The sequence below is a fragment of the Stenella coeruleoalba genome (assembly GCF_951394435.1).
Source record: "Stenella coeruleoalba genome assembly, chromosome: 9".
NCBI classification, from domain to species: Eukaryota; Metazoa; Chordata; class Mammalia; order Artiodactyla; family Delphinidae; genus Stenella; species Stenella coeruleoalba.
The window spans coordinates 47,636,069-47,847,142 of record NC_137155.1 but is presented as its reverse complement, the minus strand read 5'-3'; the positions used below and the strand labels follow the sequence as shown (position 1 = coordinate 47,847,142).

General features: G+C 37.3%; 2 protein-coding genes and 2 long non-coding RNA genes across 6 annotated transcripts; 2 read left to right on the top strand and 2 right to left on the bottom strand.

Moving 5' to 3' along the window:
• Positions 1-28,327: 28,327 nt before the first annotated feature.
• Positions 28,328-64,991, top strand: COL1A2 (collagen type I alpha 2 chain). Of its 2 annotated transcripts, XM_079931182.1 has the most exons (52): positions 29,331-29,680; positions 32,176-32,186; positions 32,787-32,801; positions 33,448-33,483; positions 34,616-34,708; positions 36,038-36,091; positions 38,897-38,941; positions 39,031-39,084; positions 39,176-39,229; positions 39,546-39,599; positions 40,020-40,073; positions 40,606-40,659; positions 42,285-42,329; positions 42,623-42,676; positions 42,777-42,821; positions 43,485-43,538; positions 44,050-44,148; positions 44,274-44,318; positions 44,426-44,524; positions 44,945-44,998; positions 45,158-45,265; positions 45,635-45,688; positions 45,790-45,888; positions 46,812-46,865; positions 47,314-47,412; positions 47,792-47,845; positions 48,337-48,390; positions 48,545-48,598; positions 48,868-48,921; positions 49,903-49,947; positions 51,119-51,217; positions 52,406-52,513; positions 53,180-53,233; positions 54,163-54,216; positions 54,946-54,999; positions 55,097-55,150; positions 55,247-55,354; positions 55,731-55,784; positions 56,654-56,707; positions 57,701-57,862; positions 58,602-58,709; positions 59,380-59,487; positions 59,838-59,891; positions 59,980-60,087; positions 60,233-60,286; positions 60,660-60,767; positions 61,235-61,288; positions 61,410-61,517; positions 61,846-62,104; positions 62,522-62,706; positions 63,445-63,687; positions 64,529-64,991. In XM_079931182.1, exons 1-52 carry the CDS (start codon positions 29,611-29,613, stop codon positions 64,673-64,675), a joined length of 4,101 nt encoding a protein of 1,366 aa, XP_079787308.1. In that variant the 5' UTR covers positions 29,331-29,610; the 3' UTR covers positions 64,676-64,991. The 2 variants fall into 2 exon arrangements, with proteins under 2 accessions (XP_079787307.1, XP_079787308.1); XM_079931181.1 differs by adding an exon at positions 28,328-28,530 and having other exon boundaries at positions 29,476-29,680; positions 32,176-33,483.
• LOC307191266 lies at positions 49,982-73,327 on the bottom strand. The gene is made up of 6 exons (XR_013829676.1): positions 73,141-73,327; positions 67,779-67,951; positions 54,890-54,997; positions 53,155-53,329; positions 52,413-52,493; positions 49,982-51,203 (listed from the first exon to the last, which is right to left on the bottom strand). It is a non-coding gene; the product is annotated as an uncharacterized lncRNA (long non-coding RNA).
• Positions 73,328-75,486: 2,159 nt separating this feature from the next.
• Positions 75,487-131,139, bottom strand: LOC307191268. The gene is made up of 3 exons (XR_013829678.1): positions 130,764-131,139; positions 128,896-128,973; positions 75,487-75,894 (listed from the first exon to the last, which is right to left on the bottom strand). It is a non-coding gene; the product is annotated as an uncharacterized lncRNA (long non-coding RNA).
• CASD1 (CAS1 domain containing 1) lies at positions 131,035-210,358 on the top strand. 2 transcript variants are annotated; one of them, XM_079931184.1, is made up of 18 exons: positions 131,035-131,639; positions 138,720-138,816; positions 139,367-139,487; positions 155,807-155,851; positions 156,875-156,937; positions 160,694-160,738; positions 161,162-161,285; positions 162,501-162,715; positions 164,596-165,018; positions 166,062-166,151; positions 181,153-181,272; positions 182,239-182,395; positions 183,769-183,848; positions 186,113-186,214; positions 188,853-188,993; positions 189,512-189,589; positions 192,192-192,284; positions 208,004-209,488. In XM_079931184.1, exons 1-18 carry the CDS (start codon positions 131,507-131,509, stop codon positions 208,268-208,270), a joined length of 2,394 nt encoding a protein of 797 aa, XP_079787310.1. In that variant the 5' UTR covers positions 131,035-131,506; the 3' UTR covers positions 208,271-209,488. The 2 variants fall into 2 exon arrangements, with proteins under 2 accessions (XP_079787310.1, XP_079787309.1); XM_079931183.1 differs by lacking the exon at positions 208,004-209,488 and adding an exon at positions 209,703-210,358 and having other exon boundaries at positions 131,357-131,639.
• Positions 210,359-211,074: the final 716 nt, after the last annotated feature.

The following is a 211,074-nucleotide window of genomic DNA, read 5'->3' as shown; positions in this document are numbered from 1 at the left end:
ATGATCCATCTTGGAGAAAGGAAATACAGTGAAAGAGGAGGGGGAGATAATTCTCGTATTGATATTTACATTTCCCAGAACATATAAAACTACCATTTGAAATTAATTGCTCGCAGACCAGGCTCCCACTGAGAAACGTTGTTTATTCAGAGAGAAGACTGACCTGGAGCCTCTTTGAATCAGAAACACTGTTTTAATTATTCTTTTCTCTTCACTCGTCAAATGAGCCCCCTTAATGGCTCGGTTTCTTAAAAGTTCTCCCACTTTTGTACTTTTAGTCTGCTGAAGTTTAGAATTCATTGTATCATTTTTAATTAGTTAAAAGGTTAATTTTATAAACTTCTGAAATGACAAAACAATAATTGGTTTCCCCAATCTATAAATGGATTTTTTTCAGTGACAATTACAGGACCAATTTTTGAAGTTAGAATCTACGTGTAGTGTTCAGGTTAAAGTCCCAGTTTGTGGGAGAGGATGGTATACAAATTTTAATGATTTTACAGTGGTTGGGTAACGATTGAACATTGAAAAGATGACACCTAAGTATTGGGTTGGCCAAAAAGTTCCTTTGGTTTTAAAGTAAAAATAAAAGACACATTTTTCATTTTCACCAAGAACTTTATTGAACAATGTATTCACCCTTTTGTTCCACTACATTCTGCCATTTTTCAGGCAACTTCATAATTCCATCTTCCCAAAACTTTTTATCTTTCCGAGCAAAGAACTGTTCCAGGTGCCTTTTACAGTCTTCCATGGAATTGACATTTTTTCCATTAAGAGAATTTTGTAAAGATCGAAATAAATGGAAATCCAAAGGTGCAATGTCTGGTGAATAAGGCAGATGAATCAGAACTTCCCAGCCAAGCTGTAACAGTTTCTGCCTGGTCATCAAAGAAACATGCGGTCTTGTGTTATCCTGATAGAAAATTATGTGTTTTCTGTTGACTAATTCTGGACACTTTTTGTCGAGTGCTGCTTTCAGTTGGTCTAATTGGGAGCAGTACTCATTGAAATTAATTGTTTGGTTTTCCGGAAGGAGCTCATCATAGAGGACTCCCTTCCAATCCCACCATATACACAACATCACCTTCTTTGGATGAAGACCGGCCTTTGGTGAGGTTGGTGGTTCATTTCGCTTGTCCCACAATCTCTTCTGTTCCACAGTGTTGTACTGTATCCACTTTTCATCGCCTGTCACAATTTGTTTTAAAAACAGACCGTTTTTGTTACATTTCAGTAGAGAATGGCATGTGGAATACAGTCAAGAAGGTTTTTTTCACTTAACTTATGTGGAACCCAAACATCTAAGCAATAAACCTAACCAAGCCGGCGCAAATGATTTTCAACGCTTGATTTGGATATTTTGAGCAAGTTGGCTATATGCCATGTGGTATAACATTGATTGTTCTCAGTTAATATCGCCATTTGATCGCTATCAACTTCAACTGGTCTACCTGACCGTGGAGCATCATCCAGCTAGAAATCTCCAGCACAAAACTTCACAAACCACTTTTAACACGTTTGATCAGTCACAGCACCTTCTCCATACACTGCACAAATCTTTTTTTGTGTTTCTGTTGTGTTTTTACCTTTCTTGAAATAGTAAAGCATAATGTGCCAAAAATGTTGCTCTTTTCTTCCATCTTCAACATTAAAATGGCTAAACAAAAATTCACCAATTTTGATTTTTTTTAATGCATGCTGACATGACAGCTGTCATAATACAATCTAACATTTTTTTTCAAATGAAGTTAAAGACAACTGAGAGCCAATAGAGCCATTTTATGGAAAAAAAACCAAACAAACTTTTTGGCAAACCCGATGTACTACCCACTGGTAGTTTTTTGAGGCATGAACTCAGGAGCAATAACCTGAAAAGAAAGGTCACCATTTAGTGAAGCATCATTTACTTCCACTACTTAGCATTTACTAAGGACGGACAAATTATGAGTCTGTCAGTACATTGAACACTCAAGAACAACTCTTTTCATCTTTGTCTTCTCTTAATCTTCCAAATCAGTATAATAACCCTACAAAAAGAAAACATGGCCTAAGATGGAATTAGAGTCCTGGGTGAAAATAATTCAACTCTCCTTCATCCTAAAAATAATGTATCACCAGCTCTGTTGTACATGTATGAGATTGTTGGGAGACAATTCTTTATGGGTCTCACGTTTCTGCACATTTTGCAAGAGAAGCACTGATTGCTCTTTTATTCTGGACTATATTTTCAAGGATGTTTGTACCATGAACAACCTTGGAAGAAAAACATGTTTATCATCCAGTAAAATAGAGAGCAAACACAGGAAAGCTTACTGCTTGTTGTAAAAGATTCGGGTTCCCTAAATTCAGGGTTCCTCTCCTATAATGCAACCTACTGCATGTGCAGATGTCATCTGTTTTTTTTAAATCACACTGTGGGACTCAGAGAATTGGGGTGGGGGGGAAACTTATATTCTGACCATTGTTATTACTGCGAGTAATAAACATTCCTTTGTCTCTCACCCAGCAGTCTTCTGTCTTCTACCAGTATCCATGAAACTGTGGCAGTCTTACTTGTTAGTTTGCAAGCAAGGCAAAATCTCAAAGCTTTAACAGTTCTTAACAAGAATCAGCTGGGAAAAGATGCACAGAAAGACAGACTTTACCACTCAAATGCTCCTGATATATTCCTTCAAGCTGAGGCTGGAGAGGGCCAGAAAGTGAGGGATTTCTGGAGCACAGGTTCTCAACACTGATGGACAAACTTTTCATCACTGTACAGTTTGGGCTCAATATGTGAAATGTATTTTTGCTGCAGCTAAGGACATGAACCCTTATGGTGTGGCCCATCTGATAGGATACTGAACTCACCTGACTATGCAGTATACTATAGAATATACTTGCTGAGAGTAAGAAAAGAGAGGTTAAACTCGATCTAGCATGAAAGAGTAACTGAGCATTCACTGCAATATGTGATGATTTTCCTTCAAAAATGCAAAAGTATTGTCAGAGCATTAAAAAAACTTGATTCAAATAGGGATTCAAGCTGAAGGCCCTAAGTGTGACCAGCTGAAGAGTGTGATTACTTCAGGACTTCTTTTTTTTTTTAGTTTTCCAAAACTTTCCCTTTTAAAAATAAAAACTGTTTTCACCTCTTCATCTTTTCAAGAGGGCTGATTTGAGAATCTAGAGTTCAAAAGCGTGCCACAAAGACATAAATGATGTGAACCACAGATCTAGAATGTCCACAGCTATGGGGTGGGTTGGCATTGCCAAGCCCAGTATCCCCAAAGAAACCCACCCCCCAATTCACCCTCACCTCCATGAGGTTGATTCTCACAGGAAGTTACGAGTCACACCAGGGTCTAAATACAGAGCTGAGCAAGCAAATGGTACTTATTCAGGACCATTTTCCTTGGTGTCCTTTAAGAAGCTATGGGAAATGCCTTCTCCTCATCCTTCTAAGCCCCCCTCTAATTCTCAACACAAAGTCACTGTAGGTGCTATATGAACAGATTTAGAGATATAAGCCCCAGACCTCATATGTAAAGCTTTCCCAGTCATACCCAAGGGATAAGATAAGAGAGATACAGTCTACTATCCATGCCAGAGGGAGGCCTCCAGGAGAAGGTCTTGGGCCTCTGGAGAGACCTGCCAAGATACGGGAGGGATGCCACATACCACAGCCAGCAAGTGACATGATGCAGGAAGGAGGAAAGACAAATCAGCTTAGCTGAGCGCATCTCTGCCCTGCCAAGAATGTGGCAGACACGTGGGAGAGCTCCCCACCGCCAGTCAGAACACACTGCTGCCCTCAGATATTTTTGGGTCCTCCAAAATGATAAAGTAAAAAGAATAGCTTCTGTGCCTATGAAGTCCTGGAGGTTGAGCCACAGGAAGTGACCTCCTCTGACATGACCTGAAGAACAAAGAAAAGTGATTTCTCTTAGGAAGAACTTCACTCTTCACCTTTGATTAAAAGTAGGACAATAAATAAACAGATAAATATTTTAGGTGAATGTGCTAATTGACCACCTGCTATGTTTACAATTTGACTTCATAAAGGAAAACCCTGCTGTCTTTCTATTAAGAAGTCTTAAACGATAAAGCCCTTTCCAGGGACGTCCAATTTGAGGATGGCTGTATGTTTTAATGAAGACTTTTGACCCCTGGGAAATATAAGAAGGAACAACCAGAAATCATGATAATAGATTTTCTGTCTTTTCGTCCTGATGGGAAAGCTTATTTTGAAGAATTTTAATTCTTAACGAAGATACACAACAGACGACAGAACTGATTAACACCTAAGAGTTCGATTCTTCTCCAGCAATCTATTCAGGTTTTGATTCCCTATTAAAACTCAACACTTAGGTCCACCAGTGAGAGAAGGAAAAAAAAAAAATGTCTCTTGCTTCGAAGTCATAATGGCCTCCAGCTCTGCTTTGCCCACTTTAAGTAGATTGCTTGGTTTGGCCACTTACACTGTTTTTTCTGGAAACCACTCATACTTCTTCTGTGTTGCAGTCCTAAACCACTGGAAGTCGTCTGGCTAAGAAGGAATTAGGGTCCAAGTACTTTTTTATGACTTTATTTTACCTTCTCCTTTTGAGCACCCTGCCCTTTAACAAACAGAGACAACAAACTTATTGACGACTTTTTTACAACAGTGTCCTTACAGGAAGATTTTGTTGTTAATCATTCTTTCTTCCCAAGTTTTACTGCAAAAGAAGCAACCCTACAGAATCGAGCTGGTGACTCCCATGGAAAAGTTTACCACAGAAACATTTGCGATCAGTTAGGACCTTGTACCCATAATTCTTAGCAAAGGAAGCTGAAGACAATTCAGAATGGAAATCGAATTCTGTACGCCGAACCCTGGAGCTAAGCTCTGAAGAATCACCCACAGGAGATGTGTATTTTTTTCATTGTTTTTTGCCTGGTGAATGCAGATGACCATGTCTTTAAGATTTTTATTCACTGTATTTGTGTCTGCATCTGTATAGAACATTATCTTCCACTTGGCAGGTCACCTAGACTTGCCCACATCTGTTTCTGCTTTCATTTCTGTTACCCTATTCATTTCTGGCCAGCAGTCAAAAAGAACTGCAAGTTTATAAGTGCCACGGAGGCATATGGTTAAAGGGAATAGTCTCCCTTTCACCAAGCCTCTATTTCTGTTTTGATTTTTTTTCTCTATTTTTCACTTAATTCAGAGTAATCACAATTGAGTAGAGGGTTTTATTAATTTTCTGGAAAATGATGTTTTAAAGAGGCATTTCAGAGGGATCTAAATGCTTAGAAACTTTGTTTTCAGTACTGAACTACAGACCTCGCTGAGCGGCAGCTCTTTATTGAAAGACCATGGGCCTCAGAGCTAGGCAGAGTTCATTCTGATCCAACTTTTACCATTTACTGGCTGACTAGAATCCTGGGTTTTCCCATCTGCATTTATGTGATTTTAAAAAGTCTACATCTTCAGGCTGTTGTGAAGAATAACTATAAATGCATGCTAAATGCCTGGTAAAAGGGAAGTACTATTAATAAACAACGGCTCTTAATAATACTTTGTAGCAGAAAAATGCAACATTCTGATCACACTCAGCAATTAAAAAAAGAAAAACCCGCTGGTTATCATCTCTATGAAATCTAATATTATGTAGTGGTTTTCCATTAGGCCCAGTAGAATGTCTTTGCTATTAATAAAGGATGCAAAGACTCAATAACGCATATAAGTTTTATTTGCTTAATGTCAGAGAATGAGCCAAAGGACAATACATCTATGGTTTGGGAAAGAGAAACAAATTGCGCTAAAAGCAATAGCAGGCCAAACATGTCAGAGAAAAATACAACTCTGATAAACATGAAAATAAGTCCTGGTACCAGGAATAAAGTAAAACTGTGATTATCTACTGAAAATCCAGAGAGTAGACCTAAATAAAACAAACAAGATTAGCTGAAGGAAACCATTCTCTGTCTCTCTCTATTCTCTTGATTGTAATCAGCTCTGGCTCTTAACTGAGGGGAAAGAATGGTTCCAGCTAGGTAGGGCCAATGCCAATCAGAGTTAACCATTTGAGATGACTAAAGTGGAGTTGCCTCAGAATGTCAATTTTTTTTTTTTTTTTTTTTTTTTGCGGTACGCGGGCCTCCCACTGTTGTGGCCTCTCCCGTTGCGGAGCACAGCCTCTGGACGTGCAGGCTCAGCGGCCACGGCTCACGGGCCCAGCCGCTCCGCGGCATGTGGGATCTTCCCGGACCGGGACACGAACCCTGTCCCCTGCATCGGCAGGCGGACTCTCAACCACTGCGCCACCAGGGAAGCCCCAGAATGTCAATTTTAGTTCTGCCTATAAGCAGTGAAATTAAGCACAGAGACTTATCTACACTAAGTGCATTCATAAACATAAGAGAGACTGAAGTTTAGAATAAAGAATTTGAACAATATTTTAAAAGATGACATTTTAGGTGTTTATTTCACTTCTGGAATTGAGCAAAGTTGAGTAAGGTATATTGTACTATTTTGATAGAATTGACTTAATCAGCTGGATTTAAACATTGCTTCTTCTGTGTGGGTGATGGTGTTTGCTGGATTAGGGGAGATATTTATGATTCTTATTTTTAAAGCAGTGATTATTTCCTATACTTTCTAATAATTTCTCAGGCGCACCAAAGGTAGCCATGTTCATCTATCTATATTGTCTACAGATATATTTTGTGTCTTCTCTCTCTCTCTCAGGTGAGGTTGACGTCCATAAAAAAAGACAGGGATTCTGGTAAACATTGGAGTTTTTGTTTAAACAGTTTTCTTGTCTCCTATTTGTCATCACTTACTTCCCTCTGGGTCATTCAATGAAATTAGACTTCACTATGCCATACTAAATAAAGGGGAAAAAGGAGTGTGAATTAATGAAGTTTGGATAATATAATTTTTTAATGAAATTCAGGTTTATTGCTTTAAAGAATCTATGGTAATTAAAAGTAGACTGAGAACTGCTTCATCGAGATTCAAATTTAATAAATAACGAAGCAAGATTTGCAATTAGATGATCATATCCAGGCACCAGTCCAAGTATTGCCAACATCTGCTTATAAGTATACTATTTTATTCATTTATTCATTCTTTCTTTCCATACAAATTTATTGAGCACATATTATATGCCAAGAACTGTGGTAGATGCTAGGGATAGAATGGTTAACAAGAGAGATTACTTCTTCACCTGCTTGCTTCTTGTACACTTGAAAACACTTTTCCTCTAATTAATCTTTTCCCTTATGAGCTTATTAATATTATTCTATGTATTGATATAATCGCAAGCTCACAATTAAGTCTAAATTAATGAGGCTTTTTCCTACTTTTTTCCAAGGGCAGAAACTGATCAGCAACTCTTTCTTTTTATGCAGCTGTGTGTCTTGAAAGACAAAAAGCTGTCTGAATCCATTTTGTTTTTCTCTGACAATTTGCAGGAAATGGGTGACTTCTGACTGGAAACAACTCATCAGTTCAGTCTTTTTTTCCTGCTGTACCAATTATTACAAGAGTTCTAGCAAACAACAAGTTAAGGGAAATATTATGAAGTCAAGCAAATATCGTACAGCAAAAATGTGGGGGAAATACGTTTTGATGGAAAGAAGCTGAACCCTCCAATGGTTCATAGTAATGCAGTTGTCTCAGGTGACAGTACAACTTTGGAAAATTAAGCACACAAGTGCTATGCAGTGTGCAGTATTCAGAAGTAAGTCTGACCCCCTCAGCAAGCACGCTAGCCATAAGGGGCACAGAATCCTGGAAGGAGAATTGAGTCTGGGGTCCCAGCTGTGCCGTGACCTTGGGCCAGTCACCTCACCGCTTAGGCATGCAGCAACTCAAAAGCACAGGAGTTGAAATCAGAAGCATGATGATATTTGTGACTGTGGGTAAAGAAAGCTCTTTCCAACAGTGGGCTCTTCTGTCTAAATTTGATGTCAGACCAGAAGCTCTCTAAATGAAACTCCAGCGTTAGCATTCTTCATTTCTAGAAGTAGTTAACACCAGAGTTGTTTTCCAAGTAGAAAAAAATTTTTTTAATTGTTCTGAATGGCAACTGTCCCACTCACCACTCTCCTTCACAGGACTCCGTTTGGGCTCATTGAGCTGGACCATCCAAGCACAAAGGAGAAGGTAGTAACCCCCCAAATGTGTATGTTGAATCGGAAACCCCAAGACCTCAGAATGTGACCTCATTTGAAGACAGGGTTTTTTAAGAGATAATCAAGTTAAAGGAGGTCATTAAACTGAGGGTTTTTAAAGAGATAATCAAGTTAAAGGAGGTCATTAAGGTGGGCTCTAATCTAATATGACTGGTGTCTTTATAAAAAGGGAGATTTGGACAGAGATACACATAGAGGGAAGGTGACGTGAAGACACAGGGAGCAGAAGATAGCCATCTACAAGCCAAGGAGAAAAGCGTGGAATGGATCCTCCCCCCCACAGTTCTCAGAAGGAATCAAGCCTGCTAACACCTTGAACTCAGACTTCCAGCCTCCAGAACAGGGAGACAATAAATTTCTGTTGTTTAAACCACCCAGTTTGGGGTACTTAGTTACGGTAGCACCAGCAAACAAATATACCCCATGAGCTAGTACCAAGAAAATTAAAAAGGGGTCTGACCATCCCAACTAACGAAAAGCAGTAGGCTTGGATCTGAGATTTCTTGCGTCTTCTAAACACACACCCTGGTTTGCTTGTTTCCCTTTTCCTGTCATCTCCCTCTTCTCCTGTATCTCCCCGTCCCCAAAGCTGCCTCCAGGCACACTTTAACCAGATATAAGATGCTGATTCAACGTCCAGGATTTATCACCTGACTTGCCCAGGCATCCCCACTCTACATCTCTGCCCCAGAATAGTCTCCTTTGTAAAACTAGTTGGTTGGATTTGATAATGAGGACCCCTTTTAGCTACAATGTCTGTATAAACATATGTAGTAGTTAATAGGATCCCCTGAGACATTTCGAGAGAAAGAAAGATATGATTAAAATGGCACTTTAGGAAGATAATTACTGACAATGCAAAGGAGGGATTAGATAGAGAGAGAAGTAGAGGCTGAAAGACAACAACCATTGCAATTTTTCAAACAGTTGATGTGACCAAATTGTCAGCAGGATTTAGACTAGAGCTGTAGTCCTGAAACCTGAGTGTGGGCCAGAATCACCCAGAGGCTTGTTAAAACACAGATTGCTGGGTCCCACCTCCCGAGATTCTGTTTCAGTAGGTCTGAGGAAGGAAGAGGCCCAGAATTTCTATTTCTGACAGGTTTCTCAGGTGATTCTGATTCTACCAGTTTAGGAACCACACTGTCGGAATCACTGGGCTAGACTGCCACAGCCATAGTGCTCTAGAGAATTTGGGCTACAAGTCCCATTTTTTTTAATCTTCTTTTTTTTTTAAGTTTGGCTTTTGGCAAAAACAGGGTTTATTTTTGCTTTTGATTTTGTTTTGGCCTGAATTATCCAAGCTGTTAAAGACACAAGAGTGCCAACTCAATGACAATTGATCATGCAAAATTCTATCTTATTTGGGGCCATATTAACAAGGAATTAGAAGCTTCAGACCCTTAAACTGAGGGGAAAGATTATGAATTGGTGTCCTCAAGTCTGGCTACAGTCTTCTTCAAGTTAAAAAACCTAGGTGACTATCACTCCTCTTCCTCCAACTTCCCCACCCTGATTGAGCATCACTGATTTATAATATAAAGGCTTCCCATTTGATTTTCCAGAGCAATTGGTGAATTCACAAATAATGGTTCTGTTCAACATTCTATGTGTGTAGACGAAAAATATTACCCCCAATTTACAGATAAAAGAAATGAGGCTGAAAGAGGATGTTACCCTGTCTCATTTCTGTTCTTGCCTGGATTTTAATAATTTGCCAAAAATGATTAATGTTCCGGCTCCAGAAGTTTCCCTTAACATATTTGATTAGGAACAATATTAGACTTATTAAATTCACACAACCAGTTTAAAGTAAATCGCCACAGAATTAGAGTCCATTAAAAAGAGCCGATCGGCCCTATCATACATCGCCACCGGTAAATTACGGGTTTTGCCTGAATATTCATTGTATAAGATTGATCAAATTTCTGTTTCTTTTCTCTGTGTTCTTAGAACTAATTTTATATAAAGGGGCTTCAAGCTACCGATTCAGCAAATAGTCCCTTGTTAAATGAGGAGAAAATAAGCTTCTCTTTTCTGATTTCCTTCAAGTTCATGAAGAGAAAAATTCCAAGAACTGTACTTTCTATCAAATTGAGAAGAGAGATGTGTAATGAGGAAAGAATTTTGTTCAACAATAGCAGCAGTGCCACATAGCTGACCAGCTGGAGCCCAGCCCAGCTGTGGTCCCGCAGCCCTCCCTTCCAGCAAGAAGCCAGCGTGGCTCAGCAGAGGCGCCCTCACAGAGGGCACCTGCCCTCAGCCTCCACCCCAGGAACCAACCGTCCTTTACATAGCAGAGTGTGTGCATTTATAAAACTTTTGTGCCCTGTCTCTCTGTCTCTGTCTCTCTTCCTTTCTGTCTCCTTCTCTCTTCCCAACTCCTATCTTTTAAATCAGTCCTATGGCTTTCACGTGAGCATTTTAGTGTGTTGGATCCACCCAGCTGTCCTTGGATTTAAATGAAAAATGAGTTCCTTTTATTTCCTTGAGGACTTAATTTTACTCAAAAGTTGAGGGTTACACTCTGACACTTTATCTTCATGAGAAAGAGCAAGAGAGAGAGAGAGAGAAGCCATTCCGAGACCAACATTTCGACCTCTCCTTCCTGATTGCTATTTAAAGCACTTATTCCGACTCGGAGAAAATGTAATATGTAGTTCCTTAATGTGTTTAGTTAAGGACCTCATGAATCATGTGGATTTCTCTAAAACCTAAGTGGTTATTATGCTGACCCAAGGGTGTGCCATTTTGTGGACACTTCATCTCTGTGTTCCTGTTTATTTGTATCGGGCAAGCTCAGTGCTGTTAAGACACTGATTAGAGTCACAATGGAAGTTGTTATCTACTGCAAGTTGCATACAGCAAAAAGCCGCCAAGTAGTGTTCATGTAATTGAAGATGCCCAGCTTTCAGACTTGATTTTGTGATTTTAGTTTGGGGCTTCTAATTCTAGCTCGGGCTCTCAGTAAGGCCAAGACTATTCCTCATCCTGAATTATTCCTTTTCAGGAACAACACTTTAACCATGAAATCTTGGAGATTGCATACCAGTTGTTGCATTTTAAACCTCCTTTTTAACTACAACAATCTCACCCTTAGTCCTCCCCAAACTAATGAACCAAAGCTGCTTCCTTTGCTTACCACCGGATTTCAACTTTTGCAAGGAATTTTATTAAGAGAAGCAAGGCAGTGGGGGATGGTGATGGCCCTGAGTTAAGTATATGACTGAGCTGAGCTTGAGGGAGAGGCTGTGCTTTCTTACCAGCTGTTAAACATCAAGAAGAGACAGGCTTCTGTAACCCTTTCCTGGCATGCTAGTTCAAAACAAAAGCCAAACACTCCGTTTTGATAAAGATTTACCTATGAAAACATAAAAACAACATAACACTATGAATCAAATTCATATCTAAATAAGATTAATAAAATGTGACACTGTTTGTGTCTGTGTTTTGGATTGTCATAAGAAAGTGTGAAAGGAGTTCAACAGTGTTGGTCTCACTGACATCCCCAAATGGTCCTGCTATTTGCTTCTTTCTCAAGGAAAGCCACTCTTTTCCCCTGAGGTGTAGGTTAGGAAAACACCAATCTGAAATACAGAAAGAAAATGGCTAGGGTTGGACCTACTCTTGGTCAAATCCCAGAAGTATGTGTATTCAAATGTGGTTCCCTTAAGGGTTAAGGGTAGGGTTCCTCCCAGGAAATGACAAATGGTTCCACAGTTCTCCTCACTCCCCTGCCCCCAATATCCAGACTTGCAGACTTCAAAAAGTGCAAACTAGAAAAAGTGTTTGGCTTGAAATAATTTCTGAGCTTTAACTGGCCTCGCAAACCACATTCTTTTTACTCTCCTCCCCCAGCCCAGTTTAAAAAAAAAAAAAAAAGAGGAAAAGGGAAATGGCTTGGAATTCTGATGATAGACTTTCATAAAACTGTCCGTGTTGCTTGCTGAAGCAAAAAAAAGTCTATCTGAAGTATATGACTTCTTCTGTTGTTACTAAAATGTTTGTCTTCAATATAGAGATATTTGTCTTCTATGTTTACTTTTTTGCATCTTGAATTCTTACTGTAGTTTTTATTTCCCAATTTTCCATTTTAAAAACTTAATTCCATTTTAGCCCTACCCCCTATGAAGACATCAACTATTTTGTGAAGCTCCAGGTCCCTGGATATACCTAAACCCTTAAGTCAGTGTCTATAAGATTTTTTTTTTAACCTGCAGATGCCTGGGACCCACCTCCAAAAATTCTCAGTAAGTCTGGTTTGGGGCCTTAAAGAGTATAATTGGTCCTCCGGTGATTTTAATACAGAACCTGGCTGGTAACATACTGCTACATAATATATACCTCCCCCCGCCAACACACACACACACACACACACACACACACACACACACACACACACACACACACACACACACACACACACACACACACACACACGACTCCCACATAACGACCAGCATCAGAGAAGAATGGCCATCATTAAGAGTTCTATTTGTAAGTCTACTACAGAGGATATCCTATTTTTTCTTTATTGCTAAACTTCTTGAAAAAGTGGCCAGTCTGTCCTCACTACTCTCCTGCTCCCTAACCCTACCACCCCCTTATACTAGGTCCAGTCTAGCTTTCCTCCTAATGATTCCTAGATCAGTGGCCAGTGACCTCTTCATGATAAAGTTCGCTGGTCTTCTTTATTCCCTGCTTCTTCAACACATTTTCAGCCTTAATACTTGACCATCTTTGCCTTCCTCCTTTGGATTAAGGAGCTTTGCACTCTCTCAAGTCTCCTCCTGTCTCTTTGTTCTTTTTCTGGATCCTCAGATTCTTTCTGCTGCAAAAATTCCCCTCAGATCTGCCCTTGGCTGTTTTGATTTCCATCTCCACAACTTCTCTGGCAAGCTTATTCAACCCCACAGCTTCAACCAGCACCTCCTCACCAGGCGGATCCCAGATCTCTCTCTCTAATTCTGACCTCTCTCCCAATCTCCACTCCTTTCCCTTTATTGTTTGCAAGACACCTTCATCTGGCTCTTCCACTACACCTCCAAAGTAACATGTTCAAAAGGGAATTAATCTTTTCCCCAAAACCACTGCTCATCTGGTATTTCGTGATTCTGTAAATTGTAGCTCAATCCTCTCACCTATCGAGCTTCGAATCCACAACATCTCTGACTGATTCCCGTCACTAGCCCACAACATTCAAACGGGTAACCAGCCCTGTTGACTCTTCCCCCCAGATATCTCCAACTCAGTCTCCTCCTTTCTAGTCCTACTGCCAGACCATAAATACTATTGTATTTTAAATATAGAGAAGATTTTTTGAGAACAAGAGTATTCAGAGAAAGATTCAAAATGCTCAAGATGAGACTTGAACAATCCTTGAAAGACTGGTAGGATTTAGGTAAGCCAAAGGAGAGGTGGAATGGAATCTGTGGGAAGATCAACATGGGTAAAAGTCCGGATGCAGGAATAACTATGGCGTGTGCACAAGCAATGAGAAGCTGACTAAAGCTAAATGTGTCTATTAGTCTCCAAAGCTTACTCCCTAATGAACCACACATCCAGGTAATCATACCCCTGTGTAATCCCATCCTACTGAATCTCAGTTGGCACTGAGGCTCTCTTTACGATTACAGAATGAGGCAGAAGTGACACTGTGTAATTTCCGTGGCTAAGACAGAAAAAGTCTTGCAGCTTCTGCTTTAGTCCTTTAGAATGCTCTCTGTGGGAGCCAAATATGAAAACTGACTGCTGTGCTAGAGATGCCTCATGTAGGCATTTCTGTCAACAGTCCCAGCTGAGCCCAGGCTTTCGGGCATCTCTGTAAAGCCAAGAGATATATGAGCAAAGCCATCTTGGACTCTTTGGACCAGACCAGCTGCTAGCTGAACCTTGAGTGACCTCACTCAATAAAAAGTAGAACACGATAATCACCCAGCTAAACCCTACTTGAATTCCCAGTCTATAAATAAAGAATTTGTTTTAAGCCACTAGGTTTTGGGCTAGTTTATTAGGCACCAATTGATAACCGAAGTGCAAAGGTAAATTTTCTTGAGAAGTAGAAAATCAGATTATATATGTAGGATGGTTCCAAATTATGGAGAGCTTTGAAAACGTCAAGCAGAGAAGCTTTTCTTGCTAATGTACGATAATAGGGAGCTAATAAAAGTTGTTGAGCAATAGGATGATAATCACAGCTTTGTATACAAGATAGTTTGACAGAAGTACACAAAATGCATAGACAAATGGCAAGCATTTGGCAATTTGATACAGAAGATCTAGGGCCTAAACTTAGCTTTGTTAATACTGAGAAAATTACCAATTTCAGCTTGCTACCACCTCAAGGGGTTGTTGTGATGGGTAAATGGGTCATATACATGACAGTACTTTGAAAGCTCATTCTAAATACCACATAAAATAAATTTTTGTCAGTCATGTGAGTGAGAGACTAGGGGCATCAAAAGCAGCTCAAAAGCTGGGATAGCAATCTGGGTGTAGGGTGATGTATTCCTTACTTAGGATGATTGATCTGGTCAGTCTTGAGCTTTATTTCCAGCCACTTTCTGCTGCATAATTTGTATTCTAGCCACACTAACTATGGAGGGTAGCTTCAACATGCCATACCTTTCCTAAGCTTCAACTCTCTTGTTCATGCTCTGCCCTCTACCGCTACATCTTTCTCTGCTTCTCTACCATGCCATTCCTATTCGTTTTCAAGACTCAGCTAGGGCTTTTCTTCTCTTGTAAATGTTTCCTTGATTTTCATAGTTTGAATTCTTAGGACCTCCACTATACATTGCACTCAGCAATGATTCCGTATCATATTAAATGGTATTTGTAGGTTTACGTATTTGCCTCTCCAGTGGTACTACACTCTGAGCACCTTTGATTACCTGGCACACAGTAGTGTCTTAATAAGTGTTTTTCTTTTCTTTTTATTAACTAGAACATCGGGGATAACAATATAAGAAAGATTGAAACAAGTAGCATAAAGGAAAAAAATAGGAATTTATGATTGATTGAATTTGGAGAATGACGACTGTGGAAGAACCAGAGATGATCCTGAAGTTTCAGATATGTATGACTAGGAGAACATTAATGCACAAAGAGATTCAGGAAAAATGATATGGATTCTGGACATAATAAAAGAATTTTGGAAAGCTTTGATGTGAGTATGTTGAAGTGAGAAAATGACAAAACATCCAAATAGAGATATCTAGAACTAGTTGTATATATAAGGCTAATGTTGAGTTCATAGAACAAGAATCAACCTTTAGTGGTAGTGCTTACCTTACAGTGGTGATATTTGGTTATCTCCTTGATAAAAGGTCTTCTCAGAGAAATAGTGTACAGAGAGAAGAGGCGGCTCATCTTTATGGACCAAGAGAAAGAAAGGACTTACAGAGGGAAACTGAAATAAGCCAGCATTAATAAGGCTACCAGTAGTGGTGTCACAGAAACTAGCAGCTGTTGCCTGCTAGTCAGCAGCAGATGGACATCCTGCACCATCTCAAAGATACCATGTGCAAATCTAAGTTCAAATTCACAACTCTGCCTTTCCCCCTACTTTCCCCATCTCTGTTAACAACATCATCATCCACTCAGTGTTCCAAAGGACATTTAGGAATCATTCACAATTCTTTTCTTAATCCTGACATTCTCACAACAAATTCTATGAATGTGTCCTTGAAATATGATTCTCCTTTTTCCTGTCCAGCCTACCACCACCGTGTCATGTGATATAGCAGCTTTTTAACCGCCTGCCTCCAGTATCCGTTCCTTACGATGTATTTTTCTGTTGCCAGAATAATTGTTCTAAAACACAAAAGTGCCCTACTGAAAATCCCTCAGTGGTTCTCCATACCTTGCAAGATATACCTTTGTCCTCCATGACATGGATACTGCCTACTTCTCTGCTTCACCTGTGATTCTTTACCGCAAGCAGCCCACATGTTCCGGCCATGGGAAATTATATTCAGATATTTCAAACACAACATGCCTGAAAAAGAATTGATAATTTTCACAAGCTCAGATCCATTCTTCTGTCTCAGAAATGTTACCACAACAAGGCAGAAACCTGGTAGGTATACCCGTTTCTGATTCTCACGTCCCAAATCCACCTAATTCTCTTCTCATCCGATGTTATCACCCCAGACCCCACTACCATTCATCTCTTATCTGGAAGAGTCTCTTAAAGGGTCATGTTCCAGTCTCCTCTCTCAAATCCATTCTCCAGACTACAGACAGAGTCATCCTTCTAAACAAAATCTGATCAGGTTTAGCATTAGAGTGAGAGTTAGGGTTAATATTTGGACTAGGGTTTAACAATCTTCAGTGGATTCTCACTGCTGCTAAGACAAATTCCTTAAGATGCCTTTCAAGGCCCTCCCTGACTGTCCTCTGGATAACCTGGAATATCCCTCTATGAACTCAACCCCTACCTCACCCATCTCCCTTGCTTTGGCTACGTGGCACCGATCGTTTACGGACTGAATGTTTGTGTCCCCCACCCCACAAAAAAAATTCAAACGTTGAAACCCTAATCCCCAGTGTGATGGTATTTGGAGGTGAGACTTTGTGGTGGTAATTCGGTTTAGATGAGGTCATGAGGGTGAGGCTTTCACGAGGGGATTAGTGTCCTTTTAAGAAGAGAAAGAGAGACCAGAGTTCTCTCTTTCTTTCTCTTCCACGTGAGGACACAGCAAGAAGGCAGCCATCTGTGAGCCAGAAGAGGGTTCTAATCAGGAACCAAATCTGCAGCCACCTTGCCTTTGGACTTCCTAGCCTCCTGAACTGTAAGAAAAAAATGACTTTTTTTTAAAGTTCCCAGTCATGGTATTTTGTTATGGCAGCCCAAGCTGACCAAGACACCATTCTAGTTCTGAGTCTGTCATCTCCTCAGAGTTCTTCCCTGTGTCCCATGGCCAGGTCAGGGCCCCTGCCATGTACTCCCATAGCACCCCACATATTTCCTGTCAGAGGATTCATTAGTTTATTATGCAGACATGCTTAATGCCTGTCTTTTCCGCTGGTCTATAAGATTATGAAGCAGGAACCCTCTCACCTTAGATTATCAATGACTGTCACAGTGCCTGAGACAGAGTAGGCATAAAATTAGTATTTAATAAATGAATGAATAACTCGATTGAACCATGGTGCTATATTTTATATATTCCTGTTTATTTCATGCAGTGCCAACCTGACAAACTCTAACCCATCAGGACTCATCATCTCCTCTTGGCGATTCACCTTAATATTCTCAGGCAAAGTTAGATACCTCAGTTCTGTTTTCCCACAAAAAGATCTCTGTCACATTGTTCTGTTTCTCTCTCACACATCCCCGCTAAATTATGAGCAACTTGAAGGCAATTTTCATCTTAAGCATCCTTCTCTTCTCAGTGCCTCTGATTCAATACATGTTTGCTGAATGAATGGACAAATGATTCCCTTGAGAAGGAGGTAGGTCAAGCAATATTTCTTCCAATGTTGAGGATGGAGCTATCCTAACTATTAAGTGATTCCAGTTCTTCATTACCATATTTGGAAGGTATTGTAAACATGTACAAAACAACATTCTATCTTTTAAAAGATGTGTAGAAAATAAGGGGGTAAATATGGTAATTTTACATTAGGAAAACACCTTCAGTTACTTGTGACACCACTCTGCCAATTCCTTATTGGTCACTACAGTGCATCTTTTGGCCCACTCTTTACTTCCAAAAACAACATAAGTAGTGGAGATTCCTTAATGTTCTTTGGGAAATTTGTCTAATACATTAAAGGCCATTCGATTTTAAGTTGTGTCATGAGTTTCCACTATTCTTTCTCAATTATTTTTCTATTTGTAATCCTTCAACTTATCACTCATTCTCTGACTTTACTTCCTGCAAATATTTTGGAGATGAAGTCTACATAATGAAAAGATTCAAGTTCCGAGAATTGATGAACTGTACTATTTCAGACCTTTGCCACTGACTGGTCACAAGGCATTGATGGAACCACTTTAGGTCTCTGGAGTAACTCCATTACGCCTTACATGAAGTGCAGCAATTAGGACTATAAAAATAGAGCAAATGGTCTCTTCAATCCCTTCTTGCTCCCTGCTCCTGCCATGGGCTTTCATAGCCACTGAGGCTTTTTCTGGACAGTTTCTTCAGCTTGAAGAACATTTGGTATTATTTGAGGCAATTATAGATGGCTCACATTGATTTGCCATATTTTTTACTAGTCTATCTTTCTCATGACTGTGAGCTTCCTTTTAAAAAAAATTATTGAGGTGAAATTCACATAACATAAAATTAACCATCTTAAAGTATAAAATACAGTTAGTACATCCACAGTGTCATGCAATTATAACTACTATATAGCTCCGGAACATTTTCATCATCATCAAAGGAAACTCCATACCCATTAAGAAGTCATTCTCCATTGCCACCACTAGTATGTTTTCTGTCTCTATAGATTTACCTATTCTGGATATCTCAAATAAATGTGATCATACATTATACAAACTTTGATGTCTGGCTTCCTTCACTTAGCATAATATTTTTGATGTTCATATGTGTTAAAGCATGTATCATTACTTCGTTCTTTCTATGGCTGAACAAAATTCCATTGTATGGATACACCACATTTTGTTAATCCACTCATCTGTCGATGGACATTTGGTTGTTCCCACCTTTTGGCTATTGTGAACAGTGCTGCTATGAACATGTTAGCTTCTTAAAAACTGGAATTATTTACCTTGCTACCCTTAGTGCCTGGGAAACTGGTTAATCAAATGTCTGTTGAGTGTACTGATATAAGCTAATGTTTTAATGAGTATACAGAGAGACAAGCTCACACACACGTACAAATTCTGCTTCTCCTTCTATCTTCCTCATCTCAAGTAATGATACCAACATCCACTTAGCAGCCCAAGGCAGAAACTTCTCCCCCACTTTCTATATTTAATTAATCACCAAGTCCTAAGAATTCTAAGTCTTAAATATCTCTCAAATCTGCCCTCTTCTCTCTAAGTATCTTCACTGCTTCAGCCTTAGGTTAGGCCCTCATCATTCTGGCACTATTACAATGCCTTTCTAAGTGACTGCCCAGCCTCCAGACTCTTTCCTCACTGCTTGGTCATCCTACTAAAACATAAATCAGATGGCATCAGTCTCCTGCTTAAAACCCTCCATGGAGCAGTTCTCCATGGACTATACATTAAAAGAAGACTCCTTAAGATAGCACAAGATGCCCTTCCTAATTTCTCTTTACTTTATTTATAGCCTTATTATTTTCCCACTGCTCTTTAACTATACCCTAACTTCTAACTCTGAATATGTATTTTCCCTCCCCAAACATTTCCCCTCTTCTTTCATGCCTCCATTCACTCAACAAATGTTAAATCAGTACCAACTCTGCCTCAAACTATGCTAGGTTCTGTTGACACACGGGTGAATAAGACAGGCTAGGTTCCAGGTCTCATGGGACCTACCTTATAGAGCAGAGGCAATGTTGACATTTGAGGTGGATGACCACATGTTATGGAATCTGTCCTGTGTACTGTAGGATATTTAGCAGCGTCCCTGGCCTCTATCCACTAGACACCAGTAGCACACGACACACCTTGTTGATAATAATTGTTATAACATTAATTATTTTTGAGTACAAATTATGATAAATGTCACCTGCCTCTACACATGTGGTACCATCTCCCTAGAAAGGGTTTTCTTTTCTTTTCTGCCTGATGAATTTCCTCCAAGAGTCAATTTCAACATTCCCTTTCCCTGCTCAACCTTCCCAAGTAGAATCAGTTACTCCTTGCTCTTTGATCCTCCTTATGGACTCCCTTAAACCTTGTTAATACATTGTACACTGAATAAGTGCAAAATATCTTTGTTCTAATGAGATAATGCCTTATTTTCTCCGGTTAGATAAAGTAATCGCTCTCCATTAGTGAACTGCCCCTACTTCAAATTTTAGTAAACAAGGGGTTTCAGTATATGCAGATTTAGTTTTGTGTACTTTTTTTAGTTCCAGTATATAAGAATTATGAGTCACTCCTGTTGGGGATAATTAGAAAAAGAAGAAATTGGGTGTTGGGAATAAAAAAGTAAAGTAAAGCAGATGGCATGGCAGTAACAGAGGTTTTTGCCTTGAGGCTTTAGGAAATAAGGGAATCTGAGGAGACATAAACCAGGACCTTAAAATGGTACTCCTGCAGCTGCAAGGAAGGAGGAAAGTGATATTTGTGTGAGAGGGGCCTGGTGGCATGCGCTTTAGAGAGTTATCTCTGGGACTGAGGATGCAGGAGTCAACAATTCGAATCACGATATCTGAAAGGCACTGCACATTTGGATGGAGAAAGAGATACAGGGGGAAAAAATCCTTTCACATGCATATTATCTTCAGCAAAGCAAAGCAAATTTATGGGCATTTCATTGAAATGGCAGGGGAGAAAGACCCTGAGAAATTTCTACTGAGCAAGATATGGTAAATGGAAAGCAATTGTACCATAACCATTATTAGTAATTTAAGACGTGAAAAATGTCACTGATACTTTCTTCATTTAGCATGCTGTCTTGATGCTCTAGAGATGATACAAAGATTTATAAGGGCCTGCCTTTAACCCCTCTATAACCTTATTTTCTCCCTAAAATCTTAAGTACCTCAAACTGAAATATCTCCGTCCCCTCACAACTGGGGAGGATCTACTGCATTTGTGATGTCTCCTGAGATTGTAATCTATATCTTATCCCTCTATCCCTGCCTCTGCACCTGGCACAATTGGAACTCCATCACTGATTGTTGAGGATGCAATCCAAAACAAGATGTGGCTAGAGGAACTGGTAAAACCCATCCTCGTCTTGCCGATGGAGATTCTGAGAGAAAAGTGAAGACTGGGAACGGGTGCAACAGCAATGGAATCAGCTGCAGGCAATAGCTGGAAGTCAGAAGCAGGGAAAGCACAGAGATAACTAGTATGTGCTGGGCCAAGCCAGGAGTGCCATCAGTGAGGTCCTGCAAAAAGGAATGCAGGTGTCGCAACAGGTGCTGGAATACAGCAGATACAGGCAGGTAGGTCTGCAACAGTAGCAGACATGAATGCGGAGACATGGTGCTGAAGTCTAGGGGCAGGACTCCAGTCTCCAGGTTGTCAGAAAAGGTTGGATTGCCAAGATCGTATCTCAGGTCCAGTTTCCAACCTTGTATCTTGCATAGACATTAGGTTTGTTGAGTGAATGAATGCATGAATGAGTGAATAGAGTGAATAAAGCCAGTTAGAGAGGAAACAAGCACATTATCAAAAGAGGAACTCAGGTGCAAGAAGACAAGATAAAGACATATGTTGTAAGAATGGGCTTAACATGTAGACTGGGTTTCGGATATATGAAGCCCAGATAAAAGAAGAGTGCCACAGAGTCAAATCCAATGAATGGTAGTTAGAAAATGCTAGAACTGGAGCTTCTTCAATTCATCATGTACAAGGACAGGGCCTATTTCCAGAGTCTAGGCAGGACTGGGTTAGCAGTTGTGCCTAAGTGGCTACAGTTGTAACATAAGGAGCCTGTCAGAAAACCCACAGGCAAAAACAATGACTTCTGTGATTGTTTTAGACCAGCATATTGCACATTCTGAAGTTCTGAACAGGAAGATCTATCCTCTTACTTACTCTCTTGGGTGCTTCAGAAGGAAAATCCATTTTTTAAGGCTGTGGAGTGCCATATTAATTCAAGTATCAAAACGTGATATGGGAACTACAGGAAATAGGAGCATATATGTCTGTGATGTCAATATAGAAATAAAATGTTTCACAACATCACCCGGACTTTTGGGAGCATTTTCTAGAATGAGTAATGGATTTGCAGGAAACCATGAATCTTTCCTGCCTCACCTGAACTATTTAATTACCCAGGGAATTACACCCCAGGTCCACAGAGCAGTGAATTCCAAGCTACTGAAACAGGGAGAAGTTAATTGTTCCAGAGGGGAACTGATGCTACAAACCAGACTTCATTAGCACAAAGTTCTAACCATTAGGCCAATCACACTCAGCTTTCTTGAAGAGTTAAGGTATATCCTTCAACACACATTTTTCCACTGTAAATGTTATGTTACCCTAATAGCCTTAAATAAAGTCTGGATCAGCAAAAAAAAAAAAAAAAGGATAAAAACAGTCTTCCTTCGATGTTAAAAAATACTGTGAGTAAAGAACAATTAATAGCCTTTCAGAATGTTCAGCTGCCCATCCTCTTGAAGCAAGGAGAATCAAGAAAAGACACATTAAGTCAACAGATGTATTAGAGAGCAAAAATGGATGTGGAGGAGGCTCTTTGGAGTGAAGGAGAATAAAGGAATTAACATTTTCTTAACTGGACTTTCCCACTTTTCTATCCTGTTATGCTCACAGCTATTCTCCATGATACTAGATTTAGATATATCTAATTCAAGTTTAACTTAACAGTAACAATCTTCAATACTAAATCACCCGAAGGGTTATTAAAACACAGATTGCTGCTAACCCACAGCCAGGGTTTCTGATTTAGTAGGTCTGAGACGGGGCATGCAATTTTTCTCTCTAACAAGTTCGAAGGTGATGCTAGTATTATTGGTCCAGGGACTACACTTTGAGAACTACTGATCTGGAGAATACCTTTAAGTTTGTTGAGCCTCAATTTATCCTCTGTAAAATCATAACTAATCTTCAGATTGTTGTAAAGGTTAAATATTGCAAAATATTCCAGACAAATGCTAGATATTATTTTAATTTAAAGAAAAGAGCAGGAGAGTGGGAATCAGGTGACCCCTGGTTATGGGTCTACCATAAGCTACCAGTCACATAACCTCTCTAGGCATGTCTTCTCATTTATAAAATGTATTATTTCATGCAACTAAACCTTACTGAATACCTGATGTGTAACTGACATCTGCCAGACATTAGAAATACGGTAGTAAAACAAATCCTGATTCCACACACTATAATTACGATTATGATTTGGATGATATCTAAATTATCTTCCAACTCTAAAACTGTGTGGCTTTATCATTAATAAAATTAGCTTTTTCCTATTCTTCAATCACTTCGTCCTTCATAAATTTGACTTAATAAAATAAAATCTTTATGAGATATCAAGGAATAATTAGGTGTTATTATCAGGTGAGCTGGCTAAAATATATTCACGTATTATTCAAGTAAATTTCATATGTTGATTGCCACTCTTACCTATTAACAAAAATAAATTTTTAAGGGTGCGGGTTAAATGGTAAACCGTCAGTGAAGAAAACAACCAGAATTTACATTTAGTTCCATATTCTCCAGTTATGTCATGCAAATCAGTCTTCATTTGTTGAGTAAATATTTGTTGAGCATCTCTTATTCAGCAGGCACTGTACTAGGATCTAGAGTTGAAAGTGTGAATAAAATAGGTATTGTCTCTGTCATTAAAGACCTCACATTTAAATGAAGCCAGTCAATGAACAACTAGCCCCTTTAATTAATTAATCAGTTATCATGGTGATAGATACTAGATGTTAGAAGTACAAGGCATTTAAAAATGTACAATAGGCAACAGATCCATGCCCAAGAATGGGCTTGACCCATTCTAGCATACCTGGGAAGCCTCAGACAAGTTACGTCATCTCTCTAAGCCTCAGTTTTTTTACTTGTAAACTTGGGAATAATAAAACATACCCCACCAAGATTTAGATAATGATTTTTGGAGGTTTGAGAGAATTTATGTAAAATTCCTAGCACAGTACTTAACACACTATATAATAGGTAGTTATGATGTCACATTAACTAACTGGAAGATTATCTATGCAAGTAGAGAATTCTAAAGGTCAAAATCAAATTTAAACTCTAAAGAGTCTGTCAGTAATACCATTAACTTAATTTGCTAGTTATTTTTAAAAGATGAAATATAAATTATATAAATTCTAAATATGGTATATATAATTAAATCTTTATAATTCTTTTTCTATATGTAATATATCTCAATTCAACTTAATGGGTGAATCAATCAGGTACCAACACCCAGCATCTTCAGCTGCAGCTGAAGCAGAAGTCTCCTTATTTCTTTCAGCCACTTGAAAAATATAATTCTGGAAACCAAGCCAACCAAAGTCCTAAGAACCCAGAGTGGACTTTTGGAATGCATTAGCATTCTGGTGCTCTTCAATTTAAGGATGGATTTGGAAGTAGCTGAAGAAATGTAATCAGTATCTTCTCAAAGAAAAAGGTGGACTTCAAAGCAGAAATTTGTGTGCCCTAATATATCCCTCTGAATTACAGGGCTTGGAACAGTCAGTAACAAGATATCACAAAACACCTATATCCATACAATTTGTACACTCTAGAATACTCAGAGTTGTGCTTATAAAGAAGTGGTTGTCTATTTCATATTTCTAGACATGAAAAATGGGGCACTGAATCCCAGAGGAATCTCCCAGATTAACTGGGATTCAAAAACCATGAAATAAATTGGCTCTGTCTACACATTTTAAAGGGATCTCCTGAAAAAAAGTTGATCATTCACTACCAAGTTTAAAAAAAAATATCTGCAAGCACTTAAGGGCTCCTTGCTTCAGTAATAAAAAGCAAATGAGGAGAAATATAATGTAGGAAACCTCAAGAAGGAGAAGAACATTTCAATGGAAGGCTTTAAAATGGGGTTTGTATGAAGATTAAACATCTGCTTTGGATGGTCTCATTCTAACACACACAATTCTCTTCCATATTAATCCTAATATCACCCTTAAACTATATCCCAGCTCTCTCCCGACTCCTATTATACTCCTGATGTAACTTAAATCCTACTCTAGATGTATTTATTTCCTCACTCTTCCACTTCCTCTCGGTAGGATTTCATTCCATTGAAACCACCCTCACCAAGGCCTCACCAGTGATCTCCAATTTGCTAATTTATGTCATCTTTTTAGCCTTACTTGACCTCTCTTGCTCTCCTCCCCCAAACAACCTGTTTCCTTGCCTTCTGTGATGGAAACACTATGGTTTTCCTCCATCCCACGTGGCTGTTCCTTCTCAGTCACGTTTATGGATTTTCCTCTTCTACTGTCCACTGCTTACATGCCGGAGCTCTTCAGGCTTTTGTCCTAGGTTTTATTATCGTCAACTTCTTCCATTTACATGTACAACGTGGGGGATTTCATCCACTCCCATGACATCAGTAATCTGCTGACTCCCTTATTGATAAATCTAGGCCCAGTACAGGTTTTGGACTTTAGGCCTAAATATCTAATCATCTATGAGACCTATCCACTTGGATCGTCCACAATCCCCTAAAACTGAACATGCCCAGATTTGACTTCTTTATCCTCCCCTCTGTCACCCCAAATCTTCCCCCCCCTCAAATGTTTCCCTGCTTGATGGACGATACCTCCAGGCAGCCAGCTGCTCAGCCAGGAAACCTCCTGGTGCTCCCTGAGTCCTTCTCCCTCGCTCCCCACAACCAAACGTCTGTCTGTTTCTTCTACTTCCAAAATATTTACAAAGTCTGCCAACTTCTCTCCATCTCTACCAGCACTACCCTAGGCCACCATCGTTTTCCTTCAGAATTACTGCTACAGCCTCCTAACTGGTTTCTTTGTCTCCACTGTGTTCTCCTTCTAATCATTTCCCTACACTGCAGCCACAGTCATCTTTTTTAAAAACACTCTCTCATTACACAAGTTTTCTGCTTAAAATCATCCAAACACTCCCCATAACATAGTCAAGAAAACACAGACACCAGAATACAGTGGTGCTTTTTGCTCTGGTTCCTGCTAAATCCACCAATCTCATGTCCGGCTCCTTCCTCTCCCCACTTCCCTCCACAATCCCACCATGCCGAAATGCTTCCATTCCTCAGAACTTCCAAGTTTTCTAATGCCTCTGTGCCTGGATCTCTCCCTCATCTCTTCTAATCCTATTCATATTTAAGGCTTGAGCTTCTTGCATCCTCCAGGAAGCCCTCTTTGATTCCACCCACCTAAATCTAGATTAGGTGCCCATCTAATCGTCCTCCAAACACATAAGCACCCTGTGCTCCCCCATCGCAGTACTCCCCACACTCTTAATCTCCAACAGACTATATGGCCCCCGAGGGCAATAACCATGTTATATACCCACCAATTAGCACAATGCCTGCTACAACACTAAATAGTACTTGAGTGAATATTCATCTGGTCTTATTTAAATAATCAGCGAGAACCGAATGACCCAAAAGATGTGATGTAGGGCAGGAATCTCCATGGCTTCCAAACAAATATCACAGACAGAAGTCAGCCTTCAAACCTTCTCAGCTTCCACCTTAATTATCAGCTAATACCTTCTTAGCAAAAAACCAACTCAACTAGAACTAGAATAAGATAGTGTAGTATTCGTGCTTTCCACAGACTGGATCCTCAAAAATGTTTGAAAGGAGATGTCAGTTTGATGCTTGATCAAAGAAGAGAAAGGAATAAACGCATAAGGCAGCATAGTCTTATCAGGCTGCCCTGCATTTTTTTAATCAGTGGGACTCTCAACCCTCCTCTTGCCAAACTTTACGGTGTGGCCCAGTTTGTAATCTGTGGGTTATAGGGAGCTAAAGCGATCATCTTTTTTTTCCAGCAGAGAATGATTTAGGAATAGGAACCCAGGTGTTAACTGTGTAACAGCAAAATGTAGAGGTCTTTGATCTCTACCTCCCTTCTTCCTTCACTCCTCCACTCTCAGCCTCTACCCCACTTTACTCCCTTACTCGTCTTTCCTCCTACTCAGTCTCCAATTGCCCCCCACCCAGTCACCCAGGCTTCCCCTAAACTCACATACATCATCACAGCCATTGCCAGGACACTCAGTTTAGGCTTTGAGTCAGCCCTCTTCCCAGCCCCACCCCTATCCACTCACAAAGCTTTTCGCTTTGTTTGGAGGCACAAAATATTTAACAGAGACCTAAATGTAAGCATTAAAGAACTCCTCCAATAACACAAACACTTAATTAACTATCCTCCCCAGTAAGTGATGAGTAAGAGAAAGAGAAGGGCAAAATAATGTGTAAAAACTGCTGGAACAAAAATTTGTCTCCCGCTTAAAAAAGAAAAACTCCCCTTCAGTTTTTTCCATTTTCATTGTTTCCTCTAGATCCAGAGCCTCCCACCAAACGCTCATGACTGCCTGCTTCAAACCCTGCCACATCAGCAGGGAGGGAGCCCGGCAGCGTTTGGTATTTGCATCAGTTTCCAGGAATGCTTTTCCAGTTACCAGTTTACTCTGCAGAGATATGTTTCCTTTAGTTTATAAATGTGTGCTTGAATTTCTCGAATTCTCAAAACCTTGTTGAGCATTTTGTTATGCTAAAAGGGAAATTATAATCACATTTCCAAAAAATGTACTACAATTTCAAAAAGTCTTCTCAAGTTATCTCCCAAGTCAGTGCTCTTAATTAGAATAAAAGAAGAGGTTTTTTTTTAATATATATATAGTTTTTGGTTGTTCTCTTTTATTTCAATTAACTTTGCTGTTTGTTAGTTTATAAGCTTAGAGGAAGCAACCAGTTTAAGAATATTCAATCCCTTTGGTTTATAGCAGCTGCTGATAGAGTTAGGCAGAAATTCTTCCTTAAAGTACGGGGGGCGGGGGCGGGGGGGAAGGAGGAGCGGAGAGATGGGGGAAAGAAAGGAAAAAAGATGAGCAAGGAACTACAGCCCACTCATTCCTGTTTGGTGGAGACAGAATTGACCTAAAGATGCCCCTTTTGCACTGACTTCTGGGAGAGAATGGCTGCCTCATTGCGGGGGCTGAGCAAGCAGAGGCACAGCGCGGACCGATGGTCTTTCCTCTGGACCTGGAATGCCATCTCAGAAGGGTTGGGGAAAGGGCCATCCACTGAAGCTGACTGCACTCAGTATTCTAGATTCTCAAGAGTTCTGGCCTCGCATTTCCAAGGCCTCAGGGTCCTCTCCTCTCCCTGGTGGGGGGCAGAGAGTGGGAAGCGTCCTCAAGGGGAGAAGGAGCTCTCTCCCTAACGTGGGTGGTGGGGAGAGAACTAACACCCACGTTGGTGGGAGCTCCGCTTGAGGTGTTACCAGAGAAGACAGCCTGTATCCCAAACTCAAATTAGAAGTCCCTCTAGATGGCCTAGGCGTTTTCTCCAAGGTGTGGAGATCAGCTGGGAGGTGCTTGGGCGTTTCCCGTAAGTGTGGAGTCGGTGAATGAATGGGCAGAGAGGACAAAAGGGATGGCGGGCGGCGCCTCACTGGGGGCTTATCTAAGTCTAGGCTCGGGCTGTAGCTGGTAAATCCAGACAAGGAGTCTGGAGAAGAGGAGGGGGAGACTGGAAACCCGAAGGGGAGGGGGTGGACTTTTCCACCGCAACCTCAGAAAGAGACTGCGAAGTAAGAAAGGAGTCCGTGTTGGTCAGTTGCAGTCACTTTGCAGGGCCAGATAATCCCCAAAGCCTCGCTTTAAAATCAGCCTCAACAGAGGGAAGCGAGGAGGTCGTATGATTTTTCCCGTGGCTCGGTCTAGTCTGGTGTGCGCAAAGCACATCCTCCCTGGTGCTGGATGCCACGCTGACCCTAGCCCTCTTCCCTCCCCACCCTCCCAACGGTGGGCGTCCTCGGACTCCAAGTAAACCCTCCACCGACAGAACCCCCCTCTCACCCTTTCCCGGAGCCAGAAGAGAGAGAGAGCGTTACTGCTGAAAAAGTGGGCGCACGGACGCCCCAGAGAGGGAGAAAAGCTGGGCGGGGGTGGGGGCGGGGTGGAGGGGGCGGAGGGAGGGCGGCCTCGGGCTGCGCCACGCAGTCGGATCCTGCTCCCTGGTCCCCTGCCCCCTCCGCGCCCGCCGGCCCTCCGCCCTGCCGGTGGCCCGCGGGGCACCAGGTAGGCAGAGCTGGACAGCTCCTGCTTTGATCTCTGGGCTCCAGTCCCTTCTACAGCTGCCCGGCTGCCCGGAGATCTGAGAACTCTGCCCACGTCGGTGTCAGCAGAGCTCTCCGACGTGTACAGAAGTGTTTCCAAACTTGGGAAGGGCGGGGTAGGGCCGGGGGAGATGGGGAGGGCGGAGGTATGCAGACAGCGAGTCAGAGTTTCCCCTTGAAAGCCTCAAAAGTGTCCACGTCCTCAAAAAGGATGGAACCAATTTAAGAAGCCAGCCCCGTGGCCACGTCCCTCCCCCCTCCGCTCCCTCCTCTGCGCCCCCGCAGTCTCCTCCCAGCTGTGGCTGCCCGGGCCCCCAGCCCCAGCCCTCCCATTGGTGGAAGCGCTTTTGGAAGCACCCTCGGGCCAGAGAAACTTTGGCCGTATAAATAGGGCAGATCCGGGCTTTATTATTTTAGCACCAAGGCGGCAGGAGGTTTCGGCGAAGTTGGAGGTACTCGCCACGACTGTATGCCTGCGCCCGCCAGGTGATACCTCCGCCGGTGACCCAGGGGCTCTGCGACACAAGGAGTCTGCATGTCTAGGTGGTAGACATGCTCAGCTTTGTGGATACGCGGACTCTGTTGCTGCTTGCAGTAACTTCGTGCCTAACAACATGCCAATGTAAGTGCCTTCAGCTTGTTTCGGGCAGTCTGGGAAAGAGGTTAGATGGGTGGGCACCTGGTCTGAAAAGGAAAACCTAACAAAGTTCTAGGTACAGCTTGGAGGGAAGGCTCTCTGGCATGTGGAGACACGCTGGCATTTATGAGAAACATGGAAAATACTTTAGAAATGAAAACAAAAAAGGCTCGACTCTCGCCAAAAGTTAGGGAACTTTTCTCTCAACTCAGAGTGAACCTGTTAACTTGATCTGGATCCTCCAGTTAGTGAAGCTCAAAGGGAGCAGAAATCCTTTTCCTTAAGGATGAGATATTAACTGACATGATGAAGGAAGGCAGAGGCCTCAGCCTAAAAGGCCCCAAAACTGCACTGATGCCCACCTTGTGAAACTTGAGGCCTGGTTTAGAAAGCCCTTAATTTAGTAATAAAAAAACTCACCTCCTAAAGGCTTTTCTCTTCTGGGTGTTTTAAGACTGGTCTGGATGATGATGATGATGACGATGATGATGATGACGACCACCAGGCGCCCTCTGGAGGGGGACAATGAGAGCACAGGGGTCCAGGGCTTAAGGTCTATGGAATCCCCATTTAAAGACTCCACAGGTTTATACAGAGAATGATCTGCATTTCTCACTGAAGCCAATCCCAATAGCTAGTCAGTGTATCCTGGGAAGAAAAATGGATACATTCTGAAAAGTAAAATTAGCTTCTCATTTCATTACCTGGTCATGGAAATGGTAACATTATTTAGCTAAAATCTGCCCTGCCTTTTGTTGAGCCAGAGTTATCTCTTTAATATGTTCCCAAAGACAGGCATTCTGAACATAGCAAGTTGGGAAATATCAACACTGATCTGAGATTCAGGAGACCCAGTTTTTCCCATGCCAACAATTTATCATGTGACCTTGGGCAAGTCAAACCGAGCCTTTTCTAAAATGCAGGATAGAAATTGGATGGACTCCAAGGCTGCTTTCCAGCTGTAGGTTTTATGACCAGATTTCCATGTTAAGATAGAATGAAGAAAATCAGTCTGGTTTTGCCTTGAAAATGGCTGACTAATTACCAAAGACACTGATTTGATGGGGTAAGAGGGGGATCTGGCCACACCCAACACTCTAAAAGTTTGCTCCACCCACATGCCACGGTGTATTACTGATGCATTTGTGTGTGTATGTGGGTTTTCTCCCTTCATCTACTTTTAGTATACACACTGTGAATGCTAAGGAATAGTTGCATTGAACAAATTCATATTACCAAGTTCATTTTTTTAAATGAGATCTGAGGGTGGCAGGGGGAAAGAGTTGTCTCCTAAAGATGAAAATAGACCTAGGAAAGTTTGAAGGTACAAAGGGCAATTCACCTTCTGATCAACATCCAACTACAGTCTGAATAAAAGTTACCAAACACACATTCTTCAAAGTGGCTCAGTCTGAATAATTAAAAGGCAAATTTCCAAAATCATAAGAACTTCTGTTAATCAAGTCCAGGCATAATTATTCTTCCTACTGATGAACACAATGAAGTAAACATATCATTTTCCTAATTTAAAAGTAATTCTCATAAATTGCCCTTAAATGTCAGTGCTGGATATGGTCCACCCTCCTGAACTGTGACTGTTGCAGCAGCTGTTCCCACTCCAAATGACACAATTCTTGGCCACCTAATTAAAGCAATTTTTAGGGGTGATTCATTTTGTTGCCAGCTTGGCCTTATATCCTGTGTTAACCTATAATTTTTATACCGTAGGAGAGGAATTCAGTCTTTAAAGGCTTATAGCAATTATGGCAAAGGGGGAGGATATTCCTTTAGTGTATTTTTCCCATTATTTTTCTAGATCTTTAATCCACAGTTTTTCCATTTATACAGAGCAATTCTTCCTCGGGGACAAAAGTGATACACATTGGTAAAATGACCTTACCTAACTTAAGTGAACCTATTTAAAGCAAAATTTCAGATGTCCGAATGAATCCATTTTCATGGTGACTTATTTGCAAATTAGACCTTTTGAAAAAGGACATTAAGAATGGTACAAACTCTGTAACGTTAATGTTTTAGAAAAAAACTTTAGGTAACGTACTTTCCCAAATTTCCCCCTTTTAAAATTTTTAAGTATCAAAAATTGTCTAATACAAATTATTTCCTCATCAATATACTGGTTTTGCTCATATTCAGTGATTCACCTGTGCAATATAGCATCTTAATTACTAAACATTAGACACATTAATATTTCACAGCATTTATAAAGTAGTAAATAATTAACAATTTAATTCAAAATATACTTACATATTAATATTGAAAACAAATCATCCTGCTGATCCCTGCCATAATTTTGATGTGCATAATTTCTAAGTCATTAGAATATTCTTAATAAAAAATACAATTTGTCCTTTAATTAGGTAAGTCAATTTTATAGACTAATATACCCATTTGTTAGTCACTGCTAGTGATCAAAGAAATAATACTAATAATTATTTCTTTCTTTCCCCTTTCCTCTATAGCTTTACAAGAGGTGAGTAAAATTATTTTTTGAATTTGTTATTTTAGACTTTGATTGCCTTGGCCCCAGTAATGTCTTCTGTGGGGAAGGAAAAGGAGGCTGTATTGATATTGACCAACTCGAATTTCCAAAATAATCATCAGGAGTTATGGTAGTCAATCCTTTCTGGCTGCCTTAGAAAGTACCCACCCCAATTTCTGAAATGGGCGGGGCTACTGAATAAGACCACCCTAAAACGAACACCCATAAGAAAAGAGAGTAAATTATCCAGTGGAAGTTTGGGTTTTAGCATCAGCTGCTACGAACTAGAAGACTTCACCAAGCTAGAGAATTTTATCACTCCCTTGGAATCATTTGCAAGATTATTATGAACAAATTCTTAGTTCATGAATTGAATTTGAGGCATAATTACAGATAAGTATATATCTGGATTCTATATGTATTTTATTTTATTTATTGGTAAAATTTAAAATTGTGCTTTGAGATATTACGATAATAGTAATGCAAAATATATATACTCTGTAGGTATGTTTGTACACTACATGGAAATGGGAGCCACTTTAAAATTTATATAATCTTCCTCATAATAATCCTTTACTTATTCTTTTCTAGGCAACTGCAAGAAAGGTAAGAATCCAATACTTCTCCATAGTACTTGAAATGATCAGCGATAACTTACAATTTAACTAAATTTATGGTACACTACAGAAGGAAAATACTTTGTCAAGGTTTTGCCCACATGAATATGCATTAGCTAAACCATAAAATAAAACAGCTTTGATGTGCAAGGTAACAAAGCTTTATTATCTTCCAGAGTCATCTCTAATTATACTTATATTCTACAACTGGTGATTTACGTACTAAAGGAAAAGAAAAGACTTGTTTTTGTTCTGGAGATGGAATGGGTATTATGTTAATTATACGTGATAAACAAAAGTTTGTTTTAAAGGGCTTTGACTATATAAATATGCTGTTATCGATGTTACAAAATGATAATTTTATCCACAGAAATCATCTTTCTAAAAATAGTGGTCATGATATTGGCCTAATGCTGGAGACTATAGCCTCCAATCTCCCAGTTTAAACAAATTACATGTAATTATAATAAAAACAAAATACTTTTGTCTATTGTATTGTGCCATTTTTATAGCCACTATCTAATAACATTATGGTTAGATCAGCCTTACCGACTAATTATTATCACGAATGTTTTGCTCATTCACTGGAAATTGCCTAGACATTTATTACTGTGCTGTTTCTACCTTCCTCATAGGGCCCAACTGGAGATAGAGGACCACGTGGAGAAAGGGTGTGTAATTTTTAAACTATTAAAGGGCTTTGGCCCATATTTTAATAACTACATATTAGAAACTACAGGAGACTGACAATTTATAAGGATATTATGTATCCAAATAATTGCCTACCTTTAAAGCAAATAATGCCTTACAGAAAGTGAATAAGCATTATTATATATAATCAATATTCTTTTTAGGTCAAGATTATCCTTTAAGAAAGTAGAACTATTACAGACAGCCATATTCTTTGCATGGTCTATCTTTCTTTGTTTTTAGTTGACCTGTCTAAAACATACATAATGGAAATATATCTACCTACCACCACATGGCCCTTCTCTTTTTAACATGTTTTGTTTGCTTTTCAAGTAAGATCTCTTATCTAGGCTGGGAATAATAGTTAAACAGCAGCCAACAACATGTTTCTGTCTAAATTAATAAATGTACAAGTTAGGCTTGCATTTTATTCATCGTATTCTTAGATCTCCTTGCTATGCTTATGTGGCAGGTATAACCACATGGTTTCATTATATGACACTTTCATCAGTATATAAATACCTATACCTTGTATCCATCGAGAAGTGCAGACTTAAATGTATTCCACTCAAGCAATCTATTAGAGGTAGGGTTATGTCAGTAAATTACTTTAACAACATAAATAGTGTTAATAGTAGGAAATCTGCAGGATTTTCTACCCTGTGATAAAATAACTATTAATTATCATATCAATTAACCTGCTTTTCACACATAACATACCAAAACAATTGAGTAAGTTCATCAGTCAGAAACTGACAATCAATGTACACAGTACATCACTGTGCACTGTTAACCATATGAATTTATAGCTATAAATTTTAGCTATAATTTTTATCTTCATTTGAATACTGGAGCTCCGTTATGAATTAATATCCAATGGCTGACATAGTCCTCTTCCAAGAGGAACTATCCTGTCTTGTGTCTTCTTCGGACACCAGCTGCTAAACCTCCTTCTAAAATAGACACATGTCAATAGTGGCAAATATGGCATTTTAAATTTCCACACCACTTGTACATTCTGACCAACTGATCTTACCACATGTATTCTGAGGTCTCCTTTAGGTTTCTGCGGAGTCTGTCTAGCCCTGACTTAATTCACTTTTTACATAACAGGGTCCGCCAGGCCCACCAGGCAGAGATGGTGATGATGGTATCCCAGGCCCACCTGGTCCACCTGGTCCTCCTGGTCCCCCTGGTCTTGGTGGGGTAAGGTGTCTTAAGTATCCTTAACTTTTAGCTAACTCAGTTTCTTACACCTGTGTTGGAAGAAGATTCATTGTGGAATTTATTTTTAGTAGTTTTAAGGGAGAGTCTGCTATTTGGATATTAGTATAGTATTTTATTTCATTTCTTTGGTTTCTTCATTCAAGATTCTGCTTTGCCCGATGTCTTTGTGAGCGCTTGTCAATTACAGGACAGGTCTTTGTGTTCGCTGAAGGTAGCTGCAGCCCTCGTGACCATTATTTAATTTGGGAATTTAATATCTTTTATCAGTAGGGCACAAATAAGAGGTGTTGCATTATTAAAAAGTTTGATTAGATTGAATTATAAATGAAATCCCTGATCTTAAGCAATTTCACAAACATCCTACTCTTTTTATTCTCCTTGGCTTGAAGTCTACTGAACCAACATTCAAAGCAGTTTTTGGTTTAATTTGCTTGAAACTAATTTGAGAAAAGTACATTTCTCTTTTTCATTAATATCTTCTTTTAGCTTTATGCTTTAACAATGGTATGAGCGCCAAATGGCCTCACTGCAGGAAGGAAAACATATTTGCTTAATTGGTTAGCACTATGAATCAGAAGCCTGATTCTAATACCCAACTGTACGCCAGTAAAATAAGACCTTTCTCCCCCAAAGATCTTATTATGATTGCTTATCTACTGAGTGCATTAAAAAGCACCTTTCTTAATAGGTCTACCACTGTAAGAGAGATCTTTAACAGTAAAGCTATTACTGTGAACTATTTTTTAAAAGTTTAATCTTCCAAGGGGCATTTTAATTTAATTTTCCTCTAAACTTTAAAACTCTTTATATCCTTTTTGAAACTACAGCAAGAAAAAGGTCTCTTAGTCATTTTGTGTAGTCATGGAGGAGCAGGGCAACAGGTAGAAATATAAAGTTGTTCTCTTGGGTTCTGCTTAATTTATCAGGGGCCCTCACTGACTTTTAAAGTTTAGAAAACTGTCTTCCTCAGTGTACAGGTAGGGGGTGGGGATTTGAGTGAGAGGGTTAACAGGGCAGGAAAAGTTTCAAAAATAAGGTAGGGAAGCTCCCTATTTCAAACTAGGTGTGGACTAAATTTTAAACTTGTATCTCTCCTGAATTTTTAGGAATTTAGCTCAATATGGAAGTCTAAACTAATAATATGTCAGAAATACTGCTTCCTTTTAAACAATAACAGAAAAATCTTTAGTAGAATGAGAAAATGAACTACATGGCCAATAGTTATTTTTACATATATATATATATATATATATATATATATATATATATATATATATATATTTTTTTTTTTTTTTTCCCCCCATCTAGAACTTTGCTGCTCAGTATGATGGAAAAGGAGTTGGAATCGGCCCTGGACCAATGGTATGCTTATCTCTTTTTATCTAGCCAAAAAATTACTGAATAGAGAATTTACTTTATGTTAAATTTCACATTGCCATTTATTTAGCTACCTAGTTTAATACTCAATACTCAGATCAGATAAAAGCAGCAGCTCTCTTTGTATTCAAATCTATAAAAATCTAAGCCTAGGTTAGGGGGTTTGATTTTTTCTACAAACATGCCTCCTTAGGATAGATCAGATATTTATATATCCAAGAAATAATCTCTGGACGTAGTAATCATAATTTAGGTAAGCCAACTTAATTCAGAAAAGTAATCACTCTAATTTTTTTATTCACTTTAACATTGCCTCGAATTTGAAGCAACCCACAGAGACGCAGAACTATTAAGTTCTATGAACTTGCTGGAAAGGATCAGCAAGTTCTAGAGTAGCCCGTTCATTTTCTAGGTAGAGAGTTTAAGCCCTTTCCCAAGGTCATATATGTGGTTAATGACAGAATGCCAGGCAAGATGTCTGATATTCAACATCATGGCTCATGTATCCAGTACTTGAATAAAACATTACTTTATTTAACAAGTATTTACCAAGTTGGTCTTCGGTAAGACCCAAACTATATTATGCATTTGGGATACAGCAGTGAATATGACAGATTCCCGCCCTCCCTCAAGGAATTAACAACATAGGAAATGTTTCTTTTTATCCACCTTGATAAAAAATTCTTTTTTAAAGTCTAATTATAAATCAGTATAGGAGGGAATATGACTATGATGATGATGGTCTATCTTTAACAAGTAAACCTTCTAACAAGCATTAGTGAGATGTGTTAGGGGGAAAAAAAACTGATATGAGCATGCAAAATATATACTAGTATGTAAAAAATAGAGGGGAAAATTGCTGGAAATAAAAATGTTAAGTTGATTAAACACTGCAGTTTAGTACATACCCACACATAATTTAGTGATTTTTAATTAATTGTTTGCAAACAAAGGTATTTATATGCCCAAGTTAAGATAGTCTTTAAAATATAAATTTTACCTGGACAATGCATTCAGTGCTCTGTCTTCAAAAGATGTTCTGCTGGAGCTAATGGTCCGCAATAAGCTAATACACGGTAAGGGCAAGACGATATTTTCTGTAAATTAAAACTCTCACTTGAGAAGTAATATGCCGTTAATTGATGATTTCCAATTTCCTGATTTTGCATGGTAATTTAAAACATTCATATCTGAAATGAAGAAGTAGAGATTTTCTTTTGGCTTTGTTTATATTGGATATTTGAAATCAGCCATTTCAGCTAATGCTGGACATTAGTCAGTTTTAAAGCAGTACCTATATCTCAAGAAGAAGCTAAAAAGAAAAAAAAGTAAAGCATTAATTAAAAAAAAAAAAAGCCTACATAAGCCTGGAAAATTAATATGGATTTCAGATTCCCCTGACTTTGGAACATCTCTCTGGGGGGCATATAGCAGAGTGTTTTACTTTTAAATATCAGTGAAATATAATTTAAGCTTGCACATTCACACACATTCACAGACATATGTAATCAACAGATATGTTTCACAAATAGGAGAGGTAGGCAGCAATAAAGCATTAAAATAAATTTCCATGTTGGAAAATCAATAACTATAAAACCCCACAGGGTCCTTCTCTGAATTAATGAATAATCATCATCCATCTCACAGCCTCCACAAAATAAACTACCTTTTATGTAAATGAAATTGTTGCAAATACATGGAAAAATGAATAAATATAATTAAAAATTCATGGTGTCAAGGAAAATTATTTTTAATGGACACCTAAAAATATTATTTTGATTGAAAAGTGACAGTTTCTTTTAACTTTGAAACAATTTCTAAAACCAAATAAATAACTCATAATTAAGATGATGAGCTTTTTAATAAAATCCATATTATTTGACTCTAGGCATTAATACAGTGGGGCAGACTTGACTGCAGAGTCCCCATGCTTGATGTGTTGTGAACAAATTAACTGAGACTTGTCTGTGCAATATATTCAGCATTAGAGGAATGGCCCCTACAGAAGAGTTTGCACAGGCCTTGCAAAGGGGAGTCACAATGTGTATTTAGCTTCCAAACTAGTAACACTCTGTTTTACTCTGTGTGCTACAGAATGAAGAACAAAGGCGAAAACAATCTGCTGTCATTTGGGCCATATTTTCAATAATAGTAGCATATGATAGATTCTTCCAGTAGGATGTTTCAATAATATTTTATTTTTCCTTCACCCCTTACTATATCCACTTTTGCTTGACATTTTCATCAGTCACCAATAGCCCTTAAAGGAGTTGTAAGGTTATAACAAACCTCCCTCTAATCATTAAGAAAGACTTTTGATCCTTTTCAATTTATGCCCCTTGTGGCAATAAAAATATCAATTTCTTAGCTGAGTATGATATGAGGAGATGACATATGATAAGGAAATCCAAATGGAAATGCTTCGTCAGCTGCATGAACGGCAGTTGTATATTCTGTACTGTGCAAAGACTGAGTCACTTCATTGCATTAGAGCAATCTCAATATGCCCAATTGTGCACAACTTGAAGCAACCTGTGGCCACCTCATCTACCTGAGTTCTGATTTGGATTAGGAGGGGCAAAAGTGAAAGCAAAGGCAGAGAAAACAGTGGAGGAAACTTGGGTCCTTAAATGCTTCCTTGAGAGGAACAAAAACTGTGAAATGAGACCAGGACAATTCTGTTCATTTGTCCATCACAAAACGTCTATGGCACTACTAAGCTAGTCCTGTCTAACCCAACCCGAGGCCATGACGACTTGTCAGGGCTAACTATATCTGTCCTCTTTACAGGGTTTGATGGGACCTAGAGGCCCTCCTGGTGCATCTGGAGTCCCTGTAAGTACCGAAAGCTTGTAATCTCTCTTATGTAAAAAAGACAGAGAATTAAATAAAGGCTTGGAATGTGACATACTGTTTTTTCTTAGGGCCCTCAAGGTTTCCAAGGACCTCCTGGTGAGCCTGGTGAGCCTGGTCAAACTGTGAGTACTTTTCCCCCTTTGTGATAAATATTTTTTTCAAGAAGTTTCTTAATATAGCATTAACAAAACAATGGGTCTCCCATTTTCCTAGGGTCCTGCAGGTGCTCGTGGTCCACCTGGCCCTCCTGGCAAGGCTGGTGAGGATGTAAGTATTTACTCGTAAGCATTTCCAAATGCCATTTAAATACTCCTGCCTCAACAGAATTTCTCGATTCAAATTAAGTATTCTGCCAAAAGCTGAATATGCCTGACATAATTTTCCCCATATGGATAATAACATTTTAATGAAATAATAATTAATTTTCTTATATTTAAGGAAATATAATTGTTAATTAAATATATATTTGGATCCACATTTTTACATGATGCCTTTTTTCCCTGTTGTAAAAACCAAGATGCACCGACTATCATCTGATAGTTTACCAAGAAAGGGTTTACCCTATGATGCTTTCATGTTTTAGGGTCACCCTGGAAAACCTGGACGACCTGGTGAGAGAGGAGTTGTTGGGCCACAGGTGAGATTTTTTTACAACAGTATATAGTCCAAACCTCAGAGGTATCTCGTATATAAGATTGTTGCTAAAACTAGAATCAGACTAAGTGGCAACATAGAAGTCATACTTATAACACTCACTGAAGGCATCTGACAAATAAAGGAGCCTAGTTAAGAATGCATACAGGTTTTATTAATGCAAATAATGTAATATTAATGATGGTGAGCATCCTTTAAACAACTAAATTGTGTGTTCTACAAGTACCATAGTATTAGTTACTCAAATTAGAGCAACTTATTTGCTGCTCTGTGCTTACACATATACTAGTCTTTGATTCCAAGCTTGGACTTTGATGAGAAGAAACACTTTGGAGGGAAGAAATCATCGTCTTTTTATTTAGGACAAAAATGTCATTCGTCGTCTTCTATGTTTCTTTTTAAGGGTGCTCGTGGTTTCCCTGGAACGCCTGGACTCCCTGGCTTCAAGGGCATTAGGGTGAGCACATTCTTTACCCACAGAAGAGAAAATGTTGATTACTTTTAGTAAAAACCCCAACTATATTTAAACTCCTGGATGACACATATTTGCTTCCAAATTCCTGGAATTTGCCGGAGTGGAGAGAGAGTTAAAGGGTAAGGGGGCCGGAAAGTAAAGTGGGGTGTAGTTTTTTTTTTTTTAAGTCTGTTCATAGCTTCCAAGAAAGGAGGATCCCTACAGGGAAAATGGTATAAAATGGGTATAACTTAAGAGGTATTTAAAGCCCTCTGAAGATCATAAAATTATTAATGATGGAAAGTACATGAGAGAGCATCTAGATCTTTATCCTTCCCTTTCAAGTGTAGGGAGGTTTAGTGACTTACCTAGGGCAGCAGAGGGAGTTTGTTGGGAGCTGGGGCAATGGGACTCCATTCTACAGAAGCAGTCACAAGATTCACGCAGGAGATATTAACTGCAAAGATACAAGATGTTTGAGTTGACCAAACACTGTAATGGAATAGCATTTTAATAATAAGGATTTGCCTTTCAGGGTCACAATGGTCTGGACGGGCTGAAGGGACAGCCTGGTACTCCAGGTGTGAAGGTAAATACTAAATCAGAAGCACTGTTTTTAAAAAAATTTTTAAAAAATTGATTGTAATTTCCCATCGCCATCAGAAAGTATATTTTTACTGAAGGCTAATCATATTCTGAAGCATATCTTATTTCCTCTTCAATACTTTAAATCCTTCAGTGGTGAGGACTATGGGATTCTGTAACAAAAGGCCAATTATTAATAATATTTATTTAATTCAATATCTATTAAGCAATTGAGATTAAAAAACATGTCAATAATTTCTTCCTCCATTTCCTTTCCTCCTATAATTTTAGTCGATCTCTGCAGCCAAAATAAAAGTAAATAAACATATAATCAGATACTAGAACACTATGTTATTTTAAATAGTAAATTCTCCTTTGCCATGCACTAATTACATGGGTACATTCATGTCACAATATACTTTTCAACCTCTTTCCTGTGATTTATCTGTGCACACTCAAAAAAATTTTAATTAGGTAATTAAAGTCTCAGAAGTGTGTTATCTCTTGGCTGGGCTCTTCTCTGACAGCATTTTCAACTATAAAATGTTCTCTCTCCTATTAAGGAGATAATGTGATATTAAAGTGAATACCAACGTAATCACAAATTAATGAGTAAGGAATACTAGTGGGACCAGAAATGAACATGAATATGGAGAATCCGTTCTAACTTTCCAGCTGCCACACCAATGGATAAGGTCAAACTCATTCTCCCTGGAGCCTAATATAAGAGCTCAGACTACTGATCACAGCATCATAAAATGTTAGGGCTGCAAGGAGCTTTGGAGACCCTCTCATTTTTCAGATGAGGGAAACTGAGGCTTATAAAGAGTGAATGACTTGCCCAAAGTCACACATCTAGAAGTTAGAAGGGCACAGGCTAGAATTCCTGACTCCCACTCTAGTGCTTACTCACAAAGAATACACTTCAGATAGAATCCTAGAAATGAAGGGTCCTTAAATGGTCTCGAAAACCAGGTTTCCTCTATATCTAAATTAGATCATCTTGAAGGAAAGTTCCTTTTCATGTGCCATTGTATTAAATTACCACCAGCACCAGCATCACTACCACCACTACCCCACCATCACTACCACCACTACCCCACCAACATGGTTTTTACTCAAGATAAGAATGTAGACTGGAAAAAAAAAAAAAAAAAGAATGTAGATTGGAAGTAAATAAGACAGTTTTATAAAATATTATGAAGCTTTAATTTTTCATGCATATTTTATAAAAATAAAAATATTGAGTGTTCAAAATAACTTTAAAGAGGGTAAATATGGTTATGTTGAAAGCAATTTATCCTATCATCTCTTTTTATGTTATCATTGCTAATATATAAGCCTAGTCTAAATGATATCCAAAATCTAAGGGGAAAATTGGGGAAAGGGTGAATAACACTAGACCACATCTCCCTGATTCTGTGATATTTGGTATTATCTAAATAAAAACCCATATTTTATAAATTTTTTAAATGTATGTGATTGGCATAATTGAGAAACAATCTATGTAAGAAATGTTACAAAATATATGAATGGTTGAAGTTGAAGTAATAGTGTAAAAATTACCAAATCAGAAGAAAATAATTAATATATATAATGAAAAAAACTCAATCTTTCTTTTCCATGTAGGGTGAACCTGGTGCCCCTGGTGAAAATGGAATTCCAGGTCAAGTAGTAAGTATTGATTACTTTACTATAAATCAAAAATGTGTACACTCTTTGCAAGCTGGAACTTCTTTAATGTTTTTGCTAATTACCATTTCCCTTGGCATTGTATTCTTTGATATTTTTCTAATAGCCTTCTGCATAGTTAATTGAAATCATTACCTTTTAGTTGGAATTAGAACAAGACCTATTTATTTCTAGTGGATTCTTGTGCATGTTGGAAATTGGAAAAAGGAAATGATGCCTGCAACTTTTTCTTAAATTAGCATTCTGGATTTCAATGGAAATATTTCTGCTTCTAGGGAGCTCGTGGGCTTCCTGGTGAGAGAGGACGTGTCGGTGCCCCTGGCCCAGCTGTGAGTGCTTCCACGTTTGTTCATTTTTATTCTTTTTAAAAATCTTCTAATAGGTTCCATTTAACTTTCCACTCGACTTTTTTCTTTATTTTCTTCATAGGGTGCCCGTGGAAGTGATGGAAGTGTGGGTCCTGTGGGTCCTGCTGTAAGTGGTGACACTGAGGAATTTGGAAGGGACTGAGAGTGTGGGATGGGAGCTATCTTCTTTATTAATTCCCTATGAAATAACACCATTTTAGACACCTTACCAAACGTTCTAAGAGGTCATTTAAAGGTTCTATTTATAAGAACTACTATCCCTGAGGTTTGTAATTGATAACTAAAGTAAAATCTACCTCACCTGGGATACCTGGAATGTCTTCCCTTGGATAACATACCAATGACAGCAGATTAGCTGTCAGTTTTCTCTTTGCCAACATTAAGTAAGATCAAGCCACTCTAAGCCACTTCAATCTTCTGTTGTTGTTTTGTTAATTTTTTTTTTCAATTGATGATCACTTTATTTAGGGCTTTTCTTTTTCCAATGTCGTTTTGTAGGCTTTAGTGCACAGGTCATACTTGTATTTTGTTAAACATTCCACTAATAACTTGATTTTTTATTTTTATTTTTTTAACATCTTTATTGGAATATAATTGCTTTACAATGGTGTGTCAGTTTCTGCTTTATAACAAAGTGAATCAGTTATACATATACATATGTTCCCATATCTCTTCCCTCTTGCATCTCCCTCCCTCCCACCCTCCCTATCCCATTGTTTTGTTAATTCGCTGAGAGGAAACTTCTTTCCACCTTCTTTTTTGATTTCAGGGTCCTGTTGGGTCTGCTGGCCCTCCAGGCTTCCCAGGTGCTCCTGGCCCCAAGGTAAAAATGCTGGTGACCATTGTCATTACCTTGATAAACATTTTGTTGTGATGTGAAAGATAGGGACTGTGTTTGCATATAGATAATTACAGAACAGGCAGCTTAATTAGTCCCTCCTTCGAAATGGATACAGAGTGACCAGTTTTCTCACTCTAAACTTGAAATAGATGATCTCTCTGTACCCAAGCACTATGAGCATAGGTAGAGATGGCAACATGGAAACTGATTCCCTGGGGTTCCTCTGGGATACTCCCAAACTAGCTGGGACTGACTGGCTGAGAACCAGAGTCTCTACCAAGAGAGACAGAGGTAGGTGAAGACAGCAATGGTAGCCAAGATGGCAGAACCAGGCCAGGAAAATAGGAACACAAACCCCAACCTGTGGTACCAGATCAGATAAGGGAAATTATTGTAATTCTGAAGAACCTTCATAAAACTTGGCCACCTAAAAACAGAGATATGCTATTTCATTATTTGCTGACTAATGCCTCAACGTCATTCCTGTTTTTAGGGTGAAATTGGACCTGTCGGTAACCCTGGTCCTGCTGGTCCCGCGGGTTCCCGTGGTGAAGTGGGTCTTCCAGGTGTTTCTGGCCCTGTTGGACCTCCTGTAAGTAGCTACTGTCATTAACTTCATTGAGTAGAAGGAAGAAAACAAAAAGAATGAAGGTGGGGTCAAAGAAGAGCAGAAATACTCCTGTGAACCATATCTTTCTCCCTTCCTTTTCATCACAGGGCAACCCTGGAGCCAATGGCCTTCATGGTGCTAAGGGTGCTGCCGTGAGTATATGGCTAAAATGTGCTGCTGTGGTTTTAAAGGTATTTTAATGGATGCTGTCTCTCCTGCCAGTTGCCTCATGAGGGACCATGCTGCGTTTCTTTCCCAGGGCCTTCCAGGCGTTGCTGGGGCTCCTGGCCTCCCTGGACCCCGGGGTATTCCTGGCCCTGTTGGTGCTGCTGGTGCTACTGGTGCCAGAGGACTTGTTGTAAGTGGTCATGGCTGATGCTTTCATCATTCTGAAATACCAGCTCTACCATCACTTCATCCCCATCTAGACTTCGTCTTGTCGTCTTATCCTTATTTCTTCCTTAGTGTTTTCAGTGTGTATTTCTTCTGTAAGTTCAGGCACACTTATGTATACTCTCTCCCTCACACACACACAGACACTCCCCTTCTGCTATCCTAGAACATTACCCAAAGGTCAGTGAGGCACACTTCTATTATATCAGTCTTGTCCTTTCAACCAAGACCATTCCCCTGTAGGTCGTTTAAATATGAACTGAGCATATTTCTTAGAGAACTAAAGCTCTCTTTACTTTGATTTGTAAATAGCCCCTGATGTTTGTCTTCCAGAGAGTTGTGACAAATGTTTGTCATTTGACCACTGTTTTGTATTGGACCCTAGGGTGAGCCTGGTCCAGCTGGTTCCAAAGGAGAGAGTGGCAACAAGGGCGAGCCCGTAAGTAGTTCTATAATCACAATTTTATGGAGTTACTACTTTTTCAATCCAAAAAGTAATACTTTCACTTTTTTTAAGTTATTACTTTTTTTTCTAGCTAGATATGAACACAAATTTTACTTTTCCTGTGACCCCTTCTTTTGTTTTTTCATTAAATAGGGTGCTGCTGGGCCCACAGGTCCTCCTGGTCCCAGTGGCGAAGAAGGAAAGAGAGGCAGCACTGGTGAAATTGGATCCGCTGGCCCCCCAGGACCTCCTGGGCTGAGGGTAGGTTCCAAATGCTCTTGACACCCAGACACACCAGAGGCACCCATTCGTTGGGAATTGGTCAGAATTACTGAGTGCATTTTCTAGATGAAGGAAACATCTGCTTTCCATCTGCTTTATTAAATCACTGACTCTCAATTTGATATGTTATAAAATTGGTCTGGAAACAATGTTGACCTACTTTTTCAGAAGGTTTCCTCCACACAGTCCTTTGGGGTTTGGATGAAGTTTTTTGGTTTGGTTTGTAATTGTATCTCCCCCTTAAGGTCATCAAGATTTCTTGCATGCATGCCATGTTTCAATAAATTCTGCCCTACCTGATATAAGGATACTCTCCAATTCTTTTCTATTTCATGTACTTTGTTACAGGGAAATCCTGGTTCTCGTGGTCTTCCTGGAGCCGATGGCAGAGCTGGTGTCATGGTAAGTTGTCTATTACTCACATCCTGGGAAGGAACTTGATGCTTCTGGCCGTGGGTATGTCACTGGAGTTAACAACCTCCCCTCCCCTTTCTTTTTAATAGGGCCCTCATGGTAGTCGTGGTGGAACTGGCCCTGCTGGTGTGCGAGGTCCCAGTGGAGATTCTGGTCGCCCTGGAGAGCCTGGCCTCATGGGACCCCGAGTAAGTTTCAGATTGATTTTGAGCAAGTCACACCTAGCACTGTTTCCTTTCCTAAAGGGATGATTAATATTTGAAGACAACAATAAAAAAAAACCAAAAATTAATTTGTTGGTAGACTTGCTGATGGTTCCCTTTTTAATTTAACTTTATCAAAGCCCAGTAGATATTTTGACGAATTTAGTTAGTTCATAAATTTCCTATTTATTACTTGATACAATGGCTGTGAGGTTTTTGGAAGAATAGATTTATTTTAATATATCCAAATTAGGTTGGTTCTCCTATCAGCATGAATCTTTTATCTCAATTTGTGAGTTTTATATAAGGTGTTCATGAAATATATTAGGACTATACATTATCAGTTTATTAGATTCATAAGTGAATCATTTTTCCAGCGATCACAAAGTGCTGTAATGTATTCAGCATCACACTAGCTATGGAGAAATGACCTTTAGATCTGTAGACACTCTAATCCATAGCAATAGAGTAATTTTTTGCCTCCATTATCTCTTACGGATGAGTATCAACTGTCATTGTACCATAAACAAGTAATAAAGACACCAAATATAGCAATTTAAAAAAATCCACTTTGAAAATTACTTACTAGAAGTATTTGTTTTTCTATTCTAAGGTAAAAAAATATATACATTTTGCACATATAGTATGTTGCTCAACAGTTTCTTGAGATATCTTTAAATGGATCAGTTGCACTAAAATTCAGTAAAAGGAAAGGCATTAAAAATAGAAAGAAGAAAGTTTTCAGAGCTCTTTCATACCTCCCAGCTAGTGGCTAATACCCCTAATGTTTTGCCCTAGTCAACAAACAAAAAGTGGGGGGAAAGTGCTTTTATGAGATTTCAATTAATTGGAGCCTTGAGTATATGTGTTAGAGTGCCAATAGGAAAGCATCCTCATTTATTTTATAGGGTTTTCCTGGTTCCCCTGGAAATGTTGGCCCAGCTGGTAAAGAAGGTCCGATGGTAAGTATCGCTTATATTTTCAAGGACACTTATTGCACCCTTATCAAGTGTTTCCTGTAGCTTATTTATATGTGAACACATTGAAAATATATATTAGCCACATACATATCTGAGAATGCAAAGTAATAGATTGTAATTACAGAGTCCAAATGAACACAGGAGCAAAAGGAGAGAAGGAAAAAGAAAAACATGGCAGGGAATATTGAAGCGGTGACAAGGGTATGAAAAGAGAGGAGAAAGAGGGAATTGTGTACATATGAGATTGACTTGGATGTGCATGTACCGACATCCTATTTAGAAAAGGAAAGTGGATTCGTAATTTATTGACACTTTATACAGGAAGCTCTATACAATCAGAAAATGATTCTGTTTCATCCTGTGGCAGCATCACAAGCTTGAGGTTGTGAGATCCTGTGCTGAGTAAACTTTAAATAAACTCTGGTTTCAGGGCCTCCCTGGTATTGATGGCAGGCCTGGACCAATTGGCCCAGCTGGAGCAAGAGGAGAGCCTGGCAACATCGGATTCCCTGGACCCAAAGGCCCCACTGTAAGAATCACCAGAACCTCTTCTCCCTTGGCACTTTTTTGCCACATTTCACCAAAACTCTTATTTCTCTCCTGCCTCAGTCCACTCTACCTCAAGGGGGTTCCTTTCAACACAAGAAAACTGCAAGCCACTTACCACAACAAAAGTTGACCTCCAGTGTATCATTGTTCCTGCTGAAAATCCACATCTTGAGTCATATGCTCCTGCAGACATAAGTGTACTTTATTGTATCTGGAGCTGCATGACGATGGATCATGCCTTAAATAACAGAATTCAAGGACTAGGAATCTAAAAAAAAGAAAAAAGGCAAGAAATTCACATTTCAAAATTGTCATGGTTAATTTGACATTAAATGTATTTTTTTTAATGTTTATTATAGGGTGATCCTGGCAAAAATGGTGAAAAAGGTCATGCTGGTCTTGCCGGTCCTCGGGTAGGTACTAACTTCTATGCGGCTCTATCCACATAGTATTCACGTAGGATACACATCTTTTGAGGCCATCTGATATCATTCCATCACTTTCTTTCTAAGATGGCATCCCCAAGCTTCCTTTTACCATCACAAAATGTCTTTTCTCTTTAACCACACTTATAAGGCAGTGAGCTATGATGAATCAGAATGTATATTAAGTCAAAAATATTTACGGATGCATTTGGTTTTTATTTAATTCATTTTATGATTAAAAGGCTATGAGTATGCTAGTAGCATTCTCTGACTTTCATAAATTGCCCTTCATCCATGGACTTCCTATGAGCCATATCACAAGTTAGTAGGTAGTATTTGCGCCTTGGCCACAATGCGTTCAATTCATGCTGAAATAACAAGCTTTGTTGTGAGGAAGTAATACACGAGGGAGGCTTTGGGGTATCTTAAATTGTCTGACTCACAGGCAACTAACTGAGCCTTTCTGTTGAACATTTTAGGGTGCTCCAGGTCCTGATGGAAACAATGGTGCTCAGGGACCTCCTGGACCACAGGTGAGTATTTCTCTCACTCTTGCTCTATTTTGCACTAAAATGAATCTAGTCCCACAAAAATGGCCATCTCTTTTTTTCCAGTCTAAAAGTTATGTAGCTCAATAGCAATGGTGGCATATATCTCTATTTATGTAATCTTTCCTATCACTTTCAGGGTGTCTCAGGTGGAAAAGGTGAACAGGGTCCCGCTGGTCCTCCAGGCTTCCAGGTAAGTCAGCTAAAACATACAGACTACTGCTTTTGGTCAGACTCTCCAGCTGTAAATAACTATAACACTCTCCCCACCACACAGTACATGGTTTCAGAACTGAAGCAAAGAAGCGTACATTTTTTCAAGGCAAACTTTTCTGTAATCCTTTAATAACACATAATAGTTAGTGATCATGTTGATATTAGGTATTTCCCCCCAAAAAACAATTATTAGAAAATCCCCCAAATATAGCCATAAAGATTGAGGTTTGTCTTTTTCTCATCTAGGGTCTGCCTGGCCCTGCAGGTACAGCTGGTGAAGCTGGCAAAGCAGGAGAAAGGGTGAGTAAAGCAAGTGATAGTAAATTCGCCTAAACTTGGGACTTTCCCTCTGTTAAATACCCTACTGCAGTGCAATTATAATATGCAAAAGGAAACTTCATATTTCATATGTTAATGATAGTGTTCTACATATGTTGGTACTGATGGAGAGAATGAGCCAAGTTACTCATTTTCATTCAAATTACTTTGTTTTAAGGATTGAATGAAACATCACATTATGGAAGTACAATATCATGAACATTCCATTTAATAGCCTTACTTTTTGTATTGTTCTTGGTAATGTTAAAATACAAATTATTTCCCTCTCCATAGTAAAAAAAATAAATGCACTGATTTTCCATCAAACTAGACCCTGAAAAATTGCTTTTAATGTTTTTCTTGGCATTCAGACATGACACTGCTATTCACAATCAGGGCATGAGTTCTGAGTCATTTTTTCTGTAATTGTGATGAATGTGCCTCAATTCAGTTACATTCTGTGGCCTGCTCTCCTTTGTCAACAGTGGGGCACATTAAGGAGACAGCTGGTCAGTAATAAAGGAGATACACTTGGGTATACAATTAACTAGGTAATGTGCAGAATATGATCATTTCTATTAAGAAAGCAGTCTGTTATATAACTAAAAATAGGCAATGTCTGATATTGTTCATCATCATTATTTATTATATTATCAAAGGAGATAGTCTTTTTTCACTTTTTAAAAAGCAAAAAACCAAATAATGAGAGACTAAAATTTTCTGATACCAGGTTCTAGGATAGATATATATTTAATATCAGTGAAATTCTCACTTTTTTAAAATCTTTCCGTACACCACTGAAAGCTCTCTTGTTCCTAATAGCCTGTGTACTTATACACTCATGTAGGTAGAGCCTATCGGGCTTTATTTCACTCTCAAAACTTTTCTAAATATCATAAACATATGTGGATTTAGAGAACATACATAAGTTTCACACTTTATTTTTTCTCATGTTTTGCCTAGGGTATCCCTGGTGAATTTGGTCTCCCTGGTCCTGCTGGTTCAAGAGTAAGTGTTACTTAACTTTCATAAACTTCTTGCAATGTTTTTAAAACAAATGGTGCCTTCTCCTAAAAACTATTGGTGACCTTGTAACAGCAAACTCCTGACACTCTTCTGTAGTCAAACATAATCTGCAGAGAATATTCAATTTCTAAATTGACAGTAGACTTTTTATGTAATTGCTCATATTTCTTATTTAAAAACCACAGAATTATAAGAAACATAAATGAACTAATATAGGTATTATATTCAGTGATTTATACAAACAAGTATGATATATTTATGACAGTGGCTCGACCTGAGCTAAGGAAAAGTAATATCTTACTAAGATTTAAAATCAATTTTTCCAATGTGTATTGGTGTTCAAAGTCTAAAAGATGAAATCATGAGCCTACTTTTATTTTAAATATTAAATAAATTGATGTCATTTGTCTGTGGTCATTAGAATAACTGGAAAGATTAGTTGGCCCCTAAAGTATATTGTTATGTGGCTAGTTACCATATAGCTGGGATGCCCAAACAAATTTACTGTCATAGAACCATAGTATCATAGAACCAAATTATGACAAGGGCCTTTGAAACAGTTGCAATGTGGGCTTAAATGTTAAATATTCTGGACCACAGAATACTATGTTGTAGTGATATTTACATGCAAATTGGGAAATATTTAGATAGATAGAAAGATAGACACACATACAAATACACACATTTTCATACATATATTCTCTGTTAACTATATTATAGCTGTTATATCACTATTGCATGCAATTGTATAAAGAGAGCATAGATATGAAATATCTAATCTTATTTACATCTGGCATTGCTATTCACCTAAAATGATGGTACTGTGCATAACTGGCATCTATTTTTACCTATGGACCTATCACAAAAAAAGGAAATGAATTCCAAAAGTTGAATATTACACTCTAAAAGCAACAAATTTTGGAGTTGTAGCCATAGAACATTAGAGCTGAATGAGACATTGGAGATTATCTCATCCCATCCCTTCATTTTACTAGTAGAGAAATTAAGGGAAAAATAATTATAATTTGCTAGTAAACTAGACATTTGGCAGAACTAGGATTCAAAAGCTAAACAAGTGTGAACTCTAATGTGTAAAATGGTATCTCTGAAAATGATGAACAGTGTAACACTTCTTCTAATCCCCTTTTCACAGGGGGAGCGTGGTCCCCCAGGTGAAAGCGGTGCTGCTGGTCCTACTGGTCCTGTTGGAAGCCGAGGTCCTTCTGGACCTGCAGGGCCTGATGGGAACAAGGTAAAACTTTGTTACATATTGCTGGTTTGGCCTAGTGTGCTCTAGAATAAGTAAATCCTTTACAGTAGTAAATGAATTGTTTCTCAGATTTTTTTTTAACTTATTTCCAGTTCTGTGATGATTTCCACCTCAGTAAATAACAATCTGATTCCAACTGACCTGAATTATTCCAAAAGAGGCAAAACCCCAGTGTTCTACACACATAAATGAATTAGTATGGGTTTTCACTCTTTTCTCATCACACTATTTATACTTTTGTCTTAATCTAGAAACATCGTATACATTTGGACACTATTTTTAGAGAATGAACTTTTACCTCCCCAACGTCCTACTTCATAAAGTAAAATTTCAAAAAGTAATCTAAATTTTAATAAGATAATTTTATGATGATAAAAATTAACTGGACAGTACATTCATCCCCAAAACATAAGCCTGAAAACTTGTGTTTCAAAATAGAATCTGTGGTTTAGATCTTAAAATAGATGGAATTACACATTTCTGAAAAACAGATTACTTCAACCACAATAAAGAGAAGGTAACATATTACTTCTGATTCTTACCTTTAAGGGGTAAAGATTTGCTATAAAAGGCTATTTTGGTATATGGAAGGATATTGGAAAAAATAAAATAAGGTAAGAGGGAGAGAGGAAGTAAGAAAGGAAATATTGGTTCTGTGAGAAAGTACTTTCAAAGGGTTTTATCTCAGGAGCTAGTCAACAGGTTTTAAGTATGTGGAATTGTAAGGTTTTATAAAAAAATGTAAGCTATAGTCCACACTCTTAAGAAGATTAGAATGTAAACATCTCCCCCGTTGATGAGGTCTCTTTCCACATTTCCTGTCTGAGCTAAGAGACTTCACCTTGAAAAACGTTTGTGGGCATTTTTCACTCTCTGCCTTCCATTGTCGTACCCTCTTCTCTCCCATGCCTGACTCCCTTAAGAGGACTGGGAGCAGGTTATAGAAAAAATCACAGGCACCCATCCTACTACCCTCTTCTCTTTAGTCACTGTGTCATTAACAGCATCTTCCTCGGTTATATTCTCCCTCCTTTCAGTAGGCCTCCTTTGTGTCTAAGCAGGCGAGCATGCTATCCATTAAATGTTTAAATTGGAATGCTTCAAGAGTTTGGCTCTTCATTTTCTTCTTGTACCACAGAAATAACTGATTTCACATGTGTTTGATTCAAGGGCGAACCTGGTGTGGTTGGTGCTCCAGGCTCTGCTGGTCCATCTGGTCCTAATGGACTCCCAGGAGAAAGGGGTGCTGCTGGCATACCTGGAGGCAAGGGAGAAAAGGTAGCCTCTCAGTGTTTGACCTCAATACATATTGTTGATGAACTCTCACAAAGAAGGCTGTGCAAGGTCAACTTTTTTTTTTTTTTTTTTTTACAGTTCTTGGCAGGTGGTCTGGTAGCATTTTGATATCTATCTATATACGTTTCCCTCTGCCACCTAGCACCTACGCATTTCTAAACTCACTAATCTGGCAAAATTCCTTGCTACCATGGAATTTCACGCAAACAGATGGTGTTGAGTAATACATGAGGCTCATTTTAATGCCACTAACAATAATGCCTCAGCCTGCCCTAATTAATGGGAAGAAGCTATATTGAACAGCTGTCAACCGTGCTGCTGCATTAGTTATGCCATAAGAGTGATCAGGCACTGAAGCCCATTGTGATGTTGCCTTATAATTCTGTCCACATGAATTTGTACCTTGCTTGATTACGCTTCAGGAGGGTGTATGGAAATTAGAAAAGAATGTTTAACACTAACTTGGAAAGGGCCTTGAATTATTTTTTCCTCATTCAATATTTTATAGAATGGTAGGGAATCAAAACATTACTAAAGATCTTAAATAAATAAAAGTATTATAGCATCTTCTGTAAAAACACTGTGGATTAATTTTGATTCAAAAATTTGGTCAGAAAACAAACCTTTGCTCTTGCTTTTTACTTTCAGGGTGAAACTGGTCTCAGAGGTGATGCTGGTAGCCACGGCAGAGATGGTGCTCGTGTGAGTAGAATTCTGTTGGTACTCAGATTGTTTTGTTCTGTTTTGTTTTGTTTTACATTTCACTCAATTTGAGTTGAGAAGCTTTCCAAAACTGAACTGACAAAAGAGGGATTCAAGTCTTGTAAAAGAGTATTCCATTCCTTCCTGGACCTATGACTAATAATATCAGTTTACATGTTCCAAAAGAAAAATTCAAATGAGGACTTATCCCCTTGAAAATCATAGCCTGAATTTTCTACCTTCCTTAGTGTTAACTATACCAAGTACAAACTACAGTCCAAAATCTCTAGGTTTAATAGAACATTAAATGATTGTTTATCATAGGGCTTTAGAAAAAACAATAATTCTTACATTTTAGGAAGCCAGAACCTCTAATAAGGTCCTATTTATTCAAATGTATACCCTAAGAATTTATCACTCAAAGAGCAGCTCCAAAGATTAACTGTTAATGCCATGGAGATGCCAAAGATAATCCCATAAAGGTATAATAATCTTACCTAGAGTGTTGATATCATGGCTCTTCCAGGCCATAAGCCACTTGGGCTTTTCTCACCTCTCCCTCAGGCCTGATAACTCCCTGTGGCACATTCATCATATCCTTTCTCCAACTCACACAGTCCTCACAGTTCTTAGCAAGGCTAGTCATTTGCTACTCTCCAGGGAATTTTACAAGAGCAGAGAGTTCAGATCTCCCCATTGTTCCTAACCTGCCCATGACTTAGTTCCATAACCTTCACCACTAGGGTACTCCCCTCCTGAGAGTGGCTTCTCATAGTCTTGATAATTAGAACTGAAATGCTTCAAAGGCTTTCTTGATGTCCACCCAGAGTGTTCAGTCACTGTATAAGCACAGCAAGGGGAAACAGCAAGGGTCACTTTTGACGGTATGGGGGTGTTATTAACAAGACTTGTTTTCTTTTTGGTACTAGGGTGCTCCTGGTGCTGTAGGTGCCCCTGGTCCTGCTGGAGCCAATGGGGACCGGGTAAGCATGCATTTTCACTGAGTTGCAGCTCTCTGAGCCAATGGCGGTATCTAAAATTCCCTGCCACCCTGGCCCCAAAGGGCCCTGGCAATTCATTTTTATGGCTTGGTCTAAAGCCCATTGATTTAAAAACTTATCCATTAGTATGGGGCAGCAAGAAACAAACGCTGTGTGTTGAAAGTTCTCTTTCCCTTCCTGTACACGTGCCAGGTATCTGATCTATACTTCAATCCCTATCATTTGTTTTAAAGTCTTTTAAAGTCTTTCGGGGTTGCCCATTAACAATATCCTAATGCACTGAGCCTTCTTGAAGCCTTCATTGTAAAAAAAAAAAAAAAAAAATCAATAAAATACATAGTGTGCCCATTTCACATTGAACAGTCCACTTAAAATAGACCTTATTTATTGTATAGCACAAATTGCAGCAAATAGATCAGCCCTGTGTCCATCTAAAAATTAAAATGTCCTCCTCCTGGTATTGTGGGCACTGATTTATAGTGTTTTGGCAAGTGTATGACCAATACCATTTCACCCTCCAAAATTAATACAATATTATGCAGAGTAAGAATCCATTTCACTTTTCTCTGTGAGATGTGAATTAGTTATCTCTTTGGATGCAATTGCAAACTCTGGCAAGAGCCCACTGTCTACGCCTGTTCCCTCTGCCTCCTACCTCTTTGAGCATTTGTGTGAGGAACACTGACAAACTCATTTCTGGCCCCCTTATAGGGTGAAGCTGGTCCTGCTGGTCCCGCCGGTCCTGCTGGTCCTCGTGGAAGCCCTGTAAGTAAAAACCTGGGTCGTTTTAGACACTCATAACTTCTAGACACTCATGAATCTAAGATCGCTAAGACATTTTAAAATCCCTTTTCCCACCTAGGGTGAACGTGGTGAGGTTGGTCCCGCTGGCCCCAATGGATTTGCTGGTCCTGCTGTGAGTATCATGTGGCACAGGTTAATCTGAAAACATTCCAAGTTAGCAAGTAGAGTAAGTTGGAACACCTGAACTATAACTGTTCCTTTCCAACAGGGCGCTGCTGGTCAACCTGGTGCAAAAGGAGAGAGAGGAACCAAAGGACCCAAGGGTGAAAATGGCCCTACTGGTCCCACAGGCCCCGTTGGAGCTGCTGGCCCAGCTGTAAGTTGAATTCACTGATGGTCCACACAGCCTCTGCAGTTACCCATGAAATCTTATAACTCAACATAAGTCAATCAAGTGCCTGCTATACATCAGGGAACATACCAGATAGAAGACAATTTTAAAATAAGAGTTAACATTTGCATACCACTTTACACATTATAAAAGTTTCATAAATACTGTTTTATCTCACTTCTTTGATTACCCATAAAGGTGGTAATATTGAAGTAAGGACATTTATTTTATATAACACAGATAATCATTTTACATTTCTAGATTTGATTCTAATAGACATGGGAATGATCCATTTGAAGAAAAGAGTAACATTTATAAAGATTGTTTTCTGATTTGACCATCTTTTCTTGTTTCCATTTAGGGTCCAAATGGTCCCCCTGGTCCTGCTGGAAGTCGTGGTGATGGAGGCCCCCCTGTGAGTATTTACAGTGTATTCTGATAATTTTTCTTTCTTCAGAATCTATTAGGGACAACTTGAAAGTTTGGAAATTTTTGGTAATTTGGACTATAACGAGAGTCTTGAGAGTCAAGCTAACTATTTAAAGAAATTCTGATAATGAAGTCAAGATCAGATTCATGGAATGTTAACTTAATCCCAGCTGGAACTCAGTGCACTGTATGTTGCTACCACTTCACTTGAGGTAGTGATAACCAAAGTTAACCCCAAGTAGTTTGTGAAATGGGTAAAATATTTCTTTGGTACCTTTTATCATTTTGTTGATGCCCCCCTTCTTCTGCCTGATTAGGTCCCTTCCCTTGGTGTCCAGTGCTATCACACTGACTTCCTAGAGACCCAAAGCTCTCCAGGAATCAACTCCTCTGACTTCTTCCTCCTCTCATTGGACAGCAATTAATACACTTGGTCTTTTATTATACCTTCTTCTGTAAACAAAATTACTTAGTGTCCATTCCCTTAGCAGCCAGCCAGGTGGTTAAGTTATTAATATATACAGATCATATATAATAATAGTATAGTGTCTTGTCTTCTTGCTTTTACAACCATCAGGCAATATGTTAGCATTTCAAAAAAGAACTATCAGAGCCTTAATGCAAAATATAGGCATTGCAACTGGGGGCATGCTGGTCAGGAAGCTGTGTAGAGATGGAGGGTCTTCGGGGTCCTGGGTATATTTAACATAATACCCTACCTGAGGCTGTCACTGCCTACTCTTTGGTCCATCCTTGGTCACGTGTACTGAGGATTTTCCAAGGGAGAAATTTCCATCTTACCCAAATTCCTGGAGTTGGTGCTGACTGTGGAATTTTAATGTGCTTGGTTCTTAGGGTGCTACGGGTTTCCCTGGTGCTGCTGGAAGGACTGGTCCTCCTGGACCCTCTGTAAGTAAATCACTTCAAAATGTGTCTTCATTTATTTACTCTAGCCAAAATCCCTAGCCTCTAGTAAGAAACTGGTAAGAAACTCCCTATGAAAAACATGCTACTAATATTTTGCTATTACTTTCCTAATCTGAAATCAGTTTTTCTGAATCATTAAGGCAAAATCATCAGAAATTATATTAGAAATATCAGTTTAAGAGGCTTTTATTCATGTGAACGTAAGTCCCCTTGTCCCCTTTTAGGGGCATGGTCTCTTTGTTAAAAATAAAAAACAGAACAGTTTTAGTCACATATCAGATATTTCTATATCTAATTACCCTTTATGGCCAACATTCTGCCTCCGTTGTTAAAGTATAATTGTTCCTGAATTTAAAGGTGGTTTGGCCTCTAATTTAATTCTGATTCAGACTCTCCTGTCAGGACTCAAGAGAATTTAATTAATTACAAAGGATTAAGTCTTCTGGTTAAGGTTTCAGGGAAAAAAAATAGCGAAGATGTTGATTTCTTGGAATCCTTTCACAGGTTCATAACAGAAAAATCTTCATTCCCTGTAGGCATTTAATTAAACCTAGTTGAGAGCATATGTGATTCCTCAATTATGAGCAAAATGCCTGTATTGGCTTTCTTCAAAAAGAAACAAGCAGAGTCCTCCAAAACCCAAATTCCCATTCATTTACAGCTAGCTCTTATAACTCGACGTAGTTCTGATTCCAGTATGCCAGGTGGCTGGTGGCACCACATTGCTTTTTCTCACAGACATTTGCCATAGCTTCTGCCTCGGTTGTTCACTTTATTACAGCCCCAGGAGAGGAAGATGAAAGTTGCTTCTTTCTACAAGAAAGACTGTTAAGACTTCTAAACATTTCTCCAAAGTGACCAGGATATTATTTTGTTGCTTCGAGTTGTTTGCATCTTAATATTTAGAACCTCAGCTGCTCTCTCCCATCTGTGATGATTAACAGAAAGTAAATGACCTCACGTATTTGCTCACAGGGTATCACTGGCCCCCCTGGTCCCCCTGGTCCTGCTGGTAAAGAAGGACTTCGTGGGCCTCGTGGTGACCAAGGTCCAGTTGGTCGAACTGGAGAAACAGGTGCTTCTGGCCCCCCTGGCTTTGTTGGTGAGAAGGGTCCCTCTGGAGAGCCTGGTACTGCTGTAAGTGATTTCAAACTCCTCTTTCTTAATACCTTGCGTTGAATTAATATAAATCCCTTGTAAAAATCTTCAGGTGGCATATATTTGTTGATGAGTATTGCGGGCTCTCAAGTAGAGCTCAGTTGAGCCAGGAAATCTATCCAACAGATATTGAGGTGTCATGGCTTCAGCAGATGCTCAGAAGGCACTAGATGGAGATGACAATAAGTGAGGGAACTCACTGTTTTATCAATACAGCCCTTTAAGCTGTTGTGAGAGTACCTCACTGGTACTGGGATTAGAACAGCATCCCATTGCTGTGGTCACTCTACTGTAAATTAATCAATATCAGTAAGCTACCAATTTTTTAAACATGCAATGTGCAGTATTATTGCTACTCTAAAATGTGACTTTACTAGACCTGGTGCAGTTAGAGGCCAAGGTCAAAATTTGCTTCCCAGCATAAATTCTATAAGAACTCTGTTCCCTCACTCAAAGATGGCTTCATTAATCCCAACCACATATTTTTAAATGTTGTTCCATTGGTCTCAAGGAGGAACCAGGTACAAAGAAATAAACATGCCAAGATGTAAACTCATTGTCTTCACTAGAGAAAAGACAGCCAAAGATATGTTCTACTAATAGGAGGTCATTAGCCTTTTTCTAAACTGAGGATAAACTCATTCTCAGAAGCCTCAAGCCAACCTGTGTTGTCTCCTAGGGTCTTACAGTAATACTCAGTATTTTTACTGTTGTTTAGGGATCTCCTGGCACCCCAGGTCCTCAAGGTCTTCTTGGTGCTCCTGGTTTTCTGGGTCTCCCAGGCTCTAGAGGTGAACGTGGTCTACCAGGTGTTGCTGGATCTGTGGTGAGTGTTTGACACCATTCTTATTCTCATTAACATAAGAAAAGATTTAAAAGCTGCCACTTCAACTGTGACAGATTGATCAGTGAATAACTCCACTTAAGATTTTTTATTCATAGCATTTTCTTTATACAGATCACATGTCACTTATCTAAGAAGCTTTAATACCACCTTACTTAGACACATGCTATAAAAACACAGCTTAACATTATGCAGAACAATTTTTGTTCTTTTTACATGCTTAAAAACGATATAAGCTCTAATTGCATTTACTCCCCTGCAGTATGAAATGCTAGCATCATCTATCCTGTAGGAAGAATGAAACTCTAGAAGTTCTGAATCATTCTATTAAACCTAATACATGACAGCAACTAGGAACCATCTAATCTCCATAAACTCTCTCAACTTTATGAATTCATTTTATTTGGAAAATCAGATGAAACCAGACTCACCTTGTACAGAGCAACATTCCAAAAGTACATAAAGCTGACCATCTAAGTGTGTAGGAGAAGGGCAAAGATGATACTAATGACACTTCTTACCATTATGTGGCCCACTCACTTTCAATCGACCTTCTCGCTTAAACCTGGAATCCCCTGGCTAACGTTGTTTTGGGAGAATGGGAGTGGCACTCAATCCAATGAGAGGAATTTTGTCTTCTCTGCCTCTTTAGGGTGAACCTGGCCCTCTCGGCATTGCAGGCCCAACTGGGGCCCGTGGTCCCCCTGGTGCTGTGGGTAATCCTGGCGTCAATGGTGCTCCTGGTGAAGCTGGTCGTGATGTGAGTCCAACATTTGGTTTGTAAAATGTAACCTAGCAGTACTTCCTTGTGTGTAACTTTGTATCCTGAGCTGAGGTCTACATGTACTCACCACTCCCAGTATCGACAATCCTAAAAATAACTTGGGCTAGGGAATGAGTCTTTAAGTAGCATACTTCAAGTTGGCCAACATATTAAAAAGAAAATTCTATAAAAATCTAGGTTGGCAAGTTCTTGTTCCTATTTTTAACAGCCTGAAGAGCGGGTTCTCCATTGGGCACTGGGAGTAATGAAGGCAGATAGCTGAACTGTAGGGGTCAGTGAGCTACAGAGCCTCCCTAAGCACCTTAATTGGCATGGTGTCTTCACAGGGCAACCCTGGGAATGATGGTCCCCCAGGCCGCGATGGTCAAGCTGGACACAAGGTCAGTACACCTCACTGTTGTTCTCTAACTTAAAAGGGACTAAACTACAGGCCAGATTGATGCTAAGCTTCATTTCTGCCTTCGGCAGGGGGATCGTGGTTACCCTGGTAACGCTGGTCCCACTGGTACTGTGGGTGCACCTGGTCCTCAAGGCCCTGTGGGTCCAACTGGCAAACATGGACACCGCGGTGAACCTGTAAGTTAATAAATACCAGTCCCTTAATGCTGTCATCCTCAGCAGGCTTCACCTCTGACCTCCCCACACCTGGGAACTGTGGTGGCCTAGGGAGGAGGATCTTGGGCTTGGCTGATAAATTGTGTTTTTCTTTTCTAATTCACAGGGTCCTTCTGGTCCCATTGGTCTGGCCGGTGCTGTTGGTCCAAGAGGTCCTAGTGTATGTACATGGTGAAGATTTCTGTACAACAGTTAGGGAGGATCAGTCCACACTGTACATTAAAAAAGATAAATAATACATAGACTGGATTTTATATATTTTTTGAAAATTTAGTCCATGTGGAGAGTTGCTACAAATACCTTTTAATCTCTTATATTTCAAATCTATTCTTATTTGTATTAAATTATCACAACGCTTAGCCACTTTACAGACAGCTCAACTAAAGCAGATTAAGAGTTGGGAGTAGCACCCACATGGCTTGTAGACCTTTGCATGTCTTGAATTATCTTTGTAAACAGATTGAACAATATTTGTGGAGAATTGAGTGTCATCTTTCAAAGGTAAATGTCCTATCTGTCCTTTTTCTTTATAGGGCCCACAGGGTATTCGAGGTGATAAGGGAGAGCCTGGTGATAAGGGGCCCAGAGGTCTTCCTGGCTTAAAGGGACACAATGGATTGCAGGGTCTTCCTGGTCTTGCTGTAAGTACAATGTGGACATCCAGCATGTACACAGATCTTAAAGTCCTTCAACACAGAATGAACTTCCTCACAATTTCACTGCTATTGTTCTAAACTGTCCTACATCATATTCACTTCCCGTTCTCTAACTCCATAGCTCAGAGGTAATGCTATTTCATCCCAACATGAAAAGGTGAGGGTTAGGGGAGATAGAAATATACGTATATTAAAATCTCCTGGCAACAATGTCCTTCAACCCCACTTAAAATAAATATAATCAGAGGAATGACTAATATTGCACTTCTGAAGTGGCTTGTAGAAAAAAATAACTGAATATAATAGACATAATGAGAGAAAAGAGCCCCATTTTACATTTTCAATTTTCTCAATCCAGAGTCCATTGAAACTAAAGTTTTCCATTCAATTTTTTGAAATCTGTGTATCGACACATGTTCTGAAAGTGTGATTTTCCTATTCTCTCTTTAAAGGGTCATCATGGCGATCAAGGTGCTCCTGGCACTGTGGGTCCTGCTGGTCCTAGGGTAGGTCAACTAAGAGACGTTTATCTCTGAAAGGAGCCTATGGCAGGCAGTGAGCCCCAGACCTCTTCTCCCTTGTGGGGTTTTTGCTGGCTCACACAGACTTGGTTTCCTTCTTCCCTAGGGCCCTTCTGGTCCTTCTGGCCCTTCTGGCAAGGATGGTCGCACTGGACATCCTGGTGCAGTGGGACCTGCTGGCATTCGTGGCTCTCAGGGTAGCCAAGGTCCTTCTGTAAGTATGATTTAGGGAAATAATAAGGGGCATCACTGACCTAAGGGAATATCTTCTTTAGACTAAACCAAGACAATTACAATGACACATTAAAGTAGTCCCCCATTTCTGTATGTTTTCTAAAATATATAAAAATTGTCTGTATGCAATGAGCTCTATAAACCCATCCCTGCAAGTATGCCTGGGAGCAAGTTGTTATTTACATGAACTTGATTCTTTTTTACTTATTAGAACATGCTTTTGTGTGAATCTCGACGGAAAACCTGCTCTCATTCTCTCTCACTGTAACCAAATACAAAGCCTCCTCTTTCTTACTTACACTCTGCAGGGCCCTCCTGGTCCTCCTGGCCCTCCTGGCCCTCCTGGCCCCAGTGGTGGTGGTTATGACTTCGGTTTTGATGGAGACTTCTACAGGGCTGACCAGCCTCGCTCACCACCATCTCTCAGACCCAAGGATTATGAAGTTGATGCTACTCTGAAATCTCTCAACAACCAGATTGAGACTCTTCTTACTCCAGAAGGCTCTAGGAAGAACCCAGCGCGCACATGCCGTGACTTGAGACTCAGCCACCCAGAATGGAGCAGTGGTAGGTTGAGATGTCCAACCAGAATGACCCTTCTCACAAGTTAGGCTTTTCAAAATCAGTTCCCACTGATATTTAGAGGAAAAAGGTATTTGGGTAAAAACTGCATTATGTGAAATCATACCCACTTAATAAAACATTTTCTTCTCCCAACCAGCACCCATTTTCAAGATTGTCTTGATATCTGTTTTTGCCCTTTTCATGGTATTATGTACCCTGATTTGATTTTCATGGAGAGGAGAGGAGGAACTGTCTAATTTAGAAAATAGCCACCCTCTTCCTGTTAATGTGGAGTAGACAATATAACAGTACAATCAGAACTGTTACTTATGGGAATCAGAATCTTTGACTAGTGATTATTAGAACCTATATGCCACTCAATGAGAGGTTTTATGATCTGGGTCTTGTTTTTTCTAAAAGGTTACTACTGGGTTGACCCTAACCAAGGATGTACTATGGATGCTATCAAAGTATACTGTGATTTCTCTACTGGCGAAACCTGCATCCGGGCTCAGCCTGAAAACATCCCAGTCAAGAACTGGTACAGAAGTTCCAAGGCCAAGAAGCACGTCTGGGTAGGAGAAACTATCAATGGTGGTACCCAGGTAAGGAATCCTACAAACATTCCTTCTCCTACTAAATAATATCTTGTTCGGATTATTCGTTTTTTAATTATCTACATTTTAGCCCTTTACCAAAATGGGCTTTTTAAAAGAACCTGCTCTGTTCTTGGGTTTGGTTATATCCTAGATTGCACATTAAAGATGGATTGATTAGACATATCCATATAATTCAAAAATAATTATTCAAATGTGACTTAATTGATAATCGCTGGAGAAACTGACTAACGTCATTAAGTGTGAAGGAGTACTGGCCAGCATGTAGTCCAGTACTCATGCCACATGTATTTTCAAGATATGAGCTTTTCTGAATTTCTAATTAAAAGTTTTCATCAACTTTATTGGTGGGAATTATAGAAAACTAAAGGGGTCTGAATCTCTAGATCCTTGCTCTCTTATTTTAAAAAAAGAAACACGTATATATGTGTGTGTGTGCGTGTGCATGTGCGTGTGTGTGTGTGTGTGTGTGTGTGTGTGTGTGTGTGTATCTGGGCTTTATCTGAAACAGGTCCCTTTTTGAGATGACTTGCCTCAGCTTGGTAGTTCTTATGTTCCTTCTAGGTAGCTTATATTTCAAAGACAAGTGAATTGAGTTTCCTTTAAAAGTACAAGTTCAGATCTGAGTCCATTATTCCTCTCTATACCAGACTGTTTTTTTAAATTTGACTCTTAGTATCTGAGTCCTTCTTCATTTAACTGGAATGCCCATCTTATTCTCTGTAGTTTGAATATAATGTTGAAGGAGTAACTACCAAGGAAATGGCTACCCAACTTGCCTTCATGCGCCTGCTGGCCAACCATGCCTCTCAAAACATCACCTACCATTGCAAGAACAGCATTGCATACATGGATGAGGAGACTGGCAACCTGAAAAAGGCTGTCATTCTGCAAGGATCCAATGATGTTGAACTTGTTGCTGAGGGCAACAGCAGATTCACTTACACTGTTCTTGTAGATGGCTGCTCTGTAAGTAATAGTGAAGTATGGGAATAACATTTATTTGGGAAGTGGGATAGTGGAGCATAGACCATTAAATGAACAGATGAATGAGAGACCAAACTTATTTGATTTCTCTTTCATAAATGTATTTGTTTAAATTCAGGTGGTAAATTCAGAATATTCTTATCAGATCTTGCCTTCTGAAATTTTCTGAAATACTGAAATATATACTCTGTTCCATGTATTAGTTATTTGTCTTCTAACATGAGTTTCTTAAATGATGATGTATACCCATAACTTAAAATTACTTGAGGTTAAAAGGGCCCAAACTGTAATTTATAGTTATATGTATTTTATTTTATTTATTAGTATGACCTATATTTAATTTTTCTTTATGCCTTCTCTATAATATACTATAAATTGAAGAAAATTTAAATTCACTAATAGTAGTACTGCATAGCCACCCTACCACACACATCCTGAAAAGATACTGTAGAAATAAGCCGCTTGGAATATGCATTGGAACGTTTTTTTTTATAAAATTAGACTGGTAGGAAACCTCTCCCTGTAAAGACAGCCCTGATGCTACTGTTTCAAAGATACACTTGTTGATCTGAGACACACATCTTCAGAAGGACATAAGCCAAAAAGTGGTTATTATAATATCTAGTATATAATATTATATAACATATAATTATATATAAATATTATCTAATATATTATATAATTATATATAAATATATGTTCCGTATAATTATATATTATATAATACAATTGTATGCAATATATAATTATATAATATTATACAAGATGGTTAGGTTCCGTAATAGTGCTGCTTTATGTATATTTTTCTTCTCTTTTTAAACAGAAAAAGATAAATGAATGGAGAAAGACAATCATTGAATATAAAACAAATAAGCCATCTCGCCTGCCCATCCTTGATATTGCACCTTTGGACATCGGTGGCGCTGACCAAGAAATCAGATTGAACATTGGCCCAGTCTGTTTCAAATAAATGAACTCAACCTAAATTAAAGAAAAAGGAAATCTGAAAAATTTCTCTCTTGGCCATTTCTTTTTCTTCTTTCTTAACTGAAAGCTGAATCCTTCCATTTCTTCTGCACATCTACTTGCTTAAATTGTGGGCAAAAGAGAAGAAGAAGGATTGATCAGAGCATTGTGCAATACGATTTAATTAATTCCCTTTCCCTTTCCCCCTCTCCAAAAATCTGGAATTTTTTTTTTCAACAGTCTTAAACTTGTTGTGGAAAATGTCAACCTTTGTAAGAAAACCAAAATAAAAATTGAAAAATAAAAACCATGAACATTTGCACCACTTGTGGCTTTTGAATATCTTCCACAGAGGGAAGTTTAAAACCCAAACTTCCAAAGGTGTAAACTACCTCAAAACACTTTCCTGTGAGTGTGATCCACACCATTAGGTGCTGACCTAGACAGAGTTGAGCTGAGGTATCTGTTTTTTGTTCAAAATACAAAGGTGCTAACTAATAGTATTTCAGATACTTGAAGAATGTTGATGGTGCTAGGAGAATTTGAGAAGAAATACTCCTCTGTGTTGAGTTATATTGTGTATTTTTTTTTCATTTGATTTAACATCAGTACTTTACATCTTATTCCCGAATAAAAGTAAGTGGATCGTTTGCCCAACATTGTCCTCTTCTTTAAATTCAGCATTTGTTCTTTGCCAGTCTCATTTTCATCCTCTCCCATGGTTCCAAAGAAGCCTTGTTTCTCGGACAAGCAGAAAAATTAAATTGTACCTATTTTGTATATGTGAGATGTTTAAATAAATTGTGCAAAAAATGAAATAAAGCATGTTTGGTTTTCCAAAGAAAATATTGAGTAGAATTCCTTGCTTCAATGCTCTTTGCAGTATAAATATGGATTATAGCATCTCTAACCAGCCATTAGACCGAGTATTTCTCATTAGATAGGAACTATGCAAAAAGGGCAGTTTGGTATGGTAGAAAGAGCGGAGAACAAGGACCCTGGAGATCTGAGCTCCAATTCTGGCTCAGCTCCTTCTGGCTAAATGACCTTGAGTGCTTTACCTTTCTGAGTTTCAGTTCATCTATAACATGGGGAAGATTCCTTCTCTGAACTGTTAAACATTTGCCCTACTCAAAATACATAATACCTAAGCAACATGGCAATTGTTGACCTAAGTTTATTCTAAGTAGAGGTCCATAGAACTTTTTGGTTTATTATCCATTAAGCACTTTGAAACAGTGGCTGAAAGTTGGTCTATGCACAATTAATACTATTAACTAAAACAGTTTCAAATATTCAGTAAAAATGCCACACACTTAAATCTGATGCAACTGAGTACAATGCCTGTTAAGAGGTAATGTGTGTGCTGTCAATCAGCACAGACAGTTGTGGATAATAGTACCACGAACACCTACCTGTCAAATCAAGTTCATTTTCCCCCGCTGCACCTTTCAATGACATCTTTAATACACTTAAACATAGTAATGTGTCAAGTATAATCTTAAGATTCATTTAGAGCTTATTTCCTGTTGCAGAACATAATTGTGATTGTAATATTTGCCTCCTGTTATAAGTCATCTCGAGATTCAATTAGTTTTTAAAGCAAAAGACTGAACATGATAAACATCTAAAATTAACTCTAAAAAAGTTAACAAGGTCTGCTAACCAAATGGTATCTTCAAATTGTGGTCCTTCCACCACCTAAATCAGAACACTAGAATGCTTATTAAAATGCAGATTCCCAATCCTCAACCACCAAATTAAGATTTAGTAAGGAATCAGTATTCTTTTAAGCACCTTGAAAAATTCTGACATGCACCAATTGGGAAACCACTGGATAAGGTGATTTCAACAATCCTTTGTAGTTTTAACATTTTATGTCTGGCAAGAACGAATCAATATACCTAACCAAGCAACATAAAACTGAACCTCTGGGATCAGAGTACTAGTACTCCCCACAAATTACTAATTGAAACAGCCAAGACAAACTTACATAATAACCAGTTAGAAATCTCTGGATAAAGCATATGCTATGCCCTCAGGCTCACAGTACAAGAACAAACCATAAAGTTGATAAAGTTGGTATAAGGAAGGGAGAAAGAGAAGGAAGAAAACCAACATTTATTGAGTACCAACTACGAGCCAAAACTATGCTACATGTTAGTAATGACTTTTGTCAAACTGTATCCAAATAGGCAGATTTCCTAAGCAAGCAGTCACTTAATAATCATTTAATCATCCTTATGAGATAGTATAGGAAAATAGTTAAATAATGATATATCTGATAGATAACAATAAGGAAATAAATGATAGAATATCTAATAAATACTAATGAGGAAAAAATAATGATATATCTGACAGATAATAATAGGAAAATAGTGAAATAAATTTTTGTATCTCAATAACATTTACGAGGATAATTAAACAAAAGAAAAAATGTAATAGAATGTTACAATCTTTAAAATATAATATTCAAGCACACTGTCATTAAAAATATTTTAAATGCAATGTAAAAATACTGAGTAGGTACATTTATGTAGTAATGATAGAAATGATTTTTATGTCTTAATTATCCAAATCTGCTATAATGTAGTTATATTACTTTTATCATTTACAACAAATTTACTCTTAAAATATCATGAAAAGAAATAAGCAGTCACAAGTGAAAACAATCCTGGTTGAGGAGTGACCAACTCCAGGGGAAGGGTGGTCACCCTCCTGCCCACCCACTTTCTGAAAGAGAAGGAAAATCCTAACCTAAGAGTCATCATTCACCATGTCCCAGCCACTCTGGGGGACACTGGGGAGGGGTGTACAAAGCCATACCAGGCAGCAGCATCCTCAGGGATCTCGCAGCTCAACTGCAGAGAGAGAATAAAATAATGCCTGAACACAATTTTAAACGAAGTGTCCTCTGAGGATAGCAGAGGACACTATTAATTAAGGAGATGGAATCCCAGGAAATTGACCTTAGCCTCATGCAGTAACAGTGATATTTGGATTGAGCTGGCCAGCTCTTGCCAGAGATCTCATATCACCTTCTAGCCTTCTGTCTGGCTAAATGTTTCTTTTCCAAAAGCCACATATTAGAACAGTCTGGTACTTACCGAGACAGGAGGTCCACTGTTAGTGTTTCCAGGGCCTGGGCAATGTCCTGAAGTCTTGGCCTTTGAACGGCAGGTCCCCTCTTCAGAGGCTAATCACCAGACTCAAGGGAACCTCCTCATAACATCTCCCGACCCTTGGTCATGTGAAGGTCAGCTGCCTCTAACTTGTGTTACTGTGAGAGGGAAGAAGATTGCACATGAGAGAGTTGAAGGAGCTAGGTAGCCAAGATGAGGGGAAGAGATATTAATGAAGTCTGGTAAAAAGGGTCATTTAAAATTCCAAAGTCAATACAGCTAATGCACTGGCAAAGAGCAAAGACACCTGAGCAATGCTGAACACATTTATTATGTTTAATGCCAAAAGACTTTTTTATGCTATTCCACTTAATATCACTGAAAAGGAAGTTCAGAAATTGGATTATATGTAAGAAAAGTTGGAAATGTCATTTTGGGTCAGAACAACAATCCATCTAGATAAGTACTTTGCCTTTGACAGTGGCACCAGGGGAAATTTGGGAGAAGCAGTGGTTGGCACTTCCCATGAAGCCAGCCTCAAAACTCCCATTTAATAACCCATTGTAAATCTTTTTTGTACATAGATGTATCTAAACCCTTCCAGAGCCCTCTATCTGTTTTGAAATATGTTGGTATTACAGTACCAACAGGAGAGAGCTAATGCTCAATTGTTAGCTCAGCTTCCTGGCCCTCTGATCAAGGAGCTGAATATGTTTTCTATCCCTGTGCCTGGATCAGCCAGGGATTCAACAACTCAGTGGCCTGGGGGGAGCACCAGCAACTGCAACAATGGGGCCATAGACAGCCCATAATGATTGACTTATCCCTGCAGTTCAATGAAATGAGCATATAATTTGTGGTTGGCAGCCAAGGTTATGCGCACCAGCTCCACCACCGACTAGCCACGGGCCCTTGGGAAAGTCTCTTAAGTTTTCTGAGAATTTGGTTAACATACCTGCTCTCAAGAGATTTCCATCAGCATACCTACTGTGCCTATCTCACAGAACCACTGGGAGGACTAAGTGGGGCATATGTGAAAGTGCTTAATGAAGTGTAGGCAAATGTTACCTGTCATCATTAGGTCTAAAACTTCCAGTCACTTGTAATTTCCTCTTGATTTAAGTTCCTATCCCTGGCCCTCCAGTTTAGGGAGAGGAGAGACTAGAATTTAAATTTAATTAGCACCATTCTCGAACTGGTAGTCTATCAATTTTGAGTTGTGCCTCCCTATCAGTAAAAATGTGAGCTCTTACAACTAATTCTGTTAATCTATTTATATGTAAATGCTATATGTGTACTGTTGCACTAATGTATTATGTGCAATATAAAACCTACATGGAAAAAAATGTTAAAAGACAGAAAATAAATACAAATAGAAAATTCCACACTCCGTTGGATCATTTGGCACACACCTTGGCATGTATCACCTACCCACCCCCATTTCAGAGACTATTGCTCTAAACAGGACTCATGGTGGGCTCCAGGGGAGAACAGGACATCAGTGAACTCCTGAAATAGAGTGCTAAATTTTGTGTGTGTGTGCATATTTATTGGAAAAGGGTCCACAACTTTCTTCAGCTAAGCCAAGGGGTACATGACCAAAAAAGATGTTATAAACCAATAACCAAAAGAAGTACTACCCACTTCATTAAACCTGGACTTTTCTGAACTAGACTTTCATAGCTCACCTTGGGTCTCATACTCAACACGCTGCTTCTCCTATCCCAAGACCCAAGAGAATGAACCAACAATGGCCCAAATTAAAATAGAGGTTTGTCATTCATTCTTTCACTTCGCTGCTATAGACCTCTATCCTATGCTTTAACAAGTCTTCGCACATGCTTTATGACCCAGCCTTATACTCTGCAACATCAAAATGCACCTGTCCACAGAACTTCTTCAAATGAGAACAAAGTCAATAATGGAGATCAATTAATGAGTTATGCCTTTTAGGTAAAATATGCAAATGTAAGTTATATATTTTTTTTTTGAAAAAAAGAAGTTTTAACCTAAAAGGGATTAAAAATCTGGGCACTATTAGAGGTTGTAAGGACAGTAATAGGAACATGTTTTTCAGGGACCCTCAAATCACCTCTTAGAACCAAAATGTCTCCTCTTCATCTGGCTGCTCCCAAGCAGAGCTATTATTCTGAGTCCAAGGTGTAAGAGTAATCTTGGCCAGAATTAGCAATCCTAATGGATGCTAGAAAGGTATCTTTAAAACTACAATTCACTACATATTTAAAGATGTACTTTATTATTACTAATCATAAACACTAAATGTACTTTTCTGCTAAAGTAAATATTTTTCTGCTGCAGCATTGCTGTTGGTGTCCACTGAATAATTAACCATAAACAGCATGGAAAAAAAACAGAAACGATTTTTTTTTTTCATGGAATCTATTAATGCCAGGCAGGATAAGAACACTCACTCACAAACCACTGTGCTGAGTGGATGGCCTTTCTCTCCCTACTGGATGTCACTTCAAGTTCACTGCTCCCCCTGCTGACTGGATAATAGAACACCCCAGTCTTTTAACACTGCCACATGCACAACATCAGAGAATGAAAACTCGGATTTAGGAGGAGAAAATAGAACAGTTTCCTGTGCTTATTTCCTGTCTGCCCCAGACACACAGCCTTCTTTCCAGATGGAGAGATAGTGTCCATAGTGGTCTACCTTATGTCCTCAATGCTCCCTTTTTTTAACTTACCCTCTCTAATCTATCCTTAATATCTCTCTCATAGAGCGAATAAATGGAAGTCCCAAGGAGAAAAACATAAAGCTCAAAAGGAGAATGGCCTTTTGGGTGAGCAGTGCTTCCCAATGCTGCAAATGTTGCCCCCAAATACCGTGAGTAATCCTTCAGGATTTAAGCAAGAGGTTTTAAGGATTATACGGAACAGAGAGAAGAGGATGTGCCAGAAAGAACAGGAGCTTAGTAAGCCGAGCTATCTGGATTTAAATCCTGTCTCCACCATTTCATCATCCATAAAATGGTGATAACGATGGCACTACCCATCGGACTGTTAGGATCGGAAGCAGGAATGCATAGCAGCTTGTGAGGTTGGTGTAGAGAAAGTACCCAGCACCACTGTTATCATTATCCCTACAAGGCTGGATCTTCGTGAAAGCACCCCCCCCCCTTTTTTTTGAATTTTATTTTATTTATATTTTTATACAGCAGGTTCTTATTAGTTATCCATTTTATACATATTAGTGTATAAATGTCAATCCCAATCTCCCAATTCAACACACCACCACCAGCCCCCGCCACTTTCCCCCCTTGGTGTCCATATGTTTGTTCTCTACATCTGTGTCTCAGTTTCTGCCCTGCAAACTGGTTCATCTGTACCATTCTCCTAGGTTCCACATATATGCGTTAATATATGATATTTGTTTTTCTCTTTCTGACTTACTTCACTCTTTATGACAGTCTCTAAATCCATGCACGTCTCTACAAATGACCCAATTTTGCTCCTTTTTATGGCTGAGTAATATTCCACTGTATATGTGTACCACATCTTCTTTATCCATTCGTCTGTCAATGGGCATTGATGGGTGGCATTGGGTTCCCTCCCTGTTTGTTGTTTGGCCTCAGGCGACCCAACACTGGAACCTACCTGGGCTCTGTGGTGGGGCTAATGGTGAACTCTGGGAGGGCTCACACCAAGGAGTACTTCCCAGAACTTATGCTGCCAGTGTCCTTGTCCTCACAGTGAGACACTGCCAGCCCCCGCCTCTGCAGGAGACTCTCCAACACTAGCAGGTAGGTCTGGTTCAGTCTCCTATGGGGTCATTGCTCCTTCCCCTGGGTCCTGATGCACACACTACTTTGTGTGTGCCCTCCAAGAGTGGAGTCTCTGTTTCCCCCAGTCCTGTCGAAGTCCTGCAATCAAATCCCGTTAGCCTTCAACGTCTGATTCTCTAGGAATTCCTCCCCCCATTTCCAGACCCCCAGGTTGGTAAGCCTGACGTGGGGCTCAGAACCTTCACTCCAGCGGGTGGACTTCTGTGGTATAAGTGTTCTCCAGTTTGTGAGTCACCCACCCAGCAGTTATGGGATTTGATTTTACTGTGATTGCACCCCTCCTACCATCTCACTGTGGCTTCTCCTTTGTCTTTGGATGTGCGGTATCTCTTTTGGTGAGTTCCCGTGTCTTCCTGTGGATGATTGCTCAGCAGTTAGTTGTGATTCTGGTGCTCTCACAAGAGGGAGTGAATGCACCTCCTTCTACTCCACCATCTTGAACCAAATCCTTCCCTGAAAACCTTTAACTACATTGCTAAGAAAAGTAATCACCTTTCTACAGGTACTATCTTCTCTGACAGCAGTGGCCTAAAACGGCAACACATCTACAATTCAACTACTACACTTCAATTTTTTCTACCACAAATAGATTCTAGCAAACTTCCAAACCCTCACAACTTTTGGTGAATACTTCTCCACAATCCAATTTTTTAAAGTACTTTTATCAAAAGCTTGAAAATCTTTTCAATTTTTTATAACAACAACAACAAAATAATAATAGTTTCACTCTGACAGTTAAAAAAATAAAAGAAGTAAAATTTCTGACAAATAGAACAAACTTGCATTTAATTGGTCTCTGCCCTATGCCATTAGGTTCTTCCAATTTTTGAGAGAAAGTTTCTGAGCATAGAAATGGCCCTTTTGCTCATTCGGAAGCCAGCTTTTCTACACAAATCGGCTATAACTCATACATGTTGAATTATCCAAACTTCTGACACTTAATTTTCACCAGTTGATTTTCTAAAACTTTGTCTCTGGCAGTGGAAATCCTAACTCAAGAGTTATCAGCACAAGAGATGATCATAATTATTAAATTCATGTCCTCAGGGAAATTTCTTGGCCTATATAAATTTACTCAAGGGTTTTAACATCATTAAATCACCTATTATTGCCAGTGCTTTGAATGTCTATATGAGTAATATTATAAGTGGATCCACTTCAAGGAAACATAAAAGAAGCTCTGATTATAGCTATTTCCAACACGGTTTTTCTATCACTGATTATAAGCCTCCTTTCCTTTATAATACAGAAGTCTAAAATAATTTCAAAAACTTTATCAATGTAACTAAATTAAACTTTCCATCTACTACTTTGCTCATCATGATATGTTCCTAATCAAAAAAGGTAAAAAGACCTTCTTCAGATAACATCTAGAAAATTGCCCATTTAACCATTTTTCTGGATTATTCACAACAGATATTTACTTTTACTTATTGCTGGGCATGCTATTAAAATAGAGTGAACTTACGGTCCATCTGAAGTGCCGTATGTTTTCTTAGATTTTCTTCAACTAAACTATTACAATAAACACTCACCTTGCCATCATAAATTATAAAAAGAGCCGTGCTTTTCTTCTCTCAAGCTTGGGAAGGCTATCTATCAAACAGAGTACAAAGTCCAGTAAATCCTTTGAACCTTTGAAGAGAGAAAGACAAATCAATGCCAAAACTGATGTGCCTTCTCACCAATACACAAATTAAAGTGTGTATTTTATAAGATTTATAGGGTAACTGAGCTCTTTTTATTATCATTTCTGCTAGGTATCTGTCAAGTGAGTCTAATTCAGTAAAATAAATTGATACGTTGGGAGAAATCTCTAGTCTCCATTCTAGGTTGGGGAAAGAAACATGCAGACAGTTTAGTCACCCTATACCACTTGTATTATGATTTAATTGGTCTGAAATATTGTTTTAAAACTCCCTTGGTGATTGTAATATGCAGCCAGTCATGAGAAAAATTGTACGAGACTAAAGCCACAGTAAAATCACTGGTAAAGTTGGAAGTATGTGAATATGTGCCTTTTTCTAGGAAGAAAGTGTGCAATACTTCTCAAAGTTCTTCCAGACCACACATAATATCTACCTAATCAGAACTGCTGGGGGTGGAGCCAAGGCATCTGGTATTTTCAATGAGTAGTGAGGTGATTCTCATGTACTCCCAAAGTTTGGGCACCATTGGTTTATTGCTGTCATCATATTATTGACATATTCTTGGATGATTCTGTGCCCCTTTCCCCAAAAACTATTAGGACCACAGCTCTAAAATCATGGGCTCTCTAAGCTGCTTTAAATGAGAACATGTAATGGCTCATTGAACACATGAGCAGTTAATTTGGGAACAGTTGCAGCATTATAAATGTGCTTACTTATTGCAAACCCAATTAATCCAGTCAGGAGGAATGTTAATTACAAAGGAGTTTGGAAATTAGCATGAGTGCTTGACTAAATGCCTGTATTTTGACCTATTATATTGTCTGTCTGGTAATTTATTTAAAAAAATAATTCCATAGGGGCTTCCCCGGTGGCGCAGTGGTTGAGAGTCCGCCTGCCGATGCAGGCGACATGGGTTCGTGCCCCAGTCCGGGAAGATCCCACATGCCGCGGAGCGGCTGGGCCCGTGAGCCATGGCCGCTGAGCCTGCGCGTCCGGAGCCTGTGCTCCACAACGGGAGAGGCCACAACAGTGAGAGGCCCGCGTACCGCAAAAAAAAAAAAATAATAATAATTCCATAGGAGGTCTCATGTATATATGTGCATATATCTCACATTCCAGGACTGATTTTGTAATCTTGGAAATACCCTAATTATGAAAATCCACAGCTTTAGAGGTGGCTACTCTGGTATTTCAAATAGCATTATTGAAATCTATACCAGAGGATATGTTAATTAGCATAAAGGATGTTAAAAATAAATTTTCATTGTTGACAAAATGGTCTTGAAGCTATTTTGACTAGCTAATAAACATTTAATATTAACAAAATTTGGGCTAAGCCTTACTCTGCTTATAACATAATACTTAATAGCAAGATTGTCAAGAAAAGACAAATCGTCCAATCTATTTTCAACCACCAGAGGCTACCTATATTTACCCCAAACTCTTGAATCACTAAACTGGCTTAGATTAGTTCACATAATGACTCCCCCCCCAAACTGAGAAATGGCACAAGATGGCCAAGAAAACGACACATAAAGCAAAACTGTATTTAATTGATTAAAAAAATAGAATAATGCACAAAACAATAACTGTATTTCTCTAGGAGCAGTGGAATATCAATCCAAACAAATCCAGATATAGCAGAAAGCAATTGGAAGGCTTCCAAAGCTGCCAAGAAACTCTCTCCTAATTTGGGAACAGCCAAGATTTACTAGGTCCGTGTGCTTTTATGGCCCCTCCCCCTTGGACATAATTTAAAAGATAGAGGCAGAGGCTTAGCCAAGGTGGGCCATTCCACTCCTCTCCTCTGAGAATTTAAAACTTGGAGTGGAGAATGACAGAGACTGACAGCCACTGAAGTTGAGGCATGCTAATGACAATACTCTAGAGACAACTATGTACTTCTGCTGATGAGGTCCCAGAGCTGTACTAGTGTGGGGTTGTTCTTTGAATTATGAAATAATCCAGTATCCTTCCACAAACTTTCTTTTTTGCTTAAGTTAGAGAAAATTGGTTTCTGTTATGTAAAACAAACAAACAAGAAAACCAGTTTTGATTAATACACCTAGTAAAAAGAATACGGTAAAAATGGGGGAATATGGGACAATCTTACTTATTCTAAGTATATACTTAGAGTTAATAGAAATAAGAATCAAACATTTGAATGGTTTTAGAAAGTATCCAGAGAAAGAACACTGTTGGAATACAATTCTCTAAGGGTTTATGGTGTTTCTGCAAAATGTCTTACAAAAGCACTGACTATCTTTGTTTTGGAGTATCTTTTCAAGGATGCTTATATAGTGATAGTGAACAGCCTTGGAAGACAGAGGTAGTGTCTCCCTCCAGAGTGGAGGGCAAGTTACTATCCAGTATAATAAAGATGTTTTCCTACAGGGCAAATGTCAGGCAGGTTTGCTTAAAAGATTTGGGTTCCCTATGCTTGGTGTTCCTCAGTTGTGACACATTCATCAGGTTGCCCTGCATGCCCCCATGGGACTTGGGGTCAAGAGGACCAGAAGTAAACATAAAAATCATGTTGCTTGCCTTGCCATGAGTAATAAAGTCCTTTGTCTCTGACCCAGAAGTCACACGTCTTCTGCCAGCATCTATTAAACCGTGGCAGGCTCACATTGTAGCCTTAAAGGAGAGAAAATTTCAGACCCTTCACAATTCTTGACAAACATTTCAAAGAAGAATTCATATCATAATGAAGGTGCATCAGTTCTGTATTCCCGTATTTCAAGTTGCCTAGCAACTAGTTGGTCACCATTGATCTGACAATCTGCAGTAATGAAAGACCATGCTATGTAGAAAAGTGTGATTGAACTATATGCTTCTAGATGACAGAGATTGTCTGATTCATCTCTGTATCTCCTTTACCACCTAGCCCAATACCTAATACAGACTGCATGCTCAATGATTTTATGTTGAACAAATTATTAAATGAAAGAATTATTGACTATTAAAATAACTCTGCTGGGCTATGTATAGAGCTGTAGTAAATAAGATAGTTTTAAATCTGTATAATAGGTACTTTTCCTCAGAATCATTGTTTCTTCAGGTTCACGTAGATGTAAATAATAGAGGTCCACTCAAGGAAGTTTAAGAGACAGGGTGATGCATAGAGGAATAAGAGCAGGAAAGGTAAACAGCTCTGCTGAAACTGGAGCTGGAATGTGGCTGTTTAAGGTAGCTTTAGAGATCTCAGGAGCAGGAATTTGTGACTCTTTTCTCTACAGCTCCACCACTAATCTGGCTCATTCATATTCTGCATGTTTGTCCTTTCAGATCTGCTATTAATTGGCAATCTTTTTTTTAAAAACTTGCTATTCTAATTCCCTAGGGAGACATTCCAGTGCAGTTCATATATCCCTTGGCAGCCTATTAACTTGTGACCTTTGAGTAGACATCCCATCAACTATGATCTTTAAAGTCATGTGGTATAACAGGTGACCACCTAGGCACCAGAAGCCATGGGTGGGGCAATTTTTAAAGGGGGTGAGCGCATGAAAGGCCATTCTACTTGAATGCATGTTGCCTATCTATCCTTCTCACCCTCTTCCTATCACTTCTTTCTCTTGAAAAATATGTATATTGTTTCATGTGGTTTGAGTATTATTTTTAATACTAAGTGTTCTTACATATTAGTTTTTATTTTAAAATGCTTACACCAGAAACCTTGTGAGAGAGGGGACAAAGAATGTGAGTTAAAAAATAAACGACTAAAGGTCATTAAACATGCAAAAAGACTGTTCAATTCCTCTAGCAATTAAAGAAATAAAAAGTAAAACCTCACCTGGTCTATGGCTAGGCTTCTTTTGAAAATAATAATGTTTTAGCCAAAAGATCAGCCTCATATATAGTTGACATGATATATACAGTGATATATATAGTGACATGATATGACTATGACATATATAGTCTCATATATAAATTGGTACAAAATTTCTGGAGAGCAGTTTATTAGTATGTATCAAAAGCCTTAAAAATGTTTACACTTGACAAGTCATTATTCTACATCTAGGAATGTATCCTAGGAAATGAATCCTTGATTTTTCTAAAGATTTTTGGACAAGGAGAGTCCACATGAAGAGTTTCTCATAAAGCTGTGAGACCCTGGTTTTCTTTCTACTGTGCAAGTCAGAGCAACGCACAGCTATCCTTCAATGCAGCTGTTCAGAGCAACCTAAGCTTTGAAGGAGAGCTATGCCAGTCTGAAGGACAAGCACATGAATCACAGAAGTCTTTGAGAAATGCCATGTCCTTCTTCATCTGAAGAATGAAGCCAACAGAAAGAACTGGAACACTGCAGCTCTCAAAAAAGCCACAGCAAATACACTCTTTGAACTGGCTCATGTGACTAAGCGCTAATCCAATCCTCTGAACAGGAGGTGTCATGGCAAGAAGCCTCCACAATACCAAAGATTGTATTTAAAATGTTTGCTTTATTGCCCCCTCTTCCATTGGAGGCAATCTCCAATTGACTATTGTAAAGTCACATTCCCCTAGCTTCTATATCTCACCAGCATGAAAGTGTTAAAAATGCCTGAAGGAAAGACACTACAACAGCAGTAGGTACATGTGCAAAAATAATGACTGACCATCACATCATATCTTGGGTGCAACAGTCATCATAGCCTTATTTACAGCAAAACATTGGAAAGTAATCAAATATCTAAAAAATAGTGGATTGGCTAAAGTAGATATGGCACATCCATATAATGGATTGCATTGCAGTTATTTAAAATGTTCTCAAAGAATACTTAATGATATGAGAAAAAATTAATAACCATATACTAAAACAAGTAGATTACAGTGAAGTTGCATCTCATACAGGAGATAGGTTTTAAATCAGCACATGATAAAAAAAATCTCATGTGGTTAAGACTACCCTTGAAAATCTCCAGTTTGGACACCAAATACTATAACTTCAACACAGTTTTTCCTTTTAGTATCAGAATAGATAATTGTTTCTGTGATTGAGCATCAAAGCAGTTGGCTTAAGTTTTGACCACATTGTAGGAAAATGTGTATTTTTACCATTAGAATCATAGTCAGTGTAGCAAGATGCACATACTATAAGAGACAGAGAAATTGAGAATGAATGAGGAAATAGCAAATTCCTATCCCCTATCTCATGCTTATTCCAGGGTATACACTCATGAACAAAATGAACAGGAAATTTAAAAAATCTATTTAAATTGTTCTCTCTCTCACACAGGCAGACTAAAATTCACATAAGTTGAAAGTAGTGGGACTTCCCTGGGGGCACAGTGGTTAAGACTCCGCACTCCCAATGCAAGGGGACCCGGGTTCGATCCCTGGTCAGGGAACTAGACCCCACATGCATGTCGCAACTAAGAGTTCACATGCCACAACTAAGGAGCCCGCAAGCTGCAACTAAGGAGCTGGCGAGCTGCAACTAAGGAGCCCGCCTGCCGCAACTAAGACCTGGTGCAACCAAATAAATAAATAAATACTTTTTTAAAAAGTAGTGACTATCTACATAAATCATTACATAAGTCCAAGTTTGTTTAAAATTTTTCATTTTATAAAGACATGCATAAAAAATCCAGAAAGGATATATGTAAACATCTTAATAGCCATCACCCTTAATGAGACCTGAGTATTGTCAGGTTTCTTTCCTTTCTCTTTCTGAATTTTTCAAAAAAATGTAAATGAACATTTAATATTTGCATTATCAGAATAAAACTGATTATTTTTAAATGATACTCAAAAAACATAGATGATGTCTTTAAAACTAAGCCTTATTTTATTACAAATGCTTAACAATATGTAGTTTTTGGTGTGCAATTTCTGTATCCAAAGAACAAGGATTTGGTTAAACAAACTACTGCTAAACATGACAGAAACAGAAGAACACATTTATAATTCAGGAATTTCAATCAACAAACAGAATTCTATTAGTTCACCTCAGTAAAGCAGTGCTATTAGGGACTATTGAACAGAACTATACAACAGCCTCCTATGTTGAACTGGACATTCAAACGTACCTGTCAAAAGAAAAGAAGGGTTCTATCTAGACATGGATTATATAAATATTCATAGTCTACAGTAAATTACCTTAGGAGGTGCCTTCTGAGCTTCCATAAATTCCTATCCTTTATGCGTTTCCCTAAAATATCATTAAAACACCTATTACAGCAATACTTTCTCTCCTTCATTCATAAAAGATGCATAGATGCACTCATGTAATAAAGGAAATTTCTCACTGAAACACATATATCACTCTAGTAAGGCTGTTTCAGTGACTGAAAAAAATAAATGACTCATATGATAAGGATTTAAAAGACAGGTCAATTAAAATAGTTCTTTGATTACGTAAAATTACTGGTGGTTGATCCATTGTGTCAGATGTGAAATGAGATCAAACAGTAAGTTTTAAATTCTCAACATTAAATTGAATTAATAAATTGAGCAAAGACATGGTTCAAGTAGGATTGAAAGGTTCTGCTAAAACCAGACTGTTAGATACATTAGCAACACAGCTACAAAGACCGAATATCTTATCAGAAAGCAGTATAGGCTGTGGAAAATTAATAGATAGTGCTAGACCCCATCTTGGTGTAAAATTACATGGAAGGGATTAGGAAGTGAGGGGAAGGTAATTAAGTAGAAAGAACAGCCGGAAAGAATTGAAAAGCGAAAGATCAGATGGTCTGAGTTTGAACCCCTCACCATCTGCTGGCAATCATCAAAATTTATTTGATCTTATTGTGTATTTACTTTGTAAAAGAGAATAAAATAAAACTTCATTCTAATGAATGAATAGGTGAGATGCAAGGCAAATGCCTATTATAACAGAGCTCATTATTATGGCAAGCAAAATCATTACCATTGAAACATAACAAATACAATTAATGCAATTTAATTGTTCCATCTTTGTCCACATCCCTGACATCAGCATCATAAAAAGGTTCTTATGTTTTCCTGGCTTTCTGTGATTTAGTCAGAGGGCTTTGTCTGCAATTTTGCTGTCATTGTTTATTGTATGTCTGTCCATACAATTTGCTCTTGTAAAATTTCTGAGTGACTGCATGTATCCATTAGGAAAGTAGGTCAACCAGCCACTTAGTTTCCCCTTCTAATCGACATCGGCACCTGTCATTTCAGTATCAGTTAAGAATGTTACTATCTACCCAGTTATATAAAGAAGAAAACTCAATTCTTTCCTCGGCTTTACCTCTGGCCCCTGTATTCACTCAACAACAAAATCCTTCTAAATGTTTTTCCTACATGCTTTACCATTTAAATATTTTGGTGCTTCCTCCACTCTTTTTCACCTGTGCTGCAACCTTTCACTTCAGGCTTTCATGGTCTTTCACCTTAACTACTACCTGTCTTTTTTCCTGTCCCCCTCAAATCCATCTTCCATCACACAGAGAAAATACAAATCTGACCTTTCAATTCCCTGTTAAAAGATTTCTGTTTTCACAGTACTTACAGGATAAAGTCAAAAGGCATCTGTGTGGTCTATGAAACCCTTAACCACGGTGTCCCCTGACAATTTTACTTCTCTAGCTCTTCTCTCCCATCTCACAGTTTATACCCTTCAGCAAAACCAGAGTAATTTATAAAGCAACTGCTAATAAATAATTAAGCAATTTTTATTATAATCAATGTATGACATGCCTCAGGGACAAGTATTTTCATTCATTCTTTAGGCCTGTGCCATGCATTACTATTTTAAAATTAGCTACTAGGGTTTTAGAGTGAGAGCCTTGCAAGTAAGGCAGAACAGACTACACAGCCAGCTGTCACACAGGAGCATCTGTGTAAAAGGTCTCCATACAGCTCAGCGAGACTAGCAGATACATCATCGTACACCTGGACATATATTAGTATTGCCTGCCAGTCAGGTAGTGTGCAGCTACACAGGAGAGCTGTATATTTTCCTTTATTAAAAAATGATTGAGACAGTGTTTTCCTTTGTCTGTATCATCTTTCATGTACCTAGCAACACACTTTTAGGATGCCGGATATTTGAAAGTTTTATCAGAAAAGGATGGCTGCATCAAATCAAGGGTTTAATTTAGTTCTGAAGTTGCTTGAGGAAAATAAATTGATGTGAGGTTTTTAATTTTAAAGTTACATTTGCATTGCGGATGGACTATTTAACAGTTCACATAATCAATAAAGTTATTGCTGAAGCCAAGCTTGTGTTAATGAGATATTCTAATATCTGGGTAAGTGGTTTCCCTCTGAAAAGTCATATCATGTTTGCTTGTTTGTTTAAGTTTGTTAAACATAAGAAGCTACCTTCTTCTGATGAAATAATAGTTGAATGTCTCCACAAAGTAGTCAGCTCCTTGCACATGATGTTAATTTCCTTTTAGGGACTAACATATCTTGGTAAGTGGAAATATTCTACCCCCCTCCCCACACCCTCCCACCTTAGAAAAGAATGTGCAGATCCAAATTTGTGCAAACTGGTTTAAAATGCTGATTCATTACTATGCCAAATGCCAGTGAAGAGATATTTTTAAATGTCTTGGGTATTCTATACACCTATAAATGGATGAAATAAACATTGAGCCAGTAAAATGTGAACACTCTGAATTTTTTAAATATTAAATTTTCTTTTTAGAAAGAAAAGATAAGAGTTGTATGTATTTTTTATAGTACAGCACACTTTTTTACTATATACTTTTAAGAGCTCTACTGAGGTAAAATCAATACAAAATAAACTGCACATACTTAAAGAAAACAAATCAATGTACATATTTGATATGTATGTATTATAATACTTTACTGTTTCTAGTTAAAAAATTAGAAATGAATGAAGAAGGAAACTATCAGCTATATCCATTGTACTATAGATAATCACAATTAAAACTTTAGGACATGCCCTTCCACGTTTTCAAAAATCTATTCATATACATGTATGAATAAAATAGATACAGGCTTCTACTTCAATCAATTTGGGAACAAACTACTTATACTGCACAGAGTTTTTCATCTTTTAAACTAAAGTTTTCATGAATATTTTCCACATCAATAAATATCTTCCTAAAGATTACATATATATGTGCATATATATATGAAATGTACATTTTTGTTTATCAGTAGTAAAATTATTACAAAATGAATGATGAAGACAATAATCACCTTTAACTAGGAAATACAATCATAGAAATAACCATACAAATAATTGTGTGGTTACACTATTACACTCTCAAATAATTTTAATCTACATGTATGAATTATGAATATACATATAACATATTTTTATCTTTATTAAAATAGTAATAAAACTACATATATTATTTTGTACCCTAATTTTAAAGGAATTTTATACATTTGCAATTTTTTTGTTTTAAAAAATTTAAAAATACAGAAGTGAATGAAGAAGGAAATTATCACCAATAATTCTGGTAGTATAGATAATCACTATTAAAACTTTGGAATAACATCCTTCTGGAGAGATAGATATAGATAAAATTGTTTTATTACTTAAACCTTATTTGTAATCTAAATTCTATATGAGCATTTTTCCGTGTTATTAAACATTGTTTTAAGGAATAATTTTAAATAGCAGAATAGATGATACAGATGATACAGACAAAAGTATCTGTTTTGTCTGTATCATCTTTCATGTACCTAGCAACACACTTTTAACATGCCAGATATTTGAAAGCTTTATCAGAAAGGGAAACATCTATCAGAAAACACTGAGTACTACAACATCTTTTAAATCTTGGCCATTTTATAGCTAAATTTTTCAGTTTTAAAAACATGTATAGTTCTTTGATTAGTAATGAGGTTAATTTTCTTTTCAAATGCTCATAGGCCTTTTTTTTAAAGTCTTATTTATTTTGTCAGTTCTATACACTATAAATATTTTTCCCAGTTTATCATTTGCTTTTCTGTATTTATACACAGAAGTTTCCAATATTTTCCTTTATAATTTTTTCTTTTGCTTTTTTGCTTAGCCTAAATATTAATTTATATGTTTTTAATTTAAAATTTTATTTCATTGTATATTTTTAATTTTTCACATCTGGAATGTATTTGGTAAATGATGTAAGGTAACCAAGCATCCTTGCACATGAATTTGAAATGGCATCTTTATCTCATAATAAATTCTTATGTATGCATTTGAATTTAAAATGTGTGCTAGTGGAGTGATGAAAGCTGCAGTTCAATCTCCAGGCTTTTGTTCCTTTTGTATCTTTTTAGTTAAATGTGGCATTGATTTAGGGTAGTGCTTTTTTTTTTAAACACTATAGAGTGCTGTTATAAGACTTACATTTCGATTTATATACAAACATATAGTTATTTTTCCTCTTCAGATTTATATTTTCTTTTAAAGCAATACAAGCTTTCTGTAGAAAAAAAATGTTACTAAATAAAAGTGTAAAGAAGCAACAAAAATTATTTTAATCCCTCTTAATCTTAGTACTCAACAGCAACCACTGATAACACTTAGGCATATTTAATTCTGAGATTTTTTTTCTCTCTTCTCCCCTTTGTAGGGGCTATGAGAGATGTAAATAAAGATTTTTAAATGGTTTCAAAATGATGATCTTTTAAAATTTTTCCAGTAGAGCTTTAAAGTGTTCCATAATAATAAAATTCTTTATTCTTCTAGTAAAGTTTAAAATATACTTTTTTAAACCTAAAAATGTAAATTCATACTCTAGAAACAGAAAACAAATAAGTTTTCCTAAATTACTCATTAAAATGGAAATTCTCTATTTCACCAGCGGGTGGCAATCTCAACATATACACAGTTTAGTATTTTCAACAGAACTGTTTGATGCAAAGGGAAAAACTACCTAAAATGTCTGACAACCGTAACTCCAGCAGCTGTTTCTTGCCCTTTAGTTGTGATTAAAAAAAGAAAATGAGAAACCTGCAGGACTAATCACAAGTGAGAACATTACACAACATGGAACAAAATTACCTTGGCTTAATGTCAGCTCAGTGAAAATAAAAGCTATGTGTTAAAATATTATTCCTCATGTGCTCCCAAAGAACACAGTGTTTTAAATATTTCCAGATAGGACTAAGAGTTTATATCAAACAAATGTCCTACAATTACATGAATTGCAGCTATTGCTAAAAAACAAAACAGTATGAAAAGTAATGGAGAACATAACTGTGATGGGAAAACAGCAAGTTTGAATTGTTAGCAAAACATCCAAAACACACAGCTGAGCCACCATTATAGTTAAAGGCAGTCAGGATAGTAGAAAGCTTGCAAGGGCAGGAAAATCCACATGGGGAAATACTTGCAAATAACAGTCTGAAATTGCACTTATCTCCAATTTTAGAAACAAAAATGAACATAAAATCAAAGTAATTGGTTTCTAAGTGCAAAATTCAGTAATCCCAAACATCAGATCATGAGAAAAAGCAGTTTTGGGCGCTTTCACTGATAGTTTTGATCCACGTATTTATACACTCAGTCTCCAAACCAAATATAGTATAAATATGGCAAATTTTTTATTTTATAGAAAACACCATGGTCTTTTGCATTGGTAATTTAAAATAAATTTAATAGCAAAATCACTTGAGAGAGAGACAGAGAGTGAATCCTCAAAGTATAGGGCAGTCTAAAATTGAGGGTAGGGTTAGCAGCACAGTTGTAGAGTTGATCTTCAAACCAAGTACATGCTCTGAGACAGAGCTCTGAATCCACTCTGTTCAACCCAGTTCCCTCTGAACCCCCCTCGGCTATCTACAGTTTGTTAATTCCCATTTTCTACCTGTTTCTATTCCACTGCTCTAGAGCCTACTAAGACTAGGGGACAAGGCATGGTGAGAGTTTGACTCAGGATTCAACAATGCTGAAGCCCTCTGGCAAACTGGTAGGCACTCCCTCAAGGAGCTCATAAAGACTTAAGAACCTCTAGGGAGAACTATTTGGGAAAAAATAAATGGCAAGGACAATAAAATTGACTTAGAAACAAAGCCATAGTAGCTTCAAGAGTAAGGGCTTCTAAAATGGGTGACTCTTGATGGTAACTACCCCCAATTCAACCTCAGGAACTCATATTAAAACTTGACTATAAATGAAAATCTAAAAAACGGCCATCCTCTCCAATAGCACCTAATATCAAGAAAGGAGACACTCTCATCCACTGCACCATCCATTCCTTTCAACCATTCCTCATATAGTGTAAGGTTTCTAGACTCTTCTCTACTTGCTTCTTGTTATCAGTGTCATTCTCAGGGTGCAGATTCCCATAATTAAACCCAATATTCTAGCAATGAGGAACAAAGCAGGGCTTCTATAAGCTAGGCACCTTTTCTCCATTAATAGGGTACCACAGTCCTTTAGCTTTTTTAGTATTGACCTAGAACATTGAGTAAATATTTATTAGAGATCAGTTTAATGTAAACAGACTAAAATAGGCAATCTGCTATCTTAAACGCTGTGAGCCATAGTCAGCAATCTAAGGGGGATTAAAGTTACTCAATAGATGGTGATAGATGAATTAATGCATGATCAAGTGCCAAAATGGGCATTGCAGATTCCAAGAGCTTTAGTAGTTCAGAATCAAGGAGTAGTTTTGGCAGACAGGACTTAACAGCTCACATTCATTGAGTATTTATTTAGTGCTAGGCTCTGTTCCATGTCCTTAGTATGATTTCATTTAATCCTCACATCAACCCTATGAGTTAGATACTATTATTATCTCCATTTCACAAGCAAGGAAACTAAGGTTTAGAGATGTTAAGTAATTTATCCAAAAGTACACGTTAGTAATTGGGAAGATCTGGTTCTTAAACCTAGATAACATGACTCCATTCTGCTATGCCTTCTCCCTACACAGCTGTTGCACCTTTGGTTTCTCAGTCATGCCCCAAAAAATCAAAGGTGTCTCATTTAGCTTAGTTCATGGTGGCTGCTTTCTGATCTTCAGAGACTTACACTTCTACGCTCCCTTTTTTATGTGAAAACAGGCAAACTGGCTGTAATGAAACAGCCTGAATCTTTGTCACATCTGAGTCCGCTGCATTCATGAGGATATAGCCCACACTGACAGGTTAGGGCTCCATGAAAATGAGCAGCATAAACATCAAAATAACCCATAACAGGGCTTCCCTGGTGGCGCAGTGGTTGAGAGTCCGCCTGCCAATGCAGGGGACACGGGTTCGTGCCCCGGTCCGGGAAGATCCCACATGCCGCGGAGGGGCTGGGCCCATGAGCCATGGCCGTTGAGCCTGCGCATCTGGAGGTTGTGCTCCACAACGGGAGAGGCCACAACAGTGAGAGGCCCTCATACCGGAAATAAAAAAAAAAAAACCATAACAGAAGATTTATGAAAAGTGTTGATATTATGATCCACTTCTGATTTGGGGATAGTAACACAGATAATTCAAACTATTTACATCTTTTTCACTCAAATAACAAGCAAGACAGAATGCAAATTGTGGGTAATGCGCTGCAATAGACATTATGGGTATTCACTGCAGGGTTTGGAAAACGTCTGTGGATCTTTGGAAGCAGGTATACTTCTTAACATCTTTTTTATTATGACTTAAGTTTTTAGCCCAAGCACACAAGTCTAGTGGGAGAGGTGAGTGTGGAAAGTACTACATACCACCAAAGGGAAATACCCCAAAAGGAAAAAATCCTCCCCACAAAATTAGTTGAGAATATTTATATTAAATGAAAGCCAATAACTCTAGACCTATTATGATCATATTCACAGCCTCAGGAGGACAACGCTATGAATAATGATAAAGTAGAAAGAACTCTTTCTACAGTAATAAAATATTAGTCTTTTTAATACTGTTCTTGGGGGAGGGGGAATAAAACAAAATTTGTCAGCAAACATGAATAATCTCTATTAGACTAATGAAAAGTGAAAAAAAGCTACCAAGAAAAAGTGGTTTTTATGTCCTTTGTTAAATAACTTAAACATTTATCTAGACAAGTATCATATTTAAGGAGCCAAAGTCAGCCTCAAAGGGAACCAGCTGGCCATGAAATATAATCTCTTTAGCTGGATGGAGGATAAACAGTTTAGTCCTTCACGCAGAACACGCAATGAAGATAGAAAGCACATTGCCCTGGGATTTGTCCGGAGCAGGTGTCAGCAGCCTCTGTGAGATGGCTGCCAAGTCTTTATTTATTCATTCTCTCATGAACTGGAAGAGGGAAGGGTTCTAGTATCTTTAGGTCACTCACACACACATGCCCAGAAGCGGATGCGCTTGGAGACAGCTAGGTTAAATCTATAACCAGAAACACTATGAAAAACAACTGGTTTATGTTTGCTGCTCCACCAAAAATGTGGGGACAGGGCATTCCCCCCAAAAGAAACTCTCTTCCCACAATTCCAGTTACTGATCCTAAGGCCTCTTTACAGTCCTCAAGAATTTCCTTTCATAATGCAAATACCCTTAAGACAGACCACAACTTACATTTATTATTGCAAAAGCCTTAGTAAAGCTGACAGACAGATAACATTCAAGCATAGTTATGATGTTATGACCCAAAGGGAGAACAATTCAGCTCTATGTGTTTATCCGGTTCCATCAGTGTGGGTGTAGGAGGCAGAGTGAAAGGGAAAGGCAAAGAGTGTTGTTGGTTATGAAAGGCAGTGGCTGCTTATTTTCTTGCTGTTCTATTTTTATCTGTGTTAAGCTCTCAGAGGAAGGTGTAATAAATCCGTTTTGAGGCTGGAATACCATACTGCAATCATATTTTGCACATATTTATACTACTGGGTAGGTCAGTAAACAAGAATAATTGAGTTCTGACCAGAAGCAGAGCACAGTATCCAGGATTTATGGGAACAGCAAACAATATAGTTTGGGTTACCTCTAGTTTGCTAGCAAACTATTTTTGACTACTATTTACCTACACACCAGAGCCAAGTGGAGCAATGCAATTAAAGTTTTCCAGGTCATCATAATAAATAGAGCCTTAAGTGTACTTGGATCGATTAATGAAACATTTACTTTTTCTAGTTAACTCCTATATATTTATATTTCATTTCTTTCTTTTTTTAGTTTGATCCTAAATAAATTTTCTTTAGTCTATACATAAGAAGAGAAATAATATGTAAGATTGATGACAGAATACTAGAGACCTTTAAAAATCTTCATAATTTGATAAATTCTGTAATCAAATAGAAACTCACAGACACCTTTACTTGCTAAAGGTGGGCGTTTTTAGCCTCTTCTCCTATTTTCTCTGTCTTCGCTATCCAACCATACCTGTAAGACATTTTGTTGTTGTTCTTAACTACCTGATATCCATCTCATGCTGCTTTAAGTTAAACTGCACAGTTTTCCTTGGCAACTGTTTATCTACCCTCCAAGTCTCAAGCTGTGCATTTTGGGTGGCATGCCATTCTGATCCCTAGTCAATCAGAGCAAAAGATCCCCCAGGAGATTAGGTCAGGGACCATATGATCCAAACTGGTCCCACTACAGTGGCTCCCAGGATTTACGTGGAAATTGCCAGAGAAGACACTTTCTCCCATTTCCTCTGGACTTGAACGTTGGAGGAGTTAGGCCTAGAGCCAGCCTGAGAATGAAGAAAGCACAGGGGATAGCAGAATGAAGAGATACAGTATGGCAAAACCAGGTCATGAAATTATTTAAGTCCTGTATCAAACCCCTAGATTTTCTGTTACATGAGTCAATATATTCTTTTTCTTAAGCTATTTAGAATGAACTTTCCTTTTCCATGTCATCAGAGGAGACCTATCTGACATAGAGACCAATTTGGTTGCTTCCTCTTACCCTATGACTATTATATCCTACTTGTTTCTATTCTCTAATTCAGTATATTAGATATTTAACAAAAATACCGTATTTTTTGACTAAAGCATACCTTTTTCATACTTTGTGTACCAAGAAACTTTGATGAATAAGTTGTGATGCTATTGTCCGTACATAGACAAACATCCAAGTAAAGGAGTTTGTCATCGAGTTGTGATTCTGTTTCTTGCAATGATGTCACACACTACACTGTTACACATGGACTTAAATTCAGATTTCAAATATTCACTTAAATTGCTTTCAAAATGATTACATTATGGGGCTTCCCTAGTGGCGCAGTGGTTGAGAGTCCACCTGCTGAGGTAGGGGACACGGGTTCGTGCCCCGGTCTGGAAGGATCCCACATGCCGCGGAGCGGCTAGGCCCGTGAGCCATGGCCGGGGAGCCTGCGCGTCTGGAGCCTGTGCCCCACAACGGGAGAGGCCACAACAGTGAGAGACCCATGTACCACAAAAAAAAAAAAAAAAAAAAAATGATTACATTATGAAACACCACTGAAATGAAATAGTATTGTGATAGAAGAAGGTAAAGATACCTGGCAGAAGTTAAGTAATGCAGTTAAAGGTGTTGGAAATTGCCAAATCTTTTCAATAGATCATCAAATTTTTAAAGCCAGGAGAGATTGGTGCAAACAATACATCCTTAGAAAGAACCACAGTCAGGCCCCCAAATAGCTCTCTGTCAAAAATCTTTGACTGACTTTCAAGAGAAGCTATTTAACTTCTAGAAATACTTAAGTCAATTAAAGATAAAAAGAAAATATGAGTTTAATCAAAAAGGAAATACAGACAAAATCCCAGTGCTCTTGCATGTTATAGTATCAGTGTATCAATCCTAAGTATACTAAAGAAGTTACTATCCTAGGAAGTGTCTTTTCCATATGGTGCTACATATGAGTGCCCATTGATGAGAACGATTCAGAAAAGCCTTTAGACTCTGAATACGAAGAAGAGTTATACTCAGACTTTATGAAGCAAAAGACATAAAATGTCACTGTTTACATACATTCATTAACATAAAGGTACTAAACTTCATTTATAGATTCTGGTCTAAGATGCAGACTAACAAACAAAACCAGAGAATACGAGAAAGAGAGAGAGAGGAGAAGGAGAGGAGAAGACGAAGGAGGAGGAGAAGTGGGGAGGGAGAAGGGAGGCAGAAAGAGAGGGAGGAAGAAAGGTAAAAAGGAAAGAAGAAAGAAAGGAAGGAAGGAAGAGAGAAAAGAAAGAAATTGATTCTTATTAAGAAAGGGCCTGGTGGCCATGAAACTGTGAGGTGTCACTGAAAGAAAGACTGGCAGCCATAGCAGTGAGCCAAAATCACAGGCATAAGTTTAAGAGGCATCCATTGTGTGGGAAGCCATCGCAATTGGAAGTCATTATAGGCAGGAAATCTTTGGGGCCTTTATATCTGGAGCATGTCACAGCTGCTGAGCTAAGAAGTCAAGACAGCCATCCTGAAAGAAAATACTGCCCTTGCTATAGCCATGTCATGCAGTATCAGGAGACTTACACATCATCCCCACTGGAAGTCAATTTGGACACCACATAGGAGACTGCCACTGCTTGGCATATATGCAGAAGAATTCTGTCACAGAAGATAAATGTCCAAATAAGATTTACTAATCCCATGGCAACACCATGAAAAATTGTCAACAAGCTCAGTCTTTAAACTCACAAGAAAGAACTTTGACCTGAGGAGATGAGTTAACAGAAAGAATTTCAAAGAATACTTAATACTATAGGAGAAATAAAACAGGAAATTCAATAAAATACATAAAAACAAGTGGTTATGAAACAAGAATAGTAATAAAATAATCAGTTAAAAGTTTTTAAAATGAAAAATACACTCATTAATATATACAACTTAATAAATAGACTAAATAACATATTGGATCTACTGCAGAGTAAATTGCTGAGCTGGAATATATTGCTGAGGAATTCTTCCAGAACATAATACAGAGGTAATGAGATGTAAACTCTGGAGAAAATTTTAAGAGACAAGGAAAATAGATTCAGAAATTCTAATATCTGACAAAGAATTTCCCTAAGAGGAGAAGAAAGACAAAAAGGAAGAGCTATGGTTGGAGAAATAGAGGCAAAGAATTTCTAAGAACTAAGTGACAGGATTCTTTTGTCAAAAGAGTTCATCAAATGCTACCAGAAAAACAATTCGATAAGAAAAAATCCAGGTCTAGAAACATCAGAGTAAAATTTCAGACCATGAAGGATAAGAAGAAAATTCTCTATTTCTTCTCTTCTTCCTCTACCTAACTGGTTTCCTTTCTTCCACTTCTCTTTCTTTGGTGATGGTAGCATGGCAGAAGGCACAGGAGGCAGTAGTGGGCCTGGAGCTGAAGAGGTGGTTGGGCCATGCAGCAAGCAACAGATTCAAGGAGGTGGCAATGGAGACAAGGGCCAAGTAGGCATGACGGGGGAGGATGGAAAGGGGAGTGAGGAAGAGCTGATGATGGAGCTAAAGGCCAAACATATGGCTCCTGTGGTCAGGAGATTAGTTATACACAGAAGGACTGAGAAAAGAAGTAACTATATTAAAGACAATGGGAGCTAGATTTTTCAGTGTTGGAGAAGTGAGTTACAAATATGAAAAGGAGGAAGGCTAGAAAGAGGCCTGAGCTGTTAAATTGGAATTGGAGATATCAATGTGAACTCATGTTTGTTTTATATATTTCTATGGGTAGATATATAAAGACATAGATATGTATATATCGTAATATGTGTGTATGTAGACATAGATATGTATATATCATAATATGTGTGTACATGTTTATACACACGTGTATATTTTGTACCTTCTATTGAGAGAGTCTAGAAGCAATGACACCCTAGTAACTAACAATGAGCATAAGTGAGTGCCCAGATTTTAGTTGCAAGATTCCATCTTCCTCTAAAGGAACTCAAGGTCCTTGGGGAAAAAACTGATTCCAGGATGGGCGCAAGAAAAGTACAAGATGACCCTGGAATATCTTGGTGTGCCAGAATATAAGAAGGTACTTAAAGAATAACTGGGCAGGGCATGGGCCAGTTGCACAATGGATAACGTGTCTGGTTACAGATCAGAAGAATAACTGGGCATGTCAAAAGTCATAAGTGCCAGCTTTGAAGAAGCTCATACTGGCCAAATCTTAAACAATTTGAGCATTAAAATAATGATAGAAATTGATTGAAACCCAGTGAATAAAACAGAAATCTCTGAGTTGATACATATACACATACATAAAAGGGGCGATAAGAGGGAAACTCTTTCTTAGGAGAATTCCTGTTAACAGATGCTGAAAAACAGAAATAGAAAATTACCATATGGCAACAATCGTAGCGGTAATTGATTCAGGTGGGGGTAGTCAATGGATACTAAGGCTTCTGGGTTTGATGAAGAACAGGATATTGGTATAATCTAGTATCTTCCTCCAAACTACCTAACAATTACAAAGGGGAAAATGAAGACTTTATAATGGAGAAATATTGTGGAGACCAACATGATCAGGATCAACATCAAAAAGTTAAAAACAGGGCTACTCTGGTGGTGCAGTGGTTAAGAATCCGCCTGCCAATGCAGGGGACACGGGTTCGAGCCCTGGTCTGGGAAGATCCCACATGCAACTAAGTCTGTGTGCCACAACTACTGAAGCCCATGTGCCACAACTACTGAAGCCTGCGCACCGAGAGCCTGTACTCCACAACAAGAGAAGCCACAGCAATGAGAAGCCCGCGCACCGCAACAAAGAGTAGCCCCCACTCTCAGCAACTAGAGAAAACCCGTGTGCAGCAGCGAAGACCCAATGTAGACAAAAATTAAATAAATGAATAAATAAATAAATTTATTTTTAAAAAGTTAAAAACATGACTTTCATAGAAATACAGAAAGAACACACATCAAAGATTTATAAACTGTTTATTTGTAAGTAATCAAAAAATGTTAGAAAAAATTTTTACTTTAGGCAATATTAAGAAAAATCATTCAGAACTTGGAAATAAGGCAGCACATCTTTCAATGTTATTAAAGTGCAAAGATCTACCCAAGGATTATTTAAGACAGAGTTCTGCAATTTTTTTCTGTAAGGTACTGAAGAGTATATATTCCTGATCTTGCAAGCCACAGGGTGTCTTTCACAACTACTCAACCATTTTGTTGTCACACTAAAGCAGCCACAGATACCGCCCTGCCAATACATTAACTAATGGCTGAATTTGGCTCATAGTGAGCTGGATTTGCCTGGCAGGCTGTAGTTTATCAAGCCCTAATCTAGAGAAATATACTTTGTTTGACTCACTATTATTGATTAAAGGTTCCAGATCAGTGAATTTACATATTAACCCATTTTTCCCCCCAAGTGGAAAGGTAAATAATTTCTTTTGTTAGAAAACATAAGCTCAAAGGTATGGTTTGTTGCACTGTAGAACATTAACCAGTTTTATATATAACCCAGAAATTTTATTCTAACAACGTTTTATTAAAAAGGTATAAATACACATCTCCTTAAATGTTTTTTGAACTTGCTTTGATATCTTCTTGGGTCCCTCATTAATAAATAAGTTGAATAAAATCTTTGATGTGTAAACATTTTTATGTGAGACATAATTTTACCTTTTTGAAAAGTAAAGTTTAGCAATACAAAGTGTCCTCCAGGACAAAAAAAATGGGTAGAGTTATCATTTCTAATGGAAGGATATCTACAAATTAACAAGACTTCAAAGTGTCCAGACTCTAATCAAATAGTAAAGAGCAAAGTTAAGCACTGGTACACTCCTATATATTATTAAATAATCTATGGATGGTCCTTGGTATCCCCTAGTATGACATGAAAGGATAAGCTTCATTCCCTTCTGCCTTATTTCTCAGTTTGGGGAAGAAAATGTAACAGGAAGAAAAAAATGGGAAACCCCTTATTTAATGTAACATAAGAGGAAATGGGGGGGAAAGAAACAAGAATCATAATAAATTGAAAATTCAATATACGAGAGCAGAAATAATTCTAAACATATCAGTAATTATAATAAATATGAATGGATTAAATTCTCAAAAATAGATTTAAACTAATCAAGTTCTATAAACAGCAACAACAAAATACCAGGCTAGTTATAATAAAAAGAAACCTGATAGTGCCTGATTAAAAAAAAAAAAGAATTAAAGGCAAAAGTCATTAAGAAATGAGGGAATGATGTCATTCATACAAAAGCCATAAAATATAAAACCGCAATCAACATAAGATGTATCAGAATGAAGAAAACATACTCAGAACTTGAAAGAGAAACTAACAGATTTATAAGAATAGTAGGAATTTTTAAGATGCCTGTTTCAGATAGCAATAGATCAAGCAGATTCAAAATAAGTATGGACAATGTCTGAATAATATAACTTCACATTTGCTAATAAATATAAATATATACATGTGTATCTACTTATACACTTATATACATACACATACATACATATACATCAGTGTAGTATATATATGTATACATCTATATGAATACATATACACACACACTCAGAGAATAAACATTCTTTTCTAATATAAATAAGAAATTTATGATAAATAACCACAAGCTACCCACAAAGGAAGTTTCAACAAACACACACACACACAAAACCAAAAAACTAATATTATGCACACCATGCTCACTACCCACAATACAATAAAATTAGGGATATATAACTAAGAAAGCAAAAAAGAAAAGTAAAAACACATGAAATAATAGTAAATAGAGCGTTTATTTTTTGGCTTTCAAAACTATCATTAAATGCATAGTGCATTTTAAATTGATGGCACCTTAAAATTGAAGAAATACAAGCCCAAATCTTTTATTCAAAATTGCAAAATCCAGAAAGCTCTGAAAAATCTGAAGTAATTTTTTAATTTGTTTGGCATCAAAACATAATCTGATCTGAAATTTTTTATAGGAAAAGCTGTTCTGAATTGACAGGAGACCATTTAAAGACTATATTCTACAGAGTGTGAATATTCATATGTTGGTGGCAAAAAAGAAAAAAAATTTCTGAGTAATCAGTACTGCCCCAGGCCCCTCTGGAAGAAGTTACATAATAAATTCATATGAGTTCATGTTACCATTCTAAAATCTAAAAAATTTTCAACTCCAAAACAGACATCAAATCTCAAGTGGTTTCTAAAGGGACTGTAGACTGGTACAGTATTTCTTCTGTATTCTGAACCTAAGAAAAAGCATAATGAAGGGAGCTTGTCAGCTCTAATATCTATTTTTCCACCTCCTAAATGCATCCCAATCAAATATTTTTCTGTGGCAAGACTCCAATTTTATGACTATTATAATATACAAACTATTTAATTTTTCTTTCTTTCCTTTCATGCGGAGAATAATGGAATGCAAATATTTTCCCTTGCCTAGAGGCAGGGTTTGAATATTAAGAAAGAGAACTAATATTTTGATTGTTAATGATTCAGCCTCTATGGGTAATGAGCCATCAAAATTTATTGAGAAAGAAAAACAGAAGAACTACATTCGAGGAAAGAAAAAGTGCCTGTGAAGGAAGTCTGAATAGAGAGGAATAGATTTCCCTCCACCTTCCCCCTATCCCTGGCAAAAAGGAAGTTGGAAAGAGGTGAGTAAATGAAAGGGGGTACCAGAAGGACCCTGGGAGCTTTGGAGCCCAAGAGAGCTTGCTACCTGGGAAGAAACAAGTAGGTAGACCTAATTAAGGACCACTGCCAAGAGCACTATTCAAGTGCTCAGATGATGAATGGAAGCTGAGAAAGCAGGAGCCTTCACAAGTGAGAATCCAGTTGATCCTCTCTTGAGCAACAAGAAAGGACTTTAGGGCCCAGTGGTTCACCTACTGATTTTGAGCAGTGATGATGCCTTCTGGGGTATAGGATTTTACTGTTTGAATAACCCATGGAGGAAATCCTCCTGATTATAATATTTTAGGCCCTCTCAAACCCAATATAGGAGAGATGAAATCCTGGACAATTAGTGTAGTAGTAATGATGGGGAAATCACTCCTTGCATTTCGGTTGCCGGTGACGGGGTACAGAAATGAACAAGATTTTATTTTGTAAGTGGCCTAAGAGACTGTCCTACATCTGAATGATTTGTAAATATATAATAATTCACGTTCCTCTTTATTGGTAGTTATTATTAGAAGTGTGGGCAGTTTTAGTTACTGAACCAATCTTTGAAGTAAAGAAGTAAACCAGACTTTGAAATAAAGAGTACAACCAAAAATCATATTAAAAATTGCAGTGTATGTAACAGATCTGATGCAAAAATAGATTTTGTATAGGCGTTACTAAAGTAAACAAACTACAACAACAACAAAACCTTGAGAAATCTCTGTAATCTTAAAGACCGATTTCCTGTGTTGAGTGGGTTTATATCTCGAGCCTGGAGAAAGAAGCAAGCTCTTGTCTTTCACACTTTCATCGACCATCATTATGCCCATTCAAATCTGCCTAAATTCCATCCACACATGAATTCATCTCTCCCTTAAGAGGTTCCATAAATGACAAGCCCAAGGGAGCATTAGGTTAGATGATAATTTTCAAAAGAAGATAAAATGTCTCTCATATAAATACAAAATTAGCACATGTCAAAGATGTTGTTTAACTCATTAATTAAATGAGGGACCCATTTCGGTGGGTTTAAAAGGGGACCTCAAAGAGACATACTTTTGAGTCTGTAATACTGAGATGAATTTGCAAAACTGGTTTTCCCATAGGAGGAAAAATGTTTTCCTTCCATTAGACAGAATTTTTTTTGCATGTCTACAGACAAGAATTATTTGCGTTGTTATACATTTTCTACAACTTAACTTCACTCTGTACAGAGTTGTAAAATAGCTTAGTTAGAGACAAAGTTGCATATCCCTAAAGGTTCGGATAATCCCCAAAGGCTCTAATGTTACATTGAATATATAGACAGTAATCTCCTTTGCTTATCCTGAAGTCATAAATTTCCCCATTACAAATATTACTTGAATACAATTTTTTAAATGTCACAGCTATTTCCTCAATTCTCCAAGTCAAGCTGAAGATTCTGTTTTAAAGGAAATGTTCATCATTCATGTGGATTACAATAAAATGTCAAGATTTTTGATAATTGTCAAAGTATCAATGACAGTGCGTAGGCAGAAATGATTAGCTCCTATTCTGATACTTAATAGATATACTTACAGTTTGCAAAAACTTATGCAAGGATAGAGAGAAAAATACTCTGTCAATCATTACTTTAAAAATAATATTCAGCAGAAGAAACATCTTGATAGTCATCAAAAGCAATATCAATAAATATATTTATATGTACTATAATATTTCTGGGTAGAACTAAGATCAATAGAAGGATTCTGTTACTTCTCAAAAAAAGGTTATTGAGAGAAAATATAGCAAGTAGCTCAAATTTTATTAAAGACATTTTAAAGAAACTTGGGCCACTCAAATTGTCATTCTTGAAATATGCTTTACACTCTAAGACAAACAAAAATACAGTGAATTAAATGCTAAGGATAATTGACATATTAACTATGGATCAAAATATTGGTATAAAAAGGTTTTCTTTAACCTATTACACATCACATATGTTGAAGTCTCTTATATATAACACAAAGAACCCCAGCCTGCTTTTATAAATTTTGAATTATCATATCTCTGTGTAAATGTTGTAGCACTCGTATATAATTTTAGGGCACTCTCCTTAGGATTTATTTAATGCCAAGGCTTTCAATCACAAATAAAATCCTGAATTATAACACCAGGAAAGTATCTGATTTTTTAAAGAATATTACTTGCTGATGTGACAGAACTATATTACAGTAAAAAGTAGGAATTTTCCATGTATATTTTTCCAAAGAAAGCTGGGAAAACTCTGCTCCCAGCTATTATAGAAAATTATATATCAGAATAATTCTCTTGCCAAAATTAATCATACAATGCATAAAACAACAGTTTGACACATTAGAAAATACTGATGGTAGGCAGAACATGAGAAGCAGCAGTCCTGGAGAGAAGGCAAGCACACTGAGGTGAGCCTCTGCACTGTGTTTTTCCTCAAGACACCTGCAGATTGGCAGCAGAGAAACAGAGGCTAAACACAAAGACAAACCTTGCTTGTAACACTCTCACTGGGCTGAAGAGACAGAATTCAGAGTTGAGGGTAGCTAATGAGGTTAAGGCTTGAGGAAAATGAGAAAGCACATAAAAAGAGATATGGGAACATATGTATATGTATAACTGATTCACTTTGTTATAAAGCAGAAACTAACACACCATTGTAAAGCAATTATACTCCAATAAAGATGTTTAAAAAAAAGAAAATATAGATGACAAATAAGCACATGAAAAAAAAAAAGTGTACCTGAAATTCTGCATGCAACTTCCCTGCAAAGAGTTTTCCAGCTCTGAAACCGCACATACACAAAGCAAGACTCCCAGAAACCTAGCCAAAATGAGTAGTATGCCAAATAGCTAAGCAAAGATCTTGGCAGTATGGTAGTACTGAGAACATGTAGGACATAATTCAGGGCTCAAAAAGTAGAGGGGATGTAGGAAAAACCCTCATGATTGCACTAGAGACCATAGAAAAGGTATACCCTAGAAATAAGGACTGTGTCCTGAGAATGAAGACAAATTAGGACAAAACCAATCCAATCAGAGTAGAGAATCCACCTTCAGCTAGATCAAGATGATCTGCCATATCTCTCTCTTCCTGTCAACATTAAATTAAATTATCTTGGGGAAAGACATCATCACCTAGGACCCCTGTAATTTTTCATTCAGGATATCAATATTCCATCAAATATTACTAGAGAAAACAAGAAATTGGAACATATAAAAATAGGAAAAATTTGAGAATAGAACCAAAGATGATGCAGATACTGGAGTTATCATTAGATAATGTATTCTTTAAAACAGAGAAAAGGATAGAAAATTTTCAAGAAAACAGTTATCTACTAAATAGAATCAAGCAGAAATTGTATAAATGAAAAAGATAATAATTGAAATTAATAATCCAATACATGAGTTTAATAGCAGATAAGGCAAAGTAAAGATTAGTAAACTGAAAGAGAATAACTAGGAAGCATCCACATGAAAAGTCAGAAAGAAAATTCAATGGGGACAATTCAATGGGAAAAGAACAACCTTTTTAAAAGTGGCACTGGGACAACCTCAAATGCACGTGCAAAAGAATAAAGTTGAACCATATATAAAATTAACTCAAAATGGATTGTAGCCCTAAAAGTAAAGCTAAAGGCATAAAACTTTTAGAAGAAAACATAAATCTTCAAGACCTAGATTTAGCAATGGTTTCTTAGGCATGCCACCAAAAGCACAAGTGACAAAAAAGTTACAAAAAGAAAAAAAATACATAAGTTGGATTTCGTCAAATTAAAACATCTGCACTTCAAAGGACACCACCAAGAAAATGAAAAAAAAAAAAAAACCTCAAAGAATGGAAGAAAATATCTACAAATCATGTATTTGATATATATAAAGAATACATAAAGAACACTTACAACTCAGCAATAAAAAGACAAATACCTCAATTTTAAAACTGGCGAAGGATTTCAAAAGGTATTTCTCCAAAAGAAATATACAAATACCCAATAAGCTCCCAATGTTCAAAATCATTAGTCAAATACAAAACTACAATGAGAAACCAGCTCCAAGCCATTAGAATTGCTAAAAGAAAAAGACAAGAACAAGTGTTGGTGAGTTTGTGGAGAAATTGGAACCCTCATACATTTCTGATGGGATTATAAAATCTTCCAGCCACTTTAGGGAAAATGTTTGACAGTTCTTCAAAAAGTCAAACATAGTATTAATACATGACCCAGCAATTCCACTCCTAGGTATGTACCCAAGAGAATTGAAAACATATGTCCATAGCAAAATGTGTATATGAATGTTCAGAGCAGCATTATTTATAATAGCCAAAAAGCAGAAACAACCCAAATGTCCATCAAGTGATGAATCAATATTAAATGTGGGACCTATATGGGAAAATAATCTAAAAAAGAGTAGATATATGTATACGTATAACTTGGTTCACCTTGCTGTACACCTGAAACTAACACAACATTGTAAATAAACTATACTCCAGTAAAAATTATTTAAAAAATATTAAATGTGGTATATCCGTACAATAGACTAGCATTTGGCTATAAGAAAGAATGAAGTGCTTATACATGCTCATATAGATAAACCTTGAAAATATTATGCTAAGTGAAAGAAGCCACACAAAGGTGATATTTTTGTGATTCTATTTATATGAAATGTCCAAAATAGGCAAACTTATAGAGACAGAAAGTAGATTATCAGCTGCCAAGGACTAGGGAGAAAATGGAATATGGACTGATAATGGGTACAGGGTTTCTTCAGGAGTGAGGAAAATATTCTAAAATTAGACGATATTTACAACTCTGTAAATATAAAATTAGACAGTATATTTACAACTCTATAAATATAATTTAAAAAACACTGAATTGTCATACTCTAAAAAGATGCATTTTATGGTATGTAAATTACATATCAATAAAGCTGTTATAAATTAAGTTAAAATTTGAAAACAAAAACAAAACTGAGAGAATTCCATGTAAATATATGTGTAAATATATGCTAAAAGACATACTAGCAAGAGTTCTTCAGTTAGAAGGAAAATGATCCAGCTGGAAATCTTGTGATATAGGAATTAAGGAAAAGCACCAAAAGTTCAAAATGTAAGTAAATTTAAATTAATATTAGTTGATTTTTTTAAAGTAACTTATGTGATTTAAAATATATGGAAACTAAGACATATAACAACAACAGCATAAAAAGTGAGAGTTAATGGAGAATGTTTATGAGATCCTTACTTTGTCCAGAAAGGAGTAAAAACATTAATTCAAGGTAGATTCTAATTTAATATACATAGTTATAATTCAAGAATGCATGATGTAATTTCTATATTAACCACAAAGGAATATTTTAGATTCATTACTATCAGGCATAGAAGTAGAAGAGAATAATAAAATATACTTATTAATTCAAAGTAAGTTAGGATAAAAGAAAAAGGAAGAAACAAACACAAGGAGAAATAAAATAAAATCAAGCCTAATATAGTAAATTTAAACACAAATAGAATAGTAATTATATCAAATATAAATGGACTATATCCTTCAATTGAAGGACAAAATTATTCAAATAGATTTGTTTTAAATCTATATACTGCTTACAAGACCTTAAATGTTAGGAAACAAAAGTTGAAAGAAATGTATGGAAAAAGAGATTATATGCAAACACTAACCAAAAGAGGGGGGTTGTAACTATAGATAGATAAGATAAGGAAAACTTTAAGGCAAAAATTAATAACTAGAAATAAAGAGATGTGAAAATATGATTTTAAAAAATAGTCAATTCAAAAGTGTTTTATAATAATCTATATTTGTATGTACCTAGTAACAGAACATCAAAATATGTAAAGCAATACATATTGCTTTACATATGTATTGCTTTAAGAGCTAAACTGGACAGAGCTAAATGGATAAATAGTTAATACACAATTATGGTTGGAGATATTAACAAAATTTTGGTAACGATCAATGCAGACAAAGATATCAGTAAGGATATATAGAAGAATTGAACAGCACAGTTACCACAATTGACCTGATTGAACTACATAGAAAACTCCATCCAACACAATAGAATTCACATTCTTTTCAGGTGTGTATGAATCGTTTATCAAAATAAAGCGTATTATCTCAAATATATTTGAAAGGACTGAGTTAAAGAGAATAAATTCTTTGATAAGTATGTAATTAAGCTAGGGAAGCCCCATAATGTAATCATTTTGAGAGCAAGTTAAGTGAATATTTGAAATCTGAATTTAAGTCCATGTGTAACAGTGTAGTGTGTGACATCATTGCAAGAAACAGAATCACAACTCGATGACAAACTCCTTTACTTGGATGTTTGTCTATGTACGGACAATAGCATCACAACTTATTCATCAAAGTTTCTTGGTACACAAAGTATGAAAAAGGTATGCTTTAGTCAAAAAATACGGTATTTTTGTTAAATATCTAATATACTGAATTAGAGAATAGAAACAAGTAGGATATAATAGTCATAGGGTAAGAGGAAGCAACCAAATTGGTCTCTACGTCAGATAGGTCTCCTCTGATGACATGGAAAAGGAAAGTTCATTCAGAATGTCTTGGATTTAAGAAAGTCATGACTATGTCATGACTTTAATACATAATTAATATGTATTAATAAAGAATCATTAATTAATGATTCATTAATACATAGGCCCTCCATATCCACGGGTTCTGCATCTGGGGATTCAACCAACCACGGACTAAAAATATTCGTAAAAAAAGAAAATTCCAGAAAGTTCCAAAAAAAAAACTTGAATTTGCCGCAGGCTGGTGACTATTTACATAGCATTTACATTGTGTTAGGTACTATAAGTAATCTAGAGATGATTTTAAGTATATGGGAGGATATGTGTAGGTTATATGCAAGTACTACACCATTTTATATTAGAGACTTAAGCATCTAGGAATTTTGGTATCTGCAGGGGGGCCTGAAACCAATACCCTGCAGATACCAAGGGACAACTGTATTTACACAAAGTGGGGTAAAGTGAGCCTATAAATTGCTACAGATAATTTTCAGTCAGATCTTAACCACTTAATGAGTTTGCTACAATATGCGCCAATTTTTTTCAGGTTTTCAATTTTAGAATTGCAAATAAGGGATTGTGGACCTGTGATAGCAAACACTTAAACTGTATTTATCATGATCCAAGCATGTTCGCAATGCTTTATATATCAATATATTTGATCCACAACAAGCCTACCTGGTAGATACTAGGATTAGCCTCATTATACAAAGGAAGAAACTAAGGCACAAAGAAGTTAAGTAGTTTACCCAAAGTTATATACCTAATGAGATGTAGAATCAAGATTCTGTTCCAGAGCTTATTCCTTTACCACCTCGCTTTGCTGGCTTTCTGAAATCTAATTTAAGTTCTAATTACCTGTAAAGCAACACATTTAAAGGTCATTCTAAATAACAATTTCTAAATTCACCTGGATATCAGTCATTTTCTGGCCAGAGACCATTAGGACGGTAGAAGAACGCCCTTGCTCTGTATGCACTCTTGCACTCTAAATGGAAATAGAAAATCTTACTCAACGTTCCAATATGTACAATACCCACCAATGTGTACCAATAACCACATTTTCTTTTTCTCTGCCATGCTGGCAGTGAAAGAAATAGCAGAGGGTGAGAAATTAGTCAGAGAGGCAAGCAGAAGGGAAAATAACATGTGAAAATCAATAGACTCCCAAGCGGGTAGCCTTTTGTCATTCCCATGTGTTCAGCCATCTCTTAAGAGAACAAGGTAGCAAGTTGTCTGGGCTTGACTAGAAGTTACAATGCCTTGGGTCTCCTAGAATTCCTTTTGAGAAATTATATAAAAGTCACATTCGAACGCTGGTTATTGATTTAGAACATTTCTCACCTCTGATTCACTCAATGTATTAAAAACAACTTGAAAAACTTTACCAGAATTTTCTGCAACTTAAATTCAACTACAAACATATATTCTTTGAGGTCTCCTTAGTAACTGCAGAAAATCAAGTAATCAGCATTTTCCAAATTAGATTTCTTTATAGGTACCTAGTAACCATATTCTGTCCAAATATCTTCTGTTTAGGTGATTGGATTTGCAGTCTAGGACATCACTGTTGAAAATGTACTTTTTTAATGAAATGTTTTCATTGTTAGTCAAAGAAACAAGGCATTCATTGTGTCCCTTGCCAACCCAGATATAGTCAAATCTAGGCTGTGTCTGCAAGTTGAAAACCATTTAAATTATATGTCTATATTCCTGTTGGAAAACAATCTGCCTTATTTTATACTCTTGTTTTCCTATTCTCATTTCATGCCCTGGGCCCGCAGGTAATCATAGTGTTGGCTCTCACATCTGAATAACAATTTTAGTGAGGTTAGATTTGGTTCTCCTTGGTGAAAATGTTGATTCACTATAATATTGTATTTATGGTGTTTAGAATACACACAGAAGGTGAAGAAGTCTAAGAACCAAAGGGTCCACAAGTTGCTTACTTCTAAAAAAAAATGAAAAAGCTACGATAACTGGACCCAACTTGAAAGATCCAAAAAACAAATGAGAATATAACAATATATGAAATGAACCACTTCCAGACCCCAGCCTTGGATGTCATCAAGTATTAAAAAAGAAAGAAAAAAAGAAGAAGCTTTAGATCAAATGGGCAAAAGTGGAAAAGGACAAAACTATACAGACGAAACTTTCAAACAACTCAGTAGCCCCTATTATCTCTCTCCCCAAGGGCAGAAGGGTCATTACTGCCACTGAGGGACAGTGAAATATCCTCCTCATTGCCAAATTGAACCAATCTCCTCTCTTATGGGTGATCATAGCGAGGGTAAGTACACTAAGCGAATCAGGAAAAGAGATTGCCGGCAGGGATGTCTGCAGACAAGGCGTGAAAGAGCTCTTCTCTAGGTTTTACCAGGGCAATCACATTACGGGAAGAGAAACTTTCAATCAACTAGAATGAAAAGGTTATTATCCCCGAAGTCCTCTTTTTTCACTTGGTTACAATTAAACATCATGGGTTAAGAAGAAGAAGGAAACTAGCATTTGAACACCACAGTGGTCTAGGCACTTTGTTCATGTGATCTCATTTGATGTCATAATAAATACTGTAACCTAGATGTCTTCTTCCCTCATTATACTGATGAGACTAAAGCAGAAAAGCTGGGTAACTTGTCCACCATTACTCTATTGGTAAGGGATAAGACGGGATTCAAATATAAGGCTGTGTGACTTCAAAATACGTGCCCTTCCCTTCCCTGGTGGCGCAGTGGTTGAGAGTCCGCCTGCCGATGCAGGGGACATGGGTTCGTGCCCCGGTCCGGGAAGATCCCACATGCCGCGGAGCGGCTGGGCCCGTGAGCCATGGCCGCTGAGCCTGCGCGTCCGCAGCCTGTGCTCCGCAACAGGAGAGGCCACAGCAGTGAGAGGCCTGCGTACCGCAAAAAAAAAAAAAAAAAAAAACACAACGATACTCATATACCCAAGTGCTAGTGAAGGCCTAGACTACAGGCCTCTTCAGGGGATTTTGTCCCACAAGGATCTCTGAATCCGGGGATGGGAAATGTGGAAATGGACATTGAGCAATCCTCAAGTTCTTTCCTTTACTTTCTTTGTCTTCATACCAGACCTTACTGAACAGGTAAGGGAAAATTAAGGTGAGTGTGGGGTAAAAGGTTTGAAACTGCATATTAAATATGACTTTCCTAACAGTTTTGAGGCCAAAATAATGTATATGGCAGGGCGGGGGTGGTGGTGGGGAGGTAGACTCCAAGGAGAGTTACATGGACGGTGGAATGGCTATTTTGTCCAGGTCATAAAAAGGCATGACAAGGTATTCTCACCACAGAACACTTCTTTAGAAACCAGAATTTTTCTGTCCTTCAGATCTGCTGTTTCTCCTCTAGTCTGCAATTGGACAAATCCCTTCCTATCTTTCTTTAACAGTGGATAACAGTCAACTCATTTTCTCAGTATTACTCAACTTTGTTAAACTCTCAGGTATTCTGAGAATGCTTGTGATTTCTATGTGCTGCCCATATACGCATTTTAAAAACTGCACTTGGAATCTTAATTTATACTTTATAAATGATAACCAGTTACAGTAAAAGTTTAAAGTAAAACTCCCCTGAAGTCAGTACATGAAGGATCACAGTTTTTCCCTGAGACTGGGAAATGAGGGAATATGAACCTTAAGTGGTTAAGCTTAGGACACAATGACTGATAACAAGAGATATAAAAGAGAGAAGAAAAGCTCTCAGGTCAGTTAAGTTGACTGTGTTCTGAATGCATTAACAGTTAAGAAATGTTTATCTAACCAATTCCCTTAGTTCTGATTTCACATTCATCAAGTAAGTTTCAGGTTATAATTTTACATCTCATGTTCAATTATCTACAGAAAAAGAATGGACCGATCACAGACTATGGTTTTCTGACTAGTGTGACAACTGTACTTCTCATTAAAAATTAATAAATGGGCACTAAATTTTGGATATCAACCTTGTAAACATGGTTTACATGAAACCAGCACTGAGAAATGCATCCATTTCTTGAGCTGACTAAAGCTTCAGGGCTTCAAGCCTAGACAAGTCAGGGCCAAATCACTTACTGTGATAAATTCACCAAAATAAAGCCCCCTCACAGGGTTCTGTGAGGTGTCTACAAAGCCAGCTGCTGGCTTGGCCTTGACAACACACCTCTCACAGACTGGGTCTGTCTTCACATTTCTATTCCTTCTGTGCACCAGTGTTAACCATAACATCCCACTAACTCCTGGCATCCTAGCCAGCCTTATGGGCAGAAATTTACCACAAACAGCACATATTCTTCACATCTAATTGGGAGGAAATGCACTTCCCTTGCTTTCTCATCCACTTGTGTCAACTGTCAATTATCACTTTCAGCAAGAAAAACGAAATTAAACAAGGGAAAGTCAATAATCACTGCCATCCTCTTGCCACCAAGAACAACAAGCTAATACATAAAAGATATTTTTAAAAAATATTCCAGACTTACAGACTTTTTCCAATTTACATGGTTGCTTGTTTACTTTCACCAGTTTTGATAAGGAAATACAAGGGTTTTTTTCTCTTTCTTGAACATCTAAGAGCAGACAGATTTGCACATCCATCATCAACGTAGGATACTGTGAATATATTTTATTCATGTTTACCCATGTTATCTAGAGAGTTGTTTGCTTTTCTGACTATTTCTGGGGAAAAGTGGGAGCTCTACTTTACAGGACTATCAAAAACAACCGTAATGTAATTTCATGACAGCCAACAGGAAGCAGCACTTCTCTATCGGTTTCCAGGTGTAAATTTGAATTAAATCAACCGATACTTATTGAGTCCCTAATGGTGTGCCCAGCACAGAGGTATCCCCAAGTTTATAGTCACGAAAATGTTATATTTGAAATAGGTTTTAGGAGACAGAGACAAGTGGGGTCTTCACTTGTTCTCATGTTGCTACCATAAAAAGTTGCATTTTTCTCTGTGAAAAATGAAATAAGATCTAACCATATTACGGTCAAAGGAGAGTTAAAATTTAACTTAAACACCTTAGCCACAGAAGTCTTAGGTGTAGTCCTATTGGTCACTAACAGTCTTTGAGACTGGTTAATCAAGGGATGGCTGCTGCCATGCGCAACAATGGAGTCTTGTGGAAAGAGTTATGTATGCTTCTGTCACTAGAAACGACAAGCAATGTTATGATATAAACCACCCTATTCCAATTAATCCACAAAGTCTTGGTAAAAAGGGAGAAGAAAAAATGTTACACAATAATAAATGATAACCACAACAAATGTATATGATTTCTGACCTCTTGTATTAGCTCTTTTTAAATATACTTCTGTGCTTATTGTTTTAATAATGTAGGGGATGACATCTCCTCCGAATGGGTGAGGAGGCTGAGTGCCCTGGGGAATGTAACTATGCATTTTTAGGGTAGCTTTGGAAAATGAGTGAGAGTGATCTCTGATGTGAAGATACAATTTTGCTAGGTTTAGAGAATGCAAACGGTTAGGCTGTTGTGTTTCCCATGAGTGACCAACCAGAAAGCCCCTCTGAGAACTAAAAGATGCAATGTAGCTGACTAGAAACAATACTGAGAGCCTCACAGACTGAATTTGGTGGCTTTCATATGTTTTTCTTTGTTTTGTTTGTTTGTTTGTTGCTTTCTTTGGTGAAGAATTTTTAATCTCCCTTTATGGCCTTCATCTCAACTTCTATTTATCCAGCCTTTTTCACGAAGTCTCTCAATCATTCCAGTGTAAACTGAACTAGTTTCTCTAGCCTCTGCAATTTAATACATAGGGGACATTTGTCATTAGCCATTCTACTTCTTAATAGCACTCTAACATCCTTTTAGGAAATGATTTCCCTTCTTTGTGTATTATCACAGTTGGAGAATAACTGTTGGGGCCTGTCAGGCTCCCATCTCTAAATACCGCCTGCGGGTGGGCACATCAGCCCATTGAATGCTTTCATCCTACACTATGAACAAGTGAGGCAAGAACAAAACAAATGGTTGATAATCATATACAGGGTGTCAACATAACAGCAGAATCCTGACAAGACTGTACTTCCTGCTTCTTTGCTCTTCAGAGCTACCTGAAATCCTCCCCATTCGCAAGCCTGGTCTCCTACCTAGCCTCCAACTGATTGTGAGAGTCCCTGATAGCTTTTGAAACAACTTCAGTTTTTGCTTAGTCAGTGGACTTCTGTTGCTTGCAACCTATACCCCTTATTAACATACATGTCAGTAATTGATTATATATTTTCCATAATTTCTGTACTTCAATTTTGTCTCCCCAACAGGATTTTTAGTTACAGAGTTAATATTTACTAAATGCTGAAAAATCTTACAATAATAGAAAACATAAACTAAAGAAGATTTTTTAAATAAGTTATAAAGAAACAGACACTATAGCTACAGTAACTTGCCACAGGTCATATACTTAGCAGTGGAATCACCAACTAGAACAAGGATTACCTGCTCTGCTGTTTATTACTCTTTCCACCAGAACAAGCTTCCCTCTTGTTCATTAAGTGGTTTTTTTTGGAAAACATTAATACTAAACTATGAGTCATATTCTCAGATAATAGACAAAGATAATATAACATGCCCTAAGAGCAGTTATAGAGCACTCTAACAAAACAATAGAACTGCATCCGTCATTTTAGGACATCATCCCACGGAGCTAACAGAACACAGGAAATAATTCCCAAGAATGTGCCAAAGAAAGTAATTTCCCATAAGAACCCAAGGAAATATACTGCTATAATGATGACTGAAATAACTGATATACTATTCACAAGTCTTCCTTTGTCATGAGCTTTATAGAGTTATTTCCATACTGAACAGAAATTTTTCTCTCAGTTTCTTCCATGAAACAGCTGCAATACTTAATGATCCAGGATTAACGAAAAGGTATCATGTTGGATTCAGAGTAACTATTTGCATAAGTGTAGGAGCTAGAAGTTTAAGGATTATACTGAGAGATGGTGTAATTCATATTAAAGAAGAAGCCAGGAACATTGCCGCTAGAGGGCTGAGCACACGTCCCTTGCAGTCTATGCATTCTTTAACGTGGTTATGGAAGAACTGGCTCTAATGAGAGACAACACGCACTGCTCCTGCCAGAGATTTCCATCTCTGGAGTTTATAGCTAAGTCCAAGAGGAAAGGTTTACTCTTCTGGGAGTTAAATCATAAATATCAAAGAGCAGAACTTTTAGCTGCCATGCTTTCATAATTTTCCACACATTTTCTATTTGCTAGCAAATTAATAGTTTGTTCTTCTTTCTTTGGGCATGATTAATATGAATTATTTATAACAACACTTGGACCCATCATTTCAGTCTTAGAGCAAACAGATATATCATCTAGAATCCAGACGTCAGTTATAACTACTTAAGTATGTGCACTCCCGTGATGGGCAAGAATTTAATCCTCAGGAATGCAGAGTTGCATGAGATGAAAAATCAAATAGCATAAATGAATTTTGTATAACTAGCTTGATATAGGAGTAGCATTGTGGTCACAAGAGAACAAATGTAAGATATCTTAATAGTTTCTTACCTCTGAGACCAGAAGTATTTAGAATTATATGATATGTGTGACCCATTAAATAAAATTATATTAACAAATTCAGAGTCTTCTACAAAGAGGGGAGGGCCAAGAAACTGTTTGAAAATTTTTTGAGGAAAGCAAAATTGCTATCAAAATATTTTACCATGGCCTACAAGGCCTTCTGTTACTTGGCTTTCTGCCCCTTTTACCAGAAGTATCTTCTATCACTGCCTATCTAACTAACTAAACTCCAGCCATACTGACCATTTTTCTTGATCTTACCTTGGGTCATTTTACACTTTTGCCCCAGAGTTTGGAATGAGTGGCTCTCTCTCATCATGGAAATTCTCAACCCGAAGAGGCTTCCTAGACCACCACAGCTAAAGTAGCCTCCTACCCACTCCCATCTTCATAATTACTTTCTACTTATTACTCTATTCCCTTCACAGCACTAATACCAAATAAAATTATCCCACTTATTTGTAATCAGTTTATTTATAGTTTGAAATCTATGGAGGAATGAGCATGAAACAGTTTTATTTTTTTCCAGTCACTGGCTTCAACCTTGCACAGTTCAATTTTCCTTTCCTGCCTCTTAACAATAACTCAGGCAGCTCTCAAAGATGTTTGGTCACTTTCAGTTATTAAAAATTAGTCTAGTTCATTTTTAAACCTCAGTCTCATTCTCTTTCTCAGCATGTTCCTTCTCAATTCCTCTCCATGCCTACCAATATTAGGGCTTCCGGAATTGGGGATGAAAAGGTAAAAAATAGGAAAAATAGCCAAGATCTTACATAACCAGGTGCCTGTCAACGGTTCTCTCTTGGTCACTGAGCCTTCTCTGGGCAAGACCCCCCGGCCTTTCATGTTCTGCTTGCAGCAAGCCTCCAACTGCTGATTCTTCAGAAAACCCAGAGAGATCCTTCACTTAGACAGTCTCACCCTGGCTCATGTCTTCCAACCTTCCCACAGCACCTGCCCTAGTGGTACACCACAAAGCTCTTAGTGTCAAAACCTACTCACCAGGTGAGGTAAGAGAAGGTCAGCTCAAGTCCATCCACAGTTTATAGTGTCTACTCGAACTGCAGAACTCTCATATCCTTGCCATGCAAAGTTTCAAGGACAGGCCACTTCCTCTCTCTGTTCTGTCATTTGTTTCCAGGTTTTTTTCCCTCTATGTTAAAATGGCATAGAGGCTGATCAGCAAGTACATGCATAAGCTGATGATCCAATAGAAAATAAGATACAGTCTCACTTTCCTGCAGATACCCCCAACCTCTATGGGTGGCTTTCTTGCAGCTTCTCTCACTTAGCTTTTGGAGTTAACAAACACTCACTTGACTTTTAGGAGACACCTCCTCAACTCCACCAAGCAGAAGAGGAGAAAATGCCAAGCACTCTCACTTTAGAGAGCTGATTCGCTTTTTCTCTCTCCATCCCTCTCTACTGCCCTCTAAGAGAGACTGAATGGAAATGAAGAAAGGGGAGCTGGCCAAGCCTCCATGGGGTGTTTGTCCCCAATTCTTTGCTGTTGTCTTTAGAATCTGAAGCACTCAACACATTTTTTAACCTCAGATTTAGCTCCTAAGTCATCAATATATGAGTAACAAAAAAGGTCTCTTTTACTTAGCATCCTGTACTAAACTTTATTTTACTTATGTGAGTTTATTTTTTAGTTCCTCCCATGAGAGCAAAACACTGAACAGGGCAAGGATGCCTTAATTCACTACCATATCCCCAGCCTCCAGTATATGACTTGGTACATATGAGGCACTGAATAATATTGATTGATTGATGGTATAAATGCAAAAATAATGAAGTTTAAGGAAAGTTGTGGTTTGGGGGTTTTACTACTTCTCAGTGCTCAAAACAAGAAAAGGAGATCCTAGATCTACAATAGTGACCAGACTAACTCTACTGTAACAAGCTAGTGATCAAACTGCCATGAGAATCAGGGTTCCCCCCAACTTTTCCTTTTTATTCTCTCTCTCTTTCTTCCCTTCTTCCTCCATTACTGTCCTTGCTCCCTCCCTCCCTTCCTACCTTCCTTAAACATGGAACAAAAATATGTAGTACCTCATATTCATACACAGGGTAAACAGAAAAGATATATTAATTTAAGGTGAAATTTTAAAATGTTGGGAAACCAGAACAGCAAGTTGGCTAGTTTAGAGCAGATTTTGGATATAAAACTGTGTTTCAAAGGACCTTAAGCTAAGCAAACAGTAATATAGCTATAAACAAAGAACCTAGTGTTCTTCATATTTTAAATATGAAAAAGATTCCTGGTCATATAATTGCCTTTTCCCACAAACTTTTAGAAGAAAGGGTAATATTTCTTCAGTTCCTCCTCCCACTTTTTTTTCCTTAGTCAGAATATTCTCTTATCAAATTCACACTGGGGAAAAAGAAAAGTACTGAGCAATGTCTCCCATGGTTCCCTTTAGGACTTTCCTAAATTCCCTCTTGAAGCTTTTCTGTAGGTCCACAAATGATTCCTGATCAAGTGCACCAAAAAAGGCAATATACTCTAATCCCCAAAGAGAAAACCAAAGGACTTACCCAGGAGCTTTCACGCAGAGTAAGCACACCATTTTCACTTAGGTTGCATGATTATTTGATGTGACCTTAAAAGGGGGGGGTCTAATGATAATTCAGTGTATGGCAACCCTCCCCCTCACCACCAAAAGACCCCTTTTTACCATCACAAAGCTTGAGTTTCTAAAATGATCCCTTCTTAAAATATTTCCTCGCTTTTCCCTTCATTGCCCCCAACACCCTGCAGGTTATTATTCTGGCCCACATGAAGCAACCACTAAACACTATGGCAAACACCACACGTGTAATCAATGACCTTTGACCTCTCCTTCCCACTCACGACATCTGAACAACTAACAGTTGCATAGTTTTTAAGCCTAAAGCAGTTCTCAAATCTGCCCTGCCTCTTTCCCACTATTAAGCCAGTCAAGTGCACTGTAGAGAAAAAATTACGCTTCAGTGTAAAAGAATATGTATTATTTCGATCACACCTTTCCAACTATCTGATTCTACTCTTTCATTATTCTTGAGTTACTTTACAGCTCTATAAGTTGTAACTGATAACAATGCACAATAATTATTGTCTATAAATGTGTAAGTTCTGCTTGGTAGAGAGTCAATTAACTTTTCTTCCTTCCCACCCGCCACCCCTGAGGCCAGTATTACTTTGATTTGCACATTTATTTCAATATTCCTGATTTGCAAATATCTTTTTTTTTTAATTTTCCCTTGAACTTGTAATACCTCACCAGTTTCCGCATTAATGAGTTAAATTAAATCTTTAACATCTATTCATTTTTATATTCATATTAAGTTGTAATGTTACCTTTTTAAAAAGAAGTATAGTGGGCTTCCCTGGTGGTGCAGTGGTTAAGAATCCGCCTGCCAATGCAGGGGACACGGGTTCAAGCCCTGGTCCGGGAAGATCCCACATGCCATGGAGCAACTATGCCATGTGGGAAGATCCCACATGCCATGAGCAACACCTCATAGGCTCAAGCCTGACACCCGGCCGGAGCACCAACACTCAGTCAGCTACACGGCTCAGAAGAAAAGGGAGAAAAAAAGAAAGCAAGAATAAAATAAAATAAAGTTATTAAAATAAAAAATATATATATCATAAAAATTAAAAAAATTGTTATTAAAAACAAAGAGTATAACCAAACCAATAAACAAATCCACCAATGATAACAAGTGCTAAAAACTATACTAAGATAAACATAAAAATCAGAAACTACTCAGTCGCATACAGCAAACCCCATGTCTACAGTTGCTCCCAGAGTCCACCCCCTCGATTTTGGGATGATTCATTGTCTATTCAGGTATTCCACAGATGCAGGTACATCAAGTTGACTGTGGGGATTTAATCCACTGCTCCTGAGGCTGCATGGAGCAATTTCCCTTTCTCTTCTTTGTTTGCACAGCTCCTGGGGTTCAGCTTTGGATTTGGCCCTGCCTCTGCATGTAGGTCGCCCTCTAGTGTCTGTTATTTGCCCAGACAAGATGGGGTTAAAGGAGCAGCTGATTGGGGGCTCTAGCTCACTCAGGCCAGGGGTAGGGAGGGGTACAGAATGTGGGGCGAGCCCGCAGCAGCAGAGGCCAGCATGACATTGCAACAGCCTAAGGCATTCCGTGTGTTCTCCTGGGGAACTTGTCCCTGGATCACTGGACCCTGGCAGTGGCAGGCTGCACAGGCTCCCGGGAGGGGAGGTGTGGATAGTGACCTGTGCTTGCACACAGGATTCTTGGTGGCTGCAGCAGCAGCCTTAGTGGTTCATGCCTATCTCTGGTGTCCACGCTGACAGTCGCGGCTCGTGCCCATCTCTGAAGCTCATCTAGGCGGTGTTCTAAATCTCCTCCCCTTGCGCACCCCGAAACAATGGTCCCTTGACTCTTAAGCAGTTCCAAACTTTTTCCCAGACTCCCTCCCAGTTAACTGTGGCGCATTGGCCCCCTTCAGGCTGTGTTCACACAGCCAACCCCAGTCCTCTCCCTAGGATCTGACCTCCGAAGCCCAAGCCTCAGCTCCCAGCCCCCAGCCACCTGGGGCAGGTGAGCAGACAAGCCTCTTGGGCTGGGGAGTGCTGGTCGGCACCGATCCTCTGGGAGGGAATCTCTCCACTTTGCCCTCTGCACCCGTTTCTGCACTCTCCTCCGTGGCTCTGAAGCTTCCCCCCCTGCCCACCTCCCGTTTCCACCAGTGAAGGGGCTTCCTAGTGTGTGGAAATTTTTCCTCCTTCACAGCTCCCTCCCAGAGGTGCACGTCCCGTCCCTATTCTTTTGTCTGTTTTTGCTTTTTTCTTTTGCCCTACCCAGGTATGTGGGCAGTTTCTTGCCTTTTGGGAAGTCTGAGGTCTTCTGCCAGCGTTCAGTAGGTGTTCTGTATGAGTTGTTCCACATGTAGATGTATTATCGATGTATTTGTGTGGAGGAAGGTGATCCCCATGTCTCACTCCTCCCCCAACTTGAAGGTCCTCCCCACAATGGCACTTTTTAACATTCAAGGTCATCAGTTAATATAGCCCCTTTGGCCATCCTACTCCCCACTCTTTGATACCAAAACAGGCTAAATCATTGTTCTCTGAGTAAACCATAGAAGCTTTTGTATCTTTTTTCTGGTTCTTTGCCAAGTCTATTCATCTATTCATGTCTTGTCTAACTCCACAGCTGGACCCATGGACCAGTGGATACACTGGACCACTGGGACAGTCTTGATTTCATAGTCAGGAAGGCATCTTGTGTATGTTTATGCACAATCAACAATTTTTTCCTCATTGGTTACAGGACTATTTGGGAATTTGGTTTTATGATCTAATCATTAGGTGATCTCTGTCAGAATATAATGGGGATTAGTTAGGTGAGAGATGATAAAGAATCTGGTTTGTTAGCCTTTGTTTGACTATATGTAAACACGACTCAGTCAAGAAAACACTTTATGCTCACTGAAAGTACAACATCCCTTGAGATCTGCTTCAGTGAGTGTTTATGGTTCTGCATTTAATGTTAATCTATGATTGAGGTTGTAGAACTAAAGCTGCAAGCTCTTAGCAAGTCTGTTTATCTGTAATTGAGAAAAATATTTACCTCTCATTGTGTTTGATGTTTTCCTATCTCTAGAATACATAAATTAATTAAATTATAAAGTCTCTCAAATCTGGGACTTTCCTGGTGGTCCAGTGGCAAAGAATCTGCCTTCCAATGCAGGGGATGTGGGTTTGATCCCTGTTCTGGGAACTAAGATCCCACATGCTACGGGGCAACTAAGCCTGCGCCCCACAACTAAGGAGCTCATAGGCCTCAACGAGAGAGCCCGCATGCTGCAAACTACAGAGCCCTCGCACTCTGGAGCCCACGTGCCACAACTAGAGAGGGAAAACCCACACACCACAACTAGAGAGAAGCCCCTGCGCCGCAACGAAGAGCCCACGCACCACAACAAAATATCCCGCATGCCTCAATGAAGATCCCACGTGCTGCAGCTAAGACTTGACGCAGCCTAAATAAATAAATAAATAAATAAAATAAAATAGTTTCTCAAATCCAAATAGCTCCATTCTAATTGATTCATAAAGAAAAATAAGCACTTATATAACTCTAATATTCCCAAATTTCTCAGGAAATAAAGAAATCAAACATAAGCTCAGGATCAGAAGCAGGTCAGCATGAAACGTAAGTTCATGTAATAAAGTTTAATCTTTTACAAACTAGGCTGGCTTAATAACTTTTGGTCTGAAGACAGCAATAATTGTTCCCTGGTTTTATCAATGTGGTCCTATTAGTTTACTATTGCTGCATAACAATAATTGCACAAACTTCTCAGCTTAAAGCAATACACATTGATTAACTCAGAGTTTCTGTTGATCAATCAAAGCTACTTTTATTAGGCCTACTGCAGTTAAGGGAGAACACTACCTTGAGAGATTCTACTAATGTCTCAAATGGGGAGAATGGGGAAGGGCTTGGGGATCTGGGCTTAAGTGGCTGAAGGTAGGTTTGTCAAGATAAGAAAACTAATTGTGATGGGGGACAGTCCTTGACGTAATAGTTGAGGATTGAGGGACAAAGAAAAGTCAGCTTCTTGACATGAGTCTTGATAAGTAAATTTTTTAATGAGCTACCTATTTGGTGAAGTTAACAATCTTATTATCCTGACAGGAGATAGAGCTGTTTGGCCAGAAGGACAAACTATATGGATAAATTGCTTTTCAGGAATTTCCTGAAGCAAATAGTGAAATTGTTGATTGGCTACAGTTTTCTATTCCTGGGCAAGAATTTCCTGGAACAAATATTAAGTCAAATTCATACAGGGAATTTCAGTTCTCAGTCCCAATAATTAAGCTATGTGAATACAAATGGTCTAAATAAATTCTTAAATTATAATTCTGATAAATGATTTTCTAAGTTGTTATATGTCAACTTAACCAAGATCCTTATTTAACTTTAAAACCTTGGACTAGTCTTTTTTTTTTAATTAATTTTTATTGGAGTATAGCTGCTTTACAATGTTGTGTTAGTTTCTGCTGTACAGCAAAGTGAATCAGCTATACGTATACATATATATATCCTCTCTTTTTTAGATTTCCTTCCCATAAGGGTCACCACAGAGCACTGAGTAGAGTTCCCTATGCTATACAGTAGTTTCTCATTAGTTATCTATTTTATACATAGTAGTGTATATATGTCAATCCCAATCTCCCAATTATTACCACCCCCCTTCCCCCTTGGTATCCATACATTTGTTCTCTATGTCTGTGTCTCTATTTCTGCTTTGTAAATAAGCTCATCTGTATGATTTTTCTAGATTCCACATATAAGCAATATTATACTTTTCTCTATGTCTGTGTCTCTATTTCTGCTTTGCAAATAAGGTCATCTCTACCATTTTTCTAGATTCCACGTGTATGCGTTAATATATGATATTTGTTTTTCTCTTTCTGACTTACTTCACTGTGTATGATAGTCTCGAGGTCCATCCACATCTCTACACATGACCCAATTTCATTCCTTTTTATGGCTGAGTAATATTCCATTGCATATATATATACCACATCTTCTTTACCCATTCCTCTGTTGATGGACATTTAGGTTGCTTCCATACCCTGGCTATTGTAAATAGTGCTGCTATGAACATTGGGCTGCATGTGTCTTTTTGAATTATGGTTTTCTCAGGGTATATGCCCAGTAATGGGATTTCTGGGTCATATGGTAGTTCTATTTTTAGTTTTTTAAAGAACCACCATACTGTTTTGCATAGTGGCTGTATCAATTTACATTCCCACCAACAGCATATGAGGGTTCCCTTTTCTCCACACCCTCTCGAGACAGCATTTTTATTTATTTATTTTTTTTGCGGTACGCTGGCCTCTCACTGTTGTGGCCTCTCCCGTTGCGGAGCACAGGCTCTGGACACGCAGGCTCAGCGGCCATGGCTCACGGGCCCAGCCGCTCCGCAGCATGTGGGATCTTCCTGGACCGGGGCACGAACCCATGTCCCCTGCATCGCAGGCAGACTCTCAACCACTGCGCCACCAGGGAAGCCCTCCAGCATTTATTGTTTGTAGATTTTTTGATAATAGTCATTCTGACTGGTGTGAGGTGATACCTCACTGTAGTTTTGATTTGCATTTCTCTAATAATTAGCAATGTTGAGTATCTTTTCATGTGTTTGTTGGCCAGCTGTATTTCTTCTTTGGAGAAATACCTACTTAGTTCTTCGACCTATATTTGGATTGGGTTGTTTGTTTTTTTGATATTGAGCTGCATGAGCTGTTTGTATATTTTGGAGATTAATCCCTTGTCAGTTGCTTCATTTGCAAATATTTTCTCCCATTCTGAAGGCTGTCTCTTCATCTTGTTTATGGTTGCCTTTGCTGTGCAAAAGCTTTTAAGTTTCATTAGGTCCCATTTGTTGATTTTGTTTTTATTTCCATTTCTCTAGGAGGTGGGTCAGAAAAGATCTTGCTACGATTTATGTCAAAGAGTGTCCTATGTTTTCCTGTAAGAGTTTTACAGTGCCTGGCCTTACATTTAGGTATTTAATCCATTTTGAGTTTATTTTTGTGTATGATGTTAGGAAGTGTTCTAATTTCATTCTTTTATATGTAGCTGTCCAGTTTTCCCAGCACCACTTATTGAAGAGGCCATCTTTTCTCCATTGTATATTTTTGCCTCCTTTATCAAAGATAAGGTGACCATATGTACGTGGGTTTATCTCTGGGCTTTCTACCCTGTTCCATTGATCTATATTTCTGTTTTTCTGCCAATACCATACTGTCTTGATGACTGTAGCTTCATAGTATAGTCTGAGGTCAGGGAGCCTGATTCCTCCAGCTCTATTTCTCTTTTTCAAGATTGCTTTGGGTAATCAGGGTCTTTTGTGTTTCCATACAAATTGTAATATGTTTTGTTCTAATTCTGTGAAAAATGTCATTGTAATTTGATAGGGATTACACTGGATCTGTAGATTGCTTTGGGTAGTGTAGTTATTTTCTCAATGTTGATTCTTCCAATCCAAGAACATGGTATATCTCTCCATCTGTTTGTGTCATCTTTGATTTCTTTCACCAGGATCTGATAGTTTTCTGAGTACAGGTCTTTTGCCTCCTTAGGTAGGTTTATTCCTAGGTATTTTATTCTTTTTGTTGCAATGGTAAATGGGATTGTTTCCTTAATTTCTCTTTCTGATTTTTCATTGTTAGTGTATAGGAATGGAAGAGATTTCTGTGTATGAATTTTGTATCTGGCAGCTTTACCAAATTCATTGGTTAGCTCTAGTAGTAAAACCTTGGACTATTCTTAAATCAAGTTATTTAATGCAGAACCTTGGATACCTAGATGATTTCTAAGTGAAATATAAATCTGAAATGTGGTCACCCAACATATTTTATATATGTGTGTATATGTGTGTGTATGTGTGCATGTGTGTTTCTTATCGTGGATATATTTATTGGTCATGATAATGATTGTGTTCATTTTGCTCACTTAAAAAGGTGAAAAATGGATGTATGTGACCATAGAAGGTTTTATGTGTGTATGTATGAGTTTTGTTGTTTTACTGTGTATGACAGATTCTTCTACACTCCTTTCTAGTTTCCTCTATGAAATAGAAGTTAATTAATTTGACTGAAAGTTATTAATCATACCGGTAATCAAAGACTGCTAAAGCAATAGTAGCAGAAAAGTACAATGATGAATGCAAGATAATGGAATGTATTTTTGTTTTCAAGGAAAGGAGAGTAGTCTTTTCTTAAAGATTCTGGTTTTTCCTGAATGTGAAAAAGGATTGTGTAAGACAAATCTTGAATAAATATAGAAAATTATAGATTGGCAGGAAAAATTGTATTTGCCTCAAGCTATAAATAATAAGCCTGAAAAGAAGCAATGAGATGGACTCAAATTTTGACAAAGTTCACTCCGTTTTGATGGGTTTATTTATAAGATAATTTAAAAAGTAGGGCAGGGAGCTCATGAACCCTTTACTGCTAAATGTGATATTAATGCAAATCTCGAATTTGGTTTTCTATATATTAAAATGACAGTTTATCTTGAACTCTTTTGTCTTCTCTTAACAAGGGGTAGTAAATAGTTATTCTTTTACATTCTGTGTGATCTGTTTGCATGTTGGATTCCATATCCTAACAAAACTGTTTTCTGTGTTTTGTGACAACTTTGTCAAGCACTTTATTATTAAGCAACAAAAACATAAAGTTCCTCATTTCTGAAAAAGCTAAAATTCCTTTCAATTGTGTTACCTTCTTATTTAGAATACTGTATTGTCACTTTGATTAACAGGTAGCCAATTTACTGTTTCTCAGGCACACCTGATCCTGTCTTAATAAATGATCTAAAGTAACTCTCTTGATTTTGCTTTTCCACAATCATATCTTACATTCAGAAAAATAAAATTTTCAGGATTTTCTTTACACATAAAACTTCTTTGAAATTCCCTTAAGGTCCCTGGAAATTCATGAAGATTTGTTCTCTTGCCTTATAAAAGAGGTGATACCCCAAATAACTGTTTTCTTGACATGTTTTATATTTCTAGATTAGCTCAACTCTAGTGTAAGCACTGATCAAAAGAGTGGTCAAATTAAAGGGTAAATTTTATAGATAAAATATTATTTACATATACGTTTTGGAGATTGTACACATTATAAAATGAATTGGAAGGCCCTGGAGATTTGTCAGTGCTCTTGTCCATAATATGTTCTTACTCTCAGGAAAAACACTGATCAAATTCTTACAAAAAATTATGTACTGCATTCAATAGAGAACTTTACTGTCTTCAGGTTTGACATTGTTAGTTACCACAATATATTAATCATTTAGTGCTTGTCAAAAGGCTCACAGGTTAAAATTTTAATCTTCTACAAAGGAAGATCTCAGAATTTCATGGAAAGGACCATACCGTATACTCTTAATTGTTGATAGTTCAATGAATAGCCTCATGAGTAACAACTTTGGAGCATAAAGATAACATTGCTTGCACAATTGTCAGATATATTTGGGAATGACTTGGGATTTTCAGGACTCTTCTTAGTTCAGAAGGAGATGACTTCGTGAAAGAAGGCTGATGACCCAAGATGCAGTAGAACAAGAAATAAATACATAAAACTAAATGGGGACCTCCCTGGTGGTGCAGTGGTTAAGAATCCGCCTGCCAATGCAGGGGACACCGGTTCGAGCCCTGGTCCGGGAAGATCCTGCGTGCAGCTAAGCCTGTGCGCCACAACCCCTGAGCCTGCACTCCAGAGCCTGCAAGCCACAACTACTGAAGCCTGCGTGCCTAGAGCCCATGCTCTGCAACAAGAGAGGCCACCACAATGAGTAGCCCCCACTCGCCGCAATTAGAGAAAGCCCGTGCACAGCCAAAAGTAAATAAATAAATAAATAAATAAATAAATAAATTGATAAGGAAATTTTAATTATAGTTATTTGGTTTGGAATACTGATGGCATTTATTTGTGAACTGCCTATTTTCTGATGCTTGATGAAGAAGTCCTCTACTTGGTAATTTATCTCTAACTCTCAACATCAAATGTAACTCTCAACAACGAATGAAACATTTAAAAAAATGGCTCCTAACTCTCAGTGTCTCCTTCAGAATTTATAACCAAATATCTTTAATGAGTCTCCAAAGTTACTTGCATAGGGTTAAAAAGAAGCTGTCTTCATTTCACCAGGTGTCGAATTCTTATTTAGAAAACTGTGTATTGCACCCCAACAGAGAAGATTTTGACATCGTCATAAAAGGTTACACCTGGGAGTCATATTGGAAAATAAAGGACATTTAATCAGATAAGGAAATCCCATTATTAACAAGTAAGTGTTGTATTTTATATGTGAAAGCAATGCCTACAAATCCCACCTGAAAAAACTAGCCTGGTACCTGTTTTATGGTTAAAGCCTCACAGGTCAAAAGCAACATCACTTACTGGCTGGCCAGGAACCTCAGCATATTGGGGACTTGAAGTGAAAAGGAGTTCACCAGAATCTATAAGAAATGAGATGAAATCCTGGTGCATAGATTTTCTTGGGCTTGGTTTCCTAATCTTGGGATAGAAAAAAATAATAGATCCTTTTACATTATTGAATCTTATACTTCTTAATGACAATACTCAGCAGAATTTAATTCTTTGGGCTCTACAGTTGCTCAGTACTGAACGCTCAAGGAGGCATACCCGGACGGTTAATAACTTTTGCTAAACTGTGTAAATAATCACTCCAAAGCATAATGAAACCAGCCTTTTGTGTGTGTGATCAAAAATAAATCTCTAGAGGGGCTTCCCTGGTGGCACAGTGGTTAAGAATCCACCTGCCAATGCAGGAGACACGGGTTTGAGCCCTGGTCCAGGAAGATCCCACATGCTGTGGAGCAACTAAGCCTGTGCGCCACAACTACTGAGCCTGCGCTCTAGAGCCTTCAAGCCACAACTACTGAAGCCCGTGCGCCTATAACTCGTGCTCCGCAACAAGAGAAGCCACCGCAATGAGAAGCCCACGCACCGCAATGAAGACCCAGCACAGCCAAGAATTTTAAAAATTTAAACAAACAAATAAATAAATAAATCTCTAGAGATTATTTACCATCAAAAGAATGGACTGTTAAGCAAAATTATTTAAAACTTGTAAATAAGGCAAAAGGTGGATGACAGGACATTTCAATATCATACCAGAGTATTGTTTAACAGACTAAACCAAGGATTATTTAATTATCTAAAGGAATGTATCTATGTTTGACTTGGCTATTTTCTATTAATTAAACACCCAGTCTCCATGACACACATATTAACCAGTAGAGAGGAAATTTAGGAAAACTTCTGGTGAATTTACCAGTGACAGTGAACTCCGAAGGAAAAAAGAATCTTTTATTAAGCATCACCTAAGTGTCAAAAACTATACATTACTCATTTAGTCATAAAAACAACCTTGAGTGATAGGTCTTATTATCCTCATTTTACAAGTAAGAAAGCTGGGGCTGCCCTGGTGGCGCAGTGGTTGAGAGTCCGTCTGCCAATGCAGGGGACACGGGTTCATGCCCCAGTCCGGAAAGATCCCACATGCGGCGGAGCATCTGGGCCCATGAGCCATGGCCGCTGAGCCTGCGCATCCGGAGCCTGCGCTCCGCAACAGGAGAGGCCACAACAATGAGAGGCCCGCGTACCGCAAAAAAAAAAAAAAAGTAAAGCTGAAGTTCAACAGGTGAAACGATTTGCCACATTATTTAGTTAGTAAATGGTGGAGCCCAGTGTCAAACCCAGAATGTTCTTTCAAAGCCTATGCTTTTTTTTACTACATTATTCTACCCCCGTAGTAAAAACTTTTTACTAATGACCACAAAGCTATACCTGCCACTTCTGCAAACCGAAAATGATATCTAAATGTCACCCCCCAAAAATACGCTAGTTAGAAAGGCAGAATTTCATGATGGGAAATGTATGTTCTGTGTGCATAGAGTAAAAGATCTGTGAGTCACCTCCTGCAACCCACTAAGTGTTCAGTTGAAGATTGCTCTTTATCATCTAGCTAGATGGCAATTAGAAGCGTGTGAGACAAAGTATCCCTCAGGAAAAACTGGCCAAAGAATAAATCATTTAAAGTGCTTTACAGACATTACCTAATACATTTCACACATCCCTGTGAGATACACAGTGTTATACAAAAAGCGATCCTAATTTGTTTAGATCGTTCAAAGGTGACAGAGTATAAAGTGGAAGGCCAAGATGCTGCTAACAACATTAGACTTACCTGAGGCCTTGGGCAGTTTTGGCCATTTCAGCTGAAACACCACTAAGTCAATTAACCTCTATTGTTTTCCTTAACCTGTTTAATGAAAATGTCAGTACCATTTGGGCCAGAGGGCTGCGTGAAACCAGACAGGTCATTTAGAATTTTTTTCTCCCCTTCAAGTTGCGCAACTCTGATCTGATCACCGGTTAACATCCTTCACCTTAGAAACAATGGGAGATATTCATATTTGCCTTCCTTAAGGGGTTTTTTCAAAGCTGTGAACTGTGAATTTCCAGCTAATTTAAAACAACTATTCTACAGAAAGGAGAATTTGTTTCAGCCGTTGGGGAAGACCCAGGGCAAAATAATTGCTATACTATTATCCCTTTCCCCCCTTGATTTGTTAACTGTTGATAGGAAATGTTGATTTCACCTGAAAAAAAACCCGTGTAATTTGGGAATAAAGTGGAAGATGCATTTTTCTGTCTTGGAGAAAGGGTACTGAGGGTGGCAGGGTGGGGCAGAATTTCACATGTGAAAATTAAATAGGTATTAGATTGTCTGGGCTTTAATTTTTAAACATATTTTGATGTAAACAAGAAGAAACTGAAGAACTGTTAGGATAATCTTTCCCAAGCTTTACCCCCACTCCAGTCTTTCCCATGTCAGTAAGCGGTCCCTGAAGCCACCAGTTGCTCAAGCCAGAAACAGAAGTCACCCTTGATTCTCCTTCTCCCTTATCTTCTCACATGCAACTCCATCAGCATATTCTGTCCATTTTATTACTAAAATCTGTCTCTAATCTGTCCACTTTTTTCTCCATCTCTTCTGCTTTCACCTTTGTCCAAACAGTAAAGTGAATGAGGGTAGGGAGTGAAGAGCTTTCTCAAAAGTACAGATACTTCGGAAAAACTACAATTGGTAGCAGAAGGAAAGGAGATAGAAGAGAAGCTGAAAAGGTGGGAGAAGCAGAATACAATTGGAATAAGCAGAGAATTTAGACAGAAAGGACCAGAGACCTAAGGTTGACTCCCAAGTGTTTCCCAATCTGAAGACAAGAAGGACAGGTGTGAACAGACTGTGAATTCAGGATGTGTTTCTTATACTGAAGACTATAATATCATGTATAAACTTTTACTTTATACAACTTCCAAATGATTACTGAGATTTCTGTATCATGTTTTAAGGTGAAATCTTCCAGATTAAAAAAAAAAACTAAACTAAAAGCATATAATAAAATAACTGAGTAATACTTTATAATTTCTTACTCTTTTGTATCAGTTTTTTTGACATTTGAGTACATACAAATCAGATATTTGGGTTTTGTTTTGTTTTGTTTTGGGTATACTTGATCAAAAAATCCAAAGGCCAATATTCAAATTCATGGTAATAAAAACAAGTTTTTTCAGTCTTGTAGAGGAAACTGTTCACTTGTTCAAACAAGTCAAATTCACTTTGGAAAATATTTCTCTATCCCACAATCTTAAAAATTCTAGGAAGAAAAGTGTCTCAGTTTTCTCCAGTGTTTTTCATTAAATGATCTTTAATCTGAACCTAAGAAATATTAATATTTATTCAGTTCAAGGCATATTCATGTATTAAAAGATAATTTTTAGAAGAGTATATGGCATGACTTTCATACAGATATAAAATGAACATGTGTCAAAGCTTTTATTTAATTCATTAATTAATGAGGGAACCAGAAAGATATTACAATTGGTTCAAAGGAGAATTCAAAGAATCACGTATATATGGGCATTGGGAATGGTGAAATAAATTTGCTTAACAAATGTAAAACTTCAAAACTGCTCAGTATCCATAGAGCAATAATCAACTGAATCCCAATGAGATACAATTTGCATTTCTATGGACAAGAATCATTTGCATTACTATAAGTATTATATAACTTACAGCAATGTAAAATAACTCAAAGACAATAAAAGATTCAGAGACCCAATAGAATCTGATAATCTGGACAATGCCCAGTTTCCCACTGAAGACAACCATAATACCTTGGTCTATTTCTAAGTCTTTCACAAGTTTTCCCTACAAATAATACAAAAAGTATTAATTCCCTGTGCCCCAATGCATAAAATCTGGAGGGAGAGGAATGAAGAAGAGGAAGATAAACATAATAACTGAGTAGATTACAAGGCACAGTGGGATATGTCCCAAAAGAACTGATAGTTTCCCAATACACACAATATGCACAAGGAAGGAAGGTATCTGTTCTGATTGGGTGCTGCCTTGTGTTGAAGGCATACTTAGCATAGACAGAAACAAAGTACCGTGACAAATCAGAGGAGGGAAAGAGTTACATTCCCACAAGGAGCCATGGGGCTTAGTTCATGGAAGAGGCAAAATGTATCAGGTCTTTAAAGGAGAAAGTTTTTCTGATCGTGGTAACCATTTCACAAAGTATGGGTATATGTGAAAAATCATCACGATGTACACTATAAACAATTTATTTGTCAATTATACCTTATTAAGGCTGGAGGGGGGAAAAAAGAAGAAAGATTTTAAATAAGTAGCATATGAGGTACAGGGGGAAAAGTATTCAAGCTAAGGGAATAGTAAGAAAAAAAGCAACAGATATATAACGTTCCCGGCTTGTACTCTAGCATGGTTGGATAAAATGAGAACTAAAGAGAAGGAATGGAGACTTAGGCCAAATCACAGACAACCTTACACGTTTTAAGAGGCTGGGAATTCATTTTGTTGCAGTAGAGAACCACCAAAGTTTTCAAGCAGGGAAATGATAAGATCAAATAAAGCCTTAGACAAATAATTCTAGAGGCAATTGGTTAATAAGGGATTGAAAAAGTGAGAAGTTAAAGGTAAGGAGGCCAGTAGAAATGTGTTGCAATGATCAGGTTGGAGCCTAAACCAGAGCATTCTGGGCAGAAGGAAAGAGTTTTGAGGAAAGAGTTAACGAACAGAATACAGTTATTCACTAAGTGATTCTCGGCTTTTGACTGTGCATTCATATCAGTTAAAAATTAGAGCATATTTATTTAGTTATAAAATATGCACTGCTCTACCAATGAACTAATCCATGTAATCTGAAACAGTCATACATATTCACAAATTTTTTTCTCTCAAAGAGAGAGGTTTAATTCATGTTCAGATGCTTAATTTATAAATGGCTTGTTAATTTTGATGGCTTCATATCTGTAGTAACTCTCATCTCAAAGCACTATACATTTACAAGCAAGATCCATAGTTTACAATGAGTGGATGTAAATTCTTATTTCAACTAATCTCGATAATTTCATAATTTTTCCTGATTTATTACAGATTTACGTTGTTCATATATGTATGTCAGGGATGATATTTGTATGTTATATAATCTGCATATAATCTGTGTCAGGTATATATTATGATATATACACACACTTCTTTTTTTTAACCATGCAGCTGATGAAGAGTTTATTTTAGGAGAAGATTCCATGCTGTATATTCTTCTTGTTTGATAGTGCTTATATGGTTAGAAAATCTTCAATTCACATCCCCCATGGGGATTTTTAAAGCCACTTTCCATTTTGTGAGTTGAAGTAAGAGTAGATAATACAATCTGTGAATCCATTTGATAGGCTCATAGGCACAGTGTGCTGAAAGTCAACAAATAAGGGAGCTCTTGTTCATCTCTCTCCCCCATGTGTGAATTCCCACTCTCCCCTCAGAATTCCTCTTCAAGTGCACTTGACATGACTCTACATATAGACCAAGTCAGAGTACCAGGGGAGGTCCTTATATTAAATATTAATGAAGCCTTATTTTATTGTATCTAGGAATGCTGAAATAACTTGCTGGGCTCATGATGGATCTGCTCCTGCTTAGTCATGCCATGTCAGCAAACCAAAACTTAGAAAACTTTCATATCTCTATAAATGCTCTGCTTGAGCAGAAATGCAGTATATCCAGTCAGCCAACCCCCAAACAGCAAGCCAACTCTAAGCTCTATCCTTATTTCCTTGTTTCTTCTCATCCCAAACAAGGATGACTATGTGGCCTCAGCCAACCAGATATTTTCTATTTTTCTCTTCCTTTTTCTTTATTCTTTACCCTATAAAAGCTTCCACCCCATTTTACTGTTCTCTGAAAGGAGACTATCCACTTCATGAAGTGTTAAATAAAGTTTGTATCACCTAAAATGTCTTCTTTAATCATTTTTTAACAGGAATTAACTATAAATAGAAGCTTTGGTAATTTGTTCTCACTATCCACTGGCTTACCTTATGAACACACCTCCCCACTGAAACCCATACTTTAGATATGGCAGAGGAGAAAGAAGATGAGTCAGAGTAGTAGAAATGACTTGAAGGATAGTGGTGGCAAGGAATGAAATGGTAAACATAACAAGATGAATGGTTTTGGAAGGAAAATAAAACTGGTTTCCAACACACTGAGTGTGAGGTACCACAAGACACTCAATGAAGCAGTTTCTGAGGTACATGAAAGAGGTCTGGAGCACATAACAGGAATCCAGGTTACATGCATGGATGCAGTGTGGTAGCTGTAGTGTAGGTTTCCCAAGAAGAAAAGCAGGCAAACACTTTCATATAAGGGTTTGAAAAAGCAAGAGGACTGACTCTTCTTGGAGATGCATGGGAAAGAAAAAAAGAGAGCCAGAGGGTGTAGTGGTATGGAAGTCAAAAGAGAAGATTTTAAGAAAGCAAATATGTCAACAATGCTGCACAGTCATGAAGGATAAAGCTAAGATAAAGACATTGGATATGGTAATTTAGGATGTGGTTGACATTTGAAACAGTGGTTTAGGTAACGGAATAGGAGCAGAAGTCAGTTTTCAAGTATTTAAAGAACCAATAAGTAACCAAAAAAAATCGGAACAGTAACCATAGACTGTTCCTCCAAGAAGTCTGATAGTTAAAGGAGAAGACAGATTGTGTGGTGAATTAAGGAAGGTGCTTTAAATAGGAAGCATTTGAGCTTACGTGTTGGGCAAACAGTGAAGAGGGAGAAATCGAAGGTAGAAATAAAGAAGGGAAACTTATGATACCAGGTTCTCAAATGAAATTTTACTGACACAATCAAGGACACAGATGAAAGAGACAGCTTTGGGAAAGAAGAGGAAGAATTTTTCAAGTCAGAAATGAACTATAGTTAATTATACTGTATTGCTTATTCAAAAGCTGCTAAGAGAGTAGATTTTAAAAGTTCTCATCATAAGAAAAAAAATTCTGTAACTAGGTATATATGCATGGTGACCAATGTTAACTAGAGTTACTGTGGTGATCATTTTGCAATATATACAAATATCAAATCACACTGTACACCTGAAATTGATGTAATGTTATATGTCAGTTATACCCAAATTTTAAAATCCCATCAGTATAAACAGTAATGAAATGGACACAGTGGAGCAGGAACAGTTTATACCAAAAGATTCTCACCTCAAAACTGAGCTCCTCCTATTGTGCTGGCTGGTCCTTTTCAGTCCTTTTTCCTGTCTTCTTTATCCCCATGACCTCCTGTGGTACAATAGGAAATAGATGTTTGGTTAATAAAAAAAAAGAAGAAGGGAAGGAATAAGGTGTAGTCAGGTTTTTTTGTTTGTTTTGTCTGTTTTTGTTTTGCTTTGTTTTAAGTAATGCATGGTTGAAAGACTTCCTATAAAATGGTTTCTCTTTTTCTCAGATTATTAGGGTTGACGTAACCTGCTGAGCATTAGTTAACATTCTGGACGGTTTAGGGATAGACAAATAAACATGGAGCCACTAACTAGTTTTTAGCATCATCACATTTGAGTTTAAGAAAGTTCCGTCTGGTTAGAGAATGGCAGGGAGCTGTAAGATTGAATTTTTGAGCCAAACCTGAGGAAGATGATTTTAAGGGGTAAAAAATTCAGGCAAGAAATCATGCTTTCACCAAGGCAACAACCAGGGAATGGAGAGGAGGCAACAGATTTGAGAGTTATTTAGAAGAGAGAATAGAAGTGGAACAAGTGAAGGCTGAAAAGACAACACTATTCTTTCTAGAACTTGTCAGAGAAGGAAAGAGATGGAGAGGTAAACACACAGAAACACAGTCCATGGATGAGCTTCACTAACAAGATAAAATTATTGGTGGAAGGGAAACATCCAAGAGAAAGGAAAGTTTAAGGAAGACACAGAGAGACGATGATTGACATGGGGATAACTGATGGAGTCATCAACACCCCCAAGAAAGGGGGACAGAAAGAGATTCAGAGCAGAGGAGAGGGATTAGCTTTAAACTAGTGGGAAGGAAGGAGGTCCACAAGCTATTTACAACATTTCAGAAAGCCTTCTGGAAATTCCAATTAAATAAAATGTCAAGTTTCTTTACTTTTGGCAGGCATTAAATCAACCCTGCAGGCTAACATTGGTTATCGTACGCTAATCAGAAATTCTAATTTGCTGTTGATGACATCATAGAAATTTCTAGGATGTGATTGGTAGACCATATACTGTTAGCAGAGTTATTTATCTGTTTTTTACAATATCAGATTTAATTCTTCCAGCATGTGGAACCTTGGATCAGAAGAATGACAGCCAAAATTAAGCGACCATTTCCAAGGAACAGTGCCTAGTGTTTGTACACTTATTTAGCTTTATTGCTTATTAGCATTACATCCATGACAGTGATGTATGTGATTTCATTTAAGTGACAAAATCTTTCAAGATATGGGGTCCACGGATAAAAACATAATAAAAAGAGTCCTTGGATGAAAAAATTGGGATGACAAGATCTGTACAGTCCCTTCATATCTAACATTCTATCATTTTAAGAGGGGCCTATAAACACAAGTTCAGGAATGGCTAAATGGGAAAGTTGCAAAGAACACCTGAAAACACCCTAACTAATCAATAACTCACTCTAAACAAGTAGAAAGGGAAGCAATGTAAATAACCATTCCCACCTGGAAGGCAGCAAGGGAGAAACCAAAAGGAGAAAACAAAACATGAGGGAATAACAAGCTCTTAACCAAGGCAAAGGTGTGCTGCCTGTTTTGAAAACCACGGAACATTAACCAACTCCGGGAGCAGGAATGACTATCCTGAGACGCTTTTTCATGTTTGGCCCATCCTAGCCAACCCTTGTGTAAACAAAAATTAAGAGTGGGGTTCTTTTCTCACCAACACCTACACTAAGCTAAGCTTCTACTCTGTACTCTTTGTACCTTCTACTCTGTACTTTGGTAGAGTTTCACCCACTGGAACTGGGCAAACCGAGGACTTTTTTCAAGTTGCAAGAGAAATGGGCTTCAAAGCAACGAGTTAAGAGTTAAGACTGGTCTTACCCGTGGGTTGGGTGCTAAGGCTACCAGCAGTCTCTACACTTGGCAAGCCTGGGGGGCAGCCAGACTGACCAGATAGCCTGACGATAAGCCCCGGTGACATTGGGGTGGCCTTCGCATCCTGCTGGGCAGGTTCGGGAAGTAGAAAGTTCACGAAAAGGTGTGTTGCGGAAGGAGGCAGTGGAGTGATGTGTACTTGTCTTCCGGAACAGTACTTATATTGCCCCCACCTGGGCTCAGGTAGCGGCCAGTAAGCTAATTGAAGCCCCAGGCTCGCGCTCGGGTCGGGGTGGAACCCTGCTCCCCTCTCCTTACATCCCCATGTCTCTGCCGCTACTGCCGCCGCCCGTGACCCGGTGACCCCGGAGGTCCGTCTGGGGCCCGTGACCCCGGAGCACCCGGCATCCGGACACCCCTCGCAGGCGCAGCCGCTATTAAGACAGGAGGCTAAAGGGGAGGAGGAGGAAGGGGAGGAGACAGGCGTCCAGGGCGCCTGGGGAAACGGCACGGCGGAGCAGCGGCGGCGGGGCTGGGGGGAGGCCGCTGAAGCGGTCGCGGCCGAGGAGGGGCAGGTAGAGGCCGGGGGCACCGCGGGGTCAGGCTCCCCGGCGGGCGGCGCGGGTGGCGGCCGCGGGGACTGGCGGCCGCTCCTCGCCTGGCTGCTGTGGCGGCGGCAGCTCCAGTGCTGCCCCTGTGCGGCGCCCCTTCCCCGCTCCGCCGCGCGCTGTTGTCATGGAGGAACCAAGATGGCGGCTCTGGCCTACAACCTGGGCAAGCGGGAGATCAACCACTACTTCAGCGTGAGGAGCGCCAAGGTGCTGGCGCTGGTGGCCGTGCTGCTGCTCGCACTGTGCCACCTCGCCTCCCGCCGCTACCGAGGTGAGCGGGCCCTCCCCCTGTCCGGGCCGGCTGGGGGAGGAGGCGACGCGGAGGCTGGAGGCAGCCCCCCTCGCCCGACACACGCCCACGCTCACGCGGCCGCCCGCCGGCGCGCCCAGCCCGCGGGGGAGGAGGTGCCCCCAGGTGGCGGGCCAGGCGCCCCCGACCGACCGAGCGGACCCCAGTACAGGCGGCCACGGGTAGAGAGCCCATGGTCCTGCGCCCCACGAGCAGCCTGCGCTGCGGACGGGGGCGCTTACCCGGGCCTGGCCCAGTGGCTGCTGGGGTCCCGGCTCCTGCGCGGGTTGCGCCGGGGGAGACGCGCCAGGCCCGGGGCTCGCGTGCAGGAGGCGTGCAGGCGGCCCTCCGGGGCCACCCCCGGGCGCGTGAAGGCCAAGGCCGCCCTGCAGTGGGGCACCTCCGCCCCAAGTAGGGTCACCCATTCTGCGCCCTAGGGGATCAGCTCTTTAGCTTTTGTTTTATCCGGCCTCTGCCCTGGAACAGCGGGGCCAAGCTGTTTGACAGCGGCATGGGCCGCCCCATTTTCCTTTGCCGCCGGGTGACAGCTGGCAAAAGATGCTCTTGGCCAAGTGGAGGAGGTGTCACCCAGGCTTTGTGATTCAGAAACGTTTAAAGCGTTCTGGTTGCACACTTTTTACAGAGTAAAGCCACTGGGGCAGATATTTGAAAAGAAGTTACAGGTTGACAGGAGTTGAGTTGGGCTATGAAAACAAGTTGGAAGCAGTTTGAGAGGAGGTCTTCGGTGTGGGTTTTGAGACTGGTGTAAAGAGGAAAAGGAAATACGACCTCCTTGTTTCAGAACGAATTATTCTTCAGTCATAAGGGGCATTTACTTGTCCTTGTTGATTGATTTTTTTTTTCATTTTCTCTGTAAAAATGCTACTAGGTTAGAGTTTGACAGGCTGAGGGAAATTAATAACGATAGGATCTTTTATTTGGTTCTTAGTATTATCGAAGCCATTATCTGGAAAGCTCTTGGTGATTGTGAGATTAATTGGTCAAGATGTAATGTGTAACAGGTGCGCATTTAACGCATTTCCAGTTTAACTTCACACCTACTTTGGCAAAATATCCAGTAAAGAGGCCACTGGAATCTGAACTCTTCTCATTTTAGGGAATCTTTCAAAGTGAAGGACATTTTGATCAATTCTGCTGTTTTGTTTCTGCAATGCTTGAGAATTAAAATTCTTATACTCTAGTACCATACTGGACGAATAGCCCTTTATATAAATACACTAAATCGATTGAAAAAGATAAATTATTTATACCCTTTTGGCCTTTCTTCTCCAGCCTCCTATAGATCACCGCCACATGACCTGGTAAGACTTTGTTTCATCTGCAGTTGCTGTAACAAGTCCAACACTTATATACACAAAATAAAACTAGCAATTTGATGCATTAATTTGTGGTAATTTTAAAGAAAATTTTCTGACTGCTATCATTTTATGCTATTTTGGTATAAGACGACAGTAATCTAACTCAATTTTATTTATGTGGTAGTGGAGATAAATTTTATAACTGTGATGCTATGGTCCTAAATGTAAACATCTAGTGCCCCTCACCTCCCTTTTTAAAACTGTGCTTTTATCTTTTGATAAGCTTGGACCCTAATTATTGTATTTAGATTATATGTTTCATCCTTTCAAGTTCTCTCATTAGCAGGGAAAATAGAATGTCAGATGGAAACTTATGAGTCAGTGTAGCAATCTGGGATTGTTTATAAAGCCTCCTCCAGAAGCTAGTCATCAGCTTTCGTAGGTGCTTTAGTGTCTTGAGTGTGAAGCAGTACACCTGGTGTGTGTACATGCCCATACTGAATGTCAAGAACTTGAGCCAGAGACAGTTTGGGGAAAATAACGATCTTACCAGGCACTTTTTAGCCAACCTCATGCTTTGGCAGTGTGAAACTGAGTCAGATGTAGTGCCTTTCACACAAGGATAACCATACGCTTGAATCATAGTATCATAAATTTTCAGAATAAGAAAGGACCTTATATTAGATATAGAGGTTTAGGCTATATATTAAAATCTTCAATGCATGCTTATGAGTTTGCCTCAGGCAAGGTAGACTGAATGCAGTTGGAATACACATATTCAGTATCTCTTGCTTTACGAACTACAGAAAGTAAAACATTACACACTACAGGAAGTAAGGCTTGGCAAAACTACATGCTATCATTAAGCACTTATTATATGCCGGGTGCTCTTCTACTAAAGGTTTTACATCTTTTAACTCATTTTGTCTTTACAACCAGTCAATGAGGTAGATACAATTACCAGATTTCGTCCTCTCCTCTTCTTTCCCCCACCTTTTTTAGTATCTCTGTAATCAAGATGAGTTTTTAAAACTTTGATTGCATGTCAAAGTTTAATTGATAACATTTTTTCCTACTGTTATCTAAAATAATGGTGTATTTTATAATCAGTGGTCTTAGATTCAGCTAATTACAGTATTATTTACATTTTAACCTTTTTTTTACATTTTAAAAATGAGGCATGAGAGGTTAAGTTGCCTAAAGATACACAGCTAATCTGACTGAGCTAGGATTTAAAACCCAGTTAGTCTGCCTCATGTCATTATGTTATATTCTGCTTTTCTCAGAGCCTCTTAGACAGTGGTGATGTATAAAAGGTGGAGTGAGAAAGCATTTTCCAGCGGGACATGGGTTAAACCATTTAAAAATACCAATTCAGCCTCACAGTGCCAGACAAGAGTTTTCTTATCCTTTTTCCAGTAAATGGTGATTTTCTAAAAGTTGCGTGTGTACTAAAGCTTACTTTTTATTACCTACGTTTATCTTTCTTCCTTCTTCCGGAACTCCAGGCTCACAGTCCAAATATGCTTTGCCCTTTTGCATATCTCACAGATATCTGATTTGCTCTGCCTGCAATGACCTGTCTCTCTCCTTGAAAGAAAGTACAGATTTTTCTTTCAAGTCCTGGTTCGGATGTCACCAGCACAGAAGTAGGAATTAGGAATTCAGTGTTTCTACAGTAACTAGTACATCCTTATCATTTTGTATTATAATAATTTGTATCTGACAGCCCCACACAAACTTTGAGCTTCCAAGGGTATTTTATTCATCTTTTAAATCATCAGAGCTTAACACACGGTAGGAACTCCATAAACACTTATTGAAGAAATAGATTTTCAAAGTCCTCATTTCCTTCTCTTTTCCTCCCTGCATTTCGTTCTTTTGGTTTTAATTTAATTTCGTGTTCTAATAGCATGTTCTGATCTCAACTTTAGAAGGTAGAGTTTTGTGGGGGGGGGGTTGCATTCTTAATATTATTTTCACAAAATATAATAGAATGACCTTTTAAAAAATATTCTTTTAATTTTATTTTTTCTAAATTTTAACATTACTGAATCACAAAATGTCCATTAATACTGTGATTACAGACTAAAAACATCATTTCTCTGACAAGAAGCCAGTATCTGTAGCCTTAAGGGTAGTTCCAACCTAGATGAATTTGAATTTTTTAATAAAGTTAACTTGCTTCAAACGTCTTAATTTTGTTGAAATCTAATTCTAATCTAATTCCTTTCTATCACTAGGGATATTAAATGTTAAATGTTAAATATTATTGCATGTTTTGGAGAAAAATAAGTTCAAAACTTCAGAAGTTAAAGCAAGAAAGAAGTAGCTCTAGGTCTCTGAGCCTTTTCTTTCTTTGACTGCTAGAAAGATCCTGATCTACATGACACAACTTGTAATGAGGCACTCCTAGCTTATCTAAAGAAAAATGTAAATTGTGATTTTTCAGCACAGACGAAAGTATAACTTGCTGAATTTTAGGCAAATAAAATATTCTGCAGATCATATTGTAAAACTCTATGATCTGGTATTTTCATGGTGGATAGTAAGAAACGCACAGCCTTGGCAGGATGATTAAGTCTAAAGTTTCAATGTGCCAGAGGTATTCTATTCAAAGGAAAATAAAAGCTACGGTTTATTTAGCACATCAGATGTTTTCTTTAGTTCTATTTTGTTTTTCAGTTTTTTTAAAACTTGTTTGTCTTTTTACTTATTTTGTTTGCTCTTAGTATTTTTCTATTATAGAAAAATCATGCATGAAAACCTCAGACTTTAGGTTGACAAACCAGAATGCTTATGCTTAAGATAACAGAATGAAGAGGAAGACAGCTATTCATCTAGATAATCTTTGTATGGGAGATAGTTGAAGTAGATAATTCTATCCCTTTAGTTGCTTTTTTTTTTTTTTAATTGTGTTCGTAGCTTGATTTATCTGAGCACTTGGCAACTTTCATTTCACGCTGGTTGTATTAAAGTAGCTATCAAAATTATATGAAGCAATTGAAAACAATGACTGCGCTTTGTTTTTTTTTTCTTTTGTTTGGGGTGCTTCTGGGTAAATTTTGAAAGGAAAATAATGTGCCAGCAGATGTTTACATGTAGTTAGTATACATAATAAAAATGTGGCACATTAACTTATTTTAACATTTAGATTTACATTTAGTGATTTGATTTTAAAAATATTTCCTTCCCAGGAAAAGAGAACTAGTTTTAGAGTATGGAATTTTGTGGAGTTTTCTTTTTTAGATCCGGTTAATTTTTTAAAATCAGATAATAATAGTATTTATTATTACTACTACTTCCATTATTTTGCTGACAGATATATAAAAGCCAGTCTCCTCTTGCCTTGTCAGTTATCTAATTAGCAATTCTTTTACTTTCCTAATAGTTCATCATATTACATTCTCTCTATTAAAATAGCTGGTGTAGTTTCTGTCTTTTGAATGGACCTTAACTGATGTGATACAGAGACTATTAATTTCAGATACAAGGATTTTTTTTTTTAATTTGCAATATAAAATATATTATGAAGAGTAACCATTAACTAGCATTCACTACCAGGTTAAGAACTTCTTCCCTGGAAAGACTAGTAGTCTCTACAGTACTGTGTTTATAGTGTCTTTTGGTTAGTGACAACTTCAAATCTGTTTTGCTATGAGGTTTTTCTAATGTGGGTTCTTGAGATTAGAGCTTTTGTTTTCTACTAGCTGAACTACTGAAAAATAATGTCTGAGTAGTAATATTGAAGAGAGGAAGAAGAGTTTGGCATTTTAAAACACATTTTTTGGTGGAGAAAATTGGTTATTTTAAGATGTTGGTATGGTACTTCATAGACATGGTTAACAAAGAGTATAGTCCCACACACTGAAGACTGATCAACGTGTGTTCCTGTTTAGGCTTCTATTAAAAAACAAAAATCAAGTAACAACACCACCAAAAAAAAAAAAAAAAAGAAGGGATAAAGAAGAAAGAAAAGGAAGAAAAACTTCACAGAATTAATACCAGTTATTTACAACTTCATATAACTTTTAGAAAATAGATGGGTTACTAACTTTTCACTTAGTTTAATAGATGTATTTAAAGAGGTAGAGGTGCTATAAATATGGAATTTTCATCCAAATTTTAAACATTTACTAGATTTTTAATAGGATTTTATTATATGGCCATTATAAAAGAATGCAGCAGGAGTGCTGTTTTTAGGAAATAATTGTGTGTTCCTTTAGTCCTTTTTTTTTACTCCTCCTTGATTATATAGCGTAATTTTTTAGAACTAGAATTAGTTTTTAAGAATTGGAAAGAATTAACTGATTATTTATAGTTTCCTTAGATGTTATTAAAAAATCTTTCAAATACAGAAAAAACTGCTCAGGCCACATATGTAACTGCAAAAATGTAATAATTGGTATTCTACTTTCCTTATCCAGTTTTTCACCAACAGAATAATGCAGTATTTTCACTTTTCCTTCCTGTTCTGTTTTAGAATTTATGACACTGTGGTATCAACACTTTCATTATTTATACATACCTGTCTTGTATTTGTATCACCGTTATCTGTATGTTGACCAGATAAATGGATAACTGGATTGAGAAAAGAGATGTGTTCTTCTACTTTAAATATCTTTGGGTCTTCCCTATCCCCACCATTTTGTTCTGTAGTATTTTTACCAGATGCCCTATCCTGACCTTAACTATTTGTAAAACAAATAGAGATCGCTGTTGACTGTTAATAAAGAACTAGAGATCAAATTTAAAAACACATGTATTTTATCATAACCCCACAGTTAATGTACACATCTCGTTTTTCCCTCATCCATTTGACATATTTGAACTTTTTTAATGTCTCCAATCCCCTTTTTAACCACGTACATTGACCATGTACATTAAGCTAATGTACGGTAAAATGGCCAAAGGAAGCAGGGTAGCCATCTGTCCCAGTTTACACAGGACTGAGGGGTTTTGCAGATGTGGAATTTTCTGTTTAAAACTGTGGCAGTCCCAACCGCACTGGGAGGAGTTGGTTGGTCATCCTAACGGAGGCAAGAGACAATCGAGAGAAGTGGAGGGGCTAAATATTAACAACAGCATTCATTACTGGTACTGATCATGTGTATCTTCAGCCACCATTTGACTAACATAGTTTTAAGTCTTATCTTCGTGAGATTGCAAAAGGATGAAATTTTATTGAGCTTTTTCAGAAGTTCTTGCATAAGTCTTCCTTGGCACATTTACAGAATAGGGATACCCCACTTCCAGGGAGGCTGTGAAAATTAGGGAGTAGATTTATAAAATACTTCAGTATTTACTAGGTTTCCAGATATGCTAATGCACTGAGTACTATAATAGTCGAATAGGAAGTCATTTCCAAAGTCTTCTCTTTTATCCCTTAAACTCTTCTTTCCCAACTAGAAGTAGGAGTGATAAACAGATATAAAGGCTAGTTTGAGGCAAGGTGATGTCCTTGGAAGGAAAACCTGAAGCAGAAGGAACTACCAAAGCAGTGAATGTAGCTTTGGGGATGAAGTATTTTCTAGGTAAAGAATCTGTCATTAGTGGCTCTTATCCTCTTGAATATTAATATATTAACATTTGCTTCTCATGGATGAGTGATATGTACCTAGAGGGTATAGTGAAGTATAGAAAACTCTGTACTCCCTCATCTCAAAGGCTTAAATGGGGTCAAATAACCAACATATAAGAATTTAACTATTGTTTACAACATTATTGTGTTTAATTACTATAGGAAATGATTCATGTGAATACCTTCTCTCAAGTGGCAGATTTCTTGGAGAGAAAGTTTGGCAACCTCACAGCTGTATGATGCATAAGTACAAAATCAGGTAGTTTCTTCATTTTGTTGTTTGTTTTCTTTTCTAAGATGGGTCTTAATATCTGGTAGAAAAGTGTTGGTGAATCAGGGAAAGTGATAGATGGTACCTCTCTATGTGATGGTAGAGAATTGCTGACAGGGTAGGAGTTAGAGGTGAGTCCAAAGGAATATTCTCGCTCTAAAGCATTAGGGAAAGCTTTGGAACAATCTGCTTTATCTCAGGTGAGAGATAACCAGGCCCAGGGCAATTGCCCGTGAATGAAGGACTCTTGCTTTGGGACTTAGATAGCTACCTCATGGAGTTATTCTGAGACAACGGATATAAAGCACTTACTATGGTTAGAGTACATCTGAAACACTTATTAGATGAGGGCTGTTATTATTGAGAGTTAGTCGATCATACACGGACTGGTAGGTTAAACAAACCTGGCCACCTATTTCTAAAGCAACATAACTGTGTATGTAATAATGCTGTACTACTTTCTTCACAAATTATGTGCTTTGAAAAGTGCTAGTATGCTGATTTTCCTTATTCTAATTGATGTCTTTGTTGATTTCAGTGAAGCGAAGAACTGCCTTGTAGATAAACATATTGCATTTATTGGAGATTCCAGAATTCGTCAATTGTTTTACTCTTTTGTAAAAATAATTAATCCCCAATTTAAAGAAGAAGGAAATAAGGTAAATTTTGTCTATTCATTTCATTAGCGTATTGTTTTAGAAGTTAGCCAACTGAATAGTTATAGGAGGAATGTGCCCTTTCACATTAACAAAAGGAACTATAAAATTTTACTTTGGTTTTAGGAAAGGTGGAGGGGGAAAACAGGGACAATTTGCCATAATGGGGAACATAAGAAAAAGAAGTGGTGGGTAAGGTATTGGCAAGCTTTTCATTGACTTAAACTTTTCATTTTCAGAAATATTAAAATCCTTTCCATGGAAAACTTTTTTAAAAATTGTAGAAAGAACAAAGAAGAAATATCCCTTATCCTCCTTTTAATATTTTGACATACTTCTTTTCAGACTCTTTTGGAAACAAAATTGTAATAGTTTAGCATGTACAATTTTATATCTTGCTTCTATCCCCACCACTTATCACAGTTTACCATATTATACAGTCAATGTACACATCTTCATAATGGCAACATATTATTGAATGGATATAATGTGATTTTATATAATCTTCCCTTTCTTAACTTTTTGTAGTTTTCTAATTTTTTTATTTTACTATTTAAAAACGGACATTTTTATTACATTTTTGTGTGAAAACTTTGCTTTTTAAATTATTTCCTTAGGACGGAATCTTTACAATGCAAATACTAGTTTAAAGAATATAAATGCTTTTAAAATTATTGATTATATTGTTAAACTGTTTCAATCTATACTGTAAGTAGCAATGTACATTGGGACCTAATTTTCTGTAACCTTTCTGGCACTAGGCATTCATGCTATATAGTTAAAATGACAGTGTAACAAATTTCTGCTCTTAATTTCTCATTTTAAAAATATGTCTTTTTTTAAAAGCTAACAAGGATGAACATCTTTCTGTTAATCAATTTGTTAATTAGTTAATTTGGAGGGAATGATCATATCTTTCTGTTTGTACATTTTTAAGTGATCTAAGGTTCTAATCCCTGCCTTCAGTTGCATGTGGTTGGGAGTGGGTAATGGCAAGAAGAAAAGAGTAAAGTACAAAAAGTTCAGAATTGTTGGGGTAATATCTCATGAATTTATGATGAAAATCTACCTGTACACATCAACTTGCCCAGCGGCAAGGAGTTGAAAAATCAGGGACTTAACAGCTTAAGTAGCTAGTTTCACAGTGATGATGGTGTAATGGTGTAACTCTTTAGGAACTACTCCTTGTGAGAAGAGTCTATAGGCTATTAGAGATTTTGTCTACCAGGAAAAGCGAGTATAGATTTTAAAGCTGAATAATAGAAAATAACAAAGTCAACCTTTCATTTTATTTGGTATCTATAAATGTATTTTCCACTTGTATTTATACATACAAAATTATACAGAAGAGTTGAAACTATTTAATGACCTGAGATTCTTACAGTTTAAAGTAAAAAACTTAGTAAACATTTAAAAAACAGATGTCTGATTTAAAAAAACATTTTTAGTATTTCTAGGCCTAGAATAGTGTGACTCTTGAAAATTGGAATAATGTATTTGGCAACAGTTAGTTGAAAAAAATCTGTAATGGTTTAGTCTATAGCCCAAAGTAGGTACAATATGGTACGTTGTTTCTGAGCTCTACATTTCCAATTTTTATTTTCTAACGGTTCCTAGTTATCCCACAATTATCAGACAAGATACATGTTATTTTATATGCATTTTAAAAAGAAACAAAGACAGTTTGTCACAGTCTTAAAGAGACAGTTATTGTGAAACTATTTAGATTAAACTGCTAGTGGAACATTTGCCAAATTGTATTTTACTTATTCTCTTGTCTCTGAACACCTTGAGGACAGAGATTGTGTATCATTATTTTTTGAATATGTTTCTTGTGCCTGGCATGTTGTGAAGTTAATTTTTTTTTTTTTTTTTTTTTTTTTAGCCTTGGTAATGGGATTCTTTGGGTGGAATAGGAGTATTGAAGATAATATTTTTTTGAATTTATTTCTTTTCTGTATTGGGGCAAATTTTTTAAAAAGGAAGCTTTAGAGCAGGATTTTCTTTTTTCAAATTATATTTTGTGGAAGACTAGTTCTGTACGAAGCTCTGGTCAAATAAGTTTGGGCAGAGCCAGATATCATATCCCCCTCTTAGATGGTTTTAATTTAGGCTAGGATATTAAAAACTTGAAAAGTCTTGCTATAAAGAAACCTGTTTGTGTTACTTCCAGCCAGAGGGCAAGGTAGATACTCTGGGGGCCTCTTCCACTTCAAACCAACTAGATCCTAGATTAAAAAAATACTTGTTGATGTATTTCTAAATGGGAGACACACCCCCAAAAAGGAACAAACTGTGAGGCAAAACCAGAGATGGGAACAATAACAGTAGGCGTGCAATAGAGATTCAGGTTGCCCTAAAGACAGATGCCAGTGGCTACAATACCCTATATGTAGAAAACTAAGCTTTGAGCCAGCATATTTATCAATAGTAATATTGGGAGCCAGAGGACAGTAGACTAATAACTTTAAAGTTCTGATAGAAAGTAAGTTTCAACCTAGAATTGTATCCCTAGCATACAGATTCCTCTGTTCTTGAAATATAGGACATTTTTCAGATAAACAAAAACTATGAGGGTTTACTGCCACATTAAACTTATATTAAAGGGTTTTCTAAAGAATAAACTTCAAGAAGGAGAGAAATAATTCAGAAAAAAAATGATCTGAAACAATGGTTAAAGAAAATAGTAAACTTGTATATAAATCTAAACAGTGTCTGTGTAAAATAATAATGTCTTTTTACACTTTACAAAAAGACAGTACAATAGCATATAAATCAGAGAGAGATGACCACAATTAAAGTGTTCTAATGTCCTCTTTACTCTTTAAGGTATTATTTTACTTTTTTCTTAATTCATCAACAAACTACACAATACACTTTAATGTTTATTTTATTTTATTTTTTTATTTTTGGCTGCATCAGGTCTTCATTGTGGCGTGTGGGATCTTCATTGCAGAATGCAGGATCTTTTTTTGGGGTGCACGGGCTCTTCCTTGTGGTGCACGGGCTCTTCCTTGTAACACATGGGCTTTTCTCTAGTTGTAGTGCGTGGGCTTCTCTCTAGTTGTGGCGCACGGGCTCCAGAGCACATGGGCTCAATAGTTGTGGCACGCAGGCTTACTTGCCCTATGGCATGTGGGATCTTAGTTCCCTGACCAGGGATCCAACCCGCATCCCCTGCATTGGAAGACGGATTCTTTACCACTGGACCACCAGGGAAGTCCCCAGGTATTATCTTACTTTAGAACTTAAGTTAATGATGCCCTTTAGTCCAAGGGCAAGGACTAAAAGGATAGAATTAAGGTGGGTAATTCCAAACCAGAAGAAGAAAAAAATTAAAACCAAACTCATCTCATACCAAATATAATGCACACATGTACATACACATGCACACATGCATATGTATACTCCGATACACACACATACATATATATATGAACATTTATATGTACATGTAAAAATCAGTGTTTACTTTTCATATGTATATAAAAATATGTGTATGTGTTAGGGAGCTAGAAATCAAAAAGTAAGATAATAGAAACATTTATAATCAAAATAAATGTAAGTAGTCTAAACTTGTCAGCTAAACACAGATTTTCAGATTGATTTTAAAAAGAATTTTCTGCTGCTTAAAAAGATACCTAAAACAAAAGGACATAGGAAGGATTTAATTTAAAATGAGAAGAGATTTACCAGACAAATATTTATTAAAAAAGATAAGTTGTATTAATATAAGACAAAATAGATTAAGAGGCAAAAGCATTATTGGGGATACATTTTAGTGACAAAAGATTCAAATCACTAGGAAGATTTTGAATTGTAGGCATTTAATAAATTAGCCCTAAAATATATAAAGCAAAAGTTAACATGATTACAGTGAGAAGTTGACAGATTCTCTACCACAGTGGGAGAATTACTCACTGCTCATGCAATTAATAATAGTGCAAGCAAATAAGTAAACATAGAGTAGACTTAATATGCTGATTTTATGAACTTATAGTTCAATACTTAAAGCATACACTAAGATATCAGAGAATATATTTTTTCAAAGCACACATGAAATCTTTTTGATCACATATTGGGCCATTAACCAAGTCCTGACAATATCAGAGAATTGGTATCATTCTCTCTCTGTTAGGTAAGTTCCTTTGTATTCTAACTTATTCTGATAAAAATTCTAGAATCCTACAGTAAATGTTCCAATGGTAAAATGCTAGACACATTTCCATTAAACTCAGGAAGAAAACAAGGAAGTCCATTATTGCTGCTTCAGTTCAATATTGTATTAGAGATCCTTAGCCAAAAAAAGATAAAGATGTAAGGATTAGAAAGAAATAAACTTGATATTTTATAATACAGTTATCTACACAGAAAATGCCAAAGAATCTATAGAAAATTTACTAGATGTAATAAAAATTTTAATAATATAGCTGATTATAAGGTAAATATATGAAAATGTAATTCAATAAAGCTGTTAAAAATTAATTGCATATCTACTTGTCAGGAATATAGAGTTCAAAAATGTTATTTAAAATATACTGTGTGCAATAATAACAAAAAGCACATAGTACATAGGAATAAACATAGTAACTAAGGAAGGTGTATATGCAGAAAACTCATGAAATTTTATTAAAAGGCAATTTAAATATAATTAAATGGAAGTTATGTACTGTATTCTGGAATGGGAAGACTCAATATTGTAAACATGTCAGTTATTCTCCAATTAATCTATAGGTTCAAAAAATTCTAACAGGATTTGTTATAGAACTTTACCAGTTCATTCCAAATTTTATATGGAGGGCAGTGGACCAAAAAACTGCAAGAGATCTTTAAAGAACAAGGTAGAAAGGACTTCTCCAATATCAAGACCTATTTTAACTAGACATCTTTTAATTAAGAAAATGTGGTATTGGGAGACCTAAACAAAGAAACCAATGGAGCAGAATATACGACTCTAAAATAGACACAATCATATACAAAAAAAACTTAACAGATATGCCATTGAAGATCCATAGGGATAGGAAAGTCTTTCAATTAATGATGCTGAGTCAATTGGTTATATAATGGAAAAAAGTGAAATTGGACCCTTACCTCACTCCATCAAGTATAATCATTTCTAGGTGAATTTAGACTTAAATGTGAAAGTCAAAACTTTGAAACCTTTAGAAAAAAATATAGAATATCTTTGGTACCTCAGGTAGGGATAAGTTTCGTACATAAGAAACAAAAAATGCTAACCGTAAAATAAAAGATGAATGCGGGATTCACGTTCTTTAAGATTATGTATTCATCAAAAGATACCTTAGGGCTTCCCTGGTGGCGCAGTGGTTGAGAGTCCACCTGCCGATGCGGGGGACACGGGTTCGTGCCCCTGTCCGGGAAGATCCCACATGCTGCGGAGCGGCTGGGCCCGTGAGCCATGGCCACTGAGCCTGCGCGTCCGGAACCTGTGCTCCTCAACGGGAGAGACCACAACAGTGAGAGGCCCGCCTACCACAAAAAAAAAAAAAAAAAAAAAGATACCTTAAAGGGAAAAGACAACTATAAACTGGGAGACGATATTTGTTGCATATATCCAAGAGATAAAAGGAACCAATTAATAAAAAAGACAACCCAGTAGAATAAAAAGAGGAAAGGCATGATCAGGCATTTCACAGAAGAGGAACTATAAATCCCAGTGTAAATCTAAAAGATGTTTAACCTCATTAGTAATAGGGGAAATGCAAATTAAGACCATAGTGAGATAGCATTTTATACCTACTTTAGTGGCAAAATTAAGTTTGACAATGGCAAAAAATATGAAGCCTAACAAGATGTATTAGAGAGTCTGTGTCTCAAACCACTAGTGAGGGTACATTGTTACAAACACTTCAAAAAATAATTTGCATTATTATGTGAGGTGAACATTTGTATAGTCTGTGAACATTTAGAACTATTACAGAAAGTGACTCATGTAAAGAGATGTTCAAGAGGGTAACTATCAGTGCTGTTTATAATCTAGATTTGGTGCATTGTATCAATTAACCTAGATTCTAAAAAAAATAACGAATATAATATTTGATGTGTATTGATAAAGTAAATTGATATATAAAATGAAACTAAAGAGACGTGACAACTAAATGCAATATGTGTTGTTTTTTCTTTTCTTTTTTATTGAAATATAGTTGATTTACAATGTTGTGTAAGTTTCAGGTGTATAGCAAAGTGAATATATATATATATTCTTTTTCAGAATTCTTTTACGTTATAGGTTATTAAACAATACTGCGTATAGTTCTCTGTGCTATACAGTAGGTTCTTGTTGGTTATCTATTTTATATATAGTACTGTGTATATGTTAATCCCAAACTCCTAATTTATCCCTCCCCCCCACTTTTTCCTTTGGTAACATTAAGTCTGTTTTCTATGCCTGTGGGTCTATTTCTGTTTTGTATATAAGTTCATTTGTATCACTTTTTTAATTCCACATATAAGTGATATCATATGATATTTGTCTTTGGTTCACATCACTTAGAATACTAATCTCTAGGTCCATCCATGTTGCTGTAAATGGCATTATTTCATTCCTTTTTATGGCTGAGTAATATTCCATTGAATATATGTACCACATCTTCTTTATCTACTGCTTTGTCAGTGGAAATTTAGGTTGCTTCCATGTCTTGGCTATTGTAAATAGTGCTACAATGAACACTGGGTGCATGTAGGTTTTCTCCGGATATATGCCCAGGAGTGGGATTGCTGGATCATATGGTAGCTCTATTTTTAGTTTTTTAAGGAACCTCCATACTGTTCTCCATAGTGGCTGTACCAAATTACATTCCCACCAACAGTATAAGAGGGTTCCATTTTCTCCACACGTTCTCCAGCATTTATTGTTTGTAAAGTTTTTGATGATGGCCATTCTGACGGGTGTGAGGTGATACCTCATTGTAGTTTTGATTTGCACTTCTCTAACAATTAGCAATGTTGAGCATCTTTTCATGTGCTTTTTGGCCGTCCATATATCTTTGGAGAAATGTCTATTTAGATCCTCTGCCCATTTTTTGATTGAGGTTTTTTTTTTTTATATTGAGGTGCATGAGCTGTTTGTATATTTTGGAGGTTAATTCCTTGTCCGTTGCATCATTTGCAAATATTTTCTCCCATTCTGTGTGTTGTCTTTTTATTTTGTTTATGGTTTCCTTTGCTGTGCAAAAGCGTTTAAGTTTAATTAGGTCCCATTTGTTTATTTTTGTTTTCATTACTCTAGGAGGTAAATCCAAAAGATATTGCTGCACTTTATGTCAAAGAGTGTTCTGCGTATGTTTTCCTCTAAGACCTATTAGTATCCGGTCTTACATTTAGTTCTTTAATCCACTTTAAGTTTACTTTTGTGTTTGGTGTTAGAGAATGTGCTAATTTCATTCTTTAACATGTAGCTGTCCAGTTTTCCTAGCAGCACTTACTGAAGAGACTGTCTTTTTTCCATCATATATCCTTGCCTCCTTTGTCATAGATTAATCGACCATGGATGCTGCATTTATTTCTGGGCTTTCCAGCCTGTTCCATTGATCTGTATTTCTGTTTTGTGGCAGTACCATGCTGTTTTGATAACTGTAGTTTTGTTGTATAGTCTGAAATCAGGGAGCCTGATTCCTCCCACTCCATTTTTCTTTCACAAGATTGCTTTGGCTATTCGGGGTCTTTTGTGTTTCCATACAAATTTTAAGATTTTTTTGTTCTAGATCTGCAAAAAATGCCTATGGTAATTTCATAGGGGTTGCATTGAATCTGTAGATTACCTTGGGTATTATAGTCATTTTGAAGATGTTGATTCTTCCCATCCCAGAACATGGTACAATATATCTTTCCATCTGTTAGTGTCATCTTCGATTTCTTTCATCAGCATCTTACAGTTTTCGAAGTACAGATCTTTTGCCTCCTTAGGTAGGTTTATTCTTTCTGATGTGATGGTAAATGGGATTGTTTCCTTAATTTCTCTTTCAGATCTTTTGTTGTTAGTGCATAGGAATGCAAGAGATTTCTGTGTATTAATTTTGTATCCTGCAACTTTACCAAATTCATGGATGAGCTCTAGTAGTTTTCTGGTAGCATCTTTAGGATTTTCTATGTGTAGTATCACATCATTTGCAAATGGTGTCAGTTTTACTGCCTTTTTAAAAAATTTGGATCCCTTTTGTTTCTTTTTCTTCTCTGATTGCCATGGCTAGGACTTCCAGAACTATGTTGAATAAAAGTGGCAAGAGTGGACATCCTTGTCTTGTTTGCTGATCTTAGAGGAAATGCTTTCAGCTTTTCACCATTGAGTATGATGTTAGCTGTGCGTTTGTCATATAAGGCCTTTATTATGTTGAGGTAGGTTCTGTCTATGCCTATTTTCAGTAGAGTTTTTATCATAAATGGGTGTTGAATTTTATCAAAAGCTTTTTCTGCATCTATTGAGATGACCATATGGTTTTTATTCCTAAATTTGTTGATGTGGTGTGTCACACTGATTGATTTGCAGATATTGGACAGTCCGTGCATCCCTGGGATGAATATCACTGGATCATGGTGTATGATCCTTTTAATGTATTGTTGGATTCAGTTTGCTAGCATTTTGTTAAGTATTTTTGCGTCTATGTTCATCAGTGATATTGGCCTGTAATTTTCTTTTTTTGTGGTATCTTTGTCTGGTTTTGGTGTCAAGGTGATCGTGGTCTCATAGAATGATTTTGGGAGTGTTCCTTCCTCTGCAATTTTTGGAAGGGTTGCAGAAGAATAGGTGTTAACTCTTCTCTAAATGTTTGATAGAATTCACCTGTGAAGCCATCTGGTCCTGGATTTTGTTGGGAGTTTTTAGTCACAGTTTCAGTTTCAGTGCTTGTGATTGGTCTGTTCATATTTTCCATTTCTTCCTGGTTCAGCTTTGGGAAATTGTACCTTTCTAAGAATTTGTCCATTTCTTCTAGGTTGTCCATTTTATTGGCATATAGTTGCTTTCAGTAGTCTTTTATGATCCTTTGTATTTCTGTGGTGTCCATTGTAACTTATCCTTTTTCATTTCTAATTTTATCGATTTGAGCCCTCTCCCTTTTTTTCTTGATGAGCCTGGCTAAAGATTTATCAATTTTGTTTATCTTTTCAAAGAACCAGCTTTTAGTTTCATTGATCTTTTCTATTGTTTTCATCTCTATTTCATTTATTTCTGATCTGATCTTTATGATTTCTTTCCTTCTGCTAACTTTGTGTTTTCTTTATTCTTCTTTCTCTAGTTGCTTTAGGTATAAGGTTAGGTTGTTCATTTGAGATCTTTCTTGTTTCCTGAGGTAAGCTTGTATTGCTATAAACTTCCCTCTTAGAACTGCATTTGCTGCATCCCATAGGTTTTGGATCGTCGTGGTTTCATTTTCATTTGTCTCTAGGTACTTTTTGATTTCCGCTTTGTTTTCTTCAGTGATCCATTGGTTGTTTCGTAGCATATTGTTTAGCCTCCACGTGTTTGTGTTTTTTATACTTTTTTTCTTGTTAGTTGATTTCTAATCTCATAGCATTGTGGTTGGAAAAGATGCTTGTTATGATTTCAGTTTTCTTACATTTACCCAGGCTTGATTTGTGGCCCAGTATGTGACCTCTCCTGGAGAATGTTCCATGTTCACTTGAAATGAATGTGCATTCTTCTGCTTTCAGATGGGATGCTCTATAAATATCAATTAAATCCAATGATCTGTGTGTCATTTAAGGCCTGTGTTTCCTTATTAATTTTCTGTCTGGATGATTTTTCCATTGACATACGTGGGGTGTTAAAAGTCCCCCCATTACTGTGTTACTGTCAATTTCTCCCTTTATGTCAACATTTGCCTTGTGTATTGAGGTGCTCCTGTGTTGGGTGCATATATATTTACAATTGTTATCTTTTCTTCCTGGATTGATCCCTTGATCATTCTGTAGTGTCCTTCTTTGTCTCTTGTAACATTGTTTATTTTAAAGTCTATTTTCTTTGATATGAGTATTGCTACTCCAGCTTTCTTTTAATTTCCATTTGTTTGGAATACCTTTTTCCATCCCCTCACTTTCCTTCTATATGTGTCTCTAGATCTGAAGTGGGTCTCCTTCAGACAGCCTATATACGTGTCTTGTTTTTGTATCCATTCAACCAGTCTGCGTCTTTTGGTTGGAGCAGTTACTCTGTTTACATTTAAGGTAATTATCGATATGTATGTTCTTATTGCCATTGTTTTGGATTTGTGTTTATAGGTCTGTTTTCTTCCTTCCTTCTTTTGTTCTCTCCTTTTCTGATTTGATGACTATCCTTACTGTTGTGCTTGGATTCCTTTTTCTTTTTTGTATGTATATCTATTATAGTTTTTTGGTTTGTGGTTATCATGAGGTTTTGATAGCAGTCTATATATATACATGATTGTTTTAAGTTGCTGATATCTTAATTTCAAATGCATTTCAAATAACCTGTATTTGTACTTTCCTTCTCTCACAGTTACTGGTTTTGGTGTTATATTTGCATGTGGGTGTTTTGCTACCTTTACTCTATGTTTGCCTTAACTGGTGAGTTTTCCCTTTTCATAATTTTATTGTTTCTAATTGTTGCCTTTTCTTTCCATCTAAAGAAATTCCTTTAGCATTTGTTGTAAAGCTGGTTGGGTGGTGCTGAATTCTTTTAGTTTTTGCTTGTCTGTAAAGTTTTTGATTTCTCCATCAAATCTGAATGAGAGCTTTGCTGGGTAGAGTGTTCTTCATTGCAGGTGTTTCCCTTTCATCACTTTAAATATATCATGCCATTCCCTTCTGGCCTGTACAGTTTCTGCTGAAAAATCAGCCGATAGTCTTATGGGGATTCCCTTGTATGTTATTTGTTGTTTTTCCCTTGTTGCTTTTAATATTTTCTCTTTGTTTTTAATTTCTGTCAGTTTGATTACTGTGTTTCTGGGCATGTTCCTCCTTGGGTTAATCTTATATGGGACTCTCTGTGCTTCCTGGACTTGGGTGACTGTTTCCTTTCCCATGTTAAGGGAAATTTTCAGCTGTTATATCTTCAAATATTTTCTCAGGACCTTTCTCTCTCTCTTCTCCTTCTGGGACCCCTATCATGTGAATGTTGGTGCATTTGACATTGTCCCAGAGGTCTCTTAAACTGTCCTTGTTTTTTTTTCATTCTTTTTTCTTTTCCACAGCAGTGATTTCCAGCACTCTGTCTTCCAGCTCACTTACCTAATTATCCATTCTTCTGTCTCATTTATTCTGCTGTTGATTCTTTCTAGTGTATTTTTCATTTCAATTACTGTATTCTTCATCTCTTTGGTTGCTCTTTATATTTTTCTGCCTCTTTGCTATAAACTTCTTGTACCTTCTTGCTCTGTATATCCATGCTTTTCATGGATATGAAAATGATCTTTACAATCATTACTCTTAACTCTTTCTCAGGTAGATTGCCTATCTCTGCATCACTTAGTTCTTCTGGGTTTTTTTCTTTTTCCTTCATCTGGAACATATTCCTCTGCCATCACATTTTGTCTAAATTTCTATTTGTGTTTTTATGTATGGGGAAGTTTAGTTATGTTTCTCGACCTTGGAGAAGTGGCCCCCTATAGGGGATGTCCTATGTGTCCCAGCAGTACACTTTCCCTCTCATTACCCAAGGTCCAGTGACCAGCTGGTCTCAGGGTAGGTTCTGACCTGCATTTGCAGACTTGGTTCCACAGGCTGCCAGATCGTAGTTTTCTTGCTTCTGGTGTCTGCCTTATGGTGGGTTAATCTGGTCTAGATGTTTGTGCAGACTTCTGGTGGGAGAGGCTGATGCTTGCGCACTGGCAAATGGAGCTGGGTCTTGGCCCTCTGGTGGGCAGGGCTATGTCAAGGGGCATGTCTAGAGGTGGCTATGGGCTAAGGAAGTCTTTAGGCAGCCTGTCTGCTGATGAGTGGGGCTGTGTTCCCAGCCTGTTGATTGTTTGGCCTGAGGTGTTCCAGTCTTGGAGCCTACAGGCTGTTAGGTGGGACCTGGTCTTGATGCTAATTACCCAAGAAAGATGTCTGTCTCCAGCAAGAGTTCAAGTAGAGGAACACTCCCCGATATTACACCACCAGCTTTTATGACCCCAGAGAGAGCTACAGATGCCCAAGCCTCCCAGGAGACCCTCCAAGACCAGCAGGTAGGTCCAGTCCAGTCTCTTATGAAGTCACTGTTTTTGCCCTGGGTCCTGGTGCTCACAAGACCTTATCTGTGCCCTCTAAGTATGCCCTCACAAGACCTTGTGTGTGCCCTGTTTCCCCCATTCCTCTGGAGCGACTGCAGTCAAGCCCCGCTGGCCTTCAAAGCTAAATGCTCTGGGCGTTCCTCCTCTCGATGCTGGACCCCCAGGCTGGGGGCCTGACATGGAGCTCAGAACTCTCATTCCTGTGGGAGAACTTCTGTGATATAATTATTCTCCTTGTGTGTCACCCACCCAGGATATGGAATCTGATTATATCATGACTGTGCCTCTCCTACTGTCTTGTTGGGTTTCTTCTTTATGTTTTTGGGTGTAGAATATCTTTTTTGGTAGGTTCCAGTCTTTAATCCGTGGTTGTTCAGCAGTTAGTTGTGATTTTGATGTTCTTGTGAGAGGAGGTGGACTCAAGGTCCTTTTTCTCCACCATCTTGTCTCCAGTCGGGTGCACAATACCTGGTTTTAATTGAATTCTAGATTAAAATATAAGAACTATAGAGAAGACATTATTGGGCAATTAGGGAAAGTTGAACATGCACTGTATATTAAATTAGATAATATCAATGTCAAATTCTTAGGTGGGACTTTAGTATTGCAGTTATGTAAGAGAATGTACATATTCTTTGGAGATGTGTGTTTAAGGGTGAAATTGTTATTATGTCTGCAGTTTACTTTCATATGGTTCAGCAAAGGAGAAAAACTATGTATAGAGTGGGCCAAAAACTGCCTTCGGTTTTTTAAGTAAAAATAAAAGACACATTTTTCATTTTCACCAAGAATGTTATTGAACAGTGTGTTCACTCTTTTGTTCCACTACCTTCTGCGATTTTTCAGGCAACTTCATAATTCCATCTTCCCAAAACTTTTTATCTTTTTGAGCAAAGAACTGTTCCAGGTGCCTTTTACAGGCTTCTCGGGAATTGAATTTTTTTCCATTAAGAGAATTTGTAAAGACCTAAATAAATGGAAATCCAAAGGTGCAATGTTTGGTGAATATGGCAGATGAATCAGAACTTCCTAGCCAAGCTGTAACAGTTTTTGCCAGGTCATCAGAGAAACGTGATCTTGTGTTATCCTGATGGAAGATTATGCATTTTTCTGTTGACTAATTCTGGACACTTTTCGTCACGTGCCACTTTCAGTTGGTCTAATTGGGAGCAGTACTTGTTGGAATTAATCATTTGGTTTTCCCGAAGGAGCTCATCATAGAGAACTTCCTTCCAATCCCACCATATACACAATATCACCTTCTTTGGATGAAGACCGGCCTTTGGTGTGGTTGGTGGTGGTTCATTTCGCTTGCCGCATGATCTCTTCCATTCCACATTTTGTACAGTATCCACTTTTCATCGCCCGTCACAATTTGTTTTAAAAACAGAACATTTTCATTACATTTCAATGGAGAATTGCATGCGGAGATATGGTAAAGAAGGTCTTTTTCTCTTAACTTACGTGGAACCTAAACATCAGAGTGATTCATGTAACCAGGCTGGTGCAAATGATTTCCAAAGTTTGATTTGGATATGTTGAGTATATCAGCTATCTCCTGTGTGGTATAACACTGATTGTTCTCAATTACTGTTTTGATTTGATTGCTATCAACTTCAACTCGTCTACCTGACCATGGAGCATCGTCCAGCAAGAAATCTCCAGTATGAAACTTCACAAACCACTTTTGACATGTTTGATCAGTCACAACACCTTCTCCATACGCTGCACAAATCTTTTTTTGCATTTCACTTGCTTTTTGAAATAATGAAGCATAATATGCCAAAAACGTCGCTTTTTTTCTTCATCTTCAGTGTTAAAATGGCTACACAAGGGGCTTCCCTGGTGGCGCAGTGGTTGAGAGTCCTCCTGCTGATGCAGGGGACACTGGTTCGTGCCCCGGGCCGGGAAGATCCCACATGCTGCCGAGTGGCTGGGCCCTTGAGCCATGGCCGCTGAGCCTGCACGTCCAGAGCCTGTGCTCCGCAACAGGAGTGGCCACAACAGTGAGAGGCCCGAGTACTGCAAAAAAAAAAAAAAAATGGCTACACAAAAATTCACCAATTTAGATGTCTTTTTTTAAATGCACGCTGATATGATAGCTGTCACATAGAATCTAACAAAATTGTTTCGAATGAAGTTAAAGACAACTAAGTGCTACTAGAGCCACCTAACGGAAAAAACTGAACTAACCTTTTGGCCCACCCAATACATGTGGTGCGCAGAGACACGTGAAGCTAGTGTAGAAAATATTAACCATTGGTAAAGGGTATTAACTTTGCTATAAGAAGTCTGAAATTTTTCAAAATTAAAAGTTGAAGTGAAAGCCAACACAACGGAACAGTATATCATTTGAAGATGCATATACATGTGACAAAACTGTATAATAAAAAAGAAAGCAAAATAAAATTCAAGATGGTTGTTCTCTTTGGGCAAAGCACGGAATTTGAGAGGGAGAGGGCCATATAGGTCATTCCATGTGTTGGTAGCATTCTGATTTGTGCCATGGGTTCACAAGTACTTATTTATTTTTAGTGTGCCTTGTGACTTACATATATGTGATATATTATTTTGTATATAGCAAATGTTATATTAAAATAATAAAGGAAACAAAGATTGAATTGATTGAATTAACTGTGCTATGCAAAAAGGAAAAAGAAATTTCATGACACACTATTTCTTTAAGAATTTGTTAAAGGTTAAGATGGAGTAGGAGAAGAACACCTATATGATTTTTCTCTGCCCCAGTATTTCCCAGACTTATTTGACCAAGAAAGCTCTTTTCATATATCATACCTTAAAGTTCTGTTGAATTAATGGCCTCAAGAGTCCTTTTGGGGAAAAAGGGTACAAATGAACTTATTTACAAAACAGAAGTAGAGTCACGGATGTAGAAAACAAACTTATGGTTACCAGGGAATAGGGTGGGGAGGGATAAATTGGGAGATTGGGATTGACATATACACACTACTATATATAAAATAGATAACTAATAAGAACCTGCTGTATAGCACAGGGAACTCTACTCAGTACTCTGTAATGGCCTATATGGGAAAAGAATGGATATATGTATATGTATAACTGATTCACTGCTGTACACCTGAAACTAACACAACATTGTAAATCAACTATACTCCAATAAAAAATTTTTTTTAAAAAAGTCATTTTGGGAAAAGATACTTAAGCAGGACTAATAAGAATTTTAAAATTTAGCTTGTTGATAAAAGCAAACTTTATTTCATTACAAAAACAAGTACTGTCTGGTTAAATTAATGAAAACATTTCAACCTTGGTTTTAGGAAGAGAATTAGCTTCTTATTAACCACCCCTGTTGCATCCCGGATATTTAACTATGAAAGGATTTTTATTCTTTTTTATTCTTTTTATGGAACACTTGTAGTCTCTGGATTTTAATTTTTAATTTTTTTCTACAACTGGACTATTTACTGTCTTCTAAGTGAAATCTACAATAAACTAGAGTCATATATGTCCATTCCTGTTTAGACAGGGCCTGTACTAGTATATTGGTGAGAATAGACTAGATGTTGCTGCAGCAGCAAACCATGCTACAATCTTAATACTTAGCACTGCTTGTCCTAGGTGGTTTGGCAAGGGGCTTTGCTCCATGCAGTCATTCAGCGATTTTTGCTATTGGAATTTTTACTATTTTCTAGTTGTACCATTTGGGACATTCAGCCTCATCAGTCTCTGTATCAGGTTAAGGCAGAGACTAGAATTTCCCTGCGAACTTCAGCCTGGAAATGACCCATATTACATCTAGCCATATTACATTGGCAGCGGTCAGTCTCTACCATAGATAATAATACTAGGATTAAATTTGAATCATGGGAAGCTTGGCAAAAAGATAATTTACACAGGCATTTTCACATACCTGCTTATTCATAGTTGGAGTTTTATCTTTACATCTTAGATGTTGAAGATCACATATAAACAGTTTAATATCACTTATTTTTTGGCAGTCTATGCAGGTCTTTTCCCCTTCAGGTTGAATGCAGTTAATTGGGATATGGTGTATAAATGAGTCAACAAAAGCAGCTAAAGAAGGAATTATTTACATACAGTTAATCTACACATTAATATTTCTCTGTTGTCTCTCCCCCTTTTTTATGGCAGCATGAAAACATTCCTTTTGAAGACAAGACTGCATCAGTTAAAGTGGTAAGTTCATATAACAATAAGCTAAATGTTATAATGTTGAAACTATTCATTGGTTAATTTATTTGCAGATCAGCTAATGCTTTGAACGTGCTAAATGTGTTTCAGTGTATTGGGAGTAGATAAGTAGAGTAAGATAATTTCATAAATGTGTGCACTATTTTGTGTAATAACAGAAAATTTGGTCTCTCAGATTTTTATCCAGGAAAAAATAATCTTGTACGTTAATTTGAAACCAGTGTGTATTTAGGATCAAAGTTCATAAAAGAACATATATTAATTTCTTGAATTCCCAGTCACAGGTGACTTCTAGATACTGAGAATACAGATGGGGATCAAGACAACAATGTCCTAGATCTAATGGAGTGTATGAGTGATTATAGTTTTCTACGTGCAATTAAACATGGGATAAGGATAGCATAAAGGAAAAAGTGGGGCATTAGAAATGTATAGAACAAGGAATTATTAAAAGTAGTTTTTCTCCTTGAGGAAATAATGTTTTAACTGAGGCCTCAAGCTAGTTAGGCTTAGGGGGAGAATTTATGAGCATTATAGGCAGAAGGAACAGGAACAAAGCCCTGGAGAAAAAGGAGCACATAGAGCATTGCAGGAGCTGAATGAGAACCAAAAGGACACTTAGCAAGGGGGAAAATGGCAGGAGAAAAGACAGAATGTCTAGGCAGAGGCCAGATCCTGCAACTTCTTAGGAATTTTAAGGACTTTGGAATTTATTCTCAGGGCAACTGATTGAAAGTCCTTGAATACTTAAGCAGGGGTGTGGCAAGATCAGATTTAAAAATTTAAAACATTACTCTGACTAAAATGTGGGGAATATTTTAGAGAAAAGCAAAAGTGGACATAAGGAGAACTATTGTGAGACTCTTACCAAAATGGGATGAGAGATGAAGATATTGTAGATAAGGTAGTGTTTTACTTTTAAGTACTCTATAAGAGATATGTTAAAGTTTATTTTGAATGGTGCATACAATATTTTCTTTGACTTCTTTTCTTACATTTCTCTTTTAGGATTTTCTGTGGCATCCAGAGGTTAATGGTTCTATGAAACAGTGTATCAAAGTGTGGACTGAGGTCTGTATTTGAAAATATAGGCCTTGCTGGTTTTGAGCAATCACATTTTGAAAACTCATTCCCCCATACTCACCTGTCCCACTCTCCTGTACTTTATACCAGCCTTTTTGATTTCGACCATGCTGGGTTGATTATCACTTTACTGAGAGAACAAAGTTTTGATCCAATGCCTCTGTTATCACCATTCTAACCCTATGGTGATTATGCTTATACCACACTTTACTGATTTAAAACTTTCTGTTACTGTTGTAGCTCAGTTAATTCAAACTCAGATCATCTTTCTAGCACTATATACATTCTCTTGAGCATTTGTCCACTTTGTTCTGCAAACTCATGTACTGATAACTTCAGGAAACTTTTTTTTTTTTTAATATCCTGTTTTCTTCCCTTTTATCATTATATTTGTGACCTAAAAGTTGAGCCTAATTTGTTTTGGCTCGTAATGTTTGGAGTTAAATTAGATATAAGGCAAGTATGCTGTTAACCTCAGAAAACCCCTAACTTCTCACAAGTCCACTTTAGAACTTCCACAGTCTCTCCATATAGCTCCTTATCAGTCCTTTATTTAAACCTGTATTCTTTTCCAAAGGTATTTGCATTTGGGATGGATAAAACAATATTCAATTTTGTTGACCTTGTTTTGCTTAATTACTTGTGTTGCAATGATACTTTTCTTTGCTTCTTTTCCCAATAAGTGTTTAGTACGGCAACCAAACAGACTTTGGTAGGATCCAGTGAGAACCTAGTCAACATTTTTAACTTTGTTTCTTTAAGAAAATGTTTAAGTTTTCAAAAAACAAACATTCAGACAACTCTAGAATTCAACTTTCTGGAAAATTGGGATCTCACATAATTTTGTTTTTATTGATATGTTTTTAAATGTCCAGAAGTATAATGTTATGAGTATATTTCAGATGATTTAAACATGTGTTTTACCTTTGTGCTGGACCTGAAAGTATATCCATTAAAGTAGTAGAAATTCACAGTTAAACAAACATCAGTGTAATATAATTTATAAGTCAGGCAAGATCACAAAAAGCCTTTGTTATTTACTAACCTGGAGATGTATTGCATATTCAGATCTTCTGTTCTTATAATTTGCTAACACTAGTTTTTGGAGCTTTAGATTCTGTTGTAAAACTCCTTATGATTATTGGGGGAGAGGAAAGATTCAACTTATTTGGATAGATGGCCATGTAGTTACCTGAGATTGATTAGTTCATTGGTTTCAATCAAAGAGTATGTATGTATGCATGTATTTATATATTTATGTTTTAACATTTCCATAATAAGCTGCTAGATCCTGAGAATACAAAGTTGTGTATTTTTATTATGTATGTACTATTACTAGCTTTGTTCTAGGTATTAGGAATGTGACTGGGAATTAGCCCCAGTCTCAGGCCTTGAGGAATGTGCAATCTAGTAGATAGTGACTTTCTTATGAATAAAGGTATGATAATATGAAGGGTAACAATAGAACTGAGCACAAAGAACTACGAAAGCACCATGGATAGAGGCACTTAGGATGAGGGTGGTTTAGAGTAGTGTGAGGATCTAAGAAAGCTTTACAGAGGAGATAATATTTCTAGAAGAACAGTGGATTAGAAAGATATACTTATGAACTGAAATAGACTTACAGGCATAAAAGCAAAGTTGAATTTAAACAACTCTACTGTTATCCAACAGATATTTATAAATCAGCTGCCATATTTTAGGCACCAGGCTAAACACCGTTGATACCCTGGTTAACATAACAGAGTTCCTCTCCTCAAAGAGCTTCTAGGTGAGTGTCAGATATAGGTAATTAAGGAAACCAGCAATTTAGATTTAATTCTGTAGGTGAACAGTAGTCATTAAGTCTGAGCTACTTAGATGGATTTGGGGAGTCTTTGTATGGAGTGAGTTGATATTTGAGGTGACTTGAATAGAAATAATTGAATAGGCAGCAAGTATAGATTAAAGAAGAGAGTGTAGGAATGGAACTATAAAAAAGATTATGAGAGGAGGTAGTAAAAGGGGTAAGAGGAAAAGCAGAAGAAGAATAACTAATATCACACAGAGAAGGAAAGAGTTTTAAAAAGTGGATAGTGTCACTTTAGGAACTATACAGGGTAGAATGAAACTATAGGACTTGGCAATTCAGAGTTCATTAATGGGCTCTGAGGGCAGTTTTAATGAATGGTTAATTCAAAATCAAAACATGGTAAGTTGAGGCATAAATGAGAGAGAGAGAAATTAGCATAGTGAAAGTGGAATGCTCTTCCAAGTAATCTGTTGGTCAAGAGTGTGAACGGGAAGAATTTGAGAGTGAGACGAGATTGAAGGAGCATTTTTTGAGGATAAAGGTGATTTAACATTTTGTGGATTGAAGGAAGAAAGAAGAGTAGAGAAGGATGAAATGGATAATTCAGGAGTCTGAGGAGATAACTTATGGATATAGCTCCAGAAGTAAAAAGGGAGGAGGTATAAATGCAGAGCAATGGGTTAGCCATTAAGCAGAATAGGAACATATTTTGTTTACTCTCCTGTCAGAGGAAGGTAGACTGGGTGAGCATATGGACAAAGTTGTAAGAATGGAGGAAGGAAGGCAAGAGCACACAAGCCAGATGAATTCTGTTTTCTCTGTGAAGTTGGAGAATTAAGCTTTATGCCAAAAGTGAGGAGGACAGGAGGGACCTGTGTAAGGAAAAAATGATTTGGGATAACCACTGTGAAGGGTGAGAAAGGGAGCCACCTACAGATGAGGAAAGTTTCACTAAAGGAGCAATGTAAAATGGAGCATGCTAGACTGGAAACTGGAATATCTCTGACGAGAAATAGATTAATTTTGTTATTTTCTCTGCTTTCATAGTTTTCTCCACTGAGCATGTTTTACCTTCATAATGAGACAGTAACTGTCATTTCTATTTTTATATATGGGTTGGACTTTTTCTGATTTCTTGTTTTTAATTGTTTCTTGTGCACATGATTGTATTATCAGATCTTCTATGTTGTGGAAGATGCATTGAACCCAGTAGTCGGAAGACTTAAGTTCTGGCTTTGTTCCTGCCAGGCCTCAGCAATAGCTATAAACCTTTCTGAGTCTATCGCCTTTTTTTAATAAGATATGTATAATATCTTCCTGCCTATCTAACAAGTGGCAAGAATCTATATTAAAATGAGCTAATTTAAGAGAAATACTTAGTAAATTACTAAGTACTATATAACTGATAGTATTATTAATAGTATAATTTGCACTAGGTGAGGATCTTTACCAAATTTCTCATTTTTTTCCACATTATGGTCTATAATAATTATCAGTTTACTGTTAAATACATACTAGATTGGCTTTCCCAAAATATCATGTTTCTTTAGAGCACTGCATTTTATTTAACACTTAAACTGTATACCCTTTAGGCTTCCAAGAATACTTTTTAATTGGCTGACATAATATACTAGAGCTTTACACAGTTTACTCAGAATTCAGACTGTGTTAGATTTCAGTAGTGTTTTTTTGTCTTTGTTTTTGTTTTAAAGAACACCAAAGAATTAGCCATACAAGCCTCATGCCATCCTGTATAGTCATATAACCATGTAAGGTTTTAGGCATGGGGTGTCCATCTTGTTGTAACAAGAATCTGATAAGGAACCCTAGAAAATTAAAATGCATTTAAATGGAAGAAGAACTTAAATTTAAGGGAAAAAATTAAGGGATATTACTTGCGTTAATTTCCTGAACTGAATATAACACTATTATAAAGATTTTTCTTTCTTCAGGAGTCTGTTGCAAAGCCCCATGTGGTTGTAGCAGGAGCTGCCACAGTAAGTTATTATCTGTATTCTTACATAATGATTTTTGTTTCATACTTAACATGCTAAGAAAAAATTAACTTATGTTATATAGAATTCTTGATTATACTTATATTTTAATTCCTATTTCTATTAATTAGATGGATAATTTTTTTAAAAGATCTGAATGAACTTAGGAAATTTGATGGTAAATGTCAATACTATTTTATATCTAAAATTACATTCTTCTTGAACGTTATACATTGAAAGTCTAATTTTATATCAGCTTTTTATAACTGCCTTCATATATTTCATGAAATAATTTGACCATACTTTATTCTAATATTGAATAAGAATGGGAATTATCTTAAAATAACCTTTGTTACAACAGAGGAAATTATATACTTTAATTTTTCTGTGACAAATCATTAATGTTTAATTTTTACTTCCTCTTAGTGGTCTATTAAAATTCACAATGGCAGCAACGAAGCACTTTCCCAATATAAAATGAACATTACCTCCATAGCACCACTTTTAGAAAAATTGGCAAAGACTAGTGATGTGTATTGGGTCTTACAAGGTAAGGGATAAGTAATGAAAAATGTCATTTTGTATATATTTTGAGGTATAGGTTTCTATTTTCTATTTCAAGAAGCAGAATTACTACTTTATGAGAATAAATTTTGAAATAAGGTTTGAAAAATTAGAATAAATTTGAGCTATTTGCTTTCCTGTTTTGAACTTAAGGAATAGACAGGCTAATAAATACAATAAGTAAAAAAAAAATTAATAATAAATAAAGAGATTCTCCAAGGAGCCTTAGCAGGTAGAACAGCTGCAGAGTATGACAAAGAGAATAAGTCCTAAAGGCAAATAAGATGTTTGCCTCTGATTTTTTAATTTCTTACCAAGTATACTTATTGTGATTGGGAAATAGAGAAAAAATTGTCTGGTTCATAATATTAGGTTCATTGGAAGTAAATATTCTTTGGAATCGACAATATATTTAAATTCAAACCAGCTAGTTTATACTTGGTAATGAAATTCTTTAAGAGAAAGTTGACATTAGATCAAGTCATTTCAGGAGTTTATTGAATGTCCATTATTTAATGCCTAGCACAATATGAAATGCCTTGGGTATTTTAGCAATTCAAGTTGTTTGTCAGAAACTCTTATGACTGTTTCCAAGTTTAATGTCAAGCTGAGAGAAACAACACGGTGGTGATAATCTCTTCCAAAATCCCTATTTCATTTACAGACTCATTGTTAACCTTTCTATTACTAAAGTGAGGAAAAAGTTAAATTTAAATGATTTATGGTAAGTGATAAAAGACCTCGATCCTTAATAACATTACCTCCTAATTGTGTGAACAAAGTTTGCAAAATGAATCAGCAACAGGAGGAAAAAAAGATTGGCTGCTATTCTTAATTAGGCCATCTTCCATAATCCAGTTTTAAACTCTGGTTACCTGCTATAACCCAGCATCCAAAATTTTTAAACTCTTAAGACATGCTAGAACATAAAAATGTTTCCTGAAAGCTATGTACCTAAGAGAGAAGAGGTATAAAAGTTCTTTAACCTTAAGAGGGTTATGGATTGATTCAAAAATTGAATACAGGATAGGAAATCTATTGCAAACCTTGGCCAACTTTATTTTAAAATGAATTATTAAGTGCTTGGAATTCTCTGAACTTTAACAACAAAATATGAAATGCAGTTAACTAACTTGCATGATTATAATTTCTACCAGTAGGGATTTTTAAGGGTATTTAAAAAAATATGTTTCATGTGCAGATCCTGTTTATGAAGATCTATTAAGTGAAAATAGGAAAATGATCACTAATGAGAAGATAGATGCCTACAATGAAGCTGCAATCAGTATTTTGAATAGCAGCACCAGAAATTCTAAATCGAATGTTAAGATGTTCAGTGTTTCCAAATTAATTGCTCAAGAAACCATCATGGAATCTTTGGATGGCTTACATCTTCCTGAATCAAGCAGAGAAACTGTAAGAATTCTTGTGTCTGTCAGTACAGACTGTAATATCTAATTGGTTATAGCTGTATGTCACTGTAATGTAACAAATAATTTAATTGCAGTCTTAATTAGTTGCAGTTATTCTGTCTAAACATAGATCTAGAAATAATTTTGCTTTCCATCACTTAGCTGAATATATAAGTGAGAGTTTTAGTATACTCTAAGGGAGAAAGTTACGGAAGGGAGGAAATGCGGCTTCATTTAGTGAGTGCTAGTTACTCTTTTAATATCCCTTGTTTCATATAAAGCTTGTAAGTTCTCAGCACACTCGTGTTTGAAAACTACTGCTTTATATTCTCTTAGCCTTGAACCTTAAATTTACAAGATTAAACTTCTGTGAAGGGCTTCTCTGGTGGCGCAGTGGTTGAGAGTTCGCCTGCCGATGCAGGGGACACGGGTTTGTGCCCCGATCCGGGAAGATCCCACATGCCGCGGAGCGGCTGGGCCCGTGAGCCATGGCCGCTGAGCCTGCGCGTCCGGAGCTTGTGCTCCGCAACGGGAGCAACGGGAGAGGCCACAACAGTGAGAGGCCCGTGTACCGTAAAAAAAAAAAAAAAAAAAAAAAAAACAACTTCTGTGAAGAGCACATTTTTTTAATATGTAGAATGATCTTTATTATTTCCTTCTAGTTCTGATACCCTAAACATGATTCAATGTACAAAGTAGATACTGAACAAATCCAGATTGATGAGTGGAAAAGGATTTTAGGTTAAGTACAAAAGAGAGCTGCATAATTATAAATTTTCACACATAGTACAATAGATGTTACTTAGAGTTATTGTTTTCTTATAAAGCAGTTGTTCTTAACCTTTTTGAGGATCACATAACCCTGTATCTGATTAAAAGTAATGGTTGTATTCCTCTCCTGAAGAAAAATGCGTGTCTGCATACACACACACACACACACACACACACACACACACACTTCTCCATATTTTTTCAGGGCTTTGTGGACTCCCTGGAACTAGTTAAGAACCTTGGGATGGAGTTTGTAGGCTAGTATCTGCAAGAGTTCCAGGCTCAGAGTCTCCTGAAGTCTCAGAGCTAAGAGAATGAGATTTTCTAAATAACTGAGTACTTTGAATGTTTTAGGCTTAAATAATATAATCATCTTAAGAGTTCTAGGGGTACCTAAACTATACAGTTTTCATAAACTAGATTTGACTGAACCTTCAACTAGAAATACTTAGCAGCTTGCCTAGAATATTTTTATTATAATGAAACCATGTTGAAGATTCTACACCTCATTTAAAATTAGAAATCTTAAAACTGTTGAATCCTAAGTGGTCCATAAACTGTAAACCAAATGAAGGGCATATTATAAATACTGTCAGCTAAGAATTATTTTTGGTGGCAGTTATTTTATATTCTTTTTTCACATCTAAAGACTGGGACTCTATCTTAAGTATCTTGGTATCTTTTGTATTGAAAATCTGCTAATTAAATTTCTTTGGTCCTTGACATCTGTCAGTATTTTTGTAACCAAAGGTCACAGCCCATTAACAGCCATGAAATCAGCATTTTTTTTCTTTTTTTAAAGAATAGAATGGAAAAAAGTCAGACGCATTCCAAGTAGTAAGGGTAGGTATTGTTTCCCATATATGTGTTCTGAGTCACATTATAAAATGAATTTTTCATTACGGTTAATAACCCAAGAAGTTGGAAAAACCCTGAACTAGTTATTTACAGATTGAAGGAATACCGTTATTTACATCAGTGTTTGGGAAATGGTAGCAAAAAGTACAAAAGCATTTTGGTTTTAGTGCTGAAACGGTAGTATTCACAGGAGAAAATCTAATGGGAAATACATTACTGACAAGATAATAATGAAATAACTTGATTTTTTCACAGAGTGCAATGATTCTTATGAACGTGTATTGCAATAGGATTTTGAAGCCTGTAGATGGTTCCTGTTGTCAACCTCGGCCTCCTCTTACTCTCCTACAGAAGCTAGCTGCTTGTTTTTTCACTTTATCTATTATTGGATATTTAATTTTTTATATAATTCATCATAACGCTCATCGGAAGAATAAGCCTTGTACTGATTTGGAAAGTGGAGAAGAAAAGAAAAATATTATCAATCCCCCTGTGTCTCCATTAGGAATACTTCTACAGTCTTTCTGCAAACTTGGCCTGATCATGGCTTATTTCTATATGTGTGACCGTGCAAATCTATTTATGAAGGAAAACAAATTTTATACACATTCAACTTTCTTTATTCCAATTATCTACATCTTGGTTTTGGGAGTATTTTACAATGAAAATACTAAGGAGGTAAGAGTCATTTTCTTTTTAGTTCATGTTATCCTTTTCATCTCATTACAAAGTGTAGATTAATGAAATAATATCATTTATCATGCCATAATATACAAACATTTACATATATAGAAGAGGATGAAGGAATATTGCAGCTGTACTTCACTTAGTGGACTCTTAACTGTTGCTTTTTTGAAACAGTTTGGAGAAAGTTCATAGTTTCATAAAGATTGTTGAAAAGTTGGAAAATAATGACCTGTGAAAAAGATATCATGACTTGGTGTCATTTTGCCTGCTTGAGGATGGAGAAAGTTGAGGTGCTCCCAATTTTGTAATGGTCTTCAAACATGAGATACTATTATCATTTATAAGTTAAAAACATATAATTATACTAATAAACACTTTTTATATTTATATGTTTATATAGTCAGACATGTACACACAAATTAGAACTTACATAATAATGTGGGCACTGTTCACAATATTCTGAATTCCTATTTTAGTATTACTGTAATTGCTCAGAATATTAATATAACTCCTTTATAAGTCATTTATTTGAATTAATAAATTCTATTGTAAGACATAACTTTCATATGAGGATGATTAATCAGTTCTTCATTTCCAGTGGGAATATTCTAGAGAAAATAAAGTATAATAAAGGAGCTTTTTTTCCACAATAAAGTATAAAAGAACTGTAAGATCTTTTCTAACTGAAATTCTAAGATTCTCTTAAAGAAAATTATTAAATGCCATTTTTTTAGATTTACAAACATATCTGTCATAGTTTAAAAGTAATCTTAATATAAAACCGTAAGTATCAACGTAAATATTTAAAGTCTCTTTTATGTTCATTTTCAAATTCATATTATACTTTAAATAGTTTTATTATCTCTTTTATCAAGAAATAAAATGACAATCTTTAACTGATTTTCCCCCAACGTTCTTTTGAAAGAAGCATTAGCTTTATATCCTATGAGAAAAATGTTAACATATTTAATGTATACTGTCCAAATAATAGCTTCATGATGAATTTTAAAGCAAATTTTGATTCTTTTACACAGACTAAAGTGTTAAATAGAGAACAAACAGATGAATGGAAAGGCTGGATGCAACTTGTGATTTTGATTTATCATATCTCTGGAGCAAGTACAGTAAGTATTTTGAATTTAAGTTCTGAAAATATAGGAAATAATGTCACTTTAATGTTTCCTTAAGGGCACCAATTCTTTTGTGTTTTATATTCTCTACCATTTGGAGACCCTTCTTATTTCCCACCCAGTTTTTCTGTCTTCCCATTTTTCTCCTACCATCTGACTCTTTGAGAATGTATAGTCTTAAAAGCAAAATAATTATTTTTTAAAAGATAAAGCAATAATTTGTATTTACTTTGCCTTAATTTTAAGGTAGTAGGAACAGCTGATAATCTAAGGGTATTGTTTCATGTCCTTCTGAACAACTAAAGTTATCAAGAAACTTTCTAGATGATACTTAATTGCAAAGGATTTAGAATAGGCAAGTTACTATTAAAAGAAATCAAATTAGATGATTATATTTTATATTCTATCCTTCACTGTATGTTAGGAAGTTTGACCAACCATTTTTATATTTTTAAAGTTTAAAAACTTAGAACTCTCTTGCCCCAGTATTCAGAGTACTCAGATACCCATGGTCTGCTGTTGTTGACCATGTATTATGTGCCATACTTCATAAGTATTACCACTTCCATGAGATGGAGGACCCTTCCTTTGCTCACCTAGTGCCCTCTGTACCTAGACAAAATCATTTTTCCCTTAGCCGTAGGTGTCTTTTTATGTCTTTTAGACTTTGGATTCTCATGATTTGGGGACATCTTGGATTTGGTAGGGGTAGAAAAAATGTGTTCAGAATTGTAACATACAGCTACATACATTTAAAACAAGCTTTTAAGAGTAAACCTAGATATCTAATAACCACTTTCACACAAGTTTATTTATAGGGAAGGTACAAACTGATTTCTATAAAATATGTTTTAAAAATTTAACAAGTTCTTTCATAATTTGGGAACTACTGAACTGGTTTTTATTGCTTTATTTGCTTATATAAAGCACACATCTGTAAACAGTAACTTAACATAGAATCAGTGATTCCATTTAACATTGAGTCAATGTTGAGATAATAGGGGAGTGTTGCCCAGAAAGGAGTATTTTGAAATTTCCATTGCAGCAGTTAAGAAGATGAATAATACTAGGGTTTTTCAGATATCTCTAACAATTAGAAAATACTAACGTTATTCTTCATTAAGTCTCTTTATTATTTTCAAAAATTACTGGTGATTTCATGGATGGCTCGTTTGAAGGGCAAAAGGCAGAGGAAGAGGTATAATTTTTACTGAAATTGTATGGCTATGATATGTATATTTGTGACAACAGTAAAACTCCTGTGACACTGCAGCTGAAGGGGACCTAGTGAATTCAGGTAACTGTGGAAGAACCAAGACAATAAAAGAGATCCAAAGCAAGGAGAGATGAAGATAGTAAGAATTAGTTCATAAGCCCAGTTCAGAATTTGTAGGATAAATTTAGCAGATTTTCTAAAAAGTAAAGATGAATATTGAATCATAGAAATATCTCTGACATATGAAGAAAGATTAGTTTAATTTGAAGGGGGTGGGGGAGGGTTTTGTTTTAAGAGAATGCCACTTAAGACATAATTAATTGCTGACATATAAAGGGTAATAGTACTGTGTAAAAAAAAAAAAATCAGAAAGAATTAATGGCAGATTCAGTTCTTTAACTCATTGATTCCAGAAAAGATTTGGATCATAAAAGGATGAAAGCAATTTGGCATTCTATTATAATTATTTCTCAAGTTAGCATTCTAATACATCTTAGACTATATCCCAATACATTCTAAGTTACAGTTTAAAAACATCTATATTCTGGAAGGACATACTTTTCATTAACAGATCAGTTATGATTAATTAACATATCCCTGTTCGTTTATATAGAATTTTGTGGTTAAAAATTACCTGTATCTACACTGGCAAAGCATTATTAGCATGGGTTATAATGTATTTGAGGACTTGATTCTTGGATATTTGTGGGATTACCCTCATTAAAAACTTTTTAATGGTCATGATTATTTTAATTACCTAATCTTAATGCTTTTTTATTTTGAGTAAAATATGTCAGACTTTAGTTGTGCCATGTTTTTATAGTAAAATAGAAACTATGTCAAAAATTACAGAGAATTATTAAAATAATCCAGATGGTCTGGTAGATTGCAATTGTTGGTGTAAACATTCTTTTAAACATAACTTATATCAGATATGAATAAAATATTGTGAATTAAATACAGAGAGTGCAGCAAGTTAGGTATATACAGTAGATGATTTTGTGTTACATTGTGGCTTTTTCTCCTTTGAGAGTTTGTAAATAACTTCCATGAAGGGACCTTAGTAAAAGGTCTTAAGGGAAAATATTTGGGGCTAGAAAAAGAAGAGAACCAGCAGTCAGCCTATTAATTCTAATGAAATTGGATTCTCAATACACTTTTAATACTAAAATTTTGTTGTAAGTAATACTTGACTCCTGAAAGACAAAAAGGAAAACAATTCGAATTAAAGGAGACTAAAGCGGAATGAAAACTAAATGCAATGTGTGATTCTTGGTTCAAGGTTCCTAAATGAAAAAAAAATTTTTTTAATCATAAAGGATATCACTGGGACAATGAAGGAAATTCATATATGGATTATACAGTAGATACTATTTTATTTATATTTAATTTCATGGGTATTATAATGATAATATAAGAACTATACAAGAAACTGTTCTTTCTTCTTAGGTGATACTTGCTAAGATATTTAGGGATGATGGTCTAAATTTGCAGACACATGGTCTGCAAATACTTTTAAATAGTTCAGCATGGTAAATAGTTGTTCGTTGTACTATTCTTGCAACTTTTCTGTTGGTTTAAAATATCTTAAAAACTTGGGAGAACTATTACATGAAATTTGTAATAATCCAACATTGGTAGAAACTTGGCAAATTGTTCTGATAGTGTTTAAATTCAATTTAAATGGTTGTATTTACTGTTTAAATATAACCAAGTCTCAACATTGTAGGCCCAGACCCAGTCTTGAAGGGGCTCGAAAGCATGCGTTATGGAGAGTGGTTCAAGTAATTGGGAATGGTTAGCCTCGGTTGACATCTGTTTTCAGCTGTTCATAGAACTATCAGATGTAAAAGTGATTAACTGCGTGCATATGGCTCTAGAGTTAGACTGTCCATTTTGGTGGCCACTAACCACATGTGGCCATTGAGCACTTGAAATGTAGCTAGTCAGAATTCAGATGTGCGGTAAATGTGAAATATATATGAGATTAAGTATGATTAATTATGGTAAATGCATACAAAGTTCAAAAGCTTAGTATGAAAGAATATGAAATATCATGGTATATGTCAGAATGATAATATTTTGGATATATTGAATTAAATTAAATGTGTTTATTAAAATTAATTTCACTTATTTCTTTTTTTTCATACAGGCATTTTATTTTATTTATTTTTTTAACATCTTTATTGGGGTATAATTGCTTTACAGTGGTGTGTTAGTTTCTGCTTTATAACAAAGTGAATCAGTTATACATATACATATGTTCCCATATCTCTTCCCTCTTGCATCTCTCTCCCTCCCACCCTCCCTATCCCACCCCTCCAGGCGGTCACAAAGCACCGAGCTGATCTCCCTGTGCTATGCGGCTGCTTCCCACTAGCTGTCTATTTTACGTTTGGTAGTGTATATGTGTCCGTGCCTCTCTCTCGCTTTGTCACAGCTCACCCTTCCCCCTCCCCATATCCTCAAGTCCGTTCTCCAGTAGGTCTGTCTTTATTCCTGTCTTACCCCTAAGTTCTTCATGACATTTTTTTTTCTTAAATTCCATATATATGTGTTAGCATACGGTATTTGTCTTTCTCTTTCTGACTTACTTCACTCTGTATGACACACTCTAGGTCTATCCACCTCATTACAAAGAGCTCAATTTCATTTCTTTTTATGGCTGAGTAATATTCCATTGTATATATGTGCCACATCTTCTTTATCCATTCATCTGATGATGGGCACTTAGGTTGTTTCCATCTCCAGGCTATTGTAAATAGAGCTGCAATGAACATTTTGGTACATGACACTTTTTGAATTATGGTTTTCTCAGGGTATATGCCCAGTAGTGGGATTGCTGGGTCATATGGTAGTTCTATTTGTAGTTTTTTAAGGAACCTCCATACTGTTCTCCATCGTGGCTGTACCAATTCACATTCCCACCAGCAGTGCAGGAGCGTTCCCTTTTCACCACACCCTCTCCAGGATTTATTGTTTCTAGATTTTTTGATGGTGGCCATTCTGACTGGTGTGAGATAATATCTCATTGTAGTTTTGATTTGCATTTCCCTAATGATTAATGATGTTGAGCATTCTTTCACATGTTTGTTGGCAGTCTTTATATCTTCTTTGAAGAAATGTGTATTTAGGTCTTCTGCCCATTTTTGGATTGGGTTGTTTGTTTATTGTTTTGTTTTTTTTTCCTTTTTAACATCTTTATTGGGGTATAATTGCTTTACAATGGTGTGTTAGTTTCTGCTTTATAACTAAGTGAATCAGTTATACATATACATATGTTCCCATATCGCTTCCCTCTTGCGTCTCCCTCCCTCCCACCCTCCCTATCCCACCCCTCCAAGCGGTCACAAAGCACCGAGCTGATATCCCCGTACTATGCGGCTGCTTCCCACTAGCTATATACCTTACGTTTGTTAGTGTGTATATGTCCATGACTCTCCCTCGCCCTGTCACACCTCACCCTTCCCTCTCCCCATATCCTCAAGTCCGTTCTCCAGTAGGTCTGTGTCTTTATTCCTGTCTTACCCCTAGGTTCTTCATGACATTTTTTTTTCTTAAATTCCATATATATGTGTTAGCATACGGTATTTGTCTTCCTCTTTCTGACTTACTTCACTCTGTATGACACACTCTGGCTCTATCCACCTCATTACAAATTGCTCAATTTCATTTCTTTTTATGGCTGAGTAATATTCCATTGTATATATGTGCCACATCTTCTTTATCCATTCATTCGATGACGGGCACTTAGGTTGTTTCCATCTCCGGGCTATTGTAAATAGAGCTACAATGAACATTTTGGTACATGACTCTTTTAGAATTTTGGTTTTCTCAGGGTATCTGCCCAGTAGTGGGATTGCTGGGTCATATGGTAGTTCTATTTGTAGTTTTTTAAGGAACCTCCATACTGTTCTCCATAGTGGCTGAACCAATTCACATTCCCACCAGCAATGCAAGAGTGTTCCCTTTTCTCCACACCCTCCCCAGCATTTATTGTTTCTAGATATTTTGATGATGGCCATTCTGACTGGTGTGAGATGATATCTCATTGTAGTTTTGATTTGCATTTCTCTAATGATTAATGATGTTGAACATTCTTTCATGTGTTTGTTGGCAGTCTGTATATCTTCTTTGAAGAAACGTCGATTTAGGTCTTCTGCCCACTTTTGGATTGGGTTGTTTGTTTTTTTGTTATTGAGCTGCATGAGCTGCTTGAAAATTTTGGAAATTAATCCTTTGTCAGTTGCTTCATTTGCAAATTTTTTTTTTCAATGTTCAAATTAGAGTTTAATGCCATATTTTTGGAAAACATACAACAAAATCTACAGCAGTGGTTGTTTCCAATGGAGTGAATAATGCAATCAACTTTTGTAGGATTTTTAAAATGGCTAAATTCTCTTAGATCTTTACAGATCCAAGTCTGCAAAGGCCTCAGAAGGCAATGATATTTTTGTTTCTGTTGTGATCTCCAACAGAAACAGAGTCCTAATATCCGACTGAAAAACTGTCTCAAGCCACATATTCTCTTTTTTTTTTTCTTTTTTTTTTTAACATCTTTATTGGGGTATAATTGCTTTACAATGGTGTGTTAGTTTCTGCCCCACAACAAAGTGAATCAGTCATACATAAACATATGTTCCCATATGTCCTCCCTCCTGCATCTCCCTCCCTCCCACCCTCCCCATCCCACCCCTCCAGGCCGTCACAAAGCACCGAGCCAACATCCCCGTGCCATGCGGCTGTTTCCCACCAGCTATCTACTTTACTACGTTTGTTAGTGTGTTAGCCCATGACTCTCTCTCGCCCTGTCACAGCTCACCCTTCCCCCTCCCCATAACGTCAAGTCCGTTCTCTAGGAGGTCTGCGTCTTTATTCCTGCTTTACCCCTAGGTTCTTCATGACATTTTTTTTCTTAAATTCCATATATATGTGTTAGCATATGGTATTTGTCTTTTTCTTTCTGACTTACTTCACTCTGTATGACAGACTCTAGGTCTATCCACCTCATTACAAAGAGCTCAATTTCGTTTCTTTTTATGGCTGAGTAATATTCCATTGTATATATGTGCCACATCTTCTTTATCCATTCATCCGATGATGGGCACTTAGGTTGTTTCCATCTCCGGGCTATTGTAAATAGAGCTGCAATGAACATTTTGGTACATGACTCTTTTTGAATTTTGGTTTTCTCAGGGTATCTGCCCAGTAGTGGGATTGCTGGGTCATATGGTAGTTCTATTGGTAGTTTTTTAAGGAACCTCCATACTGTTCTCCACAGTGGCTGAACCAATTCACATTCCCACCAGCAGTGCAAGAGTGTTCCCTTTTCTCCACACCCTCTCCAGCATTTATTGTTTCTAGATTTTTTGATGATGGCCATTCTGACTGGTGTGAGATAATATCTCATTGTAGTTTTGATTTGCATTTCTCTAATGATTAATGATGTTGAGCATTCTTTCATGTGTTTGTTGGCAGTGTGTATATCTTCTTTGGAGAAATGTCTATTTAGGTCTTCTGCCCATTTTTGGATTGGGTTGTTTGTTTCCTTGTTATTGAGTTGCATGAGCTGCTTGTAAATTTTGGAGATTAATCCTTTGTCGGTTGCTTCATTTGCAAATATTTTCTCCCATTCTGAGGGTTGTCTTTTGGTCTTGTTTATGGTTTCCTTTGTTATGCAAAAGCTTTGAAGTTTCGTTAGGTCCCATTTATCTATTTTTGTTTTTATTTCCATTTCTCTTGGAGGTGGGTCAAAAAGGATCTTGCTGTGATTTATGTCATACAGTGTTCTGCCTATGTTTTGCTCTAAGAGTTTGATAGTTTCTGGCCTTACATTTAGGTCTTTAATCCATTTTGAGCTTATTTTTGTGTGGTGTTAGGGAGTGATCTAATCTCATACTTTTACATGTACCTGTCCAGTTTTCCCAGCACCACTTATTGAAGAGGCTCTCCTTTCTCCACTGTACATTCCTGCCTCCTTTATCAAAGATTAGGTGACCATATGTGTGTGGGTTTATCTCTGGGCTTTCTATCCTGTTCCATTGATCTGTCTTTCTGTTTTTGTGCCAGTACCATACTGTCTTGATTACTGTAGCTTTCTAACATAGTCTGAAGTCAGGGAGCCTGATTCCTCCAGCTCCGTTTTTCGTTCTCAAGATTGCTTTGGCTGTTCGGGGTCTTTTGTGTTTCCATACAAATTGTGAAATTTTTTGTTCTAGTTCTGTGAAAAATGCCAGTGGTAGTTTGATAGGGATTGTATTGAATCTGTAGATTGCTTTCGGTAGTAATTTTCATAATGTTGAATCTTCCAGTCCAAGAGCATGGTATATCTCTCCATCTATTTCTATCATCTTTAATTTCTTTCATCAGTGTCTTATAATTTTGTGCATACAGGTCTTTTGTCTCCTTAGGTATGTTTATTCCTAGATATTTTATTCTTTTTGTTGCAGTGGTAAATGGGAGTGTTTTCTTGATTTCACTTTAGATTTTTCATCATTAGTGTATAGGAATGCCAGAGATTTCTGTGCATTAATTTTGTATCCTGCTACTTTACCAAATTCATTGCTTAGCTCTAGTAGTTTTCTGGTAGCATCTTTAGGATTCTCTGTGAATAGTATCATGTCATCTGCAAACAGTGACACCTTTTTTCTTCTTTTCCGATATGGATTCCTTTTATTTCCTTTTCTTCTCCGATTGCTGTGGCTAAAACTTCCAAAACTATGTTGAATAAAAGTGGTGAGAGTGGGCAACCTTGTCTTGTTCCTGATCTTAGTGGAAATGCTTTCAGTTTTTCACCATTGAGGATGATATTGGGTGTGGGTTTGTCATATATGGCCTTTATTATGTTGAGGTAAGTTCCCTCTATGCCTACTTTCTGCAGGGTTTTTATCATAAATGGGTGTTGAATTTTGTTGAAAGCTTTCTCTGCATCTATTGAGATGATCATATGGTTTTTCTCCTTAAATTTGTTAATATGGTTTATCACATTGATTGATTTCCATATATTGAAGGATCCTTGCATTCCTGGAATAAACCCCACTTGATCATGGTGTATGATCCTTTTAATGTGCTGTTGGATTCTGTTTGCTAGTATTTTGTTGAGGATTTTTGCATCTATGTTCATCAGTGATTATGGCCTGTAGTTTTCTTTCTTTGTGACATCCTTGTCTGGTTTTGGTATCAAGGTGATGGTGGCCTCATAGAATGAGTTTGGGAGTGTTCCTCCCTCTGCTGTATTTTGGAAGAGTTGGAGAAGGATAGGTATTAGCTCTTCTCTAAATGTTTGATAGAATTGGCCTGTGAAGCCATCTGGTACTGGGCTTTTGTTTGTTGGAAGATTTTTAATCACAGTTTCAATTTCAGTGCTTGTGATTGATCTGTTCATATTTTCTATTTTTTCCTGATTTAGTCTTGGCAGGTTGTGCCTTTCTAAGAATTTGTCCATTTCTTCCAGGTTGTCCATTTTATTGGCGTAGAGTTGCTTGTAGTAATCTCTCATGATCTTTTGTATTTCTGCAGTGTCAGTTGTTACTTCTCCTTTTTCATTTCTAATTCTACTGATTTGAGTTTTCTCCCTTTTTTTCTTGATGAGTCTGGCTAATGGTTTATCAATTTTGTTTATCTTAAAGAACCAGCTTTTAGTTTTATTGATCTTTGCTATTGTTTCCTTCATTTCTTTTTCATTTATTTCTGATCTGATTTTTATGATTTTTTTCCTTCTGCTAACTTTGGGGGCTTTTGTTCTCCTTTCTCTAATTGCTTTAGGTGCAAGGTTAGGTTGTTTATTCGAGACGTTTTCTGTTTCTTAAGGTGGGCTTGTATTGCTATAAACTTGCCTCTTAGAACTGCTTTTCCTGCATCCCATACGTTTTGGGTCGTCGTGTCTCCATTGTCATCTGTTTCTAGGGAGTTTTTTATTTCCTCTTTGATTTCTTCAGTGATCACTTCGTTATTAAGTAGTGTATTGTTTAGCCTCCATGTGTTTGTATTTTTTACAGATCTTTTCCTGTAATTGATATCTGGTCTTATGGCGTTGTGGTCGGAAAAGAAACTTGATAGAATTTCAGTTTTCTTAAATTTGCCAAGGCTTGATTTGTGACCCAAGATATGATCTATCCTGGAGAATGTTCCATGAGCACTTGAGAAAAATGTGTATTCTGTTGTTTTTGGATGGAGTGTCCTATACATATCCATTAAGTCCATCTTGTTTAATGTATCATTTAAAGCTTGTGTTTCCTTATTTATTTTCATTTTGGATGATCTGTCCATTGGTGAAAGTGGGGTGTTAAAGTCCCCTACTATGAATGTGTTACTGTTGATTTCCCCTTTTATGGCTGTTAGTATTTGCCTTATGTATTGAGGTGCTCCTATGTTGCGTGCATAAATATTTACAATTGTTATATCTTCTTCTTGGTCGATCCCTTGATCATTATGTAGTGTCCTTCTTTGTCTAATAGTCTTTATTTTAAAGTCTGTTTTGTCTGATGTGAGAATTGCTACTCCAGCTTTCTTTTGGTTTTCTTTTGCATGGAATATCTTTTTCCATCCCCTTACTTTCAGTCTGTATGTGTCTCTAGGTCTGAAGTGGGTCTCTTGTAGACAGCATATATATGGGATTTGTTTTTGTATCCATTCAGCCAATCTCTGTCTTTTGGTGGGAGCATTTACTCCATTTACATTTAAGGTAATTATTGATATGTATGTTCCTATTCCCATTTTCTAAATTGTTTTGGGTTTGTTATTGTACGTCTTTTCCTTCTCTTGTGTTTCTTGCCTAGAGAAGTTCCTTTAGTATTTGTTGTAAAGCTGGTTTGGTGGTGCTGAACTCTCTCAGCTTTTGCTTGTCTGTGAAGGTCTTAATTTCTCCATCAAATCTGAATGATATCCTTGCTGGTAGAGTAATCTTGGTGGCAGGTTTTTCTCCTTCATCACTTTCAGTATGTCCTGCCACTCACTTCTGGCTTACAGAGTTTCTGCTGAGAGATCAGCTGTTAACCTTATGGGGATTCCCTTGTGTGGTATTTGTTGTTTTTCACTTGCTGCTTTTAATATGCTTTCTTTGTATTTAATTTTTGACAGTTTGATTAATATGTGTCTTGGCGTATTTCTCCTTGGTTTTATCCTGTACGGGACTCTCTGTGCTTCCTGGACTTGATTCACTATTTCCTTTCCCATATTAGGGAAGTTTTCAACTATAATCTCTTCAAATATCTTCTCAGTCCCTTTCTTTTTCTCTTCTTTTTCTGGAACCCCTATAATTTGAATGTTGGTGCATTTAATGTTGTCCCAGAGGTCTCTGAGACTGTCCTCAGTTCTTTTCATTCTTTTTTCTTTATTCTGCTCTGCAGTAGTTATTTCCACTATTTTATCTTCCAGGTCACTTATCCATTCTTCTGCCTCAGTTATTCTGCTATTGATCCCATCTAGAGTATTTTTCATTTCATTTATTGCGTTGTTCATCATTGTTATTTCATCTTTAGTTCTTCTACTTCCTTGTTAAATGTTTCTTGCATTTTGTCTATTCTATTTCCAGGATTTTGGATCATCTTTACTATCATTATTCTGAATTCTTTTTCAGGTAGACTGCCTATTTCCTCTTCATTTGTTAGGTCTGGTGCATTTTTATCTTGCTCCTTAATCTGCTGTGTGTTTTTCTGTCTTCTCATTTTGCTTATCTTACTGTGTTTGGGGTCTCCTTTTTGCAGGCTGCAGGTTCGTAGTTCCCGTTGTTTTTGGTGTCTGTTCCCAGTGGCTAAGGTTGGTTCATTGGGTTGTGTAGACTTCCTGGTGGAGGGGACTAGTGCCTGTGTTCCTGTGGATGAGGCTGGATCTTGTCTCTCTGGTGGGCAGGTCCACGTCTGGTGGTGTGTTTGGGGGTGTCTGTGGACTTATTATGATTTTAGGCAGCCTCTCTGCTAATGGGTGGGGTTGTGTTCCTGTCTTGCTAGTTGTTTGGCATAGGGTGTCCAGCACTGTAGCTTGCTGGTCGTTGAGTGAAGCTGGATGCTGGTGTTGAGATGGAGATCTCTGGGAGATTTTCACCGTTTGATATTATGTGGAGCTGGGAGGTCTCTTGTGGACCAGTGTCCTGAAGTTGGCCCTCCCACCTCAGAGGCACAGTACTGACTCCTGGCTGCAGCACCAAGAGCCTTTCCTGCACACGGCTCAGAATAAAAGGGAGAAAAAGTAGAAAGAATTAGTAGAAGTAGGAAGAAAGAAAGAAAGAAAGGTGGGAAGGAAGGAAGGAAGAAAGAAAGAAAGAAGGAAAGAAAGAGAAGGAAAGAAAGAAAGGAAGGAGGGAGGGAGGGACGGTGGGAGGAAGGAAGGTGGGAAGGAAGGAAAAAAGAAAGAAAGAAGATAAAGTAAGGTAAAATAAAGTAAAATAAAATAAAGTTATTAAATTAAGAAATAATTATTAAGAAAAAAATTTAAAAAAAAAACAACAGACGGATAGAACTTTAGGACAAATGGTGGAAGCAAAGCTATACAGACAAAATCTCACACAGAAGCATACACATACACACTCACAAGAAGAGGAAAAGTGGAATAAATCTTGCTCTCAAAGTCCACCTCCTCAATTTGGGATGATTCGTTGTCTAAAGGAGGGAAGGAAGGAAAGAAAGAAAGAAAGAAATAAGATAAAATAAAATAAAATAAAGTTATTAAAATTATTAAAAAAAAAATTTAAGGAAAAAAATGGACGGATAGAACCCTAGGACAAATGGTGGAAGCAAAGCTATACAGACAAAATCTCACACAGAAGCATACACATACACACTCACAAAAAGAGGAAAAGGGGAAAAAATCATAAATCTTGCTCTCAAAGTCCACCTCCTCAATTTGGGATGATTCGTTGTCTATTCATGTATTCCACAGACATCAAGTTGATTGTGGAACTTCAATCCGCTGCTTCTGAGGCTACTGGGAGAGATTCCCCTTTCTCTTCTTTGTTCTCACAGCTCCCAGGGGCTCAGCTTTGGATTTGGCCCCGCCTCTGCATGTAGGTCGCTGGAGGGCATCTGTTTCTTGCTCAGACAGGACAGGGATAAAGGAGCCGCTGATCTGGGGGCTCTGGCTTACTCAGGCCGGGGGGGGGGGGGGGGTGGGGAGGGAGGGGCGCAGAGTGCAGGGCGAGCCTGCGGCGGCAGAGGCCAGCGTGATGTTACACCAGCCTGAGGCTCGCTGTGCGTTCTCCGGGGGAAGTTGTCCCTGGATCCCAGGAACCTGGCAGTCACTTATTTCTTTTAACTGTTTAAATGTCTGGCAGCCACATTAAAAATTTACCATGTGGCTCACAGTTTATTTTCATCACACAGCACTGCCCTAGACAGCTTAATTTGGTAGCTTTTACATAGAGTTTGATTTCAACTTTTCATGAAAAGGAACTTTATAGCAATTAATGACCATCTGAAAATGGTATGGATTGCCTTGGGAATTTGTGTGTTTTCTGCTATTAAAAGGTGCTCAAATACTTGAAGGGAATTTTTGTTTTGGTTTGGTTTTTTTAATGGTATGCGGGCCTCTCACTGTTGTGGCCTCTCCTGTTGCTCCCGTTGCGGAGCACAGTCTCCGGGTGCGCAGGCCCAGCGGCCATGGCTCACTGGCCCAGCCACTCCGCTGCATGTGGGATCTTCCTGGACTGGGGCACGAACCCGTGTCCCCTGCATCGGCAGGCAGACTCTCAACCACTGTGCCACCAGGGAGGCCCTTGAAGGGAATATTTTAGAGTGCATTCAAGAATGAGGTAAAGATACAGGTTTAGGTTAGATAAGTTTTGAGGCTATTTCAATACTGTATTCCCACTTTCATCCCAGTGATTCTAATATGTTACACCTTCATTGAAAATTTCTGATCTAATGATGAGATAAGACATTTAAAAAGAACTAATGATGAAAAGCAATAAATATAAACTCTAATATATAGATTGTTGGTGCTTAAAGGAACTCAAAAGGAGAAATGACTTTCATCTGAGAGTAAAAGAATGGAAAATTTGACCAGGGCTCTAAAGGAGGATAGTATTTGTATAAACAAAATGTGGTTAGGAGAACGTTCCAGGGTATAAAGAACAGATAAACAAAGGAGAGGTGACAGGAAAGTACAAGAAAGACCAGTTTAGGAGACAGAGAATCTAACAGTTTGGCTAGAGTGGAGACTATGTTGAAGAATTTATGACATTATAATTCAGGGGGTTTTCCTTCCAGAAAAAAATGTTATCCCTCAGAAAAGAAAAAGATGTGTTCAAGAATGCATTCGAGGATATATACAAAAGATGCATATGTTTGAGGCCTTATAAAGTCAGTTTAAGGCATCTGCTCAATTATTTTATCCTACAAAGTATCACTTAGGGAAGACATGTTAAACTAAAATAGCCATAAGCAGTGTTAATGCTGGATAATTACAGAGGTGATCAGATGAGTCTATAAAATAGAAGCCAAAAAAATGTTTACATAGATTTAGTAATTATTCCTAAAAGAATGGCTTTATAATTACAAAGGTTGGATGTCACTAAACAAGCCTGTTAAAGATCATTTTAAAAAGCAGTACACTGCCTGTGTTGTAGAGATCGTGACTATACACCTAAAGGACTAATAGGTGGTGGGGAGAACACATGACAGTGTTCTAAGGTTAGGAGAGTTAGGACTTGTAAATAATATTTCCAGTGACTCCCATAAAATATAGATTAGAAATATGTTGTATTTCTTTCAGCTTAGATAGAAGTGAAGATGTGATGCTCTGAAAACTCATGGTGAAGATGAAACACATGCAGGAGTGTAAAATAAAATTGTTTTATAAAATAAGATAAGAAGGGAAATAATATTTCTGAATTAAGCTTGCATGTGTTTTTTAAATGTAATTTTTGCTGAATAATCAAATATTTTAAGTAGTCATGTGATGATTTTATTTACAAGTCTAAATTCTGTATATTTAGTGGGGCCAAGAATGTAGGATTTTGGGGGGCGTTGTTTTTTTTTTAATTATTTAGGTTTTTTTTTTAATTTATTTTTGGCTGCACTGGGTCTTTGTTGCTGCACGCAGGCTTTCTCTAGTTGTGGCGAGCGGGGGCTACTCTTCGTTGTGGTGTGCGGGCTTTTCATTGTGGTGGCTTCTCTTGTTGCAGAGCACGGGCTCTAGGCATGAGGACTTCAATAGTTGTGGCTCGCAGGCCCAGTAGTTATGGCTTGTGGGCTCTACAGTGTAGGCTCAGTAGTTGTGGTGCACAGGCTTAGTTGCTCTGCGGCATGTGGGATCTTCCCGGACCAGGGCTTGAACCCACGTCCCCTGCATTGGCAGGCAGATTCTTAACCACTGCGCCACCAGGGAAGCCCTTTGTTTTGTTTTTTATCTTCTTGAGAAAATGTGAACTCCAGAGTGACCTTGTATTCAGCATATATATGGTGATTAATAATTATGGATATAATATATTTAATTCAAATTGGATGAAATGTACAAAGCGCCTCACATTTATTAACTCATTCATTCCTCACAAGACCCTTTGAGGAAGGAGAAGATAGTCTCATTTTGCAGTTTAGAAACTCAAATTTAAGTTTAAAGTCACATAGCTAATGAGTGGCAGAACCAGAATTTGAATCTAGGTCTCTAATTCCAAAGTCTACTTTTTTTAACCCCTGCTACAAGGCTTAATTTTCGAGAATAAATCTTTTCATTGCGCCAGTGCTGAGTAATAATGATGCTCCATTATCTTGGTTAAATTTACTGGTTATGGTAATTTAGGTATAGTTAGTGTCAGCATGTATTTCACCTGTTTATTTTTGTCAACAGTTTTTGCCTGTGTACATGCACATTCGGGTTCTGGTTGCTGCGTATCTATTTCAGACAGGGTATGGGCATTTCTCATACTTTTGGATCAAAGGAGACTTTGGAATCCATAGAGTATGTCAGGTAGGAATGCACGGTTATCTGTTTTCTTTCATTTCAACATGCTTTTGTGCCTAACTGTGGAGAAACTATAAATATGTCCATTTTAAGGCCATGGATAATTTGAATTTATGAAATAGCACTTTAAAGTTTTGTTATTTCCATTACTGAGGGATGAAAAAATAGAATTTAGATGAATGTATAATAAAAGCAAAAGGGAGAACATTGCTGATTCACTTTAGTTTTGTAGAAATGTACAGTTACATGGGATTGTTAAAACATGCTATGTTTTCTCTAAGAAGAGGATTAATATTTTTTGTTTCTACCTTGTGCTAGGAAGTTTGTAAACATTATTTTATTTACCCTTCATTACAACCCTGAGTTGTGATCTTTATGTTTACAGACAAAGACACTGAGGCTCAGAGAGGTTAAATAATTTGCCTAAGGTCACACTGTAAGTGATAAAGCTCTAATATTAATCTGCTCAAATTCTGTGTTCTTTGACATCACATTGTCTGAAATGACTGTTACAAAAGTCCCAAAGATACTTTTGTTTTTCAAAGACAATTTTTAATTTGAGTAATATTCTTTTGTACCTATTAAAATGTTCAGTTTAATACCAAATGAGGTAAATCAACATCAGACAGAGATGAAATGGACACCCTTTTGTTGAGGTAATCTAATCTCTGTTTATGAACTGCAGCTCTAGGAAGGAGGTTTATAATTCTTTTGCTGCATTTAACAAGATGGCAGTTGTAGCCAAAGGACAGCTCAGGTTGGTGCTTTGCTGGGATTCAGTTAATATAATGATGCATAAATATTTTATATTCAACTCTTTACAATGATTTTAAAACAAATGTGATTTTAGGGATTAGTAAAACATACTTGTACAGTTATTTTAGTCTTAAGTAAACATTTATACTCTGTCAGAATCTGTCTGCTTTTCATGCATACCTGGAATGAAAACCATTTTCTTCTCCTTTTTAATAGGTCTTATTTCGTCTCAATTTCCTGGTAGTGGTGTTATGTATAGTAATGGATCGGCCTTATCAATTCTATTACTTTGTCCCCTTGGTCACTGTATGGTTCATGGTCATATATGTTACTTTAGCACTATGGCCACAGATAATCCAAAAGAAAGCAAACGGTAAATATACTCTCTTACTAATGTTAATAAATATATTCTTTCAATGTAAGTTCCTTTTCAGTTGCTAGGGGCTATTATTTTTATTGAGACATGTTGACAGGTTAAATTTATGTGTAGCATTGACGTTTTGAAATTTTGTTCTTAAATTATGTTTTTAAAATTTTACAGTTAAGTAGTTCAAGTAGTATAACAGTGCAGAACAATAGTTTGCATTTATATTGTATGTGTTTTCTCTTTTTTAAAGTTAAATTTTCAAAGCCATTTTACATATCTACTAGTGCAGCCGTTTTCAAACTATCTTGTATGGAGTCAGAATGGAGAGAGCCAGAAGAGAGGAAAGCCAAACAGGGCTCCAGGGCCATACATCCTGCTTCAATCTTGGCAGTTCTGATTTATTTGATTTCTTATATATATATTGAGATTTTGAGTAAACACTATGTCAAACAAGCTTAAAAATCACTAATATAGTTTAGATTCTAGACAACCCTTTAAGCAGTTATTATAAACCTGTTTTTTGTTTAAGGAAACCTAAGTGCCCAGAAGGTGTCATCTTCAGATTTCACATAGCCAGGTCTGATAATGTTCAAAGTGAGGTCACAGTCGTTTATCTTAATGCTTTTTCCCCTCAAGATCATGTCATTAAAATAAAAGCCTCCCTTTTTTAGAAAAAGAAAATTTTTTATCTTTAATAATGTATTTAACTTAACTCTTTCAATCAAATATTGTATATCAAAAAACATTTTCTGTTGACTTTATTATAATATCAAATAATTCTTCAGGAAAGGGTTCAATAAAGTCCATTTGTGTCTTTGGACAGGCTCTGTAGTTTCATTCCTCAACACAAACCCAGCATATTAATAAAATGATAATCAGTATGTATAAACTGTGAACACATAATTTAAAATATGCATATGTTAAAATACATCTTATGGTTAAATTAGTCCACTAAGGAGTTCTTAAGCTCTCTCCTTAGAACTTTAATGTTTAAGCAGTATTATCTAAGTTATATTAAACGTGAGTGTTTGTTAGAGTTACACTGAACCTATTGTTCCAAATTTTGTTGTAACTTTCAATAATGAATAGTATAATTGAATCTAGGAGGTATTTTCAAATATATTGAAAATAGTGGATAAATAGCAGGTATATGGGGTATCAGGTTAATGTTGTAGCCTCATTCCTAGTAAGGACCCTCCACCTTTTCTTCGTGTCCTACTTGTAATTTATACTACTTAGATATATTTTTTGTATCCTGTAGGCAGCCTTAAATTATTTTTAAGAGCTATGCAGGGTATTAATATGTTAAATAGAGATATTTAATGTGTTTTCTAATGTAAGTTTACATTTCTTAGTAAATTAAACATTTTCTCTCTTAGGAAATTGTTTCTGGCATTTTGGCTTACTGTTGAAACTAGCCTTCTTGCTGTTATGTATATGTTTTTTGGCATATTCTCAGGTTTGTATAGTCTTTTCGGTTTATATTTTCTATTTTATTGTAAATTTCAAATCTATTAAAGTATGAGAGACGAGTCAGAGCTTTTTTTAAGCCTCATTTTTTAATGACTGTAATAAAAGTGTCACTCTGTACCTGACTACTCAGTGTGGTTCTTTTGAGACCTATCTACTTTTGTTACCACTGTTATTGTTGTAAGAGCAATTTAAAGCTCTTCCTCTGGCAATTGTTCAAAATCCATTTTAGTTGACTTTGATCAATCAAATTTTTATTGAATGCCTCTTATAAGACACTAAGTGAAGATCAAAATTCTCTTGAGAGAATTTGCAACTTGGTTTGTGCATTATTCATGGCACCAAAATTTAACTTGATTTTTCCATAGCTGCATAGAGTAAAATTTTGGCTGTTAATAAAACCAGCTTCAGAGTGAAGGGTTTGTATATATGTAGTACATTTAACTTAATAAAACTTTTGGTCATTTTCTTATCTCTAAACTTTTGTCCCCCTATTATGATGGTTGAGGTTTTTCTCAGCTATTTTAGCAGGATGGCAAATTGCTACCTGCTGGTCAGTCCTTCAGACAGACATATTATTTGGTCAGCATGATATTTATAACAAAATATTGTAATTTGAATGCTTATAGTTGTGAGATACTCTGTAGTTTACTCCCATCTCCAACACTCTCTGTCTTGTATGTGGCTGTGCCAGGTAAAAATGCCATATAAGCGTGTGTGTGTGTGTGTGTGTGTGTGTGTGTGTGTAGTCCTATAAAGCTGTTTTTTTTTGTTTGTGTTATAGGCTTTCCTACTTATTTTTATACTTAGAAATAAAGCATATTTATTTCTGCCTGACTTCCAAGGTTTTTTGCAGGAAATATATAACATAATAAGCAATAGGCAAATGTATAAAGAAATAGCCAGGTAACTGCCACATTACTTGATAATTATTCATTAAAATTCCCAACACCCCCTGGTTCATCTGAGGGAGAGAAAGGAACACGGACCAACAGTTCAATAGAAAGAATTAAGAAGATTTCTCCAGCTTAGGATCAGTATTGACCACTGGACAAGAAAAAAAAGTACATAGCCCAGTGTCTTTCACAAAATGGGTGCTCATTAAATACTTGATTATTAATCAAAAAATAATTTTTAATGAGAAATAAATTTTTAAATTATAAATACATCATTATGTGATATATGATCTACAGGGCCATGTATCTCTAATATATATAGATAAAATATAGAAATATGATATAATAGGTATATACCTTACATTGCAAGTCTTGGTAATAATCATCGTTAATTTTCTGAGGCAAAAGCTTTAATAGAACCTATTTTTATAAGCTATTAGCATTTTAAATTCTGCAGTTAAATGGAGAATATTGCATTTTGTTAATAAAGTTCTTCTGACCTAAAGATTTGGTATTACCTAAAATATACTATTTTCATATTTTGCTTTGATTTTTATTAGCCTTTTTAAAAGTTGTGATGTTAAACATTTTTTTATGCTGTGGCATTATGTCTAATAATGGAGTTTCCTTAATAGAGTTTGTCTTCATTCTTTAGTCTGGAAATTGAGGTTTTTGTTCTCTTTTTTTTGAAAGACTTCATTAATGTGCAGGAATGTACCCAAGACTTCTGCCCCTTCATTCCCAGATTTTCCAGGCTGTCAGATTAATAAGGGGGTACATTCACTAACTCGACCAGAGTAAAATTGTAAACTTTGTTTCAAAGGCTAGTAATGGAATTTGGGTATGGTTGATTGAGTAAGGTGACTAATTCAGAGGATTCTTTTAACTCAAATGGTTAATTATAGATTATTAAGGACATTTAGATAAAGAAAAACTATAACTTTAACCATCATCCTTTAGGTTATTGATACTGTGTTGGCTGAAGTATTTTGTATTTTTGTGTTTTGATCAGTAAATATTAACTCTTTTGTATACTAGATTAAAAACCTTAAATGGAATAATTTTCCAATTACCAGCTTGGTTTGTTTGTTTGTCTTATTTTTCAGTCTCAGTAGCCTTTCATATGCAGTGAAAGTAAGTTAACAAAAATGTTTTAAATCATCTTTCATAGCCTTTAGTAGAATATATTTATTTTCAAATGAAATGGCATTTTCAAATGAAATATTTAAGTAGAATTTTAAAATTGTGAATGACCCTTATATAATTTTAACTTTAGAAAATGACAGTTTGTAATAGAATTGCAAGGCAAGTATTAACTTGTACCATCTTAATTTATTTTCTGGATTCCTCTTCTCAGGGTGCATTTGAGAAGATCTTTTCTCTTTGGCCATTGTCCAAGTGTTTCGAACTGAAAGGCAATGTATATGAATGGTGGTTCAGATGGAGGTTAGATCGTTACGTATGTATTTACCTTGTGATCTTTTGCTATTTCAAATTATACTTTTAAAAATTATTTGGAAAATTTTAATCTATTTAGTTTTGGAATAAGGAAACATGTTGATTTGGTAAATCAAAGCAGTCCAGCCCTCCCCTGTTTTTATAGTGGAGAAAGGGTATGCATGTGTACATATATCAGTAGGAAAATACTATAAAAATGTTATCTATAAAGTGACCTTTATTTGAGTCATAATTTTGACTTAGAGATGATCTCATATATATGTTTCAGCCATTCAACACAATACTTATTAAGCTCCAATATATGTTCTAGATGTTGGTGTTATGAGGGATATATTTTAGAGAAAGAAGACATACCACCAGGCTTCTAAACCTTATAATCTAGTTTAAAACTCTGGATTACTAAAAAAAAACCAAAAACTCTGGATTACTGCTTATAATTAGTGCTAAACTCTGCAGTATGGATTTTGTAATAGAAGTGTGCAAAGAAAAGAGAGCAATGTCATGGATTATTCCATGAATTTTATCTTGAAGGCTGGTTAGGACTTAATTGGCCAAGAAAATATGAAACATCTAGCACAGCATTTGGAAAATAATAGACACTGAATACATATTAATTACCCCTCTTCACTCTTTCCCTTTAACTTCCATTTTTTACTCTTCCCTTTTTTCATTCAACAAATATTTTCTTAGTGCCTTTTCTGTGCTATTCCTCGTTTCTAATACCTATGCACTTTCCAGTTATTCTTAATAAATAAAATATTTACTTTTAAAATTATTTTCATTTTTCTAATCGTACATTGCATTTCAAAACCATATGTGAATAAAAAGCTATGTTAAAGCCTTGCCATAAAATAATTTTTAATTCTCAACTTTCTCATTAGGGCAGTCTACTATGATAGCTCATGTTAAGTGTTTATTTAAAAAAGAAAGCTGGAACTTCCCTGGTGGCGCAGTGGTTAAGAATCCGCCTGCCAGTGCAGGGGACATGGGTTCCATCCCTGGTCTGGGAAGATCCCACATGCCACGGGATCCCACATGCCACACAGGCCTGTGTGCCACAACTACTGAAGCCTGTGTGCCTAGAACCCATGCTCCACAACAAGAGAAGCCACCACAATGAGAAGCCCATGCACCGCAATGAAGAGTAGCCCCCGCTTGCTGCAATTAGAGAAAGCCTGCACATTGCAATGAAGACCCAACGTGGCCAAAAATAAATAAATAATTTTTTTAAAAAAGAAAAGAAAGCTATTGTGCTTTCTGATCCACCATTTTTTTTCATTCTTATGTGCATATACTGTTTTTTCAAAGTATGCTCTTGGTAATGTTACTGTTTATTTGCTTGAAAGTACCAATATAAAATATATTTTATCTTGGTTGAGTACATTTGAATTTTATCATGTGTCTTCAGAATAGTTTTTATCATTTTTTCATTTTTATTGAAGTATAGTTGGTTTACAGTGTTGTGTTAGTTTCTGCTGTACAGCAAAGTGAATCAGATATACATATATCCACTCTTTTTTAGATTTTTTTTCCCATATAGGTCATTACAGAGTATTGGGTAGAGTTCCCTGTGCTATACAGTAGGTTCTTATTATTTATTTTATTTTATTATTTTTAAAAATTTATTTATTTTATTTTTGGCTGCGTTGGGTCTTCATTGCTGCACGTGGGCTTTCTCTAGTTGCGGCGAGTGGGGGCTACTCTTCGTTGCGGTACGCAGGCTTCTCATTGCAGTGGCTTCTCTTGCTGCGGAGCATGGGCTCTAGGCACGTGGGCTTCAGTAGTTGTGGCTCACAGGCTCTAGAGCACAAGCTCAGTAGTTGTGGCGCACAGGCTTAGTTGCTCCATGGCATGTGGGATCTTCCCGGACTAGGGCTTGAACCCGTGTCCCCTGCATTGGCAGGTGGCTTCTTAACCACTGCACCACCAGGGAAGTCCCAGATATCTATTTTATATATGGTAGTGTATATATGTCAATCCCAATCTCCCAATTTTTCCCTCCCCCGCTTCCCCCATGGTAACCATAAATTTGTTTTCTATATCTGTGACTCTATTTCTGTTTTGTAAATAAGTTCATTTGTACCATTTTTTTAGATTCCATGTATAAGTGATATCATATGATATTTGTCTTTCTCTGTCTGACTTAGTTCACTCAGTATGACAATCTCTAGGTCCATCTATGTTGCTGCAAGTGGCATTATTTTGTTCTTTTTTTATGGCTGGGTAATATTCCACAGTATATATGTACCACATCTTCATCATCCATTCACCCGTTGATGGTTGCTTCCATGTCCTGGCTATTGTAAATAATGCTGCATGAACGTTGGGGTGCATGTATCTTTTCGAATTATGGTTTTCTCCAGATATATAAATTGTCTTTATTTCTTCACTTGCTGCTGAGACTGCTTAGAGTAAACCAGCTTATCTGTGTCATTGCAAGAGATGTTTGCTTGTCTATTGCAAATTGTTTCCAACAATCATTGACTTCATTTCTTGAAGTTTAAGTTCTTCATAGAAACTTTGGACCTTTAAGCTTTTTACCTACATACTTTTATACATACTGTTCTCCTTTACCAATTACATTTGCTATTTATTGAAAAGTAGCTGTTTAAAACAGGTTTTCTCTCCTTATTTTTTAGGTAGTCTTTCATGGGATGTTGTTTGCTTTCATTTATCTGGCTTTACAGAAGCGCCAAGTACTTTCTGAAGGAAAGGGTGAACCTCTTTTTTCAAACAAAGTTTCAAATTTTCTATTATTTATTTCAGTAGTTTCTTTCTTGGTAAGTTTCAAAATGTAATTTTCTAAATTTCCCAAATCCACAGTACAGAAAATTAACTTCTAAGAGATAGGAGTTTAATCATTTGTTTTTAGTAAATAAAATCTTTACTTTTGAAATTCTTTTTCTCCTTATTTTTTAATTGAACATAAATTCTAAAGAGAATATAAATATATATATGTTAAATATGAAGAATAACTGAGATCTCAGTGAAATAGAATTTTAAAAGTTGTAATAAGTTTGGGAAAAAATATAACATAAGGTGTTTGACAGGAAGAGCCATCACTGCCTTATGATCACTACTTCCAGAAAATCACAGACTTATGTTCCCCTCTTTCTACTTTCTGATATTTGAGCACACCAAAAAGAATGATGAGCAAACCTGTGGACAGTTTTTACTGAAGCTTTTTTAATAGCATAATGAAGTATAATGTTATAAATAAAACTATTTTTAAAGTTGAGTGCTGCCTCTTTAAGGCATATATATTTTTGTGAACTGATGCATATATTTTTTATTTTAGACCTATTCCATCTGGGCTAGCAGTTGTAAAAACAAAGCAGAGTGCAATGAACTCCACCCATCTGTTTCTGTGGTACAGGTAATTATCTTTATTTAGAGAAAGTTTTCTTCTTAATTTTTGATAAGAACAGAGTCTTTAGAGGCAGCGAGATTTGAGATTAAACTCTATTAAATGTAGGTATATTACTTAATCTTCCTAAGGCCTACCTTCCTCTACTGTAACAGAGATATTAAAATCTCTTTTAAAGGGTGGTTATTAAATGTATGGAAATGATCAGTGTCTGTTGCTTAATAAGCACTCAGAAAATGTTAATTCTTTTCTCCTGTTTGCTTTTTCATCATTTATTTATTCAAATTTCTTCATTTACTTTTTTACTTAGAAGATCATTAAAAACTATGAGACTATGTGTTAAGAACCATGCTACTGGGCTTCCCTGGTGGCGCAGTGGTTGAGAGTCCACCTGCCGATGCAAGGGACACGGGTTCGTGCCCCGGTCCGGGAAGATCCCACATGCCGTGGAGCGGCTGGGCCCGTGAGCCATGGCCGCTGCGCCTGCGCGTCCGGAGTCTGTGCTCCGCAACGGGAGAGGCCACAACAGTGAGAGACCCGCGTACCGCAAAAAAAAAAAAAAAAAAAGAACCATGCTACATGTAAAAAGTACATGTAGCTCCTGCCCTCACAGAACTTACAGTCTAATAGACATATGGATCAGTAAACATTCATTCAACAATTTTTTTTTTTTTTTTTTTTGTGGTACACGGGCCTCTCACTGTTGTAGCCTCTCCCGTTGCGGAGCACAGGCTCCGGACGCGCAGGCTCAGCGGCCATGGCTCACGGGCCCAGCCGCTCCACGGCACGTGGGATCTTCCCGGACCGGGGCACGAACTCGTGTCCCCTGCATCGGCAGGCGGACTCTCAACCACTGCGCCACCAGGGAAGCCCCATTTAACAATTTTTAAAATTCATTTAACAAATATTTGATACTTACTTTGTGCTAGATATTATGCTGGGGGATATAGTGGTGACCAAATCAGACATGGTCCCTACCCTCACAGAGCCTATATTCTTCTGTTAGAGATAGTAATCATATAATCACCATGTAATTATAAATAGAAGTACATGATGCTACAAGGGAATATAATACAGGATATGATCTAGTTGGAGTTGGAGTGAAGGTAGTTAGGGTTCAGAGATGATTTCCCTCATAAAATTAGGCTGAGAATGGAGGAATGAAGGCAGGCAGTGAGAACTTAGGCCCTGTGGTAGAAAAGAGCATATTCACATTCAAGGAACTTAATGAAGGCCATTGGGGCTAGGGCTCAGAGACCCAGGGTCGAGAGAAGTATGTCGCAGTGCCTAGGAGGTGGGCAGAGGCTAGGGGCAACCCAAATCAGATTTACCTTTTACAGAGATACCTCTGGTTGCAGGTAATCATAGGGTATTGTGATTAGTGTAGTGATGGTCAAGTACAGGATACTTCGGAAACACATGGGATTTCTTCATAACCCATCTTGATACCAGAGCAGGGTTCTTGGAGAAAGTATGTCTAAGCCGAGGCCTAAAAAATGAGTAGTTCAACAAAGAGGAATAGGGAGGATTTCTGGAGGATCTTGTTTTAGGTTTTAAGTTCTCTTCAATGAAGAAACTATTTTATCCCTCTTAAACCTCTATATAGTCAGTAGAACCAAGCATAAGACAGACTCTCCAAACACAATTGATAATGACATTTTAAACATTGTACTATATTCATATAACATTTTCATGACTTCTGCAGACAACCAGATATAACACTTTGTATATCATATCTGATGTCATTTTTGTAATGACATGAAAGGAAGGGGGTTGTTCCACTAACAGTGCACTAATACCGAACAATATAAGGGGAGCTAAGGAAGAGAGTGACTGCACATAGAATAACACTAACACAAGCACTCCTGAGCCTTACCACCTCTTCTCCTAGTCACTCCACATGCTCATCTTTCCTTAGTTATTTTTTTCCCACGTTTACATTGCTGCCAGTAGAAGGAGACTTTTGAAGAGAGCAAAAAGATGGGGGTGGGCGGCTCCTAAAAAAGCAAATACTTTATGGATTAGTACATTAGTACATTAATACAAAATTGTATTATGGAATTTTATTAAGTTTTGCTACATAAATACATCATTTTCTACACAAAGGGCTTCAAGATGAGTTTATGTTTTTTCTAATATACATAAAATAAAACTGTTCAGCCATGTACTATGTAAAACCTGCACTTGTTTGCAGTATACAGACCACATGCTGAGAAATCCAGTTAGAGTAGACTCTGGATCAAAAATAACTTGAGGGGCTTCCCTGGTGGCGCAGTGGTTGAGAGTCCGCCTGCCGATGCAGGGGACACGGGTTCGTGCCCCAGTCCGGGGGGATCCCACATGCCGTGGAGCGGCTGGGCCCGTGAGCCATGGCCGCTGAGCCTGCGTGTCCGGAGCCTGTGCTCCTCAATGGGAGGGGCCACAACAGTGAGAGGCCTGCGTACCGCAAAAAAAAATAAAAATAACTTGAAAAAAAAAATTTATCTGTTGAAGAAAACCATTGTGTCGATGTATCAAGTTCAATAACAAATAATAAAGTTATTACTTGAAAGAAAGCAAAATTATTTTAATAAGCGGATTATTAATATTTGCCTCTGTGTTTTTTCTTTAGATTTTAGCCTTCATCCTAATAAGGAATATCCCTGGATATGCCCGTTCAGTTTACAGTTCATTTTTTGCTTGGTTTGGAAAAATTTCATTAGAGGTTGGTACATTAATATTTTGGTCTGTCTTACACAACCAAGTGTTATATGCAGGTGTGTATGTGAATGAGTATATAGGTGTGTAAGTCTGACATTTTTTTTAATCAAAGCTATGTTATTTATGAAATTATAGGAAAGAAATTTAGAACTTCAACAGCAGTATTATAGAATGTAATGGCTAGACATTACATTATTTAAAGCCTTATTTAAATGGCTAGACATAGATGACTTTCAAATATTCTTTACGTTGTCTTAAGCTTTCAAGTACAACAAGATGCTGAGATCAGAAGAGAAAAAAATGAAATAGATATAAATGAAATTTGTAAATAGACAAAAATGAAATCAAGTTGAGAGGATTTTCATTTGTTCATTCATAATTAAATATTATAGTACTGGAATTTAGTTTATTGATGCTTATAAAAAAATTCACTCTTACAATTGGAAGTTTGGGGAAAATTTTTAAACTCATTATTTTGTGTGCAATACCTAATATGAAATTATCTACAGAATCCATTTAAAGTAGGTTATGAAATACATTGAGTATTCTGAGTTTTATTATTTGAAATAGAACATTTTAAAACAGAAGAATTCATACTATAATCATAAAAGGTACATTTTAGAGTTACAATATTTATTAAGTTGTCTTTAAAATTGGGAAAATTTCTCTGTGATTGTTATACACACACACACACACATTCTTTTTCAGATTTTCTTCTCTTATAGGTTATTACAAAATATTTAGTATAGCTCCTTTTGCTATTTAGTAGGTCCTTGTTGGTTATCTATTTTATATATAGTAGTGTGTTAATCCTAATCCTAACCTCCTAATTTATCACTCCACTCCCTTTCCCCTTTGGTAACCATAAGTTTGTTTTCTATATCTGTGAATCTCTTTGTGTTTTGAAAATAAGTTCTTTTTTTTTAAGATTCCACATATAAGTGATATATGATGCTTGTCTTTCTCTGTCTGGCTTACTTCACTTAGTATAATAATCTCTAGGTCCATCCATGTTGCTGCATATGGCATTATTTCATCCTTTTTTATGACTAATATTCCACTATACACATACACACACACACACACACACACACACACACACACACACACACTGCATCTTCTTATCCATTCACCTGTTGATGGACATTTAGGTTGCTTCCATGTCTTGGCTATTGCAAACAGTGCTGCAATGAACTTTGGGGTGGGTGTATCTTCTCTGGTTTTCTGCAGATATAGGCTGAGGAGTGGGATTGCAGGATCATATGGGCCCTTGAAAAGAATGTGTAGTCTGCTTTTTGGGGATGTAATGTCCTGAAAATATCAATTAAGTCTAACTGTTCTATTGTATCACTTAGGATCTCTGTTGCCTTATTGATTTTTTGTCTCGAAGATCTGTCCATTGATATGCGTGGGGTGTTAAAGTCTCCTACTATTGTATTCCCTTCGATTTCTCCCTTTATGTCTGTCAGTATTTGTTTTATGTATTTGAGTGCTCCTATATTGGGTGCATATACGACAAGTGTAATATCCTCTCCTTGATCCTTTTATCATTATATGCTGTCCTTCTTTATCTTTATGTCCTTTGTTTTAAAGCCTTTTTTGTCTCATATGAGTATTGCAACCCCTGCTCTCTTCTCATTTCTGTTTGCATGAAATATCTTTTTCCATCCCCTCACTTTCAATCTATGAGTGTCCTTTGCCCAAGAGTGGGTCTCTTGTAGACAGCATATTGTAGGCTCTTCTTTTTTTATCCAATCTGCCACTCTGTGTCTTGATTAGAGCATTTAGTCCATTAACATTTAAGGTAATTATTGATAGATACATATTTATTGCCATTTTAAACTTTGTTTTCTTGTTGGTTTTACATTTCTTCTTTGTCCCTTTGTTTTTCTTTTTGTTTTTCCTTTTGTGGTTTGATGGTTTTCTTTTGTATACTTATGTTCTCTTCTTTTTGTTTTTTCTGAATCTGTTGTATGTTTTTGATTTGCTATTGTGTTGTTTCTCAAGTATGTTAACCCCTTCCTGTATCTACTTGCTTTAGACAGGTAGCCATATAGGCTCAAACACATTATAAAAAAAAAAGTCTACATTTTCTTACTGTCCTCCACCACATTTTATGATTTTGATGTTCTCTCTTACATCTTCATGTTCATCCTTTTGCTGCTCATTGTGGTTATCATTGCTTTCTCAGAAATTTTTAAATTTTTTTTTTAAATCTGTGTACAGGCTTATTTAAGAGATTTACTTTCCAATTGTGATTATTTCTTTCCTATAGATTCTTACTTCTTTTCCATTTAGAGAAGACCTTTCAATATTTCCTTTAGTATAGGTATAGTATTGCTGTATTCTTTTAGTTTTTGCTTGTCTGAGAAATTCTTTATCTCTCCTTTTATTCTAAATGATGATCTTGCTGGGTAGAATATCCTAGGTTGCAGATTTTTCCCTTTCAGGACTTTCAATATACCTTGCCACTCCCTTCTGGCCTGCAACATTTCTGCAGAGAAATCAGCTGATAGCCTTTTGGGTGTTCCCTTGTAATTAACTCTTTGTTTTTCTCTTACTGCCTTTAGAATCCTCTCTTTAACTTTTGCCGTTTTAATTACATGTCTTGGTGTAGGTCTGTTTGGGTTTATCTTGTTCGGGACTGTTTGTGTTCCTGTACCTGGATATCTGCTTCCTTCTTTACGTTTGGGAAATTTTCAGCCATGATTTCTGAAAATTTTCAGAATACATTCAATACAAATACATTTTCAATCCCGTTTTCTCTTTCTTCTCCTTCTGGGATCCCTATTATGTGTGGATTGGCATGCTTTATATTATCCCATAGGTCTCTTATATTGCTTTCATTTTTTTTCATTTGGCTTTCTGTCTGCTGTTCTAATTGGGTGATTTCCATTATTCTGTCTTCCAGATCACTTATTCTGTCTTCTGCATTATTCATTCTGCTCTTCATTGCCTTTAGCTCAGCTTTTGTCTCTGCAAATGAATTTTCTAATTTGCCTTGTCTCCTCCTTTTAGTTTCTAATTCCTTTTTACAGTACTCTGCATTTCTGTTGGTAGCCTTTCTTAATTCCTTCAGTATTTTCATTATCTCCTTCTTGAACTCAGAGTGTGTTTAAATGAAGAGGTCTATTGTATTGCTTGTTCTTTCAGGGGAATTCTCTTGATCTTTTAATTGGGAGTGGTTCCTCTGCTTCATTTTACATATATTTCTCTTGCTCTATGAGTTTAGGAGAAACAATTATATGCTGTGGTCTTGGAGGGCTGTTTTTATGTGGGAACATCCCTTTGTAGCCTGCATGGGTTTAATATTTTTTGGTACAAGGGCTCTTTTCAGTATGGATGCCTGCTGTCTCTTTCCTCAGTGTATGCTGGCCATTATCCCTTTGACAGGAGGTGTGACTGATGTTGTGGTGACCAGAGCCTGCACTGGATATTCAGTGGGCCTCCTCTTTGCTCTGTGGTTGCTACAGCCCTGTTTGGGACAAGGTCTACTCCCTAGTTGTTGGGAGTAGAAGCCCCCAGATCCTTTTCTGACCTGCATTTCTGAGCTACAGTGCAAGATAGTCAGGATTGGAGCACTCCCACTGGGACAGGAGCCACTGAGTTTTCCTCCACGGCTGCTGGAGCTGTTCACCAGTGAATGTGCTCTGTTGTGTTACCTTTCACCTACTGTACGGGCTCACAGAGTAAACTGTTGTTGGTGCTGCCCTTGGCCCCTCCTCAATGCTGGGAATACGAGCAATCAGCCCTGGTGTCCCACAGGTGTTGTTTTCACAAGGCCACCAGTGCAGATTGACTGAAGTTAGGTCCCAGGACCACAGTACTCGCACATATGAATCCACTGTGGGAGCTATGGAGGCAGTTCACACCCTGGCCTGGCCAAGCCCTCACGCACACACACCCACAAAGCCCACAGCTGCTAAGGCCAGATACCTCCCAGCCACAGGGCACCTGTTATCTGTTCAGATGTCCCGCAGGCACTGAATTTACAAAGCCAGCGGCAGAGGTGTTAATCCATGGCTCACACAGCCACGGGGAGAGATTTCAGCCCTGCTTTCTGAGTTGCATGGCCCCTGGGGCTCAGCTGTGGTTTCAGCCCCACCTCTGCTTGTGGGCAACACAGTGACATCTCCTCCCAGGGCCTGCCAAGGTGGCGGTTGGTGTGGGAGCCTGCCAAGGCAGCGGCGGCTGAGGCACGCTCTCCTGGAGGCCAATAAGGTGAGGCAGGGGCCAGCACATGAGCTGCTATGGTGGCCCCATCCTTCACGCACCACTTAACAATAGCCCTTTGTTTCTATGGCAGGCCCAAGCATCTTCCTCGAACACCCACTACTGCAGCCGTACCACACTCCAGCCCCTTCAGGCTGTCTCCGTGCAGCCAACCCCAGTCCTCTCCCCAGGTCTACCTCATTGCAGTTTTGATTTGCATTTCTCTAATTGTGATGTTAAGCATCTTTTCATATGCTTTTTGGCCATCTGTAAGTCTTCTTTGGAGAAACATCTATTTAGATCTTCCCATTTTTTCATTGGGTCATTTATGGGTTTTTTTTTTAATTTTTATTGGAGTATATTTGATTTACAATGTTAGTTTCAGGGGTACAGCAAAGTGAATCAGTTATACATATACATATATCCACTCTTTTTTAGATTCTTTTTCTATACAGGCCATTACAGAGTATTGAGTAGAGTTCCCTGTGCTATACAGTAGGTCCTTATCAGTTATCTATTTTATATATAGTAGTGTGTGTACGTCAACACCAATCTTCCAATTTATCCCTATGCCTCCCTTGCCCCTGGTAACTATAAGTTTGTTTTCTACATCTGTAACTCTATTTCCGTTTTATAGATTAAGTTCATTTGTACCCCTTTTTTTTAGATTCCACATATAAGCGATATCATATATTTGTCTTTGTCTGACTTACTTCACTCTGTATGACAGTCTCTAGGTCCATCCATGTTGCAGCAAGTGGCATTATTTCATTCTTTTTCATGGCTGAGTAATATTCCATTGTATATATGTACCACATCTTCTTTATCCATTCCTCTGTTGCTGGGCATTTAGGTTGCTTCCATGTCCTGCCTGTTCTAAATAGTGCTGCAGTGAACCTTGGGGTGCATGCATCTTTTTGAATTACGGTTTTCTGCAGATATATGCCCAGGAGTGGGATTGCTGGATCATATGGTAGCCCTACTTTTAGTTTTTTAAGGAACCTTCATACTGTTCTCCATAGTGGCTGTACCAGTTTACATTCCCACCAACAGAGTAGGAGGGTTACCTTTTCTCCACACCCTTTCCAAGCATTTATTGTTTATAGATTTTTTGATGATGGTCTTTAATAATGAATGATGTTGAGCATCTTTTCATGTGCTTTTTAGCCATCTGTATGTCTTTTTTGGAGAAATGTGTATTTAGATCTTCTGCCCATATTTTGATTGGATTGTTTGTTTTTCTGATATTGAGCTCCATGAGCTGTTGGTATATTTTGAAGATTAATCCCTTGTTGGTTGCTTCATTTGCAAATATTTTCTCCCATTCTGTTGGTAGTCTTTTTATTTTGTTTATGGTTTCCTTTGCTGTGCAAAAGCTTTTAAGTTTCATTAGGTCCCATTTGTTTATTTTTGGTGTTATTTTAATTACTCTAGGAGGTGGGTCAAAAAAGATCTTGCTGCAATTTATGTCAAAGGGTGTTCTCCCTATGTTTTCCTCTAAGAGTTTTATAGTATGTGGTCTTATATTTAGGTCTTTAATCCATCTTGAGTTTATTTTTGTGTATGGTGTTAGGGAGTGTTCTAATTTCATTCTTTTACATGTAGCCATTCAGTTTTCTCAGCACCACTTATTGAAGAGGCTCTCTTTTCTCCATTGTATATTCTTGCCTCCTTTGTCATAGATTAGGTGACCATAGGTATGTGGGTTTATCTCTGGAGTGTCGATCCTGTTCCATTGATCTATATTTCTATTTTTGTGCCACTGTCATACTGTATTTTCATGGGACTTTTTTTTTTTTTTTTGGCTGCAATGTGTCTTTGTTGCTATGCATGGGCTTTCTCTACTTGTGGCGAGCGGGGGCCACTCTGTTGCGGTGCATCAGCTTCTTGTTGCAGTGTCTTTTGTTGTGGAGCACAGGCTCTAGGCACACAGGCTTCAATAGTTGTGGCACGCAGGTTCAGTAGTTGTGGCACACGGGCTTAGTTGCTCCGCAGCATGTGGGATCTTCCTGGACCAGGGCTCAAACCCGTGTCCCCTGCATTGGCAGGTGGATTCTTAACCACTGCGCCACCAGGGAAGCCCTATCATACCGTTTTGATTACTGTAGCTTTGTAGTATAGTCTGAAGTCACAGAGCCTGATTCCTCCAGTTCCATTTTTCTTTTTCAAGATTGCTTTCGCTATTTGGGTTCTTTTGTGTTTCCATACAAATTGTAAAATTTGTTCTAATTCTGTGAAAAATGCCATTGGTGATTTGATAGGGATTGCATTGAATCTGTAGATTCCTTTGGGTAGTATAGTCATTTTCACAATATCTGTTCTTCCAATCCAAGAATATGGTATATCTCTCCATCTGTTTGTGTCATCTTTGATTTCTTTCATCAGTATCTTAGAGTTTTCGAAGTGCAGATCTTTTACCTCTTGGGTAGGTTTGTTTCTAGATATTTTATTCTTTTTTTTTTTTTTTTTTTTTTTTTTTGCGGTACATGGGCCTCTCACTGTTGTGGCCTCTCCCGTTGCAGAGCACAGGCTCTGGACGTGCAGGCTCGGCGGCCATGGCTCACGGGCCCAGCCACTCCGCGGCATGTGGGATCTTCCCAGACCGGGGCACGAACCCGCATCCCCTGCATCGGCAGGCGGACTCTCAACCACTGCGCCACCACGGAAGCCCTATTTTATTCTTTTTGATGCAATGGTAAATGGGATTGTTTCCTTGATTTCTCTTTATGATCGTCCATTGTTAGTGTATAGGAATGCAGCAGATTTCTGTGTATTAATTTTGCATCCTGCAACTTTACCGGATTTATTGATGATCTCTAGTAGTTTTCTGGTAGCATCTTTAGGTTTTTCTATGTATAGTATCATGTCATCTGCAAACAGTGACAGTTTTACTTCTTTTCCAACTTGCATTCCTTTTATTTCTTTTTCTTCTCTGATTGCCATGGCTAGGACTTCCAAAACTATGTTGAGTAATAGTGGTGAGAGTGGACATCCTTGTCTTATTCCTGATCTTAGAGGAAATTCTTTCAGTTTTTCACCATTGAGAATGATGTTTGCTTTGGGTTTGTCATATATGGCCTTTATTATGTTGAGGTAGGTTCCCTCTATGCTGACTTTCTCTAGAGTTTTTATCATAAATCAGTGTTAAATTTTGTCAGAAGCTTTTTCTGTATCTATTGAGATGATCATATGGTTTTTATTCCTAAGTTTGTTGATGTGGTGTATCACAGTGATTTGCAGATATTGAAAAGTCTTTGCATCCCTGGGATAAATCCTACTTGATCATGGTATGTTCCTTTTAATGTGTTGTTGCATTCTGTTTGCTACTATTTTATTGAGGATTTTTGTGTCTACGTTCATCAGCAATATTGGTCTGTAATTTTCTTTTTGTTATATCTTTTTCTGGTTTGGGTATCAGGGTGATGGTTGCCTCATAGAATGAGCTTGGGAGTGTACCTTCCTCTGTGATTTTTTGGAAGAGTTTTAGAAGGATAGATATTAAGTCTTCTCTAAATGTTTGCTAGAATTCTGTGAAGCCATCTGGTCCTGGACTTCTGTTTGTTGGAAGATTTTTAATCACAGTTACATTTTCAGTGCTTGTGATTGGTCTGTTCATATTTTCTGTTTCTTCCTGGTTCAGTCTTGGAAGGTTGTACCTTTCTAATAATTTTTCCATTTCTTCTAGGTTGTCCATTTTATTGACGTATAGTTGCTTTTAGTAGTCTCTTATGAACCTTTGTATTTCTGTGGTGTCTGTTGTCATTTCTCCTTTTTCATTTCCAATTTTACTGATTTGAGTACTCTCCTGTTTTTTCTTGATGAGTCTGGCTAAAAGTTTATCAATTTTGTTTATCTTCTCAAAGAACCAGCTTTTACTTTCATTGATTTTTGCTATTGTTTTCTTTGTCTCTATTTCACTTATTGCTGCTCTGATCTTTATGATTTCTTTCCTTCTGCTAACTTTGGGTTTTGTTTGTTCTTCTTTCTCTAATTGCTTTAGGTGTAAGGTTAGGTTGTTTGAGATTTTTCTTGATTCTTGAGGTAAGACTGTATTGCTTTAAACGTCCCTCTTAGAACTGCTGCATCCCATAGGTTTTGGATCGTCTTTTTCTGTTCTCATTTGTCTTTAGGTATTTTTTGATTTCCTCTTTGGTTTCTTCAGTGATCCATTGGTTATTTAGTAACATTCTTTAGCCTCCATGTGTTTGTGTTTTTTACAGGTTTTTTCCTATAATTGATTCCTAATTTCATAGCATTGTGGTCAGAAAAGGTGCTTGATATGACTTCAGTTTTCTTAAATTTACCAAGGCTGGATTTGTGACCCAAGATATGATCTATCCTGGAGAATGTTCCATGAGCACTTGAGAAGGAAGTGTATTCTGCTGCTTTCGAATGGAATGTTCTATAAATATCAATTACATTTATCTGGTCTAATGTGTCATTTAAGGTTCATGTTTCCTTATTAATTTTCTGTTTGGATAATCTGTCCATTGGTGTAAGTGGGGTGTTAAAGTCCCCCATTATTATTGTGTTACTGTCATTTTCCCCTTTTATGGCTGATAGCATTTGCCTTACATATTGAGGGGTCCTATACTGGGTACATATATATTTAGAATTGTTCTATCTTCTTCTTGGCTTGATCCCTTGATCATTATGTAGTGTCCTTCCTTGTCTCTTGTAACTGTCTTTGAAGTCTACTTTGATATGAGTATTGCTACTCCAGCTTTCTTTTGATTCCATTTGCATATCTTTTTCCATCCCCTTACTTTCAGACTGTACGTGTCCTTAGGTCTGAAGTGGGTCTCTTGTAGGTAGCATATGTATGGGTCTTGTTTTTGTATGCATTCCACCACTCTAAGTCTTTTGGTTGGAGCATTTAATCCATTTACATTTGAGGTAATAATTGATTTAATTATTTTACATTTAAGGTAATTATTGATAATGATATGTACATTCCTATTTCCATTTTCTTAATTGTTTTGGGTTTGTTTTAATTGGTCTTTTTTCTTCCCTTCCTCATTTTTTCTCTTATGTTTTCTGCCTTGAGAAGCTCCTTTAGCATTTGTTGTAAAGCTGGTCTGGTGATGCTGAATTCTCTTAGCTTTTGCTTGTCTGTAAAGCTTTCAATTTCTCCATCAAATCTGAATGAGGACCTTGCTAGGTAGAGTATTCTTGGTTGTAGATTTTTGCCTTTCATCACATTAAATATATCATGCCACTCCCTTCTGGCCTGCAGAGTTTCTGCCGAAAAATCAGCTGATAACCTTATAGGGATGCCCTTGTATATTATTTATTGCTTTTCCTTTGTTGCTTTTAATACTTTTTCTTTGTATTTAATATTTGTTAGTTTGATTAATATTTGTCTTGGAGTGTTCCCCCTTGGGTTTATCCTGTGCAGGTCTCTCTGCGCTTCCTGGACTTGGGTGACTGTTTCCCATGTTAGAGAAGTCATTCTTTGTTTTTTGATAGATTAATCACTTGTCAGTCACATTGTTTGCAAATATTTTCTCCAATTCTACAGGTTGTCTTTTCATTTGGTGTATGGTTTCCTTTGCTGTGCAAAAGCATTTATTTAATTCAGTCCCATTTGTTTATTTTTATTTCCATTACTCTAGGAGACAGATCCAAAAAGATCTTGCTGTGATATATGTCAAACAGTGTCCTGCCTATATTTTCCACTAAGAGTTTTATAGTATACGGTCTTACATTTAGGTCTTTAATCCATTTTGGATTTGTTTTTGTACATGATGTTAGAGAATGTTTTAATTTCATTCTTTTATATGTAGCTGTCCAGTTTTCCCAGCACCACTTACTGAAGAGACTGTCTTTTCTCCATTGTATATTCTTGCCTCCTTTGTTGTAGATTAATTCACCATAGGTGTGTGGGTTTATTTCTGGGATTTTTATCCTGTTCCATTGATCTGTATTTCTGTTTTTGTGCCAGTACCATACTGTTTTTATGACTGTAGCATTATAGTATAGTCTGAAGTCAGGGATCCTGATTCCTCCAGCTCCATTTTCTTTCTCAAGATTGCTTTGGCTATTTGAGGTCCTTTGTGTTTCCATACAAATTTTAACATTTTTTTGTCCTAGATCTGCAAAACATGCCATTGGTAACTTGATAGGTATTGCATCGAATCTGTAGATTACCTTGGGTAGTATAGGCATTTTAACAATATTGATTCTTCTAATCCAAGAACACAGTATATCTTTCTATCTGTGTATGTCATCTTCGATTTCTTTCATCAGCATCTTATAGTTTTCAAAATACAGATGTTTTGCCTCCCTAGGTTGGTTTATTCCTAGCTATTTTATTCTTTTTGTTGCAGTAGTAAATGGGATAGTTTCCTTAATTTCTCTTTCTGATCTTTTGTTGTTAGAGCATAGGAATGCAAGAGATTTCTGTGTATTAATTTTGTATTCTGCAACTTTACTGAATTCATGGATGAGCTCTAGTAGTTTTCTGGTAGCATCTTTAGGATTTTCTATGTATACTCTCATGTCCTCCCCAAACAGGGACAGCTTTACTTCTTCTTTACCAATTTGGATCCCTTATTTCTTTCTCTTCTCATTGCCATGGCTAGAACGTCCAAAACTATGTTGAATAAAAGTGCTGATAGTGGACATCCTTTTCTTGTTTCTGATCTTACAGGAAATGCTTTCAGCTTTTCACCTTTGCCAATGAGGTTAGCTGTGGGTTTGTCATGTATGGCTTTTATTATGTTGAGGTAGATTTCCTCTATGCCCCCTTTCTGGAGAGGTTTTTAATCATAAATGGATGGTGAATTTTATCAAAAGCTCTTTCTGCAGCTACTGAGATGATCATATGGTTTTTATTTTTCAATTTGTTAATGTGGTATATCACACTGATTGATTTACGGATATCAAAGACTCCTCGCCTCCCTGAGATAAATCCCAACCTGATCATGATTCTGTGATCCTTTTAATGTATTGCTGGATTTGATTTGGTAGTATTTTGTTGAGTATTTTTTTGTCTTTGTTCGTCACTTGTGTTGGCCTGTAATTTTCTTTTTTTGTGGTGTCTTTGTCTGGTTTTGGTATCAGGGTGATGGTAGCCTCATAGAATGAGTTTGGAAGTGTTCCTTCCTCTGCAACTTTTTGGAATAGTTTCAGAAGGATAGGTGTTAAATGTTTGCTAGAATTCTGTGAAGCCACCTGGTCCTGGACTTCTGTTTGTTGAGAATTTTTAAATCACAGTTTCAATTTCAGTGCTTGTGATTTGTCTGTTCATATTTTCCATTTCTTCCTGGTTCAGTTTTAGGAAATTGTACCTTTCTAAGAATTTGTCCATTTCTTCTAGGTGGTCCATTTTATTGGCATATAGTTATTTGTAGTAGTCTCTTCTGATCGTTTGTATTTCTGTGATGTCCATTGTAACTTCTCCTTTCTCATTTCTAATTTTATTGATTTGAGCCCTCCCTTTTTTCTTGGTGAGTCTAGCTAAAGGTTTATCAATTTTGTTTATCTTTTTAAAGAACCAGCTTCTATGTCATTGATTTTTTTCTATTATTTTCTTCATCTCTATTTCATTTATTCCTGCTCTGATCTTTATGATTTCTTTCTTTCTTCTAACTTTGGGTTTTGTTTTGTTCTTTCTCTAGTTGCTTCAAGTGTAAAGTTAGGTTGTTTGAGATTTTTCTTTTTTCCTGAGGTAAGATTGTATTCCTATAAACTTCCCTCTTCGAACTGCTTTGTCTGCCTCCCACAGGTTTTGGATTGTTGTGTTTTCATTTTTCATTTGCCTCTAGGTATTTATTTCCTCTTTGATTTCTTCAGTGATCCATTGGTTGTTTAGTACCATATTGTTTAGCCTCCACATGTTTGTGTTTTTTACAGCTTTTTTCCTGTGTTGTGGTCAGTAAAGATGCTTGATATGATATCAGTTTTTGTAAATTTACCCAGGCTTGCTTTGTGGTCCAGCATGTGATCTATGCTGGAGAATGTTCCATGTGCACTTGAAAAGAATGTGTATCCTACTGCTATTTCGATTGGCACACCTTATAAATAGCATTTAAGTCCTTCTGGGCTAATGTGTCATTTAAGGCCTGTGTTTCCTTATTGATTTTCTGTCTGGATGATCTGTCCATTGATGTAAGTGGGGTGTTAAAGCCTCCCACTATTTTTGTGTTACTGTCAATTTCTCCTTTTATGTCTGTTAACGTTTTGCCTTGTATATTGAGGTGCTCCTGTGTTGGGTGCATATTACAGTTGTTCTGTCTTCTTCCTGGATTGATCCCTTGATCATTCTGTAGTGTCCTTCTTTGTCTCTTGTAACAGTCTTTATTTTAAAGTCTGTTTTGTCTGATATGAGTATTGCTATTGATTCCCATTTGTATGGAATACCTTTTTCCATCCCCTCACTTTCAGTTGTATGTGTCTCTAGGTCTGACATGGGTCTCTTGTAGACAGCATATATACTGGTCTTGTGTTTGCATTCATTCAGCCAATCTATGTCTTTGTTTGGAGCAATTACTCTGCTTACATTTAAGGTAATTATCAGTATGTATGTCCTTATTGCCATTATGTTTGTTTCGGATTTGTTTTTGTAGGTCTTTTTTCTTCCTTTCCTCATTTGTTCTCTTGTGATTTGATGACTATTTTTATAGTGTTATGTTTGGATTTCTTTGTGTGTATATCTATTATGGCTTTTTGGTTTGTGGTTACCATGAGGTTTTGATATACCTGTCTATACATGATTGTTTTAAGTTTCTGATATCTTAATATCAAATGCATTTCAAATATCCTGCATTACTTTTCTGTAGTTTCCTTCTCTCACAGTTACTGGTTTAGATATCATGTTCGTGTGTAGATGATTTCCTGTGTTTCCTGTATGTTTGCCTTTACTGCTGAGCTTTCCCATTTCATAATGTTCTTGTTTTAGTTGTGGCCTTTTCTGCCGAGAGAAGTTCCTTTAGCATTTGTTGTAAAGCCGGTTTGGTGGTGCTGAATTCTTTTACTTTTGCTTGTCTGTGGAGCTTTTGATTTCTCCATCTAATTTGAACTGAGGGCCTTGCTCGGTAGAGTAATTTTCATTGTATGTTTTTCCCTTTCATCACTTTATATTGTGCCACTCCCTTCTGGCCTAGCGTTTCTGCTGAAAAATCAGCTGATACTCCTGAGGGGATTCCCTTGTATGTTATTTGTTGCTTTTTCCTTTTTTTTTAAATATTTTTTCATTATCTTTAATTTTTGTCAATTTGATTACTGTTGTCTCACCATGTTCCTCCTTGGGTTAACCCTGTATGGGTCTGTGAATTTCCTGGACTTGGGTGACTGTTTCCTTTCCCATGTTTGGGAATTTTTCAGCTATTATCTCTTCAAGTATTATCTCAGGTCCTTTCTCTCCCTCTTCTCCTTCTGGGACCCCTCTAATGCAAATGTTGGTGTGTTTGACATTGTCCCAGAGGTTTCTTAAACTGTACTCATTTTATTCTTTCTTCTTTATTTTGTTCCATGGCATTAATTTCCACCACTCTGTCTTCCAGCTCACTGATTCATTCCTCTGCCTCATTTATTGTACTATTGATTCCTTCTAGTGTATTTTTCATTGCAGTTATTGTATTCTTCGATTCTGTTTGGTTGTTCTTTATACTTTCTAACTCTTTGCTAAAAACTTCTTGTAACTTCTCACTCTGTACATCATTCTTTTCCCAAGTTATTGGATCGTCTTTACCATTATTACTCTGAACTCTTTCTTGGGTAGACTGGTTATTGCTACTTCACTTAGTTGTTATTTTGGGACTTTTATCTTGTTCCTTCATCTGGAACATATTCCTTTGCCATCTCATTTTAATTTCCTATCTGTGTTTTTATATATGTTGTAGTTTAGTTATGTTTCTTGACCTTGGAGAAGTGGCCCTCTATAGGGGATGTCCTGTATGTCCCAGCACTACACTCCCCTCTTGTCACCCAAGGGCCAGGGACCAGCTGGTCCCAGGGTAGTTCTGACCTGTTTTCGGACTCAGTTCCACAGGCTGCTGGATCATAGTTTTCTTGCTTCTGGTGTCTCCCCTCTGGTGGGTTAGTCCAGTCTAGACGCTTGTGCAGGCTTCCTGGGTGGGGGGGGCGGGGCGGCGAGGCCAGTGCCTTCCTTTGGTGGGTGGAGCCGGGTCTTGGCCCTCTTGTGGGCAGGACCATGTCAAGGGGCGTGTCTAGAGGTGGCTGTGGGCTCAAGAAGTCTTTAGGCAGCCTGGCTGCTGGTGGGTGGGGCTGTGTTCCTGCCCTTTTGGTTTTTGGCCTGAGGTGTTCCAGCCCTGGAGCTTATAGGCAGTTGGGTGCAACCAGGTCTTAGTCAAAGGACCCAAGATGTCTGCCTCTAGCCAAAGTTCACGTAGGTCCCCGCTATGCCTGCCACCTTCCAAGACCAGCAGGTAATTCTGGCCCAGGCTCCTGTGGAGTCTCTGCTTTTGCCCTGGGTCTTGGTGTGCATCCTCCAAGAGTGAAGTCTCTGTTTCCCCCAATCCTGTGGAGCTCCTGCAGTTGAGCCCCACTGGCCTTCAAAGCCAATTGCTGTGGGTGCTCCTCCTCCCAATGCTGAACCCCTAGGCATGGTGTGGAGCTCAGAGCTCTCACTCCTGTGGGAAAACTTCTGTGATACAATTATTCTCCAGTTTGTGGTCCTCCCACCCAGGTGGTATGGGATTTGATTATATCATGAGACTGCCCCTCCTACTATCTCAGGTTGCTTCTTTATGTCTTTGGAAATAGAATATCGTGTTTTGGAAGATTCCAGTCTTTTTAATTTTTTGATGTTCTCCTGAGAGCAAGGTCCTTCTGCTCTGCCATCTTGTCTCTGAATGTCCTATTTTTTAAGTCTCCTTTAAAAGAGAGATTGTATAGAATTTAGCATTCTTCAGCATGTTGATATTTGTTGAAGTAGCTTAAGCATTTTCCTAATCTTTGATATTTTGAAGCAATGTGATGGTAGAACCACATTTGTAATCACAATCAAAAGTAGTAATTGTGTCCTCTAATATGTATACTCACATAGAAGTTGAAATACACTTTTGAAACATTCAAATGCAATTCAAGACATTTGTCTGGTACAGAACAAACACGAGGACATCTTAAAAAACATGCCATTTCCCATTCATATACACATATACATAAGTATATTCACAAATATACATGTAGTACAGACATGTACACACACACACACACACACACACACACAGTAATTCTTTATTTGGCGTCTGAATACAAAAGTCCATATATCATTGCATGATGTAGAAGACAGCTGACAAAGAAATGTTTTTAAAGTTATAAGGTTCCTGGTGGTTCATTTCTTGGGGACTTTGAAGCAGTGCTTCAGCAATTAGGAGTTCTGGACACTAGACACTAGACTTTTCAAGGCCAACAGTGAAACATAATTAAATGGTTTTGGAAAAGCCTTCTGACGTAATTACGCTATCATATGTTTAAATTAGGAAAATCTGTAATATATTCATGGACCCTCTGAACATATCTGACTTGACATATTTTTCCTTTCAGCTGTTTATTTGTCAGTATCACATATGGCTGGCAGCAGACACAAGGGGTATCTTGGTACTCATACCTGGAAACCCTATGCTCAACATCATTGTCAGCACTTTCATATTTGTTTGTGTGGCACATGAAATTTCTCAGATCACTAATGATCTTGCACAGATTATTATTCCTAAAGATAACTCATCTCTGTTGAAAAGATTGGCATGTATAGCTGCATTTTTTTGTGGACTCCTCATCTTATCATCTGTTCAAGATAAATCAAGACATTAGGATACTAAAACCTTAAACTCTTCAGATTAACTTTGTGTCTACCTGGAGGAGAACAGCATCTATCTGAAGATACAAATGTATATGTAAATAAAAATTTGTGTGACAAGAAGATAGCTCAGTGACATCTGTTCAACATATGTGGTTGTATATTTTGGAAATGTACATATATGATGTGAAATACTGAAGAAAATTGAAGCAGAGTGTATTGTATAGGACTGCATGTGAAAAGTCTTTTCTACTGGATCTGTATTTCCTTTTATAAGTGATTTTAAGTTAACCTATGAAGGCAGGGAAATAATTACCTTTCCAGTAAAAAATACAGATAATTAGCTTAGTGACACCACTGAGTGTTTTGATATTTACTAAATTTGTGGTAATAAAATTGTATGCACCTATATTCATCATGGAACTTCCTATTTCGTTGAAAACTTTCTTACTCAAGAAAGACTGCAATATTGTTTTCTTATATGTGCAATGATGTGGAATGACAAACAGTATGTCTTCTGTGTTCATGTTCTGATTGTTATGTTTCCTGACATGAGTTTTCTTCCTAACTATGGTTTTCAGGTATATAAGCCTAAAATCTTTGTACACTTTGTCTCAAATTTGTTCTAGGCTCCATGACAGGGTTTTGTCATTGATACTGTTGTAGCTTTTTATAAAAAGGCCGTTTTTTTCTTTCTAGTCCAAACATTCACCTGTTTCCTTTCTTTAAGCTATACCAGTGTAATCCCAGTTACCCTGTGGATCCATTGAATATGCTTTCCCCCATCTAATTTTGTATATTATTTCCAATGTTTGGAAGCTCTTTATAACCATTTTGGTATTTCCTATTACTCCCTCCTATTTTTAAAAAAATATTTATCAACCTAAACTTGTGCAGTGTAGTAAAGATTCAAGTTATGTGTGAGATGTATAACCATAAGTAGAATTTTAAGTAAACCGGTGACCTTGGGCAATGTATGTTTTTGATTTTGTTACAAGCTAACTGTTAGAGGTATAAATTTATTTATCTGTTGTACAGATTTGATTATAAATTTTAATGTTTGAAAGATTGCACTTGTTTGCTGTTACTGTGTATGGGGTAAAATATTTTTTGTTCACAGTATATGAAAATATGGAGTAATTTAAACAGTAAATAAACATTCTGTGGATGCTTATTTTTGTATTGTAAAGTATCAATTAAACTGTTTTTTTTTTTTTAAAGCTGGATCCATTAATGCTTGGTTCAAATGTCTAATTCATTTCCTCAGCTTAAATTTACTTTTTCAATCTCTTAGCATATATGGGTAAGTCACTGTGACAGTTAAAGAATAATTTAGTTATCAGTGCTTCAGAGGATAATCTGCCTTTCTGCCCATGAGTTAAAACATTGTTTTATTAGTAATGTTAAAGTTTTTTTTGTTTTTTTTTTTTTGTTTTTTTTTTGCAGTACGCAGGCCTCTCACTGTCATGGCCTCTCCCGTTCCGGAGCACAGACTCCGAACGCGCAGTCTCAGCGGCCATGGCTCACCGGCCCAGCCGCTCCGCGGCATGTGGGATCCTCCCGGACCAGGGCACGAACCCGTGTGCCCTGCATCGGCAGGCGGACTCTTAACCACTGCGCCACCAGGGAAGCCCCCCATGTTAAAGATTTTTTAAATTTATTTCTTTAGCACTGGATTTATGTGCTAGTGATATATTTCCATTAATTGAGGAATATTTCTCTAACAGATGTGTGGTCTTTCTTTTTCCTCTCTTCTTCTGCCCTTACTTAATCTTTTGACATTTCCCAGATAGACAATTGTAATGATTCATTGCTCTGCCTCCTAGACTGCAGGCTTATAAGTAGAGAATAGTATAGTTATAAATCAAAAACTTCCAAGTACTGTGATCACATTATTCTTGCTGGTGTGGCTTGCCAAAGAGTAGAGTGCATTTTAATTTAGCTTGTAAGTTTTATCATCTGAGAAAGATTCCTCCTGATGAAACAATTGAAAAAGAAAGATGACCATTATTTGTTTTTGAAAGTACTTATGTCTTCTAATAGTGATAGCCAAGTAAAAAGTTTTTTCCTAAAACTTGGAACTGGTAAGCCCTATTTCTTCATCACGTGTTCTCATTTAATTTATATGTATAAAATAAAACAGTGGCACATAAAAATTAAAATCAAAATGTGCATGTTATTAAAATATATTTGATTTTCTTAATGAGTCTTTATGGATAAGAGGTTATTGTGGTATTAGTTACCACAATGATAGCATCTATGGTATGTTTTAATATTTTTTCTGCATTGACTCACATAGTGATTATTTGCATTAATCATACCATTCTTCAGAAAGATGTTTAACAGAATATTTAGATATGCTAAAATTTAGATAAAACCACAGATTCTCTAAAACTCAAATTTTCTATAATATAAATCATGTTGAAAAATCTATCATCTGGTCCCAAAAGGTACTTGCTTGACTCACTCTAACCCAATCCTTCCCCGTTTCCCTTGTCAAACGGTCCCATTTTTATGGATAGCCAACATAGCATTAAAAATTCAGAGCCTTCACCTAAAACCATTCTCTGTACCTATGAACTGGATCCTATTATTTGTTTTAGGTGCTGGCATAAGATAACATTTACATCCTACCATTCCATTGTAAGATAAGTTAACCAGTTAAAATTTTAAAGATGGGTGAATATTATTTCAAATGTTAGTGAGCATAGTAAGCTTTTGAGCTTGGTAAAATTAACTAATGATAAGCATGTCTGTGTTTGATTATGTATATTTTTTACTACCTTGTAAAAATATGTATATAGGGCTTCCCTGGTGG

Coding starts and splice junctions, on each gene's coding strand:
- COL1A2 (XM_079931182.1), top strand. CDS start 29,611: ATGCTCAGCTTTGTGGATACGCGGACTCTGTTGCTGCTTGCAGTAACT. Junction 36,092..38,896: donor GAATCGGCCCTGGACCAATG/GTATGCTTATCT, acceptor TCCTCTTTACAG/GGTTTGATGGGACCTAGAGG. Junction 39,230..39,545: donor CTGGCAAGGCTGGTGAGGAT/GTAAGTATTTAC, acceptor TTCATGTTTTAG/GGTCACCCTGGAAAACCTGG.
- CASD1 (XM_079931184.1), top strand. CDS start 131,507: ATGGCGGCTCTGGCCTACAACCTGGGCAAGCGGGAGATCAACCACTAC. Junction 139,488..155,806: donor TTAAAGAAGAAGGAAATAAG/GTAAATTTTGTC, acceptor TTTTTATGGCAG/CATGAAAACATTCCTTTTGA. Junction 166,152..181,152: donor ATATCTCTGGAGCAAGTACA/GTAAGTATTTTG, acceptor TTTTGTCAACAG/TTTTTGCCTGTGTACATGCA.